Genomic DNA, 288,358 nt, shown 5'->3' on the forward strand with positions numbered 1-288,358 from the left:
TAATATTCACTGAGCATGGAATGTGTCACTTACCCACGTATATGTTCCAGACTTTCAAAGTCACACACACACACACACACACACACACACACTCACTCACTTGAACCCTGTAGGTAGTTTTTATTATTCCAGTTCATAAATAAAGACACAGAGATGTCAAACATTAAGAAATTTGTTTTGTGTCACAGAGGAAAAGGTCTTGAAGCCAAGATGCCTTGTGCTAGATCCCCTGGGTACTGGCACACTCTTGTTGACATGTTCTCAACGTCTCTCAGACCCCCCTCTACCTCTCTTGTCCCAGCCCACCACCAGCAGGTAAAGATGCTGGGCTGACCCTTCTCTTCCCACCACCGTCACTGGAGCTCCACTTGAGGGAACTAGCTTCTTGTCTAAGAGCTCAAAGTTTCCGATGTCAGGAAACATACAATGAGTGGTTCTGATTTATTCGTGACCTGACTCATCTTGGTGAAGGAAAGGAGAGAATCCAGCCGTACTTTGTGAAGCATCACTAGCAACTGTAGGTAAAACAAAAGCCACGCAGTGGTGGTTTAGATATGGTGTCCCCTAAAAACTCACATGTGAGACAATGTAAGGAAGTTGAAGGTGGAATCATTAGGTTCTGGGAGCCTTAGCCTCAACAGTGCATTGATCCCCTGATGGAGATTAACGTGGTAACTGTAGGCCGGTAGGTGGTAGCTGGGGGAGGCAGGTCACTGGGGACGTGCCTTTGGGGTGTATATCTTGTCCTTGTTGAGTGGAGCTCTGTCTCGGATTCCTGGTGCCATGGGCCCAGCTGCTTCCCTCTGCCCCCCCTTCCACCATGATGTCCTGCCTCATCTCAACCCCCAAGGAACGGAGTCAGCCATCTATGGACTGAGACCTCTGAAATTGTAAACCCCCAGATAAATTTTTCCTCCTCTAAAGTCATTCTTATCAGGTCTTTTGGTCAAAGTAGCAAAAAAAGCTGACTAAAATACAGGCCCAGGTCAGACTCTTACAACCAATATATCTGCAGTTAATTTTGAAGGTAAGAAAAATAATGGATTTCTGAAATTTAAGAATTGTTCAAACAATGTAAGCCAACCATGGACTTTCTTAAAAATGTAGAGGAGGACTATCAGAAGCCCCCCCACACACACACACAGCTTCTGCCATTTGGGGATATTTGCTTTCTCAAGTCTTTGGAAATTTCACCAAACAAAAAAATGTAATAAAAAGAGGGAGGTGGGACACAGAAATTGGAGGGCCCCGGACAGTCTGAATAAGTTATCAAATTGTGGAATTCCATGGCTATTTAGAGGAAGTACAGGGACATGGGTCAAGGCTGTGGTTTGCATGTGCCCCCCAAAATCCATGTGTCAGAAACTCAATTCCTCAGTGCAGCAGTGTTGGGAGGCAGGGCCTAGCGGGAGGGGTTTGGGTTATGGAGGCCCATCCTTGTGAATGGATTCATGCTTTTTCCTTCCCTTTTCTTTTTGCAATGCTGGGGATGGAACTCGGGGCCTTTCATACACCAAGCATGTGCTCTACCACTGAGCTACAGCCTTAGTCGAATGTCCTTCTTTCATGAGTAAGTTTACAGCTTCCGAAGCTGGATTGATCACCCCAAGATCAGGTTGTGATACAGCAAGACCACCTCCCATGTCCTCTATCTTCTACACATCCCTCTTGCTTTCCCCATGAGGAACTAGTACGAGTTCCTCATCAGAAGGCAGCAGTTAATGACTCCATGCTCTTGGATTTCCCAACCTCCAAAGCCAAAATAAACTTCTTTTCTTTACAAATTACCCAGTCTCAAGTATTTTTTTTTATAGCCACAGAAAAATAGGTCAAGACAATCTGGATGAGTTGCAAAGGGTAGGAGAGGGACAATGGTAGAGATTGGGCCTAAAAGGTAGCCCAGGCCTCATGGAGAATGGGTATTGTCTCCTCTTGCAGTCCACTGGCTATACCATAGGAACAGCACCCAGGGTCAACAGATTCTTCAAGGATTTTAAGACCTGAAAGGTTGACTTTAAAACAAGGGGAGAACTGCAGTGGAAGTGAAGAACATAACATAGTACTCACTAGTCAATAAGAAGTGACCCTTCGAAGGCTAAGGATCCATATTAACCCCCGAGGCGTCAGAGTCTCCATGCACCCATCTACACCAGACCACTCCCAGGTCTAGCAGGTATCTCAAGCTTCACATGTCCACCACAGCTCTGGACAACTGCATCCTTCGTTTGCTCAAGTCATGAAGTTAAAGTCATCCTAGCTTTCTCCTCGTCACTCACATATCTCATTAGGACCTCTGTCGCTCTTCTTCAGGAGAGTCAGAACCCACTCACTTCATTCCACCCCAGCGTGAGTCACTGTCTTTAACCTAGACCGCCACCTCCCAACTTGTCCTCTGACCCTTTCACTCCATTCTTAGCTACCAGCCCCATCTTATGGACTGCAGCTTACTGGCACCTGTTTCCTGTCCCTCTCTCTGACTGTGACACAAGCCCTGTGAGATCAGAGATCTTGGTTTCATGCAATGAAGTAGACCACACCTCTGGAACTCTTCCTGGTGAAGGATTAGGACTCAATAAATATTTGTTGAATAAACAGTGAATGAATTAATTTGGCAGAAGTGTAGAAGATTCTTGAAATGTCAGGTGTGCCCAGGTGGAAATAGCCATCCTAAATCCAGGAATATGTTGCAAAGACAGAACGGGACTCATGATTCAGAATGGACAAGGGAAGCACAAGAACTGTGACAGCAAAATTAATGTTCACATGCTTTTTCTACCTAAAAAAAGCCCACATCAATCTTCTTGTCATTTGTTGCAGTTTTGAGAAGTATCATTTTAAATGATTGCTCCATATTCCGCTGAATGGATACATAATAACCATTTCTCTTTCCTTGGGCCTCTTGATTCTAACTTTTTGCTATTAGCAAGGGTATTGGTGTGGATATCTTCATGCGTATAAACCTTTGCTGTATTTTGCACCATTTCATTATAAAAGATTGACAAAGGCTAGCAAAAAAACAATTTTACAGTTCTCCAAAAGAGTTGTACTCAAATTCATTTCAACTTCGCTTCTTCACCATAATAATGGCAACACTGAAGATTAACATACAGAAATGCTGGCACTTTTTTTTTTTTTTGGTGGCACATGTGTTTCCTTTTCTCTACAATCTTTGTGTCTTTTTCTCATTTACTTCCTGAAACTGTTTTTGTATTATCAGTTTGTATTATTTGCCAATCTGAGAGGCAAAAAAAAAAAATTGTCATTCTATTTTTTTTTTGAGAGAGAGAGAGAGAGAATTTTTAATATTTATTTTTAGTTTTGAGCGGACACAACATCTTTGTTCGTATGTGGTGCTCAGGATCGAACCCAGGCCGCACGCATGCCAGGTGAGCATGCTACCACTTGAGCCACATCCCCAGCAATTTTTTTTCTTATTAAGAGTAAATTAGCCTTCTTGAATATGTTCAAGAGCTACTCTGATTTTCTTTTCTATGAACTGTTGATGTCTTTTGTCTGTGGTCTCTGTTTTTTATTTTCAACTATTCATTCAATTCCATAATTACATTCTTATGGGATAGACAACATTTCAGGGAATGATAACAGGTCAGGATAGACTGTGGTCCAAAAGATCACCCAGGGATCCAAGTTCCTTCCTCCAATGGCTCTGCCAGCCCCTCGGTGTGGTCCTCATACTCATGGACACTGCTGATTTACCACTAGAAAGTCTGAATTCTAAGCTATCAGAAGACAGAAAGGAGCATGCAGTTTCCTTTTGTAAAAAAATCCCAGAATGTTGCAGGATTAACTTACCTGCCAGGGAGCTGGGGGAATGTAGCTGGGCATCGAGGTTCCCCACTAAAACCCCAAGGGTTTACTATTAAGGAAGAATGCAAGATTGAATCTCAGGAAAACTATCAGTTTTTACCATAAGGTCTAAGTGGAATCTGCCTCTTCCAGTTGCCAAACCTTCATCCTAATCTCACTTATTAAAGAACACATGACTTTTCCCATTGTTGATGGATAATTCTCATAGAGGTGTTGTTTTCTTTGACGATATTCTTATGACACTGCTCTCATTAGTTGTTAATATTTATCAAGGGGATATAGAGTTTTTGAACTTATCAAATTTCACATAAACATATCACCATTAAATCATTTAATTTGAATTATTAAGGTTTTCCAGGAAAGATCATTTACTTCCTTTTACAGATGCATCAACCAAAGTAAAACATGATTTAATTTCAATGGATAATAACACAGACTCAAAAGACATTTTAAAATTCCTAACTTGTCTTATCAAGGAAAGAACACCATTAATGAAATGTATGTAGGCCTTGTTTAGGGGAGGTATTAGATCCTCCACCCAAGTCCTGATAGAAATTTAATTTACTGGAATCTTGACAACGACATGATATAAGTAGGCTAAATTTAGCTTTTGTAATGTGAAAGAATAGAAGTGTCATCTTCCTGTACACTGAAAATGGTACCAAGTGAATGGTGAAGGACAGATAAGATTTAAAATTTGCATAGCAAGGGTGGTTAAGGGATGATTTTTTAAAAATTAATACAAAATGGGAAAAAACAAAAACATAAATAAAAGCAATTTGCACTGTCTTAAAACATCTCTACAAAAATGAAGAGTTCTATGTGCTTCTAATTCAAAAATGGCTGCTATAGAGAAGAAAAAGAACATAATTTGGTTTGTATTGTAGATCTTTCTGAGAACAGTACATTTTCACTTCTGGGTGCTACTTGCTGAACTAATAACTAGGGCATTTCTTTTTTTCACATTGGGCAAAAAGTTGGCTTCTCGTATTTTAAATATTTCATCTGTTTTGATAGAATCCACTCTGCTTGCGTACACCACTCAATATATTATATTATTGTGTTCTACTGTTACGTATCAAAATCCAGCTCTTTGAAATGCTTAGGGTATGACCATAGTAATTGGCTAAAATAACAAAATTTTATATTACAAAAATAAATAAAGTTGGGAGAGAGGACGTTTAATGGACACAGCGGTGCAGGAATAGCTTCTCATGTTCTACAGCACAGTGGGGTAACTATGGTTGACAACCATTAATTGTATATTTCAAAATAATAGAGAAGATTCTTTTTTTATTAGTTGCTCATGACAATACAATGATCTTGACATATCATACATTTGATTCAAATGGGGTATGAATTCTCATTAATATTTCCGATACAGAGAAATAATCATGTCCAAGGTATTGGATATGCCAGTTGCCCTGATACATGACACATTGCATATAGGTATTGAAATAGTACAGTGTACAAATGTGTTCAATTACTATGTGTCAATTAAAAATAAAGGCATATATTTTAAAAAATGAAGTCATGTTTCTCCTGAGTTCCCAAGGGTTCAGATCTGTGGCTAGTGGTGGCTATTTTCATACCTCATGGAAAACTTCATCTTGTCATCTTGGTCCTGGGAGGAAGGAAGAAGGTAGACATATCACTGCTGGGAATTCATTAAGTATTTTTACATAGGCTGGTAATACCAGGGGACTGAGACTGGAGATTTTTCAGCACTTTAAAAGTAAGTAAAAAAAATATCTTGGAGAAATAATTTCCCAAACAAAGTAAAATTTTGAAAAGTGGAGCTCTGTGGACTTTTCTCAAAAGTTCGCCAATTAGGATTTTCCCTCCCCTCCTCCGGTGGGGACAAATGACTTGACATCCTACAGTCCCTTTTTCAGCCAGACTTTTTAAGATGTCCTCCAGTTCATCTGGCTGCCATAGGGCAGGACAGTAATTAAAGTCTCTCCTAGAAATGGGAATCTATATTCTTTATCAAACTCTTCGGAGTCTGTGAAACGTTGATAGACTGGCAGAGGTGTTCTCACCTAGGGATGCATGATGTTCCGGGCAGTTAGAATGAGACACAGAGACAGCAAAGAGTCCTAAAGGGCAAGTTCTGAGGGCCTGAAGGCCTAGGGGACATTCCAGGCATAAGAGCTGTGGGCCACTCAGCACGACTCCCACACTCCCACAGCGACGGGGCGTGGATATTTTTTTACAATATCCAGGCTTGACATGTCGCAGCTGCTCCAGCTGCCAGCACCTGTCCCTTCCTAAACTAGAGAGGTGCCCAGCATTGCCCCACAGTCAATGGATGACTGAGCCAGAAAGTTCTGGTAGATTCTGGCAAAGGTAGGCCAGGGTGAGCAATTCTTTAAGAGAACACAAAGTGGGCCACGGGATGAGGTGGTCGACCCACAAGCCCTTTCCTTCCTTCACCTGTCACAGGTTTGAACCTAATGTCTGTCCACAGAATCAAATGGAACATAGACTCACTTGGCTGGTGGAGGCCCAGGAGTCAGGGCGAGGGAGGGAACCCGCCCTTTGTTGAGGTCAGAGTCAAGAGAAAGGCTGGTGTTTTCATTTACTTTTTATTTACTTATTTGAAATTCTAAAAAATGTAACAGCTAAACACAAGAGAACCTTAAATAAAGGAATCTAATATTCATTAAGATCCTGAGGGAGGAATAAGTTCCTAAGCACAGAGGTAATGCAGTGTATATATCATAAAAGAAAGTTTTGAGTATATAAACATTTAGGGCTCTTTATGGAAAATCCAGAACACGAAAGTAGATGATTGATTAGAACAAATTCAATAGCAAAATGTTTCTATGTTCATTAGAAAATGTGGTCATAGGAGTAAATGATATTATCATCTTGATAGTTCAATGCAGAAGAACACAAATAGATCATTCACGGACAGTGTGATACCTTTTTAAGACAAAGACCTGAGAAATTCAGGAGGAAGAGTTTATTTTGACTGATGGTTTTAAAGGTTTCTGTCTGAGGTCACTTGGCCTGTTTGCTTTGGGAATGTGGTACCACAGTGCATTGTGATGGGAGCATATGGTGGGAAATGCTGCTCACCTTCCCAGGAAGCAGAAGAGAAAGACAGGAAGAGGATGGTTTCCAATGTCCCCTCAAGGACATGTCCCTAGTGACCCAATTTCCTTCCATTAGGCCCCTCCTCTTAAAGGTATTACCCCCTCCCAATAGCACCACGGACTGGGCACCAAGTCTTTTAGACTTCAGGGAAACATTCCAGATCCAAGCCACAAAAGACAGGGAAAAAATGGATTCATAATAAAAATTTGAGGGGAAAACCCAATGATTCTAACTTGTACTCAGAGTCAGGTAATAAAATTACCAAAGTAATATTTTTCACTCTTTATGTTGAATTACAACATTTATATATCATTACTCAGCTCTAAACAGAGCGTAGTAAAATCTTTAAATTCATTGTTACTGGAATTTGGAAATGTGCATAATGAGTAAAAAAAAAAAAACTTTATATCCTTGTTTTAATAATCCCACTTACAAAATTTTAGTTTGAGAATATTTCCAAATATGGAAAAACACAGAGAGGAAGAGAGTTACTAAATAATTTACATATGTTATGGTTTGAATATGAGAAAAGCTCATGTGGCAGGAATGTTCAGAGGTAAAATGATTTGATTATAAAAGTTGTATCCGCCATTTGATAGGTTAATAATCTAAATGGATCTCTACTGTGTGGTACCTGTAGGTAGGTGGGGCATGAATGGAGGAGTAGGTCGCTGTGGGCATGATGTTCTTCTTCATCTGGGCACAGAGCAACAGAGTCAGCCAGTCCAGGGCGGAAACTCTGAAACCAGGAACCCAAGAGAAACTTTGTCTGCTCTAAGTTGTTCAGGTCAGGTTTTTCAGTCACAGCAGCAAAAAGCTGATGAACACCATGTCCAAAAGTCAGCTGGAATCTGACTTCTGTGCAATGAATGGCACAATGTATAAAGCAAGCGGTAATAAAAATACCAATATGATTTTACAAAAAAATTATGACGCAACATGGGGAAAATATGTGAAGTAAAATCATGAGGCATCGTATGGACAATAAAAAGTACAATGTTTTTGTCTTTTGGGGGACTATAGCAGAAATACCATAAATGGGGAGGCCTCTAAGTCCTGGCGGATTCGATGTGTGGCAAAGGCCCATTCTTCACAGGATAGAAGGGAGAACGAGGCTCCCTTGACCCTCTTTTATAAGAGCATTACAGTGGTTTGGAGATGATTTGATTGTGTGTCCCCCAGAGTTTCATTGGATGGATGCCTGGTTCCCGGTTTGACAAGGTTGACATAGGTGGGGCCTCGCAGGAGGCAACGGGGGTACCACCCTCATGAATGGATCACTGCTGTCTTTGGGGATTTCTCGCTCTCATGGGATTAGATCTGTTCTCAGGAGTGGGCTGTTGTAGATAGAGCAAGACCACCCATGTGCTTCCGTTCTTCTGCACCTCGCTGTTTCCCTTTCTGTTTCTGTGCCATGTTTTCACATAGCTGGGGGGGAGGGGGCTCATCAGAGCTGGTGCCATATAGCTTGGACTTTCAGCCTGAAGTATTTTGTTATGGCAATATAAAATAATCTAATACATACACTAATCTTGCCCAAGAGGGCTCTCCCTTCATGACCTCACCACCTGCCAAAGGCCCCACCTCTTAATGACATCGCTCTGAGGGATAGGTTTCAACATAAGGATTTGAAGAGTACGCATTCAGCCCACAGCATAAATCAACTATGAAAGTAATATCAGATTGAGGGGGAAAAAGCAAAAAGAGAACGCCTGGGAGGGAAATAAGCCAGAAAGATAATACGACTGGGTTGTGGCCACTGGATGATCTCAGATTACTTTACTTTCAAAAATTTTGGTGTGAAGCTTATAAAACATTAAATTAAAAAAAAAAACAGATTTACATAGCAGACTTCTTAAAAGTTGGAATTAGGGGATGCTGTTTATTTAAATCATGAGAGTATACTGGGCTGAGAGAGACCATCCCTACTTGGTTGAACATCTCAGGTGACCCTAAATCCATGTCTTTGGTCCATTCTGTCTTTTTTCATTCAATTTTTTTTTTAATTTTTTAAGAGAGAGAGAGAGAGAGAGAGAGAGAGAGAGAGAGAGAGGGAGGGAGGGAGGGAGGATGAGAATATTTTAATATTTATTTTTTAGTATTTGGCGGACACAACATCTTTGTATGTGGTGCTGAGGATCGAACCCGGGCCGCACGCATGCCAGGCAAGCGCGCTACCACTTGTCTTTGAACCCAATATAATTGCTATAAAATTATTATTTTGAATCAGCCAAAATTCAAGATAATAATATTGTATTAATTTCCCCTGGCTGCTGCAACAAATTATGGAAAATTTAATGGCTTAAAAACAACAGAAAGGCTGAGGCTGTAGCTCAGTGGCAGAGTGCTTGCCTAGCATGTGGGAGGCACTGGGGTTGAACCTTAGCACCGCATAAAAATGAACAAATAAAAAAGGCATTCTCAGGGCTGAGGCTGCGGCTCAGTGGTAAAGCACTGGCCTGGCATGCATGAGGCACTGGGTTCGATCCTCAGCACCACATAAATATAAAATAAAGATATTGTGTCCACCTATAATTAAAAAATAAATATTAAAAAGGCATTCTGTCCACCTACAAAAAAAAAGTTAAATAATATTTAAAAATAAAATAAAAACAAGAAATATGGACTCTGTTCTGGAGGTCAAAAGGCCGAAACGAGTCTCATGGGGTTTAAAACTCAGAAGTCAGCAGGGCTGAATTCCTTCTGGAGGCCCCAAGGGAAAATCCGTTTCCTTGTCCTTTCCAAAGTTTAGAGCGTCATTGCCTGCATTTCTTGGTTCCTGGTTCCTTCTTCCATCTTCAAAACCAGCATGTAGCAACCTGTCTCTGACTCTGTTTTCCTCTGCCTACACGGTCACGTGGACTTTCCTTTTCTCTGATCAAATCTTCCTCTTTTTCTCTCCTTTTTTTTTTCTTTGAGGGGGTGTGGGGTACCAGAGATTGAACTCAGGGGCACTCGACCACTGAGCCACATCCCCAGCCCTATTTTGTACTTTATTTAAAGATAGGGTCTCACTGAGTTGCTTAGTGCCTCACCTCTGCTGAGGCCGGCTGCACAATCCGGATCCTGCCTCAGCCCCCCAAACTCTGGTTCCCTCTTTTAAAGGCACCTGTGATTGCATTTAGGGCCCAAAATCCAAGATAATCTCCCATCTAGAGATTCTTAACTTAATCACTTCTGCAAAGACCCCTTCTCCATACGTGGGAATAGTCACAGGCTCCAGGGTTCAGGACCATAGTGTCCCTGGGGGCTATTACGCATCCTCGCTTCCTATATCTTGTTGACTACAAGTTTTCTGTGCACGGTAGATATGTTTATTTCTCTTGATGGTGATGATGGTTTCTTGGGTGTACAAATGTATCAAAACTACCAAATTGCATAGTTTAAAAAGGTGCGATTTGCCAGGCATAGTGGCATATGCCTGTAATCTCAGCAGCTCGGGAGGCTGAGGCAGGAAAATCAAAAGGTCAAAGCCAGTTTCAGCAAATTAATGAGACCCTGTGTCTAATAAAATATTTTTCTAAAAAAGTCTGGGGATGTGGTTCAGTGGTTAAGTGCCACTAGGTTCAATCCCCAGTACCACAAAATGGTGAAATTTATGAAATGCCAATTATATATCAACATAACATAAAAATATAGGATAGTTTTATGTTACATGGTAAACATTCTCTGAGCCAACATGACAATGTTCCTCTGGAATCAGTTTTGTATGATTTTTAGGGAGTTGGGGAACTTATCATGTATTACAGCCAATGAAACCTGAAACTTGGGCAAGTCTAATTAGTCTGTAACTGATCTAGTTCTCTTTGGAGGGTGCAATCCCCCGGTGACAGAAATGTAACCTTGATGACTTAATTTCCCCCCACACACACACACATGCAAACACATTTATGAACATACAGCCACATTCCCCACACGCATTTACATGCATGCACTGGTGTATGCACACACTCACACATGTGCACACAGTTGCACTTGTGCAAGTTCAGGCGTGCACACTCACACATCCACACATGCACTTTTCCTCAGGTTGATCTTCACATGCAGGTCAGGGGATGGCTCCAGGGACTGTCTGGGGGAGTGGCACCTATCCCGTGGGATGTCCATCCTCCTTAGGTGACATGGGAGTCCCTCTGGAGCTTTCCAAGTCTCATAGCATCAGGTATCTATTACCCCACCCATGTCACCACCCTCCACTAATCATGCAAATCTGATCTTACACCCTGTGCAGCACAGGGAGACTCCAGAAGCAATCGAAGGCTCCATCAGGCCTCCACCAAAGGCCGCAGAGGAAGGGTTTTGCAGCTTCCTGGGGCTCTCCCTCAGAAGGTGAGCTCTAGAGTTCTCCACTGGGAACCCTCAGACCTCTGCAGGGTTTTCTTCTTCCTTCTGGGCCAAGCTCAGGAGAGCCTTGGTCCAGGGCATCCCTGGCTCATTCTCTTCTTATACTCCTCCAACTTGCTGGGAACAGGAAACCACCCTAGAAACTTCCAGATCTGCTGGGTTTATACAGAGTAGCCTGAGATTTCTGCAGTTTACCATGTGTTCAGAAGCAAAATCCTTCCCATGGGTGATAAGGATGGGGTTTTCTACATTCACAGACCGGGGGAGCAAGGTTATGTGGGGAAGTCAGGAAGGGATGGGGAGCTTTGGTTAGTACCTGTCATCATTCAGCCATGTGAGCCTGCTTGTCCATTACTCTCCTCTTACTCTATGGAACAAACTGACTTCACCTCAATAGCTTGTTGAGCACATGGCTATCAATTGCAAATTCTCTAATCATTGATCTCCATTATAAAGTTTTCCATGGAAAGATGATTTTCAGAAGCTGAGTAGAAGACATTGATGAGAAAAAGGACACATCGAAGACTACACCCTCAAAAGAATTCCAGTTATTAAAAAAAACCCAAAAAACTTAATTCCCTATTTTGTCAATCCTGAATGTTTGAAATTTGTCTTGTCTTATCACATTGACTTAAAAAGGAACAGTTATATTAAATGAAAAAAAATAATGCTATAAATATTTTGCAATCTGGAAACAGAAAATGGAGATGCTTAATAATTATTGGAGGCACACAAGGGACATTCCATCTAAATTCTGCCCTCTACCTTCAGAACGTGCTGGCTTCACTTAGCATGTTCTACCTTTTAATTCTCTCTTTGGTTTTACTTCTGATCTCTTTCCTTGAATCTGTGGCCACCAGACTTCATTCTCAGTAGAATGATAGATCCCTGGTGCTTATGGCAAGAGACTAGGAGTGTTGGGTGTCTCCTAGGTTCCGACAAACTTGAAAAGTCAAAAATAATGCAAATTGGAGGAGCTGGTTGAAGAACTCTAATAGCACCAGGGCTTCAGAGTGGGGATCTGGTTGAGGATATGCCACCAGCTGTTGGCATTATGAACAGCTAATTCTCATTTTCCAGAATTTATCTCCCACTTGGTCGAGAAGGTTTTCTAAGACTTGAAAAAAAAATGCTCAGAATGGATGACAAGGACCCATCAGTTCTCCCTGATCTTCAGTCTTAGGTTGAAGATACAAGTTTATACTTTGGGGCTAAGAATAGTTATGCCTCTCTAGTTAATGCACGTAACCTTAAAATAGCTCTCGACAGAACTCGTCCTCCCCCTACAATCTGTGCTGAGGAGAGGCGGGGAGGGGGGGGGAGCTCACATCTCATTCAGGGAGTCAAATTGCTCCTGCTACTGCAATCCCCTGCATTGCTACAGAACTCTCAGACTTCTGGCAGGGAGACCTCGCAAAGGCTAGCGAAATCTGAAATTGCAACTTAGCTTTCAGGGGGAAAAAAAATGATCTTCACTCGGATTGAGTCTGGATCCACCTACATGTTTTGAGTTATTATGTTACTTGATGAAATCCAAAGTTCTTCCTTATTTAGTGATGCTCTACCACCCTCCTTGGGTGGTTCTTAACAGGAGTGACACTCCATCTTGTGCCCAGATGGAGACCCTCCTGTCCTCTTGGATGACTCTGCACATCAGGACATGAGTCAACATGTGACCCGGGCGTTTCTATGTAAATACGCATGTTTTTCATGCACACATATTCAGGACTCTGCTGACCCCATCGTGCAGATGCTATTTTTATTAGCAGTGGTCACTGTCAAGTAATCAAGCTGTGCCCAGGTGGCTCATGGTGCAGGTGCAGTAAACGGGAGGCAGGGACTTAGGCCATCCAGAGACCTTGGCGCTTTCAGGTGCTGCTTTCAGTAGCAGCTTGTTTGAGTCAGCTTTTTCACTGCTGTGACTAAAGGATCTGACCAGCACAACTGCAGAGGAGGGAGAGTTTATTTGAGGGCTCACAGTTTCAGAGGTCTTAGTCCACAGAAGGCTGGCTCCATTCCTCGGGGCTGGAAGTGAGGCTGAACATCATGGTGGGAGAGCATGGCAGAGGGAAGCAGTTCACAACAGGAAGCCGAGAAAGAGAGACTTCAGCTCCAGATACAAAATATATACCCCAGAGCCACGCCCCCAACTAACCACTTCCTCCAGCCACACCCCACTTGCCTCTAGTTACCACTCAGTTAACACCATCAAGGAATAACTCACTGCTCAGGCTAAGACTCTTGCCATCCAATCGTTTCTCCTCCGAACGTCCTGCACTGTCTCAGACGTGCACTCTTAGAGGACACCTCATATCCAAACCATCACACAGTTGAAGCCAGCGTGGACTGAAACCTGGGTGTGCACCAATTCATAAACTCCAGAAACCACCAAGACAGCTAGTCAGCTTAGCAAAGGGTGGGCTGCTGTGTACCTGCCATCTGTCAACCTCAATTTGGGGAAAGAATTCTTTTAACCTTAAAAAGTCACCTTACATGCAACGAGGCATGGTAACAATCTGACAGCTGGGGACAAGATAGGATTGTAGAGGAAGAGAGGAACTCTGGGACTCTTTCAGCAGGCCCTGCAATTTCACTCAGTGGCTCATCACTTCCGGTTTGGCATGAGTTTAGCTTATGATTTCCAGTTATGGTGAGGCATGCCATAAAACTCTTTGGTGTCTGGTGACAGGAGCACTGGGTCCTTGGTCATCACCACCACCAACCCCGTGTTTGACTTAGATGGCTACAAAATGCTAGCAAGAAAAGGATAGGGAAGCCATGGTTTCCATGTCATTACAGGCACAGGTGGATGTAAGCCACCTGCACCTATTTCTTAGTCTATTTTCTGTTACTATAACTGAATGCCACAGACTGGGTAACATATAAAGGCTAGAGGTTTATTTAGATCATGGTTCTGGAGGCTGGGAAGTCCAAGAGCATGGTGCCAGATGCTCACTATATATATATATTTTTTTTTGGGGGGGGGGGAGAGAGAGAATTTTTTAATATTTATTTTTTAGTTCTCGGCGGACACAACATCTTTGTTGGTATGTGGTGCTGAGGATCGAACCCGGGCCGCACGCATGCCAGGCGAGCATGCTACCGCTTGAGCCACATCCCCAGCCCAGATGCTCAGCATATAGAAAGGTTCGTCACCTTACCTCATTTTCTCCCACTGGATATCTTATGATATCTGATTAGAATATTTTTCCAGTCCCTCCCCCCATTTGTTACTTCAGGAAACCTCATGAGACTATTTCCCACTTTACTTCCATTTGTCACTTCAAAATGTGGACCTCTGGTGGGAGTTGTCGTGGTGATGGGATTTATGGTAAGCAGGGTCAGGACTCCTCTCCCCATCTTGTCCTCCTTTCTAATACCCTGTCTCCTCCATCTCGGTGTCTCTGAACTCCTGCCTAACAAGTTCACCTTATAACAAAGTCACTCCAAAGATAACCCACTACTCCACAAATGGCGTCATCCATTCCTTAGGGCGGGGCCCTCATGGCCCAATCACTATCGAAAGTCCCACTTCTCCATGCCTTTTTTTTTTTCTTCCCTTTTTCTGCACTGGGAATTGAACCCGGGAGTTCTCACACTGAACTACATCTCGAGCACTTTTCGTTTTGGGTTTTGAGACAGAGTCTCACTAAGTTTCCCTGGCGAGGCTCCAGTTTGTGACCTTCCTGCCTCGTCTCCTAAGGAGCGGAGATCACAGGTAACATACCCATCTGGGCCCACTTCTGAATGCCCCCCAGAGGGGGTTGAATTCCAACCTGAGTTTGGGAGGGGACATTCACACCAGAGCCACCCACTCCGTGGTTTGGGACTTCCTTCCCTTGCTATCTGCTGGGGAGGAAGCTGGGCTGTCTGGGAGAGCAGGGACTGTGGGAGAGGCAGGCAGTTTCTTCAGAATACCCTGCGGTAAATGGTCAACAACAACAGGGATTCACGCCTCCTGGGGGTAACGCCTTTGTGTAACGCCTTCCCCTGGTTTGGACCCATGACTTGCTTCTAACAGGTGATAGATGTCACTTCTGCTATTAGATTACAAAATGTCTCTGCCTAGCCAGGTGCAGTGGCTCACACCTGTAATCCCAGTCTCGTGGGAGGCTGAGGCAGGAAGATTGTGAGTTCAAAGCCAGCCTCAGCAACTGTATGAGGCCATGAGCAACTGAGCAAGACCCTGTCTCTAAATAAAATATCTTAAAAGGCTGAGGATGTGCCTCAGTGGTTAAGTGCCCCTGGGTTCAATCCCCAGTGCCAAAAAAAAAAAAAAAAGAGTCTGTGTGAGTTCTGTCTCACACACACTCCCTGGGTCTTCCTCTTATTCTCTCTGAGGGAAGTCAGACGGCATCTTGTGATCTAATCCATTGAGAGGCCACATGGAGAGGAATTAAGGAAGGCCCCTAATGAATAGCTACTGCAGAGCTGACATGCTGGGTTCAACAGCTTATGGGAGGCTGAATCCTGCCAACACTCCCAAGGGTCAGCATAAAAGCAGGTCCCTCCCTCAGTAGAGCCTTCAGGTGAGTCCACACCCAAAGCCAAGAAAACCAGACCCACAGGCCCCTGATGAGGGTATATGAGGAATTCCAATCCTTAGAAACTCTGAGATAATGCAGGTGTGTGGCTTTAAATACTAAATCTTGGAGTGATTTATTACATATCAGGAGATAATTCATATCAGAAGGACTCAGTACCATGATCAGGGGTCAACTGTGTGAAATAACATTTTCTCAGAGTCTTGCTTTCTTGCAGACATTTTCATATTGCTGAAGGACACTTTAAAATATCATCCCAGTCAATCATTCTAAACAGTTACTCCACTATAAGCTTTTTATTAGGGGGGTGGGAGTTGTGGCTCAGTGGTAGAGCAGTCGCCTGGCATGCGTGAGGCCTGGGTTCCATCCTCGGCACCACATATAAATAAAAATAAAGATGCTGTGTCCATTTAAAACTAGAGAATATTTTTTTAAAAAAAGCTTTCTATTAGAATCAACAAAATACCAAAATTACCTGATTTCCTATTTTGTGATTGTTGTTCCATATAAATTATTACATTCATATTTCAGCAAAAGTATGGATGAACAGTGAACCCAGACCAGAGGCCCGAAACAACTGGCTGGAGGGAAAACAGAAGGATCATTCCAAACTGGACCATCAGAACCATTGGTGCCTCCAATTTACTCAGTGACTCAAGAATGAAATTGGATTGCATCAGGGAAGGTAAAGCTAAGGCAACAAAGCAAAAACATGTGTGTGTGTGTGTGTGTGTGTGTGTGTGTGTGTGTGTGTGTGTGTGAGAGAGAGAGAGAGAGAGAGAGAGAGAGAGAGAGAGAGAGAAGTGTTTCAGATTTTTGAATTTTGGGGATTTTGGAATATTTGCACTTAATATTCTTGGGAATGGAACCCAAGACTATACAGAAAATTAATATATTGTTCATATACACCTTATCCACACAGCCTGGAGGTGATGTCTATATCTATTATCCTTCTTGTGCACCTGTGTTTGGTCTGTGTGTCATCACAAGAGGTCCCGTGTGGACGTTTCCCTTTTTGGTATCATGTCAATGCTCAGAAAGTTTTGGATTTTGAAGAACTTGGATTTTGAATCTGTGGTTAAAGATGTTCAACCTGTACATCTAATTTGAATAACATGTCAGTCTTTCCGAAAATATAGACGTTTGATTCAAATTCCAATTAGAGGAACTAAGTCTTTAGAAATGAGAGAACCTTAAAAATTAACTAGTTTACAGATTTTCAAAATCTTCTTTTCCCATAGAAGCTTTTAAAACAATAAAATCTTAAGTCTAGCTTCAACATGCATAATAGAAAATACAATATTTTGTTAGCACAAATATATTTTATATATTAAAATTCACAAAACTTACTCATAAGGCAATTCTTTCTGAACACTAATATGAATACAAAATTTAGGAACTTGGGACTGAAGGACATTAGCTGTGGCCTTTTTCAGTGTAGTTGTACAATATTGGAACAATTGTAATTCACAAAAAGAAGTAGTTCTAAATGGTTAAGAGATTGAAAATCAGCTTATCTTGTAATTTAAGATGGATATCAGTTAAGCCAATACAGAAACTTGATAGAGAAATAGTAAGGCAAATTGTATTTAACAATATCATATAAAATGCTATTCTTCCTTAATTGGTAGCTGTTAAGTTTGAGGTAAAATGCCTTAGTCAATGTTAGTTATCTTTGGGCAGAAAATACTTTTCAAGTGTTTCTTTGAATGATATAAAATATAAAACCGTGTAAAATTTTCAAAAATCAGACACAGTGATATAGTGTATAGTAAGATCATAATTCCAAGTTTCTAAGAAGTCTAATTTTCTTTGTTTTGCATGTTGACTCTGAACTTAATCTTTCAGTTTCATTGCTGACATTTTAACTGTCATGGCAGACCTGATAACATAGTGGCCTTACACAGCCAAATTTAAAAATATCACCAAGATATGCAAAACAATGAGGTCATGTCATGTTAGATTTGAGAGTTTTCACTAAAGAGGCTTTTATTAACAACAGTCATATTTGGTCTCATTTGAAGTAGCCATGCCTCAGTAGGACCAGAGAACTTCAATACCAAAAGTAACTTCTAGAAATCACCACATTTATTTTTGTAAATAGCTGAAAAGTTTGTAATGTGAAGAAAACAGTCCTTTAATAAAGTTGTCAGTTTGTATGACATTACCCAACACTTAAAAATTAAAGTTGCCTTTTTTTTTTTGTATTTTGCAGCTAGAACTTGTTATGCAAATGTACTGCTTGTGCACATACTGGTAATGATTTTTATGTGAATATGTATTTTTAAACTACTGCTGTTGCTCATTATGTAGACCTTGCTACATTTTAGTACAATTATGTGTGGTGTCTTATTTGTGCCCTAAGCATTTGAAATTTTCATTTCTTAATAGGTCTGGGGGTGACTGTTTTCTACTGTGATAAATTTCCCTTTTCCTTCAAGAACATATACAAAAACAATCAAAATGGGGAAATCATCAACATCCACACACTTGCCTATTTGAAATGTAAAGATTTTCTTACTCTCAAACTTCAAGCCAATTATATAAGAATCTTGGGTGGGCACGGTGGTGCATACCTGTAATCCCAGCAGCTCAGGAGGCTGAGGCAGAGGATCACAAGTTCAAAGTTCAGCAGCTAAGCAAGGCCCTAAACAACTTGGCTAGATTCTGACTCAAATAAAAAATAAAGAGGGCTGAGATATGGCTCATTGGTTAAGTGCCCTAAGTTCAATTTCTGGTATACACACACACACACACACACACACACACACACACCACCTTGGATCTGCACTCCGACTCTAATTTAAACCATCTTGATGGACAATAGTGATCATCCTATGATACAAATCCCCTCTCATAATACATTTTATTGGCAGAACCAATGGCAGAATTTCTTGTGCTGCCTAAAAGAATTCAGTAATATTTTCCGAATATGAAATACCAAGAAACATCTTGATTTCAGAGTAGCATCTCATAGTATCATGAACGTTGAGTAGAAGACATGAGATCCCCGAATCAGAGGCAAAGAGCTTTAGTACTCACAGTGCAGCAAAGAGTGTAAGCATCACCTGTGCTTTGGTTCTCACTGCCTCCTGAGTCCCATGGGGGTAACACAGAGAGACCCCGGTAGATGCTTGTGCACTCAGAGGGTTTATATCACTACTAAGGGACCCAGGACTCAGAGAAATTGGATTTTCTTATAATAGACCACAAGCAAATAAACCTGCCCAACAATTGTGCTGGAGAGAAACATCATTACGTCACACAGTGCACAAATCTACCAGCAGACTTTTGGGAGACACTACCTCCATTTTCCAAGGCTCTTTACTATACAACATTTTTTAAAAGAAAGTAGGAAAAAAAAAAAGTTGCCTAGTTTCCCTGTTAATAAGACTTGCAGAAACATGAGAGATCTATGGAGAATTTCCTCTCATCACCCAAAGGAGGATTCTTTCCCTTTATCTGCAGTTTTGTAGTTTAATTTGAATGATTTTATAAATGCCTTTCATTTTCACATTTCGCTTTTGTCTAGAGAATTCTTCAAGAGTACGACAGGAACTCTACATTGTGAAAATCACTGCTGTAGTTCAAACCTTTATTTTTTTTAATAAGGAAACTGAGGCACAAAAACGGCCTATCCAAGTCCCAGCTATTTACATATCCACTCCAAATAATGGAATTATAAATCCAAGCAGTGCTAGGCACCTGCCAAAAATACATTCTCCTTTAATCTAGAAATAAATGGTGTAAAGTACACAAGGGCAGAGAACTTTCCAGGCCATCTTAATGGGGGTTTTTCCCTTCAGCAACTTCTGAGAAAAAAATCTGAAGTTGAACAGGGTCAATTGGGAAGGAATCTCAGGAAAGATCATTAGTGGAGAAGTGAGAGAGAAGCCAGACAACTGAAGGTTTGTCACGAAGCAGATGAGTTCTGGGGGCACCTGGATCTTAACCCCTGATGGGTTTATATCACCCCTAAGTTACCTCTGGGGCCAGCTAGTGGAAAATCTGCATTTCAGAGGTACCTGAAGGAGGAGAGAGCTGAGTGTCCGTCTATATCAGTTCCCATCAGTCTTTGGTAGACATGGTACTGGGAGGTTAAAAATCCTATACTCTGCCCTGCACTCAGGTAGATGAAGCTACAGTGGCCAGAGAGTGGTTCAGGTGGGGACAATTAGAAGGTAGGCTGGTGTGCAGGAAATGGCACATGGGGAGGGATATGGTGGCACAAGAGTCACCTGCTACAGTAGGACAGCTATCCATTAAGAATCAGTATACAAGCTGGGCGCAATGGGACACACCTGTAATCCCAGTGGTTCAGGAGGCTGAGGCAGGAGGATCACAAGTTCAAAGCCAGCCTCAGCAAAAGGGAGGTGCTAAGCAACTCAGCAAGACCCTTCTCTAAATAAAAAACACAAAATAGGGCTGGGGATGTGGCTCAGTGGTTGAGTGCCCCTGAGTTCAATCCCTGGTATCCCCCCACCCCAAAATCCATACACATTCGAGTGAACCTTCCTTGTCTCATTCTTCATCTCTGCGTTTAAATGAAGGTCTTCAAGCCCGACAGGGACACACGTGGATGGGGTTCAGACAGCTTTTTAATGAAATGGTGATTACAGGAAGGGGTAAAGAATCTAGAAAAGTGTTGATCAAGGAAAGGAGGGGAAATGTGCCTGAACAGAATGAAAACTATTGTCTGCAGAATAGAGCAAGGCAGAGAAGAGGAAGCATGGGACAAGGGAGGCTAGAACAGAAGAGCCATGGGCTCAGGCAGATGCCAAGGGAGGACACTACTTGGAGGGGCTGTAACAGGAAGCAGGTCACAGATTCTGGTCCTCGTTCCTGCCCATGGAGAGTCATATGAATTAGACTCATCTCTGGGTGACAGAGAACAATGATTCCAAAGTTTTGTAGGAGGAGCTCTTTTTACATGAGCACCTCCAAAACCTTGAGTAAAAGCTACAATGAATTCAGTAACCCTGCAAAATGAAATGTGTGTTTTATTCATCACCACAGCATGACATATATTTCAAAAATAGCAGCTTGTATGTGTACAAGAGGTGAGGGATGTTCAGAACCCAGGCTGGGAGAGGTACTGGTTCTGGTACCACCAGAGTGACTCTTGGGGGAAGATGAGAGCTGGTCTGAAGATGTTCATGTTGGGAGGAACCTGAAAGGTCTAACACTGAACTGGTTTAGATCGTGTGTCAAGAAAGCACCACGTTGGGTGCAGTGGCACACACCTGTAATCCCAGCGGCTCCAGAGGCTGAGACAGGAGGATCTTGAGTCCAAAGCCAGCTTCAGCAAAAGTGAGGCACTAAGCAACTCAGTGGGACCCTGTCTCTAAAGAAAATACAAAATAGGGCTGGGAATGTGGCTCAGTGATTGAGTGCCATCCCTAGTACCCCCTCAAAAAGAAGAAGCAAGAACCATCATAGGAAGCCTCTCGCTGGGTAATCTCCTGAATTTTTTCCCATCAGTCAAGATAGTTGTACACCCAACTGCTGTTGTGAAGAACAGTGGTAACGGGGAAGCAGAAAGGAACTGAGAGCAGAGAAAGCAAAACCTTTGAATCGATCCTTGCATTCTTTTAAGGAGAAAGCCTCTCCCTCACACCCCTGCCTTGCCTTCATTCCTAGGTCATGCAATTTGAAGCTGCAGGGAAGCTGGCTTGGGATATCAATGGCACTTTCTGATGCAGAGAAGAACATCTGTGTCAAACCAAATGTGGGTGTGTATGTATTCTTTATAACAACTTTGGATTGCTGTATGGCCATATGGATTTGAGTTCTCACCCCTGAAATAAGAATTTGGTGAGAGCAATTCATTGGGAACTAAATTGGTCCTCCTCTACTATGATTTGGATAAATGTCCCCCAAAGACCCATGTGTTGGTTCCCAGCCATGACACTATTGGGAAATAGGAGGTAGAGAGTAGTGGGAGGTCTTTGGGGGCATGTCCTCTAAGTGGGTATTGGGGGACCCAGTCCCTTTCTCTTACTCTCTCTTTCACCTGCTTGCCATGAGGTGAATTATGATTCTGACATTATGTGCAGGCCCCAAAGCAATGGTGGTCCAAAGATCATGGACTCAAATTTCCAAAACAGTGAGACAAAATATATTTTTCCTATGTTTAGATTGATTGTTTCAGGTATTTGGTTACAATCATGGAAAATTGACTAAACACACCTACCCAAATGCATATGTTGAAGCCCCTAACCTCTACTCTGACTGTATTTAGAGACAGCTCCTTTAAAGTAATGAAAGTTAAATGAAAGACTGGCGTCCTCATAAGAAGAGGAAGAGATGTCAGGGAGATGTATGCACAGAGGAAAGGTCATGGGAGGACACAGCAGGATGTCCATCTGCAAATCAAGGAGAAAGACCTGGGAAGGAACCAACCCTGCCAACACCTTGACCTTGGACTTCCAATCTCCAGAACCTCAAGATAACAACGGTAGGAAACTGTCTGTTTTCTACGCCCCCCAGTCTGCGGTACTTGGTCTTGACCTCCGAGCAGATTAACCCAGCAGGTGTCCCAGGAAGCACAGAGGGGCATGAGAGGTGAGATGGGAGAGAGGAAGGTGACCAGGAGGTCTCAGCTGTGGGGAGCTGCTGGAAAGCCTGGGAGAGACACCTGAGAATTTCCCCCACTGAAAGGGGGAGAAGCTGGGGTACCCGTCAACAGGTGCACATCCCATTGGTTGGGTCACTCCTGGGGCTTAATGGCTGGCATTTCATTTCTACTCTGTCCTCATCTGAGGGCCAGGCACCCTTCCACCAACAGAGAAAGCTCCAGCAAGAGCCTCCAAGGCTAGAGTAGGAAGCCATGGGCGTGGAAGGAGTGGGAGGCTGGTGACCCTTAGGGAGGAGGTGGGGCTGCACTGACAGCATCTGCTATAATAATCTGAGTTAAACAATGATATCTACTTTTAGACCACTGAGGCGTTCATTCAATCAGCGTGGGTTTTTAGACCAGTTTCTCCAACAGCAGTGTTATTTCCTCCACTCTGCTCAGACTAACTGGAGAGGAAAGGTAACTTGTTCAAGTGCCACCTGCTAGGTTCTATTTTATTGGGGGAATGCCTCTATAAACAACACAGGGATTCAGAGGTTTCGGGGTGTAAGGCAAAGCACACTGGGGATTTGTGCGTCTTGTGGAAAGTAGGTTTAAAGGACATTCAGGAGTAGCTTGGAAGAGAAGGGCAGCCTCAGTTACAAAGGGTGAGGCCTGGTGTACAGAGACAAGGTGGAGTAAGGCAGGGGAGAGGGCTGGGAAAGACCACCGAGTTTCCATATGGGGGCTCCAACTGGCGGTTCATTTCCAGAACGTGTCACAGCTCAGCATCAGCAGGAGGGGGCACACAGAGGTGGTATGAGCGCCTCCAATAAGCAGTCCCCAGGCAGCCTCTGCAGGATCTCCACGAGAGACAGGGGAACCCACTTCATCCTCCTCTCTTCCATAACTCTGAGCAGTCACAAAAGATTTACCTGCAAATTTGATAGCCACACGGGAACGGTGAAGAGGAAGGTGCAATATCTCTTCGTCTCCAAACGGATGCTCAGATTGTTCCTGAACTCACATCCTAACGAGAAAAATTGGGAAAAACCAAACAAAAACTACTGGCGCTCCTCTCTAAGGCTTCAGGAGCAAGGCTGTCAGTGAGACCCTGCGGGACCCAGGTCCAGAGAGAACGTTCTTAAAATGTCTTTTGATTCCTTGCACATTCTGTCCTGCATTTCTCTCTGGGCGACCCCTCACCTAAAGTGCTCATAGGCAAGGCTTCTGTCTTGGTTTCTCCCGTCTCGGGGAGCTCAGGTCAGGCTATCTGAGAAAGCGGCTGTGGAGACAGAGCAAGGCCTGAGTGGCCAAGCAAGGGGCCAGGTCTCAGGAGGTCTTCATGTTGGAAGCCTCCTCTGGAACCACAGAACGCACCCCACCCCCTGGTTGGGCCCCCACACGTAGCCAAGTCACTTCCTCCTGTCAAGTGTTATCTACCCAAGTCACATCCCTTTTCCTGCCAGTTTCTCCTGTGACGTGGGCACTGCTCATCAGTCACACCGGACCCCAACCCGTGGCCTCTTGGGGTCCCCCCATCCGCCTGCATTCTACCACCTGACCAATTTTCCCAACACATAACATTTAATACTTCCATTGAGGCATATGGCCTACCTACAGAAAGCCACATGAAAATAAATGCATGTTTTAATGAAGGCCAACACCCTGCAGTGGCTTGGATATGGTTTGAAGATCACCCTCAAGTTTCATGTGTTGAAATTTAATCCACATGATGAAATATTAAGAGGGTGGAAACTTAACCTGACTGTGGTGTCTAGAGGCCACTGGGAGAATTAAAGTAATTAGGATGGAGTCCCCATGATTGAGTCTTGGTGGCTTTATAAGAAGAGGGACAGGGATCAGATGGCACACAGGCATGCTCCTTGTCTTTTGCCATGGGATACTCTGACCAGCTTGGAACCCTGACAGAAAAAAGGCGTGGCCCCTCATCTTGGACTGGAACCATGAACCAAAATAAAACTCCTCTTTTTGTAAGTACTTAGCCTCCAATATTTCAACAGTAATGAAAAAAAATGGACAAATACATACACTTATAGCCACAACCTTTGTCCAGTGTCTCAAAAGTCACTTCTCAAACTCTCTTCTCCTTCCCATCAAGTTAACTCTCTTTTCGTTTACTTTTGGGAAAACATAGGAGCACACACCCTGTGATATTCAGCTTTCCATAACTATGACAAAATACCTGAGAAAATCAACTTAAAGGAGGAAAGAATTACTTTGGCTCATAGTGTCAGAAGTTGCAGTCCATGGTCAGCTGGACTCTGTTGTTTCTGGGCCTGAGGTGAGACAGTATGTCATGATGGAAGGGTATGGTAGGGCAAAGCTGTTCATCTCAGGGCAGCCAGGAAGTGGATGGGGGAAGAAGCAGGGACAAGATAAACCCTTCCAAGGCATGCTGCCAGTGACCTACTTTCTCTAACTACAGTTTCCACCACCACCCAGGACTGCCATCAGCTATGAACCCCTCAATTGCCTGATCCATTATAGAGATCAGAGCCCGCGTGATCCAGTCACCTTCCAGAGCCCCACCTCTGAACAATGCTGCATTGGGGACCAAGCCTTCAACACCTGAACCCCTGGGGTACATTCCAGATCCAAACCATAACACATCCCTAATTTCCTTGTTTACTTTGGCCTGCCTTTTTTTTTTTTAATTTTTAAATGCATTTGGGGTCTTTTATTTTTCCCAAGTGTAGCTAATGTAAGTGTTCACCTCTTTTAAACACGTAGATTCCACGTCCATCTCCTCTTCACTTTGGTCAGCAGTATGACTGGAAGGAGTCAGATCGTTTATCCTTCAGGGTCCTCACAGTCTGGCTTTTGCTAATTGCATTCTTAATATAGTTGGGCATGTACTCTGTCCTATGTATTTCCTGTCATTTTGTGGTTGAATCCAAAATATCTTTTTAATTGTGTCACTTCCTTGCTCAAGAAACCAAGAGCTTCCCGAAGTCCTCTGGGTGGTTCTGAAGTGGGGTGAGTCCTGAATGGAGGTGGGCTTTGCCCAAGAGGGCAAAGAAAATGTCCTCAGTTCACCTAAACCAAGATGCTTGTTTGGGGGCAAGGAGGTGCAGAAAGCCCTCAGTTCCATGTACACAGCACACACATTCCCTCCCCCATTCCTCCCCCCTCCCCAGGCCAGCAGATTTTCCCTTCTCTCTACCCTCAGCATGTGACATCCTGGTTATGACCCAAATCCTCCTCAAAATTCCTTCAGGATTTAGAGCCTGTTCCATGAGTAATGTCCCAGGAAACACAGTCCTTCAAAGGTGCTCCCACCCTAAACCCCAGACCTCTGACTAGGTCACCATACACAGCAAAGGGCATCGGTAGAGGTAAGTTAGGGTATGAGCCTTGAGACAAGGGGGCAATTCTGGACCCTCCAGGTGGGCCCCCTGGAATCCATGAGTCCTGAGGGAGGAAAACCTTTCCCAGCTGGAGGGAGAGAGACTGCAGAATGGAAGCCGAGTGACCCAACCCTGCCGACCACTTGATTCTAGTCCTGGGAATCTGTGTTGATTTCTGACTCACAGAACGGAAGAATCATGCTCTGTGCGATCCAGGCCCTCATTCTGAGTTCTTTCGCTAAGCTGCTGGAGGAGTCTAACATTCTACCCAAACAGTGTGCTTTACTCTGGTTAAAGTCCATGCAGGTGAAAGCACCTGCCACACCTGTCTCTTTCCTCCTCCCATAGTCCCTGGTCCAGTATGAGCACCAGATGCATTTAACAAAAGCAGTGAGAAATGGGGGAGAATCAGTAACATTGTTAAGAATTCCACATAAAAGTGATTTAAGTAGGATAATACAATAAGTGCAATTTATTTTTCTTGGCTGTAGTCATCAGACATCTTGTAAACTAAATATTACATAGGCAAGATCATGGGGGAAAAAAAGAAAAAAAAAAACCAAAGCACTTGCTAACTTCATGACCTTAAGCAAGTTTCAAGTTTTTAACCTGTCTTCTTATCTATAAATGGGGATTATTATGCATCCTTCACTGGGCTGCAATGATTTGACAATGTACTTGGCGAGTGGAAGAACACAATGAGTGATGGCTATCAATAACCAGAGTGTTAATGATAACTAACGACACATGTTGAGCATCCCTTATCCAAAATGCTTGGGACCAGAGTGTTTAGGAATTCATATTTTCAAATTTTGGGATATTTGCACATATATGATGAGTTATCTTAGGGATGGGATCTAAATCAAATCACACAATTCAGTTGTGCTTCATTGACATCTTATACACAGATAATTTTATACTACATTTTCAATGCACCCGGATTTTGACTGTGACTCCACATGAGGTCAGGTATGGAATTTTCTACTTGTGACATCAGGTTGGTGCTGGAAAGTTTTGGATTTGGGGCCTTTTAGATTGGAGATTTTTCAGATTCAAGATGCTCAACTCATAGTACTAAACAGGTTTTCATTTAAAATTGATGTTTCTAAGTAGTTATTATTATTCTACACCTTTCCTTCAAAAACAATGATTAGCTTCTAACTTTATATGCCATGTCAGCAAGTTACTCTGGGGCATTCAAAGACATCATTCTCATCTTGGAATATCATCAACATATAAATTACTAGAAAACAGGGCATTTTTGGTCACTTGCCCCATAGATATTCAGAGAATAAGAGGAACTCCGAGGAAAGAGAGGTCGTGTCTAGTAGGTAGACCACCAGGTATTAAACTGCATAGCATTAGGACTTAAACCAGCCAATTTCCAGTTTGAAATTTTCCATCAAATTTGCAGAAGCTGCTCTGAGCAGGGAATCCCCTACCCCTGCAGCAGAGTAGAAAGGGTCATGCCACAGATCTGCAAAGCTTACCTTCCTGTTATTTGTTCTTCAGTGACAAATGCACCATCCTATTCCCTAGTGCTCTAGTTGGGAACTGCTTTATAGTTTGGAAGTTTTGCCTTTTAAAACAGGCTGGATAACTAGACTTGGACTCATTAGAAACCTCAGTCAATGGAAATGTCTCTATGCAACACTTCACTATTTTATGGGTATGTGTGTGGAAGTAGCAAATGCAGACAAACGAGTGATTTTTGTTCTTTTTATTTTTTAAAAAAATATTTATTTATTTTTTTAGTTATCGGCAGACACAACATCTTTGTTGGTATGTGGTGCTGAGGATCGAACCCGGGCTGCACGCATGCCAGACAAGCGTGCTACCGCTTGAGCCACATCCCTAGCCCAATTTTTGTTCTTTTTAAAAAGTAATCTTAGGCTGGGCTTGGTGGTGCATGCCTGTAATCCCAGTTGCTCAGGAGATTTAGGCAGAAGGATCGAAAGTTCAAAGCCAGTCTCAGCCACTTAGTGAGGCCCTAAGCAACTTAGGGAGACCCTGTCTCAAAATCAATCAATCAATCAATCAATCAATAGAATTGAAGCAGTATCTCTGTGGTAAAGTACCCCTGGGTTCAATCCTTGGTACCAAATAAATAAATACATAATCTCAGCATATGGCTCTGACTTCATGTAAATTCCACCCAATCTGCTATACATTTCAGTAAGATAAGTATGCATGTTCAGTGTGATGATTCTGAGGCATTAAAAGCCCCCATCCTCAAAAAAGGACTCGTTTCATACTATTCTACGCTTTATAAGCTGTCAGTTTGCAATATATATATATTTAAAATTTTGCTTTACATTCCAGTTGAAGGGACTTTCTGGCTAATCCTTAACTAATATGAAAATGTCGTTTAGCAGAACAGCTCCTTCCTAAGGCCTTCTGATTAATCAGGAGTTCATTGCAGCTAACAGAAATGTCTCATACATGATGTACACCTAAAGGGATTTCAAAATGGAAACTTGAGTAAAATCCTCTTAGCTTTTCTAAAGTTATAGAGCTCTCTTAAAGTTGCTTTTATCTGAAATAAATTCTCCCCTGCTGCCAACAATCAAAAACAATTTAAGTTGTGATCATTTTTATTTTTCAGAGAAAGGAAGTTTTAGAGTCATGTTTTAGAGTCAAGTTTTAGAGTCATGATGTATATCATCTACTACCATCAGAAATGTTTTGGAAAAAAACATACTGAAAGATCCATTAATGTCTGAGTCCACTTACATTCCTTTTCACCTTGTTACATTCAATTTTTTGGTGCAACTTTGTCTTTTTTCCCCCTTTATTTAAACAAATAGTGCATAATTGTGAGGGCCTGATCGTAATTCAGAGCTGGAAGCAGGAGAATTTTATCAATGATAAGCAAAAGACATTTCACTTTTGGGGTGAAACTTAACACTTTGCAACTGTGTTTTTTTGGCCAAGGCCTCAGGCATGCTAGGCAAACACTCTAACATTAAGCTACACCCCCCCCCCAATCCTACAGTGTGATTTTTTAAAAAAAAAATGTTTACCCTGCCAGTCACTGAGGGATGGATGTTATGATCTGGAATGTTCTTCAAAGTCTCATGTGTTCAGAGGTGGGGCTTTTAGGAAATGATTGGATCATGAAGTCTCTGACCTTATTAGCGGATTAATCCATTGACAGCTGAATGTCCATGCTGCGAATGGGACCTAGTTGTTGGTGGAAGTAGGTCATTGGGGGAATAACTCAAGTGGATTTATCTTCTTCCCAGTCCCTTCTTTTCTCTCTTCTCTCTCTCTCTCTCTCTCTCTCTCTCTCTCTCTCTCTCTCTCTCTCTCTCTCTCTCTCCCCCTCCCTCTCTCTCTGCTTCCTGGCTGCCATGAGTTGAACAGCTTTCCTCCTTCATGCCTTCTGCCATGCTGATCTGCCTTACCTCAGACCTGGATCAATGGAGTTTCCCTACTATAGACTGGAACCTCTGAGACCATGAGCCAAAAGACATCTTTCCTCCTCTAAGGTGTCAGATTTTTTGATCAAAGAGATGAAAAGCTAACACAATGGGTTCATAGATTTTTGAACCTGCTCCCTCTTAAGTATGAAGAGGTAATAAGAAGGTCAAAGTAGTTTGGGTAAGAAATCACTGTGCCATCCTAATTACCATTCTTGTGACTCTTCCACTCCCCCTTTGCTAATGTAGACGAAAGGAAGTACTAACATCCGCAAGTCTACTAATATTTATTTTGAAAATCTTCTTAGTGAGTTCACAAAGTCCTCCCTTTAAGTCTCTCCACTAATGCTCACAAGCCCCTATTGGCAAACTTTTAAGAAGAGAGTGGAATTTTCATCCACCAGGAAAGATTTATAGTGCCTCTACTCGGTCCTGGGTAGACAAGAAAGGGATTTGAGGTTGTACAGGAAAATCAGATGTGGTCCCTGCCCTCGGGGTGTTTATATTGATGCAAAGATGGATGAGACAATTAAAGAGCAAGAGAGCTCATTACTCCAATAGAATATTTACAACAGTAACAGCTAATTTTCTTGCAAAAAAAGTCACCTGAGGGCAGGAGCTGTGGCTTGCTCATTTGTGTACCTCCAGTAGAGCTCTCTCTGCATAGGGACTTGGTAATGAACAGTAAATTCAGCACATATCCAAAAGCAAAATATGCTCATTTTTCACCAACTAATTTCTGATATTGGCACTATTAGCTTTACAGTTACCCACATCCAAAGTCTTGGGTTATATTTAACTTCCTGTTTTTCTTCTCTTTCGTCCCCCACATCCAATCTTCTGTCAAATCCTTTGAATTCTGCCTCTCCATTTCTCCTAAACCTTTTGCCCATCCATTCCCTCTGTCCTAGTTTGGCTTATCTCTCACTAAGTGTTGCAAACTTATACCTGTTGTTCCTACCTCCAGTCATTTTCAGGTGCATGCACCAGATTTTTCCTGACTGCCAGCTGAGCCTGGAATATGTGCACACTTGGCTGCTTCTACTCAGGATCCTCTCCCTGAATCCCCTGCTCCATGAAGGCAAAGGGCCATTCATTCCCCTTCCCATGAAATCCTCAATTATTTCCTCTCTTTGCAGAGTTCTAAAGTCCCTTCATGGGGAATTTCCCTCCTGCCTCCACCTTCCAATATCCTACACTCTGTATCATTCTGGGTTTGAGGCTATAAGAAGAGAAAGTGACCCTGAGCAGAACAGAAGGATATCAAGGAGCTCCAATGAAGTAGAAGAGATTAGAACCAAGCAGGTTAATTCCTGCTCTAGGGAAGTGCTGGGACCATTTCAGCCACAGCCAATTGAAACCAACCCTCCCTTGTCCTTGTCACCCTCTCCAGTTTCAAAGTCTGAGTGGAGGATCCTAGGGGCCAATCCCAGGTCATTCTCTCTCACAGGACTCCTGGAAATGGAAAGACCAGGAGCTCCTGCCCCCTTCTGGGGTTCAAACGGGGCCTTCTCTAAAAGGAAGAAGGAAGCTGGATGTGGAGTCAAATTATAGCACCTCCCACTGTGTGGCCTCCTAAGTCCCCTTTCCAACGCCACGCCCTTACACAGAGCTGGAAGCCTCTCTCAATTCTCAGGATATGTCTTGCTTGGTCTTCTGCATATTTAAATTTCAGATTATAGTTATTTGTGTGCTAATTTTATCCTTTTTGAATCTTCCCACTTGATTTCTCCCAAAACATTTTCACACCCATTCCCTTGACTCCAGTTTGGGTTATTAATTCTCTGGGGAAGGCAAACTGCTAACTGCTCTTTCTACCCTCCGGTGTTCTTTGGTGAATGCACACAATGAATGAATCCTGGATTGCATATTCTACTGCCTTACACATGGAAACATACAGATATGCTTAACTGGGTTGAGGGTTAAGACAGATTTTGGGGACTCAGTGGGGCACTGTGAGGAGAGAAGAGTGACCAAACAGATGGCTTAAATTGTACACAGTTAAAAAGGAGATTGTTATGGCAGGACTAAATTCTAGAGGTCTTTAAAGAATGAATCATATGCTATAATATTAATTGGATTTTAGGTAAAACATCTACACTTTTTGCTCTTTCCAGACTGCTGTTGAAGACATTGGATAGTAACACAATGGCACTCGAATGAAGCAGCATGAAGAAACAGATGCTGCAGACATCACTGGATGAAATCTAGACTTCAAAGAAATGTCTCTCGTGTTGGGCCTTGTCGTGGGTTGAATGGTGGCCCCAGAGATATGTTCACTGGGAAACTGTGACCTGGTTTAGAAAAAGGGTTAAGGATGTGGGGATGAGGTCATCCTGGATTTCTGTGAATTTATAAGAAGAGAAGGGAGAGGACACAGGGGACCAGGGACGTGAAGACAGAGGCGGTGATTGGAGTGATGGTGCCAAAAGCCAAGAAATACTTGGAGCCACCAGAAGCTGAAAGTGGCAGGGAGGATTCTCAAGAGTTTTGGAGAGTCTGGCACCTTGGCTTCAACTCTGGCTTCCACACTTTGAGAGAATGTATGTTTTAAATCACCTAGTTTAATTTGTTAAGGCAGACCCCGGACGTTAATGCAGGCATCTTAGGGCTAAATTCCTCAGCCTTCCTGGGAACAAATGCTCCATGCTTCTGCCATGAAAGGACTTTTGAGGTGGACAGTGGGGAGTCATGGGAAGTTCTTGAGCAAGTATGTGTGAGAGGCAAGATAGAAGTGATTTTAGGAAGCTTAGGATGACATTCACCTCCAGCATAAGTTGAGGTATGGGAAGAAGTGAGTGATTAATGGGAGACCAGTGGATGCAAGGAAGAGACGGAGGCAGGGACAAGGTGTTGTGCCCCAGCGCTTTCATCTCCTGTCCTGCTTTTCTTCATCTGTAAAATGGGGATAATAATATTGTGAGTGGATTAGAGCTGACAGCTGCTAGGAACTCAACAAAGCTTCATCATCAGTATTGCTAGGAATGAGGTTACATGTTAGGATGTTGCATGGGAGTCAAAAAGGAAGGTACGGTTAACGATGTTTAAGAATCACAAGGAATCAGAATCACGGAAGTAGATTGACAGGGGTTCTGTAGTCATCTAGTGTCCACTCCTGCCTTCACTCGGGTAGAAGTGAGAGAGGCAAGGAAGAGGTCTGATGGCCAATAGGTTACTCCCGGGAGCAGAAGTGGACTTTGGGTCAGGTCAGAGACTACGGAATGAAAAGCTGGATTGGAAAGGAGATTAAAATTTTCTTTTGAATGTGATAATCTAGAAGAGATGACCTGCAGGGAGTGTAGGCAAGCTGGAGACTTGACAAGTCAACAATACTGCGAGCTTCTAGGGAAGTCCAGAGTAGGAGCCTACAACAGATGATCAAGTCACACACACACACACATACACACACACACACAGAAAGTGCATATCAGGAAAAAAAGTAAATGGCCACAATTTATTCCTTATGAGGAAACAGACAGGTAAGTGAAAATATAAGAGAATCAGAGCCTGGCATGGTGACACATGCTCACAATCACAGCTCCTCAGGGAGGCCCTAAATTCAATCCCTAGCCCCCCCCCCCCCGCCCCCCAATCAGAATGAAATGTCAGGGTAGGATAGACATTGAGCATGGACTAGAGTTTAGATACAGGATGACAATTGGTAACTTTACAAAGAATCAAAGAAGGAAGAGGATTTCAAGAACCTTGACTCCAGTTTGACAAAGTAAACAAATTAAAAACGGGGTCAGTGTTATTCTGCCTAGATTGAGCAAACTAATTTAAAACCTGGTCAGACTATGGATTAGAATCCTGCTTTCCTTATCAAAAAGGAAGATATTAGCAAGATATTGCACAAAAGGATGAACAGAGGTACCCCACCCCCACCGTCCCCAAGGTCAAAACAGAGAAAGAGGCTGTCAGATTTCCTGATCTAGTAGTACCTGATTCTCTCAATGTCCTGTACCTCCTTCCACCTACTGAGCCATGGAGTATGAGCTACTACCAGGCAGCATGCCAGGTACTTTACATAGGAGACAGGCAAATATTATGTCCTCATTTGATAAATTTTAGAAAGGTTAAGAAACACCTGTGTGAGGTTACACAGTTCAGGAAGCCCATAGTCAAACATTTCACGGTCTGACTACAAAGACCAGTAACTCTGGTTACCCATTCTTGGGTACTTCCTTTTGGAAGGTGGCAGGTAATGAGTCAATCAAATAACACTGTTTGGTCACCTTGGGTGAATTATTACTGCCTTAATAATAAGAAGCAGCTTGGAGCCTAGGAAGGATTTTCACTAACATGGATGCAGCCTATCCTACCAGGAAATCAGAATCATTTGAGTATTAGGATTTCCTTTGGGAAACCACATGGGAAGGAGATTGGAGAAAAAAAAAAACATCTGGATTCATGTGCTTGTGAAAGGGAGACGCGTCTTTCCCTTTCTTCCCGGGTTTAATCTTTCAAGTTTATTTACAGGTTGGCCACCACTCGAGGCTGCAAGAACAGGCGGCCCCACTATTAGAGAGGACTCCTAACTGCCTTCGCACTCTGCTTTGAGTAGGCAACAAGAATCAAGGATCCCACTGGCTGGAGGGGGCACTGGAGGTCGGGTTTCCTCTCTTCTTAGGAAGTGCCCCCATCAGGGAGGATGGAGTAAAAACGTGTCTGGTTGGGAAAGTAAACAGATGCAAGGCAGATAAATAAAAATACCCAGAAGCAATTACAGAGAGGAAGTGACATTTTTATGTAAGTCACTTTTCTGATGGACAACAGGCCTGCTTTGCTCAAAGTGCCGTGGGAAGGCTTCCAGGAGGGGGACCGTGGCCAAACAACTAGCGCGTCATGATAAGAAAATCAAACAAACAGAAAAAGAGGATGGAAAGATCTCGGGGTAGTCATCTCAGGCTGCAAGTTGCCGCCTGCATTTCCACTCGCGTCCCCACCACCCCGCCCCCACTCCCCGCGCGAGCAGGTTCAGGAGTGGGGACCGTTTTCTCCCTGGGCGCTCGAATCGCGCTGTGCCGCTGGAGCCGAGCGGTTCCAGAGCCGGTGCTGTTGGGGGGCGCGTTCCGGGGCCCGGCCGCGGGGCTCGGCGGCGCCGGGGTGCGCCCCCAGGTAGGTCCAGCGCCCGCCCCCTGCGCGGCGCCTGGCCCGGCCCCTGGGCGGCGTCACGGCGCGGCCGGGGAGGAGCGCGGGAGGAGGAGGAAGCGCGCGGAGGGGCGGGCGCTGCGCCGGGGGAGGGTCGCCGCCGCCGCCGCCGCCGCCGCCGCCGGGATCATCAGGCCGGAGCCGCGCGGCCGAGCGAGCGGCGGGCGGCGGGCGGCGGGGAGGGCTCGGCAGTGGAGAGGCTCGCGGCGCCCGGGCCGGCGGGGTCCGCCCGGGCCGGCAGCGTCCGCCCGGCGGCGGGAGGAGGGAGCCGCGCAAGACAAAGAGCGGCGCCTGGGCGGGCGCAGCGCGGCCGCCGCCCCGGGACCCGCGCCGCTGCCCTCCGGCCTCGGCGGGCTGCCCGCGGCGAGGTAAGCGTGGCTGGAAGGCGCGGGGCGGGGGCCGCAAACTTGGGGCGGTTCGGCAGAGTTGGAGCGCGGCGGGGCTCGCGGGCCGGGGCGCGCCCGGGGAGAGGTTGGGGGGAGCCGGTCCTCTGGTGCCCCACGGGTGCCCTCGGCCCCGTCGCGGCCTGGGCGTCCCTGGCTGCAGATTGCCGGGTGCCTCCAGCTGCACACCTTCCTGCCCGCCCCTCCAGGCTCCCCACTCTCCCAGATGGCACGGGGGCGGGGGCGCCCACCCAGGGCGCGGGCGGGGACCTGGGCAGGGGTGCGGGCTGCGGGGCCCGAGACTGGAGACCCCCAGGGACGCAGGCCACGTCTGGCCTGAGGCCGGGCGGCGGACCCCGAGCCCGGGGTGGGCGTGGGGCCGTGGGGTGGCCGGGGTCGTCCGGGCGCGTGTGCCTGGGAAGAATAGCCGGGGATCCCAGGGCCCCAGCGCCGGGACTCGGGAGGCCGGTGTGGGCCGGGAGAACTTACTGTGTTTATGAGAACTATTTATGATCCCGCACAAAGCTACCGTCACATCACATAAAGGAGGCTCTTGCCTTGGCGGGCCGAGCCAAGGGCGCTTTTGTGCCGGGTTTCAGCCTCTGCGTCCTGCCTCGGATTTCCAAGACTCCTAAGTCACCTGAACCAAAGTTTCTCCCAATCGCTCTGTCCTCCTGGTTTATTCAGGGCGATTTAACCACCAAGTATTCCTGGAAGCGTTTGTTGTGCGGTTTTTAAATCATCCAGGGTGACTCCCTTTTGAGCGCGGTTAGCTTGGCGTTGTGTGGAGGGGTTTCATTTGCAAAACGCTTTAGTTTGTAGACCATAACGATTCGGGATGCTGGGGGTCATTGGTTAATGGACACCAGGCACCTGACTTAAAACTCCGTATTGTAAATAGCTTCAGGGACAAAGCAGGACCGCGTTTGGAGTTGGCTCTGGCCACTTCAGACCATTGAGGCTGGCAGTTTCCCCTCGTTTGGTTTTGTTTATTTTGCCAACAGGTTTGAAGCTGATTCTGCCAAATTTGTGTTCAGTGGGATGAGCAGGCCCCTGTCGGGGTTGCAGGGGCCTCAAACATCGCAGGCCCGCTCCTGCAATGACCCCCAAAGAAACCAAACCTAAAGGCCAGTGGGCGGGGATTGCCAGGGCCCCACAGGTAGGGGAGTCCCTTCCTTGTCTCAGTTCAGCGCAAGCTTCTGGAAGGGATTTTGTGTAGAAATGAAAGTAATTCTGGGTGTGTTTCATGTCCCTGCTTTTGATACGTTTATCAACAGTGGTTTTCAACTCTTAGAAGTGGCTGGAAAAAAAAAAAAAAAAAAAAAAAAGAAACCTGGGCTGCTTTGACTTATCAAAACAGATCTTAACTGTGCTTCTGAACACACCCTTAATTCACTTACAGAATGTTCAGAGATAAAACGGGTGAATTAATAACAGGATTTTGAAGCCTGTGTGTCGTTTATAGAAGGAGAATGGTAGTCAGTGGACACATTGGAGAAAGAGGATATTTAACCCCGTTTGGGCTCTGGGTGTAGGTTTTTACATGTTGGCAATAGGAATTCCCTAAGAAGCAGGTGTTATCCTTGATTGTGAAGGAAAATCCTTTCTTTATATTTCTCTCCTTGAAGTTGAATGTAGTTTTGATTAAAGAAAGTGGGCCGGATCTGTGGCCATCTGAGACTGAAATTGAGACCTCTAAGCAGCGGGAAGCCGGTGGAGATGCCCACTCACTTCCTCTCCCTGGCACTTGGTTTCTTAGCTGCTCCATTCTGTCAACAGTGGGGTTGATCATGACACACAGGATGAAACTGAGCCACAAACTGCCACCTGGAAAATTGTCTACTCTAACTCCCTCTGCCCACTGTGGAGAAACCGATCCTTTTTAAATGGGTGGGGCTTGTGAAGTGTGCATTTGAAGCAGCTGTGGTCAGTTTTTAAGGCTTTGGATCTTGTATTATTAAATGCTACATCCTTACGTTTTCCTCATCCCTGCTCCATTTGGCCTTGTCATAGTTTCACCTTCTGTCATTTACATTGGGGGTTGCTGTGCTTTCCCAACAAACAGCAGATCTTAGGTACACAGTATTTGAGAAATGTGCTATCATCCATATTAAATGCACCCGAAATCATCTTGCGTCGTGTACACCGACGGGATAACCTTTGGGACTGCCCAGAGACTCCTTGATTGCCCAGGATGACCTGGAGTCCTTTCCGTGACTGCTTGCATTAGCGGAGTTTGCCCTGGCTAGACCAGACTGTGATACTCTGGGATGAAAATGCTTCTAAAGGCTCCAGCTGGCTTGCAGTGTGCCCTGAGGAAGACAGGGTTTGTGGAAATGGCTTTTGGACATTAAAAATGAAGCTTCATGATGGAAGAACTCAAGATCGCTCCCGAGAACGGCAGGAGAGGGTGGTGAGGGATGTTTGGGAAAAAGTAGTCAGCTAACTTCTTTTCTCAAATGAAGTAGAAACTCCCTGACGGCTCCCCCAGAGGCTTAGGAAATTAGTTTTCCCATCCAGAGGGACTGCAGATGGCACTTCCAAATTCTTTCTCATTCCTAAAATGAGTGATGGAAACACTTCAAAGGGCCTAAGCTAAAAATGATAAGGTGTGTGTTAAATGCTGGAGTTAAGGCAACTCAGAAGGAGGTCAAGGCAGGTTTTCAACAGGTTATCCAAGGTATGTGGTTATAGTTAAAATAATTTGTCACTTCTTTAGGCCATTTTAGTTGTGCAGTTTAAAAGTTTACTCATTTTCTTTTACTGCATTTCACCTGAACATAATGTGTTTTTTTTTCTGAAGGTGCCACGTAAGCAGGTTAATCTACTGCCTGATAACACACCAACGACACAGTGGCACAACCACAGTGGCACAACCGTTCCTACCTCCAGATTCTCAGTCTGGAGCCATGGAAATGAATGGGTTCTTCTGATTGGCATGGCAGTCTCAAGGTGGTGTCACAGTGGTGACCCTGTCCCAGACTGGCCTTTGTGTTCCCTGGGGGTTCCTTTGCTCCACCCACCCTGGGTGTCTCCAGTTCTCATTCTTCCAGGGGTCACTTCTTCCCCACGTCTTACCAAATCTTCCCCAGCTAGAGGTGATGACTTTGCCCTTGAAGCTTCACAGCACTTTGTGTCTGATTTGACATTTGTGACTTTCTTCTATGGGTTGTTTGGCTTTGTATTTTCTTTAGGAGGTTCCAAGCCCTCTGAGAGCCACAGGTGTTCCCACTTAGTGTAATATCTTATACACAGTGAATGTGCAACATGTACTTATTGAATCTGAACCTGGATTACTGGGGCGGTGTGTTCCCAGCACGCCAAGAGTGTTTGTAATAACAGATCTCCAGAATCCTTGTACCTTAGAACCTCCGTTACGCCACTGATGTCTTGGTCCCCAGGATGTGCAGACAGTGGGACAATTTGGTCCAGTGGTTTCTCTGTTTGATAAAATCTCTGTCAAATGAGTCATTTTTGTAGTCTTGAAGCTAAACGTAACAAAAACAAGACAGAACCCTGAAATTCATTTATTTTTCATATGCACCTTACGCACATAGCCTGAAGGTAATTTTATATAATCTTTTTGTGCACCTGCATTTTTTGTTTTCTTCTTGTTTGGGGGCACCAGGGATTGAACTCAGGGGCACTTGACCACTGAGCCACATCCCCAGCCCTATTTTGTATTTTATTTAGAGACAGAGTCTCACTGAGTTGTTTAGTGTCTCACTTTTGCTGAGGTTGGCTTTGAACACGTGATCCTCCTACCTCAGTCTCTTGGGTCCCTGGGATTATGCACCTGCATTTTGTCTGCAACAAACCAAACCGATCCAACTACGTAACCACCTGGTGGGCTGGCAAAGTGTGTGGTTTTTCAGTAAATTAGTCTGTGCATGTCAGCCTGGACTGGAAACTGAGCAAAGCATTGCTAGTTGTTGAGTGTCTCCCCACTTCATTTGCTGTTGTAATGCTTTTAAGAAAAGAAGCTGAAGGTACACTTAAAATTTCAATAGAGGTTGAACATCCCTAGTTTGAAAGTCTGAAATCTGAAATGCCCCCAAACCCAAAGCTTTCTGAAATGCCTAAATGTGGACAGGATGCCACAAGTGGAAAATTCCACATCTGACCTCATGTGATAGGTTGTGGTCAAAATGCAGGAACACTAACAATGCGGTATAAAATTATCTTCATACTGTATGTATAAGGTGTATGTGAAACAATTGAATTTCATGTTTAGACTTGGGTCACATCTCCAAGGTATGAATATGCATATATTCTAAAATTAGGAAAAAGAAAAACAAAACAAAAAACAAATCAGAAACACTTCTGGTCACCAGCATTTTGGATAAGGGATGCTCAACCTGAATTGCAGTTTCTTCTTTTGAGACAGTTTTGGAAAACAGAATGCTTTTTATTGTTAATGAAGATCTAAAATGCCATAGTGAGATAAAAATAATGTATACTAATGTTTGTGTGATAATTTATAGTTTACTAAGTACTCTGCAATCCACCACCATATTTAATATTCTAGATAACATAGCAAAATTGGCTCCAGTCTTTATTTCTAGATCAGGATACTGGGGCTCAAGGACAGCGCCAGGGATTATAGGACTTAAATTTAGGTTTAAGTCCTTCCCCTTGGAGCTCTGTCACTGCTAAGCGGGTAGTAGAAGAGGAGAGCAGAATTTAGCTGGGTAGAGTTGTTTTCTTATGAGGCACTAGACAGAGCAGAGCGACATAGCCCTTGGGTGTGTACCTTAGCCTTATTGCTGATGTGTGCAGGTATTGATGGGAGCAGATCCTATGTGTGAGTTGAGTCATCTGAAGGTGAGCCATTGGAGGGGAGGCAGACAAACACTTTCAGTGAACTTGTGTCCTTGCTTCATTGTTGTAAGCTGGAGTTACCCTGGAAAACTTCCTGTTGAAGAGTGCTTATTCCTGTTGGGTGGGTGTATTATCCATAATGGAATACCACAGACTAGGGGGCTGAAGAATTTATTTTCTTACAGTTCTGGAGGCTGGAAGTCCAAGATCAAGGTGCCAGCAGGTTGGTGTCTGATGTGGGCTCTTATTCTGGCTCCTCTTCTTGCCTTGTCTGTACAAGGCTTCTCTTCTCTGTGTGACCTCATTTAACCTTAATTACCTTCTTTTATTTTTTATGTAATAGGGATTGAACCCAGGGGCTCTTAACTACCAAGGCACATCCCCAGCCCTTTTTATGTTTTATTTTGAGACAAGAGTCTCACTAAGTTGCTGAGGCTGGCTTTGAACTTGTAATCTTCCGGCCTCAGCCTCCTGAGCTGCTGGGATTACAGGCACCTGCTACTGTGCCTGGCCTTAATTACCTTCTTAAGAGTTCTATCCCTAAATATGATTGACCCTTTGTATTGTGGGTCCTGCATCTGAGGATTAACTCTCTACAGATCAAAATATTGCAGATTTTGTGAATGTGCTGAATATGTACAGGTTTTTTTGGGTCATTATTCCCTAGGCAATACAATATAATTTATGTAACATTTACAGGGATTATATATTACAAGTAATCTAGAGATGATTAGAGTATATGGGAGGGGGTGTGTGGGTGACATGCGATTACTGTTTGCCATTTTATATAAGGAACTTGAGCATCTGAAGATTTTGGTACCCTCAGGGGTCCTCCGTGAAACTGAGCGACCTCGGCATTGTTTTCTGGAGGCAGGGTTTCAGCATTTGAATTTGGAGGGGAAAAGTTCAGCCGGTAACAGTGTGTAACTCTGCATTCCTACACCTGGCTGATTTTAGGATGTACTATTGCTTTCATCACCCGGGTGTGGAATCAGTGGGGACGCCTGCCAGGGATGGTTTCAGCGTAGCAGAAGGAGGGGGTCCTGTCCACTCTTTAAGAGTCAGGCATAGAACCCCAAGGCAGGCAGGGAGCCTTGGCGCTCCAGGTTTTAAGCAGAATGATTAGAGAGAGAGAAAGCTTTGACTGAGTTCCACTTACAGATGCTTCTCCCAACACGTGGGCTCACCTGCGGACACTCATTTTGTTTGTTTTTTTCCTTCATGAGGACCATGGTACAATATCAGAACTATTGGATAATGTATTGGATTTTGTGTGGAAAGGAAGGGGTTCCCTGGCCCCTGGATGAAGGGCACAGTGAGAGGATGGAGCCTGGGGTGGACTGAGCAGCCTTTGTCCCCAGAGTGTCCCATCCTGGAGTGTGCATGAAGGTGTTTGATGAGATGCCCAGGAGCTCTGTGTGGGTGTTTCTGACCCAGGTCCCTTTGCTGCTCCGTGAAGTAGAGGTGCCTCCTGCCTGCTCTCTCTCAAGCTCTAATTAGTCTGTGTATCCATGGTTTGTTATCCATCGATAAATAAATAAATTAATTAATTCATGTGAATGGACCAGCTTCTCACTGATCAGTTGGTTCCACTGAAACTTTGAGTGTCCCAAACTGTATCGTTTCCTGGCCTGTCTGTTCTCTGGTTATGTTTTCTCATCATTGATTGACTCATTCATCCTTGAATTTCCCCTTATCTCCAGATCCGGTTATCATCCCCTATTGATTCTGCCTCTGAAAGATCTCTTATATCTGAGCCTGGCTCTTCTTTCTCTTTTTGACTTGGACATCAAAACAACTTTCTAATCACTCCTGCCAATCTGTCTGCTCACTCCACCCTCACGTTCTAGCCTGACCACCACCTGCACTTGGTGGCTCTCTGTCATCCTCAACTCCCTATTCCAAGTCCCCAGCAGGGCAGGTGTGGGCCTGTAGACTGGACTCCCTCACTGGTTCCTAGCCTTTAAATACACCCCAACCCCCAGCCCTTTAAGCTACAAAGTTATCTGTGGTCACATACTGAGCAGCAGTTTGCTAACAATGGTTACAAAACAACAAAGTTTATAATCAGTTTGCTTTTAGAGACTTCTATCTATTGGGGCGGGTTCAGGGTTATCCCTTGTAACAATAGCTTGTCTGCACAGGGACCCAGCATGAGCCTGGCTTTCCCTAAGGGCAGGAGAGATCAGAAGCAGAAAATGAGGTGTGTGCATCTTTTATTTGCAGTGCCTCCCTGCAAATGCCCCTTGAAGTGATTGTCAGGAGCAACTTGGTCCCAGTGAAATATCCTATGAGTTTCAAATGTGAGCCCTACATGTAATTTGAAATATTGTTATAATCACATTAAAAATGTAAAAATTAAGTACTTTTCTTTTATCCAACACATCTGAAATATTTTATGTCTGCAGATAATCAATATAAATCCTAATCAGTGCACTAATTCACATTCTTTTAGTCGTGTGAAGCCTTAAAAATCTGATGCTTAGTGACATTTACTGTACTTCTTGCTATATTTTGGGTGGTCGGTGGACTACATGTGACTGGGGCTGTCACGTCCAGAGAGTTCAGGGCTATAAACTTTTCATGGCTTAGGGTTCATTTATTCTGAATTTTCCAAAGTTGAGATAGCTAAAAGGACACAGTAAAAAACCCTTTAGAATAATAATTGTGGTAATCATGATAGTATTTTATTGAGAAAGGCATGTCCCACATAGTTATAAGGAATAATGTGATATTTCATACACTCAGTTTTAGAGTTCTAAAATCAGATTTGGTTAAAAGTCAATGCATATCACCAGAATACTTCGTGCACCTTACCCATATTTTCAAATATGTTTTGAATTGTAGAGGTTAAATTGCCAATTTAAAATAGCTTTTTTTGGGGGAAATCAGTGTTCAACATATTTCTGACACGTTAAGTTTTTAATTTGTAAGTATAGAAGCTAAAATCAAACCTCTTTTTAGTGATTTTTTTAGCTCTCCCTCCTCACACTTTACACATAACTCATTGATTTCTCACCAAGATTGAGTATGGTGCGTTCTGTTTTTAACCTTGTGGAAAGGAGGAGAAGAACTGTAGGTTGCCTGGTCGTGGGTCCCGTGACTAGGAAAGGTCAGGTCTGGTGTTCACTTTCTGGCCACCTCATCCTCCAAGTCTGGCTACCACCTTTTCATTCAGCGGTATCTGAAAATTCGTAAAACAGAACCATAACTTTTATGATGGTATGAGATTTGAGAAACATTGTTGGAAACAGGGATAGGGAGTGGAGTGTGGGTAGAGGCTCATTTGGGAACCTCTTATCAGCCGCGTTGTGGAGGAGGCCCTGGACTTTGGAAGGGCATGATGAACAATTGGTAACTGTATAAGTGCGCATGGAGGGGTAGCTGTGAAGGTCACAGAAGAGCATTATTGGGCACTGTGTTGGCCTGGCTGCGCCTGTTCCCTGGTGTGCTGTAGACCTGTGGTCCTCAAACTCTGAAATGAGCATTAGCACACTGTGGAGGGATGGTCCCACCTGGAGAGTCTGATGCAGAGATGTGGGGCAGGGCCTGAGAATTTGCTCTTCTAATACATTCTCAGGTGATCCCTGTTGGAACAACTGAAAACTACTGCTAGAGGGACTTGCAGTACCCCTGGGTGAGTGGGGGTTGGAGTGGAGGTGGGGTGGTGGTTCTGTTCAGTGCACATTGAGCATCCTTTACCCCAAATGGCTTGGGACCACAAGCGTTTCAGATTTTGGAACTTTTGCATTTGTACAGTGAGATGTCTTGGGGATGGGATTCAAGTCTAACCGCGAAATTCGTTGGCTTCATGTGCACCTTATATACGTGTAGCTTGAAGGTGATCTTTTACAGTATTTTTAGTGACCCTGTGTTTTGACTGTGATCCATCTCGTGAGATCAGGTGTAGGATTTTCCACTTGTGGAATTACATGGGCTCTCAAAAAGTTTTCAGTTTTGGTGGCTTTTGGATTTCATACTTTCAAGATGAGAGATGCTCAACCTGTCACTGCGTCTTAATGCCAGCATGGCCTGCAGTGTGGATACTGTTGCACGGGCCTATGTGGTGTACCTCTTCATAAACAGCTGTGTGCTGGGCTCTACCCCATCCTCACCACAGTGCCGACTGTGGAAGCAGGAGCATTTTTTTTCATTCTTCAGTTGGCCTCTAACTGTGGTATTGTTGGAATGCGTCTCTCAGCTGTTCCCGGCTGCTACTGTTTTTTCCTGAGTTACCAGTATTTTCCTCAAGGTGGGTAGGTAGGTGCATGCTGCAAATGTTGGAGCTGAACCTACCAAATCCTTCCCTTTGTGCCATGTGATGCCTGTGAAGGTCTTTAAGAATCCTAGGATGGCTTCCATACCTCCTTCTCAGGGCGTGAAAAGCCAGGGCAGGTCTCCATCCAGATTCTTGGAAGTGGCTGTAACAAGGTCCCCATGGGGAGCTGCAGCATCGGCTTCCATTCCAAGTTAGTTACCTGCTGAGATCCTGCCAAACCTACCCTCCCATGTTCGGAGGACCCTGGGTGCCATCAGAGGGCTGGGCAGTCTTCTCCCAGAGCACATGGGACTGGGATGCAGCTGCGAGTCTGGTGTCCCTGCTGGGAGATGCTCCCTCTTGCCCTAGATTTCAGAAGGGCTATCACTTGGATGGGGTTTTTCCATTCTCAGGTTTAGATTTGCAGTCACACCACTTCCATGGGACCACTCTGCACAAAGCATGCTCCAGGGTGAGTGGCAACAAAGGTGCATGTACTTAACTGGGCATCATGATCCTCACAGCCACTGTGGGTGTGGCCAGCCGGAGAAGTAAGTTGAAAGGCAGCAGATCACAGTGAGATGTCTAAAAAGGTGCCCGTGGCCAGGTGAGAAGACAGACTGCCCATATCACTTTTCCTTTAAGGATGTGCCTATGTTTTGTAGGGTATGGATTTTAGCTGTGTCTTTAAGGATGTCTGCAAGTCAGCAAATATTTTCTCACTTTAGGAGCATGGTTAACAAAAGAAAAGAGCACCTGATGTCTGTTTCCCCCTTCTCTCTTGCCAGCTGTGTCCATTTTAAGAACATTCACTTTAAAATCTTGTATCCCCGTTTTCAAGTCTCCGTGAGTGTATGAGAAGGGGTGGTCAGAATCGAGAGTAAATTTTTTTCTGCTTTTGGAGGGACAGGAGCCATCTTGGGGACATCAGCATAAAAAAACGCAAACTCCTTGAGTTTTTTTTTAAAATTTTTAATTAAATGTTTAAAGAGATGGAAAAATAGCAAGGGACGTGAGTTATTTCAAAGACAGTTTTTAGAAATTTGCAAAGAATGAATAGTGAATTTCCATCAAATGACTTTTTAAAAAAAATATTTATTCTTAAGTTTTAGGCGGACACAATATCTTTATTTTACATTTATCTGGTGCTGAGGATCCAACCCAGTGCCTCCTGCGTGCTAGGTGAGCGCTCTGCCGCTAAGCCACACCCCAGCCCAACTTTTTTTTTTTTTTGCTTTAAGAAACAGACTTAGTGGAATCTACCAAGATAAAGAAAACCGACTTTTCTTTCCATTCATTTCTGTTCTTTCTTTCCTTGCCTTTAGTCCCCACCCCTCCAACCCCACTTTCTCAGGTTTGTATGTATCTCGAGGTGGTCTCCATGCCCTTACCTTAAAGCTGGTCTGTCTATTACATTCTTGGGTTTTCCTTTATGCGTTTCTGTTGCCATCTTCTTAGAACCTGCATGGAGTGGATTTCGAAGATGCTTTTCCCTTCCGTGAAGTCGGCTGTCTTGCCTCAGTTCCGTTTTCATAGTGTCCTTACCAGGTCTTTTGTGTAGGGTGCAATAGATAAGACCCAGTGGACTATGAAGAAATGATGACCTCATGGTCTAAAACAGAGGACAAAAGTGTCAATCATAATCTCTCTCTCATCATGATCTTCATTTTGAAGCGTTCCTGGGTAGATCCGTTTCTTCCATTTGAATCAACATAGTGAAAAGTTTTAGATCTTTATAGATGTAAACACTGTTTATACATCTGTACATTGTAAGAAACTTCCTTTAGTCCAATTGACTTAATCGTGGCTTTTCTTCATCTGTAATGATATTAAAGTATAGCATATACTGCTTTTTAAATTTTAATTCACCATATTTGTGCCTTCTACTTAGGTAAAGCTGATTTTTACAGGAAGCATCTTGATACAACTGAGATGGGACTAAACAAAGCACTTTCTGCTTCGAATGCCCACTGACGTGGAAGTAATGGAGGGGACCTTTATCAGCTACTTTTAAGTTTGGTCTAATCGAAGACATCTGTTTTCTTAGCTCAGAAGTCCTACATTGCTGATTATCTCTAGAAAAAAATTGTGTTTTATTATTTCTGAAGTTCATAGGATTCCGGGTTCAGCCTGATAAATTTTGAACTGGTCACATACATTAGCTTTTGGATGTTTTCTTTCTTTCTTTGTATAGTTCTAAAACCCTGGGGGAGAGAGAGAACAAAAATACCACAAATTAGACCTTATGAAGGGAAGGGAAAGGGAAAATTCTAATTTGGAAGTTAGTTGCTGACTCTCAGCGTCTACAGAGCTACCTCTGAGCTGGCTAGAGTATGATGTTACTGTATGATGTTACTGTCTGAACATTATTATTATTTTTTTTTCCTTTTTCCTTATAATTAGACTCTTACTTGATCAGTAGGAAAAACCTAGAAATGCAGAGACCTGCCAGTTGGGAGTTTCCTTGGCTTTATTGTGATCTGTTTTGTGTAAATTGTTTCCTGTTCTATTGCTCTTTCTTTCGACTTTGTTGTTTCTTATCTCCTCTCTTCCTGTTCTGTTGCTAGGATAAACACAAAGTCAGCACTTTGTAAATTTTTGAACTTCCCTTGGTAGAGATCGTTAAAAGTGCAATCCATCTTTATTTTCTTCCATCGCCCAGTCTCATGTGGACTGAGAACCCACCTCTGAATATTTAATAGTGACTCTTTGGATAGACTGGAAAGTTCTCAGTTACTACAGAACCATGTAGGTATCTCTTTGTTACACGTTTGTGTATATCATTTGCTTTTTACAGCCAGGGTGGAGGGAGGCCAGTGTGTGAATCCTGCTGTTTTGAAGATGAGCAGAGTGTGGGTTGTGGGCACTGAGCTTTGGTCCGCAGAGGTCCTGTTGTGAGTGGTTTCAGGAGACCTCAGCAGCGGGTCCAGGCTGGAATTTGGGCACCCCAAGTGTAAAAAAAGGCACACCCTGGACTTTTGTTAAGGTGGTGTATTGACTTTATTGTAGTCTCCCCCTCCTTTCAGGAAATCATCTGATTTTATGCAGTAACTTCTTGACTTTTCTTTATGATGGGAGCTGGATTGAATCTCTTTCAATCTCTTTTCTGAACTTGAATAATCGCTCCTCTAAACTTCAGCTTCAAAAAGGAATGGAGATGTGGACTCTCAGGAGGAGTAGAGATGTAGATTCTCCTTTTCCTCTGCTACTGGTTCGGCTCAAGTTGCAAACTAATTTTCACTCGACTTCTCTCCTGCTTCCCGTGCGACAAGGGGTTGCTGCTGATGTTCTCTGAAGCCACTGAGAGCTCTTCCCTACCCCCGTTTCACCTGTAATGGTACAGTTTCAGAGTTTTTAGAAATTTTTAAATTTTTTCCCTTGAAAGCACGAAACAAGTCGATTTAAGCAGCAGATGTGTTCCTCTGTTACTTTTGAGTGCAGTTCCGGACGGGAGGAGGACGGATGTGGACATGTAGACAGAGTTGCATTCATCTCCATCCCTCCCACAGATTGGCCTGCTGTCCAGATGGTATTTTAACTAAATTGTATTCATGCAATTAATTTTTAAGTGATAACCAGCTCTGTCCTGGGGCTGTGGGGGTACATCCCAGAATAGAGACCTGCCTTCAGGGAGCCCGTAAGCCAGTGCAGAGATTTCACAATCCATAGTCAACTTTAATCTTCAGTAACAAGTACATAGTATGACTGCTCGTTACCTTTATGTGGGGGGGAGACACCATGGGAAGCCCCCCACTCATCCAGCCAAGACCAAGTAGAATTCATTTTAAGCATTTTTGGAAAAGGTTAACGTTTCCTTCAAGTTCCTCAGAAACTTAGGCACACCGGCAGCCCCTGGAGACTGGCTAATGTCACCTGAGCAGAGACATTGCCATGCCAGTTGTATACCCTTGTTATTGTCGTGACTGGGGCATCCATCTTTCCTTCTCTTACTCCAGAGCCACTTCTACTGTAGGGCCCAGGTGAGCGTCAGACCATCTGTGGACATGCCGTGAGCGCTTGATTTTTTAGTCAACCAGTCTGTGCTTTCCAGATAATGGAAGCCCCCTGTATAGGTTTCTTCTTTCCTTAAGATCTTTAACTCTTAGAAATCAACAGAGCTACTTGTTGCTGCTGGTATCAGAGGTACCGAGTACTCCCTTATCAGGAGTGGCATGAATGCATTAGGCCATCACATTTACATCTTAAAAAGACTGACTTAATCAGATGACTTCTTCTGGAGTGGTAATGAATTGTGCAAACCAGTTCTATGCAGTTTGCTTTGTAGCCTACTGATGGTCTAATTTGGAGTGTGTTTTCTTTGAAATTTAAAACTATTTCTCACTCTGTTGTAGTGATTTTTTTTTTTAATGCTGAGGATGGAAGCCTGGGCCTTGTGCTTAATGTATTTTTTAAACACCGTGTTTCTGATTATTGAGTTCTGTTCAGTCTAGTACTTTGGTCACAGGGCTGTTTTGACAACAAGTCATTAAAAAACAGTTTTTCAAGGTGGGCAGATTTTAGTGTTTATGTTTAAGCTCTATTTAGCATCTGAAAATAAGTTAACACTACCTTTCAAAATAGAATTATAACTAGCCACTCTCCCTCTGATTCACTCTGAATCAGTCGGTGTTGCCTGTGGATTAGGATAAAGTGGTTTTCGTGAAATACTATATTAATGATAGACTAGAATTAATGCTTGGTGTTTCTCATGGAACTTAAGTTTGAAAATAACACAAGTTAAACTTAGTTCTTGGGCTTTTTGAAAGGAGAAAATTTATTGTATTTAAATAAGTCTTTGTTCAGTCTCATTGAAGGGAGCAGGTTTTTTTTTTTAAATTTATGAACTAGAACTGTATTTTATGTATTTATTTTGCATATTCAAGTATATATGATATGCTCTTTGTTCAAAGCACAGCAAACACTTGTATTGGGTCTCAAGCTCCCCGTGTTGTTAAGCTCATCAGCAAGGAGTATTTATCTCACGTTGTTTTTCTTCCCTTTATTTTCCAGGGGATGGAACCCAGGGCCTGCACCTGCTAGGCAGGTGCTCTATCACTGAACCCCACCTCAAACCCCCCCTTTTCTTGAGTTCACTGATTTACTAACTTGCAAAAGTTCAGTTTGTTGTGGTAGCAAGTCAACCATGACACACTATGCATATGTGTATTTTATTAATAATATAGATACATGTGTTTTAAAATAGTCCTTAATTTTAGAATGTTTTGGGGATTTACAGAAAATTTTCTGGTTCCAAAGGTAACCAGAGAATTTCCATGTACCCAGCATCTTACTTTCCCCCGATTTTGTTATTTAATGCTACCACTCACCAATCAATATGGGTGCATTATTATTAGCTAAGCTTGGACTTTATTTGGATGTACTTAATTTTTACCTAATGTCATTTTTCTGTCTCAAGATCCATCTGGGATCCTGCATTTCACTTAGTACTCACATGTTTTTAGCTCCTCTGGTCTCTGACAGTTTCTCAGACTTCCCTGGTTTTCAGTGGCCCAGATGGTGTTGGGGAGCAATGTCAGGTGTGTGATAGTTTCTTAATTGGGAGTTGTCAGGTGTTTTTCTCATGATCAGCGTGGGGTTTTGGCAACAGGGAAAGAACCGTTCTCACCACATCCCATCCCATCCCATCACATCCCATCCCATCCCATCACATCCCATCCCATCCCATCACATCACATCAAGGGTACACTATCAACATGACTTGTCACTGTGATGTTGACCTTGACCACCTGGCAGAGGTACTGAAAGTTACCTTGTCTCTCTTACCACCCTGTGATCTTTAGAAGGGGTCACTTAAGGATCCACCTCTTAAGGTGGTTGTGTCTGTGATAGTTATTTGAAGTGCTGTGTGGGAGATTTACCTGTTCTAAGGGAGCAAGGTTTAGTGGAGGTGTTGCCGACAGCCTCTCGGCCCCGTTGGGGAGGAGGAGATAGGATGGGGCTCCAGCACCGTCTTTCTAGAACACGGTCCTGGGGTATGGAGTAATGCAAGTTCCTGGGACCTGTTGTGCACTACTGTCTCCTGGGATGGGTTGATCTGGAATTCTTCATGTTGAACAAGTTCCTCTAGTGATTCCCATGCTTGTTCAAGGTTGAGAGCCTCTGCTGCGAATTAGCATTGCAACCATTCTAATTCTTTTTCCTGTATGTGTCAGTGTACCACCCTGTAGTCCTTGCTGTGCATACCTTTTCTCTATTGGTGGCATCCAGTCTCCAGGCTCCTCTGCCAAGAGCTGTTGACTGTTCCTCCCGTGATTTTAACCACCTCTTGGAAAGTGCTCCAAGTGAGTGGTTCGTTCTTGGCATGAACCTGAGGTCTTCTTTTGCTTCCTGGATAACCTCATCCAACCTTGGTTTGGTGTTCTCAGAGTTCTAGATGGAAGCTGGGGATCTAGCTGCGTGATAGAGTGTGTGGCCCTGGGTTCTGTCATCGAGAACTCTGCCATGGAAAGATCAGTTTTGGCCAGAGTAGGGAGGCCCTTAAATGTGAGGCTTGTCTGAGAGTGGTTTTGTTATGTGAGAGAGAGAGAGAGAGACAGACAGACAGACAGACAGACAGATGGCTGTGCAGACACTGTGTGAACTCAAGTTCAAGCAGATCCAGAACCACTGGTCAATTTCCATAGTTCCCAAAGCTTCTGATGCCTTGTGAAACCGGGCAGCTCTTGGGCAAATCCCCTGGTCAAAGTGGGAGGGCAGTGGCCTGAAGTGGTTCCTACAGTCTTGGGGTGAGTCTTGGGGTATGGGCAGCCCTGGCCTTGGGCACGATTGGAAGCCTGGTGTGGCGGTAGGGCTGCAACGGTCCTTCCAGCCCAGGGCCCAGGGGCCTGGCCCTTGGGACACAGTATGTACTATCTGTAGATTGCCGGCCAGAGTCTCTCCTGAGCCTGTTCTGGTGACCCTGAGCCTGTTCTGGTGATCCCTGACCTTTGTGCTGTGAGAGTCTTCATGCTTGGTTGGGGTCGGAGCTGGCTTGGGGAGGGGCTTGAAGGACACTTTTTCCTCCATTGACTGACTGACTGAAGGTTTTGGTAGGGATAAGAGGTTAACCATTCTCTTGGGTACCTACATCAAGGGTAGTTAAGGCTGGTAGCCTGTTTCCATTTCCTATCATCCTACCGCCCTCAATAAGGATATCATTTGGGGATGGGGGGGTTATTTCCCCCCAAAAAAAACTACCTCGGCCATAGAGACTGACTTGCCTTTGTTCACATGAATATAATTTATAATTTATATCAATACATTTGGCTTATTAAAAATTACCATATACAAATGTGCAGTGACTTTTCTGAGCACTGTTTCCCTTTAGTCCATGCCTCTGTTAGCCTATTGTTTGTGATTTCTATTTTGAACTTCAGATTTCTGGGGGGTGGAATGAAACATGGATAGATAGATAGATAGATAGATAGAGAGAGAGAGAGAGAGAGAGATAGATTCTGGGGGGTGGAATGAAACATACATAGAAAGATAGATAGATAGATAAATAAATATATGTGTGTGTGTATGTTATATAAAACTTTAAAAAAATTATTTAAAGTCTTGTCCTTTTTTTGGCTTTTTGCTTTGACCAGTTTGAGGTTGTAAAGTGGGTTTGGGGGCTTGGTATGGACTTGACCCAAGGATGTCCCCTTGGCTGGAGACTAACCAAGGACAGTGTTCTGGAATCGGCTCTTCTTGGGCTTTTCCTTAGTATAAGACTGCTGAGAAGCTGGTTTCCATATGTCAGAGTGGGTCGGACCTGGTGCTCTCTGATGATCTCCCCCAGCTCTCAAGTTGAGAGAGGCCTGGCCAGAGAAAACAGGCAGCTCAGGTGGAGAGAGCATCGGACGGGGCCTGTGTCCAGGCTGGCTCTTCTGTGCTCAGTTGTCCTCACATAGAATAGCCGTTCCTGATAGTCACAGCACCCAGAGAGCCCTCCACTTGGAACGGGGCCCAGGCTCTCCTGCTGGAGCCTAGGGATTTGGGAAATCATGGCCCAGGTCTTTTAAGTTCTCAGTGATTCCATGGAGTAGGGGTCCTCAACCCCTGGCCCTGGTGGCGAGAGGATGGACTTCAAAGGGGGTCCATGAACTTGGGCTGGGGAAAAAACTGACATTTTACTTTTCTCCACCTTGTAACCCAAATTCAGCATTTCCTCCCAGGCCCAGTCCATGGTCTTCTCAGTCACCAGAGAAATGGCAGTGATTTTCCTATCCTGTCACAGTGCTGCTCCGTTACGGTGCAGACCACTCTGATCATTCCTGGGACATTAGGGTAGTTCAGACCTGCCGCGTCACCCTCTTGTTTAGTGTGTCAATAAAGAAGCACAGAGATGTCCAGATACCAAATTTACTTTTTAAAATAATACACAATAACTGTGTTTTAGTATTTAAATTGTCTAAATGCAAACCAGGTGAAAGCACCCTGAGAAGTTCCCAGTCCCTGCCATTGTGCCCTGGGAGAAGGGGTGCACGGCACCTGAGGGCTGGACTTGGCCAAGCACCAGATGTCATCTTGGCCTCTGATGACAGAGCTTCTAAGACCTAGGCCACGGGCCAGAGTTGTCCCTCGCAGGCCCTGTGGACAAGTAATTCAATTTTGTTGCCAAACAGAACTCTTTCCAGCCCTGCAGCAAGGACACCATATCCCCCAAGTAGACGAAACCACCTCTCTAAAGGAACATCCTAAAAGAATCTTATTTAAATTGAATAAAAAGCCTAGTTATTATTTTTGTAAATCTTTAACTCACCATTTAAGTTATCATAGTGGGAAAATACATACTCATTTTGTTAGCTAAAAGAAATGCTAATGTAAATTTGTGTTCTGGGATCCGTGGTTATTTAATGTTAGAGCAGTTGGGTCAGGTTGTGGGTTGGGGACTTAGGGACTTGTAATGACTTCTAGTATCAGGCAAATGTCAAGTGGCTTTAAAAAAAAATCTCATGCTTAAAAGAATGTGACTTTCTAGTTCTCGTGGGTATTGTGGCAAAGTGTCCCTTTGAGTTTTTGACCCCCTGTTTAAAGAAATGTGCTATAAAACAAAAATAATTGGGCTGGGGATGTGGCTCAGCGGTAGCGCGCTCGCCTGGCATGTATGTGGCCCGGGTTCGACCCTCAGCACCACATACATACAAAGATGTTGTGTCCGCCGAGAACTAAAAAATAAGTATTAAAAAAATTCTCTCTCTCTCTCCTCAAAAAAAAAAATTAAAACAAAAATAATTGAGAAACAGAATAGGCTTGTGAATTGTGTCTCTCTGCATGCGCAACTATAAATACCAGCTGCTCGGAATTCCCCTGAAATGATGGACTGCATGAAGGTGCATTCTTAAAGTATTAGTGTGGCAGTGGTAATAGCGGGTATTTATTGAGCACTTAACACGGTTGAGCATTTCATGTGTGTTGTCTAATTCAATTCTCTCTGCAACCCTGGGAGCTGCCCTTAGCTACATTTAACAGATGAAGTGGCCAACTTGGAGAAGCGAAGCCATCTATCCAAGTGCTGGTCTTGGCAGCTTGGCTTTGGAAGAGTTTTCATGTGGGTGTGCTACATTTGCACGCCTGAGCAGTGATGCTCCGAGTCAGACACAGCCACGACCCTTTGACGGGCTTTGCATCTGTGTTCTGCAGGCTAATGGGAGCATGTGGGCAGACATCCACTCCTTAATTATTTTAGTGATGCAGCTTGAATGAACATGTGTGACTCTCTGAGTTCTACCCATTCACTAGTGGCCACACTCCCAGTATAGCATTTCCACAGGACCCCGGAGTTTGCAATTTGGAGTTTTCTGGTGGGGTATTCAGGAATACTGGTTAAAAAGATCTTCAAGTGTGAACTGAACACCCAAGTACTTTATCACAAAGACTTCAATTTATGAAACATATTTTTGGCATTGCTTTTTAAAAAAATTTTTTTTGTAAGGAGGGTACCAGGGATTGAACTCAGGGGCACTGGATTGCTGAGCCACATCCCCAACCCTATTTTGTATTTATTTAGAGACAGGGTCTCCCTGAGTGGCTTAGAGCCTCGATTTTGCTGAGGCTGGCTTTGAACTTGCGATCCTCCTGCCTCATCCTTCCGAGCTGCTGGGATTAAAGGTGTGCTCCAGGGCTGGGGATGTGGCTCAAGCGGTGGCGCGCTCGCCTGGCATGCGTGCGGCCCGGGTTCGATCCTCAGCACCACATACCAACAAAGATGTTGTGTCCGCCGAAAACTGAAAAATAAATATTAAAAAAAAATTCTCTCTCTCTCTCTCTCTCTCTCTCTCTCTCTCTCTCTCTCCTTAAAAAAAAAAAAAAAAAAAAAAAAAGGTGTGCACCACCATGCCTGGCTTGGTACTACTTTTTAATTTTGTTTTGGTGGGGGAGTGTGGATTTTCTTTTAATGATAAGAACAACACACCAACTCTTGAAGATAGTGTTTGAAAAGGGAGGCACCTTTTGTAATCTTACCATCCTCCAAAGAGACTTTTCGTAACTGCATCGTCTTTGTTTTTGTAACCGTTTGGTAGCATTTCGTATTCATTTCTTCTCCATGTGAATATTTTCTACTCTCTAAGTTTTATAATTTTTGTTCCTGCCGGTGCCTCATGTCCCATGGGGTTGAAAGTTCTATCCCTTGTGTGAGCTTGACTGCTGAGTTGGACATTTAAATTTTTGCTCCAGCAGATAAGGTGTTAGTACCTGTTTGACGGTGTTTTTCTTTTCCAACAGAATGATCTCCTTGCTATAAATTCCTTGGTAGAGGGTTCCAGAATGACATGGTGTGGACATCATTACGGCTCTTGATTCATCTTGCCATAATGTGACTCCAAAGGGTTGCACCAGTTTTCAGGAGCGGACAAGTATCAATTTCACCCAAACTCTGCTGCCTTTGAACGTCAGAGTTCAAAGGCCCCTTCCTGGAGGCCTTTTGAGTCTATCTGTTGCAGAGGACTCTGTCTCAGCGTGATGATAAAACAGTGTTACTGCTCTGTAGAAACAAAGCCACTAGAATTTGTACACACGGTGATTACTGCATCCTTTAAAATCCGCTGCCTCTAGCACAGCCCTTGAGGTTTTACGGCTCACTGACTTTTCACTGCCACATGGTCACCCCGAGGCTGGCCCCCCTGCCAACTCTTGGCCTTTACTTTTTGAGCAGGTGGCCCATTCTTTGAAGGGACTCTCTGACAGCAGATGGAATGTCGTTAGACATGGCATGGGTTCTCCCTTTAAGGATGACTCTAGTTCTTAGGAGCAGACTGTTCTCTGGAGCCTTGTTTGGGGCGTAAAGTCTGCAGTGGAATTGGGTTATCATGTTTTTAGCCACTGGCCAAACGAGACAGAGGGACACACCGTTCCTTAAATCCATATAGTTCTGTTCTCTAAGGACCTGTTAGAGTGGCATCACTTACTGACGGAGATACATGGTGAGAAATCTGTTATTAGGCAAATGTTGTTGTTGGAACATCCTGGTGTGTACTTCCATGAACTTAGAATGTACAGCCATCTACGTCTGCCAGATAGCCACAGTACACACCTAGGCTATGTGCAATATAAATGTGAGCAGCCTGGTGCTCCTGGGGCCATGAGAGACAAAATAACCAAGATTTAATTAAGCACAAGAGAAAACAAGGCAATCGAGATACAGTAAACACAAGATGGATGAGGCAGCTGCTGCTGTGTAACAACTAATATCCTGCTTTACAGTCAACTTTTTCTTTAAGTAGCAGTACACTAAAATAATGACAAAAGTATAATATGTAAACCAGTGGCAGTAGTTCGTTATCATTGTCAAGTGTGATGTACTGTACTTAATTATATGTGCTCTGTTTTTATAGGATTGGGGCTCAGTGGGTTTTTTTTTTTTTTTTTTTTTTTTTTTTTTTTTTTACCAGTGTCACTGTAGGCATGTGGGCAGTGAATCATGCTGTGACATTGTGATGACTGTGACATCTCCGGGTGACAGGGCATTTTCAACTCCATTATAATCTTTCAGGACCACCATTGGGTATGTTATCTGTTGCTGAATGACACTTTGTTTTGTGGTACATGACTATTTTTAGTCAGTTTGTCATGCCTGTAACAGCTGGTGTGTGTGTGTGTGTGTGTGTGTGTGTGTGTGTGTGTTTAAGTTTCTGTGTTGGCACATGGATTACTTGTTTCTTACATAATAAATTAGGAACTCAGGTGAGCTGTGCCCACACTCCAGCTACTAACTTTGCCGTGATTTGTTACTCAGCAGGAGGTGACTAATACACGATATGGGAGAAACCTGTTCCTATTGCTCCTGGGTCAGGTTTTACTTGCTGCTGAGCAGGAATTCCTGAACTGCTGCTCTACTTCATACACTTGTTTTGCTTTGTGTTTGCAATGCGGAGGTTGAAACCCAGGGCCAGGCAAGTGCTCCAGCCGAGGTGCATACCCACACTCTCTTTTAGGTCTTCATGGCATTTTTCCTAATTGGGCCCAGGAAATAGTGGGAATCACTTCCAAGCGTACTCTTGCCATATTTTTTTAAAGAGACAAGAGAATGAAGAGGGCAGGGCATCTGTGGGAGCCAATGAGGAAGAAAGGTGGGTGTGAAAAGCCCCAGCAGCACCAGGAAGCCTGCGGATGGTGGGTGCCCCCCTTCCTGACCATGAAACGTCCTGGAAACAGTGGAAAGACGGGAGGAAGAACTGGATGCACTTCTTTCTCCCTCTGATCTGTTTTGGATTTTCTTTTTCTTTAACATGCCCCTTCGTGTGGTCTGCTAGGAGAGACCAGGAAGCAGGGGCTCTCTGGGCGACCTGCCTGACCAGCCTTACTCCATCCTTGGGCCTCTGTCTCCTCGGAGGGCACGTGCAGGTTCGCTGCCTTCCAAACTGTTTCCATTGGGTAATATTGAGTGGTAGCAGTTAGATTGAGGAACTGGTACTTTGTAAGGCCTTCAGGTTAGTGTAACAAGAATACTCCCTTTGCCTGCTGCATAGGATGTTGGTCAAACTCGGGTGTGGAGAGAAGAGAGAGAAGTTGGTCTTAGACCCTTGACATGCTTGAGTGTAACTCTGGCCACCTGACAGACACCTGTCCAGGTGTGTAACACCCACACAGGGTGGTCAGCCAGGTGGGGTACACACACACACACACACACACACACACACGAGACCAGCCTGTCGCACTTACCCCTTTGCTCTGTGGTAACACAGCTGGCCCAGGCCTGGAAGCCTCAGTTCTTTTCTGCGTTTGGTCACAGAGGGATTTTACTCTATTCCCTTGGTGCACATTTTTAATTTTATTTATGTCACATACATCATTGAACCAAATATAATGTGCTGTTCACTTAATCGCTCTAGTGTGACAGTACCTAAGTGGCCAACTTGTGAGGTCCAGTAAAAGCTTAGAAGCTGAATGGCAAGTCAGTGTGCAGAATTTCACATTCCTTGTTCAACAAGAATGACCCAGTCAGGACTGTGTGGAAGGTGTCTTCTGTAGATGGTGTTATATCTGTAAGTTGATTCGGAATATCTATTTCTCTTTCATGGTGTTTCAGAATAGGGAGGCTAACTGTGGCCCCTGGGCCAAATCCAGCTTCAGTTTTATTAAAACATGGCCAGATTCACTCCTTTACATATTAGCTGTGGCTGTCCCTGCGGCACAGTAGTGGAGTTGAGTAATCACAGTGATGTGCCCACGAAGCCTAAAATGCTGTATTAATCAGGCCCTTTCCGGAAGGAGCCTGTTGACCCTGGCTTGCAGGAAGGAGCAGGAGTGAAGTCGGAAGCTGCTGTGTTTGAATCCCTGCTCTGTCCCATTTGGTGCCTGACCCCTTTTCTGGGACAGAATGGGGAGGAGGATGCCCTTATCAGAGGGGGTTGGAAGGGGAGGTGCTGGGTGGTTCCTGGCTTGGAATAAACACTTGAATTAATAATTCTTTTCCCTCTGTTCACCTCCCTTGCTGTCATCCCCAGGCTTGATTTCTTTCTAAATGTGAAAATTCAAGATAAAAAAAAATTACTCCAGTGACTAAATTTTCAGAAATGAAAGCATCTGAAAACATTTTCTAGTAGAAACAGAATGCAAGCTACAGATGTGAACTGGATATATAACTCTCAATTTCCTAGTAACTGCATCTTAAAAAGTTAGAGAAAAAAGCTTTACTTTAATAACTCTTGGCCCAGTAGAACCACAATACCGTGCCAACATGCCTTCACTGTAAGAAATGACTGTATATGTGTTGTTCCCCTCCAGGAGTCCAGAGTCCAGTGTTTTGCCTTGTAGCACACACAACACAGCTTACCTTGCCACCTCTTGAGTGTTGGGTCGCTTTGTGTGAGCAGTGGCCGCCAGGGTGGACAGTCTCTGATTCTTGGACACCCGCTGGGTGTCCTATACAGCCGTGACACTGACTACCCAAGACTGAGCCCCACAGGACAGTTCCCGTTTAAGATTCCAGTTGCAGGTCATGGGAGTCCCCTGTATCTTTGAGTGGTAGCTGTAAATTGATTATTAAATTACTGAACAACTTCCTCTTTGCGTTCAATAATTTGCTCGGATAACTCTGAGAACTCGGGAAAGCACTTCATTACCTGTTGCTGGTTTGTCAGAAAGGATACTATTTAGGAATAACCAAAGGAACAGATAGATGCACAGGGCAAGGGGGCAAGGTTGGGGCAGGGGCAGCTGAGCTTTGGTCCCTTCTAGTGCTCCACCTGCCAGCACGTGACCCCCCTGGGTTCCCCATCTCAGAAAGTCCCTGAGTCCCGCGGTTCAGGAGTTTCTGGAACCCCGTCTCCAACTCTCCTTCCTCCCCTAGTTGAGAAGCTGGGGCGCAGTTCCCACTCTCCAATCACATGTTTCGACTTTGTGGTGTCTGGCTCCCATTCTAAGACCTTCTAGGCCTTGTGTGCCTGTAGGAGCGTGGTCAGTGGCGGCACACGGGTGGGGGCTGATTGTGAACAGCAGAGGACACTCCTATCGTTCAGGAAATTCCAAGAGATTTAAGGAGCTCAGAGTCAGAAACCAGGAACAAAGTCCAGAGACAGCTTTGTATCACGCTGAGCAGGGCAGCCTTAGTGTGCCACCCTTCCTGGTGTCCCCAGCTGGCTTTGTGCTATTTAAAACTCCTCTCCTGGAAGCAGCTGATGCCTTCTTATTTTACATTCTTTCCCTGCTCTGACTAATCATGACTCTCACGGTGCTGATAGCTCCCCCAGTTCTTGGTTCTCAGGAAGCAAATGTAGGAAAAATATAGTAACATTTCTAGGGAAGCTTAGAGCCACAGAGTGTTTAGCTGGGAGCAGACACTGACCCTGCTTGGAGAAGCTTACAGAAGAATCACTGAGCCCAGAAGATAGGCCTCTCTTGCTATGGGTTTTCTAAGAAATTGGGGCTGTGGATGAACCCAGAGCTGCCATCTGGAACCCCCTGCCCAGGCGCGGTCAGGCATGGGCGATGGGGGGGGGGGCTGCGCCATGGCATGGGATGTGTGCCTTGAACATTGTTAGTAAAATTACCTAGGAGGAAAACCAGAGAAAAACTAGGATTTTTAATCTCTACGGTAGTCTTTGGCCTGTTTTCCCATCTTTGCATTATGTGTCTGCATTTTTTCTCTTCTTCTTCAGTTCCTGGGGATCAAAGTCAAGGTTTTGCACATGCTAGACCCTTCTCTGCCACTGAGCTACACCCTCAGCCCTTGGAATTTTAATGTTTACTCTTTTCTGTGTTTTTTGTATTTGGGATTCTAGAGTTTGAGCTCCTGGGGTGAGGTCTTGGCTTTGCCCTTTGGTCTGCCAAATGGCAGGGTTGGTTCCTATACCTCTTGGTGCCTCAGTTGCCTTCATTGGAAAGTGAGCCATTATGTCAATGGAAATGAGTTAAAACCTGGAGAGGGCTGGAGGTGTAGCCCAGCAATCGAGCCCTTGCCTAGCTAGCATGGGCAAGGCCCTGGTCCACAAAAGCAAAATAAGACAAAAAGTATGTGGTGTTATTTAAGCATTTTTTTGGCCTTTGTTTGATTTTACAATGCAGACTATGGATAGGTAAAGAAAAGGAATATTCAAGAATAAGATGATGAAATAAGGGGACTTGAATGTCCTTGGAGTTTGGTATGGAGCTGTGTAAGTAGAACATGGTCACTCAAGGAATTTCTGCTTCAGAATTTTTAAAAATTTATTAATCTGGACATGGCTTTGTATAAAATGCTTTAAAGTTGAAGGAGAGGATTGAAATTTCTGTTACAGTATGACCTCAGAGGTGCTTAGTGGCTCTATCTAGTGCAAAGACCTTTTTGAAGGATGGTTTTCACATCTCGCTTTTATCTTTCTGAGAGGTAAGGTCCATGTCCGCGATAAGGGAGCATCTCTCTGTAACTGAGAAACTTATGGTATTTGTTTGCACAAATGATCATTTAACATCGTTTCCTTAGATGGGGGTGGGGGGCGGCAGAGTCTGATTTTCATAGTGTGTAGGTGTGCTCTAGTGGGACCATCACTCTGTAAAACGGTCATGGCAGGATTCAGAATTTGATCTGCACGTGGCATCACGGCAGGCAGTAGTGCCTACCACATAGACCCGGAGAGTCGTTCAAAATATTTTTCCTTATTTTTAAATTTTGAGGTCTTTTAACAGGTTGAGAACAATAAAATTTTTGTAAATGTGCCTTTTTAAAATCTTTCTGATATTCCAAGGAGTCATTTTTGGTAGTAAACTAAGCAGCATATCATATTTGGTCCTTGAGATTGCTTGTTCTTTAAGTTTTCAGTGTGGCGATTCTGATTCTAGACTCAGAGACTTCTTTGCTTTGTCAGGCTTGCCTGTCATTCATTCAGTGCTGTATTTCCCCCTACAGCTGTTCCCAGAGGCTACCAGACCCAGGGACAGGCTTCTGACTTGGCTCTGAGTTGATGGTCTCCAGGAGGCGGGAAGAGTGGTGTTTGGAGGACAGGGAAGGAGTGGGTCGGTGATATTTTCTGTTGTCTTTCAGTAGCTTCCCATGGCTTGGTAGGAATTCTTGATCCCTTTGGTACTGAGTTTGAGAATCACATATTGATTTAGTCTGTTGAATTTGACTTTCTCAGGGCTCAGCTCGGATGCTTAATTCAGTCAGTAGCCCTCAGTGTTCATAGATCAACCAACCTCAAATTGGAAATGTTAGATTGTAGCTCTCACCTACTGTGTAATGAGGCCTCTGAATGTCCTGACACCCCCCCCTTTTTTCACCACGATTCCTTACACAATGTAGTAAACAACCATTTACATAGCATTTAAATAGGTATTTAGTGCATAACACTGTATTATGTATTATAAGTAATTTAGACTTTATAGGTTATATGCAAATACTGCACTCTTTTATATAAGGGACTTGAATGTCCTTGGATTTTGGTATGTTGGGGTTCTCCTGGAACCAATCTCCTGTAGATATCAAGGGGCCACTGTATGTATAGTCTATAAAGCTTTCTTTCCTTCTTTTTTTTTTTTTTTTTTGAGTTGTGTGTTTAGCTAAAGTAGTAAGGCCTAAAAAGTTTCATAATGGAGTAGTACAGTTGGAAAAATGCTTTCTAAAATCACTACCAGATGGAGTCACTTAGAAATCAAGTCATGCCATACTGTTTAAGTACCTTGTCATCTAAGGGTAGCTTAACTTGATTTTGTAGAAAATAATAACTAATGACAGTTGTTGAGGGATGATGTTTACATGCCCGTCCTGTGCTAGGTAATTTGCCCTGTGTGTGGCATGTGGATGCTTCTTGGATGTGAATTTGCCTGTTCTTTTGTGGATTTCACTTTTTTTTGATAATTTTTTTTTTTTAGCTGTAGATGGACACAATATATATATATATATATATTTATTTTTATGTGGTGCTGAGGATGGAACCCAGTGCCTCAAGCATACTGGGCAAGTGCTCTACCACCAAGCTAACAACCCCAGCCCAGAATTCACATTTTTCATGATGGGAAATTTCAAAATCCCAGGTATTGAAGTTTTGGGCATCCCCATCACTGAACTCATCCACCAAGTCTTGTGTGATCTTCACCTTCACTCCCTATCCCATTTCTGTGTTCCTTGCAGGGTTAATTAAAGCACATTCCAGATTTATATGGTACATAATTTCTTGATATTATTTTTAACCAGAATGTCCTTTTTTAAAACTAATTTTCACATTGGTTTTGTTTGCATTGTAATTATTTTCCCTCTTGCTTATTTTTCTCATTTGTCATTGTAGTACCTTTGATAAGCTCTTTAAAAATTTTTTAAAAAATTTTACTTTAAAATTTAAATGTTTTAATTAATGCATTATAGTCATCCATAATAGTAGGGTTCGTTTTGACCTGATCATACGTGCATGGAGTTTACTTTGGTCCATTTCAGTCCCTAGTGCCCCATCTTTTCCTCTCCTTTTCCCTCCCCCTGTTTCCTCTTCCCCTCCTCTACCAGTCTCCCTTCTATTTGTTTTTTTTTTTTTTTAATTGGTGCTTTCTAGGTGTACATAAAGGTGGAATTCACTGTAATATTTATACCTGCACATAGCACCATTGTGTCAAATTCATTCTGCATGTCCTCCCTTCCCTTTCCTGTTCCTCTTCCCTCCCCCTCAATCTTCCCTAGGTCCTTATCAGATCCGATTGCTAGGTTCTTTCTTGTCTCCTTTTGCGTCTTAAACAGTATTTATGATTTCATGGCTTAACTGAAGTAGCTTCTGCTGTAGACAGAGGAGCTGTCTCGTGCTCCTTTCAAGTGAAGAAGCCTCAGCTAATTATAACTGCTTGAAAATCAGCAAGAGCCTGGCTTTCCTAACCGGGAGTATCTTGAACCTCCCAGGGCACAGGTGTCCAGGGCTGGTCTGAGTCACTTGGGTTCTTCTCCTGTGAGTTTTGTTTTCTTTGTATATGAATCATGTTCATTGTCTCCTCATCTGTAAATGAGAGGGCTGGGCAAGCCAGTTGTCAAAGTTCTGTTTTGGTTATCATCTCCTCTCTCCACCCCGGCACATCTAATAGAAGCCATATCGCTGACTCTCAGTTGCTTGTGAGGTTAACACTTCCACCTGGAAGTAACTTGGAAAGGATGTGCCCATCATGTCTTGGTGTGGCCCTTTTGGGGGAGGCGCTGCATGTGTCCTGAATTGCAGGGAGAAGTGCTTGGGCCCCTCCCTGGAGCCCTACTGTTCAGGCTTACCATCAGCTCCCATGTCCTATGTCTTGCTCAGTGCGGGGGGTGGGGGACACCCCAACTTCTGTTCCTGCTGTGGCAACCACACATCCTGAGTTTTCTTAACCTTTTGCCCTCCAGATACCTTGAAATTTCAAGATCTCCTGGAAGCAGCCAAACAAGGTTTTGGGAAACGACAGGGACTCTTGATCACTGCACCCATGATGGTGCAGGGTAGCTCCCCTCCAGGACCTGCTGTCCCCTGGCTGTGGTCAGGGGCTATCTCCTGTGCCTTGCCATCTGCCTGTAGATGGCTGCTGCACTCTGACTGTCCTGGGTTGTCCCCTAGCCCACCTGGGGACCATTGTGACATTTTATATATGAACAGCAAAAGGAACATGTGAATTTGTTGAGGCTAGCCAGCTCCCCTCCCCTCCCCTCCCCTCCCCTCCCCCTCTCCCCTCCCCCCTCCCCCCTCCCCTCCCCCCTCCCCTCCCCCTCTCCCCTCCCCCCTCCCCTCCCCCCTCCCCTCCCCCCTCCTCCTACTGACCTGGCTGGTTTTGGCTCAACCACCCCAGTAGGGCTGATAATCCGCCCAGGCTCCAGGGATCTTTCAGGGTCATACCACAGGTGACTCTGAGGAATGACACAGCCCTCAGGTCTGTTTCTGTTTTGACTAAATTGTGAGTCATCACTTCTGGCTCTTGTGTTCAGATGATCTCTGCCCTACTCTGCTGCCCACCCCCACCCTGCTCCCTGGGAGTGCCGAGAAACCTCTCCTCCTGTGTTTCGCACTAGCAGACTCTAGTGCAGGGAATGGTTGTGAACGAGTGTGAAGGGCTGGAGGAGCAAAGATCAAAAACTAAAAAGCTGTCCCTGTTCCCAGGCTGGATGGAGATCAGATCAAGGACAAGAGAGTTTCCCAGAGCCCATGAGCAGTTACGCCCCATTGCTCCCCACTGTTCCCCACTGCTGCTGTTGTAGGAACCTGCTGTTCCCGGAGCCACGAGCAGATGTGGGGTGCAAGGAGAAGGTTTTGCCTTTCCTCCTGCCTTTTAGTGTCGCACCGGACCCTCCTTAGCAGACTTTAACCGGAATCCAGTTGGCAGGGGCCTGGGAATTGTAGCTGTCAGGTTCCCAGCCCTGGCCAGACGGAGGAGGGCCTGGGCGGTCCTGACACTGGCAAGGCACATCTGGCCCATGGACTCCCGGGAGTGTGGGCAGGATTAATGAACCAGTGTTTGGCCACCTGGCATGGTGTGGGTAGATGGTGATGGCTGCCATTCATCCTCTCTGTATGGGTCGGTGGAAGCAGGCTGTCACAAATACGCTAATGATGCAGAGTGGACTCACCCTCCGAGACTGGACCATGTAGAAGTTGAAACGGCCCGCTTTGACCTGTGAGAACGTCTACAAATGATTAGTTGCAGCTGACTCCAGGGACTAGTTAGCACACACACCTACGTGCGCCTTTTCCACCAAGGGCCTGTGTGCAAAGCAGGAGACACGGTGGTCCCCTCTGGGACAAGCATCGCAGGTGGAGGGACAGCATCAGTCTTTGGAGCCCTGGTTCAGGCTTTCACTCCTGCTTTGGGGATGCAAACATGTGATCTTGGGAATGCTGAATGCTCCTTCTCTGTTTGCTTTGGACCTGGCCTCTGCGAGTCTCTCCAGCTTGTTTGTGTCTCTGTCTCTTCTCCCTGACTTCTTCAGCCACCCACAGGAGCTGCTGGGGTAGTAGGGAGCAACCTCCCTTGAGCTTCCTGGGCAGAAGAGGAATTGGGCAGTGTCCAGCAGAGCCTGGAATCCTTCTGGTCTGTTCAGTCTCCCAGCCCTCAGGAAGAGGCTTCTTGGGCCCAGTTTGGTCAGCTGCCCACTTCAAGGCCATCACTGACCACCCTTCATGGGGACGGGTGGTGTTGTGTAAGAACACACCTGCCCTGGTTACCACTGGGTGCACGGGGACCCAGAGAAGGGCTGCGATGGCTGAGGGGGAGCCGTCAGCTTGGGGCAGAGTGTGCTGGGGTTCTCCAGCAGAGCAAGCTCTCACAACTGCGACCGTTCAGCCTTCATTACCTGGAGTTTCTACGCCTTTCTCAGACAGGAAATAATGCCCTCGTGACTGCACTGGTGGTGTGTGTACATCAAGATCAGAGTTGCCAAGAGAGAGCTTTAAGAATGTGCTCTAAGAATACGTTCTTTCCAGCTTAAATTCAGTTTCCTTAAGATATTAACATCGAGTTGTAATCTGAGAATAACTTTTTATTAAGAATCAATAGTAAAGTGTGTTTCTTAGAATCATTCCTGAAAGGAAAAAAAAAAAAAAGATACAAACTCCAGGTGTTTAATCTTTCTGTGTATAATTAATTAAAGGACATCTTGGCTTGTTTTCTGTTGCTAATAACAGGGTAAGTGACAGAGAATGCATGTTTATTTTGGCTGGTGGTTCTGAAGGTGCAAGGTCAAGGGACTGCATCTGGTGATGGCTTCTTGCTGGCAGAGTGCTAGCCCCGTGCAGGGTATGGCATGGTGAGGCAGAGTGTATGTTTGTTTGTGTGTCTTCTGGTCTTTCTCCCTATTCTTGGAAAGTCACCAGTATTCAGTCATGGGGCTCCACCCTGGTGACCTTATCCAATCCTAGTCACCTCCTGATGCCCCCTAAATATCTTCGTTTCCCAACCTCTCAGTACCTCACATTGGTGATTAAATTTTAATTCATGAAGTCTTGGGGGTATTCAGACCAAATCTAAATCATAGCAAAGGAGGTGCTTTGACTTGATTGCCATTTGATTGTCGTGCAGAACCTTAGAATACAACAGCATCCCCAGACACCCTCATCAAACCATATACATTGCAGGGTTCTTTTTTTTTTTTTTTTCTTTTAGATGGATCCTTTATTCAATGAATTTACTTATTTGTGGTGCTAAGGATGGAATCTAGTGCCTCATAGGTGCTAGGGAAGCACTCTACCACTGAGTACAACCCCAGCCGTACTCTGTGCTTCATACTTGACTTTGGGGCCTGCAAGAAGAGAGAGAGATCCTACTCTTCACCCCTTAGAGTGGTGTAGGTGGAGGAGGGGAGCAAAGCTCAATCATTTTATTCCATGAACAATGCAGCTTTTGAATCGGGCATCTTGTAGCCCCTGGTTGGAGACACACTTTCATGCACATGTATACAGCAGTTCCTTGTAGATTCCGTGGTGTTCTGTACGATGGGGTTCATTTCCTTAGCTGTTGAGGAGGAGGAACCAACTTGGGACAAACAGCACGAGGCCACCACTGGCTATGGTACTGGCTATGGTGCTGACGTGTGGCCAGCCCCCTACCTCACCCCCCGCCCCCCACCACAGTAGGATGTGACGTACAAATCCATGCCTTTCACCGCAGAGTGGATTGCTGCAGCTCACTTGCTTGCCCTTCCCTGACTCGATGCTTCTCTTTTCATAAACCACCTCTCTTCCCATTTTGTTCAGTTCTGCCTTTTTCTTACTGGATGACATTATTTTAGCAATTTTGGATGTGTTGGAGACCAAGTTTCTGGTTGCAAGATTAATCAAGAATAATAATTATTTATTGTAGAATATTTGAAGCGTATCCAAAGTGAAAATTTTAGTATTAAAACCCTTGCTTTTCAGCATCTAGATTAAGTTGGAGACTTGAGAGTCATAAAGAGTTAGATATCTATGCATTTATTTCCATAATGCCATTTTCACATATCTATATTTATCCACAAGAGACAGACTGACACACACACCATTTTTGCATTTAGTGTCTGGGTTTAAATTCATCCTCCATGCTTTTTCACCTTCATGTCCAAATGGGCATCGAATAGGGAGAGGGCGGATTTTTGTCGTCCATGCCTGGGTTCCATTTACAGTGGTGAACACAGTGGCAGATCCCAGCACATGGTCACTTCCTGGCCCGAGTGCTTGTGTCCCTCTGAACTTCAGTTGTTGTGATTCTACTCCGTGGAGACGGGGTTTGAAGGTGGAGCTTTGGGGAGGTGTTTAGGTCCTGTGTGGGGAGCCCTCATGGATGGGAGCAGCACCCTTGTGAAAGAGGCCCAAGTGAGCACAAGGACAGGGAGAGGGCACTGTCTGTGGACCTTGAAGTGGGTGATCACCAGGCCTGGGATTGCCCTGCACCTTGATCTTGGACTTCCAGCCTTCAGAGCTGGGAGGGATAATATCCCAAGACCCCAGTCTATGGTGTGTTTTGTAGCAGCCCAAATGGGCTGAGACAGTGGTGCCCCTGCATTTTACAAGTGTCTCCTGACACAGGTGTCTGTGTGTCGCCTGCAGGGATGTAGTTGTGGAACCAGGTAGATGGGCAGGCGGCCTTCTGGGGCCGTCGAGCAAGTGCCAGCTACAGAAGGTGAGAGCTCTGAGTGGTGGTTTCAGATTCTGTCCAGTTTTTCTTTGCTTTCTGCTAGTGAGCCTCTGGACCAGCAGAATGAGCCTGTGTCTTACTGCTCTGGTGTTAGCGCTCTAGAGGTGGCAAGCCCTAAATCTGGGTGTTCTTTGAAGTTATGTCTGTCTTTCTGCCTGCCTACCTATCTCTATCCACATACCTATCTACACATACATATGTATTATCATTATTACTAATTCTATTTTTATTATTGTTGTTCTTGTACTGGGATTGAACCCAGGGGGTTCTTTACCAATGAACTGTACCCCTAGTCCTTTTTATTTTAAGCTGGTTTCACTAAGTTTCTGAGGCTGGTCTTGAACTTGTGATCCCTCCTGCCTCAGCCTCCTGAGTAGCTGGGATGACAGGTGTGCTCCACCATACCGGGCAATATATAACAATTTAAAAATGGAAAGTAATGTGCATGCAATTGTTCTAAATGCTGATTTTAGCTCAGCTTGAGCTTTGGTGTTCCCTGTTTCCCTGGGGAACCTCTTAGGTTGTCACTGGAAGAGACTGCCTGGGCTTGCTTTCTTGCTGCTGTGTGGGTCGGGGTGTGTGTGTGTGTGTGTGTGTGTGTGTGTGTGTGTGTGTGTTTATGTCTGTCTGTTTTGAAGGACCTGGTTATCCCAAATCCAGGAAGATAGATGGCATCTCCACAGACCTGAGCTGGCAATCTAGTCTTGCTCCACATGGAATGTGCTCAGAAATGCTGATAGCAACTTTAGGATTATCTGGTGGGGATTCTTAGTCCATTTCCTGTTACTCTCATGAAATACCTGAGGGTGGGACTTTGTAAAAATGGAGGCTTATTTATGTCCCAGTTCTGGAAACTGAAAGTCAGAGACCCGGTGGTTCCTTTGTTCGGCCTCTGGTCAGGATGTCCTGGTGCCCAGCATCATGGCAGGTGAGGGCATGTGCAAAAAAAGGAGAGCGGACACTGTGAGACAGGAGTCCAGAGACTGGGCAGATGCCAGCTTCTCTCTTTCATGACAGCTCACTCTCGCAGAACAAACCAGGATCTCATGCGAGTTATTTCATTCCTTCTAAGGGCGGCACCTCCCGTGACCCCGTTCCCTCTCACTAAACCCTCCTCTTCATGATCCGGCCACCTCCCAAGATAGACACACTGAGGACCAGCCTTTCAATACACAAACCCCTGAAGGGAAGGATCCACTCACACCAGATCTAGACCACAGCAAGGACTGTCATAGAGCCTTTGAAACCCAAGATCCTGGGTTTGTGCTTTACACCACACTTCACTACAATGTTATGTATTGGTGCCGGATCCTTTATGTGCTGGGTGCTTTTGAGGATAAATATCAGAATGAAGATATGGATCATGCCAGGACATCAGCCACCCACTGAGGCCCCCTCTCCCCACAGGTGGCAGGGGCAGCTTGGGATGTAGTACAGGGCCGAATCTAACATGAAGATAGAGCAGGGTAGAATCTGACACGAAGGTGGGGTAGCTTGGGACTGTGCAGGGCAGAATCTAACATGAAGCTCCCGTTGGCAGCTCTCTGCTGCCAGTATTTCCTAGTAAGAATTTAGGACCTATTAGGATGTGAATTGGCTTTAATCCCCACCATTTCTGAATAGTTCTTGGAATTTGTAATGTGCTTCCTGTTACATATATAAAATTATACATACTGGTAGTCATTGATGCTGGCACTGTTCGTCTTATTTTATGAGTGCTGATATTTGTTGACCAAACTCGAGACCTTGCACATGATAGCCAGGTGCTCTGTCACTGCTGCAAGTCTAAACCAGTATTTGGCTTTTAAAAAAATATAGGTTTTAGGGCTGGGGATGTGGCTCAAGCGGTAGCGCGCTCGCCTGGCATGCGTGCGGCCCGGGTTCGATCCTCAGCACCACATACCAACAAAGATGTTGTGTCCGCCGAGAACTAAAAAAAAATAAATATTAAAAAATTCTCTCTCTCTCTCTCTCTCTCTCTCTCTCCTCTCTCACTCTCTCTTTAAAAAAAAATATATATTTATATAGGTTGTAGAATAGTTTTGCACTTACAGAAAAGTTGCAAGAGCAGCCCACCACATACGCCACACCCGGCTTTTCCCTGTTGTCCACGTCTGCTTGACATTGGATCTGAACTGTCCCCTCCAGGCCCGTGTCTTAAGGTTTGGTCCCCAGCATGGCTGTCTTGAGAGGTGGAGGGAATGTAAGAGGTGGGGCCTAGTCTTAGGTCCTGGGGGTGGACATGGCAGGACCCCAGCCCTTCTCCTCTTACGTTCCCGTCCTGGCTCTGTCTTGTGCTTCCGCCTTGACAGGCTGCCAGAGGCCCAGAGCCAGGGGACCAGCCAGTCACACACTGGAACCCAGAAGGCAAACCTTTTTTTTCTTAGAAGTTCTTATCTGGGGGCTGGTCCCAGGGACGGGCAGCCTAACGCAGCTTCTCACATTGTCTCAAGAACGTTTCTCTCAATGAAGCAGCCCGTGGTGTTTGCATTCTCGACGTACCCATGGAAATGGTCTTCCATCTATCGATTTCCCCCCTTTTAAAGCTTTTAATTTTATGTACATGATTGAGTTGTTCCTTTTGGTGTTTCTTAAGAGCTTCGTAAGCTCCAAAGAGCATTGTTTTGTGGTCAGTGAGTCTAGCGTAGTTATTGATTGCAATATCTTCCTTTCCCCAGAGATGGAGAAGCTCTTGTCTGATCACAGGTGTTTTAATTTTGTTGAGCTTTTGCTAAAAATATACTTCTTTATGCTTTGTGTATGAACATGGGATCCTTTTTAGAACCCTCCCCTGAATGTTAAAAACGAAGTGAAAATTGATGGGTTCTTTGGCCTCCATTTGACTTCTGTGTGTGTGTGTGTGTGTGTGTGTGTGTGTATTTAGTTGTTGATGGGCCTTTATTTTATTTATATGCGGTGCTGAGAATCGAACCCAGTGCTTCCCACATGCTAGGCAAGCGCTTTACCACTGAGCCACAACCACTGCCCGCCCCTCCTTTGACTTCATGATGGCTTTTGAACCCTCTGAAAAGCTGCTGCAGTGAGGAGGCGCTGACAGTTTGGGCAGGAGTCTTTTGCACAGTGGTCAAAGTCTCTTGCCTTGGAAGCAGTCCTTGTGTTCCCAGAAGCCCAGGTTCCTGGAGGTAACTCTGACCGCACCACCAGCTGGGGAGCTTCAGCCAACGACTGGGTTGTAAAGTCACCATCCTGGGACTGGAAGGCTGAGGTCGAGGTCAAGGAGTGGGGAGGCCGCCCTGCCTCTTCCCCCTTCCCCTCTTCCCTGGCTTGCAGCTGTTCACGCCAGTCTCAGCCTGACTCCTGCTCTGGTGTCCCCGCTGTGTGTCTGAGTCTTCCTGCCAGGCTCCATGTGAGGGCTCCAGGCATACTGGAGGAAGGGCCCTACTCCAGCGTTGAGGACATCTTAACTGGGTACGCCTTCATCAACTCTCATTTCCAGGTAAAGCCACATTCTAGGGCAGTACAGCTTAAACGTCTTTATGGGAGAACACCTTTCAACCCGTAGTAGTCCACCCTGTCCCCCCCAAATTCATTTCCTCCCCACATACAAAATATACTTTGTGCCATTCCCAAAAGTAACCCATTCTGGCAGCAGCTCTGAAGTCCCAAATCTCATCCGAGTCTCGTCTAAATCAGGGATGGGTGAGACTTGGTGGATGATGCATCCTTGAACGCAGTTCCCCTCCGTCTGTGAACAGCTTGGGCTGCTAGAGTGAGCACAGCCACGATTCCTCTGAAACTTGTAGGGAGAATCCTTTCTTATCTACTCCTGGACAGTGGTGGTGTGCTGGTCACCCGTGGCCTTCTTTGGCTTGTGGATGGACCACCATGTGTCGGTACTCACGTGGTCCCTCTCTGATAAGAATAGTCGTCACGGGGTCAGGAGCCTGCCCCTTGTGCTCTGGCTGTGACGGGTTGGGTTAAAATGTGAAAAAAAAAAGCATTGATTGAATCTCGTTCTCCTTTTGGCCTTACCTTGGTTTACCTGTTAGGAGCTGCTCATTCCTCCGCTGGGTAGCTCCAGCTGCTCTGTGGCAGATAGTAAACCGCAAAGGCGTCCATCCCTGTGCTGAGCCACTTTAGGTCTGTGAGGAGGACGAGCTTCCTGTCAGAAGAGAGAATGCTGGAGAAATTCGTGACTCTATTGCAAATTTCCTTTTTTTTGTAAATAAAACTAGCCTAAGTAGCAAAAGGTAGCGTTTGAGTGTTCCACTTTCTTGGTTGAAGAGTTAATGTGTGTCCCTTTACTCCCAGCCTTGGGTGGTGTGTCCTATGGTCCTGATCATTGGTTCCAGAGGTTGATGTGGACCTTACAGGCCACATAGACAACATAGCAGCTACACTGCATCTTTAGCAAGTAACAGAAGTGTATGTTCTTGTCCAGGCATGAAAAGAGCTGAAGACATGCTTGTTCCAGGTTTTGAAAAGAGCAATGACGTGTGAACTCGGGCTTTGGTAATGGGTGGGTTGGAAAGGGTCGAGACTGTTCTTAAGGAAAACACATCTTTTCTCAGACTTCTTGTGTGATGTCAGAGCTTCCTGCCCAGAGGCCTGGATCTGGTGTGCTAAAGGCATATTTTGGAGCTAAAGGGGACCCTGGGGACCATTTAATTGGTTGGTTGTTTTTCCATTTTCACTTAGCGAGGGTTATGTTTTAATTACAGAAGTCACCCAGGGCACAGGGCCGAGCTGCCGTGCTGCCAGGCCGGGAGATGGCCTCTGCTCACACTGTGTTCCCACGAGCCCGCCTGTGGCTTCCTGCCTCCTGCTCCTTCTCGCTGTGCAGCCCCTCCTCTCTTCCTGCCTGCCTGTCCTGGTCTGCAGCTGATGTGTGCAGGCCCTTCCTCCCTCTGGCTGCATGGGACCATGCAGGGAACTGAAGAGGGGCCGGTGTATTTACCAAAGTTCCTGGCAGGGCCCTAGGTGTGTGCAGACCCCTCGTCCTCTCTGGGCCCCTCTTGAGGCTCCATTCTGGCCGGGCAGGCTGCGCTGGCGCGAGTTGTGTGCAGTGTGCCCGGGATCAGCTGGCGTTGGACTCCTGCTCTTATCTCTTCTGTCAGGGCCAGTGCTGTGGCTCCTCTTGCCCCTTTCAATTTCTTGAGGTTGAGCCCATAAAGACTTTGGGATTGATCTGCTTCTGTCTGCTGGGCCCTAAGTCTGGTGATAATGATCCTGGACAGCTGGTCACATGGGGACACGGCCCTCACCATACTTCATGTGCCTGGTCACATTCACTTTTTAGGGCAGCTTCCCAGAGGGCCGGCCACTCAGCCAGGAGCAGGCAGGGCCCAGCTGGGGAAGCTCTGGGTTGTCTGAGTCCTCAGTTCTTCAGAGCGACCTTCTCACAACGTGAGGTGGGGTTTGGAGCATTCTCATTAAGGAACACTTCAGCCGTCAAGGTCTGCTCACCGTGTGGAACCCAGAGTCATCTGGGTCACGGGCTGACCTGTCTCTGTCACCGCCGCCACCGCTCCTGCTCAGGTGCTGCTGAGTCTGGGTGGAAGGGAAGCGGTGGTGAGAGGGTGGGGCCAGGAAAGCCACCTCCTTCCTCAGAGACAGAAGGGAAGAGGTGCAGGCCCTTGGAGGGTGTCCTAGGAAGGCCGTGACAGCTCTGCTGGGGTGCATTACTAGCATCCCAGGCCTGCTGGGGTTCCAGGTGCCTGGATTTGGTCCGCCGCAATCAGAAGCAAGAGGAAAGGATGGATGTAGGAAAAATGAATTCAGTCACAGTTTGGTCAAAACCGGGAAAGGCAGCCAGTCTGCCTCAATTAGTCCTGTGGAAACATTGCTATTTATAACAACGAAAGCCGGGAAATAATATCTGTAGGTTTAGCCAGGCCAAGCTAGCCAGAGGTCTGTTAAAGTTCCAGTCTCACTGACGTCCTCAGGCCAGGGGACGGCTTCCCTGTTCCCATTCTCAGCATGAGGAAGCAGGGGTGGAGAAATACAGGTGACCAGGAAATGAAGGGGCTTAAAAACAAACAAAATAAAAAAACAGCCTGGGGTTTTTAATCCAGAGGGGTCCTGTTAAATACAGAGGGGGATTCCCAGCCCCTGGGGTCTGTGGGTCTTCCTTGCCAGTGCACTGCCACCTGGTCACCTGGAGTTGGCCCTCAGGTTCCAAATCAGTGGATAGGAAATAGTCAGCAAAAAATTAACATCTGTGTAGAACATGTATAGACTGCTTTTTTCTTGTGATTATGCCCTAAACAACACGCAGTATCATAGTATGACAACATATATAATAAGAACAGTATCACCAGTATCACAACTATTTACGGAAATTTGCACTGCATCCAGTATCATAAGCAATCTGGAGATCATTTAAAGCGTAATGGGAAACTTGTAGGGACTGCATGTTAACCGATTGCACTACTGGGGCTCCTGTAGGTCAGTTCTGTGCAAATGCTACGCCATTTCATATAACGGACTTGAGCACCTGCTGATTTTAGAACACAGGGGAGTCCTGGAACCTTCCCCGTGTGGATACTGAGGGGTGACTCTACTGCACGATCCCCACGTGGCCCGGTTGCTCAGTGTGTGGACACCATTTGTGTTTTCTCAACGTCTGTCTAGCTCAGAGCACTTGGCCTTGAGCATGATGTCATGTAGGACCCTGTCAGCAAACATCCAGGGCAGGTGGCAGAGTCAGCAGAGGGTTCTGGGGAGCAGAGGCCTGCATCCAGCTGGGGTGTTTGGATCAGGGGAGGAGCCAAAGTGGTCTGGGTGAGTTGGTGGGCGCCTATAGGCCTTGAATAGGGATTGAGTTCACGTGGCTTTAGGCTGATGGCCCTAGGCCCAGACCTCATTCCTGGGCCTCGCTTCCTCTGTACCATGTGCCTCCTCCATTCAGAACCAGTTTCCTTGTCAAGAAATTGGGTGAGTGGAAGTCACGGGGAAATGTGGCATGTGCTGTGCCTTCTTGGGGGTCTGGCCTCAGCTCCTGGGGGAGTTTTGTCAAGGAGGTTAACAGTAGGAATAGAGGGAAAGGGCAAATCACCCAGAGGTATTTGAAAGAATTAAGAATGATGGATTATATAGGGCAGGTGGGCTAAGGAAGCAGGGTAGGGTTTTGGTCCCATGAATATTTTTTTGGTTTTATTGGTGTGTTATACAAAACAGTGGGATTTGTTATTACATCGTCATACATGCACACAATGTACGTGACAATATAATTTGGTCAGTCTTGTTTCCTGTTATTTTTTTCTCCCTTCCCCTGTTTCCTTTCTTCTCTTGGTCTCCCTTAGATTTTCATGAGTCTAACCCCAACCCCCTCAATTTCCTTTTTGCCTCTAGCTTCCACATATAAGAAAAAAAAATTTTAAATGACTGACCCTTGGCTTTCTGAGTTTGGCTTATTTTACTTAATATAATTCTCTTGAGTTCCATCCATTTTCCTGTAAAAGACATAATTTCATTTTTCTTTATGGTTGAATTAAGCTCCATTGTGTGCATATTACCATGTTTCTTGATCCATTTAGCCATCGACAGGCACATAGGCTGTTCCATAATTTGGCTGTTGTGCTGCTATGGGCATGAGTATGCATGTGTCACTGTCGGTGCTGACTTTCATTTTTTCGGATAAATACGGAGGAGTGGTGTAGCCGGGTCCTACGGCGGTTCTGTTCCTGGTCCTGAGGAGCCTCCACGCTGATGTCCACAGTGGTTGTACTAATTTACAGTCCCACCAGCAGTGTGGAGGGTGTTCCTTTCCCCTCACTTCCTCTCCAGCATCCATTGTTTGTGTTCTTGATGATTGCTGTTCTAACTGGAGAGGGAGGAACCGCGATGTAGCTTTGAGTTGCTTTTCCCCAATTTCCAAAGATGCCGAACATTTTTCACATTGTTGTTGGCCATTTGTATTTTTTTTTCCTTCTGAGAAGTGTCTGTTTGATTCATTTGCCCATTCATTGATTGGGTCATCTGCTTCCGTGGCTGTGCTGGATCTTTCTGATTCGCTGCCATCCCGTTTATTTCCTGAGCTTCCTGAGTTCTGTTGAGGTCGTCATAGACTGACTGTGTCGACATGCTGGAGTGCCGACCCTACGTTTTCCTCTAGGAGTGGCGTAGTTTCTGGTCTGATTCCTAGACCTTTGATCCATTTTGAGTTGACTTTTGTACAGGGTGAGAAATAAGGATCCAGTCTCATTCTCCTGCCTATGGATAACCAGATTTCCCAGCGTCGTTTGTTAAAAAAGGTGGTTTTTCTCCAGTCTGTGCTTTTTGGCACCTTTGTCAAGGGTTGGATGACTGTATCTGTGTGGATTTCTGACTTCCATTCTGTACCATGGTTCTGTGATCTGTTTTTATGGCAGTACCCTGCTGTTTTTGTTACTATAACTATGTAGTGTAATTTGAAGTCAGGTATGGTGATGTCGCCGGCATTGCTTTTCTCTTTTGACTTAGAATTCCTTTGGCTATTTTGGGTCTTTTATTCTTCAAATGAATTTTAGGACTGCTCCCCCCGCCCCGCCCCAGTTCAGTGAAGACTGTCTTTAGTATTTTTAATGGGGATTGCATTGAATCTGTACATTACTTTTGGTAGTTGGGCCATTTTGACAATATTAATTCTGCCTATCCATGAACATGGAAGGTTTTCTTCAACTTCTTTCTTCAGTGTTCCATAATTTTCACTGTAGAGGTCTTTGACTTCCTTGGATAGATTTAGTCCTAGCTTTTTTTTTTTTTTTTTTTTTTTTTGAGGTTATTGTGAATGGAATTGTTTTCTTAGTTTCCTTCTTATTAGATCCATTATTGGTACATAGGAAAATTGATTTTTCTATGTTGATTTCAGGTTCTGAGAAGAGTAAATTTTAAATGAATTTCTCTTTTAGTCTGGGAGATGCAAAGGGCCAGAGGCAGGGTGGGAGAGCCTTGGGGGTTGTTTGTTCCCAGTGAGATGTCATCACTGTATGTTCTGCAGGTGGATTTGAGTTGACTATGATACACTTCAGAGTAAAAGGCAGAGCTTTTCACGGTGCCCAAGGAGCTCAGGCAGCCCATACTTTTTTTTTTTTTTTTTTAAGAGAGAGAAAAAGAATTTTTAATATTTATTTTTTAGTTCTCGGCAGACACAACATCTTTGTATGTGGTGCTGAGGATCGAACCCAGGCTGCACACATGCCAGGCGAGCGCACTACTGCTTGAGCCACATCCCCAGTGAAGCCCATACTTTTTATTTAGGGTAAAGATTGCTCCAGGCCAGGTTGGCTTTGAACCCCCTTACCTGTCCACATTCACATGCGGGTTTACCATTAAACTTCGTACACCTGTGGCTCGTGGTTATTTATGTCAGTTCCCTTTTGGGTGCAATTCCTGGAAAGTAGCCATTGGTGGGGAATAATGGTGGATTTTATCCCACTTGTTCCTTTGAGGGTTATAAAATATGTTAATGTGAAGAAACCCAGTAGATAGGCCAGGTAATAAATAGCCCCACATAAATGTGTCAGATGAAGTGTCTTTTTTCCCCCCCAGAAAAAGATGAAAGGTGAAGACCCCCACACCTTTCAGGAGGGAAATCGGAAGGTGGTCTGTGCTCAGATGGCACACTCGGGGACTCCCCTCTGCAAGTCCTGGGAAGTGGGGTCCTTTCTCTTTCCCCTCTTTGCTGTTGCGTTGTAGTGGAAATGTTGACGTGTTTGGAATTTGCAGGACAGAATGAAACACCTCCTCCTCTGCAGAAGGCAGTCCACCATCGTCTCTTTGGGTCACCTCATTGCTTTACCCCATTGCATTTCCCTTTCGGGGTCTGTGACATGGCACCGGCGACTGTGCTGCAACTCAGTGCATGGCATTTGGCCATGAGGTCATTCATTTTTTGTCAGGGGAGTGTCGATTTGTGCTATTTTTAGTGGAAACGTGCCATCCCAGGTCACACTCCAGTGGTGTCCTCCTGGGGCAGTGGTCCCACTGGGTGAGTGGACTTGGGCTTGGGGTGACCCTGGAGGCGAGGGATTAGTTCTGTACACGCCGTGCTGTATAGTAAGCTTTTCAGGCCCATAGTGTTGGTGCTGGTTTTAGTGAAGCAAAGGGACAGGTTAAATTCAAGAAGCGTTCGTGTCTCTACTGTGGGCCAGAAACCGTGCTCGGAAGACACACAGGCGTGTCGCATCATCCTGGCCTTTCCATCCCACTGGGAAAGAGCTAAGGGGTGCACAACCTGAAGAGGTTTGGGGGTCTTTACGGTGTAGGTGAGCATAAACGTACTTGTTATCATTATCATATCATGATCACTGTCGTTTAGATCAAGCATGCCTACAGGTCTTGCCTCTGTGAGTGAGTGCAAGAGGAGGCTGTGTGTCCCTGTGAGGGGCCTGATGTGTAGTCGCTGTTCGGGACCCTGAGTGATCCCAGGTTACTGTGTTCTTGACATTTCCCATTGCAACATTCTTTTTTTTTGGGGGGGTGAGGGGTGTTTCGGGGAGGGGTACCAGGGATTGAACTCAGGGGCACTCCACCACTGAGCGACATCTGAGCCCTATTTTGTGTTTTATTTAGGGTCTCCCTGAGGTGCTTAGTACCTCACTTTTGCTGAGGCTGGCTTTGCGCTTGTGGTCCTCCTGCCTCAGCCTCCTGAACTGCTGAGATTGCAGGCGTGCGCCAGTGCTCCCAGCTTCCACATTCTTACAGTGTACAGAAATCGTGCAACCGTGAATCCTGAAACACCCATCCTGTAGGAGACATGGGTGAAGTTGGGACCATGGGGAGATTAGGGAACCTCACAATTCAGAAGGTTTTCTGAAGTAGGCGGCTGGTTTTATGCAGTGTCACTTAGGGTCCCAAGGATCTGTGATGACTGAGTGGGAAAAGAGCCAGAGGATGGTCTCCCTCCCACGCGCCGAGGAGCTTTGTTGAACCGTGTCTCCTCTGAGATGTCTGTGGATGTAGAAGGAAATAGTTCCAAAGCTGCCACGTGGGGAGACCTGTTATCCAAAAAAATGAGATTGAAATATAAGTGATTTGAACAAATGATTGATAGGCTGTAGGAGATCTTATTTTCCCTCTGCCTGGAGAGTTCTCATGAGCCAAGTGCGTCCACAGACAGGTTCTGCTACCATCAGCCAGTGGGGAGGGTCATCTCAAAGAACACTGGTGAGTGGAGGTGCTTGGGTGTCCCGGGTCTGCCCAGCAGTGGGTCTGGGGTGGTCCTGTGTGTGGTCATGTTTGCCTTTGTGCTCCCAGCAAATGCCTGGGAGAACTTGGTTGTACACTGAATGTCACTCTGGGTTAGCGGGAGGCTGGACGCAGGAGGCATGATTCCCAGTAAGTGCTATGTCTATTTATTTATCTGTTCTTATCTGGTGTACTGAAGGACATAAATGTTACAGCTGGCAGTGGTGCAGCGTTTGGTCTCCATGACGCCTTGGGGAGATACCAACTACTTAACCTTGGATATCCCTTTCCTTTTACTTACTACATGTTTTTGGAGGGGGTATGTCTTTGTAGATGGGGTATGTGTCTACTCTGGGCCCATCTGCCGATTTCCTCATTTCCCTTCTGCCTTGTTTACCTTATTCTCACACCCCTTCCACTGCACGTCTACCAGTTAATTAATCCGTTCATCAGCCAGCCTTTTATTGATCATCTGTTGTGTCGAGGCACTGTGATCAGGGTTGTGGACAGAGCGGTCAGTTACAAACAGTTCCAGGACCCAGTAGGGGGAAGAAGGAAGTGTATGTCCAGATGGCTCTGAGAACAGGAACCTCTGCTGTCAGTGTGTGCCACAGTGGTCACCATGACTGAGCTCTTGCTGTGTACCAGGCTCAGCACTGGCTCATTTCATCAGCCCAGGAAGCAGCCACGGGCCAGTCGGGTGCAGGGCAGGGGTTCAGGGACACTGGTGGACACTGATGTGGAAAGGTCTCTGCATTGGAGATTCAGCCCCCAGCCTTGGAATTGGTCCTGGCCTCTGCTTGGGGGTCTCCTCCTTGCTAGACATGGACACTAGGTGGGTCCTTCGGCTCACAGAGTGGTCCATACGTTAAGGCCAAGGAGGGAAAGCTGGGCTCGGTGCACTGATTGCAGGAGGCTGGGTACGTGCCTCGGGTGCTGGGTATGTGGTCGTGGCTTGGCCTGCTGTCCCTCTCCACAGTTGTTGTGTTCCCTGATTCTCCAGATCTGGCCCCTGTCCTCTTTGGCGGCTTCTGCCTGGCCTCTCCTCCCTCCCTCGCCCTCCTGGGCTCCTTCCCTTCCCTCCTCTGGTGGCCCAGCTGCCTCCTGCCACTCCTGCCCCCATCTTTGGGGTTGCCTGCCTGGGCAGGTCCCTAACTTGCACTGCATAGCTCCTCATCTCTGGAGATGACAGCGCCGTGCCCTTAGGACTGACATCACACTTGAAGAGGTGACACGTGGCCAGCCTCGGTGTCTCGGTGCCCTCCAGGGGTTCAGTAGACCCCACAGTTCTCCTGGTTGTGGAGTCTGTTCCCGGCTTTTCTCGTCTCTGCCCTTCGCTTGGACCCTTCCTTGGTCCTGCTCCTGCTATAGGTGGTGGCACCAGACAGCCATCATACTCCTGCTCTCCTCACCTCCAGCCCTGGACTTTGTCCTTTTGGCTGGTCCTGCCTTACCCCACAGTGAAGGAACCTCAGCTTGGTGCAATGGAGGGTGTAGACCCGGCCTCAACTGTGACGAGGAGAGCCCTTACCAGAATCTGCTGGCACCTTAATCTTGGACTTGGAGCCTCTGGAACTATGAGAAGTAAAAACCTAGTTGAGCCCCCAGTCTGTGGCATTTTGTTACAGCAGCATGCGCTGCTCAAGTCAGTGAGCCTTGTTCCCTCCGGCTGCGGTGGGGACACTGCCTCTCCAGTGTCCTGGCATTGGCTACCTCCCAGCCCACACTGGTGTCCCCATTGGCCAGGCTCCATCTTATCAGAAAACAAGATCTGGGAGGAGAAAGCTGAGACTGTAGGTTTTTTGCTGTGTTTTTGACTCCCGCCCACATTGTAAGCTGAACTCCTGCTGTGAGGAACACAGGTAGGCCCCACCTGGGACTCTGGGTCACTCACTCTTCCTTCTCTGGTCTCTGCTTTCCTAAAGGAGCAGTGACAAGTTGCCTTTGGGGTGCGCCCACTTCCTGGGCCTCACCTGCTGTGTCAAAAATGGTGGTGTTCACCGTGGAAATCCTCGCTACATTTTTTGACTTTCTTGTTTCATTTTTTTCTTACTTGAGTTACTGTAAAGAGTTAAAAGTGGGGTTCTGGGAAGAAGGAAGGTCAGTACTGAATAAAAGGGTTTTTTGGGGGGGAGGAGGGGGGATCAGTTATTGATTGCTTCCATATGGTTCTAAAGTTAAAAAAAAAAAAGTAAGTCAACCCATCAAACCATCACTGAGATGGGACTGTCTGTACTTGTAGTCGTTAATAACCGTTGTCTCCAACTCCTCTTGACAATACATATACATATTTTTGCTGCTCAGGTCTGTCTGGAGCTGCACTGCATCACAGTCACTGTACTGTGTGTTGTTATTATTATAGGTCATTTGAAACATTTCTGTTGGTTCATGAAGAATTTACCAACCTCAGGTGCTTCCTCCTAGTATTTTCTGGGTTTTTGTTTGTTTTATCTTCTGTCTTAAGACAAAAGCCATCTGCACTAATTCTGTTGTGGTTTCCACAGAGGAAGAAGATAGGCAGGGCTGTGGATCTCTTGATTTGCCGGTTTGAGTTCTTAAACATGTATTTCAGTGGTATTGATCTTTTCGAAATCTAAACTGATACAGTTTGTGATGTAAAATATGTAATGACTGTCATATGTATTCAGTGCACTTCTGGGCCTGGGTCCCCAGCCTCACCTGCACAGACTGCCCCAGGCACAGAGTACTCCCACCCTCCTCAGAGGATAGACCAGGAGCTCCTGGCTCCCGGGAGCAGCCACCGTTGTGGTTATATGTGGCTTTTGAACCCAGGTGTTTTAACAACTTTTATTTAATGGAGGAAGTTTCCCTGCAGCTTCTGAGGAAAAGGATCGCCCTGCCCGATAACATCTTCCTAGGGGCAGTAAAACCTGCCAGGGGCAAGTTGTGAAGTGTTTTATTGTCCCTCCTATCTGCCTGTGAGGAGCTGCCTTGTGGTTTGAGCTTCTCAGACTTGGGTTTGCTCCAGATTAAATGGAGGGCTTTTAAAGACACTGAGACTGCCCCACAGGTCTCCCCCACTTTCTGCTTCAATAGTCTGGAATGGGCCCCAATAATTTGCATTTCTGAAATGTCCCCAGGTGGTGATCAGAGCACACCGGGCTCACCACTGCCTTCCTTGCCAGATAAGGAAGAAACAGATTGGATCCGAGCGGCCATTAACTAACTCAGTTGCCAAAAAAGGGATTTTGAATTTTGCCTTCACTAACTCCGTAGAGGAGGAGAATGAGCGTCGGAGTCTAAACGGAGTAGTATGTTCACATATTGAATGCAAAGGAGCAGAACTGGCTCATCTTCAACACATCTTGGTTTTCTTTGCTCTACTATGCAGAATGTTGTTTCTTATTTGTAGAGCGGGAGGAATTAGAAGTTGATTTGTGAACTAAAAATACCCTCCACGATTTCTTCTTCCTCACAGTCCATAAATAGACCTGAACGAGTAGACATAAAAGTAATCCATTAAGAAACAGTGCTCTTGTTATTAGAATTTGTTGATAGGATGAAAATGACAGACTGTCTCATTACCTGACTTCCTGCAGTGGGGGTAATTGCTTACCGCCTATTTTCAGCCCATCTTGTCTGGTCAAGTCGAAGGGGGAACAGTAGTGAGCTCTGGGCTTTTCGATGCTGCAGGCTGGCAGGTGGCCAGGCTGTCAGGCTGGGTCATGTTCTACCCGCTGGTCCTGTAAGACGTGGTGTATGTGTGTGTGTGTGTGTGTGTGTGTGTGTGTGTGTGTGTGTGTGTGAGTGGTAACCCAGCCACCTCTACTTACCCTAGAGGAGCTATAGCTGGAGTCTCCGTTTCCCCAACCCCTTGAGAAATGTACCAGGCAGAAGTCCTGCACGCCATAGGATGTCTTAATGCCTTTCAGGTGGAGGTGCTTCATGTCAGGTGGACTGTTGGAGTCCCTGGCCTCTGGCCTCCATTCTCTGCACACCCTGGAGGAGAAGTGTGCAGAGATGGAGCTTGTCTTTCTCCAGCTCCTCCTCTTTCTTTGAAGCTGGTGGCTAAGTGAGTCTCTTGCCTCCAGGTGATACACGTGAGGAACAGATGGCTGGAATATTTGGCCTCTGAGTTGTGCCAGAAGAGGGTCTGGCTGGTCAGCTCCCCCCCTCCCCCATGGCTGGCCAGGAGTGCCCTTGCCGAAAGCACCAGGATTGTGTTCTTGGCCTTTGAACTTGATAAGGATCGGACAGCACCACGACATGGGGTTTGTTGGCCCCAATTTAGGAAACTCTGGGGCTCTGGAAATATTCTTGAGCAGTGTAACAGAAAGTGGCTGATGCCTGCGGGTGTCACCCTGAGCCCTGGGTAGCCTGGCCTCCGCCATTTCTGTGACCTCATTTTTCTCCTTTGTTAAATAAAGGGGTTGGATCTGAAGATTTGTCATGCTTCCCTTTGGGATTTAAATTCTAATAGTTTCTCAGAGAATGTTGATTTTATCTAGAGAAGTGATGTGAATTAGAGCTGTACTGATAAGACACTCATCCCCCCCACCCCCAACCTTGGGTGCCTTCATTTCTTCTTGCCTGGGCCAAGAAGGGCCCTGGTGTGAAGGACAGCTCTGGAACTCCAGCACAGCTGCTCTTTGGGGCAGGCAGGAGCAGTGGGTGTGTGTGGTGCACACTGGTTAAAAGCAGCCATGGAGAGACTTTACCTGCTCCCCTCCTTCAGTTCTCAGGGTCTGGCTGACAGTTTTATCTTTGCTTCCTTTTCTTGGGATGTCCTTGTTCTTTGGGTGGATTTCAGCCTAGAGAAGCCCATTGTGTTTTTATGCAGCACTCTGTCTGATGTGTTAATTTGTTTCTTGGTAAACTTCTCTAGAACAAGGAGCTTTCCCATTGCCTCATTTACAGCAACTCTCCGAGACCTCCATGAGTAAGTGCTGGATGCAGGCTTTAATTTTTCTACTTTGATAATTCAGGCAAATTAGTGGCACACATTTGGCCTACAGCCCAGTCATGTTTGTCGTTGGATCCATGTAAAAACAATCCAGTTGCTGCTGTGTTTTGATAGGTCACTGTGCGTTTACAGATCCGATACATGTTTAGTGTCCCAATAATCCTCAAGATTTTATGGAATGAACTGATTTTTACCCCGCTCCTGGGTGATTGGAATTCAGATTACAAAAAAAAAAAAACCTATTTTTTTTATTTTTGGAAGTAAATTCACAAGCAAAAGAAGAGCTCTAATATAATGTTGCCTTGGGAAGTCAATTCTAAAAAGCAAGCTGACTAGTTCCCAGTGTGTGACAAGCTCAGTACAGCATGTCTGAAACCTCTGTCCTCTTGCTCTACCCAGTTGTGCCTTGGTGACTGGAGAGGAGTGAGACTTTAAATTCTCTTTAGGCCTCACCACTCACTGACCCTGTGTCCAGGTGGGGCATTGCTCTGCTGGTCATCCTGTGTACACCAGCTGGTTTGCATTCTACAAAGGGCCGAGGGAATGGTGTATATTTGTTTTTAAGCACAAATATACAAAGTACCCTTTATTGGGTGCCCTTTAAAGGCCCTTCAAGCTGCCACATTGTGCTGTGACCTTGACTCTCACTGTAAGATGTGATTTCTTAGCAGGATAATCTCATTCAGTGTCAGTACCCAGAGAGAATCCTAGAAGGAATCTCCCAGCGTCAGCAGTTATCAATTAACGGCGATTCCGTTTCATCTAAGCCTCCCTATGATTATTTTATAAGCGAATCCCAGGCATGGATTAATATCATCTATAAATATTCTGGTATTTCAGTAGCAATACTTCCTTACTATTGTCAAATATCCAGTGTTCAGATTACCCCAGTGGTCTTTCAAAAATGTTTATTTATAGCTTAGTGCAAATGAATATCCACATGACATCCAGCTATTGCCGTAGGATGATCTATTGATTCGTTCACCCTCCTTTCCCCCCCTTCTTTTGTGGAATGATTTTTTTGGGAGGAATTGGGTCTTTTTTTTTCCTTCTGGCTTCCCACAGTGTGGAGTCTGCTCACTGGAGCCCTGTGCTTCCTGTAAACCGCAGGTCAGATCTAGACCTCATTTTCTGGCAGGACTGCTTGTTGGATGGTGTGTGTGCTTTTCTCTGCAGGAGCAGCCTGAATGGGCACTGCTTCAAGTGACATCCACGAGACGTGAGAAGCCATGACTGTCAGATCCCACCCTTCCCTCTGCCCTTTGTAGGCCAATCAGGAGAGCACTCCTCAGCCTTCACCCGGAAGCACACTCTACTTAGGAAGGTCTTCCCTTTATCTGGAAGTTTCCAGATAAGTCATTCTGGTTCTCCAGCGGGTTTTTTTTTTTTACCAGGGATTGAACTCAGAGTCACTCGATCACTGAGCCACATTCTCAGCCCTATTTTGTATTTAATTTAGAGACAGGGTCTCACTGAGTTGCTTAGCGCCCTGCTTTTGCTGAGGCTGGCCTTGAACTCATGATCCTCCTGCCTCAGCCTCCAGATCCTCCAGCATTTTGTGAGAGCAACCAGTATATTTGTTTTTGAGCACATAGATAGTCCCTGACTTAGGATACATTGATTTAATGATTTTTTTTTTTTTTTTAATGTGAGGATGGTGAGAAAGGGATAGGCATTCAGTAGAAACAATGTTTTGAAGTTTTGAGTTTGTTTCTTTCTGGGGCAAGTGCTGTGTGGTCCAATCCCCTTGGGATGCTGGGTGGTGACCACAGCTGCCAGTCAGCCCCTGCTCGTGGGCCACAGAGGGCCTGCTCGTGTGCTGGGTTGCTGGGCTAGGATGTGCAGGTAGGTTAGCAATAGTGGGCGTGTTTTTGCTCACAGAACTCTGAACTTAGGATGGGTTTATTGGCATGCAACCTCATCACCAATCAAGAAGAAATCTGTAATTGTGAATTGTGATTTAAGTTATGTCTGGAGTGTTTTCGTCCACCGCACTTGACACCCACCCATATTGCTGCTCAGGTCGCCTCAGCTCTGGCCTTCCATGTGCTTCTGCCCCATGCCCACATCTCTGATGTCACACGAGAGACAGGGAGCTGTGGGCTGCGGGTTCCTCCAGACAGAGCCTGTGGTGGCCCGAGGTCTGTATTTCTTCAGGTGATCATGGTCCATTTCGTAGGAGATAGAATTTGGGATCCGCAGTTGGGGGTGAAGGATGCTCATGGCTCCGTGATTGATTACTCTTTCTGGGCTTTTTCAGCAGGTTCGGTTGTTGTCGCTTATTCAACACAATTTATTATAAATGCCTACTGATATTTCTAACTCAAAATTAAAATTATAAAATATTTAATTCTTTGATTTTTCTGTTTGTATTTATTTTCTCTTGTGAGAAATCTCCGTCCCTAGGTATGTCTCGTTTGCTTGGTTATTCTATTTTATGTGTATGTAGCACACAGAAAGGTTTAAAATAGCTACCAATATCATTGCTAGCAGCGAGTACAGAAAATGTCTTGTCCTTTGGTTACCCACCAGGGAAAACAGTCAAATTATTATTTCAAGTCCTGTCTTGTTTTTGCCATCAACTCAGTATGTAATTTAGTTTGTTTGATTCTGCTTTTCGTATTTTGAATGTTAAAAAAGTTAATGTTAGGTTATGATTTTGTAAACTGTAATTCCAGAGCCAAAAAAGGTGTCGTCAGTTTGATTTTTGTCTTCTAGTCAGCCTTGGAAATCCACAGGTCAGAATCACCTAGCAACCAGCCTGAGAGGGAGAAAGTTACATTGTTACTTACGTCTTCTGTGTAGTTAGTCCCGTGATGGTTGTGTCTGGACTGAACTCGGACAGACATTTTCCTTGTCTTTACTCCTTAAACAGTGCAGTGTAACTACAATTGCCATAGGACTGATGTCATATTAGCTATTATAAGTAATCTAGAGTGATTTAAAGTAAATGGGAGGGTGTGCATAGGTGATTGTTGGACAGTGTGTGGGCTGGAGCCTCTCCTGTTATCCACAGCCCCCACCACAGTGAGGCCCATGCCGATACCTTATCACCCAGAATACAGGATCTACCTTAGAGTTCCCTGTTAGTTTCATGGGTTTGGACAAACATGTGATAATTTCTAGTCATAATTTCCCCATTTAAAAAAAATAAACAATAGCATACTCTACACACTTTTCCCAAGCTCGAGTTCCAAGGTTGTCTCCTAATTATATGGCTTTTTATAACTTGGTTAATCATGACGTTGGGTCATATTGAAGGTGCCTATTTATTCAGTTATTTTGGAAGAGGTAATTATAGCTATTGCTGTCTAAATATTTAAATCATATGCCAAGATAGTTGGAAAATACATGAATATTCCTGCCTAGTTTCTGCTGTTGGTGTCATTTACCTGTATTCTGGTTCGGTGGTTCTCAGTCAGGGTGCTTTTGTCCCTCAGGGACGTTTGGCTGGTCTGGAGACATTTTTCGCTTGCCCTGCCTTGAGGCGGGGTGGAGATAGCTGCTGAATGTCTTGCAGTGCTTGGTCGGCCTCTGAACCAAGAGTGGCCCCTCCCCAGGTGACAGCTTGTCACTGGTGAGTGACCCAGCCCAAGACCAGCCAGGCATTGGGGAGTTTGGGTTCCTCCCTTCCTGTCCCCTTCCCTGCCCCTCTCCCTTCCTCTTCCACCACTTCTTTAGTAAAACTAGATATTTACATCTAGGACTTTAGGAAAACATTAATCATTTGAAATGACAAGACACAAGAACATCCATTGTGTATTCTTTACCAGGCCTGTATACAGAAAAACGTAATTTTAGCATCTGTGAGCTCTGTTGTCATTTACCATGGTATAAATCATATGTGAAACCAAGTATATTTTTGAAAGCCAGTTCTCCTTTATTACAGGTCTTAGGAAAACAGACTTCCTTGTTAGGTGCATGCTCTTGAAGTAGCAGCTGCAAGGTTCAAAGTGACTCAGGTCTGTTGTTTCACGAGCTGGTAGCACTCTAGGCACTGTGGCCTCAGGGTTGATGTTGGCACATTTTCTCTTTCTTGTGAAATATGGTGATCTAAAGGCACGTGTGAGTGTAGGTAATAGGTGGCAGCTCTGCTGCCGCTCTTGCGAAATCGCTTTGTTATTAATGACATACGGGAGAACTCTGGGGGTCGGTGTTAATTTTTCTTATGTCTATACTTCTTCCTGTACCTTCCCCTCCCTTTACTGTCCTGTGCAGTGCAGCCGTGTGCTACGTAAAGACATTCCAGCCAACAAGGGGCCACGTATGTGGTGGCGAACCCTTATGATTCATCACAGTGACATTGTAGCCATCTTAGATGGTGTGAATATATTGTGATGCTGACACTCTGATGAAATCACCGTTCTTGGATCCTATCCCTGTTGTTAAGAGACATGTGACTATATTCAGTCTTAGCTACACTGAGATGTGAATGATTCAACCTCTTTGCCTTTCTTAGGGCCACATAATGTGAACATGAACATGGGCATGCTCCTTTTTCTTTTGGAGAGTCTGAGGGGGTATCAGCTATGTGCTTGGTTGCAGAGAGCACGCCTGGGAATGGGAGTGGGTGGGTGGATCGGGTCTTTGGGAGCTAGATGGCTTCAGTGTGGACCCTCCCTTTTGCATTGGGTCATGAGGAACATATCCAGGAGTTCTCAGTCTCACCCCGCCTCCCGCCCCCACCACATTCTTGCATTTAATCTGGCATAATAAATGACCTGGGGGGAAGAACACTGGTCAGCGTTTCTCTTGGACCCAAGTCAATACCCTGCAAGTTTGCTTCCATGGAAGGCCAGTGTTTATAGTTATGGTAGTTACAGACATAGACGGTGACTGTTCACAGGCTTGTCCACTCTCAGGAGTTGGTTTTATAGGATATATTTTATGAAGCATTTGACTTGGAATCTTTAGCACTTCTGGCCAGTTCAGTGCCCCGAGTCGGGGTGAGTGTGTGCTACGATGGTGGCTACCAGGGCAGTCTTTCAGAGGTAGCCTTAGTCATCAAAATCCCTCTTTGACATCAACGTTATGTCTCTGAGACATTAAACTTTATTACCCTCTTTAGGCCTTTGACTCACAGCTTGTACCAGTGACCTTTATCTATCAGCAATTCCCCTCAAACCCCAAAAAAATATTGACGGTTGATTTCTAAGTCTTCCTCTCTGGTCAAAGCCAGGATCTTGGGAAAGACTCATTTTGAACTCTTTACTAGTTTTTTTTTATGGCGCGTGTAAACGTTGACTTCAACTGATTTTTTTTCTATCTAGACAGTGGGGAAAACATTTTCTGTTCTTTCTGGGTGGTGAGGGTCCATGTCGTGGTTCTAGGGAGGGAAGGAACTGCCAGCCATAGAGTCCCATGCTCCAGTGTCAGGGCAAAAGTGGTTTCCAGGCCTGACGGAGGACAAAGAGTTGGCATGACCAAGCCGCGAGCTGCCCACTGTGTGGCTAGCAGAGGGTGGTCCTTCAGTGCTCTTGCCCCTGACAATACCTTGGGGTCAGGATGGAGGGGTAGGAGCCTGGGCCCTCCTGGGCCTTCCTGGGTGGCTCTTGGGAGAGGAGTTTGCTGCCAGTGAGGTCAGAAGTCACTGGGTGGCCAGATTCCTGATCGGATGGGATTCACGTGATTCCTCCTCACTGAGGCTTGGGGAGCAGATGCAAAGTCTCTCCCCACCACAGCCAGTTCAGACAAAGCACCCACACGGTGGCCTCCTCCTTGCCTGCCCATAGACGCCAAGTGCTCCTAGTAAGGGAAACCAGTTGGCAATTGACTGGAAAATGCCTTCTGTCATTGGGTGTCGACTCTGCTACTTAACTTTTTAAGCTCCTGGTACCACCTGCAGATCTTTAGGACATTGCATCTTCCTGAGTGAGGTCTGACTGTTGGATGAAGGGAGGGTATCGATTGGATTCAGTTCATTGACCAGGAGAAAAAAAAATTGTAACTATACTTTCTTTCCTTTATGGATTCAACCCATCTGTTTTAGAACCGATATTAAATGATCTCCTTCCTTTAGAATATGTGTGTTTTGAACATGTGTGTCTAGGATTTACTGTCCTGTGCAGGGAATAGCAAAGAATGTTATCTTGTTTTAATAATTGTTTTCTTCTCTCCATTATGATTATTTGGTTGAAAAAAAATTTATTTGAAAGATTAACACATAGTTTTCTTTAAAGAAAAGAAGAAAAGATCCTTCTTCGAGGGAAGCCTTCCTCCCATTCCTGGCACTCAGATGGCTTCATGAGAGGCAAGGATCATGGTTTCTTCTGTGTATGTCCAGAATGTTCTAGAAATATCTAACTACTGTGTTATCTGAGTCATTTCCCCTTTTTCCAAGGGCACTCCCTTTTTTATAAAATAAAGATATCTATCTATCAAAGTCTAGCTTTTGAAAATAGTAAAATTATTGAATTGTACACTTTTTTAAACACCAAGTTTTTAATGGTGTGTGAATCATACTTCAATTTAATAGAAAGCAACCTTAAAGCTTAGGGACTGGTTTAGATAGAAGAAATAAATGTATAAAGAAATTTCGTCTTTACATCATCAGCCATGATGATATAAAGCTCCCCAAAGATCTGTGTGGTTAGAGTGAGAAAAAAATTTTTTTTTTTTTAATTCCTTAAATGGGGAACCTGGGGTGATACCACTAAGGTTTTGGTAATTAAATTCACATGGGTAATGAGTCTTAGCATAATGAAAATAAACTGCAGGTATATCCTTTGAAGCCCCTTAACCAGGCAGCAAAGTAGTAGTTACGTTTCTTCCTAGATAAATATATTTGGGGATAAGAATATGAGTGTTCTTACCTTATTTCTCTGAGTTAATATCGTTGGATTATTTCCAACTGGGAGCATAGAAAGATTCTTCCTGTTCTGCAAGTGAAGAGTGTTTCAGTGTACAGGTGCAGTGCTTCACTCTTACCTATTGGTGCACACTTAGGGTATTTTCATTTCCACGTGTCCTGCCAGTTGCCCTCTCTGGAGTCGGCCAGTTGTGCTCGCCCATCCCCAGGCAGGAAATGGGCCTCTCACAGCCTTGACAATACCATGTTCTAATCACTCTTTAAGATTTTCTTGCTTGTTTATTTAGCTTCTTTTTTCCTTTTGGGTACCAGGGATTGAACTTGGGTGCACCCAACCACTGAGCCACATCCTCGGCCCTATTTTGTATTTTATTTAGAGACAGGGCCTCACCTAGTTGCTCAGTGCCTCGCTGTTGCTGGGGCTATCTTTGAACTCGTGATCCTCCTGCCTCAGTCACCTGAGCCCCTGAGATTCCAGGCGTGCACCATCATGCCTGGCTGTTTATTTATCTTTTAATTTTGCAATAAATTTAAACATACAAAAAGTTGCAAAGGACAAGACAAAGAATGCCTGTCTGCCCCTCACCTGGCTTTTTCTCAGTGTGAACATCTTAAATTGACATAGTCCAGCTTTTAACATCAGGAGGTTCACCTTGCTTCAGGATTCCCTTTATCGTCTCACTGTCTGCCTCTGCCAGTCTGATAGGGGAGAAGTGATGTCTTGATATCGGAGTGTCCATCCTGTTTGAGTTTTCATTTCTTTTATTGTGAGTGAGGTCCAGCACTTTCTCATGTTTGAAAGCCGGCTATTTCCTTTCTCGGTTTTCCTTTGCCCATTGTTTCCTTATAATCAGTTGTAATTATAATCAAGACTTTCTTTGCATTCCACAGAGCTCATTACCTCTTTTCTCCTGGGCACATGCTCCATGGACAGGAAGGGTCATTGCAGCAGATCAGCGTTCATCCCTGCCCTGCTGTGTGGTCTGGGCCTTCTTGGTCTCCCAGGAGCACAAGGGGCGGTCAACACAGGCCAGGGTCGGGGACCTCAAGTCAGCCGGCTCTGCATTCTGATTGTGAGGCCTGCTCTCTGTCTTCCCTGTTCACATCACCTGACTTCTCTGCTGTTCCTGGAGGTGATAAGGTATCACCTGTTGGTTAGGACCTAGTGGATAAAGCGTGGCAAGTGCCTGATCCCACTTGTGGAACCCAGGATCCACTCAGCAAGTGATTGACATGGCCATCGGTCAGTTTTCTTTCCTTTTAGCTTGTGAAACTTAGAGGCATGCAGTTCCAGAAATTTAAACATGAATGCTTAGGCCAAAAGAAAACAGGGTATACTGTCGTCGCCCCCCTTCACAGGGGTTATTATGGTCCAAGACCCCCAATGTATTCCTAAAAACATGGGTAATACCAAATCCTGTATGTACTATGCTTTTCCCCCCATATATTTGTATGGTCAAGTTTAATTTATAAATTAGGCCCAGTAGGAGATTAACAAAATAACCAGTAATATAATGGAGCAGTGATAGTCATATACTGTAATAGAAGTTATGCAGATGTGTTCTCTGGGAAGAGTCAAGACAGATATTACGGTGTTCACCACAGCAGGTGAGGCCACGGATGAGGGGGGACTACCATAGATTAGGATGGTACGAGAGAGTGCCATGTGCACATGTGATATGCCACAGAAGGCTGAGACCCAGCTGAGGTGGGGTTAGTTTCAAAGTTCTAAGGTCTAAGGGAAAAAAAAAAAAGTTCTTTCCATTTCTGATCTGTTTGAATCAGATGAACCGGGAGAGTAGGCCTGGCACTTGGGTAGGATGTGACTGGGTGCAGGAGAATGATTGATCAACTTTCATGTACCTCTGGGTTTTTGTTGTTGGTTTTTGTCAAAAAGAGTCGTCTTCAAAGTGGAGCCTTGGAGCAGGTGCCATGAAGGAGTGCAAGTTCCCAGTGGAACGGAGGTCAGGAGCAGGGCACCTTACTTCTCTGCATTCAAAGCTCAGGGTCCTGATGCTCTGTGTGCGTTTGCAGGTGGGGAGCAGCGTCCCTGTTGGTGATCTGAGTGTTCTTGAGAGAAGCGCTAGAAAATTGGAGCTCTGCAGATGTTCTAAGTTGCTAAGTGGAAAAGGGGCCGAATTGCGAAAGAGCCACCTCAAGAGATTATGAATGAGGGCTGACACAGGGGGCTCCCAGCCTCTCAACAGTGTGGCTGTAGTGTGGCTGGGTCCTAGCAGGTATCTGCATGAAGTAGGACCAGCCTCCGCACATGTCCCTTCATCTGTAGTATGAATGTGCCTTCTTACCTGTCCCCTCTTCTCATTTTGGTCACTCTTCTAGACCATCTTCTCCTTAGGGGCAAGCATGGGGATCATCTCCCACTCATCTTGGTCACATGTCACTCTGAGAACTTCCTCCTCCCGCCTTCCATCTGTTGACCTGCTCTCTGAGCAGGTGAGAGAGAGAACAAGGGAATATTTTCTTGGAGCACCTACCATGTTGGAAGCACTTTGCTGGGTGCTTGTGTTCCCCAAACATGCAAGGTAGTCTGTTCTCTTGATCCTCCATGACAGGTGAGAAAACTCAGTCATCAACAGAGTTCAGACAGTCGCTCAATGAGACCCCTAAGTCTGAAGCTGGCACTTAATCCCAAGGCCAGTGTTGGTTCACTGTGTCACCTAACAGGCCCATCTCTCTGAGGACAGGACTGTCGTGTGGACTAGTAGCGGTGCGTGGGTCCTCTTTGAAGAAGGTCTCGAAGAGGCCGTGACTTGCACAGCCACTTGGACGAAGATGTGTTTGTCAGATGTGCCAGTGGTGAATGAGTGGACACCAGCGTCATGCAGGAGCGAGTCAGAAACTAGAACTCTGGAGAAGCTGAACATAGGCAGAACCAGTATGATGAAGGGGAGTGGGGAGGTGGGATAGCACCTGCCTTCTGCTTCTGCTTGGAGATCGATTCCCCAGGGCAGGCTGAGAGGTCGGGCTTGCCTTGGGCCTGGGGCTGCCTGCCTAGTGCTGCAGCATCAGGCATCATTAACTTGCTTTTAGCAATAGCATGTTTGTGTTCCCTGGTGGGCAGCCCTGTGTGACTCCCTGTGTCACTGACCACCTCCAGAATTCCCTGCTAGGCACTTACCACCCCATTGTCTGCCTCATTTGCTGGGTGATAATGAGGCAGGTGTCAGTCTTTTCTGTCCTATGGCTGCTACCAGCTTCCTGCTGGTAGGGGTTTCTGCAAGTACTGGCTGGATGAAGGAAGGTGAGAAAGGTTTTACTTTGAGAAGAGTCTTAAGAGATGTCATAGTTTCTCTTGCTTTGAGAGTAAATTGTGGGAAAGTAAGATTCAACTTACTTTCTCCTCGTGCCCTTGTCTGGCTTCAGCCTTGCTTTCTCTGTTGTAAGTTAGTTTTTATTTTAAAAGATTCTGTGACCATGAACACTCAATGTTTGCTTGTCTGTCTAGACTCAAGGCAAGTATTTTGGAGAACACACATGTTTTCCTAGTTACCTAGAAAGTTTAACTGGTATTTTTTTAAACAGCCCTGCTGTGTGGTGTCTTCCTTGACTTTGACCTCCTCTAGCCAGAGCTACTTAAGAGGAGCAGCATCTGTGCCATGCCTTCCTTATGTACAATGTTTGCACATGGCAGATGTGCAGCAGTTTTTAATGGAATGAGTCTGACTTTCATTTAATTTACCAACAAGGTAGCTGATGTTGGCTCCAAGGGAACCTGCTCTCTGAGGTTAAGTAGCAGCCTTGATCATATAGCGAGGAGGCTGTAGAATTGGATTTGCATCAAGTTTAAAATAAAGACTGCGTGTCCTATGCATCACATGCAGAAGCATTGCCAACTTCATTACCTGGCATCATAACCAGCTAAACTACAGATATTGTAATTTGGTAGGTATCTGGAAGGATCTGCTTGTTAGGATAAAGAAGCCATGACCCTTTCTGTTTCTGGGCTGCCTGGTTAGGTCCCTGCTTCAGTACGTAACCTGCAGAGGCTCCGTTTTGTGAGTGGTAGATCTATGAGGGTTGCAAGGTGGAGGAGTAATTTGGCTCATTAGTGAAGCCTGTTCCATTCGTCCCTCTGCCTGTCCATGAGGTTTTGGCTTTGCTTGCACATTTTATGGGATGAATTATGCACCTAAAGGCAGTGGTGGGTTTCAAGATTTACTAATTTGAAGGATGTATTTAAGAAGGCAGTGATTGAATAAAATTATGAATTCAGAGGAAGCTTGAATTCTCTTCTTGATCCTGTTTCTTCAGTGCACTCTAAAGCTGAAGTCAGTCATTTCAAAATGTGTGTCCGTGAAGGGACCACCGCAGTTTTTGACACTTATGCTGGCTGGGGGTTATGGGAGAAAACCTGGCTGGACGAGGAAGTGGGCTTGACATTCGGCCAGATGGTCACTGACTGTCTTTTCTTTCCTTATGCCCACTTAAAAGGCCACGCATGTAGATTTTCGTGCCCTTGTCTGGCTTCAGCCTCACAAGTGCTTACACAGCTAATCTGGCATTTATGATTATTTCTACTTCAAGCTCAGCTGCTGGCTCTTTGGGGATATTCAGACAGAAATGGCTTAATTGGATTTCAGCCCAGACACAGTATTTGAATGGCTTTATGGATGGCATTAATTGGGCAACTGCCGCAGGAAGTCATGTATATGTTGTTGAGCTTTAGAATTTAGAGGTGCTCTTTGATTCGGCTCCTCTCATTGGCTCATTGCTAATTCATTTAAAGAGTAAAATACTTAAGAAAAATAAATATAGAATCCTGATATTAAGAAATATGGTTTGTAAGTGGACCAGTTGCTTGGATTAGGCATGGTTACATTATTGTCTATCTGTCAGGCTCCATGTTGATACTCGTGGTCTGGCTCAAACACACAGTCATCTAAAGGATTTGGGGTCTCTTGGATTAAAATTTGAGAGGTGATTTGGGGCCTAACTGCTGAAGGATGTTGGGCAATTTTTCCAGAGATTATAGTTGTAATTAAGGAAGTGAACATTATTGACTGATAATGAATGATAAGGCATGTTTTATCCAGAGCCTGCTGTATGCCTCCCCATATGAAAACCAGCACCGGAAAAGGTGAAATCCCTTCCTGAAGGCTCTTTCTGTGTGGATGGTGTGGAAAATGACAGTTTATCTTATAAAACAGTGATTTCTAAGGGAATAGAAGTCACATGGTTAAATTTGCTCCTGAACCATGAGCCGTGAGCCATAGCACACACCTGTCATCCCAGTGGGTCTGGAGGCTGAGGCAGGAGGATCATGAGTTCCAAGCCAGCCTCAGCAACTTAGCAAGACCCTAAGCAACTCAGCTACTTGGTGAGACTTGTCTCTAAAATTAAAACAACAACAACAACAACAACAAAAAACCGTGGATGTGACTCAGTGGTTTAATGCCTCTGTGTTCAGAAAGAGAGAGAGAGAGAGAGAGAGAGAGAGAGAGAGAGAGGGGGAGAGAGCGAGCGCGCGCGCGCCTGTGAACCATGAGTCAGATTTGCTGGATAATGTCATTGGAAGCTGGCCGAACAAAGATCTCTCCAGGAGAGGGGAGAAATAGATATGAAGGCACATCATTGTGAATGGGTCTAACATTTGGGGAGAATGTGGGCAAACATACTTGGACAATTTTAGGAATTAATTAGTTAACATTTATTTATTTTTGAAAGTGGGGATTAAACTCAGGAAACTCAAGGATGCTATACTCCCAAGCTATATTCCAGCCCTTCCCCCCCCCCCCACTTTTTTAAAATTTACTCTGGGATAGGCTCTTGCTAAAATGTGGAAGCGAGCTTCCAACACATGTGATCCTCCTGCCTCAGCCTCCCAGATCACTGGGGTTACAGGTGTATATCACCATACCTGGCAATTTTAGGAATATTTCTTAGATCATAAAAGCACAATAAATTGTTGTATTCAGTTGGGAATTTTTACATCTATTAGCCATTCAAATTTTTATTTATTTTTTAATTAAATTAGATCTACAGAGTTTACTGTCTTTTAACTGAAACTTTATGCCTTCATAAAGTTCATCTGAATCCCTTCCTTCTCACTGGCCCCAAGCAAGCCCCTGGCGGCCAGCTCCCTAATCTTTGTTTCTGAGTTCAGTTTCTTTAGGTTCCACATATAAGTGAGATCTGGCAGCGTTTGTCTTTTAGGGTAGTGTGCTGAGAATCACCCCTACCTAAGAATGAGAAAACAAATTAAGTCGAGTCAGTGCTTGTCCGAGGTGGAAGAGGGTAACGTGCAGTGAGATTGTTTTTTAAAGTCCATTCCATGGACGTCTTCTCGGTTACCAGTAATTTTTAAAAATGGAAAAAAATACCAGCAGACCTTCTGACAACATCTTTCTCAACCTTTTGCGCCACTCTCAGAGAGTGTAGATGGGGGAGTGTTTTCAGTCTTTTTTGTAAAAGTTATTTGTGTAATTGCTGTAAAAATCATACCCCCAATCCTCATGCTCAGAGTCCACTTCTGATTTCTTAGAAGACCAGTAGATCGGCCAGCTTTCTGTGATTTTGACAAATACCTGCGTGAATCACATTACAAAGCAAAAGGCTGATTTGGGCTCTCAGTTTTAGAGGTTACAGTCCATGGCGATTGGCTCCATTGCTTTGGATTTGAGTTTGACACATCATGGTCTTGCAGAGTAGAACTGGCTGACCTCAGGGCCAGGGCATGAGAGAAAGTGGAAGGGGCTGGGGTCCCCTACAGAAGCACACCCCTCCGTGACCTAAGGACTTCTCATTAGGCTCTGCTCTTAAAGGTGCCACCACCTCCCAGTAGCACAAACCTGGGATCCAGGACTTTAGTGCATGGGCCCTTGGGGATTGTGAAAATACAAACCATAGCAACCAGTGACATGGTCTGGGATTAGAGTCTGAGCAACACTTCAAATCTGGGGATGGTAGAAAGCCCCTATAGCCCACTCATCAGGGGACACAGTGGCTTAATCCAGCCTTAATGAGGGTCCGGGCCTTGACCAAAACGTCTCCTCTGGACGTTTCCGTCCTGGAATACACCTGTGTGTGAATAGCAACCTTCATAGATTTAATATTTTCTCTCTAAAATTAACATATGGCCTTAAAAGAACACCCTGGGGCTGTTCTTCTTGAAAGGCAGAGGAAATAAAGGTTCTGGTTTTCTCATTTGTTTAACTCTGGGCTATGGGGAAACCTTTAGATTTTTAGAAGACAGTAAAAATGTTCTTTTTTGGATAAAATAAGCACTTTTCTTTTTCATAGAAAAAAAATGGAAGATTGTTGAATGGCATATTCCTAATATCAGCATGCGTTTTGGCTGAAGCATAGAATGATGATCCGTTTCTCCACAGGGTCATTTGTGGGCATAAAATGCCACCTTCCTGGGTAATATGACGCTCTGCTTCAGTGACGCTCTCCTGCCTTGGCGCCGTCGCAGCTGTACCCCTCAGGTCCCCGAATTGACTCTTGTGCCCCATGGGATGATATTTTATTAAACAATTTTGTTAAAAAACAAGAGGAGCATCCTTTGATATTTAAGATGACTTTGTAACTTTTGTCCTTAAGTTTCATGTACGTTTTCCCTGTAGGAAAAATAGAGTGAGCTTTTCTTTACTTGTGGAAGGACTCTCAAAGCTGGGGTCAAAGCACTGTGCCCCTGGGCCTGGGTGGAAAACCCTGTTTGAGAGTGAGGGCTGGGGAAGGGCAGAGGAGAGGGGCTGGACCTCTGACACCTCAGCACCTCTGGTTCCTTCCTTCATGAGCCAACTCCCTGATCAGCCAGTATCTAGGGTGCAGGCAGCTGTAGGCCCCTGCTCTTGAGAAGTTAGTAGTCCTTAGGGGAAACCATCATTTCCTAGAAATGTCAGGGTTGAGGAACATCAGTGAGATGGAACCACAGATCACCCAGACTCAACGGTTGTCATTAAAAAAAAAAAAAAAAAAACAACAACAACACTTAAAAGAGACATACAAGAAATTATAATTTGTGCACATGATTTGGATCCTGAGTCAAGCAAATCAATATAAAAAGACATTTATGAGATGGGAAATTAGGACACAGACTAGAGATGAGATTTACATAAAGGAATTAATAATGGTTTTGGATGTCATAGCATCATATTTAGAGGTTGGGGATCTGCCCTGTGGGGTTTCCTGCATTTGCTTGCCGTGTGCTTTAAAGTCCTCTGGTGGTGACTTGAGGGGTGTGTGTGCTTATAATTGCTGAGGTTGGGTGATGATGCATTTGTGGATATGACATGTTTTGTGTCTACTCTGGCATAGAAATCTTGCCATTAAAACACCATGAATGTGCTGCAAGGAGATGGATGCCAGCCCAGGGCTTTGCACAGGAGAGGGAAGGTCAGAATTCCCATGTAGGAGAACCTGGGGCAGGATCTCCAAGCCGCCATGCTTCCTCTGGGTTTTGGAGGCTGACTAGGTGTGGAAAACTGGAAAAAATCTGTTTACTTTGTGCACAGCAAGGAGTAGGGGTGCATCTCTGCAAGGGAGACTGTGGTTTTGACACTGGATCCTCCCCATTCGGGTATTCTTGTGCCTGGGTTTGTCTGGTGATTTTCACACCGCCTCCCCCCTCCCCCTCCCCCACCCCTGACTTTCGCTCATGAAAACTTCCTTGTTGTTTGTGTCCTGTGTTGTGAGACTTCCTGCTTGACAGTCTCACGAAACACCTGGCTGCCATGGCAAGTGCCACGGGTGGGGGTGGGGCTTAAATAAGAGACCTTTGTTCCCACAGTTTGGCTGCCGGAGGTTCAAGGAAAGGGTGTCCGGGATTCTTACTTCTGGGACTTCTCTCTTGGCTCTCGATGGTCTCCTTGCTGTGACGCCTCGTAGCCTTTCTTCTCTGTGCTCACTCTTGGTGCCTCTTCTGCTTGTAAACACATTCGTCCTGTTGGACTTGGTCCACCCTAACTGCGTCACCTTTTGAAAGACCTTATGCCCAAATATTGTCCCATTCTGAGGTCCTGGAGGTTCCACATGTGAATTTTGGAGGGGACACAGTTCAGCCCATGGCAGGTGGGACTTGCAGACCTTTCCTGTGTAACAGGTGCTCTTTTGTGCTAAGGGAACCCAGAATAAAATTAGTTTTACTGACCCTAAAGCCATGTGGGATGTCCTTCCAGAGTGCGGCTTCGAAGCGTTCCTCTTGGAAAAGGCTGAATTTCACCTGGTCCCCTGAGCACTGTCCAGTGGACATCTGACATAGTGATAGAAAAAGGGACCCAGGCGGGGCTGATGTCAGCGGGACTTCCTTAGTGGTGGCCAGGAGGTGATGAGAGGGAGGAATGAAGGCTACCCTCACCCTCACCCCTCACCCCTCACCCCTCACCCCTCACCCCTCACCCCTCACCCCTCACCCCTCACCCCACGCCCAGACTTCTGCCAGGAAGACGATGCCCGAGGGAAATGTGGGAAAGAGCGTGGACTCTCATCCCACAGCTGTCCTCCTCCATTACTCAGGGAAACACTGTCCAAGTTCAAATGTGACAGGAATTAATGAAATTGAAAAGTAAAACAATGCTTCTCACCCCCAGTTCATCTCTCTAAATGTGTTACAGTAAGCTTGTGTCTGAGCTCCTGTCCTGCTTTTAAAGATTCTGTTTAAAACAACAACAACAACAAAATGTGTGTGTGTGTGTGCATGTGTGTGTGTATTGGGGGGACACGTGCAGAAGTGGGGTGTGCAGAGCAGAAGACAGGATGTGGTCCCCTGACCTTCCTCCCCTTTGTTGACCTTGGCCTTTCTTCGCTTTCACTCTTTCCTTCCCTCCTTTACCCTCGGAGGTGAGGGGCGTGAAATACTCAGAACACGCTTGTTACACAGATTCGTTAGAATTAGTTAGAAGAAGCCCGTGGAGCACCTGGTCCACTCAGATTGTCTCAGATAGGAAATTAATGTCCCTCCTTCCTGCCCCCCTTCTCTTCCTTCTTCAAAAAAAGGGTTTGCACAACATTTCTTCAGTGGTGTGTCAGGTGTATTTTTTCAGTGTGCTTTTCATGGGTGGTGTGACTACCTGGCTACCTGGCCAGTGACTGAATCCTGTGGGGGCTACTACAGAATGCTGGTGAGCCTCTGACCAGAGCTGCATGGGATTGAGCGGTCCAGGGAGGTCTCAGAGAGGTGCAGCGAGACTCTGGCTAATTGTGGAAAGCAGGGCTTGGACTAAAGGATGTGGGATGTCCTCCCCTCTTAGCTGAGCTTCTGGAGTAGGGGGTCCTCTGTGTTCTAGAGGCTAGCATTCAATGAGTCAACTGGAAATAGTATCTAATTCCTCTATGTTAGAATTGTTAGGCCACAGATGATGAAATTTAAGTTCATTATTAATATTTGCATATGATGTTATTTTAGAGAAGTTTTGATATGTTTTCAATGCTACATGATCCAGTTTTGGTAATTTCTAAGGTCCATTCTCATGTGCCTCGAAAAGCTACAGAGCTGGAGTTGAGGGGCCCCTTTGGGCACTCAGGGTTGGTGATGAGGGAATGGAAGCATTTGGTGGCTGAGCCAGGCCTGCAGCCCCCTTGTCCTGACCCACGGCCTTGCTTCTGTGCCACTTTGTTTGTCCAGTCCTGGGGATGGAACCCAAGGCCTCAGGCATGCACCATGGAGCGGCATCCCTCGCCCTCGTTGCCACTTTTCTGGTCCATATTTTGCTTCTCGGTGTGTGTCGTTGACCCACTCCCTGGCTATGGTTTTGAAGGCAGAAATCATGGTTCCTGTATGTAGAACTGTCAGAGCTTAAAAATCTGACCTTCCTGCCCAGACACTCAGCCACTCATGATGTCTCTGTGGCTACTTCGAGGGCTGGAATCAGAACTAACTTTTCCCTGCCACTGTCCTGAGCAACTTCTGCTCAACCTGATAACCAGTAGTGCTTCTTGGAGGTGATATAATTCCAGCCCAGTGCAGAAAAAAAATGGTTATTTTTCCTTTTCAGGACAGCTTCGTCCAGAGTTAAAACCCTGCTTCCAGTGGGGTTTCGAACTTTTGGAGGTAGTTGATGGGCCTGTGTCCTCTCTGGGCCCTGCCTGGTGCCCGGGATGATAAAAGAGCTGAGTCACCTCCTGGAAGCCTTTGAGTTTCACATTGATCAACCATCTAAGCTGCTCAGTATCGGGCCACATTGGGTTGAACTCCAGCCAACCTAATCAAGGAGACAGGTGTGGCTTTGTTTAGTGTCTGAAATCAGCAGCGTTCCCTTGAGTAAACTTTTCTTCCAAGTGGTTCAGGAGGAATGAATTGTAGCCATTTCTGCCATCAGTCACCCAGACAGCACTGGTGGCCCCTGTGTTCTGGTCAGGTGACTGACAAGTTCATTCTGAACTATAGACCCCCTTACAGATAACAGCTGGGGATTGTGCTGAGGACAAGCCTTGTGTTGGGGAAGAGGGGAAGGGGGAGAGGAGGCATTTGAGAGCTCGGACCGGTGCCAGTCTTGTGCTCTCAGCTCTTTCTGCAGGGCCCTGGGGCAGTTCTCTTGGTGTGTTATATAGGTTGAGCATCCTTAGTGTGAAAAAGCCTGAATCCAGAAATCTGAAACACTTTGAGGTTGACGCTCAAAATTTTTGAATTCTGGAGCAACTTTGCGTTTTAGATTTTTGAATCAGGGATGCCAAATTGGTAAAGTCTATGTAAATATTCCAAAATCAAAAACCTTCAAAATATGAAATACTTCTGTTCCCAACCATTTTGGGCAAGGGACATGGAACGTGTTTCGGGTTTAGTTATGACACACACCTGATTCTCTAGGCAGTGGGCATTACTGAAACCTGCCAGATCATGTATTCAATGTCCCCCACCCCCACCCCTACCCCCACCGCCCTGCACTGCCATCTAAGACTGACAGTACCTTTGCAAAGGAAGGTCATGCGTGCGCTCTTGGCTTGTTCTTTGATGCAGCCTGACACTGCCCCTGCTTGATTGGCGAGGTTGAAGCAGCCTTCCAGGGTGGCTGATATTTCAGACAGATGGCAGCAACAGATGCTGTTTGCTGGCCATTTCCTGGTAATCTTTGCAAGGAGAAAGATCACGGCTAGCTTTCAAACTGGACAAGCATGTGTTTACCTTGTGGCTATGAACTTCTGTTAGGCTGGTTCCTGAGCTGGAGAATGAGAGTCGCCTCCCAGAGTTGCCGTGAAGCTTGGTGAGGCTGGAGTTTGAGGGAAGCCCCCGTGAGTGTGGCACGGGGGTCACACGTGATTCTTCTCTCTGCCTGTTACGGTGTTTCAGTCAGGGAGAAAGAGAAATGGGTCCCCTGAGTTTTCTGGAGGTTGACTAGGCTGACTCTGAAGCAGATAGAGTCATAGTGTCCTGCAATATCTTGCCCACAAGGCATACAGTTTTGGCTGTCATCAGAACAAGGTGCACAGGTGTTTATTAACCCCGAGTGGCTGCGCTGGAATGAAGCATGTTGGTGATGGATGCTAGCATTGGCCCTCCAAGTCAGGCTCTGAGGTTGCCAGGAAACAGCCAGGGCCACCCAGAAGACAGTGACATCAGGGAATTTAGGATGAACAAGACAAGCTTGCACAGGAGCTTCTTGATGCCCAGCCCTGTACCTGGGACAGGTAGCACAATGAGGTCTGCAGACCGTGGGACCCATGCATGCAGCATAAAGCATGCTCTTCCAGTCATAGTGGGTGATCAACTCCACACCTCCGAGAAGTCTGGAAAAAAGTTTCTAGGTGTTAAAGAATTCAGACAATCCTGCAGTTTTTGCAATGGTGAAATTTTTTACTATTTTTGTATCTACATTAAAGTGAAGAAAGAGATACGTATGGTATAGGTATTAATCCCTCTCTTCTGTTATTTCGTGGTGCTGGGGGAGTATTTTTAAAGGAAAGCATAGAACCTTTCATTATATTTCCACCTGCCTGAGTCTGGCTGTGTAGAAAATCCTTGAATAAATTCTTTTGTGAAGGCCCTCTGCAGTGCGGGTGACCTTGTACCCGATAGTGTTTAGCTTGCATTCTGATGGTTTTTTGCATAAAAGTGTCTGTTTTCCTGATGGGTAGAGGTCACGTTTTGTAATTAAGACCTGATTTGAGTGTTCTTCCTGAATAGAAGTTTTGAATCAGCTGATAGCCTCACGACCCTCAGAGGCAATGACAACTTTACTTAGGTTCACAGAGGGAGGTTTTTCTCCACTACGTTTATTTCAGTTTCAGGTGCAGCTTAGTGTGCTGATTGCCAGTGCCATGCTTTTCTTGAGGAAAACACTGTACCCCTCATTTATCACACTGGTGGCCAGTTATCCAAGGTGGCCACTGCAATCTGGAATGGATTTCAGGCAGTTTCACTTCCATGTCGGCTGCTCCGTGACATTGGTTCAAGTCTTGCTTCATTCCGTCTGCGACTTCCTTTACTGATTGTGCTCAGAGGCATTGTGTTCTGACTTGTCCAAGTATCAGAGGACCCAGGTTCCCAGCCAATTCACTGTTACTTTGCTTAGGGCTAGCCCATCGGTGGTTCACATTTGGTTCCCTGTTGGCACGATTAGAGTTTCTTCTATGGACCATCAGAAAGAACAGGGGGTGTGCAAAACCCACTGAGTTTGGAATTTAACAACCTAAGTGATTTCCTAACTCAAAGCCTATGAAGGAAAACCTTTGATGTCTATTATGGTTTGAACCTTAAATAGACCCTAAAGGCCATGTACTGAAGGCTCATTGCCAGCGCATGGTGCTGTTAGGAGATGGTGGGACTTTAGGAGGTGGAGCCTAGAGGGAGGAAGTTAGGTCATTGGGGGCATGTCCTTAAAAGAGATACTGGGGCCCTGGCCCCTTCTATCTGCTCCTCATCTTCTTCCTGCCATGATGTTCTGCCTCACTGCAGGCCAAGGAACCAACCATCCATGGATTGAATCCTTTAAAACCATGAGTGAAAATAAATCTTTCTTATTAGTTGATTGTCTCAAGTATTTTGACATAGCAACAGACAGCTGACCAACACAGTCCCTGAGAAAGTTAACACCTCTGTAAATTTAGGTATGAGTATCTATCCTGGAAGGTTATTAGAAAGATGAAATAATCTCACTCATTTGAGTGTGATGCATTCAAGGGAGGCCCTGAATTTGGACACCTCAAATGGCCACAAGGATTCTCCCCGGCATTGACCTAGGGAAGCCTGACTGGGCAAATTCACTTGTCAATATCTTAAAAATGCAGCTTCTTTTTGGAATTGTAGTTGGAACTACAGATACTGAAGTAATTTTGGGTCATGGCTGCCCAATACACTGCCATGTGTTGATTACTTTTTATAGTAAGTGGTGTAAATAACAAGAGATTAAAATATCAGCATAAGAAATAAGAACCCTGGTTTCAGACCTGAGACCAGATACAGTACTGCATTTCCAGGGGACCTGTCATTGTAAACCCCTGACAGAGAGAAGGGTGTAATCTTTCAGGTATGCTTTTAAATCTTGCTCACATCTAGTATTCCCATTGTGTTTGGTTATCAGCTTTTCCCTGAATGAAGTCATACCTTAAAAAAAAAAAAATCATGCAGCTTTTAACATGATTCTAGAAAATTCATAAAGAGGGGTTAATTTTTAAATCAAAATTTATGAACTTGCCTTATAACATTTTTATGATAGTCCTGCTTGAATTATCTTTTTCTATTTGACTAAAATAGAATTCGATTTTTCTGTGGGGTATTTAACATTTTGGGTCATAATCATGCTAGGAATGAATTAATAGATCTTCTCCAAGTGAACTGTCAAAGACGGAGCCCCTCTGGGTTGGAAATGTGATTAAAAATGCCAGTGAACTCACTCAGAAGTCCACCGAGTACTTCAGGGTCCCCTGGAAAATGTTGGTCAAGGACTGGAAATGTTTACCCAAGTGTAGAGCACGTACTGCAGCAGCAAACTCACCAGCTGGGAGGGATCTGCGGTCACCTTTGTCAGGCTTCTGTCCTCTTGACTTCCGTGTGGTTTTGAAGTATCTCTCTCAGATTTCCTGGGTAGGGTGGAGGGGGTGTCTTCAGCCCAGGGAGAGAGATCCTGGCCATCTCCCAACAAATGGCCGGGGCAGGACTTCCCAGAGAGGAATGTGTCTCAGAGAGGACCCCGGCCCTCCTGGTCCTTGACCCAGGTTCCCAAACATGCCCACTTTGCCCTTGGGATCCACCCTGTTATTTTTGGCAAGCTTTGAGGGGTGCAAGCAGTGTCTGTTGAGAGGAGGGCTGAAGGTACTGGGGAGCGCAGATCCCCTCTCCCAACCCTCTCCTCCTGCTGAGGGTAGTGGAAGGTGGAGAGTGGTGGGGCCTCAGCATCTTTCCAGCAGAGCCTGTTGGTTCTGGCAAATCAATAACCAGTCATTTTAAAAAAATGATTAAAATCAAACAAGCCTACCTGATACATGTTTCTTTCTATCACTTTATAGATTTTCATAGGTTCCTTCTGTACAAGTGACGTCCCAGGTCATCCATCTCTGCTGAGATCTGCATTGGGTTGGAGAGTTTGGAGGATCCCAGGGGCCTTGACACCTCAGAGGCGTATTCGGCTGAAAAATTCATCTTTTTGAAGAGTTCTGCATTCTGCCAGTCACCTGTGTGCCAAAGGTAAGTGTGCAGATTTCTGCAGGAGACCAGCAGAACTTGCTGCTTTTACCTTGAGTGTTTAATTGACATGGGAGGCTTCCAACTAGCATTTTGCAAGTAATCATAACCCAAACCACATTCAGTTTTCAAGGAAATTAAATTAAATGTGGTTTGGGTTATGATTACTTGCGTAATGCTAGTTGGGTTAATCCCCTACTGACTGCAGTGTGTGACGGTGTGGAAGTATGTAGAATCGTGGGTACCTCCCACCTACAAGCTGGCCTCTGCTCATCTGCCTCCCCACATGTTCTGATGTGGGGGGGGGAACGGCAGGGGGTGGGAGGGTCTCCTGGTACTGTACCGGGCCAGGGAGTGCAAAGGTGAATAACCATTGCTCTTAAGGGCTTTCAGTGTAGTAAATCTTTGATTCCAGCTTTGATGTTAAGAAGCTAAGTCTATATTAAAAGTGCAAACAAATAAAGGATTTCAAGGAAGGTTTACCTGTCCTATGAAAAATCTGCTCCTATACATTACAACAGTAACATGGATGTGGATTTTGGGATCCAGGGTTCATTTAATAGCAGCAGTCGGGGGACAAAAACATGTGGTTCTATAACAAAAGTCCTTTTTTTCTGTTTTTTATTTTTTATTTTGGCCATGCTAGGAGCTGATCCCAGGACCCCATACCTGGTTGGCAAGCACCGTACCACTGAGCTATACCCCCAGCCCACAAATATATTTCTTAGCTTTCACAAGTTGTTTGGGGTATTTGACTCAGGGTCTGAGTTAGTATTTGGTGGTCTCATTAATCTGGTGTTTCATCTCAGGCTGGGCAGAAGGAATCGCTTTATGACCAAGTAAAATTTCACCTCCAGAGCATTGTCTCAGAACTGCCAGGATAAAACCCAGTACACCAGCTTTCCTTGCAAACATTATTTTGTCTCTGTATTTTCCAGATGGTTCTATACTCTGAAATCTCTCTGTGTAGTGGTTTCCATAAATTCACTACCTTAGGATAAATTAGAATTTCCTTTTACTTGGTCTAGAAGGACTATTAAAATTGTGAATGTCTCTTTTTCCTTGACCACTTGTCTTATTTGTTTTCTGTCTTTTGGAACCTGCTGAGTTTTAGTTATGCCCATCTGTTATTCAGAACACCACAGAATCAGTATGTAGTATTTCTAAGGGTAGGATTTTGTCCATTGTTTTCTCCTTGGTACCCTTTATGATTTCCTTTAGGGATAATGACACATGGTCCATTTATTTAGGGTGTCCTTTATCATGAGTCCAGAGCTAGGGTGTGGTTTGGGGGTGAGCCCTGGACTCTCAGGTTAGGTCTCCTGATTCGCCGGCTTCCCTGCCGACCTTTACCACACTGTTATCCCCACCCTCCCCACTGAGGGCGCTGTGGAGCTTCAGACCCCTCATGCTTTCATGGGGCTTTCCAGGGCCTCTCTTCCAAACCTTACAGAAGATGACCACCACTGGGGTGTTCTAATCCTGGGAGACATAGGAACTCAAACTCTTCTCCAACCCCTTGTGATTTAAAAGAAAAAAAAAAAAATCATTTACATGGAACCTTTTCAGACTTGAGCATTTGCAAATACGGTCAGCCCCCTGTCAATCTGATCGTCAGGTTTCAAGGGAACGCAAGCTGGAAATGACAGATCCTTAGATCTGTTCCGCAGAATTCGTTAATAATTCACCAGGAGCAGTCTCTGGCCCATGCTCCTGAGGAAGTTCTTAATCACCAGTGACATTAACAGACTTGGAGTTCTCACTCTTCTTTCAGAAAGCCAGGAGGTGGGGAAGCAGCGCGCACACGCATGGCTGCAGGTTCAGCATCAGCACCACGAAAGGGCAAGTCACGGGACACACATGCTGGCTGGACCCACATCTGGGGCTGGGCTAAGGGAGCAGTTAAAGGAAGTGGGGGTCCAAGGTATCAGGGAGGGAACTGATGGGGTCTCTGAGCCCCTGTTCCATGGACTGCATTCTCTGCCCTGTATTTTGTCTCCCCTTTGAAGTAAAGGGGCATAGTCTTGGGATCCTCCCTGTCTCTGATCTGCCTGCTTTGAGGAGTGAAGAGTGTGGTAAGAGATGGAGTCTCACTTCTCCTTTTCACACCTTCGTATAGGATTTTTTGTCTTGTTGTGTTTGGGTACCGGGATTTGAACCCAGGTGTGTTTTACTACTGAACTGTCTCCCCAGCCCTTTCTGGTTTTTGAGACAGAGTCTCTAAGTTGCTGAGGGAATCGCAACTGCTGAAGTGGCCGCGGCAGACTTGGAGCTGCGATCCTCTTGTCTCTTGAGTTGCTGGGAGGGTAGGTGTGTGCACTGTACTCAGCCAAAGTGTCTGCACATGTACCACCTGCTTTTCGTTCCTCCAATTCGTGCTTGAAAATGCACTTTAATTCCCTGTTGTTGGAGGCTGGCTGTTGGCTACTGGGGATGGAGGTGGCGAAAGGCTTGACACTCTGCGCTGAGAATGTTTTACCTTTTTAAAAGCTGGTGGAGGCTTTTCCAGAGGAATGGTGGCCTCCAGGGTTAGAAGGATGTTGGTACAGGGAAAGGTGATGGCTTAGGTGACGAGGCTCGAGGCCTAAGATCAGTCAACAAAACCTGGATTTCATAAAGTTGTCAGTTGGTGACAGCAGTATCCAGAGTGCAGATGTCATCTATGATTCTTGACATATCCTTTGCCCTTCTACATAGAAGCAGCAGTGACTTTGTTTTATTTGAGCAGGAGAAAATGAAAAGTTATGCCTCTCTGTCATTCTTACATTCACAAGAATGCTATCCAGTAATAATTCTTGTAGTGAAGAAGAGTTTTACTCCTTATATTAGCCATAATTTACATAAGAGCAAGGTTTACACATATTTAGTCTGTTTTGTGTTACTATAACAAAATGCCTGAGTCTGGGTAACTTTATAAAGAGAAGAGGTTTATTTAATTCACAGTTCTAGAGGTTCAAGGACTCTGTGGCTGGTGATGGCTTCTTGCTAGCAGAGTTCTGAGATGGCAAAGGGCGTTGCAAGAGATAGGGAGTATGGGTGTGCCTGTATGGGTATTCTCTCTCTCTCTTCATATGAAGCCACCAGAATTCAGTTGTGGGGGCTCCACCCTGATGAGCCTATCTGATCCTAATCAACCCCCAAATCCTCACCTCTAAACACTATAATCAGATTAATTTGCCACCCTCTTAATACCTCACAATGAGGATTAAATATTCATCCATGAACCCTTGGGAGACAAGCAGAGCAGTATGCTTGGGAAACTTGCCTTCCATTTATTCCTGCCATTTACCGTGTTCCAGCTTTTTGGTGTTTTGGAGAATGCAGCCAAACTTGGCCCCACCCCCAGGGATTATCTGGAAAGACATTTTACACACAGGGCTCGTGGCTCAGTCCTGAAGTTTCTAGGGCTACAACTGCAGTTGCATGTATGGAGCTGGAGATCTTCTGGTGCCTGGAGGTGACTTGTTGAGTTTCTGCTGAAACAGAGGTGACCAGCCCCCTTCCTGCCACACAGTGGGGCTCCTGGGAGCTGAGGGAAAAGGTCTGTGCAGCGTGGACCAGGAGCCTCTTCCTAACATGGCACTAGAGTATTGAGGGACGGCCACAGGCTCTGGGTCTCCAGGTTTCTAACTGGCCCAGGAAAGTATTGACAGCTGTTTAAAAAAAAAAGAAAGAAAGAAAGAAAGAAAGAAAAGAAAGGGAAAAAGAACGCGCTGCTCCCACCACAGTGACCATGGCATTGTAGCTGGTGGAGGCAGCCACACCCGGTGGCAGGTGCCTTGCCCAGGGCCCACCACCTCCGGCACAGGCAGAGGGTCAGCCCCGTGTGCTGGGTGGAGACAGGAGCGCAAGCCTTTTGACCCAGGTCTGCTGCTGCTGAGCCCAGGTTTTATCTGCTGCCCATGCTGCTGTCTCTGACATACCTGGGTGACGACGCGGTGACACCCCTTTCTCTGTGTGTTTCCCTTGAACTGGGACTTGAGCTCTGAGAGAATAAACAGCTTGGTCAGAGCCCAGTGCTGGTGGGAGGCAGAGCAGGCTGGAAGCTCCACCCAAAGCCTCGCCTTCTACTGCAGCATGAATTCCATTTGATTTCTTTTTCTCTTGGAAAAATCTCCAGCATGTAAGTATGATTTGGGAGAGTGTCCCTTTTCACCACTGAGGGAAGGCTGTGGGAGGATCGGCGAGCTCCCAGTGGCAGTTCCAGATGATCTGAGGATAGGACACGGGCCTTCCAGCTCCGTGGTGCTGGGCCTGCGCTGGGCTCAGAGCCGTGCTGGATTCAGGATTCCCAGGTTACGATTAGACCGGCTGAGAGAGAACCGATGGATACCAGGGGATGGCCTCATGGTTAGTAGCCACTTCCTGGTCCTTTGTACAGCACCTCCACACAGAGCAAAATTACCTAAAATTGTGATTTAACATTTCTACCGTGACCCGTGAAATAGTCGTTTTCTCACAGCTGAGATGATCATCAAAGTTAAGTCCTGCGTTTTTTCCTCCACATTTTAGCTAACATGCACTGGCCGAGGCTCCTAGAAAGCTGGAGAAAAAAATGAAGAACAAAAGAGCAAGTCCCTGTCTGCTTCCCCCACCACCTTCTTTTCTCCACGACAGATTCTAGAGATTAAATACAGAACATTCTGGTACATTTTAGCTACATCTGTCTCTCCTCTCCCCAATCTGAGGTTTCGTTTTCTGCATTTTCAGTTACCCATAGTAAACAACGGTTTATCAATATTAAAGGGAAAATTCCAGAAATGATTGGTGGACTTAGATTGCGTGTGGTTCTGACTAGTGTGAGGAAGTCTTGCTCCATTCCACCCCAGGAATCATCTTTTTGTCTGGCCTCTCCATGCTCTATGTGCCATCTGCCCGTTGGTCATTTGGAAGCCTCCTGGGTTATCAGTCACTGTCACCGTATGGCCGGGCTTGTGTTCACGTATCTCATATTTTACTTAATAATGGCCCCAAAGCACAAGAGCAGCGATGCCGGCAAGTTTGTTACTTTATAGTTTATTAATTTATGTTGTTATAATTATCCTATTTTAGCATTAGTCATCATTAATCTGTTTCTGTGTCTAATTTATGAATTCAACCTTGTCATAGATATGTATGTATAGGAAGAAACAGAACAGATAAGAGTACATTCTATGACTTTAGACCTCCACTGGGAGTTCTAGAGCCCATCTCCCGAGAATAAGGGGGATCTGTAGTACCCTAGAGTTACAAAGGAATAGTCCCCCACAGCCTATTATGAAAATGAGCCCAGAGAGGTCCTGTATGTACCGGACACAGTGCTGCATGGTGACCTGTGGCTCACGCCTGAATGTCGGTTCGTGGATATCTGGGGTAGTACGTGCTCTGTGTTGCTTTAGGAATCCCCAGGCCTGCCACATAGGTGTTGGGACAGGAAAAAAACTACAGTAAAGAAGCAGGCTCGGAAGAGCTTCCAAAGAGATTACTGCTGCAGAAGTTCCAAAATTAGGAAAAGTAGGCAGTGTTTTTTTTTTTTTTTTCCTTGACTTTATTCCTCCAGAAAAGCAAGAAAGTAGACTCTCGCTGTGCATGTGTCTCAGGGGTGGGGTGTAGGCTTTTTTTGCAAACTGGAACTAGAATAGGTAATTAAAAATAAATTGCTCTGCTGGCATGAGAATACCCTGGGATGCCACCAGAATGCTGCTCCAGAGGGTGTGTTGGGAAATGGTAGCAGTGCCTGCCTACTCGTGTCTGGCGGTCCCGGAACACTGGGGCGTGGGTGTCCCAGGGACATCCGTTGTGCCTCCACCTCCACCTGCCACTGGTGGGCCTCACTGTGGGGAGCCAGAGCAGCCTGAGCCTTAGATTTCTGCTTATCATCGTCAGTTTTTCCCTCTGGCTTTTATTATATCATTGTCAGTGTTTTCTTTGGAAATGTCGTTGGCTCCAAGATATTAAAATGGCTTTAAAAACATGACGGATAAGTCAGACCACGACAGATCAGTTTAAGGGGGGTGATCTTGGGGACTGTGTGAATGAGCAAAATATGAATGAAATGCATGATTCGGATGGAAACAAATGGTCCCTAACACTCCCCAGGGTGGAATGGTGGCCAGGTTCTCCTGCCAGATCTGTGACGGTGGAGCCGGCCCTGTGTCCCCCCTGTGCAGCGGCACACACCTTCCAGACCCGTACAGGACACTGATGAGCTCATTTGTAAGCTTGGAGTGTGACTTCTGTCTGCAGGAAGTAAGGGTGGTCCTAATTTTGAATGGCTAGGCCTGCTTCCTGGCCACAGCTCTTGCTGTGTGACCCTGTCTGACGGCCTGTAACAGCCATGGGGTGCACAAGCGTGGTCAGAAGAGGCCCGTGGCTGGCGTGGACCTCAAGTCAGAAGTTGCAGCAGGGGTGATGTCCCTCTCGGGTGCTCAGACAGCTAGCTCATCCCTCCAGGGACATGGGGGGTGTCTCTGGGCTTGGTGTTTTTAGTAGTTTTTCTAAATAGCTTGTCACTTCTGCCGACATGCCATCTCGGGTTGGGATTGCGCTCTCTCTATTCCGTGTGTGGGTGGTACGCAGTGGAGTGCTCCTGTGGCCCTGAATGCTCTGTCTGTACGTGTTACATTCCTACACACCAGAGTCCCTCCTGACCTGAGGGATCTGTTCTAAGACCTCCGTGGATGCCTGAAACCGTGGATAGTACTGACCCCTACGTACACCATGCTTCCTACTGCAGGTACCTGTCCATGGTGAAGTTTAATGGATAAATTTGGCACAGAGAGATTAACCATAATAGAACAGTCATATCAGTTCACCATAATAAAAGCTATGCAAATGTGGTCTTTCTCTCTTCTCTCTCAAGATATCTTAATTCTTCCCAATAGTAATATTTGGGGGCTGTGATTGACCATGGGTAACTGAAACCTCCGGGGCAGACTCTTGGCTAAGGGGTGACCACCATCCTACTTTCTTCCTGGGCACCCAGCAGCACTCCTGGGTAGTGATTGGGACAGTCAGGGAGCCCCACCGTGCCCTCGGTCAGGCTTGTTTTGTTCAGATTTAGATTCTACCCAGAAGTTTTTTCATAGATTTGTTGTTGTTCTTGTTATTGTCGTGCTCACGAAGACTGAAGATTGGAGGGTCATCAGTTCCAGGACCGTCTTCCCTGTCCCCAACCCACATCTGGTGGAGGCCTCTTTTGGGAGAGAAGCTAAATGCAGCCTGTCTTCAAGTGACCAGGCCTCCTGGCCTGAGAGCTCCTTTGGTGGTTCCACAGATGCCACGCCTCCCAGCGGGGCTCAGCACAGAGGTCTCTGTCGAAAGCACTGGGTGCGTGTCTCCGTGTGCATGTGTGAGTCGGGGGGTTGTGCCTCCATGGCTTTCTCTGGCCGTGTCCTCTGTGCCATTGACGTACAGGGAAAAGGTAGATGAGGTTGGGATTCTGAGAATTCTGTGGGTGGCACATGCCCTCACTTATTTGTCCGCAGTGGAATCAGGAGCTCATCGGCCACCTTAGCCTGCATTTCTGGAAAGAGGACCGGAAAGCTCCCTGAGCTGTCAGCAGATGCTGCTAGTTTGGGGTAGCCTAGTGGGGCTCGGTACAGACTGTGGGGGCGAGTTGGACGTGTCTGGGTGCGTGGGAGTGGAGTGGAGGTAGACGTGTTATGGTCTCTGCCTCTCTCGACTTTCTCTGTACATCAGTGCCTGCTGCTGCACCCCGGGTGGGCACCTGGCGCCTGACATCTTGTTGTGGCCTCAGTCTTCCTTGAAGGGACCTTGATATGGTTTAGATAGGAGCTGTCCCCCAAAGGCTCACATGTGAAACAATGCAAGATGATTTAGAGGTGGAATGACTGGGTTATGAGAGCCTTACCCCCATCAGTGCGTTAATCCCCTGGTAGGGATTAACCTGGTGGTAAGTGTAGTGTGGCTGGAGGAGGTGGGTCCCTGGGGCTGGGCCTTAGGGGTTTATAATTTGTCCTCATTGAGCAGAGCGAGCTCTCTCTGCTTCCTGGGTGCCTTTTTCCCAGCTTCTTCCCTCCACAACACTCTTCTGCCATGATGTTCAACCACACCTCACCCCCCAAGGAACAGAGCCAGCTGTTTATGCACTGAGACCTCTGAAACTGTGAGCCCCCAACAAACTTTTCCTCTAATTGTTCTTGTCAGGTCTTTTGGTCACAGTAGTGAAAAAGCTGACTAAAACAGACCTTTACTGAGAAGGTGTCCATTGGAGTGTTTTCATATATTCACTTTTTAGGTAATTCATTAGATTTTTCAAAAATCCCATTCCATGCCTAGTGTTTATTGGCCATTCCAATCTTTGATCCCGACAGTGTGCCGATCCTCAGTGGAGATTCTGGAGAAACAGGAAGCAGCGCTGGGCACTGAAGTGCCAGAAGGTACCTGAAATGGGACCTCCATCCAGTGCCCTCTTCCCGTTCCTTTTTTCTTTCCACCTTAGGAACTCCGGCTTCAGGCATGGTGGTTCCTGGAAAAGAGACAGCAGAGAAATCACGTAGCCAAGTCCATATTATTCACACAGAGAGGATGGTAATTTCTCTTCTTTCAGGGTTTTTTATGGGGCCTTGTTTTGCCCAGGGGGACCATTATCCAGGTTACCTGCAGAGTACAGAAGGATGGAAAGTCTCTATAACTCTACAAAAGGCAGTAGGTACACACCGTGAGTTATGTTAGACCCCCAAAGACGTTGGTCACATGTGCTCTGCTGCCCAGCCCGGCCCTCTGGTGCTCAGGGTTAGATCCCTTGTATCCTAACGTCCTGGTGACTGGGATCACAGCTGCTGGCTCCGAGTGATCTCAGTGGAGCTTCTGATTAACCAGCGTGTTCTGTCCCCTCAAGCAGTTTGTTTGAGGCGTGCATGGCATGTTTTATGGGGAGGCCTGTCATTTTGACTGTCGGGAATGGAAAAGATTGATACAGAATACCTGATCACTATTCCCCACCCTCTGTAAAAGTGGAACTAATAAGCCAGAAATGTCTTAATCCAAATTAGCATCAAGGTTCAAGTAGATTAAGTGGTAAAGGGCTTTGAACCCTGGGCCTGGATTCAGGCCATTCCTGACTACACCCCGCAGTTCTCCTCCATCTCGACCCTAGTGACTGGCCACCTCAAGGTCCTTCCCTCTGAGAAGCTCTCCTCTCCTGTCTCATCTTGGCCCATTTTAAAGACATTTTACGTATGTTGTAAATAAAAGGGTAAAAAATGATGTTAATTAAAATAAAGGAGGCAGGATTATATTAATATCAGATAAGGACACTTAATAGAGACAGATATCAATCAGGGACAGAAAGGGGTCACAGTCCACGGAGAATTCAGCATTCCTGAGTGTGTGTGCTGCAGCTGCGAGAGGAGCAAAGCTTCTGCCAGTAGAATCAGAGGGAGAAGCTGACGAATTTACAGCCACACTGGAGATGCCCCAGCCCTGTCGGTGGTTCTTAGAGCTGCACAAAACCTCAGAATTCAACACCAGCGACAGTTAACAAGAGCTAACTAACCTCACACCACACCCGGCAGCACAGAACATGCTTTCTTTCCACCAGCCACTGAACAGGCCACATTTGATTTGACCGTGTCCTTGGCAAAAAAAACCAATCGTAGCAAATTTTAAAGAACACACACACAGTATATTCTCTGAACTCCCAATAAAATTTCTCCTTTTCCTTCAAAACATCAAAAAAAAAAAATTCAATCTCAAAAGGTCACATATGATTCCATTTACATAAAATTCTCAACATGAGGAAGTCTCAGAGGTGGAGGTTGGTGTTTATCGTGGGGTGGGGAGTGGGGAAGGAGGTGGGTCTCACTTTACAGGTGCAGCAGGAAAGATGGCTTTGCCTGGTGGGATGTTTGTGTATCTTGATCACAGCGTTGACTGAGCGGGTCTACACATGACAGCGTGACAGAACCATACACAGTGCTACGTTAGTGTCCTGGTTGGATATTGTGCTAAGGGGTTGTAAGACGTCACCCTTGGGGGAAACCAGGGGAAGGATACACCTCTCTGCACTACGTTTGGAATTTCCCGAGAATCCGTACTTACTCAGAGTCTTAAACATTCTTGAGAAGAAAAAAAATTTAAAAGGTCAACTCATTTCCTCTTATTACAATAGGCTATAGTTGGTGATCCAAGAAATTTCCAAGTTTACAGAGCAAGCGTGAGCTAAGTCATAAAAGGAAGACAGAAACGGGACGGGATGGGGGGGGTTAGGCTCATTTCAAGGTTGCTGTGGGATATGTTTTTCTCATCAACAAATTTCCCTGTTCTCTTCCTGGGGACTGCTTTGTTTTCACATACAGGTTTAATCTAAAATAATTTACCTTGTATCTATGTTGATTGAAAATAAAAGCCATGCACACAGACCATATGAATACTGCCCATATCAACACACACACACAGTGTACCCTCATGTATACATACATGGGTGCTCATGTGTGCATGCACATCAAACTAACAATGCAGTATTTAAGCTCTGTTTTGACTTTCTTTTTTGGTACCAGAGATTGAACTCAGGGGTTCTTAACCACTGAACCACAGCCCCAGCTCTTTTAAATATTTTATTTAGAGACAGGGTCTCACTGAGTTGCTTAGGGCCTCGTTAAGTTGCTGAGGCTGGCTTTGAACTCATTGTCCTCTTGCCTCAGCCTCCCAAGCCGCCGGGATACAGGTGTGTGCCACTGTGCCCAACTGTTTTGACTTTAAAATCTAAGAAATAAGAAAAAATAGAAGGCTCTGAAAATCATGCTAGCTATTGCATGGATCTGTACGCAGGCGCACTAACCCTGAGGTCAGGAGACCCTGGCTGAGGTCTCAGCTTGTCCTTAATTGTCTGTGGCATCTTGAGCAGGTCACCAGCATGCACGGCCTCCGTTCCTTATTCTGCGTTGGCAGGAGTAATGCTTGCCCTTCGGGCCGTCATGGAATGTAGTACAATCCCGCACGTGTGAGCTCTGGAGAAACAGGGCTGTTGTGTGCAGCAAGGCCATCACTCACTTGCATTTCCAGCTGCACCTTCACAAAAATAGTAGTCCCTCTCTGAAATGTCATCTGTGATAGAAACTGTAGCTCCGAGTATGTGTTGATGCACTCATCTCTCTGGGGCTTAGACCGTTCCAAAAATAAGTACTATTTTTTCCAACACGAGATGAACTGTTGCCTTATTTCGGGGCCTAGCTTAGTGGCAGTCAGATGGCAGTGGAGCATAGGGCTGAGGGGGCACAGCCACACTGGCCCGTGCCCTGAGAAGCTCCAGCAGTGACTGACTGTGAAATACTAACTCTGAGTGCCCTTCCTGTTTGGCCTGTGTGCTTGATGGCATTCCATTTGTGATATTTGGTAGTTACTCAGATATCATTTATGAACTTACGGGACACAATAAAGTAAGTACCCATTGACTTAAAAACCAGAGGGCTGTCAGTCCCGGGAGAGCTACAGAGTTCTCCACCACTTCCTACCCCGTGGCCTCGCCCCCTGCTGAGGTTACTTTAGGGTTCTTTCCGATTTACAGAAGCATTGTGAAGCTAGGTCTCCTGTCCCCAGCCTCTACTCTCCCCTAACTTCAGCAGCTTACGTGGCTACATTACATTGGTCACAACTAATGAACCAATATCAGCACATTATGATTCACGGAAGGCCATTCCTGATTTGGGCTTTTAATTTTTTACCTACTATCCCTTTCCCGTCCGGGGTCCATCCTGGACGACAGCCCTTAGGGTTAGTCCCCATGTCCCCTGACGCTCCTCTTGGCCGTGACACTGTCTTGGCCTTAACTGCTTTGAGGGGTGTCCAGCATTTGGTAGAAGTCCCTCTGTCCAGAGTTATTGGATGTTTCTCGTGGTCGTCTGGGGTTATGGATTTGTGGTTAGAAGACTTTCTCATGCCTTTCTCATGACATCCCGTGAAGGGTTCATGCTGTCCGTGTGACTGTGGGTGTTGACCTCGGCCACCGTCAGGTTTCACCATTGCTGAGTGGTTCTTTTTCCACTTCCCAGCTGTGTCCAAGTCTCTAAGCGTGGCCTAAATCAGGGGGTTGGGAGTGGTGCTCTGCCTCCTGAGCACAGAGTATTTAAGTTACTTAGAATCCTTCTGACCGTGAGACTTGTCTCTTCTCCCCCATTTACTTTCTTACATTCATTCCCTTGCTTTTTACAATTAATTTCACCACGTACACCTGTAAGCCTAAATAGTGTTGTTTAGTGTTGCTTATTTTAGGGCTTTGTAAAGATGGAACCAGGTCACAGGTAGCCCCCTGGACATGCCCCCTCTATTCCTTATCATTTCCAAGACTCACCCATTTGCTGTGGGAAGCCGCTGGGGCTTCATTTTTATGGCCATGTGAAACTGAATGTCTGCCTGCTCCACCCATCTGTCCCCTCTGCTGTCAATCAGGTTGTTTATTGCTCTCCTCAAAGCATCATGAGTAGTGCCCCTGTGGCCACTGTGGTGCATGTCCCCTGGTGCTCAGAGGGTGACTCCGTGGAGCATGAGTAGGAGTGGAATTGCCACCTGTGCCCAGCTTTCTGTATAGTTGTGAATTGTTTTCCAAATCACTTATTCCATTTTACTCTCCTGAAGAATATGTACATTCCCCTGGCTTCCTAGCTTCCCAACGCTGACCTTCTTGACCTCTGATTTTACATGGCTGGCGCTGCTGAGACATCCTGCTGGGGTACTAGAGATCAGTGAGTTCACTGGTTGTTCATGTTCATTCACTGTGTGTGCTGCTGGTCTGGGCAGCGACTGGACTGTTGGCCTGCTTTTCACCAGGCGGCTGGTCTTCTCTTATGGAATCGTAGCTGTCCTTCTCTATTCTAAATACTGGTCTTTTTCCATTATGTGTGTCCCAGGCAACAGTTTTTACAACAAGTCTATTTAATCATGTTATTGATGTCTGAAAACCTGTAATTCCCATAGACAAATCCACTGTTACCCCAGACTCACTGTTTACCTAGAATAGAACACAGTTTTGTCCTGTACTGTGCCAGTGATGGGTGCCAGTATTTGTGAACTTCAGAATGTTCACACAAAAGAGAACCTTGTGTTCTCATAGTTGTACTGATTGGGCCATGTGCGTTTTGTGTGGTTTCTGTGCTCAGCAGCCTGTTTCAATTAAACTCTGGGGTTGATAAAGATAAATAAAAGTTTATTCAATGCTGAGATTTCATTTAAGGTATTTAAATTATTTTTCATCAGGTAAATCATCAAGTCTCTGGCTGTGCCTTCTCAGGAACTTAATATGTTTTGCTAAACTTTAATCTTCCATTATCTATTGCTGAACGAATCAGTTGCTAGAAAGAATTGGAATATTTGCTCTTCATTATTGATCTATAATTTCATGAATATTAATGTATGTTTCATGTACTTTTACCCTTTTATTCAAAGCAGTTGAGTAATATCAAATTTGAATTTTTTAATGGAATTATTTTATGGTAAAAGATTTCTTATTATATAGAATGACAGTGTCGATTGTGAGAGGTGGGATTGTTTCGAGTGAAGTATTTTAATCTAACTATAAAACAGTACAGCAGTGTAGAACACACAGTTCTACAGATACCTTAAGTCCCTGTATTGCCTGTGGTGGTGGAGACCACAGCCGCCCCCTTAGAAGACTTGGCTACCCACCCATTCACTTTCTCCGATATTTGCTGAGCATGTACATATAAGTGTCACCCTGCTCGATGCTTGGTCTATGAGAAGACCCAAGGCCTTGGCTTCTAGGAATTATGTTCAGCAAGGGAAATAGATGATTAGTAACTAAAAATATGTGTGAAGTACTGCTAAGTGCCACAGGAAAGAGGAAGTGGACTTGGATCTAGAGAGTCATGTGGCAGCTGTTTTAGGTAAGAGCGCCCTGTGGCCAGCCAGAGAGTTGAATTTAATCAGGGATGGATCTGAGAGAGGGAGAAAGGAAAGAGCAAGGGAGGTGTTTTATGGAGAGAGGCCCACATAAAGGCAGGGGACAAAGACACTTGCCCAGATCTGGGGAGGCTCCTCCCAGGCCACCGCACCACATACAGAAATCCAAAGTCAAGATGAGTTTGGGGAAACAGACCAAAGTCAAGATGTTTTGGTCTTGGATTTGATGCTGGTGTGACGGGAGGTGAGTGGGTTTGAGCAGAGGAGGGCCACAGATCACCTTCAGTTCTGAAAGAAGCACAGGGCTACTTACAGGGAGCTGGGCTGGAGTGGGTGGAAAGGGGAAAGGTGCATAGCCTGGGAGGAGCTGCTGGCTTGCAGCAGGATATGCAGTAGAGGGGGAGGAAAATGGTTGGGTTTGGGGCAAATTTTGAAGGCAAGCCTGTGGGGTTTGCTGGTTCGGTGGATGGGGAGTGGGAGAGAAGAGTCTGGGGCACGGATCTGGATTTTTGGCCCAAGCATCTGGGTGAGTGGTTCTCTAATATGTCATTTACTATGAAGGGAATCTTGCAGGCAGCTCAAGAGGGTTGTCATTCCCTGCTTATTACTTTGCCTGTCTTCGGTTTTTGGTGGAGAGGATCAAGAGTTCTTGTTTGGATACATGGGATTTGAAGTGCACACTGGATGCGTGTGGAGATGCTCTGTGGGCAGTTGGGGATAGACGTCTGGCAGATGGAGATGGGCTGGAGATCTGTGTGTACCCATGGTTCTCAGGGCCAGGAGATTGGATGCAGCCTGGCTGTCCCTGACTCTAGGTCAGAAACAAGAATTAGAATCAATAGCAGGGGTGGAAAGAGAAGCCACAGGGCAGCCCAGGGAAACATGCTAGACCAGAGGTTCTGCTGTCACTGAGCATGCAGGAGAGATGGAACCCACTGGGTGTGGAGACATGGTAAGAACTGCCAGTTAATGGGAATAAAAGAGCCCATGGGAGAGGGGGTAGAGCCTGCAGTGGGGACCGGTCACTGGCAGAGTGTTGTGGTGCCCTAGAGGAGAGAGAAGCTGGGGGAGCGGTGAGAGCCAGTGCTTTGGGCTGGAGGCTACTACTGCATTTCTGTGGAATGGTCCAGAAAGACACAGCAGCTGGGGAGCTGAGACTTCATGGGATCAGTTGATGGGGAAGGAGGACTGGCTTCACAGGGAGCACAGATGCTCACTCTGGTGACACCGAGGTCTGGAGTATTCGTAGGCACAGCAGGGGAGGCACCTTCCAATAGCTTCCTGGGCATCTGCTGAGAATGCGGAGGGGAGCAGCCATTAGAGCGAGTGGGCAGGAGAAAGGTGAGCCAGGGCCCCTCTGCGTGGGGGGTGGGCACCCAGGGATTAGAGATGAGAGGGAGCTGCCTTTGAGGCAGTGCCACTGGCTGTCCCAGGGCAGGTGCAGAGTAGGTGAGAGGTGGACTTCAGTGGAGCTGGGATGTGGGGAGGGGCAGTAGTGCTAATGAGGGTCTTTTTAAAAAACATCTGATTATAAATATCATAGAAATCCAGAACACTGAAGAAGGGTCTTAGCACTGGTGTCTGCATACTTCCAACCCTTTTTGAATGACAAATACACCATTTAAAAATCAAAGCCTGGAACATGTGATGTGTGTTATCTTATAGCCTGCTGTTGCCCAGACCTTGATCACATGTCTTTGCAGAGCAGCACCAGGGTTTCTAAATGCCTCCTTGCTGCTTTCAGTGCCATGTCAGGCGGTCAGTCTGTAGAGCTGAAATCTCTTTTAAGTGCCCCTGACACATGTTGCCAAGTGTCCTCTCACCCAGGCCACAGGTAGACATGGCCCGGGCTGTAGCACGGGGTGAGGCCTGGGTGAGAAAGGTGTGGTTGGTGGGACACATGGCAGGTTGGTTGACAGGTGAGAGGCTGGTGGGTGAGTGAGTGGGGTTGGGAGGGGATGGAACTGAAGCTGTGTTTTTGGAGGAGATGAGTTTTCAGGGGGATGAGCCCTGAAAGTATGTTAGGAACCAGGAAAGATATTATTCTATTTAAAATCATTGCTTGGCAAGAGGGGCAGCCTAGGGGAATTCAGATATCATCAGGCTCACAGCATAGGTGGGTTTTTTTTTCTTTTTCTTTTTTTTTTTACATTTTTCAATGACATATGACCCAGAATTCAGGCTAGAATCAGCATGGGAAAATTTTAAGGAACTCTACACTGTAGTCACCTTAACAACAACAACAAAACAGTGACCTTCCCTCTCTCCTCTGTAAGGGATTTGTATGGAAAGTGTAGAAAAAGTGGGTATGGATGCTGCTGTTCACTGTGCAATCAGCCACACTGATTGTGAGACTATGAGGAATGTACAGAATGAGCCTGGAGCATGTTGTGGTGCCAGAAAGAAAAGTAGTGCTCAAAAACAAACAAACAAACAAAGAATGAAACAAACAAACCCCCAGAGATGGTGGTCTATCAACAGGACACAAGAGCCCCCCAAAAAAGCTCCCAGTGGCCAGACTGGGAACAATTTAAGCAGCACAGTGAAGTAGTATTGAATCATAGCCTGAAGTATAATGTAGATAGCCAAAAGTTCTTATTGATATAAATAACTGATTGAATAAGTTAATAAGTGTGGGAAGAAGGGGCAGTCTCCCAGGGAGAAGAATTTCAAGTGACTTCCACAGCTGCGTGTCTCCCCAGGGGTGGAGCGTCACTCTGTGTCCCTGAGTGTGGGCTCTGCTTAGATAATCCTCCCCAGAGTGCAGCTCGGATAAAGAATGTCTTTACCCTACCCTGTCCTTGTTTCCTCCCCTTATATCAGAGGAGTCATTTGGTATTTGTTTTTTAAAGATTGACTAGCTTCACTTAGCATAATCTGCTCTAATGCCATCCATTTCCCTCCAAATTCTATGATTTTGTCATTTTTAAATGCAGAGTAATACTCCATTGTGTATAAATGCCACATTTTTTTAATCCATTCATCTATTGAAGGGCATCTAGGCTGATTCCACAATCTTGCTATCGTGAATTGTGCTGCTATGAACATCGATGTAGCAGTGTCCCTGTAGCATGCTCTTATTAGGTCTTTAGGGAATAGACCGAGAAGGGGAATAGCTGGGTCAAATGGTGGTTCCATTCCCAGCTTTCCAAGAAATCTCCATACTGCTTTCCAAATTGGCTGCACCAATTTGCAGTCCCACCAGCAATGAACAAGAGTGCCCTTTTCCCCACATCCTCTCCAGCACTTATTGTTGTTTGACTTCCTAATGGCTGCCAATCTTACTGGAGTGAGATGGTATCTTAGGGTAGTTTTGATTTGCATTTCTCTGACTGCTAGCGATGGTGAGCATTTTTTCATGTACTTATTGATTGATTGTATGTCCTCTTCTGAGAAGTGTCTGTTCAGGTCCTTTGCCCATTTATTGATTGGGTTACTTGTTGTCTTATTGTCTAATTTTTTGAGTTCTTTAGATTTTCATTAACAGGGTTGAGAGGTGGGAGGGAAAGGAAACGAGAAGGGGAATCGCATGGAAATGGAAGGCGATCCTCAGGGTTATACAAAATGACATATAAGAGGAAAGGAGGGGTAAGACAAGATAATTCAAATGGAAGAAGTGATTTACAGTAGAAGGGGTAGAGAGAGAAAAGGGGAGGGGAGGGGAGGGGAGGGGAGGGGGGATAGTAGAGAATAGGACAGACAGCAGAATACATCAGACACTAGAAAGGCAATATGTCAATCAATGGAAGGGTAACTGATGTGATACAGCAATCTGTATACGGGATAAAATTGGGAGTTCATAACTCATTTGAATCAAACTGTGAAATATGATGTATGAGGAACTATGTAATGTTTTGAACGACCAACAATAAAAAAAAAAAGAAAATAGAATATAAATTAAATTTAGCTGAAAAAAAAAAAAAAAAAAAGAATGTCTTTACCGAGGAGCAACCTGGCAGGTGGCCAGCGTCAGCTTCACCTTGATGGTTTGCATCCTTGATGGGTTCTGATGAGCAGGGCACTTTCCCTCCGCGGTCTTCATCCCTACAACCCGACCCCCCATCGGCTAGTTGGGAGAAAAATTTCAGAAAAATCCCAGGTGAAGATCATCCTACAAAATACCTGACCAGTGTTCTTGAAAACAAGAAGTCTAAGAACTGCTGCTGGTCTGGGTGCCTAAGGAGATGTGATGACTAAATATAGGATCCTGATGGGATTCTAGAACCAAAGAAAGATATTGGGGGAAACTAAGGGCCTGTGAATAAAGTATGAACTTCAGCTAATAATATAATTAATTGTAATAATCACACCATATGGATGGCAGATTTTCGTAAGAAGAAATTCAAACGATTTCAAAAATAGTATACAAAGAATCAAACATAAATGCTAGAAATCTGGTTTCCTCACTCTGATTTCTTGGATGGTAGGATTTCTTAAAAAGAAGCTTACGTTTGGAATAAAATAGATATTAGCATTTGTCTTTCCAGAATCACATGCAGAGCTGTCTGTGTGGTGATTAAAGCCACAGTAGCCAGTTCCTCTCATCTGTGCTGGGACCCCACTGTGGGCCTGGCTCTATTCTAAGCATGTAAATAAGGGTCCCTGTCCCCAGGGCTGGGTACAGGTAGCCTTTCTACAATTTTTTCTTCTATTAAATAGGAGGTTCTAAAACAGACATGGTGCTAGGAATCATGGGCATAAGCCAGTTAAATTGGAAGAATTAAGATGCTGCAGACATTGTAAGACCCAGATGATATATCATGTGCTTTTAAATCAGTATGCTTCTTGTTTCAGCATTGCATATTTCAAAATTAGACAAGGAATCATGAATAGTAAGGTGGGAGGGGAAAAGGTCAGGTGTTGATGAATGTAGCTGAACTCATGTGTAAGAATTGAGGAAGCTGCTGATATTTATATTGCTACCTTTGTGAGTTGGACATTTAAGCGGTAGAAGTCACAACTCCTTTTATGGTTGTGGTGGGGGAGATAGAAAGGCTTAATAAATCACTAAAAATAGTGACTGGTTATTTGCTTTGGGAGCCATGGGTGTGCATTGTCTAAAAATTCTTCACACACTCTAGTATTCTAAAGGAGATCACATTTCACTAAAGGCACCGATGTCCCTCTTCATTAGTGACTGCATTTCCATTGCTGTTATTTTTTTCTTTGCCCCATTACTGTAAAATGTTCCAAGTTGGCAGAAAACAGTGGCCATGCTAGTAAGTCTAGTGCAATTTAGACGACAACTTCTTCTCTTCTTTTTGGTCCTGGCGACTTAACTCAGAGGTACAATATTTATTTTTTACTTTTTGGTTTGAGCAGGGTCTCACTAAGCTGCTCTGGCTGGCCTTGAACTTGGTGATCCTCCTGCCTCAGCCTCCCCAGTCACTAGGATTGCAGGATGGAGCCACTGCAATTTGGACTTTTCTTGCTTGTCAGTTATATTGTGTCACAGAATTGCCTTATCACATTGACAGCAAATCTCCACAGTGACAGCACTCGGGCATCACTAGCCTCCCCAGCTTTCCAGGGCACTCAGTGTCTGAGATGCCTACAAGGAAGCAGAGGAAGCTTAGAAGATGTGGACTTCGGTTTAGTATTTGGAACGCTGATTTGCCTGAGCATTTCACCCAGTAAAATGAGTTGATCCACGATGAGCCCTTGAACATTGGTTGATAGCTCATGTTTTCAGGTATTGTTCTTATTTAATGTTTAATTTAGGCTGATCCTGGCTGTTAAGATGAATTAGTGATAGATTCACTTAAAAAAAAAGAAGAAGAAAAAGAAAAAGATGGGAAGGAGGGTGCAGGAGAAAACTTCAGACTCATTACTTCTTAGTATAGAATTTTCTTTTTATTGAGAATAGCCATGTGCTAATGAATCCAATTGAAAAGGTAGTAAAAAGAAAATTCACTTAAGAGATTATGTCTACCAGGCATGGTGGCACATACTTGTAATCCTTGGGACTCCAGAGGCTGAGGCAGGAGGATTCTGAGTTTAAAGCCAACCTCAGCAACTTATTGAGGCCCTAAGCAACTCAGCAAGAATCTGTCATAAAAGAGTTGAGGAGTGGCTGAGGATGTGGCTCAGTGGTTAAACACCCCTGGGTTCAATCCCTGGTATCAAAAAAAAAAAAAAAAAAAAAAAAAAAGTGTACCTCATGTCCAATAAGATGGCTGCTGTCAAACAAATAAACAATAACAACAACAACAACAACAAAAAAAAACCCAAATCAGAAAAATAGCAAGCAGTGGCAAGGACATGGAGAAATTGATTGGAGCCCTGGGGCACCACTGATGAGATTATAAAATCATGCAGATGCTATGGAAAAGAGTATGGTAGTTCTTTTAAAAAAATAAGAATAAAGTTGCCATGTGATCCAACTATTCTGCTTTTGGGTAATACCCAGAAAAATTGAAAGCAGGGACTCAAAGAAATATTTGTGTCCCCAAGTTCATAAAATACTTTCACAATAGCCAAAAGATGGAAGCAGTCCAAAAGTTCATTGACAGATGAATAGATAAATAAACTGTGAATAAACATACAATGGAATATTATTCAATTTTAAAAAGAAAGGAAATTCCTACATCAGCTTAACATGATGAGCCTGAAAGACATCATGCTAAGTGAAAATAAGCCATTCACAGAAAGACAAATATTCTGTGTTTCCACTTCCACGAGGTCACTGAAGTGGTCAGATTCACAGACACAGAGAGCAGAATGGTGGTTTCCAGGGCCGGGGGGAAAGGACATGGGGAGTCTTTGTTCTGTGAGCAGAGTTTCCATCTGTGAAGATGAGGAGATTGTGGAGATAGATGGTAGCATAACAGGGTGAATGTACTTAATATCACTCGACTGTGCACTTAAAAATAGTTAAGATGATAAACTTTATGTGCATTTTCCTACAATTTTAAAAAATGCTATGTCACATTGAGCCTTTGAAATTGTGCCAAGTACTCTAATCATTGTTTAAAAAGTGAAATGACCTCAGTGATGCTCTGAGGTCATGAGCATGTCCAGTGGGCAGTGATGCTCTGTGGTCATGGGCGTGTCCAGTGGGTAGGGGTGATGTAGTTGTTTCCCTCTACAAATGGAGACCTGGGAACAAGAGCCCTGCCTCCAATGGGAAGTACATGTGCTCCCAGGTGGGCCTGGAGGGCCAGGGACACTCTGGGCAGATCAGGGGAGGAGGAGAAGCAGCAGTTGAGCATCCATCCTGTTTTAAGTCTTTTCCCATTGGTTGGTTGTATGGAACCGGCATCAACAGATTTTTTTTTTAATTTACATTTTAATAATGACTGGGCTGCACTGCATTTCTTGTCTGGGAAATGTGTTCTAGTAAGTGGTTTGAACACATAAAAAAATCCCACCCCCAACCAGATACATGCTGATGTCCTTCATATTAGCCACAGCAGGAACATTAGGGAAGGGACCTGGGAAGTCCCCAAGACCCACTGAGCCCTCTGTAAAAATTCCCAGAGAGGATTCATAGTACTGTGGCAGCCCTATTTTAAAGCTCTGCCTTTGAGCCTTGGCTTGTCCTTTTAAGCCTCCTCTTTCTCTTTAAATGAAACTTTTAATCTAATGCAAATGTATTTTTGGTCCCTCTGAACATTACATTCAAGTCCAGTAAGCTCCGTGATCTTGGCATTCGGGGATGTGGGATAGAGCAGTGTTGACTGAGAGTCATGCACAGGGTACTGGCTACTTCCTGTGGATTGCCTCTGCCTCGTATGCTCTTTGCAGAAGCCCTGGCCTCATCTGCAAACACAGAAATGGCAAGTGTTCAGGCATCTCCCCCCAAGGTCACCCAGCTCAGTGATACTGAGGCTGGCTTTCAAACCCTGGTCTCTTCTAGAGAGAGAGGAGCATTCTTAGATGTGGTCACACTGGTGGCTACAGAGGAAACTGTCACAGTTTCAAAGAGCATAGAGACATCACAGGCCACAATCTTGAGCCATTATCTGACACACCCAGAAAACAAATCATTAAGGACCCTCTCCAAGATAAGGCATCGAGCAGAGCTGAGGTCTTACTGATTTGAAGGTTCTGCCCTGCTTTGCTCCTGACAATAGCAGTGTGCAGAGGGGCCTGTTCCCCACTCCTACGGCAGAGAGGCTGCGAGGGAACTGAGCCTTTCAGCCCTGTACTGACTGTACTTTGGAGTCAACTTTTACAGTTTGACCCGTGTTGCCTCCCTTTCCCCCTCCCCAATAAAATACTTAAAAACAAGTAAATGCCTTCGCAGACCTTTCCTGGAAGCTCAAGGCTTACTGCTGTTTCTCCCTTAGTCATTTCACCATTTTACTTCCCATTTATCAAAAGAAACTCTGTTTTTGTTTATCAGCATCCATTTGTCACCTTGGGATTTATTTTTTTAAGCAATGCAGCAAAATTCCGCTACCAAGGAACACTAGCAGGCAGTAAGAACAATAGAAAAACCTGAGCTTTGTGATATGACCCTACTAGTGAGTTTGGATCCCAGCTTTGGCAACTCTCTAGCCTTGTGGTTTGGGGTGAGTTACTTAGTATCTCCAAGCCCCAGTTACATTATTTATAAAATATACTTATAGGCATATCTCTTTTTAGAGAGTTACTGTGAACCTCTGGTGGGCTCATCCATGTTGGTTTCTCCAGCTATTGCCATGCACCCCTGAACCACGTGGTGGCACTGGGTTCTGGCACCTCTCCGTCTGTACAGGGAAAGGCCTATTGTTTATTTTCTCTTTTACATGTGGTGTATTTTTATGTCTTCAGGAAGAAGTAAGACCTTGACTTTTGTCATAGCTTTAATTAACTTATTGAGAGTTGGAACAGCCACTAGGTTCCATATTGTGTCCTAGTTAGAGTTGAAGTGTATTAGCTGTAATTAGAGATACTGAATGTGAAAAGCCACCAACTGGCCTTTCTGTTCCCCCACAGGAGACCACAGGTTCCTGCCAACTCCTGTCAATTTATTTGGCATCTGGCAAGTCTTATCTGCAACACAACTTGAAATTTTAATCAGGAGTTTTAGTATTTTTGTTGCTTCTCAGACTCTTTCACAAGCCAGTCTCTTTAATGCAATATGCACAATTTTTAAATATTTGCAAATATATACTCAGGAAGGAAAATATTGTAATAAATGAGGGGAAACATAGAAAGTATTCCTTTCTTCAGACCGATCTTCGCATAATTACTCACACATGAGTTTCATATTGCTGCTGGAGCAAACTGCCACAAACTCAATAATGGCTTGAAACCAGTTTCTTTTCTGAACAGCTCTGCAGGTCACAAGTCCAGCACAGGCCTCACTAGGTTAAAATCAAGGTGTCACCAAGGCTGTGTTCCTTCTGGACGCTCCTGGGGAGAATCTGTTCCCTTGCCTTTTGCAGCTCCTAGACTTTCCTTATCCCCCGGCAGCCAAGTAACATCTTTAAATCTCTCTGACTTTCCTGCCTCCCTTTTCCACCGACAAGTACCTCTGTGCTTCTATGGAGCCCTCCTGGATAATCCAGGATCATTCCCCATCTCAAGGGGAGTTGATTAGCAACCATAATTCCCCTTGGCTTTGGAATCTAACATGTTCAGGTGCTGAGTATTAGGAGGTAGACAAATCTGAGAGGCAATTATTCTACCTACCACATCTAATAAAAGCTTATATTTGAGTTTGTTTCCATAATTTGGTTAATTGCATTCCCCACACCCAGACATGAGATACTGGTATTACAAAAAATCCTAAGGATCCTTAGTGAAGTAATTATATTATTTGAATAATCCAAACTATGTGTTGAAAATCTGGGGGTGACTTTTTCAAAACATGATTCCAATTTCTTCTCCTGCCTGCTCACTCTCTATATAAATTAGTTATTTTCCCACATATATAGATCAACATATTGTGATGTGTCTATATATACAAACACACATAATGCATTTTTTTCCTGAAATTTTAGGTGAGTATCCTGTGTTTTGTCTACCTGTGCATGTACTTTAAATTGAGTTTAAGGAATCATATGCCATCTACCTGAGGTTTATATTGCAAAATGGGACTGGAAGTTTTTAAAAGCTGTATGAGTGTTTTATGGACACTAAGTTTGTCTGGAGGGCAAGATGAACCTGGTGTCTGCTGTCTTGTGATCCAAGCTTGAGAATAAGTGTCACCTACTCTGAAATACCTTTCCTGGAAGCTAGGTACAGTGGTGCACACCTGTAATCCCAGTGACTCAAAAGGCTGAAGCAAGAGGATCTAAATTTGAAGCAAAAGGGCAGACTGAAGATTCAAAGTTAACATGCATCTGCCAGATTGGTCTTCTCTGTGGAAGGCCATAGTGGTTAGTCTGGTAGAGGGTGAATGAGGCAGATGAATGTTAACTTTGAATCTTCAGTCTGCCTTTTCCCTGAGCTTCCATTAAACCAGGAAGCTGAAGCCTCAGTTGCTATTGTCGACATATAATGAGGCCTCCCAGACCTGTAAGTGAACATGTCATCTCCTGTCGCACTAACGACTCCTTAGGAAGTAACTCAGAGGCCAGAACAGGATAGTAATACTGATTTCTATGGATAGGTCAGGAGAGGTATTTCTCTCTTCCTTCCTCCCTCCCTTCCTCCCTTCCTTCCTTCCTTCCTTCCATTGTTGCACTGGGGATTGAATTCAGGGGCAGCCTACCACTGAGCTATAGCCTAGCCCTTTATTTTTTGAGACAAGGTCTCACTAAATTGACCAGGCTGGCTTCAAATTTAGATCCTCTTGCTTCAGCCTTTTGAGTCACTGGGATTACAGATGTGCACCACTGTACCTAGCTTCCAGGAAAGGTATTTCAGAGTAGGTGACACTTATTCTCAGGCTTGGATCACAAGATAGCAGACACCAGATTCATCTTGCCCCCCAGAGAAACTTGGTGCCCATAAAACACTCAGCAAATCTTTGTTAAATGATAGAAGAATTACACAGAGTGCGACCCCAATCTTACGTGTAGGAATTACCCTGCTTTTTTTTCAGAGTGTCTCATTGACTGCAATTGCCATTCTTGAGGCTCTTCTGTGCCTAACAGCAAGCTCAGGACTTTCTTTAGAAGCTCCTGAGTGAGTCATTATTATGCCACCTGGTAGGAGAGGCAGCTGGGCTAAGCAGAACACCAACCCTTGCCTGTTGAACATATAGCCCCACTGTCCTAACCACATTGTCCTGCTTTCCCCAGCATCTTGTGTACCTTTTTGGGCAAGTATTGCTATTCCCTCTTACAAAATAAGCTCATGTCAAAGGTGGACTCACAGTGCAGTTAAGTTTAGAATCTCAGATCCCTGACTCCTCTTCTGTTTGCCTTTATGACCAAGCAGTTTAGCTTGGACCCTTGATGTTGTTAAAAGTGTCTGTGACCACTTAGGGGTGTTGTGCCAAGAACTGGCTGTTATGAGAAATATGTAATCCTTAAGATACAGCTAATGGGAATGCTTTTAGAAAGAAAATAGGGTCCTAAAATAGGATCAGTGTTATTTCAGGGGGTAGTGAAAACTGTTGAGCCGAAAATGTTATCTGTTTTATTCTGTTTGTTTTAAAACTTCTTCCATTGAAGACTTGAAAAAGCAGCCTCGTTTGTAAGATTCTCCAAGAGCTGATTTGTTTCAGCGTAGCTTGGGTTTTTTGCCAAGCTCTGTTCTAGCACAGTCACCTGACATAAAAGATGTGATCTAGCTATAGAACATCAGATTTGTTGGCTCTTCTCTCTGGGAGCTAGACCCCGGTAATAAACTAGTTGTAGTTAATGAAGGCAAAAATTAAATTGTCTTGACCTGTGTAAGTTGGAGAGAGAACCATACATTATGCTTTGGATTTGACCCCTATGATTCTATCCTTACTGTCTCTGATTTAGATGTTAAGTAGTTATTAGAATGTACATTTCAGACCTTTTTTTTTTTTTTTTTTTTTTACCCTGTTGGGGCTTATCCATATTGGAGATCTAAGTCTGTTTGCATGTCTATTTTATCATGAATAGTGACTCATCTCCATTTGCTTCCTGTTCTGGTGCAACCTATCTTATGCCACAGCAATTTATTCTTGACCAAAAATACCATGTTTTCCCCGTTGGACTTCTAAGAAATACCTACCTGAAGCTTCAAGGGGGACTTCTACTCTTGTCCAGCATGCAAGACCCTCCAGAATGGGCCTCCAGCCTCTCCAAGCCTTGTTGGCAAAGAGCTGAAAGAGCAGTTATCTACAGGTGTACAGGAAAGATTGGTTTTAATTGTATCTGTGCACGGCTACACTCAGAATCAGAACAAGGAACCAATTGGATTGGTTCCACTAGTTGTTGATTGGCTGGTCTCGGAAGCCATTTTTATGGTTAAGAGGCCATCATTCATGAATCAGAATAGGGATAGATCCTGCCGCGAGGGCCAAGGAGCAGTCGTGTCCTAGGTGCTTCAGTGCTTGTCATTCCCGAGGGTCCTAGAATCTTAGATTTCCAGGGGTGGGAATAAGCCTGCTGTTCGACGGGACTTTAGACCTCCCAGCCCCCACCCTCCGAGGCGAGCTCCTTCCCACAGATCTGGGAGCAGCAGCCCTGGGCTCCAGCCCTGGCCCTGTCCTGGCACAAGTTACTGACTCCCCGAGATCCTCAGCCTCTTACAAGACGGCACCTCTCTGACTTTAAACCGCAGGTGCGCAGTGTTCTCAAAATTAAGCAAGTTGAAGCAACATTTTCTGAGTTTTCCTAAACCAAAGGAACATTTCTCCCCCATTGCCACTGGCAGTGTGACCCCTGGGATGCATCCTTGAGGTGTTCACTGATGAAAACCAGTGAACTTGTTTTTCACCTTCTAAAGCCTGACAGTCACTTGGAAGGTTCTGATTGGCTGGTGGTAGAGGTCAGGCAATGCTATATTTTATGCTCCTATGTGACGCGCAGTATGCATGAATTGGATTTTCCCAAGCAACTCCTTATTTGCTGATCATGTAGAAAAAAATTTTTTGATAGCTTTTGTTGGCTAGATCATGACTGGTCTCATGTGATGGGCTGTTATTGTTAAAAACTATTTGAATTAAGAAGCATAGATAACCAAGTGTCTCTGGTTTCGACACAAGTATAGTATAAACTGCCCTCTTGGATATTATGTACGTATGCGTAAGATTTACCTTTCTCCTTCCCAAAAGGTTTGTTATCTCCAAATTTGGAAGTTGACCTACGAAAGAGATTATATGTTATTTATAAATGTCTTTAGTACAGTGTCATATCATTTAAAAATGGTAGTATCATAGGTTCCCTCCGTAATCCTGAGCTCAACCCTATAAGATGAGAACTCATTGAGGAGGAAATGGGGTTTATTGAGCATCTTTTCTTCATTTCTTCTTTCCTAAGTTTTGGGAACTGTCTAGACAGTGGAAGGACTGAATATTGATTCTTTTCTGCTGAAAGAACACTCGCCCATCTTTTACCTAACACATGAAGTTGCTGAAAGTATATTCATTTAATTTATTCTGGCATATTTTTGGTATTTATTACTTCCCATATTGACTTTACTAGATACATAGTATTTTTATTGTCTTAATTTTGGAGTACTTTAATATTATGTTCACTTTTGATGTTGGATATCTTATGTCTTGACAAATGCATAGTGACATATTGTCCACTCTTATAGTATTAAATAGAGTAGTTTCACTGCCCTAAGAATTCTGTCTTTGCCTACTCGCCCCCTCCCCCAACCCTGGTAACCACTGATCTTCCTACTGTCTCCAGAGATTTGCCTTTTTCGGAATGTCATATAGTTGGAATTGCTATTCATGACATTTGTTAAAGGACTGTAAGGCAGACTTTATTTATGATGACAACACAGTGGAATTTTGCAGTTGAGGAAAGAGATTGGGTTCAACTCTAATAAAAACCAGGAAAAGGCCCGGGGATGTAGCTCAGTAGGGTAGAGCACTTGCCTCACACGAATGAGGCACAGGGTTTGATCCTCAGCACCACATAAAAAATAAAGATATTGTTTCCATCTACAACTAAAAATATATATATATAAACAGGAAAAGTTGAGCATGTATAGTTAAAGGCTAAGAGGAAACTTTGTGGGAAAGGTAGGGTTCTGGCTTAATGGACCTAAAAGAATTCTTGCTGAAACAGGCCAGGGCAATCAGACATCATATGGAGAAAGGGGGAAGATGAAGATTCTGATCAGAGAGTGAAAGTGGGAGGTTCTGTGAAGATCAGCTCAGCAGGATTCTTGCTAACACTGGGTGATACAAATATAGATATAAATATATAAAAGTCAAGGCCTATTGGGAAAAAGATTCAGAGGAGCCTGACCACAGTGTGATCAGTGAAAGCCTGTCAGAATCATCTAGTATGCAGGCTTCACAGATTGGCATCCTTCACCTAGTGAAATGCATTTACTGTCTTTTATTTTTAAATATTTATTTTTTGGTTTTGGTTGCAGGTGCACACACAATATCTTTATTTCATTTTTATGAGGTGCTGAGGATAAAACCCAGTGCCTCGTGTGCTAGGCAAGCACTCTGCCACTGAGCCACAACCCCAGCCCACATTTAATGTCTTTTTGTGGCTTGACAGCTTGTAATTTAGTGCTAAATAGTATTCCATTGTCAGTATATACCTCAGTTTTATATATCCATTCACATGCTGAAGGACATCTTTACGACTTCTAAATTTTGGCAGTTATGGATAGGGCTTCCATAAACATCTCTGCTCAGGATTGTGTGTGAGCATCGTGTTTCAAGAATAATTTACAGGGAAGTTGTAAAAATAGCACCGAGCATTCCTGTATACCCTTTGTTTAGTTTCCACTCATGTTGTAATGTTCCACTTACGTTAACATTATATTAACTTTTCCACTTAGGTTGCATTGACAAGACCAAGAAATTAACATTGGTATATTACTGTCACTTAGACTTTATTCAGATTTCACCAGTGTTTGCACCACTTTCCCTTTTCTGTTTCATGATCCGATTCAGGATACCACATTGCTTTAACACTGCATTTTCAATTTAATTTCTCAGAGCAGTTTGGGTGGGTTATATTGATTAAGCGCATTCGTGACCTCAGCATGTACCCAGAAAATGAATGTGAACTTATCAGCTATGAGGAGGTAGAGTTATTTAATCTAGTGAGCACATTTAATAATAACATTGTTATTTAGAATGATCTGCAAGCTTGTATTCGGTTTTGGTGGAACATGCAGGATTCCCAGTGTTCAGCAAGCAGTAGCGCAGGATTTCTTTAAGCTTTGCTTTTTTAAGCAAAGTAGTAAAGCTTGTGGAAAGAAGGTCATTTCAAGGTTGAGGCCTTCCATATCCTGGAAAACACTGGTGGCAGAGCTGTAATAAGAGCTGTCATGGCCTGATTTTTCAAGTTGGTCAAAGGATGAAGTGTTCGGGTGGTCCTCTAATGAGTGTCTCCAAATGTTTTGCTGGCAGAAGGACTCCATGAAAGATGACAGAAGAAGTCATTGTGATAGCCAAGTGGGACTACACTGCCCAGCAGGACCAAGAGCTTGACATCAAAAAGAACGAGCGCCTGTGGCTGTTGGATGACTCCAAGACGTGGTGGCGGGTGAGGAACGCAGCCAACAGAACCGGGTACGTGCCGTCCAACTACGTGGAGCGCAAGAACAGCTTGAAGAAGGGCTCCCTGGTGAGGAACCTCAAGGACACGCTAGGTGAGTGGCCCGCGGGCGGGAACCCCATCACAGCCAAGCCACGGCCTCAGTGGAGAGCAGGAGATCGTGTGCACTTCACGGGAAGACGTTTCCTCTTTCTTTCCTCTTTTCTTGATTTTGTTTTTTAAAAAGATCTGTTTGAAATGTTGACATCTTCCTAGTTGCCTTTTCTGAAATCTATTAGAACTAAGAGATCAAAATGGAGAAATGCGTTGTGTGTCATTTCCTGGAGATTTTAGAGTTTGGGGTGTTGTGTAAACTGACACTTCTGTGCTTTGGACCCTTGCACAGGTATCTGTCTCCCTGCATCAAAATTCCAAAGGACACTGAAGTGGAATGAGCACCTCCAAAAATGTCCTCAGGGCTGACTCTGTCATTCTATCCATCACATCTTCTCTGTCCTACAAAATTCCATCCATTTGGCTTTTAGGCCTAGAGAAGGAAACAGCAGAAACGTTTTCCTCCCTCTCCGAGATTGATGGTGTTTCATGGCACAGTCCCAGGCACTGTTGCTTAAGGGGGCAGCTAAGGCAAGTAGCTGTGTGATGTCCATGGACAGGTCCAGGAGCTCTGTTCAGCTATCACCTTGCCTGGTTCTCTGTCTTCATGCTGCATCCTTTCCCCTGCTGTGTTAGTCTGTGTTATATCACTATAATGAAATAACCTGAGGCTAGGTAACTTTTATTTTAAAAAAAGAGAGATTTAATTTGGCTCTGAGTTTGTAGTACAAGGTTGAAGGCTGGATCTGGCACAGAACATTACATGCCATGAGACAAGAAATGTGTGCATACGTGCAGCTGTGGGTGTACATGCGCTTTTTGGGTGTGTGTTTTCTAGTCTGTCTTATAAGGTCACCAGGATTCAATCATGGGGCTCCACCCTAAGGAATCTGTCTAATCCTAATCATCTTTCAAAGGCCCCACCTTCTAAACACCGTGGTAGGACTAAGTTTCTACCCTCCTAATACCATATTGTGCGGATTAAATTTCAAAGATAGATCCTTGGTGGCCCTACTCAGACTACATCTAAATCCCATCACTGGGGTAAGGACGTGGGAACTGCCACTTCCCATTGTGTGACATGGATGATGTCTAGCCTTACCTTTGTGTGCACATTGGACTTGCTTGCAGTAGTTATTGCTTTAGGTTATCCAAGAAAATAATTGTGAGGGCTCTTTTGAAGAGTAACTGATCTGAGCTGACGTTTTAAAACCCATCGTCACCTCCTTAAGTGAGTACAGAGTTGTTTACCACTGGTACTGCTAGGTTATCACTTACAGGCTGGCTGTTTAAATAGTCAGTATTATCACCTGTACAGCATTTATTTAGGTGTTTCTTTTTATTTCTAATAAATGGATTTACTTCATTTTGAGGGGGATAGTAAGGAATACATGGGAAAACTGAAAAGAAAATGATAATGTTGTCAGTGTTGCAAAATGCTCATCTTTCATTTTCTGCAATCTTGGAAAGTCTGAGCTCTCTGTTGAGAATCATTTAAAGTCTTCATTTATTGGGTAATGTTTTTGTGTTATGGTTTTTCTCATGCCTTGGAGAGAGAAGTGAGATGGAGAGCTTTGTGTGAATCACACCAGGTTACTGGCCATCAGATTGTGAGCCTAGTGTAGAAATTCCATTTTTTCATTAGGAGTCTGGTTTTTTTCCCACTGAATTCTCTGCTCTTTGTCTTTTTTTTTTTTTTGGTCCTAAGCATGGCATATGAAAGAAGCACTCTTTCCCCACATTTGTGACTCTTTTCTGGGGGGCTTGACCACTGAGCCACATCCCCAGCCCTATTTTGTATTTTATTTAGAGGCAGGGTCTCACTGAGTTGCTTAGCATCTTGCTTTTGCTGAGGCTGGCTTTGAACTTGCGATCTTCCTGCCTCAGCCTCCCGAGCTATTGGGATTACAGCTGTGTGCCACCGAGCCCAGCTCTATTTGTGACTCTTAATTAACTCTGTGGTAAAGAAATGATGGCAGAGGAGTAGATAAATACTTTAAGATTGTCTAGAGCTTAATTTATTTTTTCCAATTTCAGGCTCTCACAAAGTACCTTCCTCTGGTGGTCCTAGACATTGTTGGCTTATTTTGTCTTCTTTTATTGTTCTTTTTTTTTTTTAATCTCAGGATCCTAGTAAAGCATGAAATGCCAAGAAATTGGTAGGCAATAAAATAAGGCAAGGCACACTCTCTGGGTTATCTGGAAGTTCTTTTTGAGCAACATATCATTTCCCTTCTTGGGTTTCTCAGGACAAAAGATGAGGTCACAAATTGAAGCTGTGGGTCTGCACCCTCTCCCCAGAGTGTTTAGTTTGCCCTGAGATGTGATCAGTTCAACACGCCTTTGTACACCCAGGCTCTCAGGCTGGATCCACAAGCTCGGCCTCAGGCCTGGTGCTGGCCAGCTCCACTGTCCCTGACAGATGGCCACCCAGCTCTGCTGGAACACTTAGACTTCTAGAGTCAGCCAGTTCCATTTTTGGAGAACGCAGATTGTTAGAAAGCTCTTCCTTAAATAGAATCAAATTTTTGCATTTCTTTAACTTCCTCCCCTTGGCTCACATTGTGCCCTCTAGGGCTGAGCTGAGCAAATCTCTTTTTTAGAGTGACAGTTGTCCTGTGGGCTTCTGCCTTGATTCAGGCGCACAGTTCTTTGGAAACATTTGTGTTAAGCATTATATATTGTAAAAATACAGACAGAACTATGTTTTGACCATGTATGTTTATTAGTATCCATTGATATTTATAGCCTCAAGTCCCTTGGGGTCAGTACCCCATCATCAGGGTAAAGTAGCCCCATATTTAATGTGTTTCTCATTTGTGACTCTTTTTGGGGGGCTTTATCATGTTCACCGAAAGCTTGCTATTTGTTGATGACAAGGGACCATGTTATTGCTGTGTGAGTGTTTCATTGGTCCTCTCTGAAGCAGGATCAAGTGGAAGGGGAGGCCCCTAACCTGAAGTCCCCATGTGGAATGACTTCTTCCTTCATACCCTGACTTCCACCCAAAGCATGAGATGAGAAGAAGGTTGAAACCTTTCTGTAAATCCCTTGCCCCCAGTAATCTCTTTTGCAAAGATTGAAGCTAAAATATTCACAGATTCCTATTTAAGTATTGTCACCAATGTACCCTCAGAATGACAGTGTGATTTTTTTTTTTTTATAGACCACTTGTGCAGAGAGCAGAAATAATCTCCTCATACACTGGGAATCAGAGCAACATTGAAAACCATACTGCATACTCCAAGCTTCTATTACCTACTCATGGTGTCATCCACATTTGCTTCATGAGAATCCCACTGATACCAAAATCCATGGTAGGATTTCCCTGGCAGACCCATGGTTTGGAATAAGAAGCTCTGGACCCCCCCCCCCCGCCCCCAAACACACACACACACACATACACATACACATACATACACAATGTCACAGTGTTATGTTACAGTAGCAGATGATGGCAGCCCTATACAACTCCCTCCTGCTCTCTTGTACTCAGAGACTGAGCTAAAGTTGGTAATGAACTTAATTTGTTACTTAACTTGATAAAAGCAATACCTTTAACAAAAAGATCTCTCTCTGACAAAACCATTAACATTCTTTTCCTTTAATAATTTATTATTGAATAAAACAATATGAGCTCTTATTTTTATACAGGCAAAACATTTGCACACTGAATCTCCTCTCATATTCAGCTTATGGTCATGAATAGTCAAGAGAACTTTTCCACAGATAACAAGGAGCAATTGTCAAGAACAATTTCTGTGAGCAGAATCCACTTGATATCTTGAAGGGTGCAGACTGCACAGGGCTGAGCTCAGCAGTGGGCGGTCCCAGGCTACCAGCTGGCCTTGACAGTACAACTTAACTTATAAAATCCTGTGAGCTGTGTGTTGTAGAAGCACCATGCCAGATCTTTTGAGGTGGAAAGATGCTCCCAGAGAGGTATTTTTCAAAGACTTCTTTGAAAGTTACTGAATAGCAGTTTTTAATATCAAGCTGATACTAGCTGGAGCCCACCACAATCCTAAAGGCCAATTCTCTTTTCAATGGCTCACTTGGGTTCCTGGGAATGACCATAATCAGGAAGTTCCAGTTCCATTTATAAGCTAATGGTATCTTCCTCTGGAGGGTTTGCTCAGAAGCACACATGCCCACTGCTCAACACCTCTTTGATGTCTGTAGCCAAAACTGACCTTCTCTGGTGGTTGCTGTTCTAGCATCTACTCCAACGTGACCATCAATAGGCCAACAGAAGCCCCCCAGAACTCCCACCCCAGTGATTCCAAGCCAGACCCTGGAGCACAGACAGGCTGCTGAGATGGGCTCCTTAGTGGTTGCCCACCTAAAAAATAGCCTTTGTACTGGTTTGAGCTTTGCATTTGGACCCAGAGTCAGGCAGTTTCTGTGGGAGAAGTTGATAAGTTATCAGAGGTTGGGTTTGACTTTGGCATTGAACTGATCAAAAATGCAAAGGAGTACAGCTGTTTGATTCCATGATATGAAGTCCAAAAACAGCTAAAGCAAATCCTTGGTATTAAAGTCAAGATTACTCTGGTCTGAGGGGAGGAAGGTTGTGCCTGAGGGGGCACAAGGGTCTCTCAGTGGTGATGTTGCTCTGCCCTTGGATCCACCTGGCAGGTTCGTGGACACACTTCCACACTGAATACATAAGCTATATGCTTATTTCTGTAGCTGCATTACTTCTGTTTTTAAGAAACTTGCTTCAGGAGAGTATCAATTCAAAACACCACCACAAGATAAGGCGGTTCAAGTTGCCTTTTTGTTGGGAAGAGGGAAGAAATGAACACACACATGCCCACACACATTTTCTCTCCTCGAAAAAGAGGTGCACAGTAGGATGGCTGCTATGTTAAGTCTAATGGAGGCAGAGGAGGGACAGAACTCACAACTGCAGGGAAATCCTATACAGAAGGAAGTTTCCAAACCCAGACTCTAGGAGGGCTCAGAGACTGCTGAGCAGGGAAGATGTCTTTCAGGAAGTGAATCATTATTGAATGTGGCTGCCTAGTGCCAACATCTGTCTCACAAGTCAGATGTTCAGGGGCTCTGCTCTTGAGGAGCTGCTCAGGAATCTGTGAGGCTCTGTGTGTCTCAGAATAGAGCAGCAGAATGTTGCTGGAGCATCAGGTTCACAGCAGGGAAGTAGCTGATGAGGCCTATTGGGTAGCCAGGACTATGCAAGCAATCCCTGGGGGCTGTGTACAGGAGCTGAGCCGGATTTGTGCAGAGGCATTCCAGATCCTTTGCAGGGCTGAAGAGGAACTAGGAATGAAAAAAAGTGGAGGGCCAGGAGACAAGCATCCACTGGTCCAGACAGGAAACCCAGGCGTAAAGCAGGACAGGCAAAGGAGTGAGTGGGTAATTTGGCAAGAGGGTAGGCACCATGTGAGGAGCCATTAGGAGAGGAGGAGTGTAGATTGACCCCCTGCTGCATGCTTGTGCATTGGGGGCAAGGTGACATTTACCAGGATGCTTGCCTCTCTCAACCTGCTTGACCATTCTCTGCCCTTTGACTTATGAGACATGCTCAGGGCTTTGTTGCTGCTCTTTAGAGGAATGAGGAATTGTGGGCCAAGTGGCCAAGGAGGGTCTGTCCTGGTGCAGGAAGCCTGTAGGCACAGGCAGGAGCAGTGTACACAGAAAACCATGGAACGCTTTTAAATGAGTTTTCCGTGAAAACTAAGGAGACGTATGCCTTTGTTAGGAGAAGAGCAATTAAAGTTGCATTCATAGTGACTTTTTGTACCTTTATCAAGTCTGATTTTAGATTTGGGGCAGACTAATAAATGAATTCCCCATTTATATAAAAAATGAACACCTGCCTAGTTGTGCGTGTGTGTATTTGAAGATGGAACGTGGGGCCTCTTGCATGGTGCACATGGTCTACACTGAGCACTAGCCCAGACTGAACCTGCCTAGTTTTAACAATAGATATCCTTAGAGCGTTTTTAAGCATTATGATCACCTAGTCTTGAAGGAACTTTGCCCTTCACATATACATTTAACTTCATGTATTGGTCAAAGTAAGTGTGACTGTTAAGCCTGGTCCTGAGCAACCCTCTGGGGAAGAATGCCCACCATGGGACTGGGTGCTGAGCCCAGAGGCAAAGCACTTTCTGTCCTCATGTGGCCACTGACTTAAAGCTGTACAGCTGTTGGTGCCATTTATTTTTCTCTCATTTTAAAGCATACCCGTTTTTCACAAAAGGCACTTACTCTAAGTGCTTTAGTCATACTCCTCAATTTGTCTTAAGATCAGACTGGTCTGGAATTTTCTGATTCAGGTGCTGTCTATAGAAAGTAGTAGGCAGGGACCAGAGTGGCAGGGCCGTAGAATGGAATAGGAGACAAGCTCTGCCCTGCTCACTAGCTGCAGGCAGCCCTCGCCTGCATTAGATAATCATAGTAAGAGCGACAGCTTGGAATTCATGGAGAACTTTGCCCTTCACCTGGCAGCTTACCCTTACATGCATTTTTCATATCAACAATAAAGACTCCAGAATTTCATCTAGAAGGATTTGGGGATGTCAGGCAGTGGTAAGGGGCTCTTGAGCCTGTGTTTCATACTAAGCACGTCAGTGTGACTCAGATCAAAAGGTATAGGTTTGCAGAATTGTTAAGTAAAATGCTTTTCATTACATTGTACATGAATTTGTGAAAATATCATTCATATATTGTTCATATCAAAGTAGGTGATACTACCCCAGGCTTGCCTTGATTGCATTGCTAATTACAGATGAGAAAATTCAGCCTGAGAGTGGCTGTGTGGCCACCGTAAGATCTCAACATTTGTAGTTAGGAGGCCCAGAGGGAACTTCAGTTCCAATCTGAACCTTTTCTACACCAAGTTGGCCGTCTGGATTAGAGGGCAGGCCTCATTGTGCATTTGATGGGAGACTGTTCCAGAGGCAGCACTTGTAGAATGCTGCAATGCCACGATCCTCATTTTAGAGGAGAAGCTCAAGCCCAATTTGTGAAACTTGGGTGGTGATGATGTATCAGTGTAGAATTCCCAGGTCCAGCGAATGTCCTTGCTCAGTGAATGTCCTGCTCAGTATGATTCTGGGCAGAGGCTGGGGATGAGTCTTCAGAATCACTCAGGGATGACATGGGGTAGCATGAGTAGTCTCACCAGCTTAATCTCAAATGGGTCAGGGAAAGTCACATTCTTTGCACTTCTTATACCCCTTCTCTGCATTAAAACATGGATGCACCAAGGAGTGACTTAGAGATCCCCCCCCCCCAGGACATAAAGAGAGCTCATAGCCCAGGAGGTATTGTGACCTGGGCTTCCAGCTCTCTCGGGACATTTACAGTGCTGCAGTGACTTAAGTTTAGTATAAGCTCTTGAGAGATCAGAGAGTATCCGTGAGTATCTGCTGCTATTGGACCTAAAATGTGAGAAAAACACCAAATGTCAGTGTGTCCAGCTGATTCTTCCTCAGAGTAGTTCCCCACTACCTGACTCAGGATTTTCTCTAATTATTGAACGCTTCTCTCCACATCTCCAGGCTGCAAGTGAGGAAATCCTTGCTTCTTGCTGGACCCACGCAGACTGTGCTGAGCCAGTTCCATCTGTGCCCTTGGTTTTAACAGAGGTAGGGTAGGGCTCACTGGGGAGCTCCGGGGCTCCCAGCCTTCTGTGGTTGCAGAGAGAGGTCAGGGAGTTCTCATTTTGGCATCCCAGGACTGTGGTTCTGTCATTGTGATCATGAATGTTCTCACGGGTCTGAACAAGGGCAGAACTGTTCAGGTCAGAACTGAAATGTGGGTAGTGAATGCCACAGCCTGGGTATTGTGGAAGCCAAGTCTGAGTTCGGGTTGATTATTCTTCTCCCCGTCCTCTTGAAATCCCTCCTAAGCCACTGCCTTTCTGCTGAGTGACCTTTAAAACAATAACTGAAGACTTTGAAATGGGGTTCCTGCATTATGTAGGGTCACCAGTGTGACAGATTATGTTTGGATCAGACATGGGGGCCTGATCTGGTATTATTTTGTCTGTTTGGGATATGAAAGGAGATTAAGGTCTTGTCCCTGACTATCTGAACTTGTGATATAATTGGGGAAATAATAGTGGTACAAAGTAGTCCTCATTCAAACTGTACCACTGTCGCTGCCTATCTCAGTGGATGCTAGGACTGAACAGCTTAGTGTGGCACCTGTATATTCAGAAAGGAGCATGACATAGTGGTTATGAGGACTCTAGAGTGTAGAATACCTGCATTCAACTAGCATTTTGTCACCTGCAGGTTGGTTGACTTTGGGTAAGGTGTTGAGCTCTAAGCCTCATTTGCATGATCTATGAAATGGGCAACGTGACTGCTTGTCTCTGTTTTGAAAATTAAGGGAGGTCATTCATGTAAAGCATGACTCTGGACAGGGTCAAAGCTCACAGAATTGGGGTTGGCTGACAAGGGGAGCCTCAGCCTGGGTACCTGCTGTCCATCCACATGGCAGGTGTGTGGAAGACACTAAGTGAGCCTGTGGACTCGATTAGTGGGAGCTCTGGGGAGGCCTCAGTGTTTGGGGCACCCCGCATGGCACGAGCCCTGGCCTATAGACTTGATTCGATTTGAAAAGGGAATCCCCAAGGGTTTCCACTTGGCTAGTAGAGATGACCCTGGCATTGTGTGGTGGGCATCCTGAGCCTAGCCTTCAGTCTGGGACTGAGCCTATCAGCAGAGGCTGGGGATGAGTCTTCAGAATCACTCAGGGATGACATCTTCAGCCCTGAGCTCAGCAGTGGGAATGGAGGGTGACAGAGAAGAGGGGATTTTTGAAGGAAAACCCCCGGACACTGTGTTGATTGAGTATGGGACACGTAGAAGGATCAGTCACAGATGACTCAAGCATTTTGCTCTTGAACAAACAGCAGAAAGACTAAGAGAATTAGGGAAGCAGGAAGAGAAACCAGCCAGGAGAACAGGTCCCCTGTGAGTTTGAACTGAGGGCAGGACACCAGTGGACATGACGGAGCAGGAAGCTGCAGGTCTCGATCTCAAGCTCAGGGGACACACAATTCCCATTGTTGTTCTAACATCCTATCTTAGTATACCACAGACTGGGTAATTTATTTTTAAAAGAAGAAGAAGAAGAAGAGAAAGAAAGAAGCTTGTTTTTCACAGCTCTGGACGTGGAGAACTCCTAGAATGTGGGGTGGTATCTGGTGAGAGCCTTCCTGTACTTCATCTCATGGTGGAAGGCAGAAGGGCAGGAGAGCAAGCACCAGAGAGCCAAGAGGGAGCTGCTTTTGTAACGGGCACACTCTCATGGTAACTGATCCACTCCAGTGAGCACACTAGTCCATTGATGAGGGCCATCAGTGGCCTGATCACCTGGAGGTCCCATCTTGCCACACTGTTACATTGGGGATTAAGTTTCCAACACATGAGTTTGGGGGACACATTAAAACCATGGTACATACTTCTGTTGATTCAGAAGTTTTATTTTTGTAAATGATGGAAATGACAACATGGTAATGTGAACATGGAAATGTTATTACCTAGCAGCTGCTGCAAAGACCTGGCATTTCTGAGGCAATGCCTTCCTCTTATCTTGAGGAGTGACCTCAGGCCTCCTGTCTACTTCTGGGTATTTTCCTGTCCCCTTTGGACATGACTTTGGCCTACTTGTGAATTTTTAGGAAAGATCTGTGACTTCTACCTAAGGTCTTAACCCTTCCCCTTTTCTTTGCAAATGGATGACTTTGGACACAGTTAATATCCAAGTGTAATACTACTATGAAGAGACAGACGGGAGGAAAGAGTTGGCTGGTCAGAAGCCATCAGTGCTGCCTTCCCTGCACGAAGGCCCACGAAAGACCTGAGGATAACATCTGTGCCCTCAACCAAGGAGAGTGTGGCCCACCCTGAAACCAAAAAAAAGCTCATATAAGCAGAAAAGCCCTGGCCAAATCCCCCAATGGGGTTTTCTTGCATTTCCCAATAAATGGACAGCAATGATCCCGTTCCTTTTGAGCACTGAATTTGTATCAGACACTGCTCCAGGCTCCCACACACACTTCTTCACTATAACCCTAAAAGGCACATAATAGTAACTTTGCTTTCATGTAATAACATTGAGACTCAGGAATTCACTAATGTCCCTGAGAACATAGCACAGTATGTGAGGGGATTGAAACTTGAACCCATGTTGGGCAGACTTCAACCCCTGTTGTTTAGGCTCAGGAACTGGGGATTCAGATTAGGGGAAGAAGGAGAGATACAGCACCTACTTTCTTGGTTCCTGCATGACATTGACATCAACGAACCCAGTCACTCCCTGGCCCTCACCTGTATAGTTGATTATTTGTGCCCTTCCACAGCCTGAAAAATGCTTGAGAGCAGCCCCTTCAGTGAGCGGGAGTCCTGGCCCAGGGGATTCACTTATGAGTACCGATGCCTGGTTCTTCACTGCTGAGGTGAGCAGGAACCTTTCATTCAGGTGACTCAGAAGCTGAGGGTCCCAGGGACATACCTCCTTCTTCATGATCGGATTTGGATTCGGGCAGTAATCCTGTTCAAGACATACGTGTACCGATGGTGCACACCTAGTGTCTCAGCCATCTTTGCCCTTCATGACTTCTTTTCATGGCACAAGTTTTTGCAAACAGGCATTCCCCAGGATCATGGTATCTGAAATGCCTTTGTTTTACAAAACTATCAGGTGTCCCTTGCCTTAAAGACAGACCTACTTGCAAAAAAAAAAAAAAAAAAGGAATATATGGAAAAGCATAAAAAAGAAAGTGAATCTCTTGTGATCTCATCACTCAGAAATAAATGCAGTTGGCCGGGTGCAATCACATGCACCTGTAACCCTGAGAGGTTGAGGCAGAGGATCATGAGTCAAAGCCAGGCTCAGCAACGGCGAGGCACTGAGCAGCTCAGTGAGACCCTGTCTCTAGATAAAATACAAAACAGGACTGGGGATGTGTCTCAGTGGTTGAGTGCCCCTGAGTTCAATCCCCAGTACCCCGCCAAAAAGAAATAAATGCAGTTAACATTTGTGTCCTGTTTTCCCAGTGTGTGGGCACATATATCGGCAGGATCACATTACAGATGACTGTTATCAATATTGACAGTTAGTCCAGAGAATACCAGGCTTTTTACAGGGTGCTTGATCCTGGCACTTGCTGGGAAGCCAACTCTTTTCCTTGAAAAGTTTGTATTTATGGAAGAAAAAATTCCAGTATCTTAATTCTGTATCAGATGTTCAGCTTTTCCAGAAGATTGTTTTATTGTCTCTTCAGCACGTGAGGACAGGGACTCTGGCTTCTCAGAGTTGCACTTAACACCTCAGGTTTACTTTCTCCCTTTCCATTGTATAATCTACCATTGTGTGAACATGAATTAAGTATAATGTATCATAATTTAGAATTCATTACCATTCTGTCTTGTGAGATTGTTCATAGTAGAAACGGGCTGTCACGTGTATTGTAGAATACTATGGAAACTTCAATAGTGGCCGTGTGCCAGCCACCCAAAATAAACCCGAATTTGTTTTTGTATATAATAAGCTTTCAAATATTTAGAACCAAAAATGTAAAACAACTCACAACAGATTAGTGGGTGGATAATTAGAGAGAAAATAGAGACAGATTGTTTTGAAAGAAATTACTAATGGGGCAAAAAAGCCAGAAGAGACTGTGAGAAGTGGCAGCCCGGGTGGGGGTCCATACCTTATAAAACCATGAGAAGCAGGTGTGGAGTTGATTGTGGGGTGTGTGAAACCCAAACTTGTGTGTCCAGTAGTGCCAGTGGGCACTAGTCCGGGTGATAACCCCTGGTGTCCTGACAAGGGACAGAAGATCAAATCAAGTACAGTGGGCCCACGTGTCAGCAGATCTCACACCTGTGGATTCCAGCAACTGCAAGAAGATTGAAAAGAGTCTGGAAAAAAATTGCTTCTGTACTGAACGTGTCCAGACATTTTTTTTCTCATTGCATGATGCCCTTAACAACAGAGTATAACAATTATTGACACAGCACTTCATATCATATTAGGTATCAAAAGCCATCTTTTCAAACATCAGGCCCTATTATATAGGGGCCTTGAGCATCCTAGGATTTGGTATCCATGGGGGAATTCCAGAACCATCCTCTGAGGATACTATGAGATGACTGTATTTCCCAGTGACTGGCATCTTGATTGCTTTTTATCATCTCAGTCTTCTTCAGCTTTTTAAAGAAAAGAATGCCCTTCCTCACCAAAGAGTTACTCAAATTTTACAATACAGGATCCTACACTAAAAGTTCAGCCTGGGAGTGCCAGTGAAATCTTCTTAACACGTTTCTGACTGTGTTTCCTCATATGGCACCCCCACCACCACCTTTTTAGGTTTTGTTGATTTTTTTAAAGTGTTGGCAATTTTTATTTCCATTATATAAAAATAAAATGTTTAAATACAAATAGAAGACAACAAGAATAGTAACGGTATTAGTAAAACTGATGGGATCATGAGGTTTTTTTTAAAAAACATCTCATTCTGTGATTTAAAAAAAAAAAAAAAATATATATATATATATATATATATATATATATATATATATATATATATATATATATCTAGAAGGATAGCTCAGTGGTAGAGCACTTGCCCAGCATGCACAAGATCCTACGTTCAAAAAATTTTTTTTTCTATTATGAACAAACTTTAATTTTATAATCAGGAAAGAAAAATGAATGTTTTTTTTTAAAGCTAAAACTTTCTGTTAATATTTCTAACATTTTATAAAACATCTTTTGTTGACATTCTACTAATGATAACCACCCAATAATGTCCCAATTTTTTCTTCTTGTGAAGTCACTTATAATCTTTTTGACTTCAGAAATATTAGTTATTTCAGGAAGATTTTTCAGAGAAATCTGGTGACCCTGTACTTGAGATATCAGGTATTTTTTATTTACTTGTTTTTCTCCCTCTTCAACATAAACAATTAAAATTGAAGTATTATCTGCTGAGATACCAAATTTTTTCAAAGCCTCTGAAATATTGTTGTTTGGGGAAAGGTTGAAAATAATTTCAGTAAACAGAGTTCTCGTCTTCATTTTTCCCAGTTTGTAGAGGTGAACTGCTTTATTTGCTGCCACAAGTATCTGAAAAGGATCAAGAATCACTGAAGGATTTATCAATGCACCATCAGTGGTGCCTTCCATGGCCTTTTTTCTCCAGTCTCCAGCATTTTTTACATCTTTAAATAACAGAAGAGTCACTCTGCATTCAGGAAATAGGTCCAGCTGATATGCTAACTGCATTTCATAGATAAACAGGATTGTACTCGACAAAACCGACTGGTCCTGGTCTGACGGGGCTAGGTTTTGTCCATATATCTAAAATGTTCCTTTACTCCATTTTAACGTCTGTTCCAGACATAAGGCTTCTGAGGGGCATTGTTGACTGGCATAGTGCTCAGTGATGGCTACGGAGACCCTCGCATTGGAGCCAGGCCTCACCCAGCTCATGCTGGTGGCCCTTGTCCTGTTCAGTCCCCTGCCTTGTGTTCACATTGCTCTCTGTAGGGGAGTGCAGGGGGCATTCAAGGATTCCTGTTGGCCCACATGGGGAAGGGCTGGATGGACTTTGGCCTGAGTAGGTGGGGCTGGGAGTTGTTCTCCATGTCATCCTGTATGTTCTCAAGTGTCACCTTGTGTCCAGAAGTTTGTTTCTCCAAGATGCTTTTGCTGCCCCTTCTCTGCTTTTGAATTCATGGGCTGTGTGAATGCACCCAGGCTGTCCTGTGTTCTCCCTGCCTTTGAAGCCAGGGAGGGCAGCTCCTTGTGAGGTTTGAGGTTTGAAGCCACCTGCATTTTCTTCAAGGAAGCAGGCAGGCTGTTTGCAAGAATCTTGCTTGCTTTTGTATTTGTATTTTTTTTCCTCTTTCCACATTTTTTTATTGGTGCATTATAGTTATACATGATGATGGGATTTGTTGTTACATATTTATACGTGCACACTATATAATAATATCATTTGGCCAATCATTCCCCAGCACACCCCCTCCCTCCTCACATTCATCCCCGGTCTCTTTCCTCTACTGATCTCCCTTTGATTTTCATGAGATCCCCGCCGCCACCTCCTCTTCTTTTCCTTTTCCCCCTCTAGCTTCCATACCTGAGAGAAAACATGTGACTCTCGACCTCCTGAGTTTGTCATATCTTGCTAACATATGGCCTTTAATTCCTTCCATTTTAAGGGACCTAGATGGCAGTTGATTGGTCAGCTTGTAAAATTTACAAGTGGGTATTTGTAATTAGAGCACAAATAATAGTAAACATGCAGTCATTGTCAATTAGTCATTACTAATTCAAGTTGATCACATCTGTAATGTGTAGCCGGGTGTGCTGATAAGAAAAACTCAGTAATGGCAAAAGTTGGCTATATGATGCCCTGAAGGACCACTTGATTCCCTTGTGGTGTTTTTTTTTTCTTTCAAGTATACATAGTTAGGTTTTAAAAGTGAAGTCTATTCGGTGGTCTGCACAATCTGTTGGATTCTGGAACAGGCCCTGCAGTCGTCTCCTCCAGTGCTTTTCTGTGGAAGTCAGGCAGTTGGCCTAGGCCAGGGCTGCAATCAGTCACAGCAAAGCCAGGAGCAGGCCCTTCATGCCCCAGGCTGGACACGGTTCACCACAGGCCACCAGAGCTTTGAGGCAGAGCCCAGGTGCATCAAAGCAGCAGGTAGGAAGCCCCAGGAGTTCCAGAGGACTTGGCATCTGTCACCTTTGTCCACCTAATCCAAAGCAGCAAGAGAGCCATCAAGCTCTCCTGTCCACCTTAGCTTGGGCAATTGGACTGGTTTATTCCCTCCACTAAGACCTGTTTTGTGTTGACTGAGCATTCGCTCTGTGACATTCACAGACAGCCTTGTATCTTAGCTACCCCTGACTCCAAGATCAGGAGGGAGGTGAGACCTGTCTCCAAGGAGCATTTTAAGGACAAAACAAATGCATACACACCTCTGTCAATAAAGCCCACGTCACCAGGCACGGTGGTGCACACCTATATACCTAGCGGCTGAGGAGGCTGAGACAGGAGAATCGGAAGTTCAAAGCCAGCCTCAGCAACTTAGCAAAGCACTAAGCAACTTAGCAAAACCTTGTTTCTAAATGAAATATGGAAAAGGGGCTGGGGATGTAGCTCAGTAGTTAGGTGCCCATCCACCCAACCCCCAAAAAAGAGAAAGCCCACCTATTCTGTCTTCCACTGGATCCTCCTCTGCCCCTACCCTAACAGTTAGCTCATCTATTGCTGACAGTGGCAGCTGTCATTTGCACTCCTGCTGTGCGCCATTCACTGGTCTAAGTACTTTTCTCAGCTGTCACTCCCTCCTGACAACGCCACACTGCTGCCCACATCCTGTGTTAGGGAAGACAAGTGTATAAAGAGAGATGCTGTAGCATTCCAGAGGTCAGGAGCTGCAGGGCGTGGAAGCCAGGTTCCCAGCTGGCTCTGAGAAAGTCAGCTGAAGTACAGTTCAGCTGGGTTTTTGCCAGCCATTGCCACCTGCCTCTTCCACCATGAACGTGCTGTCCCTGTACTTGTTTTTATTTGTCACATTTCATTTTATATAGCAGGTGTAGTCTTGAAAAATTGCATGCATGCTAAACTTTTGCTGGTGGATTGGCACTTGAAGTCATGCTTCAGAATGTCACGTCTAATCCGTGTCACGTCTTGTACACCCTTTTGCATATTCAAAAATGCTCATGCTCCTGGATCCAGTATATGTGTTGAGAGATACTAAATATGTATTTTTAATTAAAAATTATAATGCAAATAAGTTATTTTCCTTGGCATCTGTGTTACTGTTTGACTTTCACATTTGTGAGAAAAATCTTACATTTCTAAACCATTTTTTTTGTTTGTTTTCAATCTTAAATGTTCAGTCATATTATTTGTCTGTCTGCTCACAAAGAAATGAGATTTCTTATCACCAAGGATGGAAATTCATATTATGAGACTTGGACATGGGGACCCTATGTCATGGTGATGAGGGTGGGGCCCTGGGTAGGCCTTTGCCCCAATACCTCTGTCTCTAGATGTGTCTACCTGTTGGGAAAGGTGTCTCTCCTGGCCTTTGGTACCCTCTCCCTGAACTTGGGGATAATGGCAGTCACTAGGATGTTTCACTGTAGGGTGCATATACCTTGAAATAATAAAAGTAAATCTCTGGCTGAAGTGGGGAATGGAGAACATGGAGATGGATTGGGTATTAGTGTACCGTGGAGCCATCAGACAGCCCAGCACCTTCCCACCCTCACCAGCAGGCAGTAGGGTCTAGAAGAAAAGGTTGCAGGGGGAGATTCGTGTGTTGTGTGCAGGAGGTGATGATCTTCCTACTAATGCTGTGGCTGCTATTGTTACACACCAGTGTGGAAAGACTGGCGAATGTGAGTGAGATCACAGTGATGAGACCGGAAGTGGAGTTCATTAATTGAGCAGGCATTTATTGAAGCCTGTTCCCTGCTGGGCCCTGAGGCCACAACAGTGACAACAGGTGACCTTGTGGGAGGAGAGACACACAGTGAAGTGAGGCGGCTACTGCAAGGGCCCGTGGGAGAATGGCCTTTATACGAGGCCAGTCCCTCAAGGGGCATCCCATAACTCAGTTTAGTGCTATTTGTAGGTCTGGGTGCTCAGCAGGTTGCGGGGTGAACTCTCCTTTGCTGTGGAAGAAAGACCTGTGCTTTCCTCAAGACACTGTCTCCCTGCTCATGTCCCCAGGGTACTTCCCCACAGCTTTGCCACCTGCCATCTACTCAGGGAGATGGGAATCCATTGTGCATTTGGAAAACATGTTGGCTTTCATTTGTAAAAGCTGGAATTAACTTACTGGGGGGACAGAGGTTACTGGGCCAAGTTCTTACCCAACTCGTCATCTCCTTTGTTTGTAGCACATTCTGTCAAAGGGTATACTCTCCTCTCTTGCTGTTCAGACTTAAGAAAGTGTGGATGAGACTCTGGTCCTTAGCGACCATAAGCTGAGGATTGGAGGATCATCAGGATTTTGTGTGTGAAGTTGGTGCCCAAAGAGACAGAAGACCCAGGAGGGTGGTGGGGTGCACTTGGTACTCTGGGTCTGCAGTGGTTTGGACTTTATAGTTTCTCCTTTAAGCGTATCTGTTTCTAATGGTGAGTCCACAGTGCCAGGTAGAGAGTAGCTCCTGCTAGCAGGACACTGGGAAGAGAATGTTGATGGACAAGTTTTGTTTTGGTTTTATCAGCCTCATCTGGACTCTCTTGCTCCTGCTGTGCCTGGTCTCCTCTCTGCAGTTTCTGAGTTGCCTCTGGAGCCAGCTTCCCATGCTTCTGCCCTTGCCATCCCAGTGTGTGTCCTGTGCTCTCAATCTCCACACGGCACCCTGGGGCCTCCCTTATATTTTGGAGCATCTCCAAGTCCTGCTCATAGCACCACAGCTACCTTCTCTGCCATGTGCACTTCTGTCCTCATCAGGCTCCTCTGCATTCTGCAGACTCAAAATTCACCTGCTTAGAGGACCTGCCAGACCTCTTTTCCTTATTACACTTGTTACAGTTGGTCACCTGGAAATTGGGTGTGTGTGTAAAGGACTTTCTTGCACTAGTACGTGAGGTTTGTAGGGTCAGGGGGCCATTTTCTTCAAGATTTATCTAAGACTCAGTGCAATAAATGAACAAGTAGGTCATTCTTAAGAGCATAGGGAAGAAAGGAAGAGGAAAGGCGCAGCTTGGAGTCTCCATGAATTCTTGGCTATGTCTAGCACAGTGCTTCAGAAGGCATGGGAGGTCAGCTATAGTCAGAGTTTGCCCCTCGGGTGCCATTCCTTATTAAGAAGGACTCTGATAGTTTGCGGAAACCTCAGAAAAAGTGAACTTGTCCCCTTGTCTCTTGCCTAAGCTCATACTATTTGGGCAGTGACTACAGTCAGAATGTTCTTTTCAGGTGCAAACACTGAGCATCTATGTGTCCTCTGCCTACCCCCAGTGACTGCTGCAGTGAGTGGAGCCAGGCCAGATGTATCTGGTGTCCTGGCCTGATTGCCAGGAAAGCATCCTTTTCCTTCCACATCCCTCTTCCCACTGCCTTGTAAGCAAGCAGTTAGTGACATCCTTGAGCATTTCTGTGACAGAAGAAATTGATAGCTTTTGTGTGTGAGTCCATTTTGACTTGAATTTGACTTTGTTTGAAATCAGTTTGTATCAAAGAGCCTGTCCCACTTTCTGGAGCACTGTTGGCATTTCTCTGACAGCTGGTACCTGAGCTACTGGCCATGGTGAATTCATTGGTGCCCATCTGCAGCCAGACCTGAGAATCACAAGACACTAGAGTTGGACTGCATTGGTGGGTGAGGCCTGGGGCCTGGGGCCACTCAGCACCACAGACTTCTCATGACAGCCCTTGCAGTAAATCCTTTACAGCCAAGATCCTCTGAGCCTAGGAAACACGTGCCCCATCCATCCCCTCAGCTCATGGATTCCATGAGTGGGCATCATCCCATCCTGCTACCACTCCTCCCCACTCCCTCACCCAACCTGGGTAGCCCCAAACAAGTGCCCTGCCCTTTTCAACTTACCCATAGAAAACCCCTTTTCAAGTGGGAGTCAAAAGGCTGGACCTTTAGGAAGATGGGAGGGAAGAAAGTGAGGGTGTGTGAGGGGTAGGTTTATTTTTTAAGGGCTCTTAATTGAGGGGCCAAAAGTCAGCCAAATGTAGCTAAAGAAAAAAAAAATTAAAGCAAGCTCCCATGGTTGGAAATGTTCTGGATTCAGGGCTCTGTTCATAGTGCGGGCTCTGTTTTCCTCGGGCTTTATTCTGCTCACATCTGCCCTGTCATTTTTTCTTTTCTTTTTTTGTTTTTTCAATTTTTTTTAATATTTGTGTTTTTGGCTGTAGTTGGACACAATACCTTTATTTAATTTATTTCTATGTGGTGCTGAGGATTGAACCCAGGGTCTCACACGTGCTAGGCATGCATTCTACCACTGAATCACAACCATAGCAGCCTCCCACCCCCACCCCCACCCCCACCCCCGCCCTCACCCCCGCCCCTAGTCTCCAGGAGACAGTATTTTACCCTTGACTGTGGCATGGTCCCAAGAGTGCTGGGACCTCACAGGCGTCATGGGTCTCTCTGGGCCCAGCAGGGGTGCAAAAGGCACATGTGGATGGTAAGCCAGGTGGAACAAGACCCTTGGAAGAGATGAGTTTTGTTGAACAAGAGAAGCAATGAAGGGTGCTGGCCAGAGTAAAGCAGCAGAATCACTGCAATAATCTGACATGGTCACCCTGTCTAAAAGTCCCCAAGTGTTTAGTAAATTTGAGTTTTGTCTTTTTACTAATTCTCATATTTTAATGATAAATTTTTAGACTGGATACTCTCTAAATAAGTGGAAACTGATCTTACTAGCATACCTGGAAAACTATACACAAATCAATATGAAAGGCTATTAGAAGCCAAATATTGAGTGTATCCTAACACTTATGTGAAAATTTGCTTTGGTCACTTTGTATCTTAGTCAAATCTTCTTGGCATTTGATAATAAAGGCTTTTCATAATTTTGGGTTGGGGGGTTAGGAATATAGCTCAGTTGGTAGAGTGCTTGCCTTGCATGCACAAGGTTTGGGGTTCAATCCCAGCACTGTAGAACTAATAATAATAATAATAATAATAATAATAATAACTATAATTATTATTATTGGTTGGCTTTACAAGTAAGTCCTTACCCTGAAAGGAGGAAATCCCCACAGATTAACCTCTAATCATAACTCAATATAAATAGTATATTAAGAATAAGTAAGTTTCTAGTTAAACCTGGTTGACATTACAGATCTGATTAGTAGCAGAAGTTAAATGATTTTGCTATAGAGCTCCTAAAACCTGAGTGCACTTTGTCTAAATGAATTGGCTTGAATATATTTCCGAACTATCAAATTCATTTGACGTTTTATCTTAAATCTCCAAAACTCCAGCTGGAAGATGACAGTCAGAGCAGGTTTTAAAGGCGTCTGTTATAACATCCCTTCATCTTTGGAGGAGTATATAAAAGATTTTGACTTTAAAATTGCTAACATTAATAATGTATGACATGTTCAAGCTTTTATTAGAACTCAATCTTTAATGTATGTAATTTTATTCGGCAAAGTTAAAATGTACTTATTATTGTCAATAAAAAATGTAACTCGGGATCAAAGATCTAATAGCCCAATGCCAGAAAAATCATCACAAAAGCAGTATAGTGTAGTTTACCTTTTAATGCAACTCCGCTACTTGCCACTTAAAATGCTGCCATCTGTCTGCTCGTAGAGCAAGAAATATCATTCCTGTAGTGCACATTATTTTATTAGTAATAGTATTAAACGTGGATAAAGTCATTGCACAAATTGAGGCTGGTCTTGTGTGTGATGGCTACAGTGGCGGATGTGTTAAGCAGCTTGATCACACCCTTCCCTGGCCACAAACCCCACTCATCTTAGTCAGCTACTCTGCTCAGGCTGGCCCTTCTAAGGCTCTGTCTCCTGTCTCATCTGCAGAGCACTTGGTTGATCACCTTCCCACCCAGGAAACTGCATGCAAACACCATGGCAACTGCTTGAGGTGAAAAAATGTGGGTACAGGATCTCCTGCCCTTCCCCGTCTCCTGGCAATGCATACCTGAGACCCCAGTGCCCGGTCTCCACAGCAGCAGCCCGGAAAGCTCTAGCCAAGCTGCTCTGGTCTGCATGTTTTTGTGTCCCCCGGATTCACATGTTGAAATCTAAACCACCAATGTGGTGATGTTAGGAGGTAAAGCTTTTGGAAGATTATTAGTCATTTAGAGTGGAACCCTCACAGAGAGGCTCCAGAAAGACTCTCTCCCCCTTCACCATGTGAGGTCACAGGAAGGTGCCCTCACCAGACACCAAATCTGTCAGGACCTTGATCTTAGACCCCCCAGCCTCCAGAACTGGGGGAAACTTCCGGTTTTGTATAGGCCACCCACTCTGTGGTGTTCCCTTAGAGCCGCCTGAACAGATCAGGGTAACACAGTGGAATTTCTTCTCCATCTTAAACACTCTAGTTTAAAAAAAAAAAAAAATTAGTTCTAAGGATTAAACCCCTGACTTCACACATGTTATAAAGCACTCTTACCACTGAGCTGCACTCCCAGCCCAACACTGTAATTTTATGATGATCAGTTTAAGGAGATTGAGGTTGTGTCTGAGCCTAATCTTTAATGTAGGCATTAAAATCCTGCTCGCTGTAGAGCACATGCCCCAGGAAACAGAATCTTGCTATATTCTGTTTTGTTTTTTCATGGTGATATCTATTCTTTCTTTGTTCTTTTTTCATGCAGAGGTGTTGTAGCTTATACATTATTGAGCAAGCCATATATAAAGTCATTACTTTGAAAAAATAAAATGTCACTTCTCCTGACCTACACACAGCTTGCCAGCAATTAGGAAGATTTGATAACGGTCACATTCTAGACATTCTCATCCATAATACAATTTACTAAAGCATGTTGCAGGGACACCCCCAACCAAATGCTCATATACTAGGTGAATTCTGTACAGTGGGATTTTCTGGCTAAAGTGAGACTTGAAACAAGAACGTATCCTTTTAATTCTCACCTAATGTCTGGCTAGAACATTAGTGTACCCCACGCCTGGGTAAGTACACAGATGGCAGGCATTGGGCTATCTGGGTGTTCTCTTGGGCGAGGGCTCACGTACAGAGACAGTGGAGACAGTGGTTCTGCCTGAAGCACATGTTTGTGGTCCGTCCATCCTGGGCCAAGGCTGCATCAGGAATTCATCATTGGGCCCAAAGTGGGCAGTTTGCTACAGACAGCCCTGGGATGTACTTGTTCTCCTCACATGAAGTGTACATAAAGGCTGGTAGAAGCTCTCGTGAGGCCACATTGGGGTTACTTTTGGTTTGTTTCTGGTAGGTAAGCGTGGACTGAGTGAGGAGTGGGTGTGAGGGCCTGCCTCTCTTGTTGAGCACATACGTCAGATTGTAGGAGGAAAAATGTCATGGTACCTTGTTAAAATGAAAACCACATTGGAGTTCAAATTGTGCTTCCATTACAACTAGAAGAAGTAAGTGATAGGATTTCAGTGAAAGAATAGAGGTAAAGCAGATGCTCAGGAAAAACACATACATACACACACACACACACACACACGAGAGAGAAAGTGAGGAAACAGTGGAATTCCCATGCTCCCTCTTTACCTTCAAGGTCACAGGTTTGCCTTCAAATTGGAGCCATTCACTGGCGCCTAGGCCCCTGGGTACAGTCCAGGGACTCAGGTCTAGTGCTGAGCTGAATTTTACTGCCCCATGTTCACGTGCTCAGCAGCACTGTCCCGTCTATAAGACACACAGGCAGGCTAAGTTCCGCTCCAGGTGAAGAAGAGTGACAGGGAGTCACCGAGCCCCCGTAGCCTGGTCCCACATAGGTCATGCGCTTGCAGGCTGGCCTGCCGCTCACATTGCAGTTTACACAGTTATCATCATACAGAAAGGACGGCCACCCTCACTATTGGAGTATTTGCCTTTCTCCTCTTGTCCCTGGGACATTGCTCAACCACCTCTGTCACTTCCTCCCCCAGGAAGCTGCTTTGTTGTGTTCCTCCAGCATCCTCAGCAGTGGGGAGGGTGGAGCAAACTACATCTTGCTTTGCCAGCATGAAGGGTCTGGTCCCTTCTGTTCCAGATGACCGTGGCTCTGGCCATTGGGCAGGATTAGGGTAAGGAGAAGACTGCAAGAAAAAAGGGATTCCTTTTCTCAGTAGCCCAAGACTTCGCCCCACTCACACACTGCCCACCCAGCACCCACCCCTCAGCCCCTCCCAGTAGGCCTCCCTGCTCTTCCAGGGCTCCCACCTGTGACTCGCGCACATCTCTTATTCCAAATACTGCATCTCAGCTCACTCCCACCTGGGGACACAGGGACTCTTTTGTTTCCCAGAATCAGAGGAAACATCTCTGCTTGGGCAGGCAAGTGGTTAGGGAGGGGGACAGGACCTTGACACTCCAATTCACAGTCTTGGGAGCATTTTTCTATAGAAAACATGCTCTACACCAGCTCCGACAGAGCTGTGCATCTTGACTATAATGGATTAAATAGGCTCATTATTGGGTACACGGGTCTGTATCTCTTTATTGGCTGGTGCATTCAGCTGGTTCCCTGACCTCTTTCAGCCTCAGTTTTCTCATCTACAGAAAATGACCTCATCCCAGGACTGTCGTGAGGGTTCAGATAATGTCAATTTCTATCCCCAGACAGCTGCTGCCTCTTGAATTTCACTGCACCAATAGCTACATAGGGCATCCTGCCATGGGAGAATGTCCGATTCCATGTGCCAAACACCCGGCAGGAATGCCTTCTATCTTGGTGGCCATCTGGCACCAATGCGATCATGGCCCAGAGTCTGTAAAGAGAACTTGGGCTGTCTTTTGGTGCAATATTGTTCTGAGAAAAAAAGAAATTCAAAGTTGCAACTTGTTAGTACAGATAATAATATTTTTTTCATAGAATAGTTCGTGTGTTTCATGTACATCCTTAGAACTTAGATACCTGTGATGGGCTGAATTGTATACCCTCACCCCCAGATTCACATGTTGAAGTCCTAATCCCCAGTACTTTGGAATGTGGCTGTAGAGACAGGGACTTTAAAAGGGGTAATTGAGTCAAGATCATGAAGGTGGGCTCTAATCCATTGTGACTGGTCTATAAGAAAAGACGAGGACTCAGTCGCCTGCATAGGGACGACCTGTGAGGTTTCAGGGAGAAGATGCACTCTACCATCCAAGGAGAGAGGCCTCAGAAGAAACCAGTCCTTCCAGCACCTCGATCTTGGATGTTTAGCTTCCAGAACAGTGAGCTGCCAGAGTGTGGCACTTTGTTACTGTGGCCCAAGCAGACTAAGACAGCAGGACCATTGCTGTCCCCCTTTTAGAGTTAAGGAAACAAAGGCACACAAGATCAAGAGCACACAACTGCTACGTGTCGGCCTCAGGATTCTTTCCAGGGCTGCGCTGGCAGTCATTCCAGTTCCCTTAAAAGGGGCTCAAAGACTGTAAGGTCACATTGGAGCCAGGTTTTTGCTTCACATGTTTGATATGTAGAGTGTTCTAGTCTTTGAGCTCTAGGAGGGCAGGAAGTATGACTGTCTTCATTCAGAGTCACCAGTGGCCAAATTAAATTATTTTGATTTGAAACAAAGCAGTGAAGTAGCATAATCAACAAGTCAATTTTGAAGTATCTTTGAAAATGTACTGCAATGGCCAGTGTCTCGTATTGTTGTTTTCTCCTTGTCCGGGCTCCTCTATCTTTCTGTCCTGATGTGTACTCTGAAACTTGTTCTCTCAAGACTTTCTCCAGTCATTTTTATGAGTCACACATTTGACAAAGTTTATTAAAATAATATTCCTATTTATTTTTTTCTTTGCAGTGCTTGGGGGATTGAACCCAGGGGTGCTTTACCACTGAGCTACACCCTCCTCCCTTTTTATTTTATTCTGAGATAGGGTCTCACTAAGTTGCTGTGGCTAGACTCAAACTTGTGTCTCTTCTGCCTCAGCCCCTCCAAGTAGCTGGGATTACAGGGATGGCTCACTGTTTCTGGCTCTAAATGTTATTTCTTGGCATTTTTGATATCAATAAAAGTTGTATGCTGCTCTGCTTGGTCATGCTCTTTCAGCCTGCTCTCTGGTAAGGGTCTTTATTTCCTCTTTGATGAGCTTCTGGCAGTGCTGTCTTCTGGGCAGAAATTTAAATATTCCATATCTGAAATGCTTGGGACCAAAAGTGTTTTGGATTTAGGATTTCTTTTGGATTTTGGAATATTTGTATCTACATAATGAGATATCTTGCAGATAGGACCCCAGTCTGACTAAACACACAATGTATTTGTATTTTATGTACAACTTATACCATGACCTGGAGAACATTTTATACGATATTTTTTAGTGTTTGCATTTTGACTGACCCATCACATGAGGTCAGGTGAGGAATTTTCTGCTTGTGGCATGTTATTGATGCTAAGCTTCAGAATTTGGAGCACTTTGGGTTTCAGATTGTTGCATTAGAGTTGCTCATCCTTTACTGTCTGTGAAGCAGCAAACACCCATTAGTTCAAATGAATTGGTGTATTGACTTTAAATCCCATGTGAGTGACCATGTCTTCCCACATGCCTCCGGGCCCTGAGCTGGGCTTGTGTCCAGGCTGCAGGATCTCAGGCCTGGGCTGCCTGCTATTGGGGCAGCAGCCCCAGTCTGCACAGCTGAGGATGCTCACTAGACAACTTTTAACTTTTTTGACCTCCTGCCCACTGCAATGTGGTGGAAGGAAAACTAGTCCTTAAGAACAGTCCTTCAGGCTAAGGAATAAAAGGAGAGGGAGATAAGCTACCCATTAAAGTCCTTTGGTAACATTTTGGAGGGAAAAAGGTAACCTTAAATGCCTGTAGTTTCCATACCATCAAAACCTATACCTTGACAGGACTGGTGAGCCTGCAGCCATATCTCAGGAAAAGCTGAGACACAAGGCCAGCCCTCCCTGGGTTTGTGGTTTGTCCCCAGCTCCAGGGACCACTAAGCTTTCTTCCCCTAGAATTCTGTGCATTTTGATTAGTTTAAGACATTTTTTCTTTCAGACTTTTCACACTTTTTTCCTCACAGAGAGGAATATGTTTCTCATTGCAAGTTGACACTGATTCACACATGTGGCTAAGGAAACCAACCTTGTCCTATTTTTGATGCACTTGGAGATTTTCTGTTTTATTCCCTTAAACCCAGTATATACCTGCAAGCTGGTTGCAACCCATTCAGTCAATTCAGTGACCCACCTGTGGGCTTTGAACCACAGTATGAAAAATTCTGCTTCCAATTTAACACATCAGCTAATTTTTTCTAATTCAAGTCATAACACTGGGAAATTAGGCCACTGTTTTGAGAGAAGACAAAGTACAGAAGGGGAATAAAAGAAGTCTCTGGGTGTCTGCTCAGAAGGGCCAGCATGCCACCAGGCAGCCTGGGAAGACAGATTGGCCCAGGAGTGGAGAGGAGGGCATGCAGGCTAGAGACTGCAAGTTCTGCTGACTGAGACTTGACCCAGGTAGAGTTGGATGGGTCTTTAAATTTAGATCATTCAGTCCACTTCCTGCCTGGCAAGAATGCAGAAGACGTTTCATCTGTGCCTACGTTTATACCTTATTTTTCCTTCTGACAAGTCCAGGGTTTCTATAAAACTGAATGGTCCTTTCAGAGTTAAACGAAGCTTTCCAGGGTGTTTATTGTTCTCTTTTGTTAGAGGTACTCCGGCAAGGGTAGGTCGTTCTAGTTAAGTCTCATCTGCACCATGCAGCTGTCAGCATTTTATTTTCAGATGGTCTTTGGCTTTGGCAACTGTCCATATGCTGCCTCGTGATGCACCCACACGGGGCGGTGCACCCGAGGCTGCAGAGTAGGAGTTGGTGCCCACTGAGCCCTTGCTGTGTCTCCACAGGCCTCGGCAAGACCCGCAGGAAGCCGAGCGCCAGGGATGCATCGCCGACGCCCAGCACGGACGCCGAATACCCCTCCAATGGCAGTGGCGCTGACCGCATCTATGACCTCAACATCCCCGCCTTCGTCAAGTTCGCCTACGTGGCCGAGAGGGAGGACGAGCTGTCCCTGGTCAAGGGCTCGCGCGTCACCGTCATGGAGAAATGCAGTGACGGCTGGTGGCGGGGCAGCTTCAACGGGCAGATCGGCTGGTTCCCCTCCAACTATGTGCTGGAGGAGGCGGACGAGGCTGCCGCCGAGTCCCCGAGCTTCCTGAGCCTCCGGAAGGGCGCCTCCCTGAGCAACGGCCAGGGTGCCCGGGTGCTGCACGTGGTGCAGACGCTGTACCCCTTCAGCTCCGTCACCGAGGAGGAGCTCAACTTTGACAAAGGAGAGACCATGGAGGTGATCGAGAAGCCCGAGAACGACCCAGAGTGGTGGAAATGCAAAAACGCCCGGGGTCAGGTCGGCCTGGTCCCCAAAAACTACGTGGTGGTCCTCAATGACGGGCCAGCCCTGCACCCTTCGCACGCCCCGCAGATCAGCTACACTGGGCCCTCGTCCAGCGGGCGCTTCGCAGGCCGGGAATGGTACTACGGCAACGTGACGCGGCACCAGGCTGAGTGCGCCCTCAACGAGCGGGGCGTGGAGGGCGACTTCCTCATTAGAGACAGCGAGTCCTCGGTAAGTGCCCTCTGCTGCAGGCGCTGCGGGGCCTGGGCAGCTCCAGGAGAAAACAGTAAAGGTACCTAGTCACCCTTATCCACGGTTGCAGTTACCCACTGTCCGCAGAGGTCAGAGAATGCTTCGCAAAAAATTCTGGAAATAAACTATTCATAAGTCTTAAGTTAACTTTTATTATAGTGCACTGTTATGATTGATCAGTATTTCATGTATCCGTGGGTTTTGGAAAGTGCCCCCACCAGAGGAGGACTGCTCTGTGTAGGTTGCACAGTAAATCTCCTGGGGGCCATTCCCTTTTCAAAGCATGGGAATGTCCCTGAAATAGGAAAGGGTGTTTGGGGCTTCATATTAAGCGGATGCATATGATTTGGTATAAGGTTCGCTACTCACAGTTTTCGTAAACCCGTGTTCGCTGTACTATCTGTCCCGGGTAACCACTTACTCTCCTGGAGGTGGGGGGTCAGTAAAGTGGGTTTTAGCTCATGAAAGTTGTTTTTCCCCTTCACTGGGTTCCCCTCTTTCTATTTTAGAGACTCAGACATGCTTTTCTCTGCCGGTTTTCCATTCTGCCCATGAAGAAGGGCCTGGTGATGGACTGAGTTTGGAGCTGCTGGGTCCAAAGCACTCAGAGTGTTCTCTGCATGACAGGCCCCTGGTTTCTGGAGAAGCCTTTTGTTGGTCGATTAGTTTTTCTTTGTAAAGCATATAATCCCAAGGTCATCTCTGCTGCGGGCGGTGGCACCGAGCTCATCTCTGAAAAGCTTTTAAGGCACTTACGAGCTGAATCAAAAAGAAAACTGCAGTGCTTGAGTGAGATGAGTTTTGTGGGTGTGAAGGGAACCTAATGGATGAAGCCACCTGCCTAGTGGCAGCAGATCCACTTCCAACAGGCAGCAGATTGGGGGTTTTTGTTTGGGGTGGGCCTGCCTGGAAGGACCAGACCATTTTCACCACACAAGGCAGACTACTTGTGTGCACTTATGGAAAGACTTAACTGCTTTCATAGACATCTTTCTAAATACACCTTCAATATAATAAGACTCACCAAACAAGAGTTTTGAGCATAGTGTCCAGTGTATTCGAGTTTTACTGGTTCTAGCAGACTTTGGTTTCCTCTTTTAAATGTAAGCCATAAGGCTTGTGTGTGTGTGTGTGTGTGTGTACTTAGCTGTGATTATCCTCTGAATAGGTTAATACCATAGTGTGTGCACATCCACGACTCCTGGGACTGATCTGAGTACAGTTCACAGTCCTTCAGAGAGAGGAGCAACTGTGATCTGTCCTTTGAAGCAGAAGGGGCATCGTGGTGGTGGAAATCAGACCCGTTTATGGTGTCACATCTCTGCAGGGTCAGCTGTGGCCTTAGAAGTGCTTGGACAGGCAGGCTGAAAGTCGACTACTTCTGAAATCTGAACTCTGAGATTTGCTTATCAAGCTGCCATGGTTTATCATTTCTGGCAAGACATCACATGAAATTGTCCTCGCGCGACGTAAGCTCTGTGCCTGGCTCCCTTAAGATCATGTTCAAGGCCTTCAGGAAATTAAGGACAGCAGTGTTTCTAACTGTGGAGCAAAAACTTAGAGAAGAAAATTCTCAAAAATCTATTCCAATGTAAAGCACTCCATCCAGAGTGCTTCTCAGAGTCAGAACATAAGTCCCTGAGCTGAGATTTATGAGTCTGAAGAGGCTTCTTGGAAGGGAGGGGAGCAAAAGAGAGCTGGCAGTGCAGAAGCACCGTCCCCTTCCTTGTTCTTTGTGCGTAGGGAAGTCTTGAGAAAGAGGGTGGGTGAGAAAAGTGTCCTCCAGGGTTGCCGGGCCTGGGAGAGACTGTTGCTGTTCTGTGGAATGCGTACAGGTGGCCATCACCATCCGGCTGCAGGACCAAATCCTTTTTGATAAGGAGGGACATGTATTATCCAGGTTCCTTCTCAGAACTTGAATATACCCCACTGCCTTGTCCATCTCACATTTTTTAGAGAACAAGCTAACTTTATCTAAATAATGGAAGTACAGATTGTTCACATTTTGTTCGAACTCTTTTTTTGGACACCTTCCCAGATTTTTTACCTCTGCCTTAGGAAACTGAGGTAGCACACACTGATTGTGAATGGGCCGAGGCTTCCCTGGGACTTGTATCAGCTCTGCCTATGGGGCAGCTCTTTTCTGGCCTGCAGCTCCCTGTGTGCTGCAGGTCAGCCTGTCCCCATGATTCGTGCTGTAACACATCCTGCTTTCCGCTGTTAGCATGCATGCCTCGTGCCAAGGGGATGCTGCAGGGGCTCTAAGGCATGTTGCTTCCTTACTGCTAACAGAATAGGCCAGTTTGGCTGCATTTCTTGTTTATAACCAGGACTGTTCTCGGCTGTCATCTGCAACTGCTGAAGATCTGTCCTGTTGGACAAGTGGATAAATCCCTTCTTGTTCATTTTCTGTCTTCTACTACCTCCTTTTGCTTCCCCTCCTTTTCCCTTTTCTCCCCCCCCCCTCTTTTATTTTATTTTTCCTGTCATTCCAGCTCTTCTCAGGGGTAGCCTATGTTTTGCAGCCACCACCAGGCCACTGGTTCATAATGTGATATAATTGCCTGTCAAAGTATGTGGGGACAACAGGGTGTCTAAGAGGCTCAGACTTCCTGTAGAACTCATAGACACATATCTACATATCATTTCCTGTTTCTTCCTTGCAATCTTTGGCCAGGGACTTCCTTTCAAGGGTGTTTCCTGACCCCTGGAAAGCACAATTTGGGGGAGCCCATCTTCAAGATGTGTATCATTTGCAAATATCTCCTGAGAGATTGCAAATATACAGGAGCTAGACTCTTGATTGAAGACATTTTACATTTTAAAGTGGCTACTATTTTTCTCCTCTGAAGAACAAAAATATAGCCATCTCTGAGCACCAAGAAGTCTGTGCTTTTTGAGGAGAGAGGTGCATACTTCAGAAAAAACAAGGGAAGAAGTTTGCCACATCTGTGCTGTCTGTCCAGTGTCCGGGAGGTGCGAGGTTCATTGGATTCATCAAGGAATGAAGGACCAGCAGACCTGCTGGACTGCTTCCCAGCCCGAACCTCCACACCTACCAGCTAGTGTTCGTTTCGGCCTCTTTTCCTCCGATTCTCCTCTCCCATCTCCAACCACCATTTCTCCTTAGCAGCTAAAGGGGATGCAATATTGTTTCTTCCTCAGATTTAATTTAATTATCTGACCTCTACCTGTGAACTAGACCTCTTGAATTTAGAAAATTCAGATATCCCCCTGCCCTGTTCACTCACCTTACATACGTGTCCACATGGATTCTTTGGATACCATTAGGAAGCTGTACTCATAATAAACTTGATTTCTGGCCAGCTGTGTGAGCTGTATTTAGTTTCTCAGTTACTACATCTCTCATCCTTGCAAAGGTGGTTGAGAAAGTGACAGGTCACATGGAAGATGAGGTCTGAAAAGGCACAGAACCGACCAGGGTCATGTGCTGAATAGCTTCAGCTGAAGGTTTAGGAGGTCCTGTCCCTGTGTATGACTTGACATCCTGAGGAAGGTGGGTTTTCCCTTGTGTGTGTCATGCCTACAGTAAGTATTTAGATACCTTTTTTTTTTTTTTTTTTTTGGTCACACATCACGTTTGTTTCAGAAAAGAAAAACTGTCTTGCTTAGGAAAATGTAACATATATTGTCCATACAAAAAATAGATGGGCCTTTTGTTCCTCTTATTATTTAAACCTCTTAATATTACTTGACCAGGAAATAAAAGAATTAGAAGAGTTTCTTGCTCTAGTTTTAAGATTTCTTATGGAAATCATTGCTGAACACAGTTTCACAATCCATCTATAAACAGTGATTCACACACTGTAGTATGTGTCTGAATCCCTCGGAGGCTTGTTAAAACAGATTTTCAGGGCCCACCTACAGCATTCCTGATTCAGAAGGTCTGGGCCCGAGAATTTGCATTTGGGATGCATTTCCTTGGTGACACTGCTGCTGGTCTGAGGGCCACACGTACGTTCTCAATGGCTTATACTTTTTTTTATAGCAGTTTTTAAGGTCTGGGGACCACATTTTGAAAACCTCTGGTTGCTATTTTACATTATTAATGGTTTTATACATGTTTATAATAGTTAACTAAAAGACAATTTCTGCACAATACTACATTTCTAAGAATTGTTTAAAAAATGTTTAAAGGTGAAAATTATAACTCTCTCTTAAGGTTTAATTTTGGGTAGGACTATTTATTAGCTCTTGTTGAGTGGAACTCATCTCCCGAAATGTTTTTTCTTATAACTTTTCTTTTTACTCTTTTGAGTTTGAAAACAAACTATCATCTATATTTTCTTTTGGAGAATTGGAAAGAGCTCAATTGCCAGAGCAAAGTGTAAGCTGCTCCCAGGCCAGCTCAGAAGATGAGATGCAATTGGATGAAGCCCTTCAGTGACCTACTCATCAGTCCCCCTGGCCTGGGAATTGGCACTGGGACCTCTAGGTGTTTCCTCACACCTGAGTTAATGTTAACAAGAGCAGATTACTGTGAGCAGTGCCTGTGGTATCTTGCATCTTTCTTGTTTGAAAGATACCAAGTTTTGGGGGGCAGAGGGGTAACGGAGATTGAACTCAGGGGCATCAATCACTGAGCCACATCTGCAGCCCAATTTTGTGTTTAGTTATTAGAGATAGCTAGAGTCTCACTGAATTGCTTAGCACCTCGCCGTTGCTGAGGCTGGCTTTGGACTCATGATCCATCTTTCTCAACCTCCCAAGCCATTGGGCTTACAGGAGTGTGCCACCGCACCTGGATAGCAAGTTATTTTTTTTTTTTAATTTTTTTATTTGTTCTTCTTAGTTGTACTTGACAGTGGAATGCATTTCAATTCATAGTACACAAATGGAGCACAACATTTTAACTCTCTGGTTGTACACAGTGTAGAGACGCACCATTCGTGCAATCATACATGTACCTGGGGTAATGATGTCCATCTCAGTCCACCACCTTTCCTATCCTCATAACTCCTCCCCACCCTCCCCTTTGCCCAATCCAGAGTTCCTCCATGCTTCCCTTGCCCCCCACCCCCATCATAGATCAGCATCCACTAATCAGAGAAAACATTCGGCCTTCAGTTTTTGGGGATTGGTTTACTTCACTTAGCATAATACTCCAACTCCATCCATTTACCTGCAAATGCCATAATTTTACTCTCTCTTAATGCTGAGTAATATTCCATTGTGTCTATATACTAGTTTCTTTGTCCATTCATCTATGGAAGGGCATCTAGGTTGGTTCCACAGTTTAGCTATTGTGTATTCAGCTGCTGTAAACATTGGTGTGGCTGTGTCACTATAGTGTGCCAATTTTAAGTCCTTTGGGTATAGACCGAGGAGTGGGATAGTGGGTCAGATGTTGGTTCATTCAAAGTTTTCTGAGGAATCTCCACACTGCTTTTCCAAAGTGGTGTGGCTAGCAAGTCATTTTTAATCGTCAGGCTTTTTGCCCATACCAAAGAGAAGTTTTAAGCCTGAATTTTTCTACTTTTCTAACCTTTAACCCGTTTAATCTTAAAAGTGGAACGCTCTGTAAGATCATTTAGTGTGACTCTTCGGGAGTTCACTGCTCATCGCCTGTGTCCTTCACTGGATACCAGGTGAGCCAGACCCTTAGAGACAGACCCCTGCCCCTCAGTCCCACTAGCTCTTCAGTACTCACTACGAAACACCACCTGTTAAAGAAGCCACGAGTCTCACTTCACGGTGAGTTCTTCGGATGTAATCAGTGGCAAACCTGATGAGTATATTATTTGTGGTTTCTTTTGGGCCAGTGGTCTTTCTCCGGAGGCCTGGATTTGCTAGTCCTGGGTGGAGTTGCCTGTCATCTTCACACACTGGGACTAAATCACACGTAGTGAGCAGGTGGAGAGGAACTGGCCTTTCAGTAATGCAGAATACACCTGAGAATCTTAAGACTTTGACCTTAAAACCGTCCTTTCCTATGAAAATTGTTGGATTTTTATTTGTGCTCTATTATATGTAAAAGAAATAAACACAGGTAAACATCCCTAACCCAGAAACCCAAAGTCTGATCATTTTTGAGCAGTGACAAGGTGACAAGTGAAAAAGTTCCTTGCCCTACCTCACATAACCACTGAAGTCTCAATGCCGGTGCCAAAAAATACATACACACACACACACACACACACAAACGTTAAAATTATCTCCAGGTTTTGTGTCTAGGGTGTATATGCATCAGAAATGAATTTGGTGTTTAGATTTGGGTTCCATCTCCAAGATTCTTCTTCTTCTTTTTTTTTTTTTTTTTTTTTTTTTGAGAGAGAGAGAGAGGGGAAAGAGAGATTTTTTTTTTTTAAGTATTTATTTTTCAGTTTTCGGTGGATACAACATTTTATTTTTTTATGTGGTGCTGAGGATCGAACCCAGCACCCCGCGCATGCCAGGCGAGCACGTTACCGCTTGAGCCACATCCCCAGCCCAAGATGATTCTTATGTGTGTGAAGATATCTGCACGTGTGGAATTCCTGGTCCTCAGTATTGCAGTGGAGGGTATTCAGCCTGTAGTACTCACTCTGCTTTTACTTGTATTGAGGGTGGGTGCAGTAAATACAGTAAACAGAACAGACAGCAGTGTGTTCCTGAAACTCAGACCTCAGGTCTGCGAGGTGAGTGGGGGTGAGCTGGCTCACCGAATGGTTGCGGTGTAGCTCTGGGGCATTGCCCATCATCCCTGTCACCACACATGGCTGGTGGCAGAGCGGTGGCCCCTTGTTGCTCCAGCTCTCCATCTAGGCTCCGGTGCCTCGTCATTTTCATTCACAGGTGTTCCTGTCCCGCTGGGCCTCCATCTCCAGGATCTCCTGTGTTCAGTCCTTCACTGCCTCTAGAACACAGCCCCCTTCTCCCGCTCCACCCCATACAGTGTAAACCTTCCAAGGATTTTGGTGGTTTGGTCTGAGTTCTCAGCTATGGCTACAGAAAACCCTGTATGTTTGTCTTATAGATTCAAATCGTTCTTTGGTTTACAGAGGAGGTTAAAGGCTTAGCTCCCTAGCAATTTGATGATCAGTCTGCTTAGATTAGCAGTGAGATGAAATCACAGAAATGGTTAGAGTTTCTTTGAACTGCCTTTTTTTTTTTTTTTTTTTAACACATGCAGAGAAGGACAGAATGGGAGGTGAGCAAAGGGCCCGGCAGGTGTACCTGGTGGGTCTTTAGGGTTTTCCTGTGAGGGTGTGTTTGGAATGAGTGAGTGGGTTCATCAGGTGGTTCTGGGAAGCGTCATCCACTGTAGTCTCCATGTTGGTCTCCAGTGAAGGAACCTGAGGCCTTGGTCCTGGTGGCCCTTGGGGAGCATTTCTTCCTTGTGCACAGCTAGCATCTGGGGGACGGGTGCACATGGCTGCTTCTTAGCATCTGTGCCTGTGCTTTACCAGGTGGCCTTTGAAAACAGTTGCTTTGCCATTCATAGAAGAAATTTCACAAGAAATGTTTACATTACATTTTGATCTCAAGACGTGTGGTAGGAAAGTGCTTGTCTCACAGAGATGGCCTCTAAAGTATCTTGTTAACATCAGTGACTCCAAACAGGCACAGTAAGTACCCCAGCCTGAGCCAATCAGTGTCACTGCAACATTTTTGAAAGGCAAAGAAGAGGGGTTCAGAGAAGAACATGCAGCACATCAGCCAGCTGAGGCTTTGATGCTCAGAAAGTTTAGGGAGCATTGCCTGGGGTCAGTTTTCCTACTGTCCCCTGATCCCCAGGGAAAACAGAAACTAGTCACCAGTGCCACAGGTGATCTCAAGACCAGAGCTTGACTTATCACGGCTGTGCCCTCCCTGGGAAGCATGGCTTGGAGTCTGTGCTTCCTATTTTTTCTTCAGCATCTCCTTTGGCCACAGACTGCCCACCAGCCACTGCTGCTGGTGGCTTCTGAGGCAGGAAGCGCACAGCGTCCCCGCCCATCATGGGACTTTGGTTTCCCTGATGTTTCCATCACAGTTTTGCAAATCTTTTAAGGTCAGCACAACCTTTATCAATAATTCTTTCATGCTAACAGAACATACTTAAATTTTTTTTCACAGTCTCTCCCAGGTACTGTGGCACACGCCTGAAATCCCAGCTGCTCAGGAGGCTATGCAGGAGGATTACGAGTTCAAAGTCAGCCTCAGCAACAGTGAGGCCCTGTCTCTAAATAAAATACAAAATAGGGCTGGGATGTGGCTCAGTGGTAAAGTGCTCCTGGGTTCAAATTCCTAGTACCAAAAAAAACAAATCTTTGAGTTTAGGGGCCTTAAGTTCATTACAGTGGTTGCTGTACAACCATCATAACCATCCGTCTCCAGGACTCTCATTTTCCCAAACTGAAACTGTATCCCCGTTAAACACCAATCCCCCAATTCCTCCCTCTCCCCAAGAAGAGTGCCATTCTGCTTTGGTCTTGAGCTTGGCTACTCCAGGAACTTCATGCATTTTTCTTCCTGTGTCTGGCTTATTTCACTTTGAACAATCTCAAGAGTTGGGGCATGTGTCAGAATGTGCCTCCTTTTTAAGGCTGAATAAAAGTCCTTGTGTGTGCACCACCTGTGGACATGTTAGCTTCTGCCTTCCAGCTAGTGAACAATGCTGCTATGAACGTGGGTATATTTAAGTATGTCTTCAAGCCCCTGCTTTCAATTTTTGTTACACATATACCCCAAAGTGGAATGGTTGGAGCAAATGGGACTTCTGTTTTTCAGTGTCTTGAGGAACTGCCACAGTTTCCCACCGAGACCACACCATGGTACATTCCCGCCTCTCTGCGTCCTTGCCAACCTTTGTTTTACTGTCTTATGTTTTTGTAGTAACAGTAATTCTAGGCGTGAGGTGGTTTTAATTTGCCTCAGCAGGGAACCTGAGTTAACTCATATGTCTCACCTTTCGTTGCATTTTTTTGTTTGGTGTCCATCGAGTAGGTGATGTTATCTGGGAAGTGTCATGGCCCTGTGGCTGCACGTTTCCTCAGCTGGCCTCCTTGGCACAGCGAGAGCAGCACGGGGTGGTGAGGCCAGTGTCACATCCCCGCCCCCTTGGAGTGTATAACACAGAAAGCCCTTCGTTGTAAAGGGGGTTCAGAGTGTAAGAACCAACAGTGGAATCCTTCAAATGCTCTGCTCACCTGCCTTCCCTACTGCATTCTATTTCACCATTTTAGAAAATCCCAATTAAAGGACAGATACTGGACGTATGCCAGAATCAAGCAGAGGCACTTCCTCAAACAGATGGGGGAATGTTCTCTTCGGCCTTCATGGAGGTAATTGGAGGTAATCCCCTCCCAGCAGTATCAGCGTTTTGAGAGTTTGAGTCTTGATTCAAGCCCTTTTGAGAACTGTTAGATCATACAGTAAAATTGTAGCTTGAATTATCATTTAGTTCCACCAGGTATGACATCGTGAGAAGAAAAGGACAATATTCTAAGGGTCTGTCCACTTGAGATATTTGCATTGAACTTCAGGAAATGTGTTACTGGGGGCAGGTGGGGGGGATGAACACCTGTACCCCTTAATTTGAAAGTGGACAGAGCTTCATTTATTTGAAGATAAGATAAATGGGACTCTAAGGGTTATTTTTCTATTGATGATTGATTTTTCTTTATTTATTAAGATGAATATTTCATCACATCACTTGTGAATTGACTTAAGGCCTCTGGAGTATTTCAGAGACACGTTTATAGGAGACTAAAAATTACCAGGGTCATGCTTGGGGATAAGGAAGAGAAAATCTGATGCAGAAACGGAGAGTAGTATCAGTTGACAACCAGTGGCATTGGTGTAGACAGTGAGTCCCTTCTGAGTTAAAGGAGGCTACATTATACGGCTAGGGAGGTGACCTGACAGAACAGTAAACCTGAAAGCTGGTTTTTCTGAGCCAAGAAAGGAAGGAGAGTTGTCAGTGGAACACAGTTTGCCTTTCACTTACTGGTTCCTCATTTTGAGAAGGGGGTCAGTGAACCACTTCTCTGAACAAACAAATGCCTTCCTCAAGGAAAAAGAGAAAAATGTGCATTTATTGAACTGGAAGAAAGAAGGATGCCGCTTTTGATAAGAAACCAACAGGCTGCCCTCTCTTTGGAGACGAAGGAATGCCAAGCACATGTGCAGCTGCTGATTCTTGGGGCACGGAGACAGAGCTTGGTCCAGAGTCCACGTGGGAGGCCCGGGAGCCACACAAAGAGCCTTTCTACTCCAGTCCAAAGTGAATGATAAGGAAAAGTTTTAAGGTTATTAAAAAAACCAGGAGTGCCTGGGAGCGAGACCCCACCCTCCCCTCTTATTTCCTCCCAGCCAACATGCTTAGAAGAAAACCACATTAACACTCAAGTTCCCAGGTCTGAAGGATGAAATAAAGGGTATTAAAAACCGTTCTTGGCATTCATTTTTTTCCCTCAATGAGAAAATAGTAATTAAATTTTGAGTGAGAGAGAAAAGTACCTAACCAGTTTATTTACTTTATAAAAACACTAAGGTGGTTTTGAGTAAGTATTTGGGGCCTAGATGTGAAGCTGTAGGAACTAGTTGATCCTACAGACAGCATCACTGAGCATATTCTCTGATCTGGTCTAAAAACAATCACTTGTGAGCAGAAGTTGCAGAGAGATAAGGTGTAAGAATTACTTAAAGGAATGAATAGTGAAAGGTCAAAATTGAAATTCCTGAGTCATTGTATTTATTGAACACCAGATAATCTGAGCCCAATGCAAAGATGTAGGGTTAAATCAGATTCTTGCACGTGGAAGGATTATCTTTGAATAGGGGACCTAAAATCTGAACAAAAACATAACTATAAAGAACCTGGGAGAATTTGGTTGTCTTCCAAACTATTAGTCATCTGCAGATTCCACTTGGAAAATGACTTCCTAAAAAGAAGAGAGGAATGAATATGTTGTACCAGTTGTTAACTCTCCAGAACATCTGATTTGGAATATGAGAACAGAAAACTCATTCCTATGACAATTCCAAGTCATGAGAGAAGATAACAAGAAGTGGTCTAACTATGGAAAATATGAAGAATTAATCCAGTAATCAGCAAAGAGAAATGGTACCTGTAAGTGTTGAGAGAAGGGAAGGGTGGGAACAACTCAAGGAAGTACAGAGGGGCAGTTAAACAGGAAGAGACGGTAGATGTTTCAAAATAGAAAAGAAGGTGGTAGACTAAGTCTAGTTACATCTTAGTCCAGCCATAGAACAGTTTAACAAGGGTGGTACCTGAAATGGCTTAAAAAGCGGTCCACAAAGTCTTCAGTACCCCTCTCTTTGGAGTTTGAAAACTGATCCTCTCCCCCGAGCAGAGACGGTACTTGGCATCTCACTTCTAGTGAAGAATGTGGCAGAAGATTCCAAGACTGGGACATAAAAGGCATCATGGTGTCCTCTTGGGTCACTGGATCTGGAGTAAGCCAGCCGCCATATTATACAGATACTCAACTAGCCCCACCCGAATGCCCACCCGTGGATGGCTCCTGTGAGCATCCCCAGTCAGGCCTGCTGACTGCGCCTCAGCCTGCATCTTGATCGCACATTTCAAAAACACGCTTCAACCTAGAGTACTCCATCCTACTGTCAATACCCTACAGCTCCTTGAGCAGTTGCATGTGACATGGTTTCCTCTGATTTCCCCATGTCTGATTCAGAAAACCCGGCGTGGAAGGATGGGGAGAACAGGACTGACAGCATTGCCTTCGAGGGAACTGTTCCCTGCCTCGCACTCTCCGTGGCCAGAGTTGGTGGAGGTCTGCAGACACTCCCTCTCCAGCAGATCCAGGGACTGGCTCCATCTGAAGAGATGTCCGTGCTCTGCTCCAGTGTGTCCCAGCTGTCCCATCAGGGGAAATTCCCCACAAGGAATGTCTCTGAACGGAATCAGAAAGGCATGACAGACTGGGGTGACATGGAACACCGTCTGTCATTGGACTTCTTTGCCCATTAATAATTCACAACTTTTTCTGGTGGCTTTGGACATTTGACTGTGTTTCCCTTACTGCTGGTGGTTGGCAGAAATTTTATTTCAGTTCTCAAACTACATCAGATTCACAGCAACACAGATGGCCAGGCCCCACCCAATAAATTTCTGCTTTAGCAGGTGTGGGGCAGGGCCTGGGAATCTGCCTTTCTAGCAGGTTCCTGGGTGGTGCTGATGCTATGCTGTTGGTCCTGGGAACAAGCCTAAAGAAGCCTTCAGATTTCCCTTAAGGGTGTCTTACAGGTTAAAGACTTGAAACCATCTGACAGGAAGCCACAAGTGAAAAATTCCACACCATGAAACTATTTTCTATTATATGAAGTTATTTTCCTATGTATATGAGATATACATGGAACATAAATGAATTTAGTGCTTAGACTTGTGTCTTATCCCCAAGAGTTCTTATTATGTGTTATGGTTTAGATATGAGATATTTCCCAAAAGCTCATGTGTGAGATAATGCAAGAATTTTCATAGGTGGAATGGAATGATTAGATTATGAGGTGTAGCCTAATTAGTAGATTAACCCACTGATATGGATGAACTGGGTGGTAACAAAGCAGGTAGGGTATAGCTGGTAAGTAGGTCTTTAACAGCATGCCTTTGGGGTTTTATATTTTGTCCCTGGTGAGCAGAGGACTTCTACCTTCATCTTCTGTCTCACCGTGGGCCCAGAGCTATAGGAGTCAGCCATCCGTGGACTGAGAGCTCTGAAACCATGAACCCCAATTAACTTTTCCTCTATGTTGGTCTTGTCTTTTGGTCATAGTGATGAAAAATCTGACTTACATATTATGCACGTGCATATATTCCACATTTTTTTCTAAAATTAAAAACATTTCTTGTCCCAAGCATTTTGAATAAGAAATACTTACCCTGTAATGTGTGTGCTAGTATGGATTATTCATTGTCAGATTTCCTAAGGATTGTTTGCTCAAACGGAATAAAGGATGCTCCTAAGCTTTCAGCACTCCTGTTTGACATAAGTTGGTTCTGTGTCTTTAACTTTAAGGTTTCTGCTCAGGAGCCCATGAAATTAAAAATCGCCTTTTCTGCTACATCAGTTTTACTGCTGTAACGCACATGTGCACACAAGAGCACGTGTGCACACATACCATGAGGTTAAATTGAGAAGCTCAGATTAAACAAATCTCCCCACTCAGAAAGTCATCTGTTGATCATTTAGCTTAATTAACATCAGGTGTATCGCATATTTACTGTGACTCACTCCTACCTCCACTAAAAACCAGGCTGCTTTATGTGTGGGTTGATTAAAGTATCCATCAAAGTAGCTCAAGGCCTGGCTCCTGGTAAACCTCAAAGTGAGGCACTTGGATCTTAAAGGCTCAGCTTCTAGCAAAAAACACACATACTTACAGAACATGAACAGCAAGGGACCTGGGAATGCAGTAAAACTTGGGAAAACCTGGAGCCTTAGGAGAGGGTGGAGCTGTTCATAACTTTTGTATGCTATTGTACACAGTGTTGTGGCTGGCCATGTTCCACTGGGGTGGGTGACAGAGTCACAGTGAGGATGATGTTCATGCCCAGGCTTTGGGAGTAGGTGATATACCTTTGGGGCAGTATCTGTTTTAGTTTGTTTTATTTTTCAGAACTATACATGGCAATTAACTTGGATGGTAGCACTGAGAATACTGAAGCTAACTTGTATCCATCTTGTTGTTCACCGTGAAAATAGTCATGATTTGAGAATTGTACTGTCACGTGATTAGTTAGACTGTTGATTTGGGCTGTTGAGAATACAGTAGGTTTCTTTTTATCCTCAGTTTTGCTTTCTTTGGGTTTAATTACCCAGTCAATGGTGGTCCAAACATATAAAGTGGGAAATTCCAGAAATAAACAATTCCTAAGTTTTAGATTGTCCACTTTTCTAAGTATCATGATGACATTTCACACTATCCTTCTTCATCTTGTGTGAGACTTGTCACCTCTTTGTCCACTGTATCCACGCTGTATACACTATCCACCAGTTAGTTTCTTAGTAACTGTCTCAGTTATTAGATGGACTATCAAGGTATCACATTGCTTGTGTTCAAGAAACTCTTGTTTTAATTAAGAACGACCCCAAAAGCAAGAGTAGTGATGCTGGCAGTTCAGATATGCCAAGGAGAAGCAGTGAAGTGCCTTTTTGAAGTGAAAAGGCAGAAGAAAGTACAATAAGGTATTTTGAGTAAAGGGAGTCTACGTTCACTTAACTTTTTTTTTTAAACAATACATTGTTATAATGATTCTATTTCACTGTTAGTTATTGTTGATAATCTCTTACTATGCCTAATTTCTAAATTACATGTTATCATAGGCATGGCTGTAAAGGAAAAAAAAAAAAAAAAGACCATATATAGGATTTGGTACTAACTGCAATTTCAGGCATTGGGGATCTTGGAACACCTGCCTGCACATAACGGGGGCTTGATATATTATAGTTGAGCATGGGCTGGTTGGCATGCTCACACACACTTCATACTCTTACGCACACACAAAGCTATCTTCCTAGCTCAGGATTCCCTCTCACCTCCAGTGGGGATTCACTCCCCACTGGAGTGCCACTGGACAGAGCTTACATCCCAGACACACCTGCATGTGTGCACACACAGGTCCAGGGCTGTGTGGGCATGGAGCATAGCCAGGGTTCAATACATAATTGTTACTTGTTAAATTGATCAATTTTTTTTGGTTTACAAAGAGTATTTCTTAGTGTCCTTCCTGTATGCTTTTCAGTAAATGAAATAAAAGGCCAATTTTAATAAAAATAATGACATTTCTAAAGCATACTGTAATGCACTAATGTAATATAATACAGAATCTGAACATTTCTCAATAAAATCTGTGTTCAAACCCTGGTGCAGCCCCCTCTGGGATGAAGTATGATTCAAATATCACCAGGATTTTTTACTGTTCTTCAAGTATTTATTGTTAAAAGCTTAGAGTTAGAAATTTTTGATGGCTTAATTTCTAATAGAAGTTAAATTTCTAGCTGTGCTTTGTAGGCAAACTACTTTGAGTAATTCCTAGTTTGCCACAAACTGTCTGGGAAATGCACACTTCATGTTCCTCCAGCACCGGGGAGCACGGTTGGTCTGACTTCTATAGCCAACAAGCATTTAGCACTGCAGCTGTGCTAAGCCAGAGTCCATCTGCCTTTGATTCGGAAGGTGCGATCTTGGTCGCCTCTGGGTCACCTGGCCATCAGGCAGGGTGTTCCATAGTGACCTGAGACCCAGCTTTGTGAGCTGGGTGGGGATCTGGATTTAGTAGGCGGGTCCAGTTGGGCCCCAGCATAGCTAAGGGTCAGGCCGTCCCGTTTTCCTCTGTGCCGGGTTGTAACTCTCCTCCTGCTTCCTCCCCAGCCCAGTGACTTCTCCGTGTCTCTCAAAGCGTCAGGGAAGAACAAGCATTTCAAGGTGCAGCTCGTGGACAATGTCTACTGCATCGGGCAGCGGCGATTCCACAGCATGGACGAGCTGGTGGAACACTACAAGAAGGCGCCCATCTTCACCAGCGAGCACGGGGAGAAGCTCTACCTCGTCAGGGCCTTGCAGTGACGGCGGCGGCCTCGCAGGCCCCAGCTCCAGGCTGCGCTGCCCCCTCGCCTCCCTCCGGAGCCCTGCAGTCGCCCACCCGGCCGTCCTGCCGCAGCTCCGCGTGCCAGGCACTCATCCCGATCGATCGGCCTCCTTAGCCTCTGCCCCTGCGCCACCCCAGGCCACCCCAGGCCACCCCAGGCCACCCCAGGCCACCCCAGGCCCTCTCGGCCACGCCCAGCCCACAGCCTCCTGGCCCGCTGCAGAGGACCCGAGGCAGAAGGGGCGTGTCTGGCCACCTCACTCCTTTTCAGCTGGAAGCAGCCGCGGTCTGTTCAAATCGGTCACACTCAGAACTCCCCACTCGACGACATCGGGTGGAGTTGGGGGCATCAGGCTGCGCTCAGTGTGTGAGTGAACCACAGCACACTCAGGATGAAATGGCCTGAGCTCTGGCTCCTGGGCACAGGTGGCAGGGGCCCAGGGCCCACCCAGCGGCCCTCCTTCAGGGTCCTGGCTCCAGGCTGTGCAGGGAGCAGTTGCATTTGAGGATAGCAATACTGGAACGCCGGGTTGGTGGCGGTGAGGAAACTGCCCAGTGCCTTCGAGGCTGTGCTTGCAATAAAGAGAGTTTCCGTGAGAGTCAGTCTACAGAAGAGGGAACCGGTGATGCAGAAAGACATGTTTTGGTAAATGACCCCCAGATGTGCCATCCGCATAGTGCTTTTTCCTCTCGCCCTTTGGCTTGTTTGAATTTCACAATTATGTATTTAATTCTCAAAGTAATATGTATCTGTAGCCGTTTGTTGACACTAATAACAGATGATTAAGGAAAACAGCTGATCTTTGGGGAAGGGGAGATACGAATACTTTATACACACTCACTATATATATATATATAATACATGTATATTATATATATAATTTGCTTTACAGGGAAATTTTTCAGGGTTTACAAAAGAATATGTGATTGGTAGTAAAAGACACAGAATGTTTATGAAAAAATTGCATTTTCTTTTTTCTTTACATTTGAACTTCTTTATAGTTGAAATATACAGTCTTGAGATGGCACATTCCTACAATTGAAGAAGGGGTCTTGAGATCCCCTAAACTTGCATACCCAGTTTTTTGGATATTGTAATAAAAAAGAAGTATTATGACAAGACTGTGTGTGTATTTATCTTGGGGGAAAAATTGACTCGATTATGGGTGAGTAATGACTGCAGTGTTATTAAACCTTCATTACCAAAAGGACATCCTTTAGTGCATTTCTCTTACACATTTTCTTTTTTCTACTGCTGCATTTTTGTATATTGAAATACTAAGCTCTAATTAGTTGAACTCCCAAGAGAACCCAGAATGTCAAACTTGATCTTTACTCTTTGGAAATTATTGGCTAAGAAATATATTTCACTGGACTGTTGTCAGCCAGAGTTCTCACACTCGGTGGCCCTGCCAGCTGACATTTCACTTGGCTCAATCTGTTTATTGTTCGGTAAGCTACAATGTGCCAGGCACAGGGAATGTGCTCACGTACCGTGGGGTGTGTGCAGGCATAGCATAGCCCGCACACAGAGTGCTCTCCCTCTGTGCCAGGCAGAGTGTCACTGTTGGCTTAGCACAGTCCTGTGAGGGGCCTCATACTGTCACCCCCATTTTGAAGATGGAAACAGTGAAGCACAAAATGTTCCAAGGCACATGGCCACTGCAGGGACAAGTATGGATGCCAACTCGGGATTCTACTCCGGGGCCCCTCCCTTTCCAACTCCAGTCTAGGCAGAAATTCTAGAGAAATGAGGTATTTCCTGAGAGTTTGCACTTATTCTGCCATTCTTGCTTCCTTGAGTTTGCTGTTATCTCTTTTTGCTTTGAGTTATAATCTATTAGAAGTTGGGCATCTGGTACCTGAAATGGCAGCACCCAGTTATAGCAAATAGACTTCCAATTATTACCTCAGATAGGTCCATTTTCTACCTTATCCACGGAGAAGCAATTCCTGTGCATATCCAGGTCTCACTGGTGTTTATTACATTTTGGCCTTCTAGAATCTCTCTAAATAATGAGGCTCTTGTTTTATAGGTGATTCAGGAAGAAATAAGCAACTAAAGGACAGAAGACAGCTGCACATTTTGGCTTCAGGAACTTAAAGGCTCATGATGTAGCTGACAGCAGAGTTTTGTCACAAACTGCTCTGTGAGAGTCCTCCAGCTATGAGGTAGTTCAGGACTAGATTTTTTTTTTTTTAAAACAGGTATCCTGGGACACTGGCAGCAGGATGTCAAAACAAGATTTACATGTGGTGTGGAATATGGATCACTGATGCTCCACCCAGGTGGCAATATTGCAATCAACCTTCTTGATTGTCCAGAGATTTCCTGGGCAAATCTTGTTTTCCTGTCCTGTTGCCTCTTTGCAGGAACAGCACACAACTATAAAGGTCAGTCACTTGTTTACATCCCTGTGTGCCTTTATTTTACACAAGCCAATACAATAACAATTTGTTTTTAAGATTCTTTTTAGATAATATAATAATAGAGTCATACGAGGAGTATAAATTAGGATCTCTTTTTTTTGGGGGGGGGTACTGGGGATTGAATTTTGGGGGCACTCAACCATTGAGCCACATCCCCAACCCTTTTATGTTTTATTTAGAGACAGGGTCTCACTGAGTTGCTTAGCACCCTTTAAGTTGCTGAGGCTGGTTTTGAACTCTGGATCCTCCCAGACTGCTGGAATTGCAGGGGTGCACCATCGCCCCGGCGCAGGATCTCATTCTTGTGGTTGTGCATGATGTGGAGTTTCTCTGTTCGTATATTCATATATGAACCATGCCTGCCTACTGCCTGAATACCAAAATAATTTCTTAAGACCAAAGCACAGAATTGAAGGATGGAAAAGTATTATTTTAAAATACAGTCTGTCACTTAATGACCAGGATATATTCTAGGAAATGTCATCTGACGTCATCATTGCATGAGCATCCAGGAGTGTAGTACACAAACCAAGACAGCTGTGAGTCACTAGATGGAATAATCATGGGACCATGGTCCAGTATGTCATGTGGTGTGTGGCTGTATTATTTTTCAATAAACATGGGTCTAGTTTGGGTCTTTTTTACTAGAATCAGCATTAATTATGTTAGTATATGAACCAGACCTGCTTTATCCAGTCTTGGTATAGCGAAATGATGAGTTTTTCAAGAGAAAGAGATTATTCATCTTTTGACCAAGCCTGTGGAGGAGGGAGGGCAAGTCCTAAAAAACCCTGTCCCCCAGGAGAGGGTTTGGGGACATTTATGGGCTGAGGCATGGGGAAGGGTGGTAGGATCAAACTTGATTAACTGTTTTCATCGTGGCCTATGCTCAAAGGTGTTATCTATAATTAACTAAAAGCAAAGAGTAGAGGGTTTACTTGGAAACAAAGAATAGGTGGTTTATTATAGTTTGGATCTTGAATGTCCCCCAAAGGCTCATGAGTTCAAGTCTGATTCCCCGCCAATAGCACTACTGAAAGGTGTGGAGCTTCAGGAGGTGGGGCCGAGTGGTAGGAAGTGAGGTCACTGGGAGTCAGGATACACATGCTTGGCTTCCTACACTGTGATGTGAGCAGGCCTCCTCCCAAGTGCACTCTGCCATGATGTTCTGCTTCATCACAGGGCCAAGGGGACCATGGACTGGAACTTGGAAGTCACAAGTCAAAATAATCCTTTTCTCCTTAATACGTTGTCTCTGGACCATTTTGTCACAGTGATGGAAAGCTAACTCACGCTTCACTCAGGTTTCCCTTCTGGTTGATTCACCTGGATCTTTCAGTTCTAACACCACAGGATGCTAGTCCTCTCCTGCAATGTCACGCCTGGTTTGTCTGTGGACCTGGGGCCACCTGCTGAAAGCCACCCCTGGTAGTAGAGCCAGCTTGTCTTTACCAGCCCTATGATTGCAAGCAAACTGCCCAGCTTCTCTAAATAGGTTTGCTCATGAATAAAACAGGGCTGCTCTCCATCTCTGGAATTCACAGGGCCGGGAGCGGGTTAGCAGGGTAGCCCAGGTAGAAGTGTTTTGCATGAAGCAAAACATCAATAACTGCTCCCCCTCAGCCCTGTCATATTATCTGCTTGCCTTTTTCCTCTCTGGAGTTTTTCTGTGACTCAGTTGCCACCAGCTTCCTCAGAGGACCCCCACTGAAGAACTGTCTCCATCAACCTGCCACATGGTCCTCACCTGCAGTCTCGGGGCCCACATGCCCTGCTTTTAGAGCTTAAGACTCTTCAGGGGTTTGAAGAGGGTTGCACCAACAAACTCCTATGACCCATCCTCCTTTCCAATCCCAGGACCACAAGCCATATGGAACCACCCACAGCTCTCACCTTCTTACCAGAGGTGATTGACAAATTCACATCCCTAAAAATGATCCTCTAAGGGACATTTTTGTTTTCTCGCGAGTAGAATATTCTTGGCCTGAGTCTGACAACACAGTGGTTTATTGAGGCAAATTTTGAGTCAGGCTTCCAGTGACCAAAAGCATTGCCCTCCTCAGCAGATGGAAATCCCACTGCTCCAAGGAAGCGGGCTGTTGGCATTCTCAGTGCAGTTCACTCAGACCCAGCAGGGTGGCAGTTTCGGTTTTAGAAAGTGGTTTCTCAACCACTCCAATTTCAGTTCAGCAGGTTGGGAGGCAGTCATCTGCAATGTTTTTGTTTTTGGTGCTTGGGATCAAACCCAAGACCTTGCACCCCCAGCCGCCAAATAGGTCTTTTTTTCCCCTAAACATTCCTCATCTACCCCAGCCTCTATGGGGACTTCCCACAGTACAGCTGCTGGACATGCAAGTCAACAGGGAAGAATCACTATGTTCTAGGCTTGGAGGTAGCTGCTACTTGATGCTGATTCCTGGAGATGGATGAGCCTGGCAGCTCATCTAGAAGCTCATCTTTGACAACTCTTAAAAGATGCTTGACCTCCTTTCCAGGAGGCAGGCATTTGCTCAACTCCTTGGCTTAGGTGAACAAAATCTAGTTGTTGCTGGTAGGTGATGACACAGGGCTTTCTAAGATTAGGTCATGGCCTCAGAATCCCCAGATCTAGTGGTCTCAAGGTAGCAGAACCTGTGCCCATCTCTGGCCTCTACCTGCATCTAAAGCCAAGCTCCACCCCTCACCTATGGCTTACTCTCCAGCAAGTTCTCAAATTGTCTTAATGGCCTCAGAATCCCTGGTGCAGAGCTGCCATTTAAAGATGGTATTATAGTTGTTAGACATGGTTATATATTTTTTCTTTTTTTTAATTTGTTTTAATTAGTTACACATGACAGTACAAAGACCTTGACATATCATACATTTGAATCAGATGGGATATAGTTTCTCATTTTTCTGAGTGTACAGGTTGCAGAATCACATTGTCATGCAGTCACATATATACACACAGTAATAATAATGTCGGTTTCATTCTACTATCCCTTCCTATCCCCCCTCCCCTCCCCTCCCCTCCCCTCCATGAGGTATATAGGTTCATATGTAAACTTTACATAATATACAGAAAGATTCCTTTCCACAAATGCTAAGAGTTCCCATCAAAAAGCAGAGGATCGCTCAGCAGGAAGGCATGAAGCTGAAGTAATAAAGCCAACTAAAACACTGGCCCAATCAATCAGAACAGAACGTAGATGTTCAAATGGCACCCAGTGCTCACGCAGGGTACCACAATGGTTGCTTTAGGGTTGGGAGGTTTCATTTTTTGCTAAAAGTGCTTTTGGAACTTGTCTTTGGGACTTGTCTACCCTTACTGTAGTGTAGCCTTTAGTTATAAGGATGTACAAAATCTCTAGGATTCTGTTTGGGTTTGTTTGTTTTATTTAAGGCCGGAATGGTGATTTTGATTACAAAATTACCTGGCAATCATTTGGAAGACATAGTGGAACTTTTACTTTCTTTACACTTTCCAATATACCCTAGATTTCCTATTAGGGTTGTGAATTTACCACAATGAACAATACATAGGAAAAAATTTTTACGTTTTAAATTAGTCGGAAGCAATCTGACTGAATAGATGAAGATGTTCAAACCAGTTGTACGGATTGTAGGGAAATGTTGAGGAGAAGGTTTTCTCCTCTGGGCTTAGCTTGTTTTCCTGCTAGTATCAGAAAAGAATTTTGTCGTTAGGCAATATTTTCAACACAACACCTGTCAACAGGATTGCTAAATTTGAAAATGAAATGACATCAATTAGCAGCAGATTGGATATTGCAGAGTACTGAAATCATTTAGGTAATCCAGAAAAATGTCCCAAGATCCTTCTCAGTGGAGCTGCCACCCCACTGTCCTAGGAATATGGAAAACTGCCACATGTTTATGCTCTTATTCCCGCCATAATGCATGTCAACTTCTAGCAGATTGGGTAATTTACTCATTTGCTGTGCATATTATTTACCCTCTGTCAACACAGCACATGCACAGCGGTGTTTGTTCTGTTAACTGATATAACCTAAGTAGAAGGTGTCAGGCACTCGGGACACACTTGTTAACGTCAGCATATGATTCAACCTGTGAGAGAAGAACAGTGCGCTTCGAGTCCTCCTGTATCTGAAAAAGCCTTTATATTGTCCTTGAAGAAGAATCTTTACTTGGCTGGTTAGGATTCATACCTGCCATCATATTCTTCTCTTGCCAGAGTCTAGACAGTGTTTGCTCTAGTTTGGATGTGAGGTGTCCCCCCAAAAGCTCATGTGGGAGACACTGTAAGAAAGTTTACAGGAGAAATGATCAGGTTGTGAGAGCCTTCACCTCATTAGAGCATCACCCCTGATAGGGATGAACTGAGTCGTAACTGAAGGCAGGTGGGCTGTGGCTGGAGGAGGTGGGTCACGGGGTCTATATTTTGTCCTTGGTGAGAGGAAAAGACTCTCTCCCCCTCCCCCCACCCATTTACTGTGAGGTCCTGAGCCACTTCCCTCTGTCAGGCCCTTCTGCCGTGATATTCTTTCTTACCTCCGGCCCAGAGCAACAGAGCTGTCCGTCGATGGACTGAGACCTCTGCGACAGTGAACGTCAAATAAGCTTCTCCTCAAATCGTTCTTGCCAGGGCTTTTGATCACAGTGTTCTGTCATCTCTTAGCATTTTGTCAAACCAGCCGCAATGCCTCAAACCCACACACACCTTGTCGTTCCGTGCAGTCTTCCCCTGGATAATCCCATCTGCTTTTCTAGCCATCTGCATCCTGATGAATTCCAATTTTGGATTTGAATTTTGTCCCAAGCATGGCACAGACAGATGTCTTGGATGGCTGCCTTGAAGGTGTCTCTGCAGCTCAGAGTGCACTAAAAAGTGCACTCAACTTACATGGCACTGCCTTGGTAGATTAGTCAGCCTAGAAGGTTCCTTAGCCCATAAGTGGTGTGCACAGAGTACAGATTGCTCTACAGTAGAAAAGCTGAAATTGGAAAGAAGTCAAGTAACTGGAGATTAATTGTAAAAATAAGTGGATGGTAGGAAACAACAGTCAAAATAAGTAATAAAGAGAGCAATCTTATACCGCTTTCCCTTGGCCTGGAACTTTAATAGATTTGGTGGATTCAGATCAAGACAGACGGCCCCACTCCACGGGGATAGTGTGAATCCCAGTGGTTTTGTCTGCCCATGGACACTTCAGACAACTCTGGTTCTTTCATGCACATACATAGCTCTTCGTTCAAGGTTTAGATGCTGGCCTCTGTACTAGGTCATGATTTGTAGGAGTGAAAAGATAAATAAAAATAAGTAAACCTACAGATCTCTGCCCTCAGAGAGCTTGCAATTTAAGGGAACAGTGGTAGTCAGTGTACAAGAAAACAATAATAAATAATATATTTAAACAAATAAATAATTGTGCAGATTTTGGATTGATGGAAGAACTCTGAAGATAAGCAGGAAAGATTTTGCCTGAAAATGTGGGATTGAATAGTTTAATCTGGGTAAACAGAAGAAGAAGAAGAAGAAAACTTCTCTAAGAGCTGGCACGTAAGCAGAGACGGGGAGAAGGAGCCAGGTGATCCAGGGATGGCCTGAACGGGGTCAGCACCTGGAACGGAAGGTGGGAAAGAACCTGGGTACACACAGTGCCTGGAGATGACGGGGAGTGAGGACAGTTTGGAGACTGAGGGGAAATGGGTGGGAGGAGACACTCTTCAGGTTACCAGGAGATGCTGAGAACAGGGTGCCTCTGAGCTGCTGAGAAACCCTCAAGGGAGCCATCCAAGACATCTGTCTGTGCCATGCTTGGGACAAAATTCAAATCCAGAATTGGAATTCATCAGGATGCAGATGGCGTTGAAGGCTAGAAAAGCAGATGGGATTGTCCAGGGGAAGACTGCACAGAACTACAGACCCAAAGCCAAGGGAATCTGACCTTCAGACCTGGAGACTCAGGAGGAGGAGGGAGTCAGACAAGAGCAGCCGGCAGACCAGGCACTGGGGACCTCGGAACTCCTGTCCCTGAGGGGAAAACAAGGCCCCGGGGACAGAAACACCAGGTCCTTGGTACCGGCTCCACCTGAGCAGCCTGAGAGCGTGAGGGAGAAAGCCAGAGGGAAGAAGATGGGGGATAAACGGTGGATGCAGGATAAGTGGAGGGCTGTGGAGGGTCTCCTGACACCAGAGTGTGTCTCTGTGCCAGCTCTGATGGTCAGACAGAGAGGGGCAGCTGATGGCGGAAGTGACATCCAGAGGGGGAGGGAAATAGAGCCAGAGCTGTATCAGAGGACGAAGGAAAGGCAGGCAGAAGGAGGCTCTTGCTACATGGAAGGAGGGAGGAGTAGGGCGTAAGATGGGCCTGTAGATTGGTAACCAGGTGAGCAGGCAGTGCTTGTCTGATGCTTGTGTCTCCCCTCAGGCAGAAAAAACAGAGATGCAATTACCAAACCCTGCTTCTCCCTCAAGCTTTAAAATTCTGCCGAGCAACCTACTTACTCTAACTGTAAAATTAGCATTTAGCAATTGCTTTTAATTACTTTGATCAATGTCTTGTTTCACTGACAAATGGGATTAAATTAACTGCATTTATGTGTTTATTAATTTCCTTTAAGTTATCTAACAAACAAACCTTTCCAAGTATTTTTGTTTTTAGAAATCCTTGGAAATCCAATAAGTTAAACTTATGGTAAATCTTCAATTTTTCTAATGTTTTGGTGCTTCTTATAGATTTTGTAAGAGTCTAACCTAAATTCAAAAGTAGAAGTTTGATTGAACATTTTAAATCAACAGGCCAAATCTTCTTAAATTTTACTAGTACATAAATCACCAAATACGAACTGGTCACCTTTAAAGTATTAATGGTTATCGGTTGGATTCTCTTAAACAATTATATATTTAATTCAAAATCTTCCTGGAATTAAGAAATATTTATTTATAAAATAAATCACTGTGATCCCCAATGATAATAGCATGATTTCCTGAGGTTTGGGGGGAGTTTCCTTCCCAGCTGTTAGATTTTGTATTTAAAAAATCAGAAAGCTCCCAGACCAGTTGCTGATGGGGTTCTTACCTTCACCCCCGAGGGCACTCATCTGAGCTCTCCTAGAAGATGCTCTTGCTCCAGCAATCAAGTAGAACCTGTCACGACTTGGGGAAGTCTGCCATTGCTTGTATTTTATCAGACACAGCTATTCTGTCTACTGGTCCATTCTAGGGGGAATTCCTTTCCTGTTGGTCCTTCTGCTAGGGCTTCAACTCTTAAATAGACATCAGGCACCCAGATGAATCGCTCATGATATTGTCTGACTCTAAGATCCTCCCAGTGGTAGAGACAGGGCCGTCAGCTGAAGCAGTGAGCTGGGAAGGCCTGGGAAGGGAGGGCTGCAGAAAGACGGAAGGCCCTTGCGATCCCTTCAAGGAGGAAAAGGGATTCATTGACCTTGTGGACTGGGGTGCCCACCAGACGTTTCTGCCCCCAGCACCCACCTGCACCCTGCTGTTCAAACTCCAGTTCTGTTTGTTCTGGGCTTGCAGGTATGCTGGCCTGTTTATCCCAGGCTTCTTTGTTGTTGTAAGACTATAACTGCATTCTGATCAGCTCTGAAAGGTCATTCTCTCTTTACTTCATTTTAAAGAAAATCTAACTGGAAGTTGCTTTAAAGTCAGACCGGACCCAGGCACAGTGGCACATACCTGTTATCCCAGGGGCTGTGGAGTGTTTCCTGACCCAGACACCAGAGTGTGTCTCTGTGCCAGTGCCAGCCGTCAGACAGAGAGGGGGCAGCTGATGACAGGTAGCAGGGGCTCGGGAGGCTGAGGCAGGAGGATCCTGAGTTCCAAGCCAGCCTCAGCAAAGCTAGGTGCTAAGCAACTCAGTGAGACCCTGTCTCTAAATAAAATACAAAATAGGGCTGGGGATGTGGCTCAGTGGTAGTGCCTAATACCCCACCTCCAAAATCAAACTGAAGACTTTGCAGTGACTTATGCAAGAAAAGCGACACAAAATTCCAATCAGCACACCCATTCTCAATGGAAGGCATGGATCTATCTGAAAACATTGGTTATACCCATTTACACGTAAGCTAGAATAAGGTGTTCAAAATTATATGCATCGCTTTTTAGAACGACCAACTTTAAATTATTATTTTTTACTTCTTGAACTAGAAATGCCTCTGCTACAATGAAAAAGGAAATTGTACGGCAAACACTAACTGCCTGTCTTTCTTCTGCTCTCATGCCACAATCAACAGAGAAAACTTCTGAGACCTCAAAATGTGTGGGTATTTCTCCCCACCAGCAAGCAAGCCAAACCAGCCATTCTGGAGCAGACACCAGCTTGTGTGTCCACCTGTCCGGACAGAATATCAGATCCCACAGATTTAGAGCTCAGTTCCCCAGACTGTCTTGCCACTCCTCCAAATTTCAGATGTCATTGAAAGCCCCAGGTCATTTTTACCTGAGCTTCTAACCAACCAGTTATCAACTGGATTTGTACAACTCCCTCCTTTTGGATTTGATTAATTATCTTGAGTGGCTCACAGAACTTAGGGGAACATTTAGACTTACTGGTTCATCATACAGCATATTACAATGGATATAAATAAAAGGATGCATAGGGTCAGGTGTGGGAAAAGGGCAGCAGAGCTTCCATGCTCTGTCTGGGTGCCCCCCTCCAGTAACCTCCACGTGTTCAGCTATTCAGGAGCTTCCTGAACCCTGTCCTTTCTGGCTTTTGTGGACACTTCCCTGCACAGGCATGACTGCTAATAGATGGGGTGGGGAAACCAGCAAGGCATGTCCAGGTGGATTCTTCTCGGTCTCTCTGAGCAGCATTCCTTCCTCCAGGCTGTGGGGCAGGACCTCTCTGGAATGAGGAAGGTTTCATGATCTAACATCAGACAAGGTAGGTCAGAATACTTCTTTGTGGCCCGATAAAGGCAGGAGAAGATTGGACTTTCTTTAGTCCACTGTAGGGAGGGAGTTATAAGCCAGACCTATGGCTGAAAATATATATATATCACAGGAAAGTAAAGAGAAATTGTTGGAGAAAGATAAAATGCCACAGATCAATAAATTGGGAGGTCATTCGTGAGAATAAAAGGTTAATAGATGAACCACAAGGATGACTAATTGTGGTTAGGAAACAGGATGATGTTTGTATTGCACATTTGGAGGTGGTGTGCTTGGCGACCAAGAAGGAGAGAGGAAAATGACATTGAAAAGAAAATGGAGTGACCTTCTTGATCAGTGTACTTCAAAGCTTTTTTTAATCATTGATGATGAAAATCCACAGCTTTGTTTCCCTGGAAAGGTGTGTGTGATGGTTAACCTGATGTGTTCACTTGACTGGGCTAAGGGGTGCCCAGATAGCTGGTAAAACATTATCCCCAGGTGTTGTGGCTGTGAGAGTGTTTCTGCAGGAGATTAGCATTTGAATAAGTAGAATGAAAAGGTAGAGGAAGCTTGCATTCTCTCTCTCTCTCTCTCTCTCTCTCTCTCTCAGATGGGACATCCATCTTCTGTCCTCAGAGATTGGACCTCCTAATTTTCAGGCCTTTGACCTCCAGGACTTGTACCATCTACCTCTCCAGTTCTCAGGCCTTTGAACTCAGACTGAATCACATGCCTTTTTTCCTGGTCTTCAGTCTGCAGATGCCACTTGGTCCCCGTAATCACATGGACCAATTCTTATAAATTTCCTCGTGTGTATCTCTTTATATCCTACTGCTTCTGTTTATTTAAAGAACCATGAATATCAATAGGGAAGCACATTCCTGAAATGTTCCAAGCTAGAAGCCACCTTAGAGATTTCTTGGACCCTGATATCATTTTACATGTAATGAATCTGAGGCTTAGAGAGATTGTGGGAGCATCACAGGAAGAGTGTCCATACAGTGATGAGCCTAAAGAACAGTCAGAGACATTTTCAAACACTTTACTGGGATGGATCGTCTTTCCAATGGGGTGTCACTGCAGGGGACTCTTGAAGAGTCAGGACAGGTCGTATGGCAGCCTTGCCTGCCAACCTTAGAGCTGATTCCGGGCTGGATTCCTTCTTTGGGCATATCTCAGTGGTCCTCATGCACTCCCAAAGGTCTCAGAGATGATGGAATTCTGCTGGCTGCTCATGTCTGCTGCTAAGCACCATGAAAATAGGGTCAAAGCTGAGTCCGTGGATCTGAGCCTACATGAACCCACTCACTCATTGCAGGTGAGAGTGCAAGGTAAAGGGGTCATCTGGCAGTTTGGAAAGCACTGTTATGTTCAGAAGCTGGCGGAGGGGAAGATGCATGTTGGTCAAAGAGCAAGAGACAGATACATGACCATTATTAGAAAGGAGAAAACTTCCTAGTTACTATTCTCATTGTCTTAGTTTGTTTTCTGATGCTATAACTGAATACCACAGACTGGGTTATTTATAAAGATAGGAGGTTTGTTCAGCTCATGCTTCTGTAGGCTGGGAAGCCCAAAGTGCAGGGGACATATTAGCACAGGGAATCATATGATGAGAGAGCCACATACAAAAAAAAAAAGAGTCAAACTGGCTTTTATAATAGACCCATTCTCAAGATAACCCATTAATCCAATAACTCATTAAGCCATTCACATAAATGGATGAATCCATTCATGAGGGCGGAGGCTTCATGACCCAACCTCCTTTCAACTGTCCCATCTGGTTCTACCTGTTAATTCCTCCCAATGGGGACTAAAGTTCAAGGTGAGTTTTGCTGGAAATGTTCAAATCAGAGAGCGTTCATCTTTCATGACCAAATCTGATAGTATTATTTTCCACCCTTCAGCTCCTCATCATTGAAGGGTTCATCTGAAAACAAACACATTCTTAGGAAGCATCTCGATTGTTCTTGAACCTTCTTGAATGTTCTTGGTCCTCCAGTGAATAGGTGGCAGGGAACTTAGAGCCTGGCTCCTCTGCCCTCTCCTAGCATCGCTGTTGCCTTGTTTTGAAAGACAACCAGAGCTTCTCATTAGCTCCTAAGCAAAAGCTCCCCTCAGCAGCAGTGTCTGGGGAATTTTTGTATCTGTAGCCAGCACAGGGACCACCCGGAGGAGCTGGCGTGTGCAGCACTTGTCGCTGGCCCCTGGGTTGCAGGCCCTTGTGAGCAGTCCTCCAGGCTTCCCCGGGACCCTGGAAACCACAGCCCTGACTGGTGTGGGAAATGTGCCCACAGACACCTCCCAGTTCCCAGGCCAGACACCTCTCCACAGCGGAGCTTGGCACTGGAGGCCAGGACGAGGAGCACCCACACAAACAGGCTGAACCCCAGAGCGGGAGACACCCAGCTTGCTGGGCTGGGGGCATCGTGACAAAGTCAGTTCCCCAACTTTGGAGCTTCCCCTTTTAACTCCCAGCCACCATGAGAATCCATCTTCATCTCTCTACTCCACTCCACCTTTTCGCACTTGAATAGGTCTCCTGATGGATCTCCCTGCCCTTACTCTTGTGCCTTCCACACAGTTGCCACTTGGGGGCATTGTATTTTCTAAAAATGGCTAGTTCCACTCACCCACCAAGAGATGGAGTCCCCTGGCCTTTGGGACTTTTTTTACTGGTAGAGAGAGAGACAGACATGATGCCACCTGACTTTGGAAGTGAGGTCAAAAGTAGTGTAGTTTTCACCTGTCTTGGGATGAGTCCCTGGGGACCACAACCACCATCCTATGAGGGAGTTGAGGCCCATGTAGAAAGGAGTTGAGTTTCCTGGCTCTTGGCACTGGCCAGACCCCCAGCCAACCACCACCACCATGATCTTGGAGGCAGATTCTCCCATCTGCACTTGAACCAAGAGCAGACATAAAGCAAAGACAAGCCTTCCCTGAAGACCTCTGCTCAGACTTTGGGTTTGTTACCAAGATCAGCGACTGTCTTGGATGTGTTTGTGCAGCAGTGGGTGACACACCAAGCCCCAAGCTGGGCCCGCCGCTGTCTGTAGAGTGGAATTCAATATGGCAGCCCACCTCTTCCACCTGCTTCTCACTGCAGTGGGCTGGAGAGGGGCAGAAGGAGCATCACAGGCACGAGCTGTCTCTCCTGACGGGTGCTGCTGGGAGTCGGAAGTGGACAGTGTACGATCGCTGTCTCTTCTTCCTGAAGAGCCCTAGGCATGTGCTTGGAGTCCCCTGGTCACAGGAGGTGTGTCCGTCTTGCAGCTGGCTTTGCCTGAGTCGGCCCACAGTCTCTGAGCTTCCTTACCACCCAGGTCCTCCTCTTGGGTGGAGTTCCTCTAAGATGAACCCCGGTTAGTGCCTTTATGCTGGGTTCTCCAGAACACATTGCACGTGCGTGGCCCTCGGTGGCCCTCCACAGCCCTCCGTCGGGGAGCACATTGCTCCCAACACAGCTGTTCGCTCCACTCTATTTCCACTAGAGCTGCTCTAGGCTTAGCAGATGGGGATCAAAAACCCTCTTCTAGAGAGCTTACAGAATGGGAGAAAAATCTTTGCCACCTGCCCCTCAAATACAGCATTAATCTCCAAGATATATAAAGAACTTAAAAAACTCAACACACACACACACACACACACACACACACACACACGCAACCAAATAACCGAATCAATAAATGGGCAAAAGAACTGAACAGATACTTCTCAAAAGAAGAAATATGATCCACAAATATGTGAAAAATGTTCGACATCTCAAGCAATTAGAGAAACGCAAATTAAAACGACACTGAAGCAGACATTATTATTATATGTATATATGTGACTGCATGACCAATATGATTCTGCAACATGTAGACTCAGAAAAATGGGAAATCATATCCCATCTATGTATGATACATCAAAGTGCATAAATGCATTCCAATGTCTTGTCTAAGTAATTAAAACAAATAAAAGAAAAAAATACACTGAGATTTCATCTTACTCCAGTCAGAATGGCAATTATTAAGAATATAAGTAATAACAAATGTTAGCAAGGATATGGGGAAAAAATGTTCATTCATTCATTGCTGGTGGGACTGCAAATTGCTATAACTACCCTGGAAAGCAGTATGAAGATTCCTTAGAAAACTTGGAATGGAACCACCATTAGACCCAGTTATTCCACTCCTTGGTATACTCCCATAGGATTTAAAATCAACCTACTACAGTGACACAGACACATCAATGTTTGTAGCAGTTCAATTCACAATAGCTAAGCTATGAGACCAACCTAGGTGCCCTTCAACAAATGAATGGATAAAGAAAATGTGGTCTATATGCACAATGGAATATTATTCAGCCATAAAGAAGAACAAAATTATGACATTTTCTAGTAAATGGATGGAACTGGAGACTACCATGCTAAATGAAATAAGCCAGGCCCTCAAAACCCTAAGGTCAAATGTTCTGTCTGATATGCAGATGCTAATACACAATTAAGGGGTGAGGGAGGGAAGAAAATAAATACTTTGGATCAGACAAAGGGTAATGAAGGGCAGGGAGGGGCGATGGGACTAGGAAAGACAGTAAAATGAATCATAACTTTCCTAGTTCATATATGAATGCAAAATCAGTGGAATTTCACATCATGTATAACCATCATAATGGGATCCTAATTAGAATAAATGATGCTCCGCGTATGTATAATACGTCAAAATACATTTGACTGTCATGTGTAGCTAAAACAACAAATAAAAGTAAAACCTTCTTCTCCTCCAGCTCCGCAGGAGGTGATGATGTTCAGACTTGCACGTGTTCCCCATGGAGTGCAGATCGCCCTGCTGGCTCTGATATTCCTCACCCCAGTCAGCTCTGAGGCCTTCATGGGTGACCCTGGCAGGACTGGCCCCCAGTCCCTGTGCACTTGGCTTTAGGACATGGGCCTCTCCTCCTGTCTCTGGATACCCCACCTACCATGTTGCTCTGTCTTTGAGACTCTTGCCAGAGCCCCAAGCTACAAGGAAACCAGGTTTTCATTTTCATACACCTCGAGTGTTCTGCAGGGTTTGGGCTCTGAAAGGAATCCATCGGCAGTGGAGGCCCCATATGGAAGCCACCATTTAGGTTCAGACTTACCTGTGCAGGGAAGACTGGAGGTGAGGAAGAGATGGGTTCGCATGAGAGTTCCTGGCCCTCATGGATGAATGGAGTAGAAGGAGAGCAGAGGAGACCAGGAGAACATCCCATCTGTCCGGGAGTGGTCCCCACTGTCACGCCGTGGATTTCCATCTCCGTCCCTTGGGGTGCACATGTGCTGTAGAGAACCGCATTCCCAGAGAGACGGTGGGTCTGGGCGACAAAGGCCTCCCTGGAAGATCAGGAAGGAGCCACACATGAGCCAAGACGTCTGCTCAGGGGCAGGTGAGACTCACTCAGTGTCTTTGGGATAATTGGCTGAGACTAAGTGGTGAGTGGGGTAAAGCTAGGGAGATCAGAGCTGTTTTTGCTGGTGTCCCGATGTGGAGCCCACAGGCTGAAGACTGCACCCAGCGGCTCCCCTTTCAGAATCTTAGCACAGTACTGCATCAGGAAACATTGCCACTGGGCCAACAGTGGAGTGGAGGGAGGAGATCCAAGGAGAGGCTGGAGGGGATGGGAAAGGGAGGGCTGGTGGGATGAATCTGACCAAACTTTCCCGTGTAGGTGTGTGAACGCACCTCCGTGAACTTCACGTTCGTGTAAATCCATATGCATCCACTTCAAAATAAAAGCTATAAATCAATAGAAGGAAGATCAGTAGAGAAAAGGAAATGGGGTACGCAGGAGGAGAGGGAGAGGGGGAGTCCTGGAGACTGACCTGGAGCACATTTTATGCCATGCTTGTATAATTATGTCAAAAGGAACCCCAATAGTATATATAACTGAAATGAACTAATAAAAAGGATTATTAAAAAAAAAAAAAAACCTTCCACTGTCTGTCTTCGAACACAAAGTGCTAAGAACTAGAAAACATCTCTTGCAAGATGCACCCTTAAAGAGTCACTGTTTGGTACCTTGTACAAAAGAAGAGTTTGCTCTGCTGTTCTTAGCACCCCATGGCTTCCTGGGCATGAACTTCCTGCTTCTCAGAAATCAGCTAGTGACTTCTTACATGCTGACTCAAACCTGCCACAGTATAGAACACTTGCAGTGGGTTAATACGAGTGATAACGGATGAGAAATTTCAACAGCTGGAAAAATGGATGTAAACTTTTCTCAAGGGGAGACTGAGCGGTTGACCCTGTAAGACCCCATAAGGCTGCCCTAACCTGAATTTCTGTTTCTAAACAGTCACAAATAAGTCTCCACACCTGATGACAGAAAAGTGAATGCATTCAAATGATTCATTTGGTTAAAATCATTGCAGTATCTTGACACCTTTCTAACTTCTCTTGGACTTCAGACTCTCAGGGGCTTTTTTTTGAACCTCCACTGAAAATGATCAGTAATTTCCCACCAATTTGATGAACTTTCCTTTTGTCACTTTCTGACACCCACAGGACATTGGTCCAGGCCAGTGGCAGAAAGTGTCTCCTCTTGTGCAGTGCTATTCTTCCTCAGTCACAGTGACAGTGACCGTGACCTCCAGGACCCCTTCTTGCACAGCAGATCTGCACAAAGACTTCTCTCATAGCTATTTCTCTCTGTCCCTAGAGGTCCCTGAGTTGAGTCCCTGGGTTGGAATCCCAGCCATAGATAAGCACACTGACACAACAGGGCCATTGTGTGAGCTGTAAGTCAGCCGGAGGGCTGCTGGGGCCCAGGGCTGACTCACCAGGCCCACCTGCCCGGGTCCACCCCGTGGGGCTCCCAAGTGGGTGGAGCTTCCTGGATGTCCCGGGCCTCATTCCTCATGTCCTCTGGGCTCGCCCTACCACTGGGGGATCTCTTCTGCTTCCTTATGCTGTCCTGGGCTCATTTCTCCATGAGTTGCTTCCTCTTTACCTGTGCAAAGGCCCCAGGCTAGACCCTAGACACCATGGCCACCAAAGTCACTCCAGTTCTTAGGTCAGAGCAGGATCCCACACCCCATCAGGAGTTCGAGGTGGGTGATTAGCCCTCTCCTGGCTCATCTGTGGGTCCGAGAGGAGCTTCCTTAGTCCCTTCATGGACCCTTCAGGCTGCAGCATGTCTAGCCAGATTAAAAGGCCATCCACCTGTCAGAGGTAGGCTTAGCAAGGTGGGTGCAGCAAGGTGAGGGGTCATAGTGGAGCCTGAGAATGACCGTCACAGCACCAGCTCCTGTGGAGGGAAGGCAGAGGTGAGCCTGGGGAACCAGAGCTTTCGAAGAGAACCAGGGGCAAATGCCAGCCACAGATGATGTCCAAGATGGACAGGAGGTGGAGGAGGCAAGAGCTGAGCTGGGATCCAGAAGGGAGTGAAGCACCGAGCCTGGCCACCCAGGAGCAAGTTCCAGGAACGGCATCCGGGAAGACGGGAGCTGGGCTGCAGAGGACGCTGCTCGGAGAGTCAGGGCAACTCTGGAATGAGCTGTAGACTTCCAGTCCCCGGCTGCCGGAGCTGTCCCACACTGTCACCATGGGTCACATATGGCGACTGAACACTTGAAAGTGGCATAACCAAATGAGGATATGCTTAAGCATAAAACACATATCAAATTATGAGGATTTGATGACACAAGTAAAAAAGAATGTAAATGATCTCATGAATAAGCTTGCACAGTGATTTCATTTTGAAATGATCATATATTGGGGAGGTTGGATTAAATATAATGCTATCAAAAATAATTTAAACCTCTCATTGTACTTTTTAAAACGCGTCTACTAGAAAACCTAAAAATATGTAATTGAATCACATCGTAATTCTATGGGACTGTGCTGCCCTGGGGCTCTGCTTGCCTGAATTCCCTGGAGTTCCCTGCTGGGTCACCATCTCTATGCAACATTGTACTCAGAATATAGTCTATCTATAACCGAATAGGAAGCTGCCAGACAGGAAGAGAGAACAAGAAGGAAATTAAAATGATGGCGTCCTTGTTCAGATTCATCAGATGGCACAATAGTTTTGAGGAAATATAAAATGGAGAGAAGAGACAATAATGAGAGAGGTTTCTACCAGAACTAAAAAGCAAATCTCTAGGAATTCTCATCTTCAAAAGGGGAGAAAATGGTGGGAAGAAAATTATCAAAAGCTTGGGCCCCCTGGGACCAAAGAGATGTGGCTCATTGGTAAAAACACTTGCCTGGCATGTGTGAGGCCCTGGGTTGAAGCGCAGTATTGGGGAAAAAAATTAAAAAAAAAGATCCTGGCTCTTGCAGGGTCCCATCTGTGAGAGTAGGAATCCAATAGATCCTGTCTAAAACTTAAGAACTGACAATGGTCAGTGTCATTGCCTTGTTTACGAATTTGGTCTAGAAGTCACGGTGGAAGTGTTAAAAATGGGGGTCTCGGAAGGAAGGGGCTCTGCAGATCTGTGAGGAAGATCTGATTCATCAGTCCACAGTGTGAATCCTAGCTCTATTTCATATCATAGGAAACATAATCTTGAATTACAGACACAAATTTGAAAAGCAAAGCTTTTAGAGGATGCTGTAAAACAACATTTTTATGAATTTGGCATGGGTATAGTGATAAATAAGGCACAAAAACTCTAACCCATGAAATAAAAAGACGTAGGAAACAGACAAATGCAACTTCATTAAAAATAAGAATTTCTATTCCTCAAAAGACATTACACATAAAACACTATAAAGACAGGGCGTGAATCAGGAGAAAATACTTTCAGCACATTCTTAACAACAAGAACTTTCAAAAGGGGAAAAGATGTGTGTCGCTGACACACAGACAAGGGAACAAATGACCACTTGGAAGAATGGACACCCGATCAGGACACAGAAAACGCAGATGAAAACTATATTTTTATTCCATTTCACCCAGCAGTCAGTCACCCTGTGCCTAGGTTGTCAGTTAGTGTGTACTAACTGGGGATGTAAGCGGATACAACCTTTCTGGGGAACAAATAGGCAATAGCTCGTCAAGTTGAATATGATCAATACTGATTGGCCAAGGAATCCACTGCTGGACATACCAAAAAAGTCACACATAAGTAAAGCTATACATAGACACATATTGATCAATACCCATGTATTTTCACAACAGAGTCTGTCTTCTGTATCTGTGGGTTCTACATCTGCAAATTCAAGCAACCGTGGCTCCAAAATATTTGGGAAAATATTGTTTCTGTATTGAGCATGTATAAACATTTTTCTTACTATTGTGCCCTAAACAGTATAGTATAACAACTATTTATAAATATTTGCATTATATTAGGTATTAGAAGTAATCCAGAGATGATTTAAGGTATAAGGGAAGATGTAAGTATATGCAATTATTCTAATTATATGCAAATAGCATGACATTTTACATAAGGAACTGGAACATCTATGTATTTTGGTATTCGTAAGCGGGGGTCCTGGGTCAAATTCCCTGTGAATACTGAGGGACAACAGTTAATAAATTCCATAAAAGTGTTATCTTCTCTCTCTTTCTCTCTCTCTCTCTCTATATATATATATATGAATTTTCCTGGTGTATATATATACATGTGTGATAAATATACAACATGTATATGTAAACACAGAAACATACAGAATAAGGCATGTAAGAATGTTCATAGCTGTACTGTTTAACAGTACTAACAAAAGTTATTAGCAACCAATTGTTCACCAAGGAGGTATTAGCCAAGTAAATGTGGTGTTTTCATACAGAAAAATCTACCACAGCTGTGATGATGAATGACTGCAGCTATAAGAACACACATAGATTTTCCATTTGAAAAAGTGGCAGGAAAGTCACATGTGATACTAGATTATTTATATAAAGATTAAAACCATGCAAAACAGTGATCTGTAATAGTTAGGGTTACGTATGTATATACATACACGTCTCATTCCTTAAATTGAGTGGGTGCACTATTATCAACTGGTCTTTCCCTTTTCTTTCTACTTAGGGCTATTCTGGATGGTGAAATATAATATACTTATGCATGCATTAAAGCTCAGACACACAGTTTAACATAGTTAGAAAGCAAACACCCACATAACAGCCACTTGAGTCAACACATAGAGCATTAATGGAGCCCTGAACTCCTTGCACATAAATCTTCCCTTCCCAAACACCATCATTCCTTCCAGAGGTAACCACTATTCTGATTTTAAAATAATTCGACTCTCAACTCTCTTTACGCTTTTAGCACCTGCATATGCATCCTTGAACGGTAGAATCTGGTTGAGCTTGCATTTAAATTTTTATGTCAAGGAAATGATATTGTATTATTTTGATTCTGACTTCTCTCTATCTCTACATTTGTATTAATAAAAATTGTGTGTGTGTGTGTGTGTGTGTGTGTGCGCACACACACACACATATCAGTTTTATTACTGGACACTAAATCTATCATATTAACATAGAAAAAAATCCATTTATTCACTCTACTTTTGATGAAGCTTTCCTTCTTACTTGAAATGAATAATGTGTGTTATTATCCAAATTTAATGTGCTGCCCCAAAAGTTACCTGGTAAAGAAAGGAAGGGAGGGAGGAAGGAAGGAAGGGAGGGAGGGAGGGAGGGAGGGAAAGAAAGAACAAAGAAAATCACTGTTCCTGTCTAGGGGTGCTGGGTTCATTGTCTCTGTTCAGCAAAGAATTGAAGAACAACAGGACACAGAGATAGCAAACAAGCAGCAGGTTTACTGCAAAAGTGACAGAGACAAGACTTCTCCAAAGACAAGGGGCCCAGAGCTGGGAATCCCGCGGGGGGAGTTTGGCCTGTTCTTGTTCTGTTCTCTGGAATTTCCTCCTTTCCTTATCTCCTCCTCTGTCCACGAGCTCCTGGCTATTATTTATCGGTGCCCCCTCTGTCCACGTGTCGGTTTTGGTTTTTCTATTGAGTTCCCCACTTAGGAGCACGAGTACCGAGGTGTCGGACGGAGTCCCCCGCTTTTGTCCATGAGCACTTTGGAGCAGGAAGTTGACCTCTTCAGAAGACCCTCTCCCTGCTCCTTCCTTCTTGCCCTTCTGCCCTGACTACATAAGCCCTTCCACATCTCCCTCCTAACAAAACTCTGTAAAGTAGGAAAGAGTTTGCAAGTTTTATTTCAGGGCAGTCGTTTGAGTCCAGACAAGAAAAAGCGACATTATTAAGTGAGTTTGTTTCCAAGCCCCGTATTGTGGGGCCATGTGGGTTTGAGTCTTCTTTAGAAGTCATCAGAATCTCCTAAAAGTCACATTAAACAAGGAATGGTGGGGCCCACCAGCCACGTTTCTGGTTCAGTAGATCTGCGTGCAGCCTGAGACATATCATTTCTAATAGGGATCAAACTTTGAGAACTCCTGGTGCACACGATTCTTGGAAAGCGATTGACGAACATCCTGAACTTGAGCATCAAATAAAGAAGAACAGCCTGCTAATTTGTGCATCAGAAAATTACTTGCAAGACACCTAACCTGAAAGCACCTGGGGACGGGAAAGTGCTCTTGTCTGTGAAGATGCGGTTGCCGAAGATCTAAACCAGACGTGACCGGCAGCTAGGTGGCCTATTGCACTCAATTTCTCAGTCAGTGACTATAGTGTCTCAAAGGGTAATGCATGCAAAAAAAAAAAAAAAAAGAGTTTGCTCATTCTCAAGCTATCAGTAACTGCTGTTTCCTAGCTCAGTCTGTGGTAGGAAAAGGCATTCATCTACTGGGGAGGCCTTATTTAACATTTTGATTTGAGAGATTTTAGCAAGATATAGGTGCCATCATTCCTTTTAAACCCATTCATTCTGATAGTTCTTTTGTAGATTTCTCCACAATCAATCATGTCATTTGGAAATGAAGAGGAGGTGGTATTACCAGGATCAGGGGGCTGGGCTCACCCAACAGAAATGGAACTCCAGCAACCTTCAGGAGGTAGAGGTCGGGGGAAGAGCTTGTGCTGCTGGGGATACCCCCAGGCCTTGCTCCATCTCCCCTGGTAACACGATCTTTAAAATAAAATGAATACCTTTGCTTTTTTCTTTTGTAGAAGGTTTGAGCTATTCTTCATCCTAGCTAAAGTTTAACAACTGAATATATAGCTGGTGTGCTTGTCTGGCGTGAGTGAAGCCCTGGGTCTGTTCTTGGCACTGCAAAACAGCAGCAACAACAAAAACCAAGAGCATATTCTTTCTTTCCAAACCCAGGGAAAGCCTGAATAAATCCTCTGGCTTCACTTGGTTTTAGTTACTTGCTTTCACCACTGATTTTAGAGATTGCTTAACTAAACAATAAAGTAAGAGCTCCCTTCTAGTTTGCTATAGATAACACCTCTAAGGCATGGTCACCTGCCGATGATAGATTAATTAATTTTTTTTTGGTCTGTTTTGTTTTTTAGGGAATTGGAAATAGCCTTATCTGGCTTAAATTGGTTGAAATTACTGGTCCTTCACTTGGTCCTGCACTAATATCTGATGGGTGAACTTCTGACCTCAAAGGGCCAAAATGTCTACTGACTGACTACCATTTTCTTCACGTATCCTAGGAAGAGTCATTAAGTTAGACTATGCACGTGCAGATCACTGACGATGTCACCTTTCCTGACCTCTGATCACCTTTCCCTGTACCGAATACTACCCTATTTCTTTATCCCATAAATGTACTACACCCTATTTGAGTCTGGGGGCTCCCACCTCCTCATACTTGGTGGCTCTGTGAATGAAATCTTCCTTTTTGTGCCAAAACACCTTCCTTCATTGATTGGCCTTCTGTTCACTCGGCAGGTGAGCTGGGCCTAACCTGGTGCCATCACCCGTACCTCTGAGCGGCCAGATCTAGCCAAAGCAAGCTGCCACAGGACTATGGGAAATGGAGTCTTTCCTGTGATAAATGGAAGGGCAGATTCAGGAAGACGGAGGGGACGGGAGCAGACAGGCCAAGAAGCATCACAGGTGTTAAGACATCAGAGTACGAGGAGACCTCTGGGGACACCAGGAAGGGTCACTGGTGAGGTGGACGGTGAGCCGTGCCGACTGGGCCTCCTGGGGGTGAGTGAAGAAAGGGTTTCAGGAAGGAGGGAGCTATCAGCAGTGTCCAGAGCTGCTGGGAGGAAATGGGGGGCAGGGAGAGAGGACCACTGAACTTAACAACGTGGAGGTCGGAGGTGGGCGAAGGGGAAACCTGATTGGAGTCTTTGTAAGAGACAATGAGAGGAGAGGAATCGAAGACAGACTATTCTACTGAGGTTGAGCTGCAAAAGGGAGCAGAGTAATAGGGCCTGTGCTCTAAGAATTGCCAAGGTTAAGGGCAGTGTGTGTGTGTGTGTGTGTGTGTGTGTGTGTGTGTGTGTGTGTAAGTCGGAGAAATCATGTGTCTCTAGGCTAAGAATGATCCAGAGAGTGGTACATGGTATAAGAGTTCCCCGCAAAGAACTCAGCAAATAAGCACATTTAGGGCTCCCTGTTTCAGAAGACCAAGGGTCGATTCAAACCGAAGTACAAGATGAACAAGGACATTCCAAGGACGCATCTCAGGTGCCCAAAGACTGGCCTGTGACTGAGCCTAGGGTTGGAAATGGCACAGGGTGCTGTCTGAACTCATGGCCCCACTTCTGTCTTCCCATCAACTTCCTTCTGTACTCTCACTGTTTCTACAGCACTCATGGCTTCTGAGAGCTCCCAAAGGTGCTTTTTACAGCCTCGGTTGCTAAGAGAGAGTCCACCCAATGACCTTGGTTTTCAATCCAGAGTCTCAAGAGATCTGATGGGCTCAGCTTGGAGAGTTGCTTATTCCTGGGACAATCAACTATGGCCATGCGGGGTGGGTTCACTTTATAAAACGGTGTCCAGGCATCTCACAGAAGTGAAGAAAAGGCACTTTGCAGAATATTAGGACCCGTGCAAAGTAAAGTGTTCAATAGAAAACAGTACGGAGACTGGAATTTGTCAGCAGGTAGCTGGTTCCCAGCTGGTTCCCAACCAATGGAAGAGCCCTGGAGAATTAAGATGTCTACAGAAATGTTTTTTAAAAATGAGTACAAACTGCTTCAGAAACTGGCAATGTTCAGGGCCACTAACTCAGCACCTTTTCCAACACATGACTGGCCTCTTCCTAGTTTGCAGAGGCTGGGCAAGCGAAAACCTCATTGCCAGAGTCTCCTGGGACGTGAGTTCTAGACATCACTGAGGGTCCACCTCCTGATGCACGTGGAGAGATTTCATTTGGAATCAGCCAAGTACCTGCAGAGGCAGGGCCTGTGACGTCTACCCACCGAGCGGGGAGAACAGAGGCAGGTGGTTCTGAAGTCAGCGGGTGTGAGGCTGTTTGGAGAGGGTGCAGGCAGCTTCCTGGTTGGAAATGCCACTTGGCCGGGTTCTGCCACTTGACTTTTGGAAGAGCTTCCGGTGGCTCCTGCAGTGTGTTTCTTTAGTTTTCCCGAAGATTCCATAGGCCCTACACAGCCTGTGATTAATCCCGTTCTGCTTAAACCAGCTCAAGTGCATTCTGTTGTCTGCAACTGAACCTTGATGGATACAAGTGCCACATGGGGACTCACACTCACAAAACTGTAGCAGAACCAGGGAGACCCGACCACAGGGTGACAGCAGCTGAGAGTCACCGCCCCCTCCTGGCCCTGACTTACTCCTGGGGTCTGAAGCAAGACCTGGCCTAGATTTGGCAGTCCATAGCCTTAACCATTGAACAAGGGGGCAAAGAATGTCTGGGAGTGCATCCAGGCCTCCTATTGGCTGTTTGTGGGCAGTGGACTCTAAATTATTTCAGGCCTGGCAGAAGAGGAAAGTAGGTGACACAATTCACATTTAGATTATGGGAGGAACCACATCTTCAACATGGAAACTAGCTCCTAGCACACATAGGGCACTTTGTGATTTGCTGAGAGTTGTGTTGAAATAAACCCAGGAAACGTCCATTGGATGGAATATATTTTCTTCATAATTGAAGATTCTCTACCACTCACTCCCCTTCTAGTACCTGTGCATTAGACAGAAAAACCACAGGGAAGAAACCATGAAATAGCAATTACTATTATTCTAACCTGGCGAGACAGCAGCAGCCAAGAAATCTTGCAAAAGGCTTGTGGCCATTTTCCCATGAGTCAAACTTGAAAGCAATCTCCTAAGGACCAAATTTATTATGGATCGATGAAGTGCCTCACCCATTGAGGCAGTAGGCAGTTGTTTAATGATGGCAGAGTAGTGTGCAGATTACATCAAACATTTGTTTTACATTCGAAAACCCTGGAAATGAAAATTAATAGATTCACACAGGAACACCCTTGCTTCTGAGGATCAATGATTCTGAGTAGGCCAGCAATTACTCATTTTATTCTAAGTTCCTGTCTAGGATGGAAAGGGAAAAACAAGTTATTCCAAGAGGGAAACTGTTGCATGGAAATCTGGCAAGTTTTAACAAGCACTGAATTGCTCTTTTGTTTCCTGACTTGCGATATGAGATTCTCTGCTGAAACCAGGTCTCTGCAGCCGTTTGTAAGAAGCCAGCTCTGCTCAAACATAAACCTAACGTCCTGAGATGGCTCTGCCCTGGGCCCAGAAGCTGAGGACATCCACAGTGACTGGAGGAGGTGGGGAGGGCGATCCTCCGAGAGGCTATCTCCAGCTTCAGGACGATGAAGAGCAAATTCTAACAGGAAGGAGGGGGATTCTGAAGGCACAGGTAGAGGTGGTCTGTCCACTCCAAGTCAGGGTCAGTGTTTAGTTTAGTTGCATGAAGATAAAAAGATGACGAAGAATAAGAAATTCAACCAAATGAGCCCAGAGCTGCTTTTTAAAACTGGAATCCTCTGGTTTCCTTTATACAGTAATTCCCCCCAATCCATGGGGAATACATTCCAAGAATCCCAGTGAATGCCTGAAACAGTGAATAATACCAGACACACTCTCTGTGTGTGTGTGTGTGTGTGCTATGTTTTTGCTACATACACACACAGTGCAGCCTGCATATGCTGGACAAAGGGACAATTCATGTCAGAGCAGTACAGCGCGAGATTCTACCACACTACTCAGAACGGGGTGCAATTTAATTCTTGTGAATTGTTTATTTCTCGAATATTCCACTGCATGTTTTGATGATGGAAAGCAAAACCTCAGATAAGGGGATATCAGACCTAGGTCCCCTATATTGCCTTCCTCCCCTCTGTTTCTCTTCCCTATGGAGAGGGTATTTAAGCTTCTAAGTCTCTTGGGGATTCTGGGGGACTCACTTTCCGAAGATGCCTCTGTGCCCATAATAAACTCATCCACCTTTTCTCTTAATCTATCATCAGATTTTTTTTTTCAGAAGACACAATTATCAAAACTTCAGAAGGCAGAGGGCAAGGTCCTTGTGTCCCCAGACCTGGAGCCCAGCTCCTTTCTCGGGGAGGGGCCACAGCTTGATGATACAGACCTGGGCTGTCCCACACTGCAACCCAGGCCACACGTGGCTCCTGAGCACCCACAGGGCAGCTGGTCTAAACTGAGACGTGTTGTGTGCGTCAAATACACACTGGAGTTCAAAGGCTTACTTAACAGAAAGAAAGAAGAAAAATATACTTTAAATCGTTTTTACACTGAATATAGATTAAAATAAAAATATTTTGGTATATTGAATTCAATAAAATATATCATGGAAATTAATTTAAATGATCTATTTCTATGTTTTAGAAATGTGGCTATCAGCACATTTGAAATCACACCTGTGGACGACAACATTTTCTGTCAAGTCAGCACTGCTCTGGAAGGAAACCCGAGGACTCCTTTCATACATTCTCTTTCTTCATCCAAGACTCCAGGAGCCCCCTATTATGGTTTAGATATGAAGTCTCTCCCCAAAGTTCCTGTGTTCATGCAGGAATGGTCGGAGGTGAAGTGATTGGGTAATGAGGGCTGTGACCTCATCAGTCCATCCTGGCGTGAATGGACTACGTCGGGGTAACTGTAGGCAGGGGCTGTCTGGCTGGAGGAAGTGGGAACTGTTCATCTTCCCCGGGGCCCTTCCCCTTTCTTTCTCTCTGCCTCCTGGTACCATGAGCCCAGCAGCACTCCTTTACCATGATGTCCTGTTTACCACTCTTCCTCCATGACGTTCTGCCTCACCTTGGGCCCAGAGCCAACGGAGTCCACCCACCGTGGACTGAGTCTCTGAAACTGTGAACCCAAATAAACTTTTCTTCCTCTAAGTTGCTCTTATTGGATACTTTGGTCTCAGCCAAGAAAACCTGGCTAATACACACCCTGAGACTCTGCAGGCATCCTCTGTTTTGGATGCCTCATCTCCAATCCTCAGGCCCTCTTGAGTCTCCAGAGTTAGAGACCCCCAGGCAGATGCTACCATTTCAAAAGTATCCCTCCCATAGTGGCCCCCCAAAACATGATTCCTAAAGGGATCAGGACTGACCCCAGCATCAGAGAGCTCCCGTCCACAGAGACCAGGAAGCAGGTCTTGTGTTCCAGTTGGGTGTTCTCAGTGGACTTTGGTGACAATAAGCTGCAAAAAGATGTTAGTGAACTGAGCTAAACTGACAGATCCAAGCAGGTTTCCAGATGCAGGGATTCTCAGAGCCTTTATATGCTAATAGACATTGTGATTCCTAAGAGCAGAACATTTCACGTGACTTTCCTGAATTTGTTGAGAACAGATCCCATCTGCCTCTTTTTTTTTTTTTTTGGTTCTTTTTATTAATACATGGCATGAGAACCCATTTTGACATAATTATAAAAGCATGGAATATATCTTGTTCTAATTCAGTCCCCAGGGCCCCTTTTTCCCCCTTCCCTCCTCCACTCCCTGCGCCCTTTCTCTATTAACCTTTCTACCATTTACCCATAGTTACTGCTTTTCATATTATTTTCTTGTGAGGGCTGGGGTCGTGTGGCTCAGGGGTAGAGCACTGGCCTAGCACGTGTGAGAACCTGGGTTCGATCCTCAGCACCACATAAAATCAAAACAGGTATTGTGTCCACCTACAACTGAAAAATAAATATTTTTACTAAATTTATTTTCTTGTGGGTGTACACCCATGGGGAGATTCCCTGTGGTATATTCATATATGTGCATAGGAAAATTATGTCAGATTCATTCCATTGTCTTATCTTTTCCCATCCCCACTCCCTGCCCTTCATTACCCTTTGTCTAATCTATTCTTCACCCTTTCTTGTGGATTATCTTCCACATTTAGAGAAAACATTCAACTTTTAGTTTCTTGGGGACTGGCTTATTTCGCTTAACATGATAGTCTCCAGTTCCATCCATTTACTGGCAAATGCCATGATTTCATTCTTCTTTAAGGCTGAATAATATTCCAGTGTATGTATTATGCCACATTTTCTTTATCCCCTTTCTGTTAAAGGGCACTTAGTTTGCCTCCATAACTTAGCTATAGTGAATTGAGCTGCTATAAACATTGATGTGGCTGTGTCACTATAATATGATGATTTTAAGTCATTTGGGCATACACCAAGGAGTGGGATAACTTGGTCAAATGGTGGTTTACTCCAAGTTTTTGAGGAATCTCCATACTGCTTTCCAGAGTGGTGGCACCAATTTGCTGTCCCACCAGCAATGTATGAGTGTACCTTTTTCCCACATCCTCGTCAAAGTTTATTGTTACTTGTATTCTTTCTTTAATTCTTATTAGTTATTGATGGACCTTTATTTATTTATTTGCTTATATGCACTGCTGAGAATTGAACCTAGTGCCTCACACATGCTCTACCACTGAGCCACAACCCCAGCCCCTGCTACTTGTGTTCTTGATACCTGCCATTCTGACTGGAGTGAGATGGAATCTCAGTGTAGTTTTAATTTGCATTTCTCTAATTGCTAGAAATGTTGAACATTTTTCACATATTTGTCGATCATTCATATTTCTTCTTTTGAGAAGTGTTTTTTTCAATTCCTTTGTCCATTTATTGATTGGGTTATTTGTCTTTTCCCCACCTGTCTGCTGTGAGTACCCAAGAAAGACACCTTGAGCATGGTGATGGAGGTGCGATCATTTCTGCACTAAAGACCATCTCCTTCCCCTGTTCTCTACCCTCCAGGCCCTCTTTCTCCAAGAAGAAATGGCCGAAGTTATAGGGCCTCCCTCTGCAGGAACCTCTGAGAAACTCAATTGCTTCTAGTTTCTGTCATTTTCTTCCCTGGCTTTTAGCAAAGGGCTATTGATTTCATAACAGCAGAGGGATTTGCTGACACTCAACCGGCCGAAATCATTGTTCTCAGCCTGGTCTGGACACCCTCTCCTTTTAATTGTCCTCCAGTTCCTATGATCCTAGGAGATCTCAAAAATACATAGGTCCTGGGAATAAGAGAGAGAGAGAGCACCTACCATCAACACCTAACTCGTCTAACTCTGGGGGCAAAGAGAATCAATTTCCAATGGAAGGCTTTAAGCTTTGTAAAGCGTTGGATGAAAACTTGATTCATTAATCATTTGTACTGTCTGATAACGGGGCCCCAGAAAAGCCTGTGTCTGGCCTGGCTGCAGTGAGCTGCCAGCCAACTGGGGCTGAGCTTGGGCTGGGCTAAGAAGCTCATGTACCTCATGCATCTTGCCAACATGGGCTGCTCTTCTGCTCCTCACCCCTGCAATGCCGAGATGCCTCCCAAATCCTCCACTCCATCCACAGCTGGACTTAGGACTGCCACCATCTTCCAGTGTCAGTTTCGCATACCTGGCGAAGACATAGGAGAGCTTCAGAGGCAGCCCCTCACCAGGCCCTAGGGGAGAAGGAGCGGAGAGGGTGGGAGGAGGTGGGAGAGACTTGCTTCTGAGACTGCTCGCCTTGCGTGCCAAAGCTCTATACTTTGGGGTATCATTTTCTGAGCCCCAGGGCAGGCTCACCCCACTGGTTGGAAATGTTGGGTTTACTTCTCTGTATTCCCCTGTATAGTAGGAAATCAACATGAAAACTCATACTTATCCCTGAATCCTCTAAGCCTTGGCTTTTGTGTTGATTTGTTTTTTATTGTGCATCGTTAGTTGTGCACGAGAATAGAATGCCCTTTGATACATCATACATAGATGGAGTATAATTTATCATTCTTCTGGTTGTACATGATGTAGAATCCCACCAGTTGTGTAGTCCTATATGTACCTAGGGTAATAATGTCCAATTCATTCTACTATCCTTCCTACCCCCATACTCCTCTCCTCCCTTCACTCCCCTCTACCTAATCTACAGTAAATCTATGCTTCCTTAGCACTCCCCCTTATTATTAATTAGCATCCACATATCAGAGAAAACATTTGGTCTTTGGTTTTTGGAGACTGGCTTATTTCACTTAGCATGAGATTCTCCAGCTCCATCCATTTACTGGCAAATGCTATAATTTCATTCTTCTTTAAGACTGACTAATATTCCATCATAGGTGTGTATATGTATATTATATATAATATATCCTATTTTCTTTATCCGTTCATCGGTTGAAGTGCACCAATATTGGTTCCATAGTTTAGCTACTGTGAGTTGAGCTCCCATAAACATTGACGTGACTGCATCACTGTAATGTGCTGAGATCCTTTGGGTATGCCCACACCGGCCTCCTCCCAGGGCTTAGTGTGGTGAATGCACCTGTGTGGTCCCTGCCTGCGCATCCTCTGTGGAAGCATCTCTAACCCCCCACCTAACTGCCACCTGCACAGGTGGGAGCTGTTGGAGGCAGAGGCCAAGCTGAGGCCTGACTGTGGACGGAGCTCAGAGCTGGTGGAGCAGTGGGCTCGTGGGAGGCCTGGGAGGCCTCTCCCCCTGGCTACTCTCCCTTCTCTGTGTTTCCGTCTGTCCTTCTGGCTGTGTGGAATTCTAGATGGCAGAAGTCCACAGGCCTGGCTCACTGGGCTTGAGGACCTTCCCACTGGGCTTGAGGGGTGCAGTTGGGTGGCAAGTAAAATCTTATTACCTTCAGGGAATGGGGATCACCGAGCCACACCCCCATTTCTCACCCACAGTTTCCTGCCATTTTCCCCCAAGATACCCAGAGTTTCCTGCACCTCCACCTCCCCTGGCTGGGCATCCTGCACCACCAAGTTTCTGACCAGCTCATCCTCTGGTTTTCCTTTTGAAGCGTAAAGGAGGGTGCCTGCCGCCGCCTTCCAGGCTTATTTGGTGAGAAACACGTGCCTACAGCAAGGAGTGACTTCCTGACTGCGTGGGCGTGCGTGGGAGGATGTCAGCATGGACCTAGGAAAGGGTCCGTGAACAAGCCCTTCCTGCTCCCTGACTCTGGAATCACAGAGAAAACCTGAAGACTTTGCCTTGGAAAGGCAAGATGTCCATCGCCAGCCCAAAGAGGCCTGCCCAGAGCCAACAGTTCTTTGTTTGTTTGTTTGTTTGTTTTGTGGGTGAGGGTCAAGGAATGGAACTCAGGGGCACCCGACCACTGAGCCACATCCCAGCCCTTTTTTGTATTTTATGTAGAGACCGGGTCTCCCTGAGTTGTTTAGTTGCCTCATTATTGCTGAGGCTGGCTTTGAACTCATGATCCTCCTGCCTCAGCCTCCCTAGCGCCTGGGATTACAGGCGTGAGCACCGCGCCCCACAAGCCAACATTTCTTTTCTTTTTTTTTTTATTGTTGGTAGTTCAAAACATTACATCTATTTTGATATATTTCACAGTTTGATTCAAGTGGGTTATGAACTCCCATTTTTACCCCGTATACAGATTGCTGAATCACATCAGTTACCCTTCCATTGATTGACATATTGCCTTTCTAGTGTCTGATGAATTCTGCTGTCTGTCCTATTGTCTACTATCCCCCCTCCCCTCTCCTCCCCTCCCCTCTTCTCTCTCAACCCCCTTTACTGTAAAACACTTCTTCCACTTGTATTATTCTTTCCTTACCCCTCACTTCCTCTTGTATGTAATTTTGTATAACCCTGAGGATCACCATCCCTTTCCATGCAATTTCCCTTCTCTCTCCCTTTCCCTCCCCCCTCTCATCTCTATTAATGTTGATCTTCTTCTCCTGTTCTTCGTCCCTACTCTGTCCTTAGTTACTTCCCTTATATCAAAGGAGTCATTTGGTATTTGTTTTTTAAAGATTGACTAGCTTCACTTAGCATAATATGCTCTAGTGCCATCCATTTCCCTCCGAATTCTATGATCTTGTCGTTTCTTAATGCAGAGTAATACTCCATTGTGTATAAATGCCACATTTTTTTTATCCATTCATCTATTGAAGGGCATCTAGGTTGGTTCCACAATCTTGCTATCGTGAATTGTGCTGCTATGAACATCGATGTAGCAGTGTCCCTGTAGCATGCTCTTATTAGGTCTTTGGGGAATAGACCGAGAAGGGGAATAGCTGGGTCAAATGGTGGTTCCATTCCCAGCTTTCCAAGAAATCTCCATACTGCTTTCCAAATTGGCTGCACCAATTTGCAGTCCCACCAACAATGAACCAGTGTACACTTTTCCCCACATCCTCGCCAGCACTTGTTGTTATTTGACTTCATAATGGCTGCCATTCTTACTGGAGTGAGATGGTATCTTAGGGTGGTTTTGATTTGCATTTCTCTGACTGCTAGCAATGTTGAGCATTTTTTCATGTACTTATTGATTGATTGTATGTCCTCCTCTGAGAAGCGTCTGTTCAGGTCCTTGGCCCATTTGTTGTTTGGGTTATTTGTTGTCTTTTTGTCTAATTTTTTGAGTTCCTTGTAAACTCTGGATATTAGGGCTCTATCTGAAGTGTGAGGAGTAAAGATTTGTTCCCAGGATGTAGGCTCCCTATTTACCTCTCTTATTGTTTCTTTTGCTGAGAAAAAACTTTTTAGTTTGAGTAAGTCCCATTTGTTAATTCTAGTTGTTAACTCTTGTGCTATGGGTGTCCTATTGAGGAATTTGGAGCCCGACCCCACGGTATGTAGATCGTGGCCAACTTTTTCTTCTATCAGACGCTGTGTCTCTGTTTTGATATCAAGCTCCTTGATCCATTTTGAGTTAACTTTTGTGCATGGCGAGAGAAAGAGATTCAGTTTCATTTTGATGCAAATGGATTTCCAGTTTTCCCAGCACCATTTGTTGAAGATGCTATCTTTCCTCCATTGCATGCTTTTAGCCCCTTTATCAAATATAAGATAGTTGTAATTTTGTGGATTGGTTTCTGTGTCCTCTATTCTGTACCATTGGTCCACCCGCCTGTTTTGGTACCAGTACCATGCTGTTTTTGTTACTATTGCTCTGTAGTATAGTTTGAAGTCTGGTATCGCTATTCCACCTGATTCACACTTCCTGCTTAGCATTGTTTTTGCTATTCTGGGTCTTTTGTTATTCCATATGAACTTCATGATTGTTTTATCTATTTCTACAAGAAATGCTGTTGGGATTTTGATTGGCATTGCATTGAACTTATAGAGAACTTTTGGTAATATCGCCATTTTGATGATGTTAGTTCGACCTATCCATGAACAGGGTATATTATTCCATCTTCTAAGATCTTCTTCTATATCTTTCTTTAGGGTTCTGTAATTTTCATTGTATAAGTCTTTCACCTCTTTTGTTAGGTTGATTCCCAAGTATTTTATTTTTTTTTTGGAGGATATTGTGAATGGAGTAGTTGTCCTCATTTCCATTTCAGAGGATTTGTCGCTGATATACAGGAATGCATTTGATTTATGCGTGTTGATCTTATATCCTGCCACTTTGCTGAATTCATTTATTAACTCTAATAGTTTCTTTGTAGACCCTTTTGGGTCTGCTAGGTAAAGGATCATGTCATCTGCAAATAGTGATAATTTAAGTTCTTCTTTTCCTATTTTTATGCCTTTAATTTCTTTCGTCTAATTGCTCTGGCCAGTGTTTCGAGGACTATGTTGAACAGAAGTGGTGAGAGAGGGCATCCCTGTCTTGTACCAGATCTTAGAGGGAATGCCTTCAATTTTTCTCCATTCAGAATGATGCTGGCCTGTGGCTTATCATAGATTGCTTTTACAATGTTGAGGTATGATCCTGTTATCCCTAATTTTTCTAGAGTTTTGAACATAAAGGGATGCTGTACTTTGTCGAATGCTTTTTCTGCATCTATCGAGATGATCATATGGTTCTTATTTTTAAGTCTATTGATGTGGTGAATAACATTTATTGATTTCCGTATATTGAACCAGCCTTGCATCCCAGGGATGAATCCTACTTGATCATGGTGCACAATTTTTTTGATATGTTTTTGAATCCGATTCGCCAGAATTTTATTGAGGATTTTTGTGTCTAGATTCATTAGAGATATTGGTCTGTAGTTTTCTTTCTTTGAAGTGTCTTTGTCTGGTTTAGGGATCAGAGTGATATTGGCCTCGTAGAATGAATTTGGAAGTTCTCCCTCTTTTTCTATTTCCTGAAATAGTTTGAAAAGTATTGGTGTTAGTTCCTCTTTAAAGGTTTTGTAAAACTCTGCTGTATACCCATCCGGTCCTGGGCTTTTCTTAGTTGGTAGTCTTTTGATGGTTTCTTCTATTTCCTCTATTGTCATTGGTCTGTTTAGGTTGTCTATATCCTCCTGACTCAATCTGGGCAGATCATAAGACTTAAGAAATTTATCGATGCCTTCACTATCTTCTATTTTATTGGAGTATAAGGATTCAAAATAATTTCTGATTATCTTCTGTATTTCTGAAGTGTCTGTTGTGATCTTGCCTTTTTCATCCCGTATGCTAGTAATTTGGGTTCTCTCTCTTCTTCTCTTCATTAGCATGGCTAAGGGTCTGTCGATTTTATTTATTTTTTCAAAGAACCAACTTTTAGTTTTGTCAATTTTTTCAATTGTTTCTTTTGTTTCGATTTCATTAATTTCAGCTCTGATTTTAATTATTTCTTGCCTTCTACTTCTTTTGCTGTTGTTTTGCTCTTCTTTTTCTAGGATTTTGAGATGAAGAATGAGATCATTTATTTGTTGGTTTTTTCTTTTTTTAAGGAATGAGCTCCAGGCAATGAATTTTTCTCTTAGAACTGCTTTCAATGTGTCCCATAGATTCCGATATGTTGTGTCTGTGTTTTCATTTAACTCTAAGAAGTTTTTAATTTCCTCCTTGATGTCTTCTAAAACCCATTGATCATTTAGTAACCTATTGTTCATTCTCCAAGTGATACTTGATTTTTCCTTCCTTCTTTTATCATTGATTTTCAGTTTCATTCCATTATGATCAGATAAGATGCATGGTATTATCTCTACTCCTTTATATTGTCTAAGAGTTGCCCTGTGACATAGTATATGATCTATTTTTGAGAAGGTTCCATGTGCTGCTGAGAAAAAAGTGTAGCTACTTGATGTTGGGTGGTATACTCTATATATGTCAATTAAGTCTAGGTTATTAATTGTGTTATTGAGTTCTATAGTTTCCTTATTTAACTTTTGTTTGGAAGATTTGTCCAGTGGTGAGAGAGGTGTGTTGAAGTCTCCCATGATTATTGTATGGTGGTCTATTAGACTCTTGAACTTGAGAAGAGTTTGCTTGATGAACATAGCTGCACCATTATTTGGAGCATATATATTTATGATTGTTATGTCTTGTTGGTGTATGGTTCCCTTGAGCAGTATGTAGTGTCCCTCTTTATCCCTTTTGATTAACTTTGGCTTGAAATCTATTTTATTAGATATGAGTATGGATACTCCTGCTTGTTTCTGCAGTCCATATGAATGGTATGATTTTTCCCAACCTTTCACTTTCAGTCTATGTATATCTTTTTCTATCATATGTATCTCCTGTAGGCAGCATATTGTTGGGTCTTGTTTTGTGATCCATTCTACTAGCCTGTGTCTCTTAATTGGTGAGTTTAAGCCATTAACATTTAGAGTTATTATTGAGATATGGTTTGATCTTCCAGCCATATTTGTTTATTAATGTTACTAAACCTGCTTTGTTTTCCTCTTTGATTACTTTCCCCCTTTTACTGTCCTACCTCCCGCTGTTGGTTTTCAATGTTATTTTCCATTTCCTCTTCCTGTAATGTTTTGCCAAGGATTTTTTGAAGAGATGGTTTTCTAGCTGCGAATTCTTTTAACTTTTGTTTATTGTGGAAGGTTTTAATTTCATCTTCCATCCTGAAGCTTAATTTCGCCGGATACATGATTCTTGGTTGGAACCCATTTTCTTTCAGTGTTTGAAATATGTTATTCCAGGATCTTCTAGCTTTCAGAGTCTGTGTTGAGAGATCAGCTGTTATCCTGATTGGTTTACCCCTAAATATAATCTGCTTCCTTTCTCTTGTAGCTTTTAAAATTCTCTCCTTATAATGTATGCTGGACATCTTCATTATAATGTGTCTAGGTGTGGATCTCTTATGATTTTGCACATTCGGCGTCCTGTAGGCTTCTAGGATTTGGGATTCTGTCTCATTCTTCAAGTCTGGGAAGTTTTCTCATATTATTCCACTGAATACATTGTTTATTCCTTTGGTTTGGAGCTCTGTGCCTTCCTGTATCCCAATGACTCTTAAGTTTGGTCTTTTAACATTATCCCATAATTCCTGGATGTTCTGCTCATGGTTTCTTAGCAGTCTTGCTGAGCTGTCTATGTTCTTTTCAAGTTGAAATACTTTGTTTGATGTTCTATCTTCTAAGTGATCTACTCTGCTGGTAGTATTCTCAATTGAGTTTTTAAGTAGGTTTATTGTTTCCTGCATTTCTAGGATTTCTATTTGTTTGTTTTTTATTACCTCTATCTCCCTGTGAAATTGATCTTTTACTTCCTGGATTTGTTTGTCAATGTGATCTTTCATTGTCTGATTTTGCTGTCTCATGTCTTCCTTGAGACTCCAGATCATCTGAAGCATATATATCCTGAACTCTTTATCTGATATTCCATCTGTTGCAGCTACTACCTCTTCTAAAGTTGAGTTGACCTGCATTGCTTGTGGTCCTTTCTTTCCTTGTCTTTTCATGCTGCTCACGTTTCTTTCTGCTTGGTGAAACTGTTGTGTTTATGAGGTTTTCCCCCTAATTATTTATATCGCTCTTGTATAGTTGAAAAATCTCCCTTGCAGGGCGGGCAGTGGCTGTGTTCCTCCTCTAATTGGGGTGATCTGTCTACCGCGCTGGTGGGCCGCTAGGCCTGCTCTGCCGGTTGTTCGCAGGTCTGCCCACCCTACGGGTGTGGGTGGCGGCTCTGCTCTGCCCCCGCTCCAATTGTGGCGATGTGACTACCACCCCCTCAGGTCGTTGGGCCTGATCCGGATGCGGGTGGCTGCTCTGCTCTGCCCCTACTCCAATTGGAGTGACGTGTCTACCATGGTGGCAGGCCTCTAGGCCTGTTCCGCTGGTGGGTCTCAGGTCTGCCTGACTCTGGCAGTAGGGGGAGTTGGGGGTCGAGAGTCCTTTGGTCCTTGCGGTCACGTCCACGAAGAGATTTTGAAGTTTCCCGGTTGTTTGCCAGGTGGGCGGGGCTGTTAGCAGAGCCCGGAGGGCATGGCCATGTGCTGGGCCATGCGGGGACCCTTCTAGCTGAGTCGGGCCACCGGGAGCCGCCTGAAGAGCGGGGCAGCTGTGTCTGCGTGGCTAAGATCCGGGCGGGTGGTTTGGCTGTTCGCAGAGCGAGAGCAGGGTCTCCCAGGAGAGCCGGGATGGTGGGGGCGTCTGCCGGTTTGGGCTGCCACTCCACTCGTGGCCGCCGCCGCTTTCAGAAGCTGCTGGTGGCTGCGGGATTGGACCTCTGCGCCCGCCGGGGGGCCACCTGTAGAGCCGGGTAGCTGCAGCTGCGTGGTTAGGAATCGGGCAGGTGAGGCGGCTGCTCCCAGAGCGAGCGCTAGGCCTCCCAGGGGAGCCCGGATGGCGGAGGCGGACTGCCGGTTCGAACAGAAGATCAGTAGATTAGACAAAGGAGAATAGAGGGGAGGGAGGGGGGATAGGAAAAGGAAAGACAGTGGAATGAATCTGACGTAACTTTCCAATGTACGGATATGAATACACCACAGTGAATCTCTACATCAGGTACAACCACAAGACTGGGATCCTCATTAGAATAAGATGTACTCCATGTTTGTATAAATATGTCAAAATATACTCTGCTGTCATGTATAACTAAAGATTAAAAATGAAAAGAATTTTTAAAAATGTTAGGAAAAAGGATGGTCTAAATTTCTTGTAATTTGAAACCCCTTCTGGAAAGTAACTAATATTCCTGATAAAATGTCTGAGCAATTCTAATGGAATTTAATAAAATTAAGAGTCCAGTTTGGGAAGGTGGACGCTTCCTCCCTTAAATCACTGATGTTAGACCATTCCTGTAACAATTAATAAAATTCAACTAGGAAAAAAAAAAAGCACTTAAATGTAGCATCTCGGACTAGATGATGGAACACACACACACAAGCACACACACACACAGGACGTTAGTGGAAAAACTGTGAAATTTAAACAGTCTAAGGCTCTGCCGTGATCGTGTCAGCTTCTTGTTGTTGAGAGTTGTTCCATAATCGCGTGGGGAAAGCGGGATGAAGGGCATAAAGGAACTGTGCCATTTGGTAGTTCCTCTGTAAACTAAAATATTAAAATAATATAAATAAAATAATTCTATATTTATCCTAAAAAGAAAGGGCAAGTTGAATATTTGGAATAGAGGGGGCCCAAATGCAGGACACCTTTCTTGCAAGTTCAGCTCAGAGAAGGGAAAGAGATGTCCATTTCTGGACCTTCACTTTGGGATGCAGCCTTGCGCCTGCTGCTTAAAATGAGTGTTCAATTTAGAGACTGCACTCAGCATGCACGCTCACACACACCCACACAAACATACCCACCTAGCCAACAAACACACATATGCACACACTCGCATGCACACATGGTAGCTCACATATAGACTCCCACTCACACAGGAATACCTCCACCCAATGCACACACTCATACCCACAGTCTTGCACGCTCACACATGTCTCTCCTCAACATATCTGTTCTCATGCATACTCACCTGCACACATCACACACACATGTGCAGACACTCACAAACACACATCCCTCTCTAAAGAGTCTCCCATCTCATCAACCAATTAGTCCACCTTCTTTTCCTTGTTGAGTTACACTTACAAACAAGATCTGCCGCTGTGTGCAGGTACATATATGTAATGACCGTCCCACTGTTGTCGATGATTACAATGCACTAATTTTTTTTTTTAAAAAAAGAACCACTGTAACATTTAACATGAATTACCATGCTGTCTCCCATTCATCCCAGAAAATGCTTTCCTGGAAAATACTGAAAATAAGTCCTCCTAAAATAAATATTTTAGCCGGCTGTGGCTGCACATACCTGTAATCCAGCAGCTTGGGAGGCTGAGGCAGGAAGATCGCAAATTCAAAGCCAGCCTCGGCAACTTAACAAGGCCCTAAGAAACTTAGTGAGGGCTTAAGCAACTTTGTGAGACCCTGTCTCAAAAGTTAAAAAAAAAGGGGGGGGGCGGGGAAGGTGGTGGCTGGGGAAATGGCTCAGTGGTAAAGTGCCCCTGGATTCAATCCCCAGTACAAAAAAAAAAAAAAGATCTGCCCAGAAATCCTGGATCATTCCATCAGTGGCTGAGCTGAGAAGTAAATTCCAGTTTTCTGATTCTCAGACCTAGGAAGCAGGTGTCCCCTTCCCAAATATCATCACCCTTCTCCCAGGACCCCATAGAAGCTCCACATTATCTGGTGTTTCTCCTCCCTGTTCCCAGGCCTTCACCACGTTCTCCTTCTTTCCTTGCAGTCTCTCTTGCGGACAATCTTATTTCGCTTGCTTGCAGCCTCGTCGAAGTCCTTGTCTAAGAATCAAAACTTGTCTCCCTGCCTCTAGCTTCTGTTCACTGACATCTACCCTGCGCTGTGCCGCGGACACATTGAGCCATCACTTCTGTTGGTGCTCCTCACCCAACTATCGATGGCTCCCAATTACCTGCAGAGGAGAGTAACTGAGTGGCTTACTCTGGCATTCAAGGGCTCCACAGGGCAGCCGTCTCCACCGAGGCTGGTGGGCAAGGTGAAACGAGACTCAACTTTCTGAATCAAGCTGAGCTGGGTCTTTTTCCAAGTTCCATCACGGACTGAGAAGTAAGTTGTATAACCCAGTTTCAGGTTTCCCATCCATCAAATAAAACCAGCTACCCTTTTGTAGAGCTTTTTGAATGTCAGGCATGAGGCCAGGCTCTTGTGAAGAACTGACCCAACCAGTGTGGCCGTTTACAAGGTCAGAGTGTGTCTGGGTTGTTGTTCATCTTCTGCGCAGATGAAAAATGGAATCAAAGACAAAGCTCACATTTTTTTACTTGGGACGCTCCAAATGAAGCGAAAACCAGAAAGAACATCTGGGTTTTATGAGCAGGTGCTGCATCCGGGACTGTCTTCCTACTGAGAAGGTCCAGTTTGGGGGCATGGAGGAGAGAGTCCACCGAGCAGATGAGCTTCAGGAGTTGTGTGGCTGGCAATCTGAATCTGGGTCAAGGACATAGAACCCAGTTGCCCTTCTGTGTATCTCTCATTGCACCAGCCCCCTGTGATGTTTGAACAAAGCCTGCGTCCAGTGTAAGGTCAGTGGTGGCCATTTGGGAAGCCACACCTGCAACCAATTGGGACAGAGAACACCAGGACATGGCTGAAGTGTCCTTGGGCATTGGCATTTGCAGAAGGGACATGAGGGTCTCCACTTCCAAGAACCACCCACCTCCAGGCCCTGCCGGAGATGTGTGGTGATTGACAGCTGGCGAGGAGAGAACGGTCACCCAGCACAAAGGCCTCCAAATGCTTGCTTCTCCTCGGTGGCTTTTTGTCTTGTCACTTCTTCCTTCCCCAGCCCCCACCCATAGGCAGCCACGAGCTCAGGAGAGTCTGATGGAGCCAGAGATGATGATCCCAGTCTGAGCCTGTTTAGAAGAGAAACGTGGTCCTCCATGAAATAAGGAACAGAGACAACCACCCCCAACAGATGTTAGAAGGCTGAAGGGAAGGATTACAGGGGGCCTACCATTAGGTGGAGCAGCACGAGTCCACGGGGCAGCACCGACGTCACCAGGTGCGGGGCCACCAGATCACCATGGGCTTCCTCCCTGGGATGGGACATGAAGAACTCTGCACCAGCCGTGAGAATCCTTGCCAGAAGCATTCAGTCCAGATTTAATTAGCAGCTGTAACTACGAAATTCCTGGAAGTCCAGGAGGAAGTAGAACACATTAAAAGACACAGGAGAATGTGGTCAGCAGGACCCTAGATAAAGGGGTCTTGAGGAGCAGAGATCAGTGCTTATCTTTTTAGTTAATTGTTTTCTTTTTCTATCTTTTTTTTTCTGTTCTTTCCTTTCTTCCTTCCATTTATTTGCAATACTGGGGATGGAACCCAGGGTGCTCTACCACCAAGGTACATTCCCAGCCCTTTTCAATTTTGTATTTGGATACATGGTCTCTCTGAGTTACCCAGGGTGGCCTCCAACTTGTAATCCTCCTGCCTCAGCCTCCTGAGTTGCTGAGATTCCAGGCGTGTACCACTGCACCCGGAAGCACTTATCTTCACAAAGTATCAGAGCTGTTCTTAAAATTCCTTGACCCGTTAAAAGCACAAAGGCAGAGACCTCACTATTGTCAAGTCTCAAACTCATGGTTCTGGAAGGATTTCTTCTGGTTCCCATCTGTGATGGTTATTATAGAAAATAGTTTCCATAGCTGGGTAGGTACCGAAGGGAAAGTTTGCTTAGAGATACAATTTAAATGATTAAATCAATACAATAAATGGTTGAAAAAATCCATGTTTTTATGTATTTGCCCTTCAAAAAAATTGTTAGAAGAACATGTGGAGAGCCTCCTCTGCCATATTGAAGTCACTGGCCACAGCAGGGAGATCGAACCAACCCTGTCCTCCCGAGGGACGAGCTGGGAAGGCTGTGCCCTCTTGGGAGAGTGGTTTCTGTTTTGTCTTTATCCACATCGGTTGTAAAACACCCAAGAAGCCTAAATGTCATCGAAACCTATTGTAAAACAGCAAGGCCCTGTTACAAATAGGATTCGAGTTTTGCCTGCAGAAAATGTGATTTTATTTTTTCTAAAAATAAATTTCAACTTACAAAGGTAGTCTTAAATTCACAGAAGTATTTGTGCCTCCGGTTCAGAGCAACATTCTTTACAACAGCCAAAAGGCGGAAGCAACCCAAGCATCTATTGGTGGAGGAATGGATCAGCCAAACAGGGTACAAATGTGAGGTGGAATATTATTCAGTCTTCAAAAGGAAAGAAATTCTGAGAGATGTTATACCAGGCAGATCCTCGAGGTCGTGGTATTGAGTGAAACAAGCCAGACACAAAGGAACAGAGAATGACTGATTGATTCCACTGGTATGAGCCTTCTAGAATAATCAGGTCTATAGAAACAGGAAATAGATTGATGGTTGCCAGGGGCTGAAGGGGGATTGAGAGAGAGTTTCAGGGGCACAGAGTTTCCATTTGGGAAGAAGAAAGAAGCTCTGGAGGGCTGGTGGTGACAGCTGCACAACAATGTGAATGTGCTCGATGCCACAGAACCGTGTACCTAATACAGTTAAAACAGCAATTTTTAAGTTGTGCATAAGTCACAGAAATTTTTTAAATCAATTTTTTCTGGGTACTGGGGGTTTAATCCGGAGGTACTTAACCACTGAGCCGCATCCCCAGCCCTTTATAAATTTTATTTAGAGACAGAGTCTCCCTGGGTCACTTAGGGCCTCGCTAAGTTGCTGAGGCTGGCTTTGAACTCCTGATCTTCCTGCCTCAGCCTCCTGAGCCACTGGGATTACAGACATGCACCACTGCACCTGGCCTAAAATTTAAAAAATTTAAAGGTAAAATAACGAAGAAATAAAGAAAATGCTTTCAAAATGAATTATAAATGTTTAAAAAGAATCCCTCGATGAAATGATTTAAAGGCTACCATGGAATGACCAAAGACCTGGATGTTCAATTGATTTTCTTTCATAGAAATCAGCTCTAAAACCAAAACATGTGAAATGAAAGAAAGCATGGTCCAATGAGCCAGAGGCCTCATCAGCTCAAAACGACTGGGTGTATGTAGATGAGGGGGTGAGGTCAGTAGAAAAGAAACCTGGCATTATAATGAAGGTCCTGTGTGACCGTGGAGGGCACTTGGCCTCTCTGATCCTATGTGGTATCAGGAGTCAACCCCCCCTCCCCCGGGGTCAGGATTCTATTCCCCTCTAGCAGGGTCAGTTGGATTAGATGTCGTCTTTCTCCCTGGGTGACATGTCAAGGCCAGTCCTGGCTCCTGCGGGCAGCAGGTCTCCCTTCTCCAGCGTGAACTCACTGTGCAGACTCAGACCATGTCTGCTTTCCTTCTGCTCTGGGGCCATCATTTCGGGCTTTACAATAAACCTGCTGTTTATTGTCCTCCCTTGACTCACATGTGTGCCCCTCTATCACAAAAAGATGATTTTTTTTTAAAAAAGAGTAGGATTAACACCATGCTAATTAGTACTTGTTTGATGGAGACAATAACTCATTTAAGAATTGCTTTCTTGAAAAAAAAAAAAAGAAAAAAAAGAAGACGTTAGATTTGGAGCCAAGGATATCATGCCTTCAAGCGTGCCTGGGTTTCTTTCGAGCTGGGAGGGGGACAAAAAGACATGAATGCCTGGCATTGACCAAGAAGACACAATTGGCTTCTCTGTGCAGAGGCTGCAGCCTCTGTGTGGGTCTGTGAGGATGATCCAGGCTTCATGGAAAAGCAATGGAGTGGGCTGGAGGGAGGGCCTCAGCTTCCAGATGGACAGCATGGCAGCAGGAAGCTGGAAGGGCCTGTGTCACGTCAGGCGCATGAAATGGTGCCAGCCCTTGACCCCTCCGCAAACGAATGCTTTGAAGATCAAAGGAAGATTTTGAGTGAAAAAAATCGATACCTTGGATGGCTAAAGGATCTGCAAGGCTCCACCTGAAAACAGATTTAAGGTGTGTGTTAAGTTTTCTCTCTCTCTCTCTTTTTTGTTTTTTGGTATTTTTTTTTTTTTTTGGTACTGGGGATTGAACTCAGGGGCACTCGACCACTGAGCCCCATTCCCAGCCCTATTTTGTATTTTATTTAGAGACAGGGTCTCACTAAGTTGCTTTTGCTGAGGCTGGCTTTGAACTGGTGATCCTCCTGCCTCAGCCTCCTGAGCCGCTGACATTACAGGTGTGTGCCACTGCACTCGGCAAGTTTTCTCTACTTATGAGAGACTCTGCCTACTTGACTTTTATTTTCAGAGCTATCAAATAGTCAGTCTTGCTGCGGTTTCTATTGATCAGTACTAAAACGTGTGTGTGTGTGTGTGTGTGTGTGTGTGTGAGTGTGAGTACAGGGAAGGTCTGTGACATTAATATCAGTGGCACAAGTGTCTGCTGCAGTAAATGGCAACTGGTGTTACCTTGGTGACTTGTCATATGGGTTTCCCAGGAGGTCAACACCGAGCTTGTGATTGACATGCAGGACTCTCATTGGAGACTGCACGGGATCCACATCTGTGGAGGGAGGAGCCTGAAGCCAAACCGCAAAGGAGGAGGAGCTTAGCTGTGAAGCCGGTTCCTCGGTGGGTCAGCAAGAGCTCTGAGCAGCATGGTCCTCCGGGCTTTCCCTGCATTGGAAAGAGGTTCTGGGCCAGGTTGATAAGCCCCACGTCCCTTGGTCACTGGGTGGGAAATGCCTTTGAAAAGTAGGTATGACTTTGGGCCAGGGGTAGTCTTCAGGCCAGGCAGCCCCCAAAGATGGCTGATAGCCAAAGGCAGTCTCTTGGCCACCTTCATTCCTAAAGGGCAAGCTGAGCTTCATATCACTGCATCCACCGTAGGGGATGAGTGACTGGAAGGGAGGGAAAGAGGGAGAGAGAGGAAGAGAGAGGAGAAGATAGAGAAAGAGGATTTTCTGTTGCTATAATAAAATACTTGAGGCTGGGTACCATATAAAAAAAGAGGTTTATTTAGCTCACATTTTGGAGGCTAGACTCTCAGATTGGGCAGCCCCATCTGTCTGACCTCTGGTGAGGGTTTCCCTGACTCATCCCAACATGAAGGATGGCATCATGGTGGAAGCACTTGGTGTCACAGAGAGAGATCACACAATGAGACAGGAAGTCAGAGACAGAGGAGGGGCTAGTCTTGCTCTTTTATAACAATCCACTCTTTGAGGAACTCATCAGTGTCCAGGACAACTACATTAATCCTTTCCCAGGGTTATGGCTCCAGTGACCTGACCATCTGCCTGTACCTCTTAAAGGTTCCACAAGCCCTTAATATGGCTACACTGGGGATCAAACATCCATCACATACACCCTTGGGGGACACTCAGACTGTATCCTACCCACTGCAAGAAGGGAAGGAAAGGGGAGGAAGGGGGAAGGAGACGAGTGTACTGTGATGAAGTATGATGGTAGGAGTAACTAGACTGTTTATTACTGAGATTAAACTTCTTCACTGGAAAAGAGCCTCATCGTCACCTTTATCTATACAGAGTCATTATACAGGCCAAATATATATGGGAGATAGGAGCCCTTAATAAGAAGGTCAGAAATATACAAAGTGGTGCTACTGTGTAATTCCCCAAGAGTCAAGAAGATCCCTGGAAATCACTTCAGCTTTGTAGTCTCTGGGCCCATGGGTGTAGAATCTAAGGAGCATCTTACAACCCTGGGAATAGCTAAAACACAGATCCCAGGCTAGTGTCTTGTAGTGAGCCGTTTCTGTGTACTGTGGCCGCCATTACAAGATGGCGCTGTTAAGCGCCGTGGCCTGTGATAAACAACTCCTTATTTTGGGAGAGTTGGCACGTAGCTGTAAATCACCCTATGAGAAAGATCCACGTGGCAGTTGTGCATTGGGGCTTTATCTGCTTTATTAAGGCTGGGGCACGTAGCAGGAGTAGTAGTAGTAGGAGTAGTAGTAGGAGTAGCAGTAGAAGTAGCAGTAGGAGTAGTAGTAGAAGCTAGAAGACATGTCAAAATAAAGGCCTGAATAAACTGCTGAAGGAAGAATCCTGTGTCGTGTTTCCTTTGCTGGCGAGGGGACGTGGCAGTGTCTGAGGCTGAAGGTCTGAGTTGGAGCTTGAGAGTCTGCATTTCCAACAAGCTCTCAGGTCAAGCTGATGCTGCTGGCCCAGGGACCACACGTTCTGAGAAGCCCTGCTGCGGGTCACAGAAGAGCCCCTGTTCATTTTCAGTACTGCTGTGACAGCTAATTCTGTGCATCCACTTGAATAGGCCAGAGGGTGCCTAGCTATTTGGCTTTCCACGATGCTGGGTGTGTCTGTGGGGATATTTCTGAATGAGCTCACCATTTGATTTGGGAGCCTGAATAAAGCACTGATGTGGGTGGGCCGCGTGCCATCTGTGGAAGGCTTAATAGAATGAAAAGGCGGGGAAGGGAGAACTCACTCTCTCACCTAGCTTTAAGGTGGGATTTTGGTCTTTTCCTGCCTTTGGACTCAGACCTAGACTGGAGCTACACCATTGACTCTCCTGGTAAACAGCTTGCTAACTGTGGATTTTGGACCTTCTCAGTCGGCATAATGTGGTGAGTCACACACACACACACACACACACACACACACACACACATATAAACATATATACATATTTTGTGGGTATGTGTGTGTATATATCAGGAATAGGTATGTGTATTAGTATATATTCATATATATATCATGCATATATAGATATAGATACTATGCATAGCTTAATATGTACATATTGTATAACAGTCCAATGTAATATGCAATGTATTATGATACATTGTATCATAGTATGATACATAAATACTAGTATTTATATATTATTATTTGTATATATTAGTTTATATACATATATATAATCTATATAATAAGAGATAGATAGACTGATTGACAGATCTTCATCCTGGTGGTTTGGTTTCTCTGGAGACCCCTGACTACTACAAACATACATCTCAAGATATCAATTACTCTATTTGAACCAAAAAGCAGGTTGAACAAATCAGCAGTAATTGTATTAGCAATGGCATAAATTTCAGAAAGTACAAAATCTATAGGAAGCAGCAAGTTCCTGTCATTAGACACCACAGAGATTGTTCCAGAAGGGAGAGGAAAGCCAGTGTTAATCAGAACCATCAGGCTGAACCATGGTGCTCTTGTGATCCTGACCATCCCAACATTCCTGGTTTTATCAATGAAGAAGTGATATCGGCCCAGATGAGTGGTGTTCAGACCAGCAGAGTGACACTACCCAGAAGCCCGGCCTCTGCCTCTGCCGACTGCTCTTTTGATCTTGGATCTTGCTTTCTGCCCAGCCTACCTGCCTCCGACCTCCTCTTCTGAAGTCCCTTCTCTTCCTTTCCTTGCCTTACTCTGCAACTAGCCCCATCTGGGCCTCCGAATGCCAAAGCACCTCTGAGATCTCATGGCTCCCAGGCAGCATTGTTCTCAAAGCTGGAACCTTTTTCTTTGCTCTGGTGCCAGCCACAGTAAAAGGTCCGCTACCCCCAGCAGCACCTATAAGCCCACAGAATTCCACACAACGAGGAATAATTTTCCCTGGTCAAATCTCAAGCAGGTCAATCAGCTGATGTTCAGCTGATTGGAGGCTGCCAGGGACCCTACAGATTCAGAGGTGACGGGGTATCTTGTAACTTCAGAGGTCACATCCTTACAAATCAACACAGGCTCCTAAACAATTCTAATCTCAGTGGTGCCAAGATCAACACGTGCCTTAACTAGGGGGTTTGAGTGTCTGTGTCACGATTCACTGGTTGTGACAGAGGTGGCCTCAACCCAGGAGTTCATGTGTGTGGTGCAGTGAGCTCTCTGCTGGGGATGGAGTTTGGAGTTCTAGTTCTCATGCCACCTAGGACTTCTGGACATACTTCAGTAAGACCCCAGGGAGGACCTGAGACCCTAGAAGGGGAGAATCCATCATCAGCAACAGCCCGGGTTTCTGTGTGACTGCATGGAACAGAGATACGCCCCCCGCCATCCAGCCTCTGCCCCTACACCTGCACTTGACTGTGATGCAAGTGAGACACAGAACTTGAGCGTATGGACCAAGTGTGGTGACAAGACCAAGGTGGGAATGAAACATGGAGTGAGGCTGGCAGGTGGTTTTACATGATCCCAGACTTGAGTGAAGGCTGTATTTTAAATGAGAGAACCAAAGTAATGACAAGTGGAATATTCCCCTCTTCCCTTCTCCTCCCACGTGCCTGCAGAAGGGATGTGTGACTTTGCCCGGGAAGAGGTGTTTTCCTCAGGGATTTTCTGAAGTACGAGGTGGGAGGCTGAAGGAAGGAAGGAATGGGGGGAGGGGGGATGTCTTCGCTTGGTGCTGCCCCCAAAGAAATCCAATGCAAGTTGATTTGGGAGGTGTGACCGGAAGGGAAGGAAGGGAAGGGGAGGCTACCAGGAAGGAACAAAGAAGCCACTTACTGGTGTGGACACATGGACCTCAATCCCACTTGGAACCTTAGGGCAAGGACCCCGGGGTATTGATTAAGTTACTCCACACTTACTAGTTGAGGACTCTCCAGTGCTTGCCTCCCCACAGGTTGCAGAGTGGGATCCATCTTCTAAGGCAAAGGAATGCAGTGTTGTTCCCAGGGAGTTGAGGGTGATGGACAGGGGCAGGATGGGCAGGGACAGTTTCTGCAACAGATTTATAGAAGGAAAACAATGATCTCTTGTCCTCTTCATGGTGTGTGAGATGCTCAGGTAATGAACCTTAATTCTTTGGAAATCACCTTTTGGTCACTTCAGGGTGTCTTTCCAATGTGCTATCCTCTGAACCTGGGCCACACGGGTGATTACTGTTATTTCGGTTGCCACGTAATAATTGTACGGAGTTGTGGGGCACGGTGGTGTTTCGATTCATGCAGGCATTGTGTGATGATCAAGTCAGGGTCATGATCATATCTGTCACCTTAAACTTCTCTCATTTCTTTATGTTATGTATATTCAAAATCCTCTCTTCTAGCTATTTTGAGATGCACAATACATTTCTGTTAATTATGGGAAGTCTCATTTACACTTGCAGAGAGAGAGGAAGAGAGCAATGGCTGAGAGCCCTTTGTTCAAGCAAAGGGTCTTTCCAACTCCAGCTAGTAAGGAGCCTTCCCTCGCAGATGATCCCCTTCTTCTGCTTTTCATTAATCCAGCTCCCTGCTAAGGATGCAAATTAAAAAATATGGGACGAGGGAGAGGGCCCTTAACTTCCTGAGCAGAACTCACTTTGAAACATCGACCAGAGGCCTGGGAATGAAACTGTGGGTCCTTGGTTCAATATCCTTGGGAGGGCAAACACAAAGTTTGTCCCTTGTGTTCTCAAGTGTGTATCGAGCACCAAAGCTTAAGTCTGGTTTAGATCAAGAGTCAGGAACTTTGCTTTCTGCCCCGTCCCAATCTGGAGCTTCCCTTTGCTTCTCCTTGGGTGGAGGAGAATACTCTCTGGTCTGTTGTGTACCCGGGGGTCCTGGCTTGATTATGGAGGTAATGAGCCTGAATGAATTGGACGTATAAAAAGGAGTCACTTGCTCTGGGGAGCTGCATTAACCAGGCAGGGCTGTCAGGGACCATTGAGCAGATTCCTCTTTCTGAGCTCTGAATGGGTCCCCTTGTGCCCTACAAGAGTGATTTCTGCTCCAGGATGCAATTTGCTCTCCTCATCCAAAAACTCAGACCAGAGACTTTAGAATCCTTGGCAGCCTCTGGACAAAGGTGCCGGCTGTGCTAGTACCAGCTGTGTAAGTGGCACATAAATATTGATACTGTTTTAGATTGCCTATTAAAGAGGATGGCCAACGCCAGGAAATCATTTTAAATAAATGTAGATTGCTTGACTCCCTGGCCTCTTTTCTCATCCCCGGATCCTTTAGACCTTTCTCTTCTAAAATGAGCTCCAATCGCAAAGGCAGAAAAATGAGTTCCCTTCCCGGACCCTTCTCCGTGAACAAGACCCCTGCCTAATTCCTCTAACAACTAAAAGGAAGTGGCAAGAAGGAGGGGGCTAGCAGAGAAGAGGAGAGGAGAAGAGGAAGGGTGAGGATGAGTGAGAGGAAGGGAGAATGGAGATTTTTTTTTAAATGAAGAAAAGAAAGATGGAGGTAGATAGAGGGATGAAATCATATTGTTTTCAAAGGAGGACAGAGATTTCATAGCCCATTGTCTTTCCCCACTGCCCATCCTTCTCCAAGAAGTCTCTTTATTTTTAAAGATTTCCCTAAGTCTTCATAAAGTCCTCAGTTTGTGGCATTTTGTTATAGCACAATAATTGGATTAAGATACCAATCTGGAATAAATATATACCAAAGTCAGATTAAATAATTAATAAGTGAACACATATCATACTAATGCTGGCTCGGAAAGCATGTTCAAGAATTTGGCATTTCTAGAAATTGTGAAAACAGAATACATGTTAGTCAGTTTTCTTCCACCATGACAAACTACCTAAAATAGTTAACTTAAAGAGAAGAAAGGTTTGCTTTGGTTCAGTTTTAGAGGCTTCTGACAATGGCCTTTTGGCTTGTTGGTTTTGAGCCTGTGGTGAGGAAGCACATCCTGGTGGGAGTGTGTAGTAGAGGGAGCCCATTCACCTTATAGCTGGGATGTGAAAAAAAAAAAAAAAAAAGGAAGAGATCAGAGTTACACAACTCCTGCAAGGTCATGACCTGGATGATCTAAGACGACCCTCTAGATCCTGCTACTTAAAATTCTACCACTTCCTAGTAGTGCCATGGGCAGGAGACCAAATCTTTAACATGTGGGACTTTAGGAGACATTTCAGATCTAAAACATATCAGAATGTTAGGATAAGACTATAGATGAGATATAACATTGGTTAATATTCTGTGCCACAATGACACCAGACTTTTTCTAAAGGACAGAAATCTGTAAGTAACCTCACAGTGTCTGCATTCCAACTAGAAAGTAGCAATGTCAAAAACAGGTTTATTCCTCTAGAGATGTAAACATTCCTCGGACATGCCACAGTGAGACAATAAAGAGATGTGCTGTCACACACCCCTTATTTCCAAGCATTGGAAGATTTTTATTAACATAGATGTTCAATCAATGTTTAATGAATGAATATGCATGGAATGTAAATCTAAGTGCTTGTCTCATAAATAGACAGACCTTTCCTATTCCTATTTTGATGACCTATCCAGTGTAGCTTTCAGGACCTTTTCTCAAGAGAAGAAATTTGAAGAAAATGGCCCACTGATTTGAGAATAATTAAACTAAATTTGAGTATAATTAAACTAAACATGTTTTAAGGAAATCCTGGATCAAATGTAACAGTTTGAAAAGAATACAACACTCAACAATGCTGTGTCATGTGAATACTGTGTTATTGGAAGTTTAAATGTATTTAATGTAAATGCAAATCCAGGTTTTCCTCCTGTTATGGTTTGGATGTGAGATGTGCCCGAAAGCTCATGTGTGAGACAGTGCAAGAAGGCTTAGAGGTGAGACAATCAGATTATGAAAGCCTTAACCCAATCAGTGAATTACTCACCTGATATGGATTAACAGGTAACTGAAGGCAGATAGGGTTCCTGGAGGAGGTGTGTCACCAGGGACATGCCTTTGGGGCACATATTTCCTATCAGGAGTGGAGTCTCTCTTTCTGCTTCCTATCATCATGTGAGCTGCTTCCCTCCTCCACACTCTTCTGCCATGATGTAATGCCTCTCCTCAAACCCCGAGGAATGGAGCCTGCTGTCTATGGACTGAGACCTCTGAAACGGTGGCCTTCCAAATAAACTTTTTTTCCTATACAATTGTTCTTTTCCGATCTTTTAGTCACAGCAGTGAAAAAACTGACTAAAGCAGAAACTGGTACCGACAAGTGGAGGTACTGAGAAGTTGCTGTGCCTAACCTGACCGTGTGGTTTAGAAGTTTTGGGAGCTTTATTGGAATTTATGGGAGAAGTCTTGAAAAGTCTAGAGCTATAAGCTGGAAAAGCTCTAGATGGTTGTAAGTGGAATTTAATGTGAGATTCTGGTGGGAGCTCGGAAGACCAGAATGCCAATAAGACTGTGGGCAGCAAAGACAGGGCTCATGAGGTTTTAGAGCAGAAGGAGGACTCTACTGGAAATTGGACTGGAGGCCGTTCATGTTATGTTCTGGATAAGAAGACATCTACATCTTGCCCATGTCCTGAGATGTTTTGTGAGGCTGAATTGAAAGGTGATAGATTTCTTAATCTAGCAGGAGAAATTTCTAGGCAGCATAGCACTCAGGCAATGGCATAGATATTGCTGGTAGCTTTTAGCCAAATTTATTGTGATATTCAAGAGCAGAAAGCAGAGCAGAAAGATTTGAAAAATTTGGACTTGAAAGGTGGGGGAAATGGGGCTAAGGAAGTTGCAGTTGTTAAAGACATTGCCACCACTAAAGAAATGCTAAGGACTGTGCCCAGAGATCCGAAGAAAGATGGCTTGAGGGCATCTCAGGAACTGGCGAGACCACACCCATCTCAGGCTCAAGGGAATCAAAGTAAAAATCCCTTTGAGAAGAGACTAGTGGGGCACCCTGCTGGCACAGGGTGGCCTAGGAAGTTGTTTCACCAGGCTCAGTCACCCCAGGTACTCAGAGGCTGCTCCAAGGAGGCTTGGCTACTGCTCAAGATGGCAGCAGACCTTGGCATCAACCACATAGTGATGGTTCTTCAGGACTGCAGGATGCTGGAGTTAGGGGGTCATGGAAACTTCCACCAAATTTCCACCAAGGAAGGCCCAGGAGGCTGTGCACAGCGAATCAGGGTCAGAGTGCCTGGGGGCAGCCCATGGAGTTGTGAGGAGGAAGCCAAAGCCGCAGTAGAGACCGCCAAGATTAAGAAATGCGGGGACCATGGAACATCTGCTGAGGAAGCTGCGGGGATTGAGCAGAGACAAGCCAACAGAGAAGCCACGTGGAAAGAAAAGCCATAGGAGCCGAGCTGCATGAACCCTTTGGGGAGAACACCATGGACCTACAGAACTTGTTTGCCCAGATGAATTTTGGTCTTGCTTTGGTCCCATCCCTTCTTTCTGTATCCCTATTTCTCCTTTGAAGAATGAATTTTTTTTTTAAAGAATGAAAATGTTCTGTACCTTTATACACTGGGTACAGTGTATGAAGTGTAACTTACTTTTGTAACTTACTTACAGTGTATAAGTGTAACTTTTGATTTTTATAGAGGCTCATGTTGAGAGTTTGCCTTGAATCTCAGAAGAGATTTGGATTCGGATTTTTGGGCAATCTTGGAACTGTTGGGACTATGGAGACTCTCAGAAATGGGCTAAATGCATTTTTGATACGACCAGGATCTTTGCAGGGCCAGGAGCAGAATGTCGTGGGTTAGATATTAGGTGTCTCCCAAAAGCTCATGCGGGAGACAATGCAAGAAAATTCAGAGGAGAAATGTTTGGGTTATGAGAACCTTAACCCAATCAGTGAATTAATCCCCCATAGGGATTCACTGAGTAGTAACTGGAGGCAGGTAAGGTGTGATATGAGGAGGTGGGTCATTGGGGACATGTCTTGGGGGAATATATTTTGTCCTTGTTGAGTCAGCTCTTTCTCGCTCTGCTTCCTGGTGTGAGGTCTTGAGCTGCTTTCTCTACCACACTCTTCCGCCATGATGTCCTGCCTCATCTTAATCCACAAGGAATGGGGCCAGCTGTCTATGGACTGAGACCCCTGAAATCATGAGCCCCTAAATAAAATAAACTTTTCCTTCCTCCTCTAAAATTCTTTTAGTCACAGCAGTGAAAAAGCTGACTAAAAAACACCTCCCCACTACACCTCCTGTTTTATTAATATTAACTGGAGGTTGGAACTTTATTCAACTCTAAATTGACTCTGAATAATTAAAAAAACTTTTAAAAACTTTTTAGTTGTAGATGGACAAATACTTTTATTTTATTTATTTATTTTTAGGTGGATTGAACTCAGTGCCTTACCCATACGAGACAAGTGCTCTACCAGGGAGCCACAACCCCAGCCCTGACTCTGAATGATTTTACATGGTTAACAGTTCATAGAAATCAATATGCTAAAATCCAGGTCTCACATACAGAGTAGGGTCCAGTTAAATGGGAACAAATTTAGGAAAGTTTTAAAATGACTATCATTGAAAACATCTCACTAAGTTCTAGTTTTACTTCTCCCTGGCTCCATGCTGAGAGGCCAGGGCTCAGCTCAGCTAAGTGCAGAATGAAAATACTCCAATACCATCCTTATTCATCCTTGCAGAATTCCGTCTGCTTCTTGGTTTCAGGGTGTGCTGTTGGGTTGGGGTGGCTGCTTCTGGCTCCATCCCAGAATATACCTGGTTTCCAGTTCTCCATGGGAGGACACTCGGCGAAGCCTATTGGAACCTGCTGCTGCTTGGTCTCTCTTTTCCAGTTCTCCTTTCTCAGGTGTGGATCTTAGATTACCTGGGAATCACTTCCACGCTGTGGGGTTTAGCTAGCCCTAACAACTAATGACTTCTTAAGTCTTTGTTTTTGTTTTTATGGGCACAGACCTCTTGGATAATCTGTCTAAAGTCAAGTCTGGATTCCCTCCTTCAACCACAGGTCCACATACACATACCCACTCTTTCCAATGTAATCTGGACGATGGATGAAAATAAATCCTGTGAGGAACTTTTGAAGCTGGTAAGAGCCCTACTAGCCATGTTCCTTTTAAGTGTTTGCCAACAGGCAAACCTCCCATGGTCAAAAAAAAAAAAAAAAGTTGTCTCTTGTTGATGAATTTAGGATAAAGAAGGGAGGTTGGAAATGTTCTTTGGTAGCAATTAGACCAGTTGTCCTGATGCCATGTAAGGTTATTTGTGAGAGCCACTCCCTTTCAGTGATGGGGCAAGTCTTGAGAACTTTCCTCCTTGAGGGAGCTATTCCAACAGCTTATGTGCCATGTTGGTCCACACCACTGTGTGTGCAGCCCATTAGTTCTTCATCCTGTTTCTGACATTGTAAGTGCTATGGACTTCCTCTTCTGGTAGTGTATCAGTCTGTTTTCTGTTGCTATAACAGCATATCTGTGGCTAGCTATTTTATAAATAAAACAGGTTTATTAAGAATCACAATTTTGGCCCAGCAGCCTGCAGCAGGGCCCCGGAGATCCAGGCCAACTGATTTGCGTGGCCTGCCCTGCGGCTACAGAAGGCGTGGCGCCTCAGTGAAGCCATTAATTGGCAAGCAGGGAGGTTAGGGAAGGCCATTAGGTGGAATCCCACCAGCCAAGCCCACACGGACCCGTGGGCCGAGCACGGGATCTCAGAAGGGGAAGGAAGCGGTACAGTCCCATCCCCCACAGCGGTCACTCCACCGAGGCAGTCAGCGGCCACCATCCGGGAAAGCTGAAGGATACACCGCCACTCTCCTTCAGAGTGCAACATCAAAACAGCGGACACTCCATCCAGGCAGTCAGAGGCCACCATCCGGGAAAGCTGAAGAATACACCACCACTCTCCAACAGCTTGCAACATCAAAACAGCCAGCAGCAGGACCCCGGAGATCCAGGCCAACTGATTCGCGCGGCCTGCCCCGCAGCTACAGAAGGCGTGGCGCCTCAGAGAAGCCATTAATTAGCAAGCAGGGAGGTTAGGGACTGCCATTAGGTGGAATCCCGCCAGCCAAGCCCACCGCCCACGCCCGGAACAGGCCCAGCGACCTGCCAGCATTGTAGTCACGACACCCCATTTGGAATAGGGACAGAGCAGAGCCGCCTTCCACTCCCGGAACAGGCCCAGAGAGCCGCCAGCGTGGTAGACACGTCACCCCAATTGGAGTAGGGGCACAGCCGCCGCCCGCACCTGCAAGGGAGACTTTTCAAGTATACAAGAGCAACATAAATAAATAGGGGGTAAATTTCAAAACACAACAGTTGCACCAAGCAGAAAGAAACGCGAGCAGTATGAAAAGACAAGGAAAGAAAGGACCACAAGCAATGCAGGTCAACTCAACTTTAGAAGAGGTAATAGCTGCAACAGATGGAATATCAGATAAAGAGTTCAGGGTATATATGCTTCAGATGATCTGGTGTCTCAAGGAAGACATGAGACAGCAAAATCAGACAATGAAAGATCACATTGACAAACAAATCCAGGAAGTAAAAGATCAATTTCACAGGGAGATAGAGGTAATAAAAAACAAACAAATTGAAATTCTAGAAATGCAGGAAACAATAAACCAACTTAAAAACTCAATTGAGAATACTACCAGCAGAGTAGATCACTTAGAAGAGAGAACATCAGACAATGAAGACAAAGTATTTCAACTGGAAAAGAACATAGAGAGCTCAGCAAGTCTGCTAAGAAACCATGAGCAGAACATGCAAGAATTATGGGACAATATCAAAAGACCAAATTTAAGAGTCATTGGGATACAGGAAGGCACAGAGCTCCATTCCAAAGGAATAAACAGTCTATTCAGTGAAATAATACGAGAAAACTTCCCAGAATTGAAGATTGAGACAGAATCCCAAATCCTAGAAGCCTACAGGACGCCGAATGTGCAAAATCATAAGAGATCCACACCTAGACACATTATAATGAAGATGTCCAACATACAGAATAAGGAGAGAATTTTAAAAGCTGCAAGAGAAAGAAAGCAGATTACATTTAGGGGTAAACCAATCAGGATAACAGCTGATCTCTCAACACAGACTCTGAAAGCTAGAAGATCCTGGAATAACATATTTCAAACACTGAAAAACAATGGGCTCCAACCAAGAATCGTGTATCCGGCGAAATTAAGCTTCAGGTTAGAAGATGAAATTAAAACCTTCCACAATAAACAAAAGTTAAAAGAATTCGCAACTAGAAAACCATCTCTTCAAAAAATCCTTGGCAAAACATTACAGGAAGAGGAAATGGAAAATAACATTGATAACCAACAATGGGAGGTAGGACAGTAAAGGGGGGAAAGTAGTCAAAGAGGATAACAAATCAGGTTTAGTAACATCAATAAACAAATATGGATAGAAGAACAAACCATATCTCAATAATAACCCTAAATGTTAATGGCTTAAACTCACCAATTAAGAGACACAGGCTAGTAGAATGGATCAAAAAACAAGACCCAACAATATGCTGTCTACAGGAGACGCATTTGATAGGAAAAGATATACATAGACTGAAGGTGAAAGGTTGGGAAAAATCATATCACTCATATGGACCGCAGAAACAAGCAGGAGTGTCCATACTCATATCTAATAAAATAGATTTCAAGCCAAAGCTAATCAAAAGGGATATAGAAGGACACTTCATACTGCTCAAGGGAACCATACACCAACAAGACATAACAATCATAAATATATATGCCCCAAATAATGGTGCAGCTGTGTTCATCAAGCAAACTCTTCTCAAGTTCAAGAGTCTAATAGACCACCATACAATAATCATGGGAGACTTCAACACACCTCTCTCACCACTGGACAGATCTTCCAAACAAAAGTTAAATAAGGAAACTATAGAACTCAATAACACAATTAACAACCTAGACTTAATTGACATATATAGACTATACCACCCAACATCAAGTAGCTACACTTTTTTCTCAGCAGCACATGGAACCTTCTCAAAAATAGACCATATACTATGTCACAGGGCAACTCTTAGACAATACAAAGGGGTAGAGATAATACCATGCATCTTATCTGATCATAATGGAATGAAACTGAAAATCAATGATAAAAGAAGAAAGGAAAAAGCAAGCATCACCTGGAGAATGAACAATAGGTTGCTGAGTGATCAATGGGTTTTAGAAGACATCAAGGAGGAAATTAAAAAATTCCTAGAGTTAAATGAAAACACAGACACAACATATCGGAATCTATGGGACACATTGAAAGCAGTTCTAAGAGGAAAATTCATTGCTTGGAGTTCATTCCTCAAAAAAAGAAAAAACCAACAAATAAATGATCTCATACTTCATCTCAAAATCCTAGAAAAAGAAGAGCAAAACAACAGCAAAAGAAGTAGAAGGCAAGAAATAATTAAAATCAGAGCTGAAATTAATGAAATTGAAACAAAAGAAACAATTGAAAAAATTGACAAAACTAAAAGCTGGTTCTTTGAAAAAATAAATAAAATTGACAGACCCTTAGCCATGCTAACGAAGAGAAGAAGAGAGAGAACCCAAATTACTAGCATACGGGATGAAAAAGGCAATATCACAACAGACACTTCAGAAATACAGAAGATAATCAGAAATTACTTTGAATCCTTATACTCCAATAAAATAGAAGATAGTGAAGGCATAGATAAATTCCTTGAGTCCTATGATCTGCCCAGATTGAGCCAGGAGGATATAGACAACCTAAACAGACCAATAACAATAGAGGAAATAGAAGAAACCATCAAAAGACTACCAACTAAGAAAAGCCCAGGACCGGATGGGTATACAGCAGAGTTTTACAAAACCTTTAAAGAGGAACTAACACCAATACTTTTCAAGCTATTTCAGGAAATAGAAAAAGAGGGAGAACTTCCAAATTCATTCTACGAGGCCAACATCACCCTGATTCCGAAACCAGACAAAGACACTTCAAAGAAGGAAAACTACAGACCAATATCTCTAATGAACCTTGACGCAAAAATCCTCAATAAAATTCTGGCGAATCGGATTCAAATACATATCAAAAAAATTATACATCATGATCAAGTAGGATTCATCCCTGGGATGCAAGGCTGGTTTAATATACGGAAATCAATAAATGTTATTCACCACATCAATAGACTTAAAAATAAGAACCATATGATCATCTCAATAGATGCAGAAAAAGCATTCGACAAAGTACAGCATCCCTTTATGTTCAAAACGCTAGAAAAATTAGGGATAACAGGATCATACCTCAACATTGTAAAGGCAATCTATGATAAGCCACAGGCCAGCATCATTCTGAATGGAGAAAAATTGAAGGCATTCCCTCTAAGATCTGGTACAAGACAGGGATGCCCTCTCTCACCACTTCTGTTCAACATAGTCCTCGAAACACTGGCCAGAGCAATTAGACAGTCAAAAGAAATTAAAGGCATAAAAATAGGAAAAGAAGAACTTAAATTATCACTATTTGCAGATGATATGATTCTATACCTAGCAGACCCAAAAGGGTCTACAAAGAAGCTATTAGAGCTAATAAATGAATTCAGCAAAGTGGCAGGATATAAGATCAACACACATAAATCAAAGGCATTCCTGTATATCAGCGACAAATCCTCTGAAACGGAAATGAGGACAACTACTCCATTCACAATATCCCCCCAAAAAATAAAATACTTGGGAATCAACCTAACAAAAGAGGTGAAAGATTTATACAACGAAAATTACAGAACCCTAAAGAAAGACATAGAAGAAGACCTTAGAAGATGGAAAAACATACCCTGCTCATGGATAGGCAGAACTAACATCATCAAAATGGCGATATTACCAAAAGTTCTCTATAAGTTCAATGCAATGCCAATCAAAATCCCAACAGCATATCTTGTAGAAATAGATAAAAGAATCATGAAATTCATATGGAATAATAAAAGACCCAGAATAGCAAAAACAATACTAAGCAGGAAGTGTGAATCAGGCGGTATAGCGATACCAGACTTCAAACTATACTACAGAGCAATAGTAACAAAAACAGCATGGTACTGGTACCAAAACAGGCGGGTGGACCAATGGTACAGAATAGAGGACACAGTAACCAATCCACAAAACTACAACTATCTTATATTTGATAAAGGGGCTAAAAGCATGCAATGGAGGAAGGATAGCATCTTCAACAAATGGTGCTCGGAAAACTGGAAATCCATTTGCACCAAAATGAATCTGAATCCCTATCTCTCGCCGTGCACAAAAGTTAACTCAAAATGGATCAAGGAGCTTGATATTAAATCAGAGACACGGCATCTGATAGAAGAAAAAGTTGGTTATGATCTACACGCTGTGGGATCGGGCTCCAAATTCCTCAATAGGACACCCATAGCGCTAGAGTTAACAAATAGAATGAACAAATGGGACTTACTCAAACTAAAAAGTTTTTTCTCAGCAAAAGAAACAATAAGAGAGATAAACAGGGAGCCTACATCCTGGGAACAAATCTTTACTCCACACACTTCAGATAGAGCCCTAATAACCAGAATATACAAAGAACTCAAAAAATTAGACAATAAGATAACAAATAACCCAATCAATAAATGGGCCAAGGACCTGAATAGACACTTCTCAGAGGAGGACATACAATCAATCAACAAGTACATGAAAAAATGCTCACCATCGCTAGCAGTCAGAGAAATGCAAATCAAAACTACCCTAAGATACCATCTCACTCCAGTAAGACTGGCAGCCATTAGGAAGTCAAACAACAATAAGTGCTGGAGAGGATGCGGGGAAAAGGGCACTCTTGTTCATTGCTGGTGGGACTGCAAATTGGTGCAGCCAATTTGGAAAGCAGTATGGAGATTTCTCGGAAAGCTGGGAATGGAACCACCATTTGACCCAGCTATTCCCCTTCTCGGTCTATTCCCTAAAGCCCTAACAAGAGCATGCTACAGGGACACTGCTACATCGATGTTCATAGCAGCTCAATTCACGATAGCAAGACTGTGGAACCAGCCTAGATGCCCTTCAATAGATGAATGGATAAAAAAAATGTGGCATTTATACACTATGGAGTATTACTCTGCATTAAAAAATGACAAAATCATAGAATTTGGAGGGAAATGGATGGCATTAGAGCAGATTATGCTAAGTGAAGCTAGTCAATCTTTAAAAAACAAATACCAAATGACTCCTTTGATATAAGGGGTGTAAACAAGGACAGGGTAGGGACGAAGAGCTTGAGAAGAATATTTACAGTAAACAGGGATGAGAGGTGGGAGGGAAAGGGAGTGAGAAGGGGAATCGCATGGAAATGGAAGGCGATCCTCAGGGTTATACAAAATGTCATATAAGAGGAAATGAGGGGTAAGACAAGAGAATACAAATGGAAGAAATGATTTACAGTAGAATGGGTAGAGAGAGAAAAGGGGAGGGGAGGGGAGGGGAGGGGGGATAGTAGACAATAGGACAGACAGCAGAATACATCAGACACTAGAAAGGCAATATGTCAATCAATGGAAGGGTAACTGATGTGATACAGCAATTTGTATACGGGGTAAAAGCGGGAGTTCATAATCCACTTGATTCAAACCGTGTAATATGATGTATTAAGAACTATGTAATGTTATGAACGACCAATAAAAAAAATATATATATATACCTATTAAAAGTGTAAAAAAAAAAAAAAAAAGAATCACAATTTTGGAGGTTGAAAGTGCAAAAGCAGGCAGGCCCATCTTCCAGCTTCTTGCAAGGCCCCTCTTGGATGCATCAGAACATGGCAGAGAAGTGGAAAGGGAAATGGCCATATATGCAAAAGAGAACAAGGGATATCCCTACTTTATAACAGCCTGTTTTCTCAGGACTAACTGGGATCCCATGAGAACTACATTAACCTCTTTTAAGAGCAAGACCACAGTGACGTAACCACCTCCTGCTAGGTCCTACCTCTTAAAGATCCCACTACCTCCTAACACCAGCACACCAGGGACCAAGCTAGCATATGCACCTTTATGGAACAATTCACATCCAAACCATTGCACAGAGTTATATATGTGTGTGTTCATGCACAAACGTGCTTTCCTCCTGGGATTAGTCTTTTTTCCCCCCATTCAGTTTAACACATAGTTTTGTCCAGTCCTTTGTGTGTGAATTAAAATTCAAGCCAGGGCAAAGTAAGAAGAGACTCAGAATTAAGGGAGTACCAGATTAGAATAAGAACAATGCTGTTTAGGACGAGGAGGCAAGGCTGGAGAGGAAAAGCGAGGCACTATGGCAGAGGGCCTCAGAGGCTGAGCTATGAAACATGGCTTTTGCTATGAAAGTGAAACAAAACTTCATGTGTAAAGTGAATCACCACCTCTTTTATGTCAACTTTATATATTTTATTTTTGTGTATTAGCCTCTGTGGCAAATGGTCTTCCCTCAACAAAACAACAATAGCCACTTACAGCCCATCCTGAAGACATGCCCAGCTCCCCCCGAGGCTACATGTGACCACGGGTGGATTTTCTGACTAGTAAGATACTCTCAGAAATGCATGTGACTGGGCCGGGGTTGTGGCTCAGTGGTAGAGAGCTTGCCTAGCATGCGTGAGGCACTGGGTTTGATCCCCAGCACCATGTAAAAATTAAAAACAAATAAAATAAAGGTATTGTGTCCATCTACAACTATAATATATATATAAAGAAATGCATATGACTTCTAGAAAAATCCCGTGCCATTCCTTCTCCCTAGAGTTGACCTAAGCCACTCAAGCTCAAGGTCCATCCTGGACCCCAAGGATGGAAACAGACCTGAGTGTAACAAGGCAAGTCCCTGGAAAATTAATAGAGCCATAAAAAAGCCCTGAACTGACTCCACTCCTCTAACTTCCTTTACGTGTAAAAGAGACCAACATCTAAGAAGAAATCAACACCCACAGCAGTAGAAGAGAGGAAATAATTAAAATCAAAGCTGAAATCAATGAAATTGAAACAAAAGACACATTTGAAAAAATCAACAAAACAAAAAGTTGGTTCTTTGAAAAAATAAATAAAATTGATAAACACTTAGCCATGTTAACAAAGAGAAGGAGAGAACTCAAATTACTAATATCCATGATGAAAAAGGAAATATCACAGTGGACACTACAGAAATACAGAAGATAATTAGAATTTATTTTGAAAATTTGTACTCTAATATAGAAAATATCAAAGGCATCGACAAATTTCTAGAGTCATATGATTTGCCCAAACTGAATCAGGATGATATACACAAGGTAAACAGATCAATTTCAAGCAATAAAATAGAAGATGCCATCAGAAGCCTACCAACCAAGAAAAGCCCAAGACTAGATGGACACACAGCTGAGTTCTACAAGACCTTCAAAGAAGAACTAATACAATACTCCTCAAATTATTTCAGGAAATAGAAAAAGAGGCAACAATTCCAAACTCATTCTATGAGACCAATATCACCCTGATTCCAAAACCAGGCAAAGGCACATCAAAGAAAGAAAAATTTAGACCAATATCCCTGATGAACATAGATGCAAAAATTCTCAATAAAGTTCTGGCAAATTGAATACAAAAACATATCAAAAAGATACTGCACCACAATTAAGAGGGGCTCATCCCAGGGATGCAAGTTTGGTTCAACATATGGAAACCAATAAACATAATTCACCACATCAATAGACTTAAAGATAAGAATCATATGATCATTTCATTAGATGCAGAAAAAGTATTCGACAAAATACAGCACCCATTTATGTTCAAAACACTAGAAAAAATAGGGATAACAGGAACACATCTCAACATTGTAAAAGCAATCTATGCGAAACCTGAGGCCAACATCATTCTAAATGGAGAAAAATTGAAAACATTCCCTCAAAAACTGAACAAAACAGGGATGCCCTCTTTCACCACTTCTATTTAACATAGTTCTTGAACACTGGCCAGAGCAATTAGACCAACAAAAGAAATTAAAGGGATATAGAGAGGAAAAGAACTCAAACTATCACTATTTGCTGATGATATGATTCTATACCTAGAAGATCCAGAAAATTCCACCAGAAAAATTTTAGAATAAATGAATTCAGCAAAGTAGCAGGATATAAAATCAGTACTCATAAATCAAAGGCATTTCTGTACATCAGTGACAAATACTCTGAAAGAGTGGGAAAACTACCCCATTTACAATAGCCTCAGGGGAAAAAAAAACCTGTAAATCAACTTAACAAAATAAATGAAATACCTCTGCAATGAAAACTACAGAATTCTAGAGAAAGAAATTAAAAAAGACCTTAGAAGATAGAAAAATATCCCTTCTTCTTGTATAGGCAGAATTAATATTGTCAAAATGACCATACTACCAAAAGCACTATACAGATTTAATGCAATTCCTACCAAAATCCCAGTGACATTCCTTATAGAAATAGAAAAAACAATCATGAAATTCATCTGGAAAAATAAGAGACCCAGAATAGCTAAAGCAATCCTTAGCAAGAAGAGTGAAGCAGGTGCCATCACTATACCAGACCTTAAACTATACTACAGAGCAATAGGAACAAAAAAATGGCATGGTTTTGGCACCAAAATAGACTTTTTAGACCAATGGTACAGAATAGAAGATACAGAGGCAAACCCGCATAATTACAGTTATCTCATATTAGACAAAGGCACCAAAGACATATTTTGGAGAAAAGATAGCCTCTTTTCAAGTGCTGGGAAAACTGGAAATCCATATGCAGCAAAATGAAATTAAGCCCCTATCTCTCACCATGCACAAAACTCAACTCAAAGTGGATCAAGGACCTAGGAATTAAACAGAGATCCTGTGCCTAATAGAAGAAAAAGTAGGCCCAAATCTTCATCATGTTGGATTAGGCCCCAACGTCCTTAATAAGAATCCTATAGTGCAAGAAATAAAATCAAGAATCAATAAATGGGATGAATGCAAACTAAAAAGCTTCTTCTCAGCAAAAGAAACAGTCAGTGAGGTGAATAGAGAGCCTACAGAATGGGAGCAAATTTTTACCACATGCACATCAGATAGAGCACTAATCTCTAGGATATACAAAGATCTCAAAAATCTTAACAACACAAAAACAAATAACCCAATCAATACATGGGCCAAGGAACTGAACAGACACTTCTCTGAAGAATATATAATCAATCAACAAATATATGAAAAAACTGTTCAACATCTCTAGCAATTAGAGAAATGCAAATCAAAACTACTCTAAGATTTCATCTCACTCCAGTCAGAATGGCAGCTAGTATGAAGACAAACAACAACAAGTGTTGGTGAGGATGTGGGGGAAAAGGCACACTCATACACATTGCTGGTGGGACTGCAAACTGGTGCAACCACTCTGGAAAGCAGTATGGAGATTCCTTGGAAAACTGGGAATGGAACCACCATTTGACCCAGCTATCCCTCTCCTCAGTCTATACCCAAAGGACTTAAAAACAGCATATTACAGGGACACAGCCACATCAATGTTCATAGCAGCACAATTCACAATAGCTAAATTGTGGAATCAACCTAGATGCCCTTCAGTAGATGAATGGATAAAGAAAATGTGAGATACATACACACACACACACACACACACACACACACAATGGAATACTGCTCAGCATTAAAAGAGACTAAAATCATGGCATTTGCAGGTAAGTGGATGTAGTTGGAGAATATAATGCTAAGTGAAGTAAACCAAGCCAAATTAAAAAAAAATGCTGAAATGTTTTCTCTGATATATTGATGCTGATCCATAATGGAGATGGAGGTGGAGAGCATGGGAGGAATGGAGGAACTTTAGATAGGGCAAAGGGGAAGGAGTGGAAGGGAGGGGGCATGGGGGTAAAAAAGACGGTGAAATGAGATGGATATCATTATCCTAAGTACGTGTATGAAGATACAAATGATGTGCTGTACTCTGTGTACAACCAGAGACATGAAAAATTGTGCTCTATATGTGTACTGTGAATTGAAATGCATTCTGCTGTCATGTATAACAAATTAGAATAAATAAATAAATTATAAAAAAAGGAGAGATCAACATCTATCATGTTTGAGCCATGGTCATGTGCAGCTAAAAGGAATCCTATACAGTAGTCTCCTCTTATGTGGAGAGTATATATTCAATATCCCCCTGGATACCTGGAACTGGGTAATACCAAACCCTGTATATACTATGCATTTTCCTATACACCCTGCATAATTGCCACAATGTAGCAGGGCTAACCTGTCCTTTCATGTTTTATGCCCTGGTGCTTCCTTTGCATCACTACACTTGGTTTATTTTGAGGGGGGGGGCATTACTAATTAAAATTGTGGTTATTAGAACACAAACATTGCAATACAGTGACAGTCAATTTGATAACCCACATACCAACTAAGTGAATAATAGACGGATAGCATATACAGAGTGGATACACCAGACAAAGAGATGATTTGTGTCTCTGGTGGAATGGAATGGGACGGTTTGAGATTTCATCATGCTACTTAGAACAGCACATGATTAAAACTTTACAAATTGTTTATTTCTGGAATTTTTCCATTTAATACTTTCACTTGGTGCTTGACCTCAGGTTACTGAAGGTCTTAGACCATGGTTAAGGGTGACTACTCTAGGTGTTGATTGTCTGTCTCTTATTTCTTATTTAGTTTAAGCCCATCTTCTAAAACAAGTTTTTGGGTTTTTTGCATTTCAACTATATCTGTAAACATTTTGGGGGCTTCTTTCACTCACTTTTAATATTTCTTCTGCATGAAAGGCTATCAGTAAATATTATTTAAGTGAATAAATGAGCGCTTGTTCCTCAGAACTTTTGACTGTATTTTCTCTTACTTAGAAACAGAGTCTATAAACATGAAATGTTAGAATTGGAAGACACTTTCAAATTTGTTCACTTAATTTCCCACCTAATAAAAAAAAACTCTCCATTTACAAACATTTCCTTCCACATTACAATTCCGCCCTTTCCTCCCTGTTTTCACTGCTAATCCAACAAATATTTCTTTCACATCACCTGGAAAATTTTTCTCCAAACAACTTGAGCCACATCCTCCCTTCTTTCAGACCCACCCAAAGAGTCGATGGCTTCCAGAAAAATTTCCCCTGGGTTATAGCCAATAGAGAAATGCCAGCATTTGGTACACACCCCACATCTCCTATTTACAATCTTCTGTGAATGAATCACTGTCCCTTCTACCACCTTGCCCAACCAGGGAACAGCTTTTGAGTATGAAGCGTGGCCCAAAGTTTCAGCAACTCAGTGTATTGTTTTCTGGGGCCCAAGTGTGTGCCCCTGAGCTGCTGCTGTGACCAGGGTGGGGAAGGGCACGAATGTGGGGGAAACAACAGGTAGAGCTCCAGCCTCCTGAAGGAGTTTGGATCCCCCCACACATCCCACTGGCAGCGGGGATCTTCCCTACACAAAACCGGAAATGCCAGGGCTATTTAGCTTACCTTGAACCCAGTTCTTGGCTGACTTCTCAGCTGCACTATAAAGGCTGGAGCACCTCGGGGCTGAGAGCATCCCTAGTCCTCTCCCTGAGCTCACTCGGTATCCCAGGTTTCACCTGTCACCGACGTCAATAATGTCCACCTTTTTACCTCCCACTTGGGCCTCTCTCCCTGAGCTCCAAGCTTGCGTTTTCTACCTCTTCCTGACATCTGCACGTGTTCCTCCACCATCATCCCCAAACCTCTCATCTGCCCTACCTCAGACAGTGGTTCTCCTCGCCTCCTGGTGGCCCCCAGAATCCAGGAGCCGTCTCTCCTCCTCCTTTCCTCACCTCCTGTTTCTTCTTCCATCAATAGCACTCCTCTGCCTGTTCCTGTTCTTCTATCTCCTCTACTACGTCCTGCTTAGACAAAGTCACCGACGTGTCTGCCTGGGGAGGACAGTCTCTTCCTGGATTTCCCTCTCATTTGTCCTTGTACAATCTGTTCTCCATACACTATTCAACTTGGGTTTCTAAAACATAGATCCAACCCCGTGCCCAGCTGAGAGCCATAAGTATCTTCCCTTTGCTCTCAGCATCAGGCTCCTCAGTACAGCCCCCAGGGACACCCTACCCCATTACAGAGCAGCTGCCTGATCCCCCAATTTCACCTCTTCACCTCCTCTTTCCCCCTATCTTCCATCCAAGCTGACCTTTCTGTTCACCTTTTCCTCCTTTTGGATATCACCCGTGTGTCACCTCTGCACCTCAGCCCCTCATCTTCTCATGACGTCTCCCTACCCTGGTGTCTCAGATTACACCAACTTTTCAGAGGCCTCCCTGACTCTCTATGTTAAAAACAAAAACAAAACCAAAAAAACACAATAGACCACACTCCCCCATTTTCTCTGTCATTACCTTATTGATTTCCTTCACAACCACTCATCACATTCTAGAACAGTATGTTGTTTATGAAGTTGGCCTCTGAATGTAACCTCTGGGAAGAGGGTGGCTTGTCTCCTTCATTCCTATGTCTCCTGTATCTCCATGGTTAGCAGGGTACCTGGCTCATGCTCAGGGGAATATCATCTCTAAGGATAATTTATGAATTGCTCATCAAGTACCAACCTCTATTCTAGCTCCTTATATAAATATGATCTTCCCGAATCACCCCTGGGACAGGGTTTCTCGTTCCTATTGTAGAGTTGTGGAAAGAGGCTTGGAGGTGAGTGGCTTATCTCTGGTACCCCAGTGGGTTTGTGGGCTGAGCTGGCCTCCGTCCCAGGTCTGTCTTGTTCTGGTACACCCACTGTCACCAGTGAGGATAGGGATGCAGGGACTATTTTCGAGGTCCTCATCATTTAAACACAGCTGACAAGGCCCTCTCTTGGAGAGTTTCTTACGGATCTCTCCTTCCCAAGAGCTTCTTGCAGAGTATTTCAACTGGCTTCAAAGTCCAGGGGGTGTCCTCAACCAATCTAAGCACCAGTTCTTTTCTTTGTAGCATGTTATCCCTCCCCAAGGAGCCAACATTAATGAAGGACAGGTGGAGGTGGGTGTTTGAGGGTCTAGAGGAAGCTTGAAAGCCATAGTTTTCCTTTCATTCTGAGGGTTATTCATCAAAGTGCCAAAGGGTCTAATGCCTACCAGATGGGAGGAAGAGGAGCCTTATGGGCCAGACCTGTCCCTCCTTGAGGTCAGTCTTACCCAGTTAGACATATGTGTTTGAGTCCTGAAAGAATAAAAATGGGAGAGAGTGGTCCCAGCTCCTTTAAAACGAGCAAACAGGTAGAGTCTGTGATAGCTAAAAAGGCTGACCTGCCCCACGATTCCATCAATGCTGAGTCCTAAACCAATAGCTTCTAAAAACGTATGTCAGGTGTACAGCTCCAAGGGTTTGAGAAACTGAACACACCCACGTCCATCCGGGTCAAGAAGCACAATGTGACCAGTGCATTCGGAATCCTTCCCCAGGCTCTCAAGCCACCACAGACCCATGGTAACGACTCTGTTTCTTCTGACCCCAGAGAGTTCTATGCCTATCTTTGCACTTACGGGAATGCGGTCATGCAGTGTGAGTTCACGTGTGCCGGCTTCTTCCCCCAGGATGATTCCTCTGTCAGCAGTCATCCACACTGTGTGGTAGCGGCAGAGCATCTGTCCTTATCTGACAATGGTATTCCCCTGTGATATTTGACACAATCTGTTTGTGAGACATTTGATTTTAATACAGCTCTAATTAGTGTCATTTTCTACAAACAAAACTTACTGCAGCTACTTCTTTAAAGATGGGATCCCCCTGTAAGTTCATTTCATCCTATTAATATCTAGAAACTTCCATTTTCTCCCATGAGTTTATTTCATACAGATAGACAGATAGATAGATAGAAGAATGGAAGCTATGATAGGCCTTCACCATTGTGTTCGTCATCTTTCATTACTGTAATAAAATACCTGAAGTAATCAACTTAGAAGGAGTAAAAGTTGATATTGGTTTACAACTTTGGAAGTTTCCATGCATAGTTCATTGGCTATTGCTCTGGGGCCTGTAGCTAGGCTGTACATCATGACAGAAGGTATGGTGGAGGAAACTGTTCACCTCATGGTGGTCAGAAAGCAAAGAAAGAGAGGAAGAGATGGGGGTCCCACCATTCCCTTCTAGGGCACACCCCCCAATGACCTAAAACTTCCTAATAGGCCCCATGTCCCAATGATTCTCCCACCACCCACAATAGCACCAAGCCGGGAACCAAGCCTTGAGCACAGTGTCTTTGGGGGTCATTTCTCAAGGGTCTTTGGGGGCTATTCCATGTTGCAGATATGGAGGGGCCTCGTAAAGGGGTAAGACTACACACTAGAAAGAAGATTTCCACAACTGACAGAGACGTCATGGAATATTATCTTGGATGAACCAATTTCACTGACATGGAATTCAAAATATTTGCCCTGCGTCCTTTCAGAGCTACTCTGAGGATCAAGTAAGACAACGTAGATATCACCAAACTGTCGACACACTGTGATGACAACTTCATAAAAAAAAAAAAAAAAAAAAAGACAAAGCAAGTACTCCATTGGGCCGAAGGGAGACTGTAGTCAAATACATCATTATGGGTAGCAAGAGTATGGAAGAATATTTCTAATTTTTGAATTTTTAAAAATTCAAAATGTATACATTTATGTATAGAAATGTATTGCCTTTTTTAATATTGATTAAAAACTATATTGATGATTGCCAAATAATGGAAGCAACCTAAATGTCAGTCATCTGTTCAATGGATAGCCAAGCTTTGGCACATCCATATAATGGAATACTGCTTAGCAATTAAAAGGAACAGATTGTTGATACACACAGCCATATGGACGGACGTCAAATGCAGGTTTCAAGTGAAAGGGACAGATCCGCTCTGCCTGAGATTTCATCACAGTGCTCAGAACAGTGAGCAATTGAAAACGTATGCATTGTTTATTTCAGAAATTTTCTGTAATATTTTTGGACCACAGTTAACCATGAGTAACTAAAATGCAAAAAGCAAAATAAAACTGTGGATAAGAGGGAGCTACTGTCCTAAAGAAGAGGAGACGTGGAATAACACAAGCAACTGTCCGCATTAGTGAGCATGGGGTTTCTTTTTGTTTGTTTATTTGTTGTTTCTAGATACCCATGACGGTATGGTATATTTTGACATATTATACATATAGGGGGTGCAACCCATTTCAATTTTGAACCCATTCTCCTGGTCAAACATGATGTGGAGTTAAACTGGTCGTGTATTCACATATGAACATAGGAAAGTGATGTCTGATTGATTCTACTGTCCTTCCTATTCTCCTACCCCTCCCTTCCCTTCATTCCCCTTTGTCTAATCCAGTGAACTTCTATACTTCCCTCCCTATCACTTGTAAAATAGGAACTACTCCCTTAAAGCCAAGCCATATCTGCAGAAGAGCACTGAGATCCGTAATTACTAGGTAATCAAAAATTATTACATATTGTTTGGCTCAAGAGGAAGACTTTTTTTTTTTTAATAGAAAGTTTTGTGCTGTCTTCTATTTGGCAAAGTCAGAATAGAAATAGCTCCTGTGGAAAGATGGGGGAAAATAAAGTGCTTCACAGGTCTGGCTGCCAGGAAAGATAAACGGAGTCTCACAGCTCCACTCCCCTTGCTTAGACAAGCAGGGGGTCGCTGGGCAGAGGGCGGTGACCGAGGAGCACCTGCCAGCTGTGCTTCTCCATCCTCTAGGTGGTCAACGGCGATGCCTGCTCCTAGGTGTCCCCTAGGAGACCAGGAGGTCTCCCCAAGAAAGCAAGAGGTCAACAAGCTCCACCTTGGATCGCAGGAGATAACACCTAACAATGGGTGGGAAGCTACGTGCCACCTTGGAGTCTCGCTACTGGGGGCACGACAAGACCAAGTCTCTGCTGTGCTCTGCTTTGACACTTGAGGGCAGTTTTAGATGGTTTCAGAGAAACTTTATTGTTCCTAAAGGTCCATTTTTTTTTATCATCATTGTATAAAAGTAACATGGTTTATAGACCAACAACATCTATGTCACCCGTGAGACAGAGCATGTCAGAAATGCAGAATCTTGGGCCCTGCCTCACACTTGCCCAATCAGACACTCTCTCCCTCTCTCTCTCTCTCTCTCTCTCTCTCTCTCTCTCTCTCTCTCAATATATACACACACACATATATATATTCATCTGCTTTTGTTAAAAAAAGGTTTTATTGGTAAATTATAAGTATACCTATTAGTGAGATTCATTGCTATGTATTCATACACCACAGTCAATTTCATTCCCCGGTACCTCCTCTTTGCTACCCTCTTCCTTCCCTCTGGTCCTCGTCTTCTACTCTACTGGTCTCTTTTCAATTTTCATGAGGTCCCAGTTCCCCTTTCTCTCCTTTATTCACTCTATGGTGGAAGCTATTTTGTATGTATATATACCACATTTTTTGTATCGTTCTTTTTTTTTTTTTTTTTTTTGCGGTGCTGGGGATTGAACCCAGGGCCTTGTGCATGTGAGGCAAGCACCCTACCAACTGAGCTATATCCCCAGCCCCCCATCTTTTTTTAATCCATTCACCTATTGTCAGACACAGAGGTTGATTTCATAGTTTGACTATTGTGAGTTGTGCAGCTAGAAACCTGGGTATGCATGTATCACAGTGCTATGCTGACTTTAATTCTTTAGGGTAAATACCAAGGAGTGGTATGGCTGGGTCATATGGTGGTTCTATTACTAGTCTACTACCATCAAGAGTATCTTAATATTACCAAGTGATGCATACTAAAATTTGGAAAGCCTTCTCCATAATGAAATTTTGGAAAATAGAAGTGAGAGGAAAGTGTAGTTTGGGAGGGTTTGCCCATCCCCCTTCTGCCTGCTTTCCATTTTTCCATAATCCCCCTCACTCTGTGGTACAGCTTCATAGTTTGGTTTTTACTGAGCTTCACCATAAGCGTCTTTCTATTTTATCACTTCCATTTTCATAAGCATTTCCAATAGTTGCACAATAGTCTATAAAGCAGATGTTCTCCAGTTAATTCCATTTAATTACTTCTACTACGACACTTGAGGGATTTGAGATTTTTTATATTGTAAGTAATTTAGCAATAAATATTTTGTGCTTAGCCATTTACATATTTAGAATTTTTTTTAATCCTGGAAGAGTTTCCCAGAAGAGAGTTTAAAGTAAAGCTTCTTTCTTTATTAGAAAACAAATACATTCTTATTGTAAATCATTTTTTAAAATATGAGAGCACAAAGCTTTTGTGTGCTAACAATTGCATACAACTGCACACCTGCCAATGAGCGGAGGGTAAATCTCTATGGATAAGGTCTGGAACTGAGCTCATTGCCTGGTACTGCTGGATTTGATGCTGCATAGAGTTAGGTAAGATGTAACTGGGAGAAGGGTATTCAGGCTCTCTTTGTACTCTTTTTCCAACTTGCTTTGAGTCTGTATTTATTTCAAAATAAAAAGTGAAAAACTATGACAGAGAAAGGAAACCATAAAACAAAACAGAACAATAAGAACAAAAATATCCATCATTGTTAATATTTTGCTACAAATCATACTTCAAATCTTTTATACCTGATCAAAAATAGGAATGCAGACGATAGAGTTTTCATAATGGCTCTTGATTATACTGTTCTTGGCTGGGCATAGCTTTGGGAGATGCCTTAGTAAACAGAAGACAGTATTTTAAGGGACTCTAAAGTTAGTCTGTGGCCCTATGCTGGCTGGGTTTGAGGTTCTAAAGTCCACCCTAAGGAATATACATATATATATATTGTGAACCAACTTTCCCCTTCACTCTCTCAGACCTTCATTCCTCCAGGAGCCAGCTCCATTTCCTAATTGGATTGCCAGGAGGAGCCTTTGAAAACACCGGGGCTTTTAATATTGTAATCTGCTTTCAGGAGGTGTCCACAGGAGTGAAAAAGAGTCCCTTAGCTAAGCACCCAGCTCTGCTCTTCACTGTATTTGCAGAAAGGACACCAAGAAAATTATTAATGTGGTTGCAGTTAATTAATGCCCTGATTCCTAATGGGTTGCACTTAAGTAAATAGCACTAGGGAACATTGGAACTCCACTTCAATTCCACATTCTCACCTACCCACCACATCTCCATGGCAACCGAGGAACCTTTAAAATTCAGCTTCAAGGTCATTGCTTATGAGACCCTCACTTCAGCAAACCCCAGGGCCAGATGTGGTGGCCCCACCCTGGGCTCCCTCGTGTCTCACCTGCTGCTGATGTTCTGCAACTTACCTGCACGCTTGCCTTTCTCCCCAAAAGCCTTCGTCGCTGTCAGATCTGAGTCTGCTGTTCATTGTCAGACACCTTTTGCAGTATCCCACATGCTTAGGAGTGGTCCTCAACAAGTGTTCACCGATGGAAGGAAGGAAGGAAAGGAGGAAAGGAAGGAGGAAAGAAAGATAGGGATGTCTTGATATGAAAATTCTATGACATTTTATATAAGCAACTTGAGGGATGCCACAAGGGTAAGAGCAGCTTACACAGCTATCTCTAGTTTTTCTGACTGCGTGCTGCTCTCCTTTGGACATCACTAACCTTATTTCCTTCTCCTCCAGAGTCCTGTGTTAATGTGACATGCTGAAGAGGTTTCTGGGTATTTCCAGTTTGCTTCTTGTTACCCCCTATTATCAGAGGAGCTGCAGGTGGGGCCATCCTGGAGAGGGGCTGGTTCCTCATGGTGCTACCATTGGGCTTGTTCATGGGCAGAGGGAAGGGCCTAGCAAAGTATACCCTCAAGAGAGATTGGGAATGCTCTTTGGGGGTCTTCAAATTCAATCTTAGGGGTTGCAGCAAAGGCCAGTTATCCTTTGGTACCTGCAGGAGATGGTTCACCCCCCTTGATACTCAAGTTGCTCACATAAAATATCAGAATTTTCGTACTAAGTACATACATTCCCATACATTTTCAATCAACTCTAGATTTCTTAAAATGCCCAGTGCAATGTAAATACTATGTAAAGAGTAATTATACTGTATTCTTTAGGGAAAAGTGACAATAAAAAAGTCTGCAAGTGTCAGTATAGAAGCATCTATCTATAGATGCACAGGCCTAACTACCTGCTTCAGAAACAGATGAAGGCCAAAAGTGAGTACTGTGAGGTTCTGAGGACTGAGCATCTGTGGAATGCTGGAGGCTACATCAGGGTTTGCCTAATCAGAACTTTGTTCTCATGGTGTCTGTGCATGGCAAATTTGAATTTTGCTTTTTGGAAATTTCTGGAATTTTTTTTTTTTTTTTTTTTTAGTATTTTACATCTATAGTTGGTTGAACCTGCAGATTTGGAACCTCATAGGTAGGAAGGGCCAATTGTACAGTGAAAGATAGAGACAGGGCCTAGGCCAAGTTCTGGCTTCAGCCTCTCCATGACCTGGTACCAGACAATTTCAGCAAAGAGAATGCTTCTACATCTAGAAATGAGAAAGGACCACAGGGTCCTCGTGTTTCTTCAGGGCTAAGACACAGTCATGCTGGCAGAATCCCAAGGCATGAAGACAGGAGCTAGGGTTGCTTGGCGCCACCAGAATTTCAAAGTCTGAAGGCAGATTGGGCCATGTCTCCTCAGACTGATCTTTACTGTCCGTGGTCCTTTAGAACTGGAGTGGGAGACGGCTCCAGGGTGTTTATCTCCAGGCCAGTCTAGCTAAGTAGACCTTCATTCCTGGAGGGTCGGAGGTAGTTAGCCTTGCTCTGGGATGGCCTGAGGAGGCGCAAGACAGTGCTGCAGAGTAGGGCCCATGATACTTCCAAGGACACACAGAGGGTTTTGATTTCATTTAAAATCAACAGAATGAACTCAGAGGTGAAAGAAAAGAGTTTCATATGCAATAGGAGCACTTTCCTCTTTTAAGTCAATCCAGTCACCAAATCTAATTCTCAATTTAGAAGAAGGGACTCATGAAAGCCAAGATGTGGCACCGGCCAGGGTCCCTCCCCAAACCAGGAGTTTTAAAAGTATCCCAGGTGATGCTGAATGTGCTGCAAAGGGTGAAAAGCACTGGTTTGAAGGGGCTCTGCAGTGCCTCCCTGCCCTGCACCATCTCCACCTGGCTCTCCCCACGTCTTGCCAGAAATTTCAGTTTTAAGAGAAATTAAAATTAAATTAAAATGTTTAAATTAAATTTAAAAATCTGTTTCCAGAAGTCCACATTGAAATACATTTCAAATGTGGCAAATACCAGAGACTGAATAGCTCAAAAAAAGGACCATTTGGGTGCATGAGTAGAGGGAGGGGGGTTATTGAAGGCCCCATGGTTGGATGCTGAGCAGCTGGGGGTATCTGTGTGGTCTGGGAGGGACAGTTGATGAGCTTAACCCAAGTGGCCATCTGGACTGCCAGTGGGCCCTCCCACACATATGAGCTCCTGGGGATTCTGGATTCTTCCTCAATTGTACTTGATCTCATTTGATCTCACAATAATCTTGAGGCAATCAAAGTGATGAAACAGTCATTCTTACCCCATTTGCAAGGTTAAGTGAAGGCTGCTGTACGTATTAGCAGGGCTGGGACCCCTCTCCAGGGCAGGAAAGTGTCCTGCAGCATGGAAACCTTTGTCAATTTCAGACCCTGAATTTCTGTGAGAGCAAAGGTGTGTTTGGGAGCAGATGGAAGCCCGCTTTGGAGGTCCACCGATTAGTGGTGCCAGGACAACGTATCTGAAGTGGCCAGGGAGACACATGGCTTTTTTCTCTGCCCTTTGGGAACAAGTTCTCTGGTGCATCTGTGGGGCTCCGGCTGGATGAAGGACCATAGTGCCACCTGTTGGCTTACAGAGGACAACAGTGGAATTGACCCGACTGGGGCCCAGAGAACAGGATTGCTGACTTCCGTCTCTTCCCTCCCATTGCCTCCAACTAATAAAAGAAAAAGATGAGACAAAGGAATGGGGCTGGGACGTAGCTAGATAATGAAGTACCTGAAGAGCAGGAGAGATGCCCTGGATTCGATGTGGGGGTAAAAAAAAAATTAAAAATTAAAAAGACACAGGAAGACAGCTCTCTAGCCTGGAGATCATGATTTTGTTCCTCCTGCTTCGTCACATGCTGAAGTATAACCTTAGAGAAGCATCCTGGAGCAGGCATATAAGCAGGGTTTATTTAAAAAGGAGTAACACAGACTCCTCCAGGGAGGGAGGAGAGGGCCATAGGTGGTGCCCTGTTATCTCAAGAAGGGAGGGTGTTCTGCCTCTTTTGTGCATCCTAGACTTGTTTTGTTCTCTTGCTCTCTTCCCTGTGTCTTTCCTTCCTGCATTCCCCAGGAGGTGGCCCAGCTGGGATGGCCAAGAAGTGGGAAGCAGATGGGCAGGAGGAGACCAGGTGGAGTGGTCTGGGCAGGAAGAGGGCCCAGGGTGCATTAATTAGCAGCTCCCAGTCTGCTCAGGAATTGCTTCATTAACAACTCTTTAGGAGGGGCAGTGTAGGCTGGGCTCTGGGGACATTAACATTTCAATCTCCCAGGAGCGGTTTCCAACTTTCTGGCCCCAATTGGCCTGCATTTTCTTGATCTGACCCTATTGCCTATCTGCACTGACTGCCTGTCTTTAATTCTGGCTTCACCTCCATGCTGGTAAGATGAAATAGTTGGACTGTATTTATCATCATGGAAGAGATTGCAATGAAATGGAAAGAAAAAATACTTCCTATTTTTTTTAATTTAAAGAGTGACTGTTAATTATCAAGAGATCGATGCAAAGCGTAATATCATTCCCAAAGACCCGAGGGCCTCATTAAAAAACAACAGCCAAACAAATGTATTTGAGTAAATCTCTGTCAAGAGCAGAGAATAATTACATTATATTGAAAGGAACAAAAAGTTCATTTTAGCTGGTTGAGATATTTCCTTCTCGATCCCTAAATTAGCAGTCTTTATTTTATTTTGGGGGGTACCAGGAATTAAACTCAGGGAGACTTGGCCACTGAGCCACATCCGCAGCCCTATTTTGTATTTTATTTGGAGACAGTTCCTTAGTGACTTGCTTTTGCTAAGACTGGCTTTGAACTCAGGATCCTCCTCCCTCAGCCTCCGGAGCTGCTGGGATTACAGGCATGCACCACCATGCCTGGCTAGCAGTCTTTATTTTTAATATAATTTTTTTTCATTAAAAATTCTGAGAATATAGCTTTATTATATCTATATTCATTTTGAAAATATATGCATATACTTTACTGCACAGATGGCCTAAGTTCACTATAACAAAAACCTGCTGCTATGGATTGGATCTGGACTGTCCCCCAAAGGCTTAGTCCCCACTTATTAAGAGAAGGTGAAATCTTTAAGAGTGGGTTTTACTGAGATGTCTTTAGGTCATTGGGGACATTCCCTCAGAGGGTATTATGGGATCCCAGTCTCTTTTCTTTGGCAGCTTCCAATGCCATGAGATGAAAAGTTCTGCTCTACCGTGTGGCCTGGCCATGATGACCTGCCTCCCAAAGACTGAAAGCAACAGATTCAACGGATCGTGGATGAAAATAAACGGTTTTCCTTTTTAAGTTGATTCATTCCAGCTGTTTTTTACAGTACGGTAAAGCTGTCTAACACACCTAAAAGAAATAGAAAGAAAAAGTGAGATACAAGTAAATATGTCTCTGTGACCTACTGTTCTTTCTCATGCCCTAGCGGAAATCCTGGTGCTTCTTTAGAGCATGCCCCTCACCTGGAAACCACAGTTCTAGCTCACAGAAACCCCAGCAAGTACAGCTGACCTACAGAGGCCTTATCACACTTACTAGTAAAATGAAATAAGCCATTATCTCATTACTTGGAGAGCTACTTGATAGTAGGGCACAGTCCAGCCTATTCTGATTAGTGTACCCAGACTGGCTGGTTGCTGAGAACCGGGAGCCAAACTTTAAGAGATCAACAGAGGACTACTCACTGCCTCACATTATGCAGGGGTGCTGGGAAAAGTGTCCCCAATCACAAAATGAAGGTGAGATTTACTAACACTAAGTAACAGTCTATATGCAGGCAATGGCATCAATGTTAGTAGAGAGCACCCTCAGCGTGGTTGCCGACAGGTAAATGTATCTGCATGCAGAGGGCCTTCTTCCCTGAATATGGGCATGTTGGTGTTGGTCTGGTGGAAGCCTCTCCAGATGCATTGTATCATTCAGCTTGCAAGCAAATACGTATTCATCTGCATACAAATGTCCATGAAGATGTGAAAGAAATTATATACCACCTTTAACAAAGACTCCATCAAGGTTGTTACAAATGTGTTGACTAGCATAGACATTTCTGCATCCTCAAGCTCATTTAATAGGAATCTCCACAAGAAACCCTTGAAACTCTGCAGGGGCTGAAAGCTAGAAAGTGTTTCTTCCTTATTGGTCTCAGAAATATCCCGAAGTTATGCTGGACTGAAAGCATCAAATAAACATTCTTGATTTCTAGAACTGGAGGTTCATTTTGTTTAACTGTCTAGTTACAATGGGTAATGACAATGGCTGAGACTAAGTGCTAGCACTGCAGCGATGTGCTCAAAAGAACCCAAATTAGATAGCATTATCTTTATTTAGTAGGTGAGAAAACCAATACTCAGAACCGTTAAGTAATGACATTTTAACATTAGGTCCACTCATCTCCGTGACAGCAAGAGTGATAGAAGTTTGGTTGGAAGCCCCATCCCTGTGAGCCTTGGATGGCCACTCAGCTCCCTTTTCCCTGAGACCCCATTGATAGCCTTTCTCTACATGGGAATTATCCATGCAGACAGGGACCAGTGCTTGCCATCCAAGGTCAGGAAGCAAGAGCCCACCATGAAGAAGCCCACTGAGCTAGGGCCAGAAGGATCAGTGAGCAGCAGGGCTTTCCTGTCTGAGAAACATTTTTACTCCTGCTTCCGACTGAAGCCCCTGTGTGTGGCCCCACACAAAGATGGCCACACCTGCTCTGAAAGGTTTCTAAGAGAAATCTGGAAAAGATCAAGGGAAAAGGGGTACCAGGTATCAGCCTATCTCCCCAAGGTGATTGACGAGTAGAATATCAGTTCCCAAACAGCTTCAAAGATCTCTCCAGAAGTTTCTATTTTCCTATATGGTTAAAAAAATTAAATCACTTTTAAAAATGAAAGGCAGTCTTGATTCCTAAACACAAATGATGGAACTGAATTAAATGGATCTGCTTCCAGTTTATTCAGACCTGGAATTAAAGAGAAGAAAATCAACACTGATTTGTTGGAGGCCAACATGGACTAAAAACTGTGCCATTCATTTTATGTGCCTCAGCTGAGGCAATGACCACGAAAAGTAGCCATTATCATCCTCACGCTATAGATGAGGGAATGGAAGTGGCTTAGCAGGTGGTAGAGCCGAGACTGGAACCCAGAGGTAGGCATTGTAGTCCACCAATTCAGCTATCACCCTTTGTACAACAAAATGCCAGGCTGAATTCTGACTTGTGGCTGCATGTCTTTCAGAGCCAGAGGAAAAAGAGCCACACAGGGAATAAAAGTTCTTCTGGCTCCCCTTGCTGAACACTGGCTCAAGGGAGAGTTGGGCCATGTCCATGCAAAACACATTGGGGCAGGTTCAAGGGGAAGAAGAGAAAGCACTCTGTCCTTTCTCTTCCCCGGGGCTGAGGCTGCCTACCCTGCAGAAACTCGTCTGGGGGGAAAAGGAGGGAAGGGTTGCTTTCTTCAGGAGGAAGATAAAATGGACCGGATTGAAGATGTGTTGGCACCTTGCTTGAGACCTGGCCCCCTTGCATGCTGTGAGAGGGCCAGTGTGCTCCACATTCTGTAAATGCCTTCTCTCCACCATCAGCTCTGCTGTCACTCACTGCCATGTTTCTATGCCAGAGGGAAGAACTGGACTCAGAAGTAGAGTTCATTCCTAGTCAGTGGATGGCACAACCTGGGCTGAACCAACTTCAGGCTGGTTTTCCTTGATCCTTCTGAGAGTGAATAGGTGTGCACTGCACTGCAGCCACATGCATGGCTTTCTGCTGGGCACTGCCCCAGCCCTAGCCCTCGCCAGCAGGGTTCCATCATATGTCATATGCAGTCTGGGCTCTTTTTAAAAGCTACGATAATAATGATTCTGACCATGTCCCGAGATGAGGGATTTTGAACCTGGGCAAGAACTGAAAGGGAAGCGATCACTCATCAGACAAGCAATGTTCACAGCCTCTGGGGAGCCTGCTGCCCACCTCACACTGTGCGTCCTTCAGAGCACCTGGCCTCGTCCGGGAAGAGGTTTTTACAGTTCCCCTTTCACACACCAGGAAGCCGCATCCAGGAAGCTGATGATGGAGGAAAACTGAGGTACCTGCGTTCGAAGCTGGCCCTAATTGGCTCCCTCTCAAGGGTGCAGTGTCCTCTGGGCTGCAGATTTATGGAGCTCTGAGAAGGATGGGGGACTTTCACTAGGTCTGGCCTTGCCGCACCTGCTCCCTCTACTCCAGGGGCTTTCCCTCTGTGTTGGAGGTTTTCTCCCAAGCTGTTGACATCAGATTTTGCCCCCCCCCTTTTTTTTTTACAAATTGCTTGGGTCCCTGAGCCTGAGATGGGTCTTCTTCATTCCCTCCCAGGTATGCACCAGGGAGAGCTGGAAGGTGACCTGTACTTCCAATTCCCTGGGCTGTTAAGCTGGCTTTTGCCTGCACAGACCCTCATGCCCGCATCAGGTTAACATCCAATCCAGGGTCTCTACCGAGAGTGGAAGGAACTCACGGCAGTGTGGGGTGAGCGCCACGTCAAAGAAAGTGGGCTTTGATGAAGGAGAATGTGGGAAGTTAAACCGGGTTGGGTAATGTCCACATCTGGACAAAGGGCTGCAAATAGGCTACTCTTGATCAGCCCAGTGACAAGTGGGCAGCTGGCCATTGGGAGGCCCCAGAATGGAACTCGAGATGGCTGGTCACCTCTTGTTTTGAATTATACTTGTCTTTAACAGATACTAGAATTATTAATAAAGGCAGGACTTGCAGGATTGTTCAGGATTACTTATACTAACAAAAAGAAATTTGAACCCACCCAAGGGACCTTCGAGAGGGGACAAGTGAAATGAATCATGAGACCACAACACAATGGAAAACCAAGCATATCAAAATGAACCGAGTCATCAATCGTGCAAATCTGGAGCTTGTGGAGCAGTATTTATAACATGAATGCTCAGGCCTGGAAGTGGGGGTCCTCCATGCTCCCCGCTGCTGGTGGTAGTCCGTTCTCCCTCCTTCCTCCCTAACACCCTCCAACTTGGAAGCTGCTGCCGTTACAAGTCGTGATCAGCTCTCCTTGCTGTGACGCCCTTTCCCCGTGGTTGTTAGCCCTTTTCCTGGATGCGTAAGTCCCTGGTTTACGCTCTCCCTACTTGCAACCTCTCACACTTGGCCTTCCTATTCTTGATTTATTTTTCCCCCAATGCTACCCGTCGTTGCCTCAGCCCATGATCATAAACTCGATGGCAACATTTCCAAAACGTTGCGTGTTGTACATAGTGATCTCAGCTTAGGGAGTTCCATTCTCAGACGACCCCAGCTCAAGACGATTGTGCCTCTCTTTGCTCTTCTTTAGCCTGACTGTAAGAACCTCACCGTCCCTTGAGGTCTCACAACCTGTGCACGCCACCTCCAGCCCATTGTTGATCCTACATCTTTTCTCCTCTTCTCACCTCCATCCCTCCTTCCCAGCCTCCGTTGACCAGAAAGCCCACCATTTTCCCTCTCTTGAATTCCCCATCAATCCCTTTTGCCTCTCAATTTTTCAAACTCGGCTCTAAATCCAGTAACTCTGAAGGCCCACCAGCTCCTCTGCACCTGAAGCCAGGTGGTGCAATGTGCATGCCTCTCTCCTGCCTACCTTCCGACTATTCCCACCAGCAGACACAGGAATCATTTAAAAGCGACATCAGGTCAGGTTCCTCTGCTCCATCTGCCCCAGTGCTTCTCCATCTCAGCAGAATCCCAGGTTCTTAGGATGCCTCCCTTTGCCTAGCACCCACCATGTCTGCCTGATCCTCTTTCTGCCTGTTACTTTATTTTGCTCTCTGTGCTCCACACGTCCCAGCCACAGTACTGTTCCCTCAACTAATCCAATATGTCTGACATGTTCCTGTCTGGACCTTCGCACTTGCTCTTCCTGTTGCCTGGGAAGACTTTTGCCCTGGGTAGTCACATAGCTTGCCCCTTTACCTCCTTCAGGTCTCTGTCTAAATATACTTTCTTAGTGATGCCTTTTCTAACCACTCTATATAAAATTATGGTCTTCTTCCGCTCTGTCTTCCTTTATCCCGATTCCTGCTTTAATTTCTTCAGAACCCTTGGTCCCAATATTCTTTGTAATTCATACTTCACTTGGCTTATGGTCTGCCCCCTGCCTCATATTAGCTCTACAATGTCTGGGGTTCCCCCCCCCCCGCATACTTTATCCCTACTATGTGGGGAAAATAAATAGTTATCAAATGAATCATCATTTTAGTACTCTAATTCAGGCAGAAATTATACTCTATACATACATTTGTCATATAAAAACTTGTCACAAACATATAATATTTCAATGGTCTAAAAGAAAATCAGAATCATCAAAACCACAGAATATTTTCAGAGGCTACAAGAGTCTCCCTCATTCAAGTGCACAAAGAATCTGCAGTTCCATAGGCTGCTTTAATGGAGGCCTATCTCCCAGTCGAGAGCTGCGACCTTCTGACTCTTCTGAATCCAGAGAGAAGCTCTAGTCTCCTTGCTTGGAGGGGAGGGCCTGGAAAAGGAAGTGATATTTGAAGCCAGGACAGTGTCTCCCTGCACAGCCAAGCCCCAGAAAGAAACCCCGTTGTTCCTTATCAGAGAGTTGGACCACGAGAACCCCCTGAGGAATTGTGCCTTGGTGTGCTGTAGGCTCCCACGGAACAGTTTGATCTGCATGGCCAGGATTTCTGTCCTCAGAAATGCAAAGTGCACACAGTGGGACAACTGTCAGGATGGCTCCCCCTAACAACAAGCCAGTCCCCAATTAAAATCGTCAGAAGCACAGGTCAGACTATGAAGTTGAAGTGGCTTCTGCTATGGAAGTGACTTGGGTGTCCATCTAGGTACCTTGCCATGCGACTTCCTCAGAGGGCATTGTCCCCCCTCCAGGAAGGTGAAGAAAGCAGCTAAGGGCCCTGTTTAAACGTTTACATTAAGATCCTGTGTCTAGTATTCATAGGAGGAAGTAGCCCCAGCCTTGGCCTCACCTCTGATATTAATAGTGGGTCCGTCTGAGACAAGCTCTGGGCAGATGAGAGGAACTTCTGGAGGCAGAGGAGGGGTGCAGCTGTGATGGATTTCCTATAAGAGCAGGTGTCAGCGGATTGACATCCCCAAGGATTCCTGCCTTCTACAGTCCCTTTATGTGTCACCTCCCACATGGTGCCAGCACAGGGCTGGGGGACCACTGCAATATGGAGAAGTGATGACACGTCACTTCTGAGATCAGGTGGTAGAGGACATTGCAGCTTCTGTGTGCCTCTCTCGCTCTGTCTCTCACTTGACAGATCACGAGTTGCCTGGGGAAGGTCACATGGCCAGGAGTGGAAGCCTTCTGCCAGCAGGTCCAGGATCCGCCCAGCGCCAGTCAAGCACCACAGGTGCACAGCCCAGCTGACAGCTTGATGGCCACCTTAGGAGAGACCCTATGACAGAACCACCAGCCACGCCCCTTCCCTATTCCTGAATCTCAGAAACTTAGTGACATAAGCGTTTGTCATCTCTAGTGACTGCGTTTGGAGGTGACGCAGCAATTGATCACTAAGAATTCGTTTTGGTGAAAGGAAGTAGAACACTGTTAGGACAAACACCTTAAATATGAGAAAACATGAGAGTGTTTCTGGAACCAGGCAGCGGGCTGAGGGTGGGAGGAAAACACTAGCAGAAACCTAACGAGCCCGGAACAGGCTGTTGGTAGGATTTGGAGCTGAGGAGGCTGTGGGCAGGGGCTTAGAGGAAGGTGAGGAAAACCTTATTGGATGCTAGAGGAAAGCTTAGCAACCCTCTTGCAGGCAGTAATACTGGAGTTAGGAAACGAGTTTAATGCATAGGGTGACCTAGCCAAGGAGATGGTCCCTGAGAGAGACAGGCTGACACCTGGTTTCTTCTTACTTCATATATTAAGATACAAGAGAAGAGAAATTCAGTGAGGGAAAAGAGGCCCAAGATTTGCTGTTTTTGAAGATTCCCGGCCTCTTTTTTTTTTTTTTTTAAGCGAAATTTTGAGTTTAATTAAAATCAGAACAGGGATACATTAAACAAACAAACAAACAAAAAATACTTTTCTGATTATCAATTTGACTCAAAGCATCCCCAAAACACTGGAGATCCAGCTTATTCCTGAGACATCAATCATTAAAAAAGATTTTTACTCTTTGAACTATTCACATTTTTGTAGCAGAAAACAGAACAAAGTTCCGCAGATATACTTCTTCTCTTCTTTCTAAAAGGTCTTCACAAGTAGGGTCTTTTCATAGTTCAAAAGAAAAACAGCTTTCTTTCCTAGTCAATGGAACCGTTACTTCTACCCTGGGATTTGGTCTCTTAAGAGAGCTCAGGGCGCCTAATCCAACCACAAATTCCCAGGATACCAGTGGCTACTTTACTTGCCTTCCTCTGAGGGGATGGAGGGATCAGTCTTTCGAGGGAGGTACCCTAGGATTACTGTGCCAGTCAATAGTACCAGGATAGTAGGGGGTGGGGGGAAGGGGGGGTGACAACAAGTCAGGGGAGGGGTAAGGAAAAGAACAAGGCTTTCCTGAACAAGCCACAGCAAGGCAGAATGGTCCAGTTTTATAAACCACTCACAACAAATTCCAAACACACACACCCAAAATTAAGGGGGAAGGAAAGAGTTCAGAAGGAACTGGGGAAACAAAGTATGGTGACACGGAACAGCAGACTATGGACATTTCTTACCTTCCTAACACTGGAAGATGTTTAGTTAAAAAGTTGCTGTTCAAAATTGTACTGAAAACATATCTAAAAATAGGTCTGTAGTCCTCTTAAAAATAAAAGGTCACTCCTCATTTAAGAGGAGTGACAGATATTATCAGATACCAACACTTGAGGTATCTTTGATGTATATTTGAAAGATGGCCTGGTAGAGGAAAGGGAAGGAGGGAGGGAGGGAGGAGGGAGGGAGGGAAGGTGGGAGGGAGGGAAGGGAAGTGAAAATTCAGAGTATGATGGGAATGGTTTAAAAAAAAAAAAAAAAGGAACACATTTTTAAGCCCATGCTTATTTATCCCAGCAGCCAAACAAAGCAGATCCAAACAGGAAAAATATGTAGTTCTTTTCTAAGAACATTCTGAAAGTCAACTTTAAACTCAAAATAGAAGAAACTGAAATCTGAGACAACAAATATCACAATGTTGATTGGATTTTAAAACAGCTGACTACTAAAACTGGGTACTGAAATGGTTCAACAGTCTTCAGAGGTCATTCTTAGGCATTATCTGGCAGAATACTAGGATTAGTCCTTACCCACCATGTGGAGACCAAAGTGCCTCAATTCCTTCTTATGAACCTGCTCTGGGAGCAGAAAAAAAAATCATGTGGAGATCTCACAATTCAGAGAACTCTGCCAGCAACAAGATTCAAGCAGGGAGGAATGGCAGAAGAATGGTAAAGTACACCTGGTTACCAAGGACTCCCTTCAGTGGTAAAGATTAAAAGTATCTGCACAAATTTATTTGCACTAAGTAAAGGAATGGGAAGACGAACTATAATACCAAAGATAGAAGATACTCCTCCCAGAGGAAGGAGGGGAAGTAGACTTCAGAACAGCGTCACGGGGTACTGCTATCAGAGTTGCACAAACTGTCCCTAAGGACAAACAACTCAAACTCAAAAGAGAAAGCAGCCCTCTTTTTGTAATTTCCCCATTCTGGATCTAAAGACCCCAAACCCAGCACTAAACAAGTAGGATTCAAGGAAGAGAGACAAAGAAAAGAACACAAATAATGATCAACCAGCCAAATCTCTGTATCCCAGAAATCCTAGCTGGTAGAGTGAGACTTGATTTGGAATAAATCTGAAGTGGAGAGTGGTTTCAATAGAGAAATGACCAGTGAAGCCACAGTTAGTTTTCTTCCTCTATGGACTGCTTAGTTCTAAGGAAACACCCCAAGGGCCTTCAAGCTAATCTAACTGGGCAGGGATAGGAAAGGGAGGAGAAATGGTCAGATGAATCTCATCTTCCCATCATTTGGCACAGAGGAGGAGGGAGAGGTGGAGATGCATTGGGGATGCTGGTGCTGCCTCTGTGTCTCTTCACTGTTGATCCTACAGCCAGATCAGGTACACATAGGCATTGGTGTTGCTGCTTTTCTTCTCCTCCTCACAGGGAAGTCAGATGTCCATCTCAAACTGAACGTCATCCCCAACTGTATGCTTCCTGTCATGATTGTTCAAGTTGTTCAAATTGTTTACTTCTACTTTGGAGTCTTCAATTAAGGTGCCAGGGCTAGTGACTCCTGGGATATTGGGCAGATGGCAGGGTGGAGTCTGAGCCATGGGAGAATTGCGTCGATCCAAAAGAAACTTCCTATCATAAATGATTCGAGTTCCTCCCGGCGTGGTGGAGAAGAGCGTCCCCCCGGGCGTGGTGCAATAGTCGTGAGGTAGCTGCGCGGCGTCGCTAATGGGCACGGTGCGGGTAGGGATGGCGCGGCTCTGGCTGGGCTGGTGGCCGCTGCCGGCGGACGAGGACATGGCTCTGGGCGCGGGCTCTAGGCTTTGTCCGCGGGCGGGCAGGCGGGCGGCGGGCCCGGAAGGCTCCGGCTGCTCAGGCGGGCGGCAAGGCGCGCTGCGCTAGCTCCTCGGTCGCTTTCTCTTGCTCTCTCGTCCCGCTCCGCTCCCGCCGCCGCCCTCTCAGCCGCCGCCGCCGCCGCCGCCCGGTCCTCTGGCCTCCGCCTGCAGCCTCAGCAGCAGCAGCAGCGGCAGCAGCGGCGACGACGACGACCGGAAGCCCCGGCCTCTTCAGGTGGTAATTGAGGCTAAAGTGAAGGAATGGTTTCTGACCAAAGATCAAATAAAGGACGCTCTCAGGAACACATAGTCCAGAGATGAAGCCAAGTGTGTGGCTGTAAAAATCCTTTGTTAAGATATCACAGAGACCAAAGATGTTGCCTCAGAACACCAGACAAAAAAACCCTCTAAATGTTCAGGGAACCCTCACAGATTCTCTCAATGACACACAGGATTTCTAACAAGTTTAAGAGAGCTGCTCCCCAGCAGAAATCCAAGGTAGAGAAGAACCAGATAATTATGAGTGCGATTTTTGTCTAATAGAGTAAACCCTGGTGAGACTCACATGAGATTTACAAATATTTTTAAGGTAATTATTCACCAGAAACACCACTAGCTTGGACTAACATGAACAGTTCCCAAAAGAGATTTCGGACTCCTTAACGTCTTTAAGTAGAGGACTGAAAACCAGTCATATTACCTGTGATGGGCAAGGAGGGAGAATGTGAGAGGAGCCAAGAGTCCAGAAGTCGAACTATGGAGCTATTCCTTTGCAGTGATCAAGGAACTCCCAGCATTGGCTTTCACTTCCCTTCTTTTGAAATAGAAATGTTTATCCAGCTTTGCATGCATGTGTTCACCAACGCTGTGAGAGAGATGGGTAACTTTTCTCCTTTATCCCAAGTTTGAAGACGGAGAAGAACCGTGTTTGAGGAACTACTCCCATAGAACTTTATCTGTACCTGGATCTGATTTTGATGACGAGATTCTGGACTTTGATCTGACTCTGTAACAGGATAAGATTTGGCAGAGGGAAGGGGAAGAAAGGGGAAGGGATCCTAGGAAAGGGTGAGTGTATTTGGGTTCCCCAGAGCAACAGGGCCCATAGAAACACACACACACACACACACACACACACACACACACACACACACACTCCTACATGCATGTGCACACACACATACACGGGAGATCAGCTCATATGATTGCAGAGGCCAGAAAGTTCCCCAATGACTTCCTCAAGCCAGAGAGCCAGGGAGGCTGGCAGCATGGCTCAGTACATAAGTCTCAGGCCAGGGAGGCCAACGGTGCTGCCCCCAGTCCTAGCTGGAAGGCACCAGAGCCCTCAGGGTCCTGCTAGGGTAGGTCCTAAGGTACAAAAGCCAAAGAAGCTGGAGTCTGGTGTCCAAGGACAGAAACAGCAGAAAAAGCACCTGCTCTTAAAGAACAAGAGAGAGGGAGCGGGAGAGAGGAGAAGAAGAAGAAGGAGAAGGAGAAGAAAGAAGAAAGAATGAAAGAGAGAGAACGAGTTTTCCATTCTGCTTCCTCTGTGTTTCATCTGGGCCCTTAGTCAATGAGATGGTGTCACCTAAATTTGGGAGCTCAGGGCACGACTCTGCAGTTTGCTGACTGCACGTCGGTCTTTTGGGAGACCCCTCGCACACAGGCACAGAAGTGTGCTTTACCAATCAATGCTCCAGCCATTTTTGCATTGTCAAGTTGACTCCTAAAAGTCACCGTCACATGTGTGTGTAACATGGGGAGGAACGTGGATCCTTGAGGCCAAGCAGTGGGCCATGGTGACCAACCTCTAAGATGACCCCAATGGAGTCTGCCTCCACACCGTCCACTCCCTCTGCCAGGCGAGTCGGTGTGACCAGGAGAGAGGAGATAAGGGCACGCTGCTTCTGAGAACAGAGCAGAAAAGGTATTGTTGCTTCATCTTGGACTGCTCCACCTCTCCTGACACTCAGTCCAGGGAAAGCCAGCGGCCATGCTGTGAGTGAGTGGCCGTCTGGAGTGGCCCACGTGGTGAGGACTGAATGCCCAGTCAAGCCTCTGGGTGACTGCAACCTCTGGCAACACAAGAAGTCCTAGGACAGAACTTGCCAGCTATGTCACTCGTGGATTACTGCCCCTTTCCAACTGTGTTGGGCAGACACTCCTTGTCCTCAGGGGCCCCGTTTTGTGAATGACCTTATGTGAGGCTGTAATAACAAATCCTGGGACTAGATGGTAAAGTCCCTCCCTGGGGGTCTAGGGGCATAGATTAAAGAGATGTGTGTGTGTGGTGTGTGTGTGATGTGTGTGTGTGGTGTGTGTGTGTGTGTGTGTGTGTGGTGTGTGTGTGTGGTGTGTGTGTGGTGTGTGTGTGTGTGTGTTGTGTGTGTTGTGTGTGTGTGTGGTGTGTGTGTGGTGTGTTGTGTGTGTGTGTGGTGTGTGTGTGGTGTGTGGTGTGTGTGTGTGGTGTGTGGTGTGTGTGTGGTGTGTGTGTGTGGTGTGTGTGGTGTGTGTGTGTGTGATGTGTGTGTGTGGTGTGTGTGTGTGTGTGTGTGTGGTGTGTGTGTGGTGTGTGTGTGTGTGTGTGTGTGGTGTGTGTGTGTGGTGTGTGTGTGGTGTGTGTGTGGTGTGTGTGTGTGTGTGGTGTGTGTGGTGTGTGTGTGTGGTGTGTGTGTGGTGTGTGTGTGTGTGTGTGTGTGGTGTGTGTGTGGTGTGTGTGTGTGTGGTGTGTGTGTGTGTGTGTGTGTGGTGTGTGGTGTGTGTGTGGTGTGTGTGTGGTGTGTGTGTGGTGTGTGTGTGTGTGGTGTGTGTGTGTGTGTGTGTGTGTGGTGTGTGGTGTGTGTGTGGTGTGGTGTGTGTGTGTGTGGTGTGTGTGTGTGTGTGGTGTGTGTGTGTGTGTGTGTGTTTCCAGTAGTGAAACAGGCAAGGAGATATCAAGCTCTGAGAAAGGACATGGTTTTTAGGGGAAGGTAGGCATCGTTTCTTCTCTGTCTGATCCAACTGCTATCCAGGTTTCATCAGAAATTTGTTTCCTTAAAAGAGGTGTCATCCTTTTTAAATTCTTGAACATTCTGAAGCCAAACATCAGGAGAGATACCAGTCTGGAGAGAAACATTACATGAGAGTGAAGGTAGCTATGAGGTAATGAAAGAAGAGGTGGTGGGTTTTCAGGTCAGCAAAACTGGGGGCAGTTCCAGGCGGGGTTTTCTGTTACTAGAATGAAATACCAGAGGCTTGGTACTTTATAAAGAAAAGAGGTCTACTTAGCTCACAGCTTTTGAGGTTCATGGGCATCAGTTTGGCTCTGGTGAAGGCCTAATGATAGATGGCATCGTGGGAGTAGGAAAAGAAGGGAGAGAGAGCATTTTTAGAAAGCTGGAGCGTGATTTTCTACCATACTCTGCCACACTGATAGTCCTGTGGTCAGCTCTACCTCTCTGTTTGACTCACTCATTAATGAGAACATGAATCCTGTGGGCCTATGTAAGAACTGAAGGGATGACTTGATGTTAGGCACCCAGTCACCGTCATAGTTTCCCTGGATCGTGCACAGGTTGAGGGCATTTGATCACGTCAGCTCTCCACCTTTCCACCCTGCCCTTGGCTTCTCATACTTCACTTTCGAGCCTTAATGGGCTCCGTTGCTGGCCACGCTTGGCAATTTACACCATGCTGTGCCCTTGGCTTCTTGTGTGTGTGCAGAATAAATGAATGAATTGTGGGAACAGATGGTGCACAATTGGCCTCAGGTGTTCTGACTGGTTGTCGCGCTGACCTCTCTATTTTAGATCTAGAAGGAATCACCATCATCATTCATTCGAGTTTTGTTACTAGTGAGTAGTGAAGGTAGGCCCTGGAAGTTGGGCCTCTTGTGGTCTAAGGTAATTCTCGTTGTGTAATAAATAACATGCGGGGGGGTTTGTCCTGGATTCCTTGGAGGAGAACTTTTAGGACTATGAAATTTCTCAAGTGAGGGGATGTCTGTGCTGTTCCTGATGAACCCCAGGACCACCTCTGAGACTGTGCTGGGGAGATGATTCAGGATGGGGCTGGTCTGGCTAGAAGGACCAACGTTGCAATTAGAGAACTAGGCTTTGGACGGACCTCCAGGTGGGGGAGAAGCAGCGGGGACAGAATTCACCCTCGTGACCAGTGCTTCAATCAACCTTGCCTATTTGATGGAATCCCAATAAAGTCGGAACGCTGAGGCTTCACGGAACACACGGATGGGCCAGGAGGGCAGCGAGCCTCAAGTCCTCAAGGAGAGGACGTGGTGGCTCCCAGACCTCATCTTATGGGTGTGTTCTTGCGGTTGCTTCTGTTTTGTGACCTTTATCATAAACTACATCATCAGTAGAGTGCTTTCCTGAGGTTTGTGAGTTATTCTAGCAAATGACCTAACTTGGGGCCGGGGGCAGTCCTGGGAACTTTCTGGATTTGTGGAGAGATGATAAGAAGTATGGGCAGCTTGGGAACCCTAGAACTTCAGGCTGGTGTCCAAAGTGAGAGGCATTTTCTTGGAGACTTTCCTTAAACCTGTGGAATCTCAGCCAACAGGTGCTTAGCTCGAGTCAGAATTGCACTGCGGAACACGCATCTTCTAAACTCAAATGCCTCCACCCTACCTCTCTTGGCAGGGTGTATAGGCTATTTTCCATGCAAACTCTGAAAGTAGAAAATGCTGGGGGCCGGGGATGTGGCTCAGCAGTAGAGCACTCGCCTAACACATGCGAGGGGCTGGGTTCATTCCTCAGCACCACATAAAAATGAATAAATAAAATAAAGGCATTGTGTCCAACTACAACTAAAAAAAAATATTAAAAATAAAAGAAAAAAATGCTAGAGTGAATTTATCCAGTCAATCCCAGGTTTCCAGAATGAAGGGCTATGGGGGTCCAGTCCTAATAACACTGTAGAAAAGGATACAAGCAAACTAATATTTATAACATGCGATTATAAAATACATGTTGGGATGTAGAAAGAGGATGCCTAACTTATGGGCCTAGGAAATGGATTCTTACTTAATTAAAATTTTACAGTATTATAATCCCTAAATCAAAGGATTATTTCCCCATTTATATTCCATTTATTTATTTACTTATGTAGCTTGAGTGTCCCTTATTCAAAATGCTTGGGGCCAGAAATTTCAGATTTGGGAATTTGGCATATACATAAACTATCTCGACTATAGGGTCCAAGTCTGAACACGGATTTCATTTGTGTTTCCGTTTCACTTTATACACATGCCCTGAAGGTCATCCTACATAGAGTTTTTAGTGCACCTATATTTTGCCTGCTCCTGCTATGGTTTGGATATGAACTGGCCCCCAAGAGTTCATGAATTATGTATTGCAGTGATGTCCAGAGGTGAAGTGTTTGGATTATGAGAGCTGTAATGTGTCAGTGGATTAATTCATTTGGTGGATTAGTCATTTGAATAGACTATGGGTGGTAACCGTAGGCAGGCGGCCATGGCTGGAGGAAGCGAGCCTCTGGGGATTTGTCTTGTCCCTGGCTCTTTGAATGCTCCCCCTCCACCACCCCCCACAGCTCACTGGCTGCCACAAGCAGAGCAGCTCCCTCCACCAACCCCTCTGCCCTGGTGTCCTGCCTCATCTCAGACCCAGATGAATGGAGTCAGCCGACCGCAGACGGAACCTCTGAAACTGCGCTCCAACATAAACCGATCCTCCTCTGAGTTGTTCTTTTTTTTTTTTTTTCCAAGTATTAAGTTTATTTTTTTATTTTATTTTATTTTTTTAATTTTTTAGTTCTCGGCGGACACAACATCTTTGTTGGTATGTGGTGCTGAGGATCGAACCCGGGCCGCACGCATGCCAGGCGAGCGCGCTACCGCTTGAGCCACATCCCCAGCCCCTCTGAGTTGTTCTTGTCAGGTATTTTGGTGACAGTGATGACAAGCTGACCTCCACTGCAGCCATCACGTGAAGTCGAGTGTGGAACTTTTCCACGGCGTTATGTCTGAGCTCAGAAAGTTTTTGACCTTTGGAACATTTTGGATTTCACATTTTTGGATGAGTAAGGCTCAATCTGTATATTATTCAAGCCATATAAATCTAAAAGTATCCAAGAGATGATCAAGATAGAGAAGCTTTGCAAGCCACACAGGAGTATGAATGAGTCGTCACCTTTATAGGCTGTTGTCACTGCTAATGTGGGAACCCTTCATCCTTTGCTATGGGTCCCTTAGTCTTTAGGGGTTTGGCTGATTTCTGAAAAGACTGGTCCAAGATAGAGGAGGCAAGGGGACCTAGGCACACGGGGTGGCCTGGCCTTCTCAAGGGCCCTGGGTGATGACCCCACCGTCCCTTGCTGGAAAGACAGCAGAAATGCATCCTTGCAGTCCCAATTCTTCATGATTGATGATGTCGCCAGATGAAATCCCAGCCCCGTAATTCATCCGCACCTGTTAGCCAAGCACAATGTCACAGGGAAAGGGCCCAGATGACCAAATTAACAACATTTTCTGGCCTTACCCTCCACACCAGGCCCTGCTGTTTCCCCACCACAGAAGATGTGGAGGGATGGTCAAGAAGAGTGGCCTCTGCTAAGAGCTAAGAGCGTGGCAGGTTCTGAGTGAGCATGTGCATTCCTGGACCAGCTCCCTTTCCCTCCTTTCACATTTTCTTCCGGGTCTGTCACCAGGATCGGTCACCCATGTTAAATGCATTTTATCATTTTTCTCCATCTATTTGCTGATACATTTCCCAGGTTTGGGTCAGTCATAAATCCCCACTGACTCTGAACCACGTTTCCATCCTTCTTGGTCCAATCAAATCTCACTGAGGTTACTGTGGTTTTTACCCTATTCTTGCTGTTCATACCAAGGGAGCTTATCCATGGCAAAGACCTCAGCAAATAATACAGTTGTTCCTAGGTATTCAGAGGGGGTTGACTCCAGGACCCCCAAGAATACCAAAATTCCTCTGATGCTCCAGTCCATTCTATGTAATAGTGTAGTGTTTGCATACAACCTATGTACACCCCCCATATACTTCAATCTCCAGAGTACTCATAATACTATGTCAATGCTATGCCAAGAGTTGTTACACCATATTGTGTAAATGCTATGCCTATTTTGTCATACCTTATTGTTTAGGGAATAATGGCAAAGAAAAAACAGATATTCAGAACAGATATAATTTCTTTTTTTTGGGGGGGGGCATAACTTTAGTCTTTGGTTTGTTGAATGTGAGGGTGCAGAAATCATAGCTACATATGCCAACTGTATTTCTTTCCCCAAATTCAATGGTCTATTTCCTTATGGCAATAAAGGCTCATTCACTACTGCATTTTCATAAACATGACACAGTAAGACAGTCAACTCATTTATCCACAACATGTTATCATTATTATTTTGGGGGGTCTCTTCTCTGCTGTGTACTGGGAATATAAAGATGAATCACACTGCTTCCGTTCTCAGGCCTTTGCAACCTCACAGAGGGGACTAAGGGTCTTTGGGAGAGGTGCAGAGCAGCCAGGTGGCTGAGATTGGGAAGGTGAGTAGCTAGAGTGTTATGGGAATGGTGGCATGAATTTCTGAATCTAAGTAGGGATTGGATAGGGGAAAGGGTTGGGAATGTGCTGGGTACTTCAGGCAGAGCACCCTAGCAGTTTGAGTGGCACCAGCTTAGAGGGACAGGGACCATGGTGAGCCAGGAGCAGATGTCTCATCAGTAGCCTTGGCTGCCATGACAGTTTGAAGTGGCCCCTTCCAGTGGGGATCAATTCTTCAGCGGCCTGGGCACGTCTGGGTGTATTGGGGGTAGGTGCTCCTCTTCTTCTCTTTCTTCTTCCCCCCTTTTTCTCTCTTTCCTTTCTCTTTGGAGAGACACTGTGTCCTCCGGCTGCTACCACCCCTGGCACACTCCATGCCCACAACTGTGCTGCCTGGCTCCCCCCACCAATCTCCTCCTCCCAAATGCTGTCCTGTGCTTTTCTGTTCCTTTCAGAACAAGTCCTCCTGAGTCCATCACACAGAAAACCAATCATTCGTGTGACAGTGGCAAAAACCACGTGACTTAATGTCTTACACACCTTGTGAGAGCTTACATTTTCACATTTCACATTTTTACATTTTAGTGTTGAGCTAAACATTGCGTCTCTAGCAGTGAAATTTCAGGAGAAGGTGGCAAGCCATCCACCTCGCCATGAAGGTGGAGATCACATCCGTCTGAAACCTTGCTCTGGAAATGTCCTAGAAGGATTTTATAAAATCTTTTTTTTTTTCCTTTTTCTTTGTTGCTGTGCTACAGATTGAACTCGGGGCTTCACACATGCCAGGCAAGGGCTCTACCCCTGAGCTACACTACCAACCCCATGCAAGCTTTTAAAATTCCCAGTCTAATTCTTTTGGTGATTACAATATATTTTCTTCTACTAGGAATAGATGCCAGGAAAAATCTGTCCTGTTTTTCAGAGTCCTGGTTAGTGAGTCCCTGCCTAAAAGGTTTAGCTGAACCCCAAATTTCGTTGCCAGCATACATTTTATATGACGCACCGTGTGTGACTCTTATAGTGAAATGAAAAGAAGCTCAAGGGAGACACGCTTTCTTGAGAAGCTTCAGAAAGATCCGGTTCTATTGAAGACTTAGCAAGCATTACCAGAGAGGAAAAGGAGATCTGAAGAGGGAACCATCTTCTAGTCATTATGGATTAACGTGGGAAGAATGACTGATGGAGACAAGACCAAAGGCTTGAGCCCAGCTGTGGCCACCTGCCTGTCATGGCGGGAGACCCAGTGTGGTGTCTGGGAGCAGCTGTGTCTTTGGTGTGGCCTGGTGAGCAGGCTGGCACATTTATGAGCCACATAAAAGATGGCACTAGCTTTAGTAATACATCAGCAGCTTGCAGAGAAGGCTGAGAATCTGCAACATACTGATGGAAATTTACAGACGATACAATCTGGAACATTCATACAGTAACCCAGCCTCATGGAGCCAAGATACTCCCTGGGGCTTGAAACTCAATCCTCTCCTCGACACCTGTGCAGCAAAGTCTAATTGATTACAGGTTACCTCTGGCATACATCTACCAGGTTGTGCTATTTTAAAAAAATCTGCATTATTTTTAAAATTTGCTATTTTCAGACTTTGCAATGTTGAAGTAACTTTTGGACCTGGGATCTGTGGTAAGCATTGCCCAGTGCTGTGTGTGCCTCGATGTTTAGATCCTGCAAAGTCAACCAGGGTATGAAACATATAGGACATCGACCCATGAGCTTCTGTTTTACTTTTTTAAAAGACTTCAATGGCTTCTATTTATCAAGTTGTGCAGTTATCATCACAATCAATTTTTAACTATTTTACCACCCTCTCAAACTGCATACTCCTTAGTAGTCACCCTATGCTTTGCCTCGGTTGCTGCCACTACTCTCTACCCCCACCACCCCATTCCCTATGTGCACTATTCCCAGCTCCAGGCAACCACTAGTCTGCCTTCTGTCTCTATGGATTTGCCTGTTCTGCAATTTTATATAAACGAAATGATACCATCTGTGGCCCTTTGCGACTGGATCCTATCACCATGCTGTAGTATAGATTAGCACTTTACTTCTTTTTATTGCTGAATAGTATTCCAGCTTACTCAACTGTTCATCGGTTGACAAACATTTGGGTTGTTTCTGCTGTTTGCTATGATTAACATTGCTAAGAATACTCATGTATTCATTTTTGTGTGGACCCGTATTTTCATTTATTTGAGGTATGTTTTGGGAGTGGGAATGATAAGGGGAGTGGAAATTCTGGGTTGGGTGGTAACTCTATGTTTAACCTTTTCAGAAACTATTAAACTTTCCTAAGTGTCTGTGCCATTTTGAATTTCCATCCAGAGTGTAGGAAGGTTCTAATTTCTCCCTATTCTGGAGAGTAGTTGCAATCATCTGTCTATTGGATGGTAGCCATCCTAAGCAGGTATATAGTAGTACTCAGATGTGATTTTGATTTGCAGGTTCCCTGATGGCTAATCACATCGAGCCTCTTTTCTTGTGTTTGTTGGCCATTCATATATATTTTTTGGAGACATGTCTTATTAAGATCTGTTGCCCTTTTAAAAATTAGGTTTTTTTTCTTTTTTCTATTACATTTTTTATTTTCTCCTGTACTGAATGTTGTCTTTTTACTTTCATAACAGGATTGACTAAGGCAAAAAATCTTCAGTTGGAGAAAATCCAATTTGTCTATTTTTTCTTCTGTCACTCATTTTTTTGATGTCATATCTAACAGAAAGCTATGGAGTTGTGCTCTTGTATTTTCTTGTAAGAATTTTACAGTTTTAAAATCCACATGTAGCTTAAGGTTCCATTTGGAGTCAATTTTTTAATATGAATGAAGAAATGGTGTAATTTCATTTGTTTGTATGTAGACACCCTGTTGTCCCTCTATCATTTTTAATACTATGCTTTCTCCATTGATTCGTTTTAGCATCCTTGTGGCAAATCAATAGACCATAAATTTTCAGGTCTATTTCTGGACTCCCTCTCCTCCTGGATCTGTATGACTTCGAGTACCATAAAGTATCAACTGTGACAGTTTTGTAAGTTTCAAAATGTTCATGACTCCTTCGGGTTTTTTTCCTTATTTTTCAAGATCGTTTTGGCGATACAGGGTCACTTGAATTCCCACATGAATTTTCTGATCAGCTTGCCAATTTCTACATATAAGACAGCTGGGATTTCAACGACTGCATTGACTCTGTAGATCAACTTGGAGAATATTGCCGTCTGGGTCAGTCAGCTTCCTGTCGTTATGACAAAATACCTAAGCTAAGGAAGTTTCTTTTGGCTATTGGTTTCAGAGGTTTAGTTTGTGGTCAGTTGGCTTTAATTTGGGGCTGGTGGCAAGGTAGAACATCATGGTTGGGAGACAGTGATATGGCAAAGCTACTCAACTCCTAGTGACTGGCATGTCCCCAGTGACATAACTTTCTTCCACTAGGGTCCCACTTCCTACCAACAGCACCACAAACTGGCAACCAATCCTTTATCATATGGGCCTTTGGGGGCATCATTTAAGACCCGAACTGCAACACCATCTCAGCAATATTAGTCTCCTAACTATAAGCATGTAATGTCCTTCCATTTATTTAGGTTTTCTTTACTTTTGTCCAATATTTCATAGTTTTCAACATGAAGAAAACCACTTTCTTTTGTTCTTACATATTTTACTCTTTTTGATACTACCATAAATGGAATTGCTTTCTTAATTTGATTTTTGGATTGCTAATTGCTACGACATAGAAATGCAATTCATTTTTGTTCATTGATCTTGTATCCTGCAATCCTGCTGAACTTGTTTACTAGTTCTAAGTTATTGCCTTTAAGATTTTCTGTGTGCAAGATCATGTCATCTGAAAATAGAAATAGTTTTACTTCTCTCTTTCCAATCTTGATTTCTTTCATTTTTTTTTCTTACCTTAATTCGTTGGCTTGAAATTCTAGTGCAATATTGGATAGAATTGGTGACAGTAGACATCCTTGCTTTGTCCTTTATCTCAGGTAACAAATCTTTCACTACAAGGTGTGTGCTAGCTGTGGTTTTTTAGAGATATTCTTTATTCATTTTTAGGAGATTCTGTCTACTTTCAGTTTAATGAGAGCTTTTATCATAAAGAATACATTTTGTCAAATGTTTTTTTCTGAATTGATTTTTGATCACATTTCTTTATTTTATTAGTATGATATATTACATAAACGGTTTTCAATTGTTAAAAAAAGTCTTGCATTTCTGGGATAAACTCCACTTAATCATAGTATATAATCATTTCCATATGCTGCTAGATTCAGTTTACTAAATTAAAAAGAAATTCATTTGTATTCTTTTAAAAATTTTTTTTAGTTGTAGATAGTCACAATACCTTTATTTTATTTATTCATTCTCATGTGGTGCTGAGGATCAAACCCAGTGCCCAACATGTGTGAGGCAAGCGCTTTGCCACTGAGCCACAACCCCAGCCCTCATCTGTATTTTTGCAAAATAAGATCTGTAGTTGTCTTTCTTTTCATATCTTTGTCTGGCTTTGGTATGAGGTAATTCTGGCATCATAAAATAAGTTGGGAACTTTCCCTCCTCTGTTTTCAAGAGAGTTTCTAATGTCCTTCATAATTGATTCCTGGCCATGTGTCATTTAAAAGTATGTTGTTTAATTTCCAAATATTAGGTGATGAGATGAAGGAGGTTTCTTCTTTTTTTCTTTCTTTCCTTTTTTTTTTTTTTTCAGGTTCAGTGAGATTTCTTTCTTTTTGAGGGGATAGGATACTGGGGATTGAACTTAGGGGAAATCAATCACGGAGCCACATCCCCAGTCCTATGTTGTATTTTTAATTTAGAGTCAGGGTCTCACTGAGTTGCTTAGCATCTTGCTGTTGCTGAAGCTGGCTTTGAACCTGCAATCCTCTTGCCTCAGCTTTTGAGCCACTGGGATTATAAGCATGCAAGATTTCTATTATTAATTTCTAATTTAATTTTCTTTTAGTTGGAGAACATAGTTTGTATGATTTCAGTCCTTTCTGAGTATCTTGAAACTTCTTTAGAGTCTAGCATATAGTTTATCTGATGGAATGTTCCATGTGCATTTGAGAAAAAGTCTACTGATGTTCAGTGGATTATTACATACATGACAGTTAAGTGAATTGGATTAATAGTTTTGTCAATATTTTTTATCTTTGATGATTTTTTGGTTTAACTATTCTATCAATTGCTGAGAACCGAATATATATTTTTCAATATTTATTTTTTAGTTGTGGTTGGACACAATACCTTTATTTTATTTATTTATTTTTATGTGGTGCTGAGGATCGAACCCAGGGCCTCGCATGTGCTAGGCATGTGCTCTACTGCTGAGCCACATCCTCAGCCCCACTGAGAAAGGAATATTGAAATCTCCAGCCATAAATATTGAAGTGCTTTCTTATTTCAATTTATTTCGATTTTGTTTCATGTAATTTCAGGCTCTATTGTTAGGTGCATATACATTTGTGATTGTTATGTCATCTTGATGTGTTGACTCTTTTATCAGAATGAGATTTTTCTCTTTGGCTCTACTAGCATTCCTATTCTCAAATTCAATTTTTCGTATTAATACAGCTATTCCAGCTCTCTTATGGTTACTATTTCTATGTTATAACTCTTTCTATTCTTTTATTTCAACTTGCTTATATATTTAAATATAAGATGTGTCCTGAAGACAATATATCATTGAGCCTTCCTTTTGGTCCATTCTGACAATTTGTCTCCTGATCAGAGTGTTTATGCTATCTTTAATATTTTAATGATGAAGTTGGATTTACCACTTTGAATTAAATTCATAGTGTTGTCAATACTTTTTATCTTTGATGATTTTTTGATTTAACTGTTCTATCAATTTTACTTTCTAGATGCCTCATGTGGCTTTGTTCTTTTTAAAATATTTTTTATACCTTTATTATATATATTTATTTATTTTTGTATGTGGTGCTGAGGATCAAACCCAGTGCTTCACATATGCTAGGCAAGTGCTCTATCACTGAGCCTCAATCCCAGCCCTTCTTTGTTCTTTTTTTAGCATAAACATTTTTATGTTTGTTAGAATAGTCTGAAATTTGCAGCAGGGTTTTAAGGATAAGGTCAGAGCATCTGTTCTCCTTCAATGTCTTCTGTTGAGCTAAATAAACGTCAGTAGGTGGACTATGGTAATCATTCTATTCTTGGTTATTTGTTCATAACTACTGTAGCTGTCCTTAGGATTACAAGACATGTGAGTTAGCCTTAAGTGACTGAAAAACATTATAGAAAATAATCAACTGATAAAGACAAAATGTTTATTTTGGCTCATAGCTTCAGAGGTTCCAATCCAGGTTGGTCTTGTTACTTGGGGACCGTGGGGGGGGTGGCACGTGGTGTTAGGAGTGCATGGTAGAGCAAAACCACTCACCTCGTGGCCAGGAAGGAAAAATGAGAAAAAAGAGAAGGGGCTCAGGTCCCATAATCCACTTAGAGGACACATCCCCAAGGACCTAATCTCTTTCCACCAGGCCCCACCTCCTAAAACCCCCACAGGTCCCAACGGCACCACCCCGGGAACACACCTTTACCACCAGAGCCTTTGAGGACACTTGAGATACAAAGGACAGCAACGTGCCTCTTCCATGGTCACAGTCCTCTTCAGGTCACTGCTGATTTAACTTCAGTTATCTGTAGCCGATTTGCTCTGGTGTACCTCCATTCCCTCTTTTTGTGTGTGTGTCATGATCATCAAATACATTGCTTTTTTGTATGTAATAAACTGAATAGTAAATTATTATTACTTTAAATACTCTTCATTTATTAGAAATTAAGAAATAAAGTCCTCTAATTGCCCCCATACTTACTGAATCTTGTTCTCTCTGCGTCCGTTCCTATGGATCTGTTTCCTTTCATTCTGGAGGACTTCCTTTTTTCCCCTTATAGGCAGATGTTTTTATGATCACAATTAAGAAAATGCTTTAATAGACAGACCTAAGTATTCAATAACTGATAGAAAACTAGTGTTATGCTTGAATTCGGGACCCCCAAAAGACCACCAGAGACCCAAGATCAATGTAAACAGCAAAGAGGTGTTGATTGCGAGCTAGCTCGGTCCTCCGAGCGCACACAGCAACTGGTGACGCTGAGAGGCCCCGAGCCCAGGGTTTGCAGCAGTTTTATACATTCTTTGGAGAAGGCAGGGACTTCCCATACATCATAGTATCTCTTAGCAAATCATCGCACACCGCGGGAAAATCAAACAACAACTCTAAAACATGATGAGCACATTCACTGGCGGGTACAAGTTGGGTAGGGGTGATTGGTCAGTACAAAAGGGGTATTCGTTTGAACTGATTGGTTTAGCCAAGAGGGGTGTTCATGCTGAACTACATGGTTTCCCAACACCATAAACTACTGGGAGGTCATCTGGCATCCCAGGTATTTTCCCTGTCTCATGCTGATGGGTGGCTGCTTGGGGGTTGCTATGGGTCCCCACCTAGCCTGACTGAGTCAGGGACACCTGGTGCAGCAGATCTCTCCTGTTATTTGTAGATAAACAACTTAGCAGGGTGGGAATATGCCTAGAAGGCTCTGTGAGTCTTTCCAAGGACAAAGGTCATGTCCCTTTCTTGGACAGGCTTTGCTCTGAGATAGAGGCTGGTTTTTCACTAGAAGTTGGTGTTTTTATTATTTTTCAAAGTCACCTCTGCTATTTTTAAAATCTTTTCTTTGAAGATGCCTTTTGTGTGTATTTTTGTTTGTTTTGTAGATTGAACCTGCCAACAATAAGTTATCTTGGTTTTTGTTTATCTGGGAAAGTCTTAGTAACACCTCCATTTTTGAAAACTTTCATGGCATACTGAATCCTTGGTTGGCAGTTGGCTTTTAGCAGTTTGTAGGCACAATTCCTGGCTTTCTGGCCTCCATTCTTTCTGAGGAAAAGGCAGATGATTCCCTCTATGTGAGGAGTCCTTTCCTTTTGCTGCTTTCAAATTCTTTTGCATTTCTTTTGCTTACGACTGGATGACAATGTGTCTAGGTGGAGATCTCCTGTTGCCTTTCCTACCTGAGAGCTGTGGAACCTCTTAAATCCTAAATGTTTTCCATCAAACTTGTGAAGTTTTTAGAGATTATTTTTTAAATTTTTTCCCCCATCCCCTTTTTTTTCCTGATACGCTTGATATTGTTTTATAGATCTCCAGGGATCTGTCCATTTTTTTTCCTTAATTTTTTTTTCCTCTATTCTTCAGACAGGATAGTTTCTATTGATTAAGTTTTTAATTCTTGATTCTGAGAAACTGATGTGACTCCATTTTTGAGAAACCAGTTTCTATCTCAAGGGAGGGGGCGTGACCCTTGTCCTTGGAAAAACCCACAGAAGGCTCCTAGGCGCATACCCACCCTGCTGAGTTGTTTAACAGGAGGGTTCTGCAGGTGCCAGGTGTCCCTGACTCAGTTACCTAGGTGAGGACCCATAGCAATCCCCTAGCAACCACCAATCAGCATGAGACAGGGAAACTATCTGAAATGCCAGGTGACCCTCCCAGTAGTTTCATGATTGATAACATGGTTAGGCCACCCTGCAGTTTAGGGTATACACTCTTGCAACCCTCGCCCGGCCTAAACCAATCAGTTCAAATGTATCCACCACTTGAACTAACCAATCACCCCTACCCAACTTGTTCCCGCCAGTGAATGTGCTCATCAATGTTAAGAGTTGTTGTTTGATTTTCCCACGGTATGAAATGATTTGCATTGTGATGTTGTGACGCATAGATTATCCCCCCCAAACCTATAAAATCTCACTGAACTAAGGGTTGGGACTCATACCCCCCACCACCACTGCATCTGAAACGGTTGTGAATCCAGGCTCGAGCTTGCAATAAAGACTCTTGTGTGATTGCATCGGATTCAGCTCCTGGAGGTCTATTGGGGTCCCACGAATCTGGCATTACAATTCTGAAATCTGCTGTTAAGCCCTCCTACTGGTTTTATACTCATTTTAGTAATTTAGAATTAACTTTCAACTTTTTATAGTTTCTCTTCTGTTTTTTTTTTACATTTATATTGTAATGTTTTTCTTTTAATTCTTTGAATGTATTTACAATAGGTTTTATGAAATCTTTCCTATTGCATCCAAAATCTAGGTCCGTTTAGAGTCAGGTATATTGAATACTTTTTTTCTTCATGAGTATAAGTCATAATTTCTTGCATTTTTTTAATTTAGAAAGCTTTTTATACTAAAAGTGGACTTTTTTTAAGTACCCTCAATCAGCAAATCCAAATTCCAAATGCTTTAACATCTGAAACTTTAAAAAGAGCTCAGAGCATTTTAGATTTTGAATTTTGGGATTACAGATGTTCCACTGGCAAAGTCTATGCACATATTCCCAAATTCAAAAACTCTGAAATATGAAAAGACTTTCAGTTCCAAGCATTTTGGGTAAGGGGTGTTCAGCCTGGACCATACATTGTAGCAGCTCTAGGCTGTTCTGTTTCTCTTAGGGCAGTTACTGTTGTTCATATATGCTTGGACTTGAACTCTGTCTCCCCTGTGTTGTACAATATATGTCTCTGCCACGTTTTTTATTCTTCTTTTGATTTTTTTACCTGCCTTTCCTAAGGACTGCCCCTGCATCTGTGCCACTCTAAGGTCAGCCCATGTTTAGGCAGAACTCAAAACACCTGGACTCTGAGGCTCACACGCTTCACCGAAGGACCTGTGTGTGGGGGTGGGAAAGCTCATGGTAACTTGCAGGCATATTTTAATTCTCCCTGAACTTTCACTTCTTGTCAGACTTTCTTGAGTCTCCCCCACACGGGATAGTTTTCTAGTCATTCTGAGATAGTTGAAGAGCTTAGCTTAGCCCTTCCGTGGCTCTCATTCCTAGGATTTCCTTGTTAAATTTCTGCCTGGCCATTTGCTTGCCTCCATTAGGGTGCTAATCTCAGGCTAGCAAGTCTGCAGGCTTCTTTTGTTAAAGAAGTCAGAGTTGCACTTTAGTCACAGTGGCAAAAACAGACTTTCTTAAAAAAAAAACAAAAAAACCCAAAACTATTGCAATAGGGTAACAAGAGACCTCAGTAGAGAATTGGGCTCAATCCTTAATATGGCAAGAATAAGCAGGGATTTTAGCCAAAGAACAAGTTGGAAGATAGAAAACTACTGAGACATTAAAGGTAGGCGAAGTTCTTGCTAAACTGGCCTAAGTGAATTCTTGCTGATGGTAGTGACCAGGGATCACCTGTTGATCAATAAGGGATGGGGAATTTGATATTAAGATGAGGGATTCTGGGGCTGGGGATGTGGCTCAAGCGGTAGCGCACTCGCCTGGCATGTGTGCGGCCCGGGTTCGATCCTCAGCACCACATACCAACAAAGATGTTGTGTCTGCCAAAAAAAAAACCCCTAAAAATTAAGTATTAAAATTCTCTCTCTCTCCCTCTCTCTCTCTCCCTCTCTCTCTCCCTCTCTCTCTCACACTCTATCTTAAAAAAAAAAAAAAAAAAGATGAGGGACTCTTGCTAAATTGACTTTGTAGGATCCTTGCTGAAATTATACTGTGCAGGCCTTGGAGGAAGACCCAAGGGTGAGGCTGAGCTGAGAAGAGTGCTCAGCGGGGCCCAGTGATCAAGAAGAGTCTTCATCACCTTCTTAGTTCCCCATTGAGCCCACTACTTTTCAATGACAAAGTCTCAGAGAGTTTTCATTCCAACAGAGTCGTCGATCAGTCCTAGGCCAGAATGCACCTCGATGTTGCTGAGGCTGACTTTGAACTTGCAATGCTCTTGCTTCAGCCTCCAGAGCTGCTGGGAATACAGGTGTGTGCTACCGCACCCAGCTGGAACTTTTATATATCAAAATTGTTTTGTGGATCGCCCAGTGGGCGATGCAGAAGTCAGTATTTTTAAGCCTCTTTGGCAGTAAAACGCTCCTCTTTTCAGGAGCTTCCCACATCATGTTTCTCAAAGATTAATGTATAGAAGACTTACCTGAAGAGGTTGGTACAGCACAGATTCCTGGACACCCACCCCAGCAAGACTGTCTGCATAAGTCTGCGATGCACACATATGACTTCACACAGGCTGTCTGAAGGCCAAACCTTGACCTTCATTTTGCAGAATGCACTGGTTCTCAAGTTCCCAGACATCTCAATAGGAGGCATTTAATTTCACTTCGTGTTTAAGGAGACTGGGGTGGAGGAGAGGGCACAGTGTGTTCACCGCGTCTGTTTTACATTCTTCCTTGATGGGAACACATGAAACTATACTTGGAGTTGGTAGGACCACGTGACTACATCCAGCCAAGGATGCAGATGCAGCGGAAGTGATGAGTGGTCACTTCCCAGCCCTGGCAGTGAGCAGCCCCTGGGTGAGCTGTTTTTCCACCTCTTGCCTTAGCTTCAGTGGCTAAGGATGCTAAGGTCTGGGCCCCAAAGTCTTCCATGGATAACAGCTCTCCATAAAGGAGGATGAGGGCATTAAGGGAGCAAGATAAGACTTTGAAGTGCTAAGCCCCTGAGATTTGAAGTTCTTTATGAGTCTAGCTGATTTTTGACTTAGAGGTTGTAGAAAGGGCAGCAATGAAATCATCTTCTGAAGTATCTCAAAAATTGAGGAAACGAAACACAAGAAACAGAAAGGCCTGCAGTCTCAAAAATGAGACTGGAATCTCCTAGATTTGATCCAGCACCTTCCATGGTGAGGTGGTCTTCCCAGTCCACGTGCCTTTCCCGCCATTAAAGTCTAAACTTTAAAGTAGAAAAAAATATCTTAAGCCTAATCTAAGGGACAGAGACATTAAAATTCAGTGAACTCCAGCCCCTCTATCTAGAAAGTGCATTTGTAAAAATATACTCTACATCAGGGTAAAAAGAACTGTTTTTATTTTATTCTCCAGTTAGTTAACATATTTTGTTAATTATATCCCACAGTCTGACCACTGAGACTTCTCATTACTTGAGGTTTTACTTTATAGGCAATGATCTGAACAATATATAAACACTAAGGAGGGGGAAATAGATGTTGCACTTCATAATGGAAGAATTAGTAAAATTGCTTTGAGCAGGAAAATACTTAAGCCTCTGTTTCTAGGGAAACGCCAGCTAAATTAAATATAACTTGCTGTGTTTTATGTTTAAACTGTAAATATTGATCTTACAGATTAATGACTTTCTCAGGCTGGCTCCCCTACCCCAGCCTGCTCCCTTTCTGTCCTTGCCCAACTCCTCCCACCCCCATCAGAAAGGAAAAGGTGGTGCATACGTGTTCCATCACTGAGTGAAGGCTCAATTTTAGAGTGGAGAAAGTTAAAAGCCAGATTGTGGCTCATAGGAAATATTGTGAAGCTGAGCAGGGTGGTCCACATCTGTCATCCCAGCAGCTTGGGAGGCTGAGGCAGGAGGATCGAAAGTTCAAAGCCAGCCTCAGCAACCTAGGCAGACCCTAATCAGCTTGGCAAGATCCTGTCTCAAAATAAAAAATAAAAAGTTCTGAGGATGTGGCTCAGTGGTTAGCTGCCCCTGAATTCAATTCCTGGTTAGAGAGAGAGAAAAAAAAAAAAAAAAGAAAAAGAAAATATTGTGAGCCCAGCAGGTAATAACAGATACACTAGGATACTCGAAGCCCTGGCTTTTCCTCCTATGGCCTTTATTAACTTTGACATTTGCATGAACACTGAATCCCGATTTCCTGGGGCTCATCTGCTCCTGCTGCTTCCCCCTTACCTGAAGACTTCATCTGTTGGTGACATGATAATCAGTTCTGCAGCAGGCAATTATGATGTCACAAAGAGGCAGTTATCACTTCAGGTGAGAAATTAAACAGCCCACACAGATGGTCCTTGCAATCTTTGGTGTGATCTTAATGTCATTTTTCCTTGAAAGATCTCATGCAAAAATGGCAATTAATTTATATAAAGGTAATGGTAAATTTATTTTAATACATTTACTATTTTAATACGTTTAATACACTGATTATTAAATATTAGTACAGGTTCCCTAAACCTTTTCTTAGCAGTGCTGGGGTATCTACCATCTCCTCTCATGAACGCTCAAAATGCAGCATGCTGAAGCCCCTAGATACCCAGGTGTTCATGCCCAGGGCTCACCCTTTCAAAGCAAAGTAAACAAATATTGATTGAATTGGAAAGATGTCATGGAACAGTACCATTAATTAGAAAAAAACAAATTCACTGCACAAAAATTAGACAACGTCAATAAACAAAAAGAGGTAATAAAAAAGTCACTTGTAATCCTATCACCTAGAAAAAAAAAACACACTATTTTGGTCCTATCTTTTGTTTTTCTCAATGCGTTGGAGTGTGTGATTTGTTTTACAAGAATTAAATCAAAGTACACAGTTTTTTGTTTCTTCTCATCGTCTGTTGTAAGCACTATTGTGTTGCAAAAGTGTTGCAATATTATGTTTTAAATAAATAAAACTGGTAGTCGTAGTATAAAAAGTGCACCAGACAAACCATGTTTTTCTTTCTTAAAAATTATTTTGTTATTTTAAATTTTGAGTTCTATTGAGGCATAATCGACAAGTAGTGTATATTCAAAGTGCCCAGCATGATGATTTGATATACATATACCTTGTGAAATGACAAGCTAATTGGCAGATTCATCATCTAACAAATTTGCTCTGGTTTGTGTGCCAAGAATGCCTAAGAGCCACTCCCTCACGTATTTCAAGTACAGCATATTAGTAACCGTAGGCACCACACGTCCACTAGGGCACCAGAACACGTTCATCTTACATCTGCAGGTTCACACCCGCTGACCACCATCTCCCATTTCCCCTCTACTCCCAAGCCCCAGTAACCACCCTTCTACTCTCCACTGCTGCGTATTTGACTGCTTTAGATTCCACATGTAGGCGAGGTCCTGCAGTATTAGCCTTTCTGCTTCTGGCTTAGTCTCTTGTATAATGTCCTCCAGCCTCATCCATATTGTCACAAATGATAGGATTTCCTTCTCTTTTCAAGGCTGAACACTATACCTCTCTCTCTCTCTCTCTCTCTCTCTCTCTCTCTCTCTCTCTCTGTGTGTGTGTGTGAGAGAGAGAGAGAGAGAGAATCCACAGACACTGAGGTTCTTACCACATCTTGCCTATTGTCGCCTAATGAACACGGCAGCACAGATTAGACAGACCATTTTCAACAAGACCAAAGAGACAATGGATGTTTGATGATAGCTAATCAGAATATTGGTGCACTTGGTGGTCTTTGGCTAATGACTGCTACTCAGAGCAAGACCGGAGTGTGAACAGTGACCACCCATCGGACAGGACTGGCTCAAGTGAATAGAACCACTGGGGCCAAGAGTGA

The 288,358-nt window shown here is 44.5% G+C and overlaps 1 protein-coding gene and 2 pseudogenes across 1 annotated transcript; 1 reads left to right on the forward strand and 2 right to left on the reverse strand.

Annotated features, from left to right (window-relative positions):
• Positions 1 to 34,547: 34,547 nt before the first annotated feature.
• On the forward strand, positions 34,548 to 179,123 carry Nck2 (NCK adaptor protein 2). Its single transcript, XM_026411345.2, has 5 exons — positions 34,548 to 34,683; positions 105,544 to 105,721; positions 134,982 to 135,223; positions 161,715 to 162,436; positions 177,797 to 179,123. Exons 3-5 carry the CDS (start codon positions 134,998 to 135,000, stop codon positions 177,989 to 177,991), a joined length of 1,143 nt encoding a protein of 380 aa, XP_026267130.2. The 5' UTR covers positions 34,548 to 34,683; positions 105,544 to 105,721; positions 134,982 to 134,997; the 3' UTR covers positions 177,992 to 179,123.
• LOC113198573 (EKC/KEOPS complex subunit TPRKB-like) lies at positions 147,971 to 148,497 on the reverse strand (annotated as a pseudogene).
• An 86,317-nt stretch (positions 179,124 to 265,440) lies between the features above and the next one.
• LOC144249641 (eukaryotic translation initiation factor 4E-binding protein 2 pseudogene) lies at positions 265,441 to 266,738 on the reverse strand (annotated as a pseudogene).
• Between the last annotated feature and the right edge of the window lie 21,620 nt (positions 266,739 to 288,358).

Source organism: Urocitellus parryii, chromosome 12, assembly GCF_045843805.1.
Source record: "Urocitellus parryii isolate mUroPar1 chromosome 12, mUroPar1.hap1, whole genome shotgun sequence".
Lineage (NCBI taxonomy): Eukaryota > Metazoa > Chordata > Mammalia > Rodentia > Sciuridae > Urocitellus > Urocitellus parryii.

What these genes read in the sequence shown, in the direction of transcription:
- Nck2 (XM_026411345.2), top strand. Translation starts at nt 134,998, where the DNA reads ATGACAGAAGAAGTCATTGTGATAGCCAAGTGGGACTACACTGCCCAG. An exon ending in GAACCTCAAGGACACGCTAG is followed by an intron (nt 135,224 to 161,714) that starts GTGAGTGGCCCG and finishes GTGTCTCCACAG; the next exon opens with GCCTCGGCAAGACCCGCAGG. An exon ending in TTAGAGACAGCGAGTCCTCG is followed by an intron (nt 162,437 to 177,796) that starts GTAAGTGCCCTC and finishes CTTCCTCCCCAG; the next exon opens with CCCAGTGACTTCTCCGTGTC.